The sequence below is a fragment of the Felis catus genome, chromosome F1 (assembly GCF_018350175.1).
Source record: "Felis catus isolate Fca126 chromosome F1, F.catus_Fca126_mat1.0, whole genome shotgun sequence".
Taxonomy (NCBI): domain Eukaryota; kingdom Metazoa; phylum Chordata; class Mammalia; order Carnivora; family Felidae; genus Felis; species Felis catus.
In genome coordinates, this window is record NC_058384.1 from 57,005,723 (window position 1) to 57,294,080 (window position 288,358).

Consider the following 288,358-nt stretch of genomic DNA (forward strand, 5'->3'; position numbering starts at 1 on the left):
GTGCTCTGTCTCTGTCTCTCTCAAGAATAAATAAACATTTAAAAAAATTTAAATAGGAGCCTGTAGAAAATGGCTTCAGAAGTTATTCTCACATTGCACTTGGGCTTTTTTTTTTTTTTTTTAATTAGGTTTAACTGAGAATAAACTGAGGGTTGATGGGGGGTGGGAGGGAGGGGAGGGTGGGTGATGGGCATTGAGGAGGGCACCTGTTGGGATGAGCACTGGGTGTTGTATGGAAACCAATTTGACAATAAATTTCATATTAAGAAAATTAGGTTTAGTCTCCTCTTTATAGATAGAGAACTCTACTCTTAGAGGGAAGTAAATGGATTTAGGAAGCGATTTCCAAATTTGGCCAATTACTAGAATCACCTTGAGGACTGGTAAAATAATTTAAGGAGGGATGGGAAAGAATGAAGAGCTTTGTAGACATAGTAATTCACAGATACCTGTGAGACACCAAAACAGGCTTTTGGGCATGGCAATTTAAAATTTGAGAGGATTGTTGTTGTTGTTTTAAAGTAAGCTCTACACCCAAAGTGGGGCTTGCACTCACAACTCCCAGATCAAGAATCATATGCTCTACTGACTGAGCCAGTCAGGTGTCCCTGAGAATTCTAAACTAGACAAAGATTTTGGAATTAAGGGTAAGCAGGTGAAGCCATATGTGTGGATTAGATCATCTAGTGAAAAGGTAGAACCCAGAGCAGAATCTTGGTGAACCCACTGACATTGAAATGAAGAGAGACAAAGAGAAACCAAGAAAGGAGACTAGGTGGGAATGGCTGGAGAGGGAAGAAGAAAATCACTGAGAAGAGAGTTATAAGAGACTGGAGTGGTCAAAGGTGTCAATGTCAAGACGCCACACTTCAGGCTATGTTACAGATGCTGTGAAGTTATTATCTAAACTTCAATGATTATCAAAGTCCACAGAAGAGCTTTCTAAAAATATATAGAATCAAAACTGCTGGGATGAAGCCTATGAACGTATTTTTGAAAAGCTTCCTAGGTGATGTAGTTGGGTTTGAGAACCATTAATTTAAACCACTTTTCTCTAATCCAACAACAGAGAAATGTATTTAAAAGCACTGCAAAGAGACCTAAAAAAGAAAAATCTGGGCAGAATGTCAGAATGATTTTGATAGCTTATGTTATAATCTCCCCTTGGAAAAAACTAAGGTAATTACCTAAATTTCCATAGTCATTACAATGATGCCATAAGAATAATGTGCACAGTAGAGAATATGTAATTTTCAAATACTACTCAAAATTTTTAAAAGATGGTAAAGAGGGGCGCCTGGGTGGTGCAGTCGGTTAAGCGTCCGACTTCAGCCAGGTCACGATCTTGCAGTCCGTGGGTACGAGCCCCGCGTCGGGCTCTGGGCTGATGGCTCAGAGCCTGGAGCCTGTTTCCGATTCTGTGTCTCCCTCTCTCTCTGCCCCTCCCCCGTTCATGCTCTGTCTCTCTCTGTCCCAAAAATAAATAAACGTTGAAAAAAAAAATTAAAAAAAAAAAAAGATGGTAAAGAACATAAAGAACTAGAATTAAATGATTTCATTTATTATAAAGAATCTTCCCATAAATCTGTTTCATCCACATACATGACATTTTAGTGTATTCATCCCTGGAGTATTAGTGTATAGTATCACTGGAATAAGGACAACTTTTAAAACTACTGTGAAAAACAAGAATGAGATTCAGATAACAACTTGTGGTTTTGTGCCACAAGAAATCTTGTTCACAATAACAGGAATGTTGATTATACAACTGACCAGAATAGGGAGTTGAAATTAAGCCTTCCTTTCATTTATCCAAATACAAGGAGGAAAAGAACCATCAACACACTTACTTTATAAACCCTTCAGTTGTCACAACTGGTCTGGGTGAATAATTAATCAAGAAATTCTTTAATTCCTTTTTCTACTCCTAAGTAAATATAAATCACTGATCAACAATGAATAAAGTGGAACTCTAATTCCATCTAATTAAAGTACAGTATTTTGAGAATCAAGTTCTTCTCCTAGCTAAGTCCATGAGATTTTCCTTTAAGGAACAAGAGCACTTTTAACGGATTCTGGAACTCGACTTGCATAGTAGTTGTGATTGCGCAGTGTGGCCAGGACGCCTGCGGAGTTCATATGCTTCACTTCCTTGTTATACTGAAGGGCATTTCCATGGATATCGGTTAACTTGCCTACAGCAAAAAAACATCAATACGACATTAGTGGCTGACCACATGGTTCTAGCTATTTTTAAGTTCCTTTTACTTCCCTGTACAATAATATCAATTCATTCTGGATAAGATAAATGAGTGACTAGAAAGGTTAAGTTTTCATTCACTTGAATTTAAAACTACAGAGCAATTTTGACTAACTGAAAGATAAACTACTTTTCTCCCTGATTAAAACTACTTTCACTTAGCATTTTTAATTTATATTTCTCAGTATCAATTTCTCTTATCCTGAGGTGATTACATTTCTTGTTGGTTCTACCCCAACACAACGATTCCCATTTTCAGAAGTGTTTTCTTTATTCTTCCATTGAATATTAATACTTTATTTAATAAGAGTTTAAGTGAAGGATGTTCATCAAATATAATTGTGTTATAATACAGTTTAATTATACACTTTAAACAGATGGGATTGTGATGAATCTAACTTCCTTGTCATGTAATATACTAATGAGATATTGATAATATATTAGGAGAAATTATAGAAAAAAATCAAGTGTTTCAAGAGTACAAGTGAACTGATGTCTATTAGAAATTGAAAAATCATCTTACTATGTATATATTTGTAGTATATTTTCAGTCAGATTAAAAAAAAATTCTAGGGGCGTCTGGGTGGCTTGGTCAGTTAAGCGTCGGACTTCGGCTCAGGTCGTGAGCTCACGGTCGTGAGTTCAAGCCCCGCGTCGGGCTCTGTGCTGACAGCTCAGAGCCTGGAGCCTGCTTCGGATTTTGTGTCTCCCTCTCTCTCTGCCCCTCCCCTGTTCATGCTCTGTCTCTCTCTGTCTCAAAAATAAATAAAGGTTAAAAAAAAAAATTCTAACTCTATGAACTTAAGCACTAGTACTAAGATATTTACCAATATTTGCTTAAACGAAACTGCAGTGAAGACAATGGTGATGAATATTTTGCTTTTCAAGGAAAAAAAAAAAAACCTAGTAGCATTAAAGCCATAAATCATTAAGGGCTTAAATGAAGCAACTGTATGTGGGGCACCTGGGTGGCTCTGTTGGTTAAGTGGCCCACTTTGGCTCAGGTCATGATCTCGTGGTTTGCAATTCGAGCCCCACGTCGGGCTCTGTGCTGACAGCTCAGAGCCTGGAGCCTCCTTCGGATTCTGTGTGTCTCTCTCTCTTTGCCCCTTCCCTGTTCACGCTCTGTCTCTTTCTCAAAAATAAATAAAAAGAAAAACATTAAAAAAATATATCAACTGTATGTAGGGGTGCCTGGTTGGCACAATTGGTGAGTGTCTGACTCTTGATTTTGGCTCAGATCATGATCCCAGGGTTGTGGGATCGAACCCTGAATCAGCGTGGAGACTGCTCAAGATTCTCTCTCTCTCTCTCTCTCTCTCTCTCTCTCTCTCTCTCTCAATCTCTCTCTCTCTCTCTCCCCCTCTGCCCCCTCCCCTGTTCTCACTCTCCAAAATAAAAAAAAAAATCAAATCAAATCAAATCAAATCAACTGTATGTAGATCAAAGTCCAAAAGGTAAACAATAACTAAAGAAAGAGGAATTTACTGAAAATCTATTTCCTATCTCTATGAAATACAGGAGTTGCACTGGCTAATCTCTAGGATTCCTTCTAGCTTTTATATCCTCACAGTCTAGGTAAAATAACATACTGAAAAATTATATCTTAGCATAACATAAAGACTATAAAAACTGTAATTCCCCAAAATAAAAGGGACTGACCTCCCACAGCATGTAAAATAACTTCTGGAGCACAAGTATCCCATTTCTTACATCCAGGACTTGCAAATACATAGGCAGAGGCTTTGCCTTCAATCAGCTGAATAATCTGTAAGGTTAGAGATAATAATTATCCTTGGACCATGAAATTGAAAAACAAATAAGAGAAATTGCTTTTTATCAAGTATATTTCAACTCCTCTGTCCAACTCAACTTAGGTTAAAGCTTTTAGCAGGTTTAAATGATATGAGTATTATGGAGAAACATATAGAATACTATAGAATATAGAATAATATAGTGACCTGAGGGGGGAAAGTGGTTTAATAAGCTACAAGTCTATCGGAACAGTCTTCATAGTCCTAGTCAGATAAATTTAATTTTCTTTTTATTATGTTGTTTTTCTCTTACTGTAAAATCAACATATTGCATATTATAGAAAAATGAAAGTTTTTCAATCTTGTGAGGAAGTGACAAAGGATAGAAGAATATCAAGTAGTGCGCTAATGTATAAACTGTAGTAAGTCCTAACAGATATGCAGCGCGGACTAGTCTAACAAGTAGCTTCTGAAGTCTTGGGAATCCTGTGCATTGCGGTTTCTAATGCCAAAATATGAATTTTTAAATTGTCATCTTAGGAACTCTTACAACTCTCAAACAAAACTGAGGTCACTGATAGAAACTGCATGACTCTATAAAGAGTAATTGCTATCAAGCTTTCATTAGTCATTTACTTATTTTTTGGTTATGCTGTAAAATAATCAGTACTATAAAATTCAGATTTCAAATATTCAGATGAAGAGGCCACACTGACAGAATGAGGAAAATCTCAGTGAATTCTTTAAGGAAAGGAATTGGTCACATTCAATTGTTTTTCTTGATGCTCAAGAACGCTAGCAAACTTGATTAAACCTTCCTGGAGACTTTTAAGTAAACGGTTTTCCTTTCATTTAGCAACTGTGTGTCAAGTCTTATTATGGGCCAAGAACTATTTCAGGTATATTTTTTGAGGGAGGAAGGGCTGTAGCCTTCATTAGATCCTTAAATAAGTCCTTGATGTATATATAAAAAAGTGAATAACTGCCTAACAAGGTCTTTTTATAGGAGCAAAGGTGGGGAATATGCAGGATGGGGACTTTGTTCCTAAGGAGAATGGTGCTCCTTGGGAATAAAAGATGTAATAGGATTTTTGTGGTTATAAAAGTAAGGGCAAAGAGAAATCACACCTGTCACTATATTTGGTGAATACCAAGAATATATTTTTACTTTGAAATGTTTTAGTTTTTTTCCAAAATATTATTATTTTTAAACTCCTATTTTCATCCTCATACCAGTAAGTGCTTTTGAAAAATCTAAAAATAGTTGATTATTGCTTCCAAAGGGTAGGTGAAGAAAAATTAAATCCACTCAGTTCGGTAAGTATTTATTCTTTGCCTTCCTGTGCCAGGCACACAAGTGTGCAATGCACATGCATCCGGAACCACAGGCAGTATCACTAGCTTCTGAGCTGGGGGATGTCGTGAGATAAGGCTTGGGTGTGTCCAAGGAACAAGATATAGAGGAATTTACATTCCATTCTTCTAGGCTTGGATTTTCAATTGTGGTGCAGGGAGTTGTCCAAGGGTCTGGGGCAAGGGAGTGACAGATGGTAAGTTTTGCATGTTTAACGGCTCTATGTTAATGTGAGGACTGGGACTGAACAGAGAGACCACTGGAAGCTACTGTAAAGTCTGGGTGAAGGATGATGATAGGATTCAAGTAGGGTGGGGGCAGTTAAGATGGACAAGAGGAGACATTAGGGAGGAATTAAGAAGATACATAGATAGGCTGTGAGGAATGAAGGAGTCTAGGAAGACTTTCAGGTGTCTGCCTGGAGCAGTTAGGAAAATGGTGGTGCCATTTAGCAGATAGGAAATAGGAGGAACGCACATGGGGCAGGAAGGAAAAGGAAGAGCTCCAACTAGACATGTTGACTTTGAGATACCTGAAGGATGTCAGGATGATGATATCCAGGGGGGCAATCAGAGGAGAAGAGATCAGGGCTGGGAAGGATGAAGATCAAATTGTGTTCCATTTCACAATTTTTTCAGGAGGATGGAAGCCTAGATGAAAGAATGGGGGAAGCATCCAGGAAAGGCAGGCAGGCCCGTCCTTGGAGTCCGCAGAATAAAAGATCTAGAAGTAACCCCGGAGAGTCCTCGAGAACAGGAGGGCTGGCAAGAGGCACAAGATCTTATCCTGGTGACTTCTATTAGCACTGACTTGAACCATAACATTTTTTAAAAATTCAAATGTTGCTGAAATGTGCCTTTGATGGTCAGTTACAATCTCTAATTCTTTCTCCCCAACCCTGATTTCACTTTTTTTTTTTTTTTTTAAAGCTTGGGATTTCTGTCAAAGACTCAATTGCATTTCAGTGGGACGGCAGACGCTTTTGTACCTTATTTCCTGCTCCTCCCACTCGTAGCACATCGTCCGGGTTCATAGCCGCCACACAGTCCATCACCAACTTGCTGCCATGGGACCGGGTGGTTGTGATGATGTGTTTTCCAGCAGGTGCCTCTTTCAGCTGAAACCCAAAGGCACCTAAACCTAAAACTCCCCAGATTGTCCTCCCCAACACAGCATCTGGTCCTGCCTATATAAATGAGTGAAACAGAAAAGCTTGTAATAGTCTGGAGAAAAATGTCAGCCATAAATAGAATGCTGAGCTATGTCAGCATCATGATTTTCTTGAAATAAAAATATGATAATGTTATAAAGAACCAGAACAATATCATCGGCAATGAAATTTTCCTGAGATAATCAGAGGATTATTCTCTTGTTGTTTTGGCTAATAATTGGGTTTAAGAGGCACTGAAGGGAACTTATGGTTATTCCTTGAAGTCCTCAGGCAAGGAAAAATCATACACTGATTCGTGTCTCTCTCTGTATCAGCCAATGATATCGTTGTTGTATTTGAAAATGGTTGTTTGCAAAAGGTACTGAAGTACCCAGGAAATGAAACACCATATGCTGTTTACTACTTTTCATCATCTAAGGAACAGCAAGGGTCTTGTTACTATGGGAATAAGTAATAGTGATAACGTATTTTGCAGCTATGGAGACACGGCAACGGAATAGGCTGATAGTGAAGAGTAGCCATGGATAATGGGGTCAGGGTTAACATTTTTACTGACAATTGTGGTGGTAAAATGACAATGATAATGCAATCTTAGCACCCGCATTTTCCTTTGCAGAGCTCAAAGAACTTTCAAACACCTTGTTTTAGCTACATACTTTATACAGAAAAACAAACCTTGTATTTCATGGAAAGTAAAACTGATGCATAAAATCATTAGCACAGAGTCATCAAAACACCATTATGTTAATATACTAAACATATACCAGAGACATACAGACATATATGTTACTGAATTCTAAGCAAGTACCATACCAGACACTATACTAAGTGCCTTACATGTATTATTTCATTTAAGCCCCAAGCAACTCCATGAAGCAAGTATTACCATCCTTGTTTTACAGATGAGAAATATGAGATGTGGAATCATTAAGTAACCTGACCAAGGACTCTGGGAAGATCATAACCAAACTCAGGCTCATCTGTATTCAAAGCTGGTATCCTTCATTGCTAAATTATACTGCATTTTACTTATCAAAATGCTTTGAAACACATCATCTTATTTGTCCACTGGCGGCATCCTGGGTGCTGTTATAGTGAAACACGCTTATGTTGCAGGTTGCATTCTGTGGGCAGCAGACTCTGAATTAGGGAGGGCGTTCATTAGGGAGGACCCTTGGGGTTAACACCTGTGCAAGGGAGGGAAGGAAACATGAGTGGGCAGAGGGAGAAACCGAGCTGTGATGCAGATCCAACAACAGCCTCAGCTGATTAGCTCTGAAGCTAGAATGGCCCTCAGGGTGGTAAAAATTGGAAGGAAATACCAGGCATTTATACTCATGCAATAATCAGTCATTGGAAATGGACTGCCTTGAAAAAGGGCACGTCACTGGGTGAGGCAGCTCTTTTCAGGTGAGACAATGCTTGAAGAGGCTGCCTGCTGAAGGCGGTCTGTGCATAGCTCTCCCTGCATATGGGGCCACAGAGGAACCAAAGAATAAGCACTTGGTGTTCAATATATGTTCATGCGCTTCCTCTGTTCTGTAGATTCTTGAATCTACACCACAGGAGAGTCTTAGAACCTGAAAAGTACAGATGGGCTCTGGTGCTCATTGGGCCTCAGTTTGATCGCTGAGATAAATCTCATGCTCTCAAGAAACTTATTTATCAATTCATCTCCATTTATTCTGAAAAAGAAAGGAAATCATACTAAAAGAGCAGACATGGGTATTCTGGTTCCTAAAATGTCACATTCACTCCATAAATGAGTACGTAGGCAAAGAGGATGTGACCAAGGAATCTGGCACCTGGGTGCGATAATGCAATCCCATGAGGCAGCCGGCTAGCCTTCCTCTGTGCTCCTGATCTCTCCATCTCCTTCAAAAGCACCACACCAACTTTCCGGACGTAACAAAGGCTTCATGATGGTTAATTACAGTTCATAATGGTTAAGAGGCTATCTCTGACATAAAGACCAATTAGGTTTCTTTGCACTAAGCCACCCTGCTTCCTTTAAGTGCTTACCAGGCTCAGTATCTGCTAGAAGTAATACTAAAGTTCAAATTGTTAGAAGTCTTCTATCTGGCTCAAGAAGGCAATATAGAGTAATGGTAAGAGCCTGGACCTCGGTTTCAGTCTCCAGATCTTGTCCATGACAGGCAAGTTACTTGCCTGAGTTTCTTCTTCTTTAAAACAAGGATAAAGGTTTCCTTATAGGACTGTGGTATTACATGAGATAAAGCCTGTGAATCTCTTGAGTCTGGCAGCACACGGTAAGCTCTTGATACACTTTAGCAATTATTCTTATACTGATGACTATTTGAAGCTGAATATCCATCCTTGAGTACCATCAACAGAGCTGGGCAGCTTTTCCACTTGTTGCAACAAATTTTAAGGCATATGCAAGCGTGAAGGATGAGAGGAAAAAGAGAGTACAGAAGGGACTGTGGAGGAGAGAGAGGCAGCAGTGGGAGAAGCAGGACAGGAGGAAATGAACAGACACACAAGAGGGACAATGGCCACCTGGGTACCACAAGTAGCCTGCCTTGTTTTCTACCTACTAGTGGAGCCAAAACCCTACCTATTTTTTCTCACCTTTGCTTCATTCCCGTGTTCCCTTAACTTCTGCTTTTCATTGTTCTGTGGAAAATGAATACAAGTTTTCTAATCTCAGAAAGAAGTGATGGAAACTATCAACAACCCCTAAGCACTGCGATCGTCTTTTGATGAAAGGTGCCATGCATTACAACATCATCTGTGAACTAAACACCCCTCTTTTAAGTAATGGTATTAACTTACTTTAAAGTTTACATAAAAACCACAAACTTGTGTCTGCGTATAGTACTGTATAAACGTTAAAGTCATATTAAAAAAATTAAAAGACACTTAAGCAAAGTAGTACGAGAGAGTTGTTCAGTAATGCAGAACTATTTTTGCTAAATAATTTTAAGGGGCACATAATTATAAATAAAAAGTTATGATCATACACATGAAAAAATATCTTAGAAGCAAAGATTAATCCTGCTCTTAAACTCAAGCTAGCAATTCAGAAGTAATAGTCCCCACTCTGGTTACTTCGATTCTCCAAGTTCTATCAAGGTCACAGTAATGCAAATACCTCAACTGTTTTATTTCAACAATTTCCTTCAACATTTAATGTGATTTCACATCACAGTATATTTATGCCTTGGAATTACATTACTCTCTTGTTTCTAAGGAAGGCAATTTCTTGGGAGCATAATAGAAAGTCAAAGCAGATTAGAGAGACAAAATAGGAGAAATGAGTGCAAGAGCATAGCTAGTTCTATTATCAATGCTGACTATAATTTAGGGATTATATAGCTTTACCTGGAAAACAACATGGCTAGCATCTTTTCTCGGTTGAAATGGTTCATTTCTTCAATATGCTTCAAGAACCACCTGTAAATCAGGTGTCTCAATAACCAAGCTAATCAAGAACCATGTCAGTAATTCCCAAACTTTGGCATTCAAATAAGGCATACATAGAAAAGTACATGTAATATACATAGTGTCCCTCTGTACACACAAATACATACATATACATTCCTCATATCAGTGCCCTGAGGGGTTCTAATTCAACAGGTCTGGGGTATGACCTGGGAATCTGTATTTTGTTGACTTCCCTAATAACTGCATGGGCAATGAAGCTAGAAATCAATGGATTAGATAACATCAGGAATCATATAACACTGTATCTAATAAAATATTTTTATATCATTTATAGTAATACCTGGTAGTTGTAATATGGCTGATTAATAACTCCTGCTATGGCTCTTCCTTCATAAGCAATTCCAATAAGAACTGTCACGTTGTCAAGAAGACCTATGAGGAAGAAATGAATATCAATTATATAACTTTCTCATATTACATATAACGCATCATCAGCACATCAACTGCTCCAAGTTATTTTTGGAATAAAGGTAAGAAATTTGTAATGATTCATCCACGATCAATCCCTCTGCTGGCAAAATGCACAAATTATAAGAGATAGCTGGCCAGAGACAGAAGAAGGATCTATGGCCACTTAACTGAATCGATAGGCATGGTCTCATTAGTACAATTTGTAAACCAATTAAATAAACCAGCCATAACTCCACAGCCATTTATTGTCAAACTGCTGTGACCTTCTGCCACCATCCATGTCACTCCTGCCTGCTGGATCACTCCCTGTTCCAGGATTACTGTCTAGACCTCCATTTCAAGTCTCTAAGGTAACATTTCTCCAAGTGGGGTCTGTGCATTGTCAAGCAGCATCAGAATTAACTGGCATGGTTTTTTTTGTTTGTTTGTTTTTTAAAGTAAGCTTGATGCCCAATGTAGGGTTCAAACTTATGACCCTGAAATCAAGAGTCTCATGCTCTACTGACTGAGCCAGCCAGTGCCCCTTAACTGGCATAATTTTTAACACTGATTCTCTGGGTTCTTCCCAGAGCCGGTGAATCAAATTCTCTGGAGGTGGGGGTCAAGATCTAAACAATCTATCTGGGCGTTCTTATATTTACTAAGCTATCTAGAGCTTCCCTATTTCTCAACGGATCATAGAGAAGTTGTACTGCGTGTGCATATGTACATTTGTATCCTGTGCAGCAGACTCATTACAGGTATGTCTCATCCAAAGACAGAGAAAGTTTTTCTAATAATGATGTGAAATCTTCTTTTTCTTAAGCTATAAATCTGAGAGCCAGTATCAGAAAACCTATGTAGAGCTCTGTTTCAAAAATAAAACTCTAAGCTTATGTACGCTATGCTCCTAAACCTAAGACTCGGAGCATGGTTTTTTTACTTTAATACTGTCCATTTTATTTTAATCTGCTACTTTCTGAGTTTTCTCATTGTAGACAATTTCACAAAGAAATATTGTACTGTGTTTCCAAATTCATCTTTTTTTTTCCTAGTTTTTTTAAGTTCATTTATTTATTTTGAGGGAGAGACAGCAAGTGGGGGAAGGGCAGAGAGAGGGAGACAGAGGGTCCAAAGCAGGCTCCTTGCTATCAGCACAGAGTCCGATGTGAGGCTTGAACCCAGGAACCATGATATCATGACCTCAGCCAAGGTTGGACGCTTAGCGGACTGAGCCTCCCAGGCGCCCCTCCAAACTCATCTTTATTATTATTTTTTTAAAATTTTTTTTTCAACGTTTATTTATTTTTTTTGGGACAGAGAGAGACAGAGCATGAACGGGGGAGGGGCAGAGAGAGAGGGAGACACAGAATCGGAAACAGGCTCCAGGCTCCGAGCCATCAGCCCAGAGCCTGACGCGGGGCTCGAACTCACGGACCGCGAGATCGTGACCTGGCTGAAGTCGGACGCTTAACCGACTGCACCACCCAGGCGCCCCCAAACTCATCTTTAAAGGTGAGGCTGTGAGTGAGAAGGCAGCTCACAGTTGAGGGGAGAGTGAGTGGAAGCGGTGTGGGAGGCCAGAGGCGGCACAGCCCAGCAGTGCAGCTGGGCTTTACATTGTTTTCTACCCCAACAGAGCTGGGGGTTCAGTGCTGTCACTGTTGACACTGGCTTAGTGTCAGCTATCCTCACCTGAGGGACATTAGAATTGTGCGGCTGTTAGACGGTCGGGGGGGGGGGGTGGTATTTGAAGGAGATGAATTTTCTCCCTCGCTGTCTTGACACTCACTGATATACAATAACAGCGAGGATGAGCACAAATATAGCTTCAGGCCATGGACATGAGATATGATACCAGGTTTTCATGCAGCAGACGAAATATTAAGTGTTGCCGACCAAATATCATCTACTAGACCTATTGCTGTTGGAAACAAATACCAAAGAGATACCAACCTTCAGTGTATTCCTTGGTCCCGTCCAGAGGATCAACCCAGACCACAAGCTAAATAAGAGAAATATCCAAAGTAAGCATATAACATTTAAAAAATAGGTTTAAGTAGATTAAAAATACTTTCTTCATTTTTAAAATTATACTATGAATTGCTTAAGCTAATGTCATCAGTTTCATGATAGTAAAAAACCTTATATTTTGTAATCATGGAAAACGTCCATTTAAATTGGAGAAAAGTCTGATTTAAGAATTTTAATTTTTTTTTTTTTAACATTTATTTACCTTTGAGAGACAGAGAAAGACAGAACACGAACGGGGGAGGGGCAGAGAGAGAAGGAGACACAGACTCTGAAGCAGGCTCCAGGCTCCGAGCTGTCAGCACAGAGCCCAAGGGGGTACTCAAACCCACGAACTGTGAGATCGTGACCTGAGCCAAAGTCGGATGCTTAACCTACTGAGCCACGCAGGCACCCCTGACCTAAGAATTTTAAATATGCGGGGTGCCTGGGTGGCTCAGTCGGTTGAGCGTCCAACTCTTGATTTCAGCTCACATCATAATCCCACGGTTGTGGGATCAAGCTCCGCGTGGGCTCTATGCCAAGTGTGGAGCTTGCTTAAGGTTATCTCTCTCTCTCTCCCTCTGCCCCTCTCCCCAACTCGCATTCTCTCAAACAAAGACTTTTAAATACAAAATGCTTAACTAATAAATTTGCTGTCACCTGAACGCTAAACACAATGCTATGAACACACTGAGCTCTATGTGGTAATACAGGGAAAACTAAAGTGGCACCCAAAATATTTTGAACAACGTGTGGCTGGTACTCACTTTGGCATATAATGCTGATTTAAAAAAATAATGACAGTCTGACTTTAACTTAAGGATACCAATAATATACAGCAAAGAAAAATGAATGTTTTATGAACGGATGGTACATTAAAAAGAAATCCCTTCTCCTTAGGATCTTAACGTGTTTCAGGATATGTAGCCATTACCCACTAGAGCTATAATGCTTGATGTGAATTTGTGAATGAGGCATATTTCGGATGGAAGACACCATGTTTCATTTTCTTTCTGTCCTCCAAATCACAGAGCAAAGTGCCTTACTCATAGTAGGTATTTGACGAATGTATGTTAAACAAATCAAAATAAGTAAGTAAGGTGATTTTTATGGCCTTCTAAACATATAACGTAGGGATCTATTTCATCTCCTTCTAGCAATGGAATGTTTTACCCAAATCTACAAACAAATTAGATGTTCTTCCTTCAGGTATTTTTAATAATAGTTTTAGAGAAGAAGCCAAGAGGATAAGAAACTAAACCCTAACTTAACAGATCATACATTCCATGTGGTTGCCTGGTACTTCTATGCTGGCCCTGAAAGATTTCAAGTTCCTGGTTGGCCCTATTTTATACCTACCAACTTCTCAACATTACTGGCAAATTTTATTTACTAGAGCAACAACATGAAGGTTGACAAAGAACGAAATAATGATCTGGATCATACATCCTCCTCTTTAATAGCACTGTACTGTGATGGGCACGGTTGCTTCAGTATCTCCTCCCACTGACCATCTTCAATCAGTTCTTGATCTACTTCTTCAGAAGGCAGATCCTAGGGCAGAGAACACTGATGGTCACTGAAGCTATTTGGTGTTTACAGAGCAGCCTTTGTCTTCGTAACAGAAGAAATGCAACACCGTGGGTCACGAGGGCTTCCTGTTTACCTTTTATGTTTAGAGTTTAACCGAGTAGAAAGTAAAGCAAATCAAATCAAATTGCAAAAATGACCATATATGGCTGAGCAAAGTTGACTACAAAAAAACCCCATCCTTCTTATCCTGAACAATTAAAAAAAATATATGTAAGTGCTATAAACATATTTAAGTAAAGTTGCTCTGACATCTGATACCTCCCTCTCAAACACAGGACAGGCAAACTCCACCACTTTCAGTGTTATAGTCTTTGGGTAAGTGCACAAATACGCCTAATTTTAAACAAAAAACGAAACGAGAAATAACAAAATCCATTTTTATTCCAAAGTTCTAGAACTCATCCCATCTTATAGTTTGTCTGCTGATTATTACAACAGGAACTATCTTTTACGGTCTAGAAGTGAGATACCTGCCTAAAAATGGACCAAAATATTTTATAATCAGACATTTCCTTCAAGTCCAAGGAATATGACAAATCATTTTGGTGTTAAAACACCAGATACAACACTTTGAAATAGGAATAGTGGTATATAAATCTTTAAGGGGCAATTGTAAATCCATATGGGGAACAGTCATTAAAAACATATTGCATCACACATATTGTATCGCAACATTGAATTCACAGATTCACACAAGTCTTACCTCTTCCCCTATAATTGTTAGTTTGGGGAATTTCCGTGCCAGTGAAGAGCATACACTCATTTGTGCCAACCGGTCAGCTTTGGTCTGCAGGTCTGTGGGACAGGTCTGCAACAAAGAATGCAAATTTCAGCAGAACTAGTATGAAATAAGTTGTCCTCTGACTCCTAACGCATGAGTGTCCATATCATTTAAATCACACAGTCTACTTTTAGATTCATGGAACTTAACACCAAAGGAGTCAACTAGTTTCCCAGTTTGGTTTTTCTCATGGGATTTATAGTGGTTAAAGTTTGGAAAGGAGTTTTTAGATTATTAGACCATTTTCTCCCCTAATTGAGAAATCCTCTTCATAAGATCTCTACATCAATCTTTTTTTTTTTTTAATGTTTATTTATTTTTGAGACAGACAGAGACAGAGCATGAACGGGGGAGGGTCAGAGAGAGAGGGAGACACAGAATCCGAAGCAGGCTTCAGGCTCTGAGCCGTCAGCACATAGCTCGACGCGGGGCTCGAAGTCACAGACTGCGAGATCATGACCTGAGCTGAAGTCGGACGCTTAACCAACTGAGCCACCCAGGCGCCCCTCTACATCAATATTTTACTTAAAAAAGATGAAGAGAGAGGAAACTGATAACTTTCCAAGGCAATCGGAGCTAAAAACTTTATCTTTAGCTATTTGAAAGGTATTCCTTACACGGATCCTTCTACAACTTCTATTCACTAATCTTCTACTAGTCTACTGATCTACTTCCCTAATAATTCAATCGGTCCTCAGGATGATACAAAGAATTCCTATTTCTCAAATATAAAAAATATGAAAATGAACAGCAATAATATTCGATATGTATAGCTCATCTACAATATTCTCACTCAAGCCGTATGTGAGATAGTCATTCTAGTGAAAGACAGTGGAAAATCTGGTAATTGACAGCTACAACCTTTTGTTAGTTTGCTTTCACAGAATTATGAAATGTTGCAATTTACATATGCCTGGTTAGGTGGGTTTACGGATTATGTCATTTCAAATAGTAGAAATTTTATAATACTTTTGAGTGAGAGTGAGACAAGGAACGATCATGAAAATCAAAGACTCTTATGCCACACTGAAGTCTGCTCGTCATCTCAATGCAAAGTAACTGTATAATATAGGGCCACAGAGACAAAGATCTTTGTTTTATTTCCTAAAGAATTGTGTCTGGCACATGGTAGCCGCTCTAGAAATATCTGCTGAAACTTTGAAAAGATTTGTTAAATTTGGAGATAACATACAGCAATCAAGTCTAGACACTGCTCTCTAGAGAAAAGACACACTGACGGCCATGAAGTATACGAGGAAAGCTATCCCAATTCTTTTCTTCTCCAGGATAATACTTCCTGCTCTTTCTACTGACATAGGGCCAGACCTCATCTGGCACTCAATACTTTGTGTGACAAATTTAATTCTGCCCTTCCTCTTTTAAAATGAGGTGTCAACAAGTAGATACAAAGTACTCGAAGCGTCTGACTGGTAAAGAGGACAGTGCGATTATTACCTTTTTCCTAACTTGAATACTGTTTTTCCATTACTTCTGAGCTACAGGCTACAATGTGGTACATCTAATACAATGACAATATAAAATCAATGTAAACATAAGCGATGCCGTAAGGAAACTATCTGAAAAGAAATGATCATAAGTATTGGCAGTGGTGGTGTGATGGATAACTTTTCTTTATTTTTGCTATTTTTCTTTGTTTCCTATTTTTCATAACAGTAAAAACACTTTATAAAAAAGGCAGTGAGATTAGTAGCCTTCTGAAAGTTGCCGAATTACATTGCTGATTTATCACTCAGTATGTTGTCAACTAAAACCTCTTTTTCAAACAATTATAAATCAGATTTACTTCTTATTCCTTGAACATTAATACTTTGGGACCTTATAATTATTCCCAATATAATATCCTGTTGGACTTGGCCCTCTTTTCTCAGTGTTTGTAACTTTCTGAATACTTATTCTGTGATCCAATATATTAACTAACCAATATATTAACTACTCTTACCAGGTTCATTTTTTGATAAATTTGGTAAGTATGATTTCTTTTCTTTTAATGTTTACTTATTTTTGAAACAGCACACATGCACACCAGCAGGAGAGGGGTAGAGAGAGAGGAAGAGAGGAAATCCCAAGCAGGCTCCCCGCTGTCAGTGCAGAGCCCGACGTGGGGCTCGAACTCATAAACTGTGAGATCATGACCTGAGCCAAAATCAAGAGTCCAACATTTAACCAACTGAGCCACCCATGGGCCCCAGATAAGTATGATTTCATGTCCTCCTCTTCCAGAACATTTTTGAGAAGATGCGTTCAATGAATTAAAACTGTATTAAGTTAATCGTTAGAGAAAAAGTGAAGCAGAGTCTTATGATCTATCAGCAATGATCTTTTCTTGGTTAACATGAAACATGAATTAAAGTGAAATGTTTGGGGCCACCTGTGTGGTTCCGTCGGTTAGGTGTCCAACTTTGGCTCAGGTCATGGTCTCATGGTTCATGGGTTCGAGCCCCGTGAGCCCCACATCGGGCTTTTTGCTGTCAGCACAGAGCCCGCTGCGGATCCTCTGTCCCTCTCTCTCTGCCCCTCCCCTGCTCGCACTCTCTCTCTCAAAAATATAAATAAATTAAACTTCAAGGAACAAAAATAAAGTTGGTATGAAATGAGATGAGACTTTCAGTACCTTCTCCACGATACCCAGGTCTCCTTCAGCAAGAACACGTCTGATTATGGTTCCTGCCTTTTGAGCAACAGAATACGCCGAGGCCACCAGCCGCATCAACACAGTGTGACTGGAAGCCATGATAAGCCCTGGGGGGAAATAAAGAGAAAGTTGTGTTACTTTCTACTGGTTTTATTTACTTGAATTCAACTCAATACATATTTATTGAGTGCCTAACTGTGTAGGTTCCTTAATAAATATTTACTAAAAGAGACTTGGAAAAACTTCCATTTCAGCATTGATTCTTTCAATAAATTTTATAGCACTCTCTCTCTGCAGATGGTACATTTTGAAGCATAGGGTAAGCTGGCCCAGGCCTATGAGCATGTGAAAAAGTTGTATGTATGAGATATATGAATGTATGTGCAAAGGCCATGGAAGGTGCCGCAGAGACTAATAAGATAAAACATCTGCCACCGAGGAGCTAATATTTTGGTGGATTGGCGATAAAATATTATAACCTAAAGCCTGTAACATAAAACTAGTAAGTGCCAAGAGAGGTATGGACAGCGTAAGGGATGTGGATGGATGTGTGCAGTAATTAAAAAGAGGAGGGACTGCACGTGATGATAATTAGTTCCTAAAAAAACACAGAATAGTCTATTACAGATGAAATAAAATTTAACCTGCTGGTTATTTATTACTACCATCGTCAGTTACCAGATAAAGAGAACAAGTGACATAATTAATTGGGGTAAAGACCAATTGTGGAAAAGTAGAGTGTCAGAATAGCCCCTGGCCCAATGAAAAATGCGGAAAAAAACAGCCTTTAGGATAAAGTAAATTCCTCTTTGAAAATACAAGTCCTGCAATTTTAGTGACTGTTCTGAGGCTGCAATGTACCATTCAGATTCCCTTCAGGGCTGAAGGACATTTCCCCAGCTGCTGAGAGTGCCACGAACAGATGGCCCTTACCTGCCACCTTTCTCTGGGAATTTATCTGCTAAGATGAGTCACTTCACCTGAAACTGGTCAACAGAGGGGATGGATTTAAAGGTCACTCCACACTCCAGCTGGGTGCCACCCTAACTCTGATGGCTCATCCGAGCTTCTGAATGCCCAGCACGGTAGGTTGACGGAGACCTTGGCTGGGACTCTGTCCTGGCCCAACTCCCAACCCCCCACAAGGCATCACTGCTTACTTTCCACTTCCCACAAGTGATCCCAAGAACACTCCCTAATAAACCTCTTGGGCTTTATCTCTGTCTCAGAATGCTTACAGGGAACCGCCCAATGATCCCCCCCCCCCCATCAAATCAGGTCAACATTATTTTAATGCATTAAAGGAACACAATACAGAACAGAAAAGACATTATAAACCTCAGTTCGGCAACAGCCATCATCCTACCACCAATTTCTGACTGCATGTTTGATCTGATGAGGCTTTCAAGCTCTTTTTTTTACATCTTTTTCCTGTCATCCACATTTTATTCACAGGCATTATGAACATACTTGAGACAAAAAACAAGTGAAGTGTTTGAAACCCTTCAGAAGGAGAACAGAATTGAATTCGATGTAAGGTAATGAACACCATCCTGTGGCCAGTAGCTGTCGGGAATTAAGATGAAAATAAAACAAACTCCTATGTATTTAAATCCTGTTTATCTTATTATATCATCAGGCTACATTCATTTTCTTGGCATGCTAGGTACTACATGTGGAAAATCTGCTCATGAAAATCACTCATGCAGGAACACCTCAAATTGAAAACAGGAGAAATAATTCAGCAAATACTTTGTGGACTTTACCTCTACTCCCTTAGTATCCATGACTGGCTACCTATCTGATTTATTCTACTCTGGAAAAGGTAGTCTTCAGGCAACTAATTATGTACTGCCCAAATGTCTTAACCGCTGTTGTGGTACTATGTGTTGGTATGCTCGTTCAGTCCCCATCTTCTGTAAAATGACATTTATGAAAGGCAGATCCTTTTCCCTCACTGTGTGGTAGCGTTCTAACTTTTCAAGATATCATTTACCTTTGAGCTAATTAAGCAATCATTCTAGACTTATCAGGCTTCATATCTAAATAAACCACTTCCCTTTGTGTTTGCCAAGTTCACAGTATTTTTTCATAAAGACAAGCTTTCAGGCTTTGTCTTTTTACTACTTTCCTCATAAAATGCATACTACATGAACTGCCATTTAAAGCTAACATCAGTTTCATAAGAATGGTTTGGTTTTTAATTTTGTTTATGTTTATTTTTGAGAGACAGAATGAGAAGGGGGAGGCGCGGGGGGGGGGGTGGGGACAGAGGATCCAAAGCGGGCTCTGCACTGACAGCAGTGAGCCCCATGTGCGGCTCCAACGCACGAACCCTGAGATCAAGACCTGAGCCTAAGTCTGATGCTTAACCAACTGAGTCACCCAGGCGCCCCTAGGTTTGATTTTTAAAGAGATCCTGCAAATCACTTCTAGTTGGCAAGTAAGGAAATATGCCAACCGATTTCTCTGAAATACTTTGATCCAAACATAATTAATAAGATTATTATCCCTGTCTAATATTCTTACATATTTCTTAAGCAAATGAATACAATTTTGGCCCTTAATATAAAGAAAATTAATCTAATCACATTATCAAAACACATCTGTAAAAGAGGTTCCTGTTAGCCTTTTTCATTGCGTTCCCTCCCAGAACCCAAACGAGAATCACCTGTTGGAGAATCACTCGTTGACGGTATTGGAGCGCCAGAGCAAGTCCGAAAAGCTACCTGCAAGTTGCTAACTTCCTTATAGCAGGTCAAATTACACACACTGTACTTCCTTCTCTACCAGTTTTATACCTTCTGGGTCCTAAAACACCGCCTTTTGTGAACACGTCTTTCTGAAAGCTTACTCAAAACATCATGAGGTAGCTAAAGGCACAGGCACTGGAGCTCACTGCCAGTCTTCAAATCCTGGCTCTGGCATATGTTAGCTGTCTGATCTTTGGAAAGCCACTTAATTTTCTGTGCCTCTAGCTGTAAAACGGAGCTAACAATATCATCTATAGCATAGGGTTGCCGTAATTATTAAATGAGGATTGCATGCAAAGCACTTGTAACAGTTCCTGGCACAAAGTAAGCACTAAATGATACTGGCTAACCATTATTGTAATAACTGTCCTCATTACTGGCTATCCTGCAGAGACATCAGGGCAGTGTTAAGGGCGAAACAATTCCTATAACTTCTGCAACATTATTTTGACCCTGGGGTCAATGTAATATGTTGTATGATAATATGTAATCAATGTAATATGATAACCCTGAATCACAGTACAGATTCTTTTTCATAACATTTGGAGGTTGAGGCTTAGAGTATGTATGAAAAAGGTTGCATGCCAGTTAAGGCTATCAACCCAACATCCCACTCTTTAAGAAATCTTTACAGTTGCCAATAGGGCTAACTTGGAAGGATAAACACAACAGGAATCAAATGATCCATTTCCTCTGATAGCCTGGGAAATGTACCTTGAATCGATATAAAGGTGGTGAGCACATGAGGATTAGGATCCAAAAACGAATGATGACGGGGCACCTGGCTGGCAGTCGGTTAAACATCCCACTTTGGCTCAAGTCATGATCTCACAGTCCATGAGTTCGAGCCCCATGTTGGGCTCTGTAACGACAGCCCAGAGCCTGGAGCCTGCTTTGGATTCTGTGTCTCCTGCTCTCCCTGCCCAAACATTAAAAAATTTTTTTAAATGAATGATGAGTTCCCAATCAAAACACAAGGATTATATATCTTTTGAAACCTGATCAAATGATGCTAGGTGCAAAGGCATCTGGAAAAATAAAAATATGAGCACGACAGAGCAAATTCTGAAAAAAGGACAAGCAGAGATACACTCTTTACCAGTTATCAAAATACGATATAAAACTATAGTAATTAAAGAGTTTAGTCCTGGGCAGAATTAAATTCCAGAAATAGATACTACAGGTGGTATTTCAAATCACAAGGGAAAGTTAATTGTGCAAAAAAATGGCAAGAACAATTACTAATCTTTTTAAAAGTTAAAACTTTCTGCATTCTTTGTATCAAATATATACTCCAGATCAATGCATGATTTTAGAAGTAAAGAATGAACCATAAAAGTATGAAAATAAAACTGTATTAAATATTTTATGAATTTGGTAAAGGACTTTTAAACATGAGAAAAACTAACAATCTATAAAAGAACACTGACAAATTTGACTGCATAAAAATTAAAATATCTATGTAGCCAGTTTACCACAAAGCAGATGAGTGACAAAATGAGAAAAAAAAATTGTATCACAGCCTAGACATCTGAGTTAACTTTGGTTATGTAGAGGGCTTTTTACATCATCATGTTAAAGATAAATAATCCAGTAGAAAAATGAGCAAAGGACACAGTCTATTCCTAGAAAACGAAAAGCAATGGCCATTAGTTAATTACATGAAATGCTCAACCTCACTAATTATGAAAGAAATGCAAATTAAAACAGCAAAAGATGATTGTTCATGTGTAAGACTGGCATGGATAAATATGACCAATGTGGGCTAGCCTGTGAGGGAACATCCTCCAGAGCACTGTTAGCAAGGATGCATAGTGGTTTTGAAAAGCTTACTAAAAATGAAACGTACACATCTTTGGAACTAGCAATTATATTTTCAGGAAAACCTGAATAAATCAAGCAAGTCTATAAGTATGCAGCAAAGACAGTAGTAAGAATGTGTGCTATTTTAACGAAATTTAATTTTAGGCGTAAGGCAGTCTCTAACGAACCCACTGTCTAGGTTTGCCTTGCCATTTCTACAATATATTGCCATGAAAAGATCCCAGAGCACGAAAACAAATCAAACAATCAAATTGTTGACACTCAAGAATCTAGGTCCGAAATTGGAATGTCTGGAGAGGCAATCTGATTCCCGCAATCTTTTCTTTTCTTTTTTTAACATAAATCCCTGAAATCTCCTTATATCTCTGCAAAGGGGTGGAGTTAGGGGACCAATAAATGATTCAGATCTGCCCAAGGCCCTTGCTCTGACTCGCAGGGGAGAAACTTACAGTGACAAGCCTGGAACAAAGCTAGACGAAAGACACTTGGAAGGGTGACAACAACAACTAAAAGCTATCAAGCAACAGGTCCCTGGTAGCTTCCAGTACCTGGCCTTCTCCCCGGCGATAGGTCGTACGTTGGCGGATGCAGGACAATCTACTGCAGCTACTGAGCATGCGGGAAATTCGGCGCAGGCGCAGAACAGCTGCTCCCACGACCGCGGGAGACTCCGGACCTGCAGGGTAACTCCGTTTTTCCGTGTTTTCCCTGAACTTTCCGGCGGCCCGTGTCGCCTCGGGTCACAGCGAGGGGTGTGTCTACTTTTAAAGGTTCATTCTGATTTCAGGGGTCTTCCAGTCCTCTTTTTATGTATGCTTCACTCTTAAAATGTTAGTAGTAATGTTAGATAGTAATATCGCCCTGCGGCGGCCAGCGACTGCTTAACCTCGAACCCCAGTTGTTCGAGAAGTGGCTTCAGGACGTCCGCGACACCTGCACTTCTGCTCGCAATGGCAGTGGGGCTCTCTGCGAAATGGTCACTAGCTTTTACCTTTTTTTTTTTTAAACATTTATGAGATTTTTTTTTTTTGTAATGTTTATTCGCTTAGAGAGAGAGAGAGAGAGAGCACAGTGGGGAAGGGACAGAGAGAGAGAGGGGGACAGAGAATCCAAAGCAGGCTCCAGGCTCCGAGCTGTCAGCAGAGAGCCAGGTGCGGGGCTGGAACTCACAAACCTGAGATCATGACCTGAGCCAAAGTCGGACACGCTCAGCCGACTGAGCCACCCAGGCGCCCCCAAACGGAGACACATTCTAACTGCAGAATTCTTATAATTTTTTAATGATATTTTCTCCACTACTATGCACTTGTTTTATCTTCACCTGATTTAACAGCAGTTTGTTTTGTGTTTTGGAGATTTTTCTTTACTGGACTCTTTAGAGCATTCAGCTTGATTTTCATAAAAGCAGTTACCTTTGCATTAAAAAAACCGCATTGGTTTTGGGAAGAGAGCAGTCAGTGAACCATTTTTGTTTCTGTGTGCTCTTCTGTAACTCCCAAACTTTTATGAGTAGAAACAATAATTTCCATTAAACAACAACAATAACAACAATTCATCGGAGAATATCAACAAATGGCTACCATTACAGGAGTTCTAGTTTGAGAACTCTTTTTTTTTTTAACTTTTTTTTAAATGCTTATTTATTTTTGACAGACAGAGCATGAGTGGGGAAGGGGCAGAGAGAGAGAGGGAGACACAGAATCTGAAACAGGCTCCAGGCTCCGAGTCGTCAGCACAGAGCCCAACGCAGGTCTTGAACTCACGGACAGTGAGATCATGACCTGAGCTAAAGTCGGATGCTTAACCGACTGAGCCACCCAGGTGCCCCGAGAAATCTTTTACCTATACAGTCTCATTTGATTTTCGCAATAACTTTGAGACTTAAGTCAGATCATTTATTGTAGTAAAATAGGTATATAACAAAATTTACCATTTTAAACATATGCTGGTCTTTATAATTACGTAATACAAAACGAGTACAACTGGCTTGAATAAGTTTAAGGATAAACATGACTGTAAACTCAACAGGTGAGAAGCGAAGTCTGCAGGTGTCAGAGAGTAGCCTTCTGCTCTGAGGGCTCAGTGTACCCTCAGGTTTTATGGGGAGACAGAGAACACTGTTGAATTCAGCAATGGGTTATGTAGAGGTTGCTTAGAAGAGCTTCCCCGTACATTCATCATTGTGCTCCCGTGAGACTGAAGCTCACAGGATAGTTTCCCCGATGCAGAATTGCAGGTCAAAAGTGAAATGGTGACAGATATTGCCAATTGCCATTCAAAAAGGCAGTACAGGGCACTCGGGTGGCTCAGTTGGTTGAGCATCCAACTTCCGCTCAGGTCATGATCTCATTGTTTGTGAGTCTGAGCCCCACATCAGGCTCACTGCTGGAAGCACAGAGCCCGCTTTGGATCCTCTGTCCCCCGCTCTCTCTGCCCCTCCCCTGCTTGTGCTCTCTGTCAAAAGTAGAAAAAATAAACATCAAAAAGGCAGTACAAATTTTACATTACCACCAGCAATGTGAGAGAGGCCACTTTCATATGCGTTCCCACGCCTTATTATCAAACGCCTTAATATTTGCTTTAATTTGTTGGATGGATATGGTATCTTGTTTTAGCTGCCTGTCCTTGATGATTCTTAAAGTTGAGTATCTTTGAGTATGTTTGTTTATTGGCTGTTTCCATTTCTCTGTGAATGCCTATTCTTATGACCTTTTTTTCTATTTGGCTGTTGATATTTATTTTCTTGATTTGTAGCAGGTCCTTATACATTATGGATATTAATTTTTAAAATGTGTTTGCAAATGTTTTGTCCCACAGTACAGTGTAGGGGAGGCAATATAGTATAATGATTATCCACATGGCCACTAGAACCCAATTGCCCGAATTTAAATCCCATCTCTCACTTCTTAGTTCTATGGTCTTGGGCAAGTTACTTAACACTATGTGCCTCAGTTTCCTTAACTGTAAAGTGGCAATAACCATAGTACCTACCTCACCTCATAGGGTTGTTTTGGCATGTGATCTCTTCACTTTATAGGGTTTAATGATTAAATGAGTTAATAGAGGTAAGGAGCTAACCTGTTTAGGTTAGTGAAAACAAGTACTAATGTAGGTAAAGAATGCTGTTTTCACTGTGTGTGTGTGTGTGTGTGTGTGTGTGTGTGTGTGTGAAATTGAAGTGGCCTAACACAAACTTTCAAAAAGCACGACAAAAGGCGAAAAGCTGACACGGAATGCTCACTATTTGCCCCTTGCCTTCTTACTTTGTGGCATGTTTTTCCATATAAAATTTTCTTTTTCTTTTTGTAGAAAATCAGTCTTTTTACTTATTTAAGCCAAATCTTCTAGATGTCGTGTCTTATGAATAGGAAGAGATATACTTTACAATGAAAACGTAACAATTGTGAACTACTATGACCTGGACAACCAAATACAGGTTTCCCTCTGAAAGTAGAGTGTTCCTATGAAACCTTTCATAAGCCTAAATGGAGTAAAGCAAAGAAACAATTACCTTTAATTTATATGGAAAATTTTCTTTAGCATTCCAAGTCACCCAAAGATAACCTTTCTTAAGCTTTTCTGATACCTTAGGACACATGTTGCTAACAGATGCACAGAATAAAGGGAGATAGAGCACAGATGCTCATACACACAGTTCAAAGGGTTAGCCGCTGTGTGTAGTTCCCAGGGCAGGAGCTTGGTCGGGGGCCACTCTGGTTGCTTGGGTGTATGCTTGCTGCAAAACAAATACTTGATGCTATTTTCACTTGTTTTCCTAAGAGCGAAAATCCTTTTCAGTTTTCTTTCGGTTAGTGAAAACAGGTACTAATGTAGCAGATGCATGCTATTACCCCCCCTTTGTGTGTGTGTGTGTGTGTGTGTGTGTGTGTGTGTGTGCGCGCGCGCGCGCGTGCGCGCGCAAAAGTGAAGTGACCTAACACAAACTTTACAAAAACGCGGTAGAATAGTGGGTTTCTGGGGCACCTGGGTGGCTCAGTCAGTTGAGCGTCCAACTTGGGCTCAGGTCATGATCTGATGGTTCGTGGGTTCTGGCCCAGTATCGGCTCTCTGCTGTCAGTGCAGAGCCTGCTCTGGATCCTCTGTCCCATTCTCTCTCTGCTCCTCCCCTGCTCGCTATCTCTCTTTCTCTCTAAAAAAATAAACATTAAGAAAAAAGTGGGTTTCTGTCCGAAACCAGAGCTGAAGTCCTACACGCTACTATTCTGTAGGAGTGGGAGTGGGACATAACAGGGATAATAGAGGACCTGAAAGTAACATAATTAGGTTGGTTTATAATATTGGTCCCGAACTTTGCACTCAGCTAAGGAGGCGTTGCCCACTAAAGTAGCCATTAGCTCCCTATGGTTGTTGAGCGCTTGGCAAATCACTAGCCCAAGCTGAGATATGCTATATGTGTAAAATACATACCCAATTTTGAAGATTCAGTATGAAGATAAAGAATGTAATATCTTCTGGATAATTTTATATTAATTACATGTTGAGGTGATAATATCTTGGTTATACTGCGTTAAATAAAAAATATCTAAACAGGGCAGTGTGATTGAAATCTGAGCCCCTTCATGCACGCCACACCTTGCCCCGCCCCTCAGAGTTAGCCCCGCCCCCCGCCGGGGTTGCCGCCAAGACCCGAGATGGCTTGATTCTCTCCGCCTCCGGGAGGGACCTGCTCCCGGCCTCTTCCGTGCCCCGCGCGCGTGCGCACTCCGGTAGAGCTCGTGGAGGTTCCCAGGGGTCCGTGTTTTCCAGACCCCGGGCGGGATCCTCCCGCGGAGGATCTGGCGCTCACGGGGAGGTCGGGGTTAGCCCGCCATGCGTTGGGGGCTGCACCCGCGCGGGCCGGGGGCGGCGGCTCTGGCCACGGCCCGAAATCTGTGGGTGCCGCCCCATCTTCGTTGTCACCCGGGATGGCGAGGGACGACGAGGAGGCTTTTGGTGCGGTCAGTCACCGGGGCCAGTAACCAGCTGCAGAACTCGAGTAATGGCAGATATCGGGACACAGTGCTGCTGCCGCAGACCAGCTTCCCCATGAAGCTGCTGGGCCGCCAGCAGCCCGACACGGAGCTGGAGATCCAGCAGGTGGGCAGGGAGGCCCGGGCCGGCCTGGGGGCGGAGGGGAGCTGGGCCCTCGCCGGCAGCCGCTCCGGGTGACCCACACACCCCGGCAGGTAGGGCCGCGGGTTCTAGACTCCTTTGGGCGGCGACGTTGTGACCGGACGAGTGGGTCTCCCAACAGGGTTTCTTGCTGGAAAACCTCTAGGTGAATCCCTCAGTTGTAGCAGGTTCCAGAGCAGAATATTAAAGAGGGATGCTCGCATAGCAGCGCTGAATATAAGTGCCATTTTTTAGGCAAAAACAAGTCGAATTTGGACACTTTTCCAGTGGTTTGTGAAAAGTAAATTAACATGGACGCTTGTAAATAAAATTTTCGATTATGTGGGAAAGTTGAAGCTTACTTTTGTGGTGTCATTAGGCGCCTAGTTGGAACTCTGACTTGTTTGCAGAACGGAGTAGCTGTACTTAACTTCCTCAGAGTCCCCTTCCTAAACTGTGCACCTTTCTCCTGTGTTAGACTGAGTTTTCTAAGAGAAAATTCACTTCTCAGTTTCTGTACTTCCAGAGTTTTAAAAATTCTCCATATTTAGCATATATAGGTTAAGTAAATTTGCTTAGCCTAGATATTTTTATGGCAGTTATCAGACTTCCAGACTCATAAACCTGTTTTGGCCATCTACTTTTTTTTTTTAAAGTTTATTTATTTATTTTGAGAGAGAGAGAGAGAGAATCCCAAGCAGGCTCAGCACTGTCAGCACAGAGCCCCATGTGGGGCTTGATCTCACAAACCATGAGATCATGACCTGAGCCAAGACCCCCAGGGGTCTGATGCTTAACCGACTGAGCCACCCAGCTGCCCTGCCACCTACTTTTTTAAAGTGTCTTATTCAATACTGTTGTTATGCCAGGAACTGTGACAATTTCAGATGTTTTCTCGTGTAGTTTTCACACCAGCTCTGTGAATTGGTTATTGTTAACGTTTTTTCAAAAGAGGGAACACGGATGCCCATAAGGGCAAAATGACTGGGCCAAGGGTACACAGTAGGTGAGAGAAGGGGGGTAGGGCTGCAGTGAGTGTTGTTGGGATGTTGACAGTAGCAGGTATGGAGGCCAAAGGAGAGCAAGGATAAGAGTGTGTGGGTGTGGGGGGGTGGGTAGTGTACAGGCCCTTCAGCATGGCTGGACTGAGGAGTGAAGGGTGAAGAGTGCCGAGACACTGGCCAGAATTTGGTGCTCCTCAACAGGGCCCTGTTTACAGTATAAAGAGCTCAGACCTCAATGTGAAGCCTATAGGGAAACTATTAAAAAGTTTTAAAAGATGAGGACTCAGATGTGCATTTTAGAAACTTCACCATCGGGTTTTAGAGTTGAATACATTGGCATGGGATAAGAAATAAGCAAATGCTGGCTGTTACTTACGGTAAGATGCAGGAGTATGTATTTGGGTGATGTTCAGATATTATGGTTCTTTTTAAACAGAAATGTGGATTTTCAGAACTTTATTCATGGCAAAGAGAAAGAAAAGTAAAGACAGAATTTTGTCTTCATGATGGACCTCCTTATGCAAATGGTGACCCACATGTTGGACACGCTTTAAATAAGGTAATTGTAATTTAAGTTATAAGACCTGAGGGAAAAACCTTTATGTAAGTACACTTTACAAAGTGTATTTTGCTTTTATGACAAGTAAATTTGCGTTAATGCATAAAACTAAATTGTCTTTTTTTTTTTTTTTTTGGTGAAGAACATGTTTTGTTTTGTTTTTTTAATTTTTTATTATATGAAATTTATTGTCAAATTAGTTTCCATAAAACTAAATTGTCTTAATAGTTTTAGTTTTAGTGCTGTATGGAAAATAACATCCTGGTATTTGCATTGAGCTTATTGTTATTTTAGATTAGTAGATATTTTATTCAGTAAATAATTATTCAGCACCTACTATGTGCCAGGCATTTTTCTAGACTCAGGTAATAGCAGTGAACAAAATAAAGATGAATCTTGTCTTTACAGAGCTTATGCTCTAATTAAAAAGACATCATAACACAAAGAAATAAAATATATAAATGTTAGATAGTTGCTGTAGATGGAATACTTGTTCTCCTCCCGCTATTTATATGTTGGAACCTAATAATCTTTAAGGTGATGGTACTTGGAGGTGGGGCCTTAGGGAGATAACTAAATCTTGAGGGTAGAGCCCTTATCAGTGAGATTCGTGCCCTTACCAAAAAAAAAAAAAAAAACCTCAGAGAGCTTCCTTGTCTCTCTTAGCCCTGTGAGGGTACGGCAAAATGATACTGGTCTGTGAACCAGAAAGCAGCCCTCACCAGACTGAGTCTGCCGGCACCTTGATCATGTCCATTTTCTACTTGGACTGTTTATTTATCTTACTGTTGTGTTTTGAGAGTTCTTTATGTGTATAGCCTAGGTATTAAACCTTGTCAGATATGTGGTTTGCAACTATTTCTTCCAGTCTGTAGCTTGTCTTTTCAAGGTATATTGAAGAGTAAGTGTTCTTAATTTTTTCTGAGTAATCTCTACCCCGAATGTGGGGCTTGAACTCATGACCCCGGAGATCAAGAGTCACATGTTGTTCTGAATGAGCCAGCCAGGTGCCCCCTAGAAGTTATTAATGTTGATGAAGTTCAGTTTATCAGTTTTTCCTTTTATGAATCATGCTTGTAGTGTCATGTCTAAGAACTGTTTCCCAGGCCTTCCATCCTGAAGATTTTCTCCCATATTTTTTCTAAAACTTTTACATTCTACATTTAAGTCCGTGATACATTTTGCATTAACTTTTATATAAGACGTGAGACTTATACTGAGGGTTGTTTTTTTCCCTATTGATGTCTATCACCGTTTCTTGGCACTCTTTTCCCTAATGAGTTGCTTTTGTACCACTGTCAAAAAATCGGTTTGGCAAATGATTCTCCATTTTTAGATTCTCTATTTTGTTCCATTAATCTATTTGTCTGTCCTGGTAATACCACAGTTTTGGTGACTCTAGCTATAGGATAAGTCTTCAAATTGGGTAGTCTCTATGTTCCCATTTTACTGTTTTTCAAAATTGTGTTAATTTCAGCTCCTTTGCCTTTCCATATAGGTTTTAGGATAATTTTTTGACTGCAGTATCAGAGAAGGTAAGCTGAGTTTTGAGAGTACTAGCAGGCACTCTCAGGTCAATTGTGCGAGGTGGATAGTAAACAGTATGCAGTTTTTTGAGAGAACTAATTTTAACCCCCCTCCCCACCATTTTATTGAGGTGTAAGAGACGTGTAACATTATATTAGTTTAAGGTGTACAACATAATGGTTTGATGTATGTATGTATTGCTGAATGAATACCACAGTTAGTTAACATGCATCTTGTCACACGGTTACAAATTTTGATTTTCTTGTGATGAGAACTTTTACCACTGACTATCTTAACAACTTTGAAATATACACTACAGTATTGTTAACTATAGTCACCATTCCCTACGTTATATCCACAGAATTTATTAATCTTATAACTGGAAGTTTGTATATATTGACCACCTTCATTCATTTCCCCCCACCCAACCCCTGCCTCTGGCAACTATCAATCTTTTCTCTGTTTTATTTAAAAAAATGATTTAAAAAAGGAAAAATGATAAATTAGACTTCATCAAAATTAGAAACATTTTATGACTTCAGTTTTCTTAAGATTGCATATATAAGTGAGATCATCCGTATTTGTCTTTCTCTAACTTATTTCGCTTAGAATAATGCCCGCAAGGTCCATCCATGTTGCAAATAGCATGATTTCCTTCTTTTTCATGGCTAGATAGTATTCCATTATATATGTCCACCACAACTTCTTATCCATTCATCCATTGATGGGCACTTAGGTTGTTTCCATGTCTTGACTGTTGTAAACAATGCTACAGTGAACCCAGATGCGCAGATCTCTCTTCCAGATAGTGATTTTGTTTCCTTTGGATATATACCCACTAAGTGGAATTGCTGGATCTTTTCTGGATCATATGCCAGTTCTATTTGCAATGTATTGAGGAACCTCCATACTTGTTTCCATAGCAGCTGCACTAATTTACATTTGAACCATCAGTGCACAGGGGTTCCCATTTCTCCACACCCTCACCAACACTTGTTATCGTTTATCTTTTTGATAACAGCCATCCTAACAAGGCTGAAGTGATACCTCATTGTGGTTTTGATATTCCAGATGATTAGATACTTGCAGCGACTTTCAATGTACTTGTTTGTCATTTGTATCTCCTCTTTGGAAAAACGTTTGGGTCTTTTGTCCATTTTTAAATCAGATTTTTTTGTTGTTGTTTTGATTGTTTTGCCTTTGATTTGCATGAGTTTCTTATATTTTGGATCTTAAACCCTTATCAGATAGATGATCCCCAAATAGTTTCTCCTATTCCTTAGGTTGGCTTTTCATTTTGTTGATTGTTTCTTTTTTGTTTGTTTGTTTTTCAAGTGAGGAATAAGCTTTTTAGCTTGGTGACAGTCGCATTTTTTTAAATTTTTGCATTTATTGTTTGTGTAACAAAAATCATTGCTAAGTAAAGGAGCTTTTTCATATGTTTTCTTCTATCTTATAATTAAGTTCTTAATCCATTTCAGTTAAGTTTTGTGAGTGGTATAAGATAGAGACCCATTTTCATTCTTCTGCATGTGAATATACAATTTTCCCAGCACCATTTATCCCCATTGAGTTTTCTTGTTTCTCTTGTCAGATATTAATTGACAAGGATTTATTTCTAGGTTCTTAATTCTGTTCAATCGATCTAGGTTTTTGTTTTGTTTTTATGCCAATACCATACTGTTTTGATTACCATAGCTTTATAATATAGTTTGAAGTCAGGAAGTGTGATGCTTCCGGCTTTGTTCTTTCTCACATTTGCTTTGGCTATTTGGAGTGTTTTGTAATTTATTACAAATGTTAGGATTGTTTTTCTATTTCTGTAAAAACTTCACTGGAATTTTGACAGGGATTGCATTGAGTCTTTAGGTGGCTTTGGGTAGTATGGACATTTTATTGTTAAAATGTTTTCAGTGTATGTACAGATCTTTCAGCCCCTTGGTTAAATTTATTCGTTGTGGTTTTTATGACACTATTATAAATGGGATGGGATTGTTTTCCTTTTTTTGTTCTTTTTTTTTTTAACAATTCATTGTTAGTGTATAGAAATATTACTCCTTTCTGTATGTTGATTTTGTGTCCTGAAACTTTAATGAATTTGTTTATTCTAATAGCTTCTGATTGAGTGTTTAGGATTTTCTGTGTATAAGATCATGTCATCTACAAACAGATAGGTTTTACTGCTTCCTTTGGCTTGGATGACGCCTTTTATTTCTTTTTCTTTTTTCTTTTTGCCTATTTTCTCTGGCAAGACCTTCAATACTACATTGAATAGGAGTGGTGAGAGAGGGCACCCTTGTATTATTTGTGATCTTAGAGGAAAAGCTTTCAACTTCTCACTGTTGAATATGATGGTATCTGTGGGCTTATCATATATGGTCTTTATATGTTTTTTTTTTAATGTTTTTATTTTTAAGAGAGAGAGAGAGAGAGAGCGAGAGCGAGCACACGTAAGCAGGGGAGGGGCGGAGAGAGAAGGAGACACAGAATCTAAAGTAGGCTCCGAGCTCTGAGCTGTCAGCACAGAGCCTGACATGGGGCTCGAACTCATGAACTGCAAGATCATGACCTGAGCTGAAGTTGGACGCTTAACCAACTGAGCCGCCCAGGTGCCACTGGTCTTTATTATGTTGGGGTACGTTCCTTCTGTACCCACTTTTTCAAGAGTTTTTATCAGGGAAGGATGTTGAATTCGGTCACATGCTTTTTCTGCTTCTATTGAGATGATGCTATGATTTCTATCTTTCCATCAATTAACTTATTGTATCATTTTTGGGTGTATGTTGATCTTTGAATCCCAGGGATAAATCTCATTTGCTCGTGGTGTATCATCCTTTTAAAGTACTGTTAAATTTGGTTTGATAGCATTTTGTTGAGAACTTTTGCATCTGTATTCATCAGGGATTTTGAACTATAGTTTTTTGTAGTGCCCTTCTCTGACATTGGTATCATGGTAATGCTGGCCTCATTTTTTTGGATGAGTTTGAAAAGGTTTGGCTTTCATTCTTCTATAAATATTTGGTAGAATTCACAAGTGGAGCCATATGGTCTTGGGCTTTTCTTTGTTGGGAGGTTTTTAGTTACTGATTCCATCTCCTTACTTGTTACTGGTCTCTTGAGATTTTCTATTTTTTCATGATTCAGCCCTGGTTGGCTGGATATTTCTAGGAATGTACCCATTTCTTCTGGGGTATTCAATTTCTTGGCATATAATTGTTAATAGTAGTCTCTTACGGTTCTTTGTCTTTTTCATGTATGAGTTGTAATATCTCCTTTTTCATTTATAATTTTACTTATTTGAGTTCTTTCTCTTCTCAGTAAGTCTAGCTAACAACTTGTCAATTTTGTTTATTTTTTCAAAAAAAAACCCCACACTAAGTTTTGTTCATCTTTCCTGTTGTTTTCCTGTTTTCTATTTCATTTATTTCTGTTCTGATCTTTGTCATTTTACTTCCTTCTGCTTTTGGGCTTAAGTTCTTTTCTACTTCCTTGAGCTATAAAGTTGAGTAGTCTGGGATCTTTCTTGCCTTTTTATTTAGAAAAAAATTTTTTTTTAATGTTTATTTTTGAGAGAGTGAGAACAGAGCATGAGCAGGGGAGGGGCAGAGAGAGAGGGAGACACAGAATCCAAAGCAGGCTCTAGGCCCTGTGCTGTCTGCACAGAGCCTGACATGGGGCTTAAACCCACGAATGCGAGATGATGACCTGAGCTGAAGTCGGATGCTTAACCGAGCCACGCAGGCGCCCCTCTTGCTTTTTTTTTTTTTTTTTGAGTTTATTTATTTTGAGGTGGGGAGGGTCAGAGAGAGGGAAAAAGAGAATCCCAAGCAGCCTCTGTGCTGTCAGCGTAGAGCCAGATGTAGGGCTCAAACTAATGAACTGGGAGATCATGACCTGGGCCGAAATGAAGAGTTGGACACTTAACCAACTGAGCCACCCAAGTCCCCTTCTTTCTTGCTTTTTAAGGTAACCAGTTATTGCTATCAACTTTCCTCTAAGAACTGCTTTTGCTCCATTCCCTAAGGTTTGTTTGGTATGTTGTGTTTCCATATTTGTTTGCTTCAATATATTTTTGACTTCTTTTTTGATTTCTTATTTGACCCATTGGTTTTTCAGAAACGTGTTGATTATTTTCCACATATTTGTGAATTTTCCAGTTTTTTCCTATTATTGATTTCTAACTTTATACCATTTTGGTATGAAAAGATACTTGATGTGATCTTAATCTTTCTACATTGTTAAGGCTTATTTTATGGCCTAATATATGGTCCATTCTGGATGGTGCTCTGTGTGCTTGAGAAGAATGTGTATTCTGCTGCTATTGGATGGAATGTTCAGTGTTTATCTGTTAGGTCCATTTGATTTAAAGTATAGTTCAAGTCCAATGTGTCTTTACTGATGTTCTGTCTGTATGACTGACCTATTCATTGTTGAAAATGGGGTATTGAAGTCTTCTACTATTATTGTGTTCTTGTCTTTTTTTCCCCCTCAGATCTGTTAGTAGTTAATGTATTCAGGTGCTCTGATGTTGGATGCATAGGTTTTTAAGACTGTCATATCCTCCTGGTGAACTGACTCCTTTATCATGATGATGACCACCTCTCTTGTTACAGTTTTTGGCTTAAAATCTGTTTTGTCTAATATTTCTCTTTGGGTTTCCATTTTTGTGGAATCTGTTTCCATCCTTTCACCTAATCCCTACATGTGTCCTTACAGCTTACACATGAGTCTCTTCTAGGGAGCACAGTTGGGTTTTGTTTTCTCATCCATTCAGCCACCCCACATCTATTGATGGGTGATATAATCCGTGTACATTTAAAGTAATCATCGGTAGGCAAGGACTTATCCCAATATACTGTTTTCTGTTTGTTCCTCTCTGTCTTCCTTTGTGAATTGATGATTTTTTTCATAGTGGTGTGCTTTGATTTGCTTCTCTTTTTCTTTTATACATTTCCTGAAGGTTTTTACTTTGTGGTTACCATGAGGCTTACATAAAATATAACAGTCCTCTAAGCTGATAGCAGCTTAACCTCAGTCACATGCAAAAACTCTATCCTTTTACTGCCTCTAACACATTTTATGTTTTTGATGTCATAATTTACATCTTTTTATACAGTGTATATACTAGCCAGTTATTGTTGCTATAGTTATCTTTTTTTTTTTAAACTGGAAGCAAATTCAATGTCCACCAATAAGTTTATTTATTTATTTTGAGAGAGAGGGAAAGAGAGACCACGTGTATGTGAAGTGGAGAGGGGCAGAGAAAAGGAGAGACAGAATCCCAAGCAGGCTCTGTGCCATCAGTACAGAGCCCAATGCGGGCCTCACATTCACAAACCGTGAGATCATGACCCAAGCCGAGATCAGGAGTCAGACGCTTTAACTGACTGAGCCAGCTGCGCTCCCCACTGTAGTTATCTTCAATTCTTCTGTCCTTTGGTCTTTATGTTAGAGTTACACCATAAACGCACCAACATATTACACTATTGGGGTATGTTGAATCTGACTATAGACTCACCTTGATTATTTTCATGTGCTCTCTGGTAGTAAATTGCATCCTTTTATTGCAGCTTGAAGAGCTCCTTTCAGAATTTCTGAAATTTTGACTTATATGGCAGGTCTAGTGATGGTGACTTTGTCTGGGAAGGTTTCTCTCCTTCATTTCTCAAGGACAGCTCTGCTGGATCAAGTGTTCTTGGTTGGAAGTTTATTTACAGCATTTTGAATGCGTCATTCCACTCTGGGTGTGCAAGGGTTCTATAGAGAAATCTGATAGCCTCATGGGAGGGTGTGGGGGAATCTCTTAAAAATGACAAGCTTTTTTCCTTTGCAGCTCTCAAGGTTCTTGCTTTGTCTTTGATTTTTGACAGTTTTATTATAATGCGTCTTTCAGAAATCTCTTTGGGTTGCGTTTGTTTGGGAATGTATGAGCTTAGTGAACTTGGATGTCCATGTATCTCCCCAGATTTAGGAAATTCTCAGCTATGGTTTCTTTGAGTTTTCTGACTCTTTTCCCCCTCTCTTTTCCTTCTGGGATTCTCATAAAACATATATTTTTTTAAAAGTAGTTTCAGACTAGTTCTGTAGGCTTTCTTTATTCCTTTTCATTCTTGTATCTTTTGTACCTTTGACTGGATAATTTCAAATGATCTGTCTTTGATTTCACTGATTCTTTTCTTTTGATGGGTCGTGTGGGCTGTTGAAGCTCTCCATTGAATTCTTCAGTTTAGTCACTGTATTCTCCAGCCCCCAAATGTATTGTTGGTTCATCATTGTTTTTTATCTTTGGATTGAACTTTTAATTTTACTCTCATATTACTTTTCTGATTTTGCTAAATTGTATATGTCTGATCTCTTGTTGCTCTTGGAGCATCTTTAGGACAGTTATTTTGAAATGTTTGTCAGGCATTTTATGGATCTTAATTTCTGTGTGTGTGTGTGTGTGTGTGTGTGTGTGTGTGTGTGTGTTTTATTAGAAGTTTACTTTGTTCCTTTGGCAGTATCGTGTTTCTTTGATTCTTCATGATTCCTGCAGCCCTGTGTAGATGACTATGCATTTGAAGAAGCAGTCACCTCTTCGAGACTTTATGGAAAGAACTCACATATAGATGGGGGCATGCTGGAGTGTGCTGTGGTGCAGGGTGTAACTGGGATTGCTGCATCTAGGATTTTCAATTGACTTTTTTTCCTCCCCCTGGCAATTCTAGGTTAGGGATGGGGCTGGTGTAGTATCTTGTCCACTCAGGCAGTTGGGAGCATGACATCAACAATGGTGTGATCGTTGATGAGATCTGTGAATGGTCCACCATGGGCGTATGGGCTGCTGGGGTCCTCAGCAGTGCCTTCAGGTCCAATGGCTAAGGACCAGGGCAGGTGGTGGTGGCCTGAGCATCATGTGGTGGCCTGATGCCTGGCCGTGGGAGCCAATGTGGTGTTAGGGGCCAGCCGCAGACACAGGCAATGGGGAGGGTCAGAGCCAGGAGCAGTGTCCGGGGCCACCGTTGGTCAGATAGTCAGCTCAGGGACCCCGGCTGTTGGTTTGTACTCCTGTGACTGCTGTGGCTAGCCACAGCCTATGCACGGTAATGGAGGGTGGTCATGGACGCTGGGGCTGGTGGCATGCAGGTCAGTGAAATGAATCAGGCCCAACCCAGACGCATAAGCAATTGTGGGGGCCTTGGCTGTCAGCATGCATTTGTGTGACTACGGGAGCTAGCTGCAGGCCCTCAAAGCCATGCAGGCCAGTGACGGGAGTCAGGGTTGGCTCCGTGCCTGTCGGCCAGCAGCTGCGGGATCCCTGATTGTCTGCACGTAGTTGTACAGCTGCAGAGGTTAGCCTCGTGCATGTGCACAGCAGTGGATGCTGGTGATGAGAAATATTTATGTGTCTTGCAGGGATTTTTTTTGTTAGAAACTGGGCATTTTAGATAATATATTGTAATCTTAATAATTACCTCTTGGACACCTTCCCCCCTCATGGCTTTTTATTATGACTTTCTTGTTTATATGTGTAGCGACTGCATGGATTTTGGTTTTTTGTTTTTTTTGGTTTTTTTTTTTTTTTTTGAGGTCTCTTTCCACCCTCTCCTATTTTTCTTCAGCATCAAGCCTCTGATGTCGCTTCTCGGGGAGGCACAGCTTTGGGTATGCTCAGTCACCCTGGGTTGGCTGTGGTTTTGGCAGGACGCCCATCCTCTTTCCCTGACAAAACCCATCTATTTTACTCTGAAGATTTCCTACTGTTTTCTCTCTTATTTTCAAAAGTGCCCTGGGGCATAATCTGTTCTATAGACTAATCCATCAAATTTGGGGGATCCTTCGAAGTATTAGGTCCTGGAGTCAGTGTTTGACATTTGTTCTCATCCCGGGAGGGTCCCGCCCAGCTGTGTCTTCTGGTTTTCTCCTGCAAACTAGCCCGTGTCATCTTGAATCTATGAACCTTCTTCCAACTGCCTTTCCCCACTGCCGCCACTGGTTTCGACAGCCGCCTTAGGCCTGGATTTCTCTGTGCTCTGTTGCTGGGAAGAGAGTAAGAGCCATTTTTTTACTGCTTGTTCCTCTCCTCACGGACACTCTCCCGGCCAGGGCTCTGGAGCCAAGAGTGGGGACAACTGTATACTTTTCTGTGAGAGACACCCCCGTTTTAGGAGCTGAGCACTGGTGGGAGATCAGTAGTCTGCGATCTTGACCTGCCTTTCCTGTTGTAGAACCACCATCTTATGAGCCTAGACAAGAGGGATTGGAGCCCCAGTCTTCCCAGCGGACTTTCACCTAGAGTAGAGCGTGTTCCCTGAGTGGAGGCCAAGTAGAGGGAGGGAGGCCCATCTCTCGACTGCCCTTGCCTGGAACTTAGAGCCTCAGCTGCAGGGAGCTGGGGCAGGGTCAGAAGTGCTGGCAGAAATGCTTGCCCTCTCTGGGGAAGACCTCCCTGCAGCCCGGGAGCTGGGAGTGGGGGGGGGGGGGGGGTGGGGACTGGAGAGGGAGCCCTGTGTTGTCGGCAGCAGTAGACCAGAGTGGATTCTCTGCTGTGCTGAGCTGGCAGGCTGGAGGGAGGGAATGGTCTTGGTTCAGATGCCACGGACTCTCACTTTTCTTACCAAATTTTTACAGAATTTTTTCTCGTATAGACGTTGCTTCATCTGTTGCATACCTGTAGGGCCATTTCTAGGAGCTTTAAAGGTTGGGTTTTAAAATTACTCCCCCAGATTCAGTGCCAAGCGTGTCCCTGTGGTTCTTTGCATTGTCATACCCGAGGTCAAACTCTGTTTCACTGAATTTTCTCTCTTGTTTTTCTGTTTTTAATTTCACTAATTTCTGCCTTTTAGCATTGTCTTGCTTCTGCTTGCTCTGGGTTCCTTTGTTCTGTTTGTAGTTTCTTGAGGTGAGAGTTTACATGATTGATTGGACTTTTCCTCTTTTTCTAACACATGTATTTTATTGCTGTAAATTTCTGTCAGTACTTCTGTAGCTTGTGTTCTGCAAATTTTATCATGTACTTAGTTTACATTTTTATTCAATTCATTGTGCTTTGCGATTTCTCTTGAGAATTCTTCTTTGGTGCATGGACTATTTAGTATGCCTTTCCATCCCTTTACCCTCCTGAATTTGTAACTTGTTTTACACATCCCTCACGTTTCAGTCCCCACAAGACAGTGTTTGATAGTTATTCTTTCGACTGTGAAACATTGGTTAGAATATTTGAGTAAATAGAATACTGAGTAAATAGAAAGTGTGTATTTACCCATATTTTGTTTATTATGTTCTTTCTTCCTTCTTGATATTTACATGTTCCTTCTTTATTGTTTTCTCTCTGTGTATAGAGCATTTCCTTTAGCCTTTCCTTAGGGTAGGTCTGCTGGTCGACAGTCATCTTTGCTTTCCCTTATCTGATAATGGCTTGATTTTCCTTTTGTCCTTCAAGTATATTTTTGCTGGGTCTACGATTTCAGATAGACTTTTTTTCCCCTAGCACTTGAAAAACTTCCTTCTGATCTTCATATTTTCTGATGAAAATTCTCTTGTAATTCAAATTATTTTTTGCATATAAGTAAGGTGTCCCCTTTTCTCTTTTTTTAAAAGTTTTATTTATTTAAATAATCTCTACACTTCCCGTGGGGCCTGAACTCACACCCCTGGCATCAAGAATCGCATGCTCTTCCAGCAGAGCCAGCCAGGTGCCCCTGCTCTCTGACTTCCTATAAGACATTTTCATTTTCTTTCTTTTCTTTTTTTTTTAAAGACATTTTCATTTTCAAAAGTTTAGTGATATGATGACTCTCGGTGTGGATTTCTTTGGATTTTTCATGTTGGACATCATTTAGTTTCTTGAATTCGTAGGTTTATGTCTCTGACCAACGTGTGGAGTTTCTGGCCATTATTTTTTCATGTAGTTTTCCATTTCTGGCTGAAAAAGTCTCCTTTCAGGACAGAGTGACACCTGTGTTAGGTCTTTTGTGATAGTCCCACAGTTCCCTGGTTTTCATGTTTTTCCCTGCCTTTGTTTTCTACCCTGCTTTTTAGAGGGAGTAGTTTCTCATTCAGTCGTGGTTTAGCGGTTCCTGTCTCTGTCCTCTCCGTTCTGCAGTCAAGCCCATCTGCTGAACTTTTTATTTCAGTTACTGCTTCACTTTTGAAGTTATTGTCACTTGAGTTATTTTTCACTTTTAAAATTTACATTTGATATACTAAGTTATATCTCAATTTAAAAAATACCGTTTACTTTCTCTCTACACGTTCTTTGAGGCTTTTTATTTTTTCGTATTTTTCGTGTTGTGTTTACAGTTGTTTGCTTAAGCATTTTTATCACGGTTCCTTTAAAATCTTTTTCAGGTTATTCTAACATCTCTGTCATCTCAGTGTTGTCTGCTGACTGTCTTTTTTCTTTCAGTGTCAGATGTTTAGTGTTGGTATGATGAGTGAATTTTTATTGAAACCTTGACATTTTGTGTATTTTGAGAGCCTGGATCTTATTTAAACATTCTGTTTTAGCAGCTTTCACTCACTGACACCTCTCCCGCAGAGGAAGGGGGTCACTGTCTGGCTACTCCAAGGAGGGGACGGAAGTCCAGATTCCCCACTCAGCCTCTTTTAACACGAAGGCGGGGTGCTCCTTCTTACTGCTCCGCCAGGTAGAAGTTGTGCTTCCCCCCAAACCTCAGCTGTCTGCTGGCCAGAAAGTGCTAGCTCCCCGCATGGCCACTACTGATACCAGGGGAGGAAGAGGTGGCCTTGTTACCACTGGGCAGCGGTGAACATCCCACTCTGCACGAACCCTCCTTCGAGCACCCCGTGGGAGACAGGTAGGGGTGCCTCGTTGGTGCTGGGTAGGAATGAAGTCCAGGCTCCCTACATGGTCTCCACTGCCGCTGCAGACCGGGGTCTCATTACTACCCAGCAGAGGTGTGGGTCCTACTCGCTACTTGATTTTCTCTGACACCATCCTGACAGGGGAGGAGGGCTTAGGGTGCCTCGTGACAAATTTGCAAAGGTGGAAATCTAGGCTCTTTACTCAGCTTTTGCTTGAAGGAGTGTAATTGAGGCCACAGATTTTTTTGTGGTGCTTGACTGGAGAAGAGCAGTTAGGCTGTCCCTTTCCTGGTGTTTTGGCTAGAGACAGAGGGGAAAAAAGGTTTCGATGGGTTTTCTTCTGTAGCCTTTGGCATTTCCAGATTGCTGGCCTCTTGTGTCCACGTCTAGAATCTATGAGGCAAATCAAAACCCTGGAAACTCACCACTGTGTCCATTCTTGGTCTTAAGGTCCTTAGTGCCTTCTCTTTACCTTTCTGTTTGTGTTATATATAATGTCCAGTGTTTTAAATTTTTATTTACTGGGAAGAATTTACTCCATCTTTTAAGAAGTGGGAGGTACATTTTGAAAATTTTTAAAAGTTAATTGTTTTCTTTGGTTATAAATGTGGATTTGGCAAATACAAAAAAGTTGAAAAAAGAAAGTTAAAATTATCATAATCCTATCAAACAAATGTAAATGCCCTTAACATTTTTTGAGGTATTTCCTTAGTTTTAATATTTAAAAAAATAGTTAATGATAATATTTTTATGAATAGATTTTGTCTTGCCTTTTTTTCCTGATATTTTTGACATAAATGTATTTTGAAATTGTTATAACATCCTATATAGGTGTTTTCATGACTGTATAACATTATGATATAATGAATATTTTTATACCTACAACTTTCTTAAGAATTCAGATTGTTTCCTTGAGTTAGTTTAATAGACAGGAATTTCTGGATACCTACTGGTAAATTACTTTTCAATAGATTATATCACTTTTTATATTACAGGCGACTTAGGAAACTTGCCTTATTGTACTCCACTGACACTGAATTTTATTGCCAATTTGAGTATGTATTACTGATTAGAAAGACAAATGTAATCTCTAAATGTTTTAATTTGTCTCTTGTATACGTTTGGATTTTCATGTTGATTTATTATTAATGTTATTATTACCATTAATCCGTTTGTAATTTCTTTAGGTTGATGTCAAGAGGTAGGGATGACCTAAATTGATTTATTTTCCAGACAGGAAATCAGTTATGTATCTAATCAGAAATGTATCTAGTACATTTATGTCCTTGCCATGTTTCTGTGGTCCCTCTTAAATCATACAAATTAGATATATTTTGGGGCTATCTATGTTCTGATTATTGAGCCATCTATTGTTATGGCACTTTGGTTGGTTGAAATTTTGTTAGAAAAAGTGACTATGCTATATGTAAAAGGAAAACGTTAACCGTCTTGTGTTAATGCTGTATTACGCCGGTAGCCCATACTGAGTGTCCTTAATGGGACTTGATTAAATAAATCTTGGTAATGAAGTATATGGAATCTTAAAAGGAATCAGGTAGATATTTCTGTACTGACGTGAGAGACGTACAAATATCATTAAGTGAAGGAAGTAAAACAAGTTTTAAAAGTGTTACATTAGAATCTAATTTTGCACACACACACACAAAATTTAAACCTAATATTTGTTATTTCTATAGCATTTTTTTTTAAGTAGGCTCCATGCCCAACGTGAGGCTCGAAGTCATGACCTTGAGATTGAGTTGTGTGCTCTACTAACTGAGCTAGCCAGTCACCCCCATTTAAATTTTTTTTTAAAACAGGAACCTGTATTACTCTTTTTTTTTTTTTTGAAAGAACTTGTATTACTCTTTTTTTTTTTTAATTTTTTTTTTCCAACGTTTATTTATTTTTGGGACAGAGAGAGACAGAGCATGAACGGGGGAGGGGCAGAGAGAGAGGGAGACACAGAATCGGAAGCAGGCTCCAGGCTCCGAGCCATCAGCCCAGAGCCTGACGCGGGGCTCGAACTCACGGACCGCGAGATCGTTACCTGGCTGAAGTCGGACGCTTAACCGACTGCGCCACCCAGGCGCCCCGAACTTGTATTACTCTTATAATCACAAACAGCAAAGAAAATATTTTTTACAAATTTTAATGTACTTAATGGCTAAAAAGTAACGCTGGAAAGTCAATGTGTTTGAATAGTCAAAATTTTAAAAAAGGTCAAAGAACACATTGCTCTCCCAGATAGGAATATAGTGCAGCATTATCTGGTTCCGATCAATAAAATAGATGTCTGGACTAGTCTTGTCTATTTTAATATAGTCTTGTTATTTATCACACAGAAGCTTCAAGAGGTATTATCTTTGTTTTAAAGTTACTCCTTTTAGGTTGTTTTCTCTGTTTTAAATATTTAAAAATTTGCCCATTTATTATTTATCCATTTGTCTTGTGGAACTTTCTGCTGCATATGCTCAAAGAATTAAGACACTTTAATTTAAGAAAGATAGTCTAATCTCCTATTTTTAGTATCCCCAGTAAGATCATAAGTTGTAATAACAAAAATACAAAACAAAACTCTGTTGTTCCACATTGTTTGGGTTCTTAGGGATAGAAAGACAACTCTTGACGGGATTAAGCAAAAAAGAGAATTTCTTAGGTACTTTAATTGTAGAGTTCAGAGATAGTTCTAGCTCCTTTCATGGCCAGACCCAGGGACTCAGATACTATCAGAGTTGGTTTCTCTCTGTGTTTCACTCTTAAGCATGGCATCCCCCTTTGGTGCTCTCCATACCCCCATTTCCACCCCACACATTTCCCAGCATTTATAGGCTTACATTCTTCTATCTTCTCTTCCCCAGTAATTCTTACAAAAGTCCTGGAATTGAATCTCCTTGTCCTGATTTGAGGCACAGGTCTATCCCTGAATCAGTCATTTTGGAGGTGGGGATAGAATATGTTGAAGGCCACAATGGATTATGTGTTCACCCTTGGAGCTGGAATAGAGGCGAGTGAGCTCCACACGGATTGAGGGTGGAGAAGGAGTTATTCTCTAAAAACCTGAGGCACCATGCAAATCCACCTCTCATGTGCATAGTTGGAGGTTCCGTCAAAGACCTGGAGGAGGAACAGTTCCTGCTTTTGCTCAGACATACCCTGTGTAGTCTTGCTGGCTTTCTCGCCATGGAATGCACTTCCCAGATACTCAAATGACTCACTTTCTCATTTTCTTCATGTCTCTGTGCAGATGCCATCTCATCAGGTTTTACTGACCTTCCTTTAAAGTAGTACCACCACCCCCACCTCCCCCACCTCACATACTGTTTTCTGACCTTTACCTTGCTTTTTTCTTAATATGAATGTATTTATTTTCTGTCTTCCTTCGTTGGAAGGACCCTGTTTGTTATCCTACTCTAGGTTCCCAGAACAGTTCTTAGCACATAGTAGGCATTCAAAACTTTGTTTATTAAATAAAGGAATAGATGAATATTATGAAAGGAAAATGAAAAACAAAAGGAATAATGAGGACAGGGTTATCATGAGCAAAAGGGTCCGAAGGTTCTTAAACATATCGGAGGAACTTGTTTGGAGAGGAGCGTAATCTGGTACTGAGGAACTAGTAAAACATTCTTACTGCGTCCCTGCTGTGCCTTTTACCACAGGCTTCACATAGACCTTTCCTTAATAGGGACATTCTTAACTAGTAGCCCAAATGAGTCTATTGTGTTAATATGATCAAAAACAGCACTGTTCATTAGAAATGATGCAAGCTACAATGTAAGCTCTTTAGGTAAGTTAAAACTTTTTAGTAGCCCCATAAAAAAGAAGTCAGAAGAAACAGATGAACCTTCTTTTAATATTATATTTAGGTCAACATATCTAAGGTATCTTTTGACATACAGCCTCTCTAAAACTTGTTTTGAGATATTTCACATTCTTTTTTTGTACTATTTGAAATCTGATATATATTTTATATTTACAGTACATCTCAATTTGGACTAGCAATGTTTTCAATTGCTCAGTAGCCACTGGTGGCTAGTGACTACTATATAAGACATTACAGTCTAGAGCATATGTGCATGCATTCAACCAATATTTCTTCAACCAATATTTGTAGAATGGTGCCAGACGCCATTCTAAATGCTGGGAGTTTACTGGTGAAGAAGACAGATGGGGTTTTAAGGAGTTTATATTTTACTGGCAAAGGACAGACAATCAAAATAATTTCAAAAACGAATAAGTGGGAAGGGGGTTATTTATATATTGGTTGATTTAAATAATATACCTACTGTAAAGTACACAAATCTTAAGTGCATGTAATTAGATGACTTTTTATGTCCGGTGATAACCACCCAGATCACAGGTCTTCTTCCTCTTGCCCCTAGGTAAGAAATTTGAGAGTTAGAGTTTTAAGTGGGGAAGGGGTGGGAGGAATGTGTAATGTCTTTTCTAATTTTGATAAATGTGGAAAGGAGGAAGTAATTTTCTGGACGACTGCATTATTTCCTTTTGGGAAGAAGGAAATTGAGTTTGGAGCCAAATCTATCCTTTGCCTTTGATCTTCCATTTTGTAATGGTAATACATGTTTTAAAAGGCTGCCCTCTAGTATCTAAAATGAACTAAGAAGAGAATTCAGTTATAGAACTATACCTAGTGAAGGTCTAGTGTTTTAATAAGGGTTCTGTCAATGAAAGAAAGAGTTAAGTGTGATATTCCATACTCTGGGTGCATTATAAATTCTGCATTGATTATATACTGTTTCTAAGCTGAATATAAATGATATTGGATTTTTCATGTTAATGTTTTTAGTATGAGTAAAGGAAATTTATAATTGACTTACTTTTACCCTCTGGTTTTTAAGAAGTCAAAATTGTTTCTTAAGAAGGTGGTATAGCCTGCTTTTCTGCATATTCCAACTTGACAAACAAATTAATAATTCTGGGCATAATGTTTTTCACTTTGAAACCTTTTATGTGATTTGTTTTCTGGAGTTAATGGCACTTTTAAACTTCAAATATCTGTTACTTTTGTGTTTATGTAGAACTTGAGTTAACAGATTTAATAGGTTATTTTGTTTATGTAAATCTTATTAAAATTGGGCTTTCCCAGTGTTTTACAATGACATTAAAGTAATGTAATGGTAGGCCACGTGCTTTATGTGTGAATGATGATTATCATTTTATCTTTGCAGATTTTGAAGGATATAGCCAATCGATACCATATGATGAGAGGTTCCAAAATACATTTTGTGCCAGGCTGGGATTGTCATGGGTTACCCATTGAAATAAAAGTATTGTCAGAACTTGGTGGAAAAGCTCAGAATCTTTCAGCTGTAGAAATTAGAGAAAAAGGTAAATAATCCCTATTTCTTTTTTAAAATGGTTATTCATAAACACTGGTCCCTAGGAAAAGTCAGGACTTAATCAAAGAGACTTTCTGTTGTTTTTTGGTTTTGGTTTTTTTGGTTATAATGGTATCTATTAGAAACCAGTTTTTGTTACAGAAAATTCAGATCTCATTTAAGTGACTTTTGTGAGAACTTACGTTCAGAGACCGAGGAAAGGTTTGTGAGCATTTCCACGTACATTTTTCAATTTTTTGATGTTCATATTTTGTGAAATTATTGTGCTCAGTGTTTTTATTTACTTTCCTAGCTGGAGTTTGTTGACCTATTTCAGGTGCTAGACTAAAAGTCAATTCTAAAATGCTTATATATTTTTTAAATTAATCTCTTATTTGATCCTTTAGTAGCTGGGTGAGGGAGGAATCTTCTGTTCTTAAATTATCATATATTTAGATATGATTGTGAAGATTTTTGACATCACTGTGAAACATCTTCGTGTTAATAGCCTAAACTAGATGTACTGATTACTTTTTCTGTGTATAATGAAATAAAAATTACTCTTGCCTTTTCCCAAATTAAGAAATACGAAAAATAATTTTTCCAGTTTATTTTTTCTAAATGTAAAGTTCATTGTATAAAGTCTGAAGAATAGTTTTGAAATTCTAATTAATTCTAGAATTTGTTTTAGTTATCTTCTGGACACCTTTAACTTTCAAAATAATTTCCCTATTGTATACATTTTGTAGTGTATACTATGTACAATACCTGCTTTTAGAGACCTACATACTAAACCATCTTTAAGAGTTTGAATTTACTGGGGCTCCTGGGTGGCTCAGTTGGTTGAGCATCCAACTCTTGGTTCTGGCTCAGGTCATGATCTCACGGTCGTGAGTTTGAACCCCACATCATGCTTTGCGCTGGAAGCCCTTACCTCGCTTGTTCACTCGCTCACTCGCTCCCTCTCTCTCTCTCAAAATAAAATAAACATTAAAAAGGGTTTGAATTTATTGGTTTTCAGGTGCTTTTTTTTTTGTCTTTCTTAAATTTGTTTTTTAGCTAGATCATTTGCTGCAGCAGCAATTGAGAAACAGAGATCAGCATTTATTCGTTGGGGAATAATGGCGGATTGGAATAATTGCTACTATACATTTGATGGAAAATATGAGGCCAAACAGTTGAGACTTTTCTACCAAATGTATGAGAAGGTAATGAAGTATTTTTTTTCTTTGAGTATGTTAAATTATGTGTTACAAAATTCCAGCTTTCATATGTATTTGTCTTTCATAGGGCTTGATTTATCGATCTTACAAACCTGTGTTTTGGTCTCCTTCATCAAGGTATGTACGTGTTTTTGGTAGTGAAAGTGGAGAATTTTGTGAGGCCTTCAAATATTTATATGTAATATTCTTAAACCTTAGGACTGCATTGGCTGAAGCAGAACTTGAGTATAATCCTGAACATGTCAGTCGCTCAATATATGTAAAATTCCCTCTCTTGAAACCTTCTCCCAAGTTGGTATCTCTCATAGGTAAGATTTATTCATTGCTTGAAGTGTATTCAAGTTACAGAATTGTAACATTTGGTAGCATATTTAAAATTTTATTTTCACAGGGGTACCTGGGTGGCTCAGTCGGTAAAGCGTCCAACTTCAGCTTGGGTCATGATCTCACAGTTTGTGAGTTCAAGCGTCAGAGCCCCGCATCAGGCTCTGTGCTGACAGTTCAGAGCCTGGAGCCTGCTTTGGATTCTGTGTCTCCCTCTCTCTCTGCCCCTTCCCCGCTCATGTTCTGTCTCTCTCTGTTTCTCAAAAATGAATAAACATTAAAAAAAAAATTAAAATTTTGTTTTCACAGATGGTTCATCTCCTGTTAGTTTTTTAGTCTGGACCACCCAGCCTTGGACAATTCCTGCCAATCAAGCTGTTTGTTATATGCCAGACTCAAAGTAAGTTTATTGCTGTATTTTTTGTTTTATCCACAAATAGGAGCAGTTTCATCATTAGCATTATTTTGGATTTATTTCATCATTGTTCTCTTAAAATTCGGTGAATTATAGTTATTATGTTCATATAGGTTTTATTAAGCTTTAGATGATTCCATTAAGACCTCACATGCAGCTTTTTTGGAAAACAAATGTAAGGGATGAAGTTCTTTGAAAGTAGTGCTTTTTTTTTATCTTGAAGTTAGTTTTCCTAAAATGATGTAAAACATTTAAAATAGCTGTGGCTTTTCTTTTTCATTATTAGTAATTTTCTCCTAAAATTTTATTTTAGGTATGCTGTTGTGAAATGTTCCAAATCTGGGGACCTGTACATACTTGCTGCAGATAAAGTAACATCCATTGCTTCTGTTTTGGAAACAACACTTGAAGTTATTTCAACATTTTCAGGTGAAGATTTATAGAAACTCTGACCATCACAGTCATCAGAGTATCCATGTGATTTGAGTTTAGTATTTGGCTGAACATTTCTCATTGTAAATTGAAACAGACATGGCCTCTGTTTTTGTAGAATATATTTCATATTGATTACACTGAAGGAAAATATATATTAAATGTGATAAGAGTCTAGAAAATATGAACATTAACAAAAACATAACAGTATATCTGGTAAATACTTAATGAAAAATTAGATAAATGTCCTTTGTACAATGTAGAATGAACAAGTATCCTTTTAAAATTTTATTCAAAGGATGCCTCCTGGCTCAGTCAGTAGAGCATGTGACTCTTGATCTCAGGGTCATGAGTTCAAGCCCCACATTGGGCATGGAGCCTACTTACAATAAAAATTTCTTAAAAATTAAAAACAAAAAAATAAAATTTTTCTCAAAATTGAGTCACCAAAAATTCTTGTTATCTGATTTAATCAGAGACACAGGGAAGGAATTAAATATGTTTATTTTTTGGTATATGATTTTAATGAGGAAATTTAATAAATTCAGAAAATTATTCCTGAGATTGTTCTTCTGTCAGAAGAATCCTTAGTAAGCTGTAATTTGTAACTTCTGAAGTATTGATTGATTTTGAAATATAATTACTAAAATCTAGGGAAGTCCATTTATTTAATTTATTTTAATGTTTGTTTATTTTTGAGAGAGAGAGACAGAGCGTGAGCAGGGGAGGCACAGAGAAAAAGGGAGACACAGAATCCAAAGCAGGCTCCTGAAAGCTCAGAGCCCAATGCAGGGCTTGAACTCACGAACTGTGAGATCCTGACCTGAGTCAAAGTTGGACACTTAATCAATGGAGCCACGCAGGGCACCCCAAAATCTAGGGAAGTTTAAAATTACCTTTTATCTTTAGGGATGATACATCTTTGCGTTTCTTGAATTTCTTACTTAAAGAGAAAAATCACATGAGTAGGATGAGTAGAGATACCCCGAAATGGAAAGATTGCCTAGTCAAATAAAGAAGCCCTCTAAATGCATCATTTTAGACGAGATTGGGTGTGTTCAGGGTGGTATGGCCATAGACCTAAATGTATCATTTTAGGTGCAGTCCAATTAGAAGTTGAAGCGGTCTTAACAAAACTAAGAGGGTTTTATGTCAAAAGCAGGAAAGAAGCTACAAAATGTTTGGTATTTAATACCATTTGGTCCTTGTTGGTGCCGTAAGTAAGTTAGAGGATCCAGCATATTCTTTACCCCATAACCCTCTCCTATCCCTTTTTTAAGCACAGAAGGTAGTACAGATTTCACTGAAAAGTTAGATGTTGTTGCAGAAGCTAAATGGCATTCCCATGAGGTGTTTGAAAGTACTCAGGTTAAATTTAAGGTCATCTTTCTAGATTGGATAATTGTTTCAAATTATTATGTCAGAGAATTAATTGGGTTGCTGTTTTGAGCCACCACATTTTAGAGGAGTAGGTACACTTCTCATCTGTGGCAAATAAACTGATGACGGATAGCTTATTAACTTATTAAAGTGGTAGGAATGTTGAACAGCTAAAATGTAATAATTTGTGTAGGATAGCTTTTCTTTACAGAAAAATATAAATTGTTTCTTATTGACCAAAGATCTTTGTTGGGAGGGGAGAGAGAATATTGAGTGGCAGATATGCTAAGGATGGAGATAAAGGAAGGTTAATAGGTGAAGTTTACTTTGCCCTACACCTTTCATTTCCATACTAAAAATGCTTGAGAAGTACAACATAGGGTCACAGGGACTTGTCTTACTTGCAAATCTAACTTAAAGAAAGGAATCAAAGTGAAAAAATCAATATTAACAATTCTCTTCATTGACAGCATTATGAATTATCTTGGAAAACATGTATCCTGAAGTATTCAAGTTTTTCCTAGTAATTTAAGTATTTTCTAGGAATAAAATACCAAGTCATCCAAGTCCAACAGTGAGGAGAACTTGTGATTTATTTTCAGAAAAGGGAGTTCATTGCCATCAGTTATAAGGGAATGTTAATTTTTCTCAAGCCTTTTTATTCATATACTGTTATAATCAAAATGAAATCAGCAACAGGGCTATCTATGAAATGTTAAAATTAAAAGATTTGTATTCTTTTGGTGATATTGAATCAGTTACGTCTTATTCCTCTACAGCCAGAAAGGAAGGATCATAAAAGTGGAGACATTGCTCTGTGAGGACGGATTTTTTTAAGTTAATATTATTTAGTTTAGAAAGATGAAGGATGATTTGTGGGGAAGATCTTAGGAGTAAGGGGACCATTGAAATTTCTTTAATTATTGAAGAGTAGATAGACTTAACAGACTTACCTAGTACATCTTGGTAAATACATAAGTAGAACCAGGTAATCTTTTTAAAGTTTGGGGACTTATTTATTTCTGTTGTTTTTAGAGCATATGAAAGATTAATTTATAGAATCCAACTTAAGAAGCAGTAAAGGTAAGAAACGTTACTGATAGTGTGGAAAAATCGACAGATGGTAGATACGATGTATTATTAAAAGGGCTGGGGTTATACAGAATGTTAGAGTCATACTTGCTTTGGAAGTTGGATTCAGTCATTTATTAGCCATGTAACACCAGGCATATTGCCTACATTTTCTTGTTTTCTGATTTATAAATTGCAGATAATATTAGGTGTTTGGTAGTATTATGAAGATGAAGTAAGAATTTATGTTGAACCCAGTACATGGTAGGTACCTACTGACTGTTAGGTATTATTTATCATCTCTTACCTTTTTAGGGTAACATGAAAAGCAACAACAGTTAATTCCCATAGAGATAGTGTTAGAACCTGTTGGTCGTTGATCTGTTCTAATTTCTTTGTCCTTATATTCCAAAAGGTGCATAGCTGTACATAAGTTAGAGAAATCTTGGGCTCATTTGTGTTGTCTGTTACAATAATTGCTAATATTTTATTTTTATTTATTTTTTAATTTTTTTAATGTTTATTTATTTTTGAGACAGAGAGAGACAGAGCATGAATGGGGGAGGGTCAGAGAGAAAGGGAGACACAGAATCTGAAGCAGGCTCCAGGCTCTGAGCTGTCAGCACAGAGCCTGATGCGGGGCTCGAACCCATAGACCGCGAGATCATGACCTGAGCCGAAGTTGGATGCTTAACTGACTGAGCCACCCAGGCGCCCCAATAATTGCTAATATTTTAAATCATTTACTGTGTGGCAGTTATTGTGCTAAGTGCCCCAAATACTTAAAATGTATTGCCTCAATTTATCCCCATGGCAACCCTCTGAGATGGGAACTGTAATTTTCTACATACTATAGGTTCCTAAAGGTCACAGTGCAAGTAAAAAGGGAAGCCAGGTTTGAGGCCAGTCTTGTTCCAGATCCTGCACTTTTCTTTTTTTTTTCTTTTAATTTGTTTTAATGTTTATTTTTCTTGAGAGAGAGAAAGAGAGAGAGAGAAATTGAGCATGAGCAGGGGAGGGGCAGACAGAGAGGGAGACACAGAATCTGAAGCAGGCTCCAGACTCTGAGCCGTCAACATAGAGCCCGATGTGGGGCTCGAACTCATGGACCGTGAGATTATGACCCGAGCCAAAGTCAAAAGCCTAACTGACTTAGCCACGCAGGCACCCCTCTTTTTTTTTTTTAATTGAAGTTTATTTCTTTATTTTGAAAGAGAGGGAGAATGAGCAGGGGAGGGGCAGCGAGAGGAGAGAGAATTCCAAGCAGGCTTTGTGCTCCACGCTGAGTACAACATGGGGCTCATTCTCAACGATGGTGAGATCATATCCTGAGCCAAAAATCAAGAATCGGGCACTTAATTGACTGAGCCACCCAGGTGCCTGGAAGATCCTGCACTTTTCACTTGCTACTCTCTTGCTGCTCTTAAAGAGGTAGAAACATTGTTACGTAAGATAATTCTTAATTATGGGTTTTTTTTCCCCCACAGGTGTAGATTTGGAAAATGGTACTTGTACTCATCCTTTAATCCCTGGTAAAGCCTCTCCTCTTTTACCTGCAAATCATGTGACCATGACAAAAGGAACAGGGTTGGTTCACACAGCCCCAGCCCATGGTATGGAAGATTACAGTGTAGCTTCTCAACACAACCTGTCCACGGTACTTTTCCTCTTTTCTTTCCTTTTTAATTGTTGCTTTTGTAGAATTAAAGTGATAAATCCTAATTAACATCTTTATGTTTTGGGGATAAGCCATCGTTTTTGTCACAATTAAGTTGTGAAATGCTCAGGTTTGTTTAGTACCCTAATGCCTCGTTAATTCATACTAATTGAGAAAGATTTTGGAGAATTAACACAAAATCAGCACAGAATTAGAATTGAAAAATACATATTAAATGGGGAGAATTTTTTCTCTTTCTGTTTGAAAGAGCAGTTTGTTTTTAAACAGTCCTCTTTAAATTTATGTTATACATGTCAGTTACTTAGGGAGTTTTTTCCTTTAGTTAAAAGTGAGTCCCAAAGTCAGCACAATATATGTACATTACAATTGATCTGGACATTAATAGAGACCAAGTTAAAGGAATTTTTAGTGTATTTAACTTTTTAAAAAATTATTTTATTTTTCATCATCAAAAGTGTACTCTTTAATCCCCACCCCTATTTCCTCCATCCCCCCTCCCCCCTCCCCTCTGGTAACCATCAGTTTGTTCTCAGTAGTTAAGAGTCTGTTTCTTGGTGTCTCTCTCTCTTTTTGCCTTTTGTTTGTTTCTTAGATTCCACATATGAGTGAGATCATATGGTATTTGTCTTTTTTGACTGACTTATTTTGCTTAGCATTATACTCTAGATACATCCGTGTTGTTATAAATGGCAAGATTTCATTCTTTTTTATGGCTGAATAATATTCCTGTGTGTGTGTGTGTGTGTGTGTGTGTGTGTGTGTGTGTACTGAGCCACCCAGGCGCTCCTGAATTCGTGGTTTTTTTTTAATGTTTTTGGGTAAATACTCAGTAGTGTGATTACCAGATTATAGGGTAGTTCTGTTTTTAACATTTTGAGGAAACTCCATACTGTTTCCACAGTGGCTGCATGGGTTTGCATTTCTACTAACAATGCACGAGGGTTCCTTTTTCTCCCTGTCTTTGCCAACACTTGCTGTTTCTTGCGTTTTGATTTTAGCCATTCTGATAGTTGTGCAGTGATACCTCTTTGTAGTTTTGATTTGCATTTCCCTGATGATGAGTGATGTTGAGCATCTTTTCATGTCTTTTGGCCATCTGGATGTCTTCTTTGGAGAAATGTCTGTTCATGTCTTCTGCCCATTTTTAATTAGATTATTTTTGCGGTGTTGAGTTTTATAAGTTCTTCATATATTTTGGATACTAACCCTTTATCAGATATGTCATTTACAAGTGCCTTATCCCATTTAGTATTTTGCCATTTAGTTTTTTTGGTTGTTTCCTTCTCTGTGAAGAAACTTTTTATTTTGGTGTAGTCCCCATAGTTTATTTTTGCTTTTGTTTCCCTTGCCTCAAGAGACCTCTCTAGAAAAAAAGTTGCTGCAGTCGATGTCAGAGAGGTTACTGCCTATGTTCTCTTCAAAGATTTTTATGATTTCAGGTCTTACATTTAGGTCTTTAATCCATTTTGAGTTTGTTTTTGTGTATGGTGGAAGAAAGTGGTCCAGTTTCATAATTTTGCATGTAACTGTCCAACTGGAAAAATTCGTTGAAGAGACTTTTTCCCATGGTATAGTCATTCCTCCTTTGTTGAAGATTAATTAACTATATAATTGTCCGTTTACTTCTGGGTTTTCTGTTCTATTCCATTCATCTATGTGTCTATTTTTATGCCAGTACCATACAATTACTACCACTTTGTAACGTAACTTGAAATCTGGAATTGTGATACCTCCAGTTTTGTTTTTCTTTTTAAAAATTTTTCTAATGTTTATTTTTAAGAGGGAGAGAGACAGAGACGGAACATTAGAGGGGAAGGGGCAGAGAGAGGGAGACACAGAATCCGAAGCAGGCTCCAGGCTCCAAGCTATCAGCACAGAGCCCGATGCGGTGCTTGAACTCATGAACCATGAGATCATGACCTGAGCCAAAGTTGGACGCTTAACCGACTGAGCCACCCAGGCGCCCCTGTTTTTCTTTTTTAAGATTGCATTGGCTGTTAGAGGTCTTAGGTATAGTTCCATACAAATTTTAATATTTTTTGTTCTACTGTGGAAAATGCTGTTGGTATTTTGATAGAGATTGCATTAAATCTGTAGATTGCTTTGGGGAGTATAGACATTTTAACAATATTTGTTCTTCCAACCCATGAACATAGAATGTCTTTCCATTTCTTGGCATCATCTTGAATTTCTTTCATCACTGTTTTACAGTTTTTAGAGGACAGGTCTTTCACTTATGGTTAAGTTTATTCCTAGATAATTTATTATTTTTAGTACAATTTTAAATGGGATTGGTTTCATAATTTCACTTTCTGCTGCTTCATCATTAGTGTATAGGAATGCAACAGATTTCTGTACATTGATTTTGTATCCTGTGACTTTACTGCATTCATGTATCAGCTCTAGCAGTTTTTTGGTGGAGTCTTTAAGGTTTTATATATATAGTATCATGTCATCTGCAAATAATGAGAGTTTTATTTCTTTCTTAGCAATTTGGATGCCTTTTATTTCTTTATGTTGTCTAATTGCTATGGTTAGGACTTCCAGTACTATGTTGAATAAAAGTGGTGGGAGTGGACTTCCTTGTCTTGTTCCTGACCTTAGGAGAAAAGCTCTCAGTTGTTCCCCATTGAGTGCATTGTTGGCTGTGAGTTTTTCATATACAGGCTTTATTATGTTAAGGTATGTTTTCTCTACTACTTTACAGAGGGTTTTTATCGTGAATGGATGTTATAGTTTGTCAGATACTTTTTCTGCATCTGTTGAAATGATCATAATGGTTTTTATCCTTTCTCTTATTGATGTGACACCACGTTGGTTGTTTTGTGAATCTTGAACCACACTTGCATACAGGAATAAATCTCGAATGATTACGGTGTGTGATTTTTTAAAAATGTATTATTAGATTCAGTTTGCTAATATTTTGTTGAGGATTTTACTTTTTTTTTTTTTTTTTTTTAATCAAACTTCAGGTATTTGTTTTAATAAGACATTGCGCCTTTTGGGGTGCCAGAGTGGTACAGTCTGTTGAGCGTCTGATTCTTCATTTTGGCTCAGGTCATGATCTCACAGTTGTGAGATCAAGGCCCTGCGTCAGACTCTGCGTCAGACTTTTCCGCTGCGTGGAGCCTGCTTAAGATTCTCTTTCTCGTTCTCCCTCTGCTCCTCCCCTGCTTGTGTGCTTGTGCGCTTGTGCGCGCCCTGTGTCTCAAAAACAAAAAAGACATTTGCCTTTTGTGGTTTAAATGTGTAAATCCACAAATTTCTATTAACTAAGAAGTATCCAGATTTTCAGTGCAGTGAAAGACTGTACTGATATGTTTTATATAGATTGTTTTGCCGGGTATTGTCATAAGATAAAATATCTTGGTACTTTGTTGTTGAAAATAACCCTTTGTAGGATTGTTTAGTGGATGAAGATGGAGTTTTCACAGAAGTTGCAGGTCCTGAACTTGAAAACAAGGCTGTCCTTGAAGAGGGAACAGATGTGGGTGAGTATTGTATGTGTTATTATGATAAATAGATACTTTCTGAAAAGCAGCCAGCAGTAAGCTTTGCTGGCTCTTCTCCCATCTTACACTCTCATTAGAAACAAAAATCTGAGGGGCGCCTGGGTGGCGCAGTCGGTTAAGCGTCCGACTTCAGCCAGGTCACGATCTCGCGGTCCGTGAGTTCGAGCCCCGCGGCGGGCTCTGGGCTGATGGCTCGGAGCCTGGAGCCTGTTTCCGATTCTGTGTCTCCCTCTCTCTCTGCCCCTCCCCCGTTCATGCTCTGTCTCTCTCTGTCCCAAAAATAAATAAACGTTGAAAAAAAAAAAAAAAAGAAACAAAAATCTGAAATTGTATTTTATTTTACTGCATGGTTTAAAATGGAAGTTGGGACTTGTTCATCTTTTGCTTTAAAATTGTTCTGTTTAAGCAAAGCAGGGCAGTCAACAGGGAGTGGTGTTATTTTATGGCTATGGCTGTATTAGTTTTGTGGAGAAATAAAATCAAGCTTGAGGCTAGGTGCTGACCGTGTATCAGACACTACTGTTTTTCTAACCCTCTTGTAAATCACTGATCCCCTGTGCAGCACTGTTTATGTACTATGATCTTTGGGGTCCTCCAGCCTTGACTTGTCTTTTTGACTTTTTATAGTTATAGACCCAAGGACCATGTACTGTTAAGACCTTTCTTCGCCCACACTAAGGCTAAGGCTAATTAAACATGGTGTATTACTTTCCTAGACTACTGTAACAAATTACCATAAATCTACCAGCTTAAAACAACAGAAATTTATTCTCACAGTTCTGGAGGCTAGAAGTCTGAAATCAGTGGTTTGGCAGGGCCTTGCTCCCTCTGAATGCTCTATGGAAGAATCCTTCCTTGTTTCTTCCTAGCTTCTGGTGGTTTCTGGTTATCCTTAGCTTTCCTTGGTATCACTCTAATCTTTGCCTCCGTTGTCACAAGTCCTTTGCTCTTGTGTGTCTCTATCCTCCCCTCTTATTAGGACACTAGTCATTGGATTCAGGGCCTACTCTAATCCAATGTGACCTCATCTTAACTTGATTACATCTGCAAAGACCCTATTTCCAAATAGGTCACATTCACAAGTACTAAGGGTTAGGATGTGAACATATCATTTGGGGGGATAAATTCAACCCACTATAGCTGCTTTCTTTTGGATTCTTTGGAGACCATTTTAAGATTCGTGGTATGAAAGATTATGGCTGTGAATTTCAAACGTAGAATTTTAGATATATCCTATTTATCTTTCCTTTGGAATGAAGAGCCATGGGAATGGCTTAATTTAGAGTCTACTTAAGGTTTTGTAGTCCCTGCTTTTTTTTTGCCAGGAGATTCCCAGATTATGCCTCTGTAGCTACTCTTACCAACTGGTACCTACTGGTTCAGATTAGTACTCCCTGGGAATTACAGAGCTATTAGGATTTTCATAGTACTTTTTAATTCTAATGTAAATTGTTATTGATTTTTTCAAAGTTATAAAGATGCTTCAGGCTTCAAAACATTTGTTGAAAGAGGAGAAATTGGTACACAGCTATCCTTATGACTGGAGGACTAAGAAACCAGTGGTTATTCGTGCCAGCAAGCAGTGGTTTGTAAATATCACGGATATCAAGGCTACAGCCAAGGTATACGAGACATCCTGTTGTGAGCATTGGGTTTTAATTCCCTCAGTATGAAAGGATTGCATGGGAGGTTGAAGTAGGATTTGGGGAATAGAAGGGATTGCTGCTATTATGATTTGGTGATGTGATTTGGTTTCATAAAATTATAGTTTTAGATTTAGAAGGATCTTGGATTTCCATTCCTTCATTATACACGTGTGGCTTAAAGAGGTTAAGTGACACGCCCCAATTTCCTGCCCTATGTATAGTGAAAGTAATATAGAGTTAGGACAGATGTGAGTTCAGGAGGTGGTTAGCCTCTCAGAACCTCAGTTTCCTCATCTATATAAAGTTGATAATAATGCCTACCTCGTGGGGTAAGTGAATGAGGGTTCTAGACCAGTGTCTAGCACATAGTAAACATTTCAGTAAAACTCTTTAAAAACCCTTTGCTTCCTTAAGATTGAAATTGCAGTCCATTCAAAAAATTGTTGCTTTGACTTAACAAAGACTTTAAAATGGGTATTCTAAATATTAATATATATTTGAGCTCCTTCATTCACCACATAGTATATGTATCTGCATGTGTGTGTGTGTGTGTGTGTGTGTGTGTGTGTGTGTGTGTGTTGTAAACAACTTAATTCTGTTGAATGAAAGAGCTCAAATACATATTTGTTAGCCAGGCTGATAATGAAGATACTTTATGTTACTGCTTTCATCTTAACATATAACTGTAATCAGTTGGTTTATTTGTTGACTTGGCAATTTGAAGCCCTTGCCAAAGCCGGGCAAGCAGTTTACATTTTCTGTGTTTGTATAGAGTGGACAACTATCGTACGGACTGTTTTATTGTTTGCATTCCTGTGAAGCCTGTTTTCCTTTGTTGTAAATGTTAAGTTTTGTAACTTCAGCTCTGCACAGATTTTTGACTGAAGAACATCTAAGTCTGATGCAGAATGCTGGAGCCTAGTGTTTTGTTTCGTTTTGGTTTTGATTCCTTCACAGATAATTTTCAGTTTCTCATTGCAGTAATAGAATAATGTACTGCATGTTTCTCCTACCCAAATTCAACATTAATCACCTTCTGGCCAATTTTATTTTGTCTGCACCCCTTCTACCACCTTCCTTTCACTCTCCACCCATTGGGTTATTGTGAAGCAAATTTCAGGCCTTATGTCTTCATAAATATTTCAGTATGTATACCTGAAAGATAAAGACTATTTAAACATAATTCAAATGCCATTGTTACCATCTTATAAAAGTGATAGTTATTGCTTAACAAAATCAAATATCCAGTCTGTATTCATATTTCTTGGATTTTCAAACCAAGGATGAATCAAATTGAATCGCATATGTTGCCATTCTTCCAGTAGGTTTTGAAGGAGGGGATTTCTTGTAGTTGAGGTTAAGTGAGGAAAATATTTAAATCGCTCTGCAAGCAGAAAAATGCTTAATTAATGGCTCGATTCTTAAAAATGAAGTTGACATATTTGTCCTTTCTTGAGATTATTACCAAACATTTTTCTTATATAACTCATCTTTTGGTAACTGACAAATGAAATGAAATAAAAAACAACTTTTTGGGGGGCTGAAGGTAGAGGAAGTTCTTGCGAGAGAGCAAATAAATAGAAAGTGTGATTTTCAGAGTGTTTTCTGTGTTGTAAACCATAGTATGTGAAATTAGGTTATATTGCAGCCCTTGTTTATCAGCCTAAAACAGCAGCTTATTTTTTAAGTAAGTACTTAAAAATTATTGTTGCAGTCATGTTTGAATGTATTTTAACTGTGGTTTAACTAAGTATAATACTTCTACTAACCCTAGTATTACCAGTTTTGATCTAGGGTGTTTGGAAATCAGTAGAAAATCTCTTGTCCCGTCCTCTAAAGGTGAAGTCTGTTCTCAGTGTTATTTATTAGATCCTTTGTGGCCTTCTTTTAACTTTGCTTCATTTACTCTGAAATCTGTTTTTTAGTTTAATTTTTTGGGTGTGGGGAGGGAGACATGTAAATGACTATAAACATCCAAAATAAAGAACTATGAGAATAAATAGTGGAAGTTCTGGAAAATTTGTTCTGCTTACTCTCTCTGGATGTGATTTGTGCATCAATTACAGGAATTGTTAAAAAAAGTGAAATTTATTCCTGGATCAGCACTGAATGCCATGGTTGAAACGATGGACAGACGGCCGTATTGGTGTATATCAAGGCAAAGAGTTTGGGGTGTTCCAATCCCTGTGTTTCATCACAAGACAAAAGATGAATTCTTGATCAACAGGTAGAACTCTTTCTGCATTTCTTTCAGCATTTTTTTTAAATGGAAACATTTTGTTTAAGTGTTCCTTATTTTGAGAAAGAGAGAGAGAGAGCTAACAAGCCGGGGAGGGGCAGAGAGAGAGGGAGAGACAGAATCCCAAGCAGGCCCCGCAGTGTCGTCACAAAGCCCCATGTGGGGCTCAGTTCCGTGAACCGTGAGGTTGTGACTCAAGCCGAAATCAAGAGTCACATGCCCAACCATCTAGGCCACCCAGGTGCCCCAATTTTTCTCCGCATTTTAAAGTGAGCTGTGTTTTCTTCAAAAGTAGAAAATTAGTGGACTGTTGAGAACTGATATATGTTAAATCACATATTATAAAATAACAGTCTTTGGTGGGGAATAAAATATAATTTCACAAAGATCCTTTCATGTGGTTGAAATTTTAACAGCTACAGTTTTTCAGTATAGATACTTAGAAGCAGAGGCTCTGATAGTTTTTCTGTGGGAATCCATGGTTTCTGACTGTGTGCCTAGCATTGTGCTAGAATCCAGTGTCAGGAATCCAAAGATGAACAGCGTTCGGGAGGGGATCCAAGTATGCAGTTTTTCTTTAGGAATCAGAGTCCCTCTCTTACTTCAGGCTACTGTTTCAATAGAAATGACATTGTACAATGATTTATAGATCCTTTAAAATTTAAGAAACTGTTACATAGTTAAATGCACAAAATTAACGTTTATTTTAGTGATGGTTACCTTCCCAACTGTTTCTTCTCTTTTCTTTAAGGTTTTTTCTTTTTTTTCTTTTGAGAAGATAATACATGGACATAGTCGACAATGCAGGGTAGAAAAACTTAAACAGTGGAAAGATTTTTTTTCCTAATCCACACACTAGACTCTTCTTGAGGCAGTGTATAGACTGACATTGTCCCTGCTTTTCATGAGGGAACAGTCTGGCTAGTTTATCTTCTAGTACATTAGGGAGGTTTTCGGTATTCAGTATAGCTTTTACTAACAGATGTGGACAGGGAAATAGTAATCATTCCTTTTAAGAATACATCCTAAGTTTTCCTTTTTTTTTTGAGTAATTTTTTTAAATCTATTTATTTTGAGAGAGACGGAGACAGTGCGAGTGGGGGAGAGACAGGGAGAGAGAGAGAGACAGAGAATCCCAAGCAGGCTCTGGGCTGTCAGTGTGGAGCCTGACGTGGGACTCGAACTCACAAACTGAGATCATGACCCAAGCCAAAACCAAGAGTTGGATGCTCAGCTGACTGAGCCACTCAGGCACCCCTGAGTAATTTGTTTTAATCTGGTTAATGGAAATTTTACTAAGTTATGTTTTAACATGAATGAAAAGTTTGAGCCCATTTTGATAAATATTTTCACATTTTATCATTTGAGGATCCAATAAGGTTTTTGAGGGCATGGAGGCCACTAAGTAATGATGGGGAGTTCAAGAGACTGTAGACGTAGAATTGCATGTTCCTACTTTGGGGTTCATCAGAATTTTTGTAAAAAGTTCCTAGTTTTCATCGTCAATGTTACCAGTATTTCTTTAGGTGGTCCTTTTATGAATGCATGTGTTTCAGGGTTTTTTTGAATGTTGATTAAAGTGGGTTTGTTTGTGTGTTTTAATCATCGATAGCCACATATTAGGTAGTTCTTAGTGTTTTTTGTGTAGAAGTTCTTTGTCAATTTGAAATATACATTCTGTCACTGTTTCATGGGGAACCTGACACCTTATGGCAACATGGCTCAGGGAAGAACTGCAGGTTCTGCCTTGGGCAAATATCGCCATAAAACAGCTCATTTGCTTTCTTCACAGAGGATGCGGCATTTGAGTAGGGCCTTGAGGATTAGGTAGGAAAGTATTTTGCAAGTGGAGGAATTAGCAGGAGCTGAGGGTGTGGAGCAGGGAAAGTATAGCACATGTATAGGAGCCATAGTGGGACTGTCCGGTGTTGAGGGGGGTTTTAGAAAGTCAAGTGCTGAGAGAGGTTTGTGGGGGCAAATTGTAGTGAGTTTTGAATACTAGGTTAAGCAGTTTAAATTCTTAAATAGGCATGAGGAGTGAGAGTATATTTTAGGAAGAAAAGCTAGAAGTTGGAGGCCAGGAGGTCACTGAAAGACTTCGTCAGTATTATTACAGATTGGAGCCAAGGCTCTTTGGGCTAAATAGTGTTGCCCATGTTGTTCTTATAATTGAGAGCTGGGTCAGATGTAGACTGCTGATACCTTAATACCTTAAAGTTGACGTAAGTTTACACAGGTATTATTTAAAATTCCACACTGTACAGTTTTCTTTTAAGGAATGTGTATAAGCCGTTGTCATTGTTCCTCATTTTTGGGGGTTTTTTTAGTGTTTAGAGAACAAGATTTTTAGGGAATTTCCTTGAAGTGATGGAGGTGGACATATGTATATATTAGTAAGAAGAGGAAATTAGTTTATTTGACAATAATGACAATAAAACGGTACATAGGTCGATTGGTCACTAAGCCAGGTGAAATAAATGTGAGCTTTGTCAGAAAAACACAAGCAGATTTTCATCAGGTATTATTTATTTTCTGCTTACAGTCGATACATGCTCATGTTGCAGATTTTTTTCCGTGCGTCTCCCATTGTGTTGCTTGCATCATATTAGTTGAATTCTGATTTTGAAGTAGAAGAGATGTACAGAATATTGGCCTACAGAAATGACAGACAGACTTAGGCAAATTGTCTGTCAGTTCATAGGTCATTTTCCTGTACACCATTTCTGAGTGATGACCCAAGATTAATCTTCCTCCACTGTTGGTTCCTTGGTGTGACATTGCACTTAATGTAAGAAGATAGATGTTAATTCTTAATTACTTACTTGTAAGTAATTTTTTAAGACCGCGTGAAGGCTTATCTTTTTTCCTCCTTAATCAAGTCAGAATCAAGTGACCTCGATTTTCTGTCTTTCTTGGATAGATCTTTCTATTGTAGTGAGTTGGTAATCATCAAAAGTAACAGCATCTCCACTGGACATTGGTACACAGTCCACATGGAGTTGCTGTTACACTTGATAACCCCAGTAAGCATACCAGAACATTCCTTCTGCTTTTCTGGACCAAAGTCTGTAAGTTCAAGTCTTAAGTATACTTGTTTCACAGAAGAAAATCTTGATTGATTCACATTGCTAATAAGGTTAGAGACTAGTAGATTTGAAACTCTGATGTTTAACTTGGATTTGAATTAATGTTCTCATCTGCACTTCATATTCACATTTGTATTTGCTCAAGATATAATTGCGTTTCTGACCTTAACATCATTGATTTTTCTGAATCTGTAATAGAATGCCATTATAATTTAGGTAGAAATCTACTCCTAGTTAATAAAGACAAATACTTTTTAACATAATACAAAGGTAACATTTAGAAGCATTTGCTACCTAGGAAGGAAAAGAAGTTGTTAAATTTTGTTTATTTCAGGGGCGCCTGGGTGGTTCAGTCCATTGAGCTTCCGACTTCAGCTCAGGTCATGATCTCACAGTTTGTGGGTTCGCGCCCCACGTTGGGCTGTGTGCTGACAGCTCAGAGCTTGGAGCCTGCTTCAGATTCTGGGTCTCCCTCTTTCTCCCCCTCCCCTGCTTGTGTTTTGTCTGTCTGTCTGTCTGTCTGTCTCTCTCTCTCTCTCTCTCAAAAATAAATAAACATTAAAAAAAAATTTTAAATTCAGTTTCAGATTATTGTATCAATTCACTATTAATACAATAATCTATGCATTTAGGAAATTTGGCCCTTGATTTCTAGAACCTATGAGAAATTTACTAGAAATAGTCAAGGAATTTACAGTTCACTTTGAGTGCTAGCTCTACCTCCCTCTTGCTCATATAACAATGACCATTTTGGTGAAAAAATTTTATAATCATTCAGTTAAAAAATTCTCCAAAATTGTTTCCTGTCACCTATAATACATAAGTGTAGGATTAAATTAAAAATAGAATCCCCCCCTTCACATTTCACTGTGTTCTAGAATAAATTTATAAACTTAGTAAATAAATTAGAAACATTTAGCCTCTTACCTCATTCTTATTCCAGTAACTTGCAGAAGAAGAGTTGTCTTATAGGCCTTAATATTGTTCCTTTAATAAAGACAAAGCACAGGAGACAGTGGAATGACAGCAGGTTTCTTCCTTGCTTAGTAATCCTAATGCTGCTTAATTTCTGATAATGTGCTAAATAAGCCTTCAGCACAGTCGATATCAAAGTTCAGAATGATTGGATGGTGTTTCAGTTGCTCATACAACCTAGTGGATTTTCACTGGTTGAAACCTAAGGAGGGACACGTAATACATGTGTTTAGATAAGGCCCTTGCATAAAGTACAAAGTTTTATGATGGATTTATTGCTTTATGAAATGCAGCATTAAAATGGAAGCATATATTATGTAGTGATAAGTGGTTTCACCCACTTTTATCAACAGTAATTTATACTGATCTTTAGGTTATAAGTTAACCATGTGTTTGTGTTAAGTATAGGATATTATTAACACAAGGGAAGAATTCTTAAATTTCCAAAGACAGATTTTGACTTTTCCTTGTAATTTTTCCTGAAGAATATTCACTATCACTAAGATACGTTTATTGTTTTTAAAACAAATATTGTTTAAAATTGTTTTAAAAACTCATTGAAGCGTAATTTCAGTTTCATTATGAACAAATTATACTTCCAAAATATTTATCCTTAAATAAGAAGATGAACATCTCTTATACGAAGACAGGTATATAAGGGTGTCTCATATAGTTGATAATAAAGAAACATGGTAATAGAAAGAAATAATCTAAATTGGTTTTGGAAGACTGAGTATACAGCCATTAAAAGTGCTGGCTTAGCTCTTAATGGTCGCCTGGTTCCCTCTGAATGAAAATCCAATCCGTGCAGCCCACCAAGGACATTGGACTGTTCTAGGTTTTTGCTACAGTATTCTAGTGACAATGACCACCTTTAAGCACTAGTGTAGCATTCACTTGTTTTGTTTTGTTTCCAAGTTATCCTTCCAGATTTGGTTTGAACTAATGTTAAATCTATCTTTATTTTACAATCTAGGATAGTTAACCTCAAGTCTGTAGGTTGCCAGGGTAGGTTTATTTTTGTTGAAAATTGTGTTTTTAAAACTCTCTGCCACAGTTTTTTAAGATTATTCAGAGACTCAGAGTACCAATCAAGAGAAAGTTCTTACTTTGTGGTACCGAATCCATGCACTTAAATTTTTATTTGTTTGGATTGTGAAGGTGTTGTCTTTGACGTCTGTATTCTTGTTTATCATAAATTTTGTTCAGTTTTTATCCCTGAGCTCCAGAATTGTCTTTAGCGTCTTTCCCTGTTTTCAAAAATACATGTAATATAGTGTTGTAAGATCTCAAGATGGAACTGAGTTGCAGAGCATAATGCTTATTAAAGTATATTTGGTTCATGATATTCTTATATTTCATAATGTAGGGAAGCAAGTCTTGCTCTAAATACTAGTGAGATTTGCCCTATTATTGAGGCAGAGCTTCTTCTCTCCCTTTTTAAAACGTTTCATATTTCTGGGGAACCTGGGTGGCTTAGACTGTTAATCATCCAGCTTCGCTCAGGTCATGATCTCATGGCTCGTGAGTTTGAGCCCCGCGTCAGGCTCTGTGCTGACAGCTCGGTTTCTGTGTCTCCCTCTCTCTGCCCCTCCCCTGCACACACATTGTGTGTGTGTGTGTGTGTGTGTGTGTGTGTGTGTGTGTGTGTGTGTGTGTGTCTCTCTCTCTCTCAAAAATAAAACATTAAAAAAGAAATAAAATGTTTCATATTTCTTTTGAATACATTGAAAAAATTATTCTTTGGTCCAGATTCATATGCATGAATGAGGGAAAATATTGGTTTATTTTTTTAAAAGTGTGTAGTTTTACTTATGACAGCTTTTTTGAAATTAGATTTTAAAAACTGACTACTACTGGATTATTTTCATTAGTGTAGATGACATTGTATGATTTTTTTCATTTTTAATAAGTATTAGGGAAACTAAAAGAAAAACAAAATCAAACTTTCCTCCTCACTGAAGCAAGAGGCTTATGAGTTTTTTAAAAAAGTATATTTGCAAATAAAGTGTATATAAACTGCTTCTTACATTATAAAGTTAGATTATGTGAGCGAATTACTAATCTTTATAAGAAAATATAACAACTAAAACTATAATTTTAGACTAGAGGTAGTTGACTAAACTTGGGGGGACTTTACAGTTGTCTTAATAACTTGTCTGCTCTTGGGGCGCCTGGGTGGTGCAGTCGGTTAAGCGTCCGACTTCAGCCAGGTCACGATCTCGCGGTCCGGGAGTTCGAGCCCCGCGTCAGGCTCTGGGCTGATGGCTCGGAGCCTGGAGCCTGTTTCCCATTCTGTGTCTCCCTCTCTCTCTGCCCCTCTCCCGTTCATGCTCTGTCTCTCTCTGTCCCAAAAATAAATAAACGTTGAAAAAAAAAATTAAAAAAAAAATAACTTGTCTGCTCCAAAATGGGAATCTTTATTGTTTGGTGTTTTTAGTTACAGTTCTAAAACCTCATTGAATTATCTATTTAGGGATATAAAAAAAGAACTTGTCGGTCACATTAGAGGTGAATTTGGTCTCCTAAAATGGATATGCATCATCTATCATTGTAAGGTTCATATGGCCTTCTTTCTGACAGCTGTTCCCAGTGTTCACAGAAACTGAAGCTCAGAAAAATAATATGATGTATTCCTATCAGTATCTAATAATTCATGGGTAGAATCCGGTCTTTGGACTTGGTGTGTGTTTTGTCAGCACACTCATCTCCTGGGACTGCCCTGTTCCCTCACTTCGTCTCCAGTTGAGGGTTTCATTACACATGGGTAATAAGACTCTTTGTTGCCTTTGCTTAGCAAGGCAAGAGAATAGGAGTGTGAATTCACAGGTACAGTGGTTGTCTTTGTAGATGAGTTAGAGAAGCTGAAGGGAGAAGTAAAAACAGAATCAAACCATGATTTAGGAGACGGTTTTAAGGCCTGGCATTACCGGTGTTACTTAGTTTAAAGGCTCATGACTTAAGGAACCCCGAGGCAGGGAACAGGGTTTATCTGTCAGGAGCTACTAAATATGTTTTTCTGTGAATCCAATTAGATAGTGCTTTAGGGTCGCCTGGGTGGCTCAGTCGGTTGAGCATCCAACTTTGGCTCAGGTCATAATCACGGTTCGGGAGCTCAAGTCCCGCGTCACGCTCTGTGCTGACAGCTCAGAGCTTGGAGCCTGTTTTGGATTCTGTGTCTCCTTCTCTCTCTGCCCCTCCCCCACTCACACTCTGTGTGTGTGTGTGTGTGTGTGTGTGTGTGTGTGTGTGTGAAAAATAAACTTTTAAAAAAAGTGCGTGTAAACTGCTTTGAAAAGTACAATGTGTGGTATATACATAAATGCTTTTATTTTAATATTAATCCTAATACACTGTACCGTATTTCCTACGTTGATATGAAACTTGAACCATTTGCTTTTAGTTTTGTGTTACTTTTTAACCTATTTATTTCTAACAATTTTGAAACGGTTTTACTGTTTTATTTTACCATTTACCTAAAATTAGTCTAATAACATTGTAAAAGTAAGGAGTCAAAATGACACTCATGTTTAGAATCATTCTTTTTTATGACAATTTCAGAATTGGTATGAGCATCATGTCTACTATAATTGGGTACGTGTAAATGTACTTTGCTAGTATCTCTTTAGAAAAATAACATTAGGTTATTTAGGTTTTCTTTAGAAAAATAACATTAGGTTATTTAGGTTTTCTTTTATAGTATGTTCATATTTTCTTAACTGTTAAAATGTTCTGTGCAAACTATATAAAAAAGTAATATGTAACTAAATATTGTCATATAACTAGGTATTGCACAAAGTTTTTATGGTCTCCTATCACAAAAGTTTATCTTTACTGTTAAAGTCCATCGAAAATGTATGACTAGAAGAAATATGGACTTGTGCCCGTTTTAACATTCTTGTTATTTGTAACTTCTTTAAAATAGATGCTGATAACATTATACTTTTTCAGTCTATCCTTCCTAGCATACCAACTTAGGTATTTGAAATTTCAATTTTTTGAGCCTATCTAAATAATTTGTAATACCCATTTGATTTTTACTTTCATAATTTTTTAATAATTTTAAATAATTTAATAATTTTTTCATACACATCTGTGAATTTTCAGACCCAAAGAGGTAGATGATTTGCCCTTGCATAGTCATGATTAATAAGAATCAGATCCAGATTAAGAATCTAAAGCTTTTCAGGGCGTTGAGTTAAATTAAGGGGGATCGGTTCATTTGCTTCAGGACTTCTCAGGATCCTTAATATGTTAATTCACAGCATAACTTACAAAGAGGGACACAGCATCAGAGTTGCCTAAATCTGTGTGATCACAGTGGACTATTTCGTGGTATGTCTGTGTTAACGTTAGGAGTTTTCCGTGTACCCCAAAGATGGTTTGGGAAATGCTGGCCTAAGTACATTTCCCAAACAGTATTCTGAAACCTGTCCTTATGTGAACCAACCCGAGTGAGGAACGGGTCAGGAATATAAAACCTCATGACTTCAGGGCACCTGGGTGGCTCTGTGGTTAAGGTCCAAGTCTTGATTTTTGACTTCGGTCAGGATCTCACAGTTCATGCGTTTGAGTCCCGCGTTGGGCTCTGACCTGACAGCCTGGAGCCTGGAGCCTGCTTCAGATTCTGTCTCTGTCTCTCTCTCTCTCTCTCTCCTCCTCCCCCACTTGTGCGCTCGCTCTCTTTCAAAAATAAATAAATAAACATTAAACAATTTTAAAGAATGTAAAGCTTTTCCCGTTCACTAGTCTTTCCATTTCCATTGACTCTCATGGGCCTGTAGTTAATTCTTAGTTACTGAGAATTAGTAACTAATGGAATGTGGTGGAAATGAGCATAATTCAAAAGTTAGCTTTTGTAGGTGTGTCTTAATCTGTAAATATTAATACGGATTTGTATTTTGGTGATAGGTTAACATAATTACTCTCTAAATTTACCTGACTTCACAAAATCAGTTTGAATAATAACTAACACTTATATAATACTTGTTAGTATGTTGCAGACGTTGTCCTAGGCATTTTATATATATAAGCTTAATTAATATCCTTAATAGCCATCTTGATGATATTATTATCTGCATTTTAAAAACAGATACAGAAATGTTACGTGCTGTAGCCAAGGTCACGTTAGGTAATAAGTGGAAGAGCCAGGAATGGAACCAAAGCTGTCTAGTTCTAAGGTCCATGCTCTTAACCATTACATGTACTCTGACCCATGGAAAGCAACTAGAGGAAGTTGTAACGTCAATAAAGCTGTGATAATAAGTTAAAAGTATGTTACTGCTGTGAGAAAATGTAGTATAAATTTTCCCGAATTTAGTTTTCAAAGAATTTATAACTGTGTGTCTTCCCAAAGATATGGTCAATTTCATTTGATGTGCACTTACTGGCTTTTTACTGCATATTAGGCTCTGTGCTGCGTTTTTTGTGCATCATCTTACTTCGTTTACATGGCATTCTGAGGGAGGTATCTCGGATCGTACAGTGTAAGTTCCATTAGTGCAGGAATCTTATCTGTCTTGTCAACTGCTATATTTCCAGTTCCTAGGACAGTCTCTAAGATACTGGAGGTTCTCAATAAATATTTTTGAATAAAATATTCTGTGGATAGGGGAAAATAACTATTCTTTGTTTTTCTTTTTTTCTTTTAGCTGTTTCTTATTTTTTAAATGTTCACTATTACCCTCTGTAGTTAATTGAACAGTTCTGCCTTTTCCCACCTAAAACAGCCAAACCACAGAGCATGTTATTAAACTAGTGGAACAACATGGCAGCGATGTCTGGTGGACTCATCCCCCTGAGCAGCTTCTTCCTCAGGAAGTCTTATCGCAGGTAAATTTCTGTGTGTGTTTAACAGCCTTCGTGTGCATTGCATGACTTAATGAAAACACAAGGGATTCTTGAGCGTTAAAAAGTATTTATGTCATTGTGTAAAGTTGATGAGTTCATTTCACTATAAATCAGGAGCCAGTGCAGTTTGAGAGTAGACGTTTTTGCGTAGCCATAGAAGCTTGGTGTTTAATATAGCAGTGGAGTATGAGGGTTATTTGTTTACTTATTGAGGGCCAAGATTGATTTTTAGTAGGTTTAGTTGACTAAGCAGATGTAGGTGTTGACTATGAGAGAGCGGTGCCTAACTTGGTACATCAGGGTTTTGTAGGATCTGCATTGGAGTTGACTGATTCCATCACACATGAACAGAATCCAAGTTAGGAGATCATTTCAAGAAGTGAAAACACTTCTTGAATCAAGTGGCCACAATCACTTTCACATACAAATGAGGCAGTTGTACTCAATTGCAAAATACTTAGAAATGTTTGAAATTTCATTTTAAAATGTGAATTTAATGGTTGTAAGCATTTGATTCTCTTATTTTTTTTTAAGTTGATTTATTTTGAGAGAGAGTGGGGGAGGGGCAGAGAGAGTGGGGGAGAGAATTCCAAGTAGGCTCCTTGCTGTGTCCGCGTAAAGCCCGAAGCGGGGCTTAGTCTCATGAACCGTGAGATCGTGACCTGAGCCAAAATCAAGAGTTGGGTACTTAACTAACTGAGCCACCCTGGCTCCCCATCCTTTTATTTTCTTAAGACTTTTTCTTTTTGCTTTTTTATTGTGTACATCGCTATCTTTGCATAATTAAAATGTTCTCACGTTATCTTACTAGGTCGGTGGTCCTGATGCCTTGGAATATGTGCCTGGTCAGGATATCTTGGACATCTGGTTCGATAGTGGAACTTCATGGTCTTGTGTTCTTCCAGGTAATTTTAAACAATAGATTATATACCAGTCAAGCAGTTTTGAAAATACATAAAAGTTACTCAGAAGAAATCTATAATCTGGGAGTATTTTTTTTTATTTGGAAAAAAATCTCCTGCCATGATACGATTTTAGAGGCTGGAAGGGCTCTTGGAGATCATTTAATCCAATGATGTCCAAATTTGTTTGTTTTTCCAAATGAAATTTTATATAGACCCACAATACATAAGGTAGATAAAAACGGACATTTCTTCCTCCTCTCAACCAGCTCTTCTTGACGCACTTAGCAACCCAAGGCATTAGCTCTGTAACGTTTAGAAGTCATTGAAACGGTCTGACTCCCATCATTTTTCAGAAGAGGAAATGAGATTAGATTAGAGCCAAATTAGGTGATGGTTACATAACTTAGTTAGTCTCAGACCAGAAATCAGGTACCCTGATCTCTGGTTCTTATTTTTCTTATACGACCGTGTCATTTCACAGCTCTTCCCCCCCTCCACACAGGCAGCTGACTAATGTTACACTCACTCACAGGGCACACTGTGAGAAGGGAGAGACCTGGCGGGCAGTAGCAGGGAGAAGTAGGAGAAGGCACACATTGGAGGTTGTGTGTAGCTGCTTAAGAGGATATCCTTAAGCACACCAGGCGAACACCAGAGGGAAAACAAAGAGCAAAGCCCATCATCACCGTGAGGTTAAAGACAGGAACGAGGATGGATCAGATGCTTCTTCACATTGCTGCTAAGCGCCACCCTGGGCCCAAGAGATCTTGCTTTCTGGGGCGAGAGAATGTGGGAAAGTAACTTATCTTTGCAGCTGGCCATTATTACGGGATTGAGAGGGATTGTCCCCAAGTGTGACTTGAGGTATTCTTTTGGTACTGGGCCTTACTATTGAGAGGATGTACATCTGATTCCTGGTAGGTAAATATGATCATTTGTCCCCTTCTAGTAGCCTAGGAAATTAATCCATGTGAATTCATGTTTCCTCTATATTACAGCTAAAATACAAATAGTAATTCATAATGACCATGTATAAATTACATATTAATAAAATCTTTTACAGTTTTTAATAATTTTCAGAATTACTGTTTCGTAAGTTTCTCCCACCACACCTAAGAGAAAATACTGCAAGTTCAATTACTTTGTTTCCCTAAATTATACTGAAAATATAGGCAAGGACCACTAAATAAGGTAGGTAGAAGTAGTGTTATAAATAGGGAGAAGAGTTCTGTATCTCCTACCACATTGGGGCAGCATCGTGAATTTCAACAAAAGTGTGCCATGTGCAAAATCGTTTATATGATATATTTCAAAGTTCATTAACTTTTTTGGCCTTGGTACGAATGGCTGCTTTGAGCGTTGTTGCAGTTTAATTTCAGAAGTGGCTTCACATTACTCCACACAGCAAGGTCGTGTTCTACTTAGAGACCTTGTGAAACTGCATGAAAGCTCGTTAAAACCCGTCTGTGCTGCTGCCAGTGGTGCTGATAAAAGTATAGTCACGTTCCTTCTAGTTGATGGTGTTTTTAACTAAATACTTGGGGAAGAAATAGTTTATTAAATGAAGTTAGTGGTAGAATTACACCTAAGCAGTAGGTGTCATATTTAGATAATTAATTCGAAGAAGGAGAACTGATTTGTCATTTAAACTTGTATGTTGCCTGCATAGAGGCCACCAGAACTTAAATAAGCTACCTTCACAGATAAATGCACAAGACTAATTTTAGACTGTAATTTCTCCTTTTTCACTGAGCTGTCATATTCCTCCTCCTCTTCCTCTAAATCAGTCAAACATGGTGTGAGGTTAGTCAAAGAATTAGATTAATTGGCTTATATTTTATCCTATTTACCTCTGAGCTTTTATTCTTTTTTGATAAGAAAATTTTCAAAAGACAGGGAGAAAGAATGAAGTGGGAAAGAGCCAAGATACAGTGAATTCACGGTTTGAAAATCCATAAAACAAACTTTCCTTAAAGGAGAGAAAGAACAAGAGGGAGAAGTCTTTTTCGAGAAGGGTATTTTACTTTCCATTCTCAAATGCTTACATTAATTCTAATAAATGATTCAACGCCTGCGTATTTCCCTCAGAGTACGTTACTGCAAACTAAAATCAACTTACTTTTGAGTTTAATTGAGCTACTTAGTCTTCATCAGTACCTGTTGATGTTTAACAAGATGAATTTGGTGATTATGGCATACATGACTGGTTTTACTTTTTGTTGACATGTTTTACAACAGTGAAAGATTTGGCTTAAGAATTTGAACACCAGGTCAGGTACCTCTTTGATTGTGAGTTCAAGGTCAATAGTACTTAAACTGAAACCCGAACGCTTTCTGAAAGGGAATGGCGTTTTTAAGTGAATCATTTCTAAAACATTCTTTAAACATTTACCGAAGGCATTAATTTTTGCAGTGGTTTAAAAATAATGTTTTCAAAAATTTTAAGTAACTTCTATTTTTTAGAACAGTTTTAGCAGAAATTACAGAGATCCCATACACTGTGCCTCCATTTCCCCATAACCTCCCCTGCCTTCAACTCACACTACGGTGGTGTATTTGTTACTATTGATGGACCTACATTGACAAATCATGATCACCCACAGTCCATAGTTAGGATTCACTCTTGGTGTTGTGCGCTCTGTGGGTTTTGGTAAATGTATAACAACATGTATCCACCATTGTAGTATCACACAGAACAGTTTTACTAAATTTTACTAAAATTTTACTAAAAATTTGCTCCACCTGTTCATCCCTTCTTCCCAGCTGACCCTGGCAACCACTGATCTTTGTACTCTCCATAGTTTTGCCTTTCCAGAATGTCATATAGTTGGAGTCACACAGTATGTAGCTTTTCAGATTGGCTTCTTTTACTTAACATGTATCCATGGTCCCTTCGTGTTTTTCCTGGCTTGATAGCTCATTTCTTTGTAGTGCTAAGTAATGTTCCCTTGTCTGCATGTGCCGTAACTTATTTATCTTCACCTATCAAGGAATTAGTGTTTTAAAATACTTATTCTACTTCATTTGTTTGTTTGTTTTTTAACAAATAAAGAGAAATAAATAGACAAAAGATCATTTTTTTGAAAGAGAAACTGTTATTTACAGTTTAGATTTACAAAGCCTTTTTTTAAAGGATTACCCTATTAAGAACATAGATGATAGTTTACAAATAGCCTAATTTTTAAAATTGATAATTATATCCTAACATTTTTGACAAATTACTCTTGGCTTAAATTATTTTACGTTGGTTAAGCAGTAGTTGTGACAAATATGTTTTGTGCTAGTTCTATAACTTGCCTTCTTAAATACAATATAATCTTGCTCAAACTTTATCAGTTCAGCTAAGTTAAACAAATTTAGTAATGAAATTACAGACTACTCAATTTTTTGGCTAATTTTGCTTTGAGAGTTTTTTTAACGCTGTAATTAGTTTATTCTTTATTTACTACCATGCCTAAATCATAATCTTAGAGGTACTGAATAGTTTATGATTTTTATAATTTTCCTAAGAAAGAAAGTTACTGTAATAGAAATATTAGCCTTTTGCCACATGGTTGATTGCGACTTTTCCTGGAATATTACAACACCCAGGTTTATTTCTAGTTTTTTCTTTTACTAGAAGGTCTATTGAGGGAAGAAAAAGAGAAAAGAAGATTAAAAAATAGGCAGAAAAAGTTGGCACCGTTGCTCCCTCTTGGGCACTGCTGTTGGAATGTAATCTGTCACAGGTGGACTGGAAAGGATTTTTGCGTTATGCCTCAGAAGCTTTGGAGTGGTTTTCTGTCGTTTGACCAAAAAGTTCTATTTATGGGCATCTCTCCTGTCCAAGTGGTCAGATGTGGGGCTCCTGGGTGCCTCAGTTATTTAAGTGTCTGGCTCTTGGTTTCAGCTCAGGTCATGAGCTTACGCACTGCTCACTCACTGCAGTTTGTCAGTTCGAGCCCCGCATCGGGCTCTGTGCTGACAATGCTGAACCTGCTTGGGGTTCTCTCCCTCTCCCCCTCCCCTGCTCACACACCTGCACTCTCTCAAGTGATCAAATCTGGATGAAGAACTGTGTGTGAGGATATTCATTACAGTGTTCTTTCTTTCTTTCTTTCTTTCTTTCTTTCTTTCTTTCTTTCTTTCTTTACAATGCTATTTTAATAGTATGTGATTTGGCACAGTAATTCATTGTCTATGCGTAGAAAAATTACTAAAGCAATATGGTATACATTCATACATCAGAATCATATGCAGCCATTAAGTAATGTTTTTGAAAAATAATTGAGGGTATGGGTATTATCTAAGGGCATGCTAAATTTGAAAAAGTACAGAATACAAAATAAAAGGATATAGGCAAATACCGTGATTTGCTAACAACTCATGGAAATGTTGAGCACAGACAAAAGACTGGGAAGAGATGCGCTGTAATGAAATGGTTATCTCTAGGTAGTAGGATATAGGTGATTTTATTTTGTTTTAACTTCCCAGTGTTTTACAGATTTCTTAAAGTGAGAATGTACATTTGCTAGGAAAAACAACCATTACTAAAAATAAACTTACTAAAATAGGGAATAATCCCAATAATTCATCATATGTGGTTGTAGCTGTACAGTAATTCCAGAGTATTCCAGCACCTTAGTTGGACAGATCTTCATATTTCTTACAGTTTAAGACTGAGCTTATCTTTGTTTCTAAAGTTCCTACAAGCTTTATTTTTTTCATTTCTTGTCCAGAGCTCTGCTATGCCCAAACACCCCACTACCCCGTCCATCTTTTTCCACTGGTTTCATATACCACCTTGAAAGGCTCTGGCTTGCAGAAGTTTTCTGGGGGTTACACTTCCTTTTCTAGGATGGTATTTTGCTTCTTCCCAGTTCCAGCAATTCAGTATCTATATGAGCATGGAAAAGGCATTGAGACTTGACCCCTGCTAAGTATGAGCTGTTTTGTTGTGCTGTGATTAGTAGGCTGATGTCCTCCTATTTTATTAGAGCGTTGCAACATATATTTCTAGGACAGAATCAGAGACCACGTATTTTTAAAATAGTTTAGGATAACGATACTTTCACAAGTATTCTTGTATATAAAAATGATTTGAAAAAATACACCTTTCTTAATTTTCCATCAGGAAATGTCAGTGCCCTTTGTGATAAATCTTTGTAATAATTAACGTTTACTGATAATGTGCTGTGTACGCAGCATGTCCTATTGCTTCTTTAATCTCTCTTACAGCCTCGTAAGGTAAATACATTTGGGGTTGTCCTCATCTTAGTAAAGACCTGGGCACGTGGGAAGGTTAAGCTCTGACCCCACACCTGGTGCGTCCCACACACAGGACTGGGACTCCGGCAGCCTCAGTGCTGCCCCCGTGCAGTCAGATTGCTGGTGTCCTGATGACTGTAAGTCTTTGGGCAGCAGCCAGCTTTTTAAACTTTTAGGGCAAAGGTTTTAGAGATTATTTAAACCCCTTGTTTGAGAGGTGTGTTAATCAAGGCTCAGAAGCAGTGTTTGCAGTAAGGTGACAGAACTTCCGTTTGATGCCCGGTTACTGTCAGTGATTGTTTCACCAGCCCCTGAGCAGGCAGCTTTCAGAGAGGAAGAGGATTTGGTGATTCTTTCTGCTCTTTCCTTCCTTCCTTCCTTCCTTCCTTCCTTCCTTCCTTCCTTCCTTCCTTCCTTCCTTCCTTCCTTCCTTCCGGAAAAGATTTCCACTAGCATTCTGTTATCAATCATCTCCTTGATTACTGCCACATCCCCAAAGTGGTCAGCAGTAGGAGGTTAACATCTTGGGTGGAAGAGGATTTGAGTGCCGGCTTTTATAAAAGTTTAGGGTCACAGGGGTGCCTGGGTGGCTCAGTAGGTTAAGCAGCCGACTTCAGCTCAGGTCATGATCTCACAGCTTGAAGGCTCGTGAGTTCGAGCCCCACGTCGGGTTCTGTGCTGACAGCTCGGAGCCTGGAGCCTGCTTCGGATTCTGTGTCTCCCTCTCTCTCTGCCCCTCCCATGCTCACGCCCTGTCTGTGTGTCTCTCTCTCTCTCAAAAATAAACATTAAAAAAAAGATTTAAAAAAGAAGGTTAGGGTTACAAATGGCTACAAGTCAGTAGAGGGAGAAGACAAGTAGGTAGTAGATGTAGCATTCTAGATGTTGAGGCTAAAACATTTTGTTCTTACTGCATATGCATTTGTCTTCTTACCCTCTTAGACTTTCCTGGCTGCGGAGACTAGGCTGAAGTGCAGTTTTGCCATGATAACAACCAGCCAATTATTTCTTATTTAACATAAAGTTCACCCCCCAACTGTCAGCCCCAAGAAGACAGATGCCAGACTTCTTTGCATTTTCTGCCCCAGGACCTAGTACAGTGCCTGTCAGGTGATAAGTGCTCAGAAATGTTGAATGAATGGAACTGGCTTGATTTAATTATTTTAATTTTGTCTCCCACCTCCCCCCAGACCCGCATTGTCACATAAGGATTATAACCCTGAATCCTCAATATTAGGGCATAAGGACCGATCTTCATTTCACAAGTAGAAGGGGCTTTTAAAGTTGTGAGTTTAGATTTAAAATATGGGAATAATCTTTCCTAAAGACCTCATGTTCTTTTTTTTTATTTTTTATTTTTTTATTAAAAAAAATTTTTTTTTAACATTTATTTGTTATTGAGAAACAGAGAGACAGAGCCGGAGCAGGGGAGGGGCAGAGAGAGGGAGACACAGAATCTGAAGCAGGCTCCAGGCTCTGAGCTGTTAGCACAGAGCCCAGCGTGGGGCTTGAACCTACAAACTTCGAGATCATGACCTGAGCCGAAGTCTCAGCTCAACTGACCGAGCCACCAGGCGCCCCTCATATTCTTTAAAAATAAATAAATAAATAACATTTTATTCTGAAAAGTCACAGAGCAGTGTAAGGAAGTAGCATCTCCCCTTCATCTAGATTTTCCAAAGTTAGCATTTTACTGTTTGCTTTATATATTTTTTCCCTATGGCTATGTATATACTGTTTTTTCTGTACCATTTAAGGGTAAGTTGCAGACTTGATGCTGTTTTATCCCTAAATTTTTCGGTGTATGTTTTCTAAAAACATGGACAGTCTCTTATATCACAATATGAGTGTCAAACTCAGGAAATGACCCTGATTCCATCCTGTCACCATCCTTCACCTATCTACAGACCTTATTCACATTTCACCCAGTGACGCCCTTTCTCGGGAAGGAGGGAAAATAAGTGTCCTGGGGTCTAAGACCATACGTGGCATGGGTGTCACGTCGCTTTAGTCTTACTTTGATCTTGTCTTTCATGCCCTTGACGTACATGCATGTACAGGTTATTTTGTCGATGGCCCCTCATTTTGAGTTTGTGTAATGTGTTCTCATGATGTGGTTTAGACTATGCGTTTTGGGCAGGAATATCATGGAAGAGACACTGCGTCCTTTTCCACATCGTAACAGAAGTCACACAGTGACTTACCAGTGATGTTGAACTTTGGTCACTTGGAAGTGGTGTCTGCTTGTTTTCTCCATTACGGTGACTTCTTACCCCCATCTCGCCAGAGGGGTTGTTACGTTAGGAAGTGTCTTGTAGAGAGACACTTGACAACTATGGAAATACCCTGTGTTCTCACCAAATTTTCACCCTTGATGAATCTTGACTGAAATGATTGTTACTTACGATGTTTGCCAAATGGTCTTTTATCTTAGATTAACTCCTGATTAACTGGTTAACTGTTGAATGCTGACGTAGCCCTGAAGCTTGCTTATGTATATGTCCTAACAAATTTGAGACTAAGTTGTTCATAGAGCATTTTTCTCCTTTTTTTTTATTTTTTATTTAAAAAAAATTTTTTTTTACCATTTATTTATTATTGAGAGACAGAGAGACACAGAGCGTGAGCAGGGTAGGGGTAGAGAGAGGGGGAGACATAGAATCCTAAGTAGGCTCCAGGCTCCGAGCTGTCAGCACAGAGCACGACGTGGGGCTCGAACTCACAAACCGCAAGATCATGACCTGAGCCGAAGTCATTGGCCCAACCAACTGAGCCACCCAAGGGCTCCACATTTTTTCTCCTTTTACTACATCTTCTTTTAAAAGACTTTATTTTTTTTTAAGAACCATTTTAGGTTTATAGCAAAATTAAGAAGAGGGGAGCCTGGGTGGCTCAGTCAGTTAAGTGTCCAACTTCAACTTCAGCTCCGGTCATGATCTCACAGTCTGTGAGTTCAAGCCCTACACTGGGCTCCGTGCTGACAGTGCAGAGCCCACTTTGGATCCTCTGCCTCCCTTTCTCTCTGCCCCTCCCCAGCGCATATTCTCTCTCTTTCTCTGTCTCTCTCTGTCTCTCTCAAAAATAATAAACACTCAAGGGCATCTGGGTGGCTCAGTCAGTCAAATGACCTACTCTTGGTTTCGGCTCAAGTCATGATCTCACGCCTCGTGAGTTTAAGCCCCACGTTGGGATGTGTGCTGACAGTGTGGAGCCTGCTTGGGACTCTCTCTCTCTCCCTCTCTCTCTGTTCCTCCCCTGTTTGCATGCTCTCTCTCTCTGTCTCAAAATAAATATTTAAAAAATTAAGAAGAAGGTGTAGAGATTTTCCATATACCTCCTGCCCCCACAAATGCATAGCCTCTCTTATTATCAGTATCCTCCACCAGAGTGGGACATTTGTTATGGTAGATGAGCCTACAGCGTCACATCATGACCACCCAAAGTCCGTAGTTTACGTTATGGTCCACTGTTGGTGTTATACATATTATAGGTTTGGACAAAGGTATAATGGACGTGTGTCCATCATTACAGTATCACATAGAGTGTTTTCACTGCCCTAAAAATCCTCTGTGCTCTGCCATTCATCCCTCCTACCCCAACCCCTCATCGCTCACCCCAACCCCTGCCTCACATGGCTTTTTAATAGGTGGTCCATCTTTGACTGGGTCATTGTCAAATTAGAAGTTTATAGCTTGCCCTTTTTAAAAGATTCTTTTTTCTGATTTGTTTAATTTCTTGGTTAAATGTACTCCAGTGCCAGACTGTCTCGATTCAGGATCCCTCTCTACCGCTTACTGTCCCATAAATTTGGACAAGTTCTAAAACATCTCAGTGCTTCACCTTCCTCATCTGTGAAATGGGATGATGATAATACCTACCTTATAGAGTTACTGTGAGAATCAAATGAATTAACATAAAGCTAGATGCTCATTTTCATAAGAGACAACTGGAAATATTGGTACTGGTAATTATTAATCAGTCACTATCTTTTTTTAATTTTTTAAATCTTTATTTATTATTTTTGAGAGAGAAAGAAGAGCCTGAGTGGGGGAGGAGCAGAGAGAAAGGGGGCCAGAGGGTCTGAAGCAGCTCTGCACTGACACCAGAGAGCCCGATGTGGGGCTCGAACCCACAAACTGCAAGGTCATGACCTGAGCTGAAGTTAGAGGTGCAACTGACTGAGCCACACGGGCGTCCCAATCAGTCCCTAACTTAGGTAGTGTTTTAGTTACTTCTAGTTTAGGAGATCATACTCCAACGTTTATTCTGTTTCTCTTGATTAATAAATGGGCAGCGAGAGGGTAATAGCTCCAGTGACTGGCAGCACGACGCATGAAATAAATGACGTGATTGCTTTTATTATGTTAACACTTCGATGCATATTTACTTTCATTTTCCCATTTTAATTAACTTAAATTTCTCTGTTCTTTAATATTTCTTTTGAGGTACTGACCAAAGAGCAGATTTGTACTTGGAAGGAAAAGACCAGCTTGGTGGCTGGTTTCAGTCTTCTTTATTAACAAGTGTGGCAACAAGGAAAAAAGCACCTTTTAAGTAAGTGTTCAAGCGGAGCTAAAGGTGTCCTCACGCCGTGAGGACCTGTGCGGCGCCCTGGCCGGTGCCAAGCCCCGTGCCGAGCAGTTATCCCGGCAGAACTCGCTGTGTTGCGCTTCGCAGATGCTGCATTTTTTTCAACGTTTTTTTATTTATTTTTGGGACAGAGAGAGACAGAGCATGAACGGGGGAGGGGCAGAGAGAGAGGGAGACACAGAATCGGAAACAGGCTCCAGGCTCTGAGCCGTCAGCCCAGAGCCTGACGCGGGGCTCGAACTCACGGACCGCGAGATCGTGACCTGGCTGAAGTCGGACGCTTAACCGACTGCGCCACCCAGGCGCCTGCATTTTTTTTTATAAATTGAAGGCTCAGCACCTCAGTGGAGGAAGTGCCTGCAGACGTGGTGGAAACGGCAAGAGAAGCAGAGTCCCAAGTGGAGCCTGGAGACGGGACCGAGTCGTGCAGTCTCGTGACACAGCTTTCGCAGTGAGGAGCCACTTCTTACGGACGAACAGAGAAGGTGGTTTCTTGAGGTGGAATCTACTCCTGGCCAAGAGGCTGTGCAGATGGTTGGAAAGGACAGTGAAGGATTTGGAGTATCACATGAATTTAGTTGTAAAGCAGTGGCAGGGTTTGAGGGCCTTGGCTCAGTTTCGAAAGGAGCTGTTCTCTGGGTAAAACGGCGTAAGACAGCATTGCGTGCCCAGAGAAGTGGTGCGTGAAAGGCAGGGTCAGGCAGTGTGCCCGACTTCACTGTTGTCTTTAAGAAATTGCCACAGCCACCCTCGCTGTCAGCGACCTCCACCTCGACCGGTCAGCAGCCATCAGCATCGAGGCAAGACCTCCCCCCGACAAGAACATTGCAGTTTGCTAAAAGCTCAGGTGATAGTTAGCGTTTTTTAGCAATAAAGTATTTTTTACTTAAGACATGTACATAGTTTTTTTAGACATAATGCTTTCGCACACTTCATAGAATACAGTAGTGTAGACATAACTTTTATATGCACTTGATCGCAGTGGTCTGGAGCCAAACCTGCAATATCTCCGAGTTATGCCTGGATGTGATAAGGCACCTCCTTTATTAGCTTAGTCTCTTATTTCATGAGAAATGAGTTTGAAGTTAAAAAAAAACAAACAGCAATACAGAGAAGTCTTGTCACTGACACAGAACGTAATTCCCACAAGAGGTAAAGTCAGCATCGACTGGAGGAGTGGGGAAATCTCCGAAGAGCTAGATCTTGAAATATGGGAAGACTTGACGTGGAGGATGGTACTCTGCAATGCTTGAAGACGGCCTGAGGTCACATCTCCTTGTATCTGTAATGTCCACAAGTGGCTAATTAACTGAAACATTCTTGTTTTGTTAAATTAGGTATTAAGTTACAGATAATTGGTTTTCCTTATTCAAGTGTGTGGATAGAGAATCGGAAAAATTTTTGAATAGCTTAAGATTTTTACTATCTTACAACGAAAACCATCCCAGAACAATTTACATGTGTAGGTTTCTTGTATAACCTGCTTTTATTTGATTGATTGATTAAAGATTGTAGTATTTTTTTTTTTTTTTTGAGTAATTTCTACCCCCAACACGGGGCTTGAACCTACAACCCTGAGATCGAGTTGCATGCTCCACTGACTGAGCCGGCCAGACACTACTATAACCTGCTGTTAGAAGCCAGTAGAACAGCAGATGTAGTTTTCTCACGTTGTCTTTTTGAAAATATTTTGGGGTGATAATCTGTTCTTTTTGAGACATAACAATACATAGTAATAAGACATTTTTCCTGGTTAGTTTTAATGACCAAAATGAAAACATCATAGATGCTCAGGAAAATATTTGTATAGTGAATGTGAACATCAAAATTTTTCTAGGTATGGGGCGCCTGGGTGGCTCAGTCGGTTGAGCGTCCAACTCTTGATTTTGGCTCAGGTCATGATCCCACGGTCATGAGACCAAGCCCTGCGTCGGGCTCCGTGCTGAGTGTGGAGCCTGCTTGGGATTTTCTCTCTCTCTCTCTCGCTCTCTCGCTCTCTCGCTCTCCCGCTCTCCCGCTCTCCCTCTGCCCCTCTCCCCTGCTTGCTGGTGCTTTCTCTCTCTCTCTCTCTCTCTCTCTCAAAAAAGTAATTTCTGTGTATACGTAGAGAGCTTATTATCTAACAGTCATCACAAATAAGCAGCTGAGAATTAGGCTTTCAAGAAAAGCTTCCATGCATAACTTGTCAAGAAAAATCCTGGTTTTTGGATCAAGCTAAGTTAACTCTTTTTAAACTATAAGTGACCTTCAAAAAGACTGTTGGAATTGTGTTATCATAATAGCTGATTTGTTTTCTTAGGACAGTGGTTGTTCATGGCTTTACCCTTGGAGAAAAGGGAGAAAAGATGTCCAAGTCTCTTGGGAATGTCATTGATCCTGATGTGGTCATCAATGGAGGACAAGTAGGTGGTTCTCTAAAAAGCCTTTTTATTTTTGCTTTAAGGCTTCTAAATTGGCAGCCAAAATCTTTAATGTAGTTACTTTGATATAAAAAAAAAATAATGAAAACCTATCTTTTATGCTAATAGCAGGTGCCTTACTGTGTTTTAAATCTAGGCTCTTAGGTAATACGTGATTTTAATGAAAAAGGGAAGGGCTGGGGTTGTGGCCCTGTTGACTCATTTCAGGTCTGAGTCTCTGGGTCCTCAACCATGCTATCTCTTTGTTTAACTGAACTTCAAAATTTGTAAAAATTTATTTAAAAAAACAATAAAAATGTACAGTTCAGTGGAATCAGTATAAGAAAACAATGAGATTACAATTCATGCTTCATTATTACATTCTCAGAAATTCTGCCCCTTACCGTGGGTCATTAATGAGCATCGTATCTGGAGTTGCTAATAATTTGGTTTATTTTGGAGTTGCTTTCAGAAAAGAAATCACCTGTCATTTTACTCCTTTGGCTTTTTTTTTTTTTTAAGTATGCTTCATGCCCAGCACACAGCCCAGAGTGGAGCTTGAACTCATGACCCTGAGATCAAGACCTGAGCTGAGGTCAAGAGTCAGACACTTAACTGACTGAGCCACCCAGATACCCATTACTCCTCTGGCTTTGTACCACCCTCCTAATGCCCAGTAATCACTGCTGTGTGTACGGAGTGGCTAGGGAGCACCCCCTCCACCATCAGAGAGGCATCAGGGTGCTGCTTCGACCCCAGCGGTCACAGATGGATGGATACGGAAATGCCCGCATCCACGCATGAAACAAGATCGCAGAGCATACTTTTTCCCAGTGTTGGTTTTTAGACACAGCTGATCTCTGAGATTGTTAGCCCTTATTTCATTACAGTGCAAGTATATCTTATGCTCACTTTGAGCTCAGATGTGTTGGAGGAAGAATATCGAAAACATTCGTTCACCATTTATATGTTAATATGTTTTTCCCTCCACTGAAAGGATCAAAGCAAAGAGCCTCCCTATGGTGCTGATGTCCTTCGCTGGTGGGTGGCCGAGTCCAACGTCTTCACTGAAGTGACCATTGGTCCAGCTGCACTTAATGCTGCCAGAGATGATATTAACAAGGTCAGCGTCACTTCTTCCCATTTCCAAATAAAAAGTGAGCTAAATGACTTTTTTTTTAAATGAAGTAGATTTTATTTGGCATTTCAAAACAGTGAAAACATAGTGTAATCCTAATAATTTTATATGCTGTCTTTATATTTTATAAAATATAACCTAGCATAAGATAATACAAAATTATATTAATTTTATATACTTTTTGTGTGCTCTGTGAGCTTTCACATTCATTCCATTTATCTTTATTTTTGCCTGGGAAGCAGGTGAAAATAACATTCTTACCTACAAAGAGGAACACACTGGGCCACTGAAGGGGGATTTGCCTTTATAAGGTTATAAAGAAATAACAATGAAAATTCAGTCTTCATGTGTAGAGTCCAGAGGTGGTTTCTATACCTGGGCTATTGAAATGAGAGTCTGTTTTTTGACATTTGTAGTATCATTTAGGAATGATATATATATATATATATATATATATATATATATAAAAATCCCATTAAGAAAGTCACGAGTTGGATAAAAATTACAGAAAAAACTTTTCAGTAAGAATTAAAGGCTCACGTTTGTTTTTGACTGCATATTTTTTTTCTCGATAGCTTAGGAATACACTCCGCTTTCTTTTGGGAAATGTCAGTGGTTTCAACCCAGAAACAGATGCCATTCCTGTTAACGATATGTATGTCATAGACCAGTATATGCTACACTTACTGCAGGATTTAGCAAACAAGGTAAGTATGGACTAATAAGCCTTTGGCAAATAGAAATATCAGCACTGTGGAATATTGAAATTGGAGTTGCATGCAAGCAGAACAGACATTACTAGAAACAGTAACCATGGCACTGAGAAAAGTCATGCTTGGTGAGGTCCACACATTCTTAGGCTCACTTTAGGTGGTGAAGTCTTGGGATTTCTTTGGTGGTTTTTCAGGAGACTCACAGTACCTGGTGGGAACAGTAGGCCCAGACTTCCCCTAAGACCACACTTTTCTTTCGAGGTCTGCCTTACATATTTCCCCAAGAAGAAGGACTAAAGTGGAGCTATATTTTATCTGTAGATGCACTCTTCAAAGAATAGAAATAACTGAAATGACTGTTCCTCTGTGTTTCGTAAGATATTCTGTCATTTATATGTACACAGATAATTTGTGTTTTCTCAAAAATTGGAAATGTGGTTGCTTCCACGTACCCTGTGTCAAAAATGTCCCTGCAGACGTTTGCCCAATTTTACTTTTCTGGCGAAAATGAGGGAACTGTGGCAACTTGTAGTCTCTGCTCTTTTAAAATAGTGTGGTTTATCATTTAAAACCTGATTCCTGGGGCACCTGGGTGGCTCAGTCGGTTGGGCATCCGACTTTGGCTCAGGTCGTGATCTCACAGATCGTGAGTTCGAGCCTGGCATCGGGCTCTGTGCTGACAGCTCAGGGCCTGGAGCCTGCTTCCGATTCTGTGTCTCCCTCTCTCTGCCCCTCCCCCACTCATGCGCACGCGCGCGCTCTCTCTCTCTCTGTCTCAAAACTAAACATTAAAAACAACAACAAAAAAAACTTGATTCCTTTGACGAGTATTCTTTTGTAGTTTCCAGAGTAGAATGTTCAGTGTTTTCTGAGGATAGTCAAATTTGATAGCCAGAAATGTTTCAAAGATCCTGTCACTACTGCATATCTCCTGTTTCGTCTCTGTTGCCTTTGAACAGATTTTGAAAAGGAACACATTTTGCTCATAGGGCCAGGGCTAGGCTCACTGAGGGATCCAGGGAGGATAATGCAAGCTCACAGGACTTGCATTTTTGCTTGCTTATCCCATCTTCCAAATTTGTTTTGGCTTTTGTTCCTTAGATTACCGATTCATACAAACAGTATGATTTTGGAAAAGTTGTTCGGCTGTTACGAGCATTTTATACCAGAGAACTCTCCAACTTTTATTTCAGCATAATCAAAGACAGGTATGTGGGACTGAATATTCAAACATTTCTTGAGTGTCTGCTCTGCTTGACAAACTCCGGGCGTACATTGGTGAGCCGGACGGGCGGCACTGTGCAGTCATGAAGAAGTTGGGTTCTTGAGTTCAGGGGTAATACAACCTCATAATGTGATTATGAGAAGAGATGATACAAGGAACGTGCTTTGTGCTCTGCGTGGTAAAGTGAGCGCTCACTAAGCAACAGGTGCCAGTGGGGGTAATGAATCTAGTCCCTGTTTTCAGAGGAGTTTATAAATTTTGAGGAGAGACCAAGAGACAGGCAACTGTTACCGTACGAACATTGTGTCAGATCAGTACTATCCAGTATCCTTTCAGAGGAGGGCTTGGTGCTTAGTCTTCCTGGGTGGCGGGTGAGCCACCGTGACGTGTCAGCCCCGACCCGTGAGCACCTCAGGGACCTCACACACGGGGATCGTAACCCCCAGTCCTCCGAACGCAGGAAGATGAATACCGTCAACTAACCTATCAGTGGTCAGGGTTCCGGCTGTCGTCTCTCGGAAAACCGACGTGGACGCGGCGCCGCCGCGGGGAGTGTTGGGGGAAGGCGAGCGCACCCGCAAGGGGCGAACCGGGACAGAGGGTTGATCAGGCAAGTTCCGTGATGGAACATCTGCCTCGGAAAATCGGAAGGTGGTGAGAGCCAGAGGATCGGCCACTGCAGGAGGAGACCAGCCCGAGGCAGGCCCTGCCTCGGCGCTCGCACTTGCGTGCGTGTAACGCCCCGCCGCGCGCTTTGTTCTCGCCCAGGCTCTACTGTGAAAGCGCCGGCGACCCCGGACGGCGCTCCTGCCAGACCGCCCTGGCTGAAATCTTGGACGTGATGGTTCGTTCTTTTGCTCCCATTCTTCCTCACCTGGCTGAGGAAGCGTTCCAGCACATACCTTACGTCAAAGGTAAGGAACGCTCGATTTGTTCTCCTGAGGAGAAAGACCCTTCCCTGGTGAGGATGCGATTTCTGGTTTTCTCTACTCCGTGGAAGGGGCGCTTTCCCGTCCACGGTGCGCGCGTGTGGCAGGACAGGTCTTGGCCCTTCAACTGTCTCTGCCCTTGTTTGGGGCCGCGTACGATGCATTTCAGAATGGCCTTCAAGCCACCACGGAGTGCTTTCTGAAACGTACAAGCAACTTGACATGACCGCAAAATCAGTTTTTCCTCGATGCCTTTATAAATGTGTGAAATATATTTTAGGTTTTATTAAGACAAAGTGTGGTGCCTTTAGTCAATATTTTTATCACGGTTTTTTCCCCCTGATTGTTAATTACTAAGCTTATAGTAAATTAGAACTATAGAAATTCAAAGAGAAAAAGTCACTCACGATCTCGCTACGCAAAGACAACTACTGTTAATTTGGGGCTATTTTTTCGATTTTATTTTCTTCTAGGCATCCTTTTTTTCCTTTTGAGGTCTTACTGTGTATTTTTTCCTTTGTTTAGATTTCCAAATGTGAATATAAATATTTGGTAAACAATTAGAATGGCTCCATAATATTTACCATAAATAGCAATTCTTATTTTCTGTGAATAAATATTTCATGGTTAGCGCTCTGCGTATGGTGTGAAACAGCTATATGTGAATTACTTTACCTTTTTTTTTTTTTTATAGAACCCAAGAGTGTTTTTCGTACTGGGTGGATTCGAACAAGTTCTATCTGGAAGAAGCCAGGATTAGAGGAAGCAATAGAGGGCGCGTGTGCAATGAGAGATTCATTTCTTGGAAGCATCCCTGGTAAAAATGCCGCCGAGTACCAGGTTACCATTGTGATAGAGCCCGGGCTGCTTTTTGAGATAATAGAGGTGAGGAGTGGTTTGTACCTTTGAAAATGATGTTAGGATCCTACAGCCTCACCTGAAATTTGGCTTTTAAAAATCTCCGTGTAAGTAAGACTTTGTAGTTTCCAAGTCTTGTAACCCTGATAGTATCACAGATTCTGTTTCCTACTTTTCTGTGCTTCCTTTCCCTCCTTCTACAAAGTATGTACTTTACCAGAGGGGCAGAGAAGGTGCAATAAAGTCCTATTTGAAATGCAAAACCTTGGGCCTACTTGGATGTGACAGAAACCGATGACATTAGTTTCCAGTACATAAAAATTGAGAGTTTTGTGTTCAGGGTTTAGTTCTCTGCGAATTTTGTCAAAAGAAATCCAGGAACGGATTTCAATCTTTTTCTCAGGAAACCTGAAGAAAATTCATTTGCTGTAGCAAATTAGCATGCATTCTCTGAAAGCATTCATCCTATTTTTATTTCCAAAAGGACCATCAGAATTGTCTTCTTGGGATTCTTAAGGGTTCATTGGCCAGATTGACTTTTATGTTAACATACTGGCTCAAGATTTTTCTCTGCTTTCAATGCTTGAGAAGAGAGTTGATAATCTGTATTTTAGAAGTCTTACTGCTATCATAGTTTTCTGAAAAATGACCATCTCATTTGGTTGGTAAGCTCACTTTAAGTTTTTAGTAATGTGATTAAATTAGGATTTGGGGCTTGAAACAGCTAGTCTCTAGGAGATCGTTGACCATAGTGGAGAATTTCAGTAAGATACGTTTTAAAATCTACCGGTTGGCAGGCTCAGACTCCTTTATTTTATGAGCGGGAAACTGAGGACCGTTGCAACTGTGAGCGAGCTAAGGCTACACAGCCTAGTACTGGGCTTTTCTCCTGCATGTCGTGTTTCTTTTGACTTCATTAGTTCTGAGTAGTAAGTTAAAAAAAAAAATACACCTTGTTTGGATCATTTACATTGGAAAAAACTTAGGGATTTAAAAAAATATGAATGTATTTTTCTTAAGAATTACGTTAGATAGCTGTCAGATGATGGAGTCCTGGATCTATCAGTTACTAATTACATGAATTTGTTAAAACCAAATTAATTTCCTCAAAGCTCCTGTTTTCTCTTGAGCTTTTTTTTTTTTAAAGGAATGTCCATATTAGCTTACTAACTCATTTTGAAGAGCAGAATTACAATGAAAAATGGAGAAATTCTTATCAGACACCCAGCTTTCTAGTACTTCAGAAGAGTTCTGGGGGTAATTCAGTTGCCTCCATTGGTCTGTGTTGCCGAAAGCAGGTCTGCTCATGTAGCGCCTTGACCCCTCTCCTAAAGCGGGAGGCAGGGTGCAGGATAAAGAAGTCTGGGTCATGAGGCCACTAGACCTGGGCTGGAATCGCACCTCCCCATCTGCTGCCTGAGAACCGTGGGTGAGTGCACCCCTCCGAGTGGCTTTCCTCATTTGGAAAATGGGGATAAGAAACACTGTGTTTCTAATCATCAGGGACATTCAGCATCTAGCATAGTGAGGTACCTACTGACTGGATTTTTTTTTAATTTTTTAAAATTTATTTTGAGAGACAGAGAGGGAGAGAGAGAGAGGGAGAGAGAGCGCACGAGTGAGCACAAGCTGGGGAGGGGCAGAGAGAATGAGAGACAGAATCCCAAGCAGGCTCCGCACCATCAGCACAGAGCCCGACGTGGGGCTTGAACTCACAAACTGTGAGATCATGACTCGAGCAGAAACCGAGAGTCAGACGCTTAACCGACTGCACCACCAGGTGCCCCTTGACTGGAAGATTTTATCTGAAGCGTTTCATTCTAGTTAAGAATGGATTTAGGAGATACTGGTACCAAAGGGTTACTCACAAAACACAAGAGTCTGTGGCATTTATTCTTACAACCTCAGTTTGCAGTAGAAATTGAGATGGTAACTTTGACGTGCTCGTTCCCAGATGCTACAAGCTGAGGAGACTTCCAGCACCTCTCAGTTGAATGAATTAATGATGGCTTCCCAGACGACTTTACTCCCTGAGGAACCACGAACACTAACGACAGACGTGATTGAGCGCAAAGGGACGTTTCTGATCAATTTAGAAGGTAAGGAGGAGGCCACAGTAACCAGAGGGACCTGGAGACCTGAGTGATAATCGAAGGTCATCTCCAGTTTTCCCGTGGATTAGGTGTATTCTAAAGGCAGATATGTTCTTGGAATACATCTTTTTTTTTTTTTTAACATTTATTTATTTTTGAGACAGAGAGCATGAACGGGGGAGGGGCAGAGAGAGAGGGAGACACAGAATCGGAAGCAGGCTCCAGGCTCTGGGCCGTCAGCCCAGGGCCTGACTTGGGGCTCGAACTCACGGACCACAAGATCGTGACCTGAGCTGAAGTCGGACGCTCAACCGACTGAGCCACCCAGGCGCCCCTTGGAATACATCTTTTTATGGAAAGTGGCTCAAGTTTCTAAGCCAGCTCTCAGAAACGTCCTGCATGATGACCTTGGGAACCCAGGACTAGGGAGAGGAGAGAGCTTCCCTTGCTGTCCTGTGAATAATTGATAGTTGTCATTGTGTGTGAAGTTAGTTGGCCTCACTCACTCCCGTTGGCTTTTTGTGCTCCTGTCCTTTGACACTCAGTACCCTAGTACTGCCTAGGCTGCCCTTCTCCAGCATTGACTCTGAAATTGCTTATTTTGCCCACCCTATGTTAACAGATTTAGCCATTTAAAAAAAATTATTTTAGAGAGAGTGAGAGTGCAGGCGGGGGAAGGGGCCAGAGCCAGGGAGAGAGACTGTCTCCGTGCTCAGTGCAGAGCCCGACACGGGGCTCGATCCCACGACCCTGGGACCAGGACGTGAGCCAAAATCAAGAGTCATACTCAACCCACCCAGGTGCCCCAAGATGTAGGCATTCTTAATGAAGGGTTAAGGAAGAGGTCTTATCGAACTTGTGCCCCCCACAGTCTCTCTCCCAAGCAAGTACTGTCGGTGATGCGATGGAGGCACAGCAACATTAACAGAGAATAACATGCGGGATCTCTGGGAAGGGGATGCTGCCTGTGTTTTCCAGAGTCGTTAGGTGCCATCGGGAGGTGTGAGGCTAATTTATGGGCATCAGTGTAAATCTGAGGCCTGGAAACCCTGACCACGTAGTAAAGATTCTCACTTGCTTCTCAAAATGTTAACGTACGTTGTTTGTATTATGGCTAGAAAATAACTTTCTTACGTGTATTCAGTCTGAAGTCTGAGCACTGATAATGGAGAAATTTTTGTTTTCTTTTGGTCAAACCAAGCAATTTTAAGTGGGCACACTGCAGTTGTCACTAGAATTTTTCAACTTTTAAAAATTCTTGCGTAGGGGCTCCGGGGTGGCTCAGTCAGTTAAGCGTCCGACTTAGGCTCAGGTCATGATCTCACAGTTTGTGGGTTCGAGCCCGCGTCAGGCTCTGTGCTGACCGCTTGCTCGGCGCCTGGAGCCTGCTTCCGATTCTGTGTCTCTCTCTCTGCCCGTCCCCCGCTCACGCTTTGTCTCAACTGTTTCTCAAAAAAATAAATGTAAAAAAAAAAATTTTTTTTAAAGTCAAATTCTTGTGTAGCTAGAGAGGCAAAGTAATTTGTCAGAACTAAACCTGGATTAAAGAAGAGCTAGAAGGCCCGCTCTGCTCTGCCTGAGGAGGTAACAGTTCAGTGACTTGTAGAAAAAGCAGTTAACCTCCCTCAGGGTCTCCCGATTCCTCGGCCGTCCTCAGTCGTCAGATCGCGAGTCCCCCGTCATGGCCGTGCGCGTGTGAGGCAAATGAAGTAGGAACGACCGGCTTACCAGGGGAAGGAGAAGTTTCAAAAAAGGAGCGCCGGCAGGGCCATCGGGAGCTGGGGATACAAGCGGACTGGCCCGTCAGAAAGCCTCTTGGTGTCCTTTCTCTCCCAGGTGGGGATATTCGTGAAGAGTCTTCCTATAAAGTAATCGTCATGCCGACCACCAAAGAAAAATGCCCCCGTTGTTGGAAGTACACCGCCGACTCTTCAGACGCGCTCTGCCCCCGGTGCACGCAAGTCGTCGCTGGAAGGGAATAGGTCACGCCGCTGCTCACGGTGGAGCGTTCGCAGCACCGGCGAGCAACCCGAGATTTAGGTGACGAGTGGGAGAGGAGATGGTGGAGGAGAAGGGGCAGATTCAGAACCGTAAGTCTGTCCTGTGTTAGATAAAAAGTAACGTGTATGTATACACACACGCAGAAAAATACACGTATGAAGATGGATCTGGACGGATCCATAATGGATTTATTCAGAACAGAGACGCTGAATAGGTTTGCCTTCAGAGGTGGCTGACCGGAAAATGTTTTATATTTTATAAATCTTCTTGACTCAGGATTTAAGTTCTCTAATGTCTAAAAATAAAGGCATCTGGAAAATTACCGACATTGGTGAAGTTGTAGAAATCAAGTGAAAAATATGGTTTTGAAGGCAAATGGCAGAGGTGCGTGTTCCCCTTCAGGGATGAAAAGAGTGATTTCATTCTGCCTCACTAGTGAATGTCAACCTCGTCACAACACACCGCCACCAAACTTGTTATTCTCCTACAAGAGCGGAAAAAAAACTTCATACTTGTATTTATGAATGTTGAAACATGAAAGCTGAAAATTTATTTCACTAACATACGTGAGTTCACAACAAGGAACAGACACAGAAAATGGAAGTATATACAGAGGGTCACTACTTACAGTACATTAGAGAAGAGCATTTTATAAACAATTCAGTATTGGATTAAAACCTTGCGCGGGATGGCTAATTCTATCGGCAGAAATCTAACTTTCAGAAGCCCAACAAACTCATTCCTGTCAGTGTGAGAAAGGGCTTTCACTGCTATGGCATCCTTTAAAAAGATTTGTCTCTTGTAAATGAAGGAGCCGCAGCAACTTGTAAGTGAATGGTATGTTCCACATAAGCTTCGTATTATTAAATCTTGCCTTTGATTTTAAATTGTAACCATTTTTTTTTTAAAGAAGACAATTTAACAGTGCTTACTTTGACCTTAGATGAGTTTTTATAACAAAGGTGAAACTTCCTTTCTTATTTTTGCAATAGTATGCAGGAAGCTTTTAGAAGGTCAGTGCTATGTTCTTCCCCACCTGGTTTGTCCTGGCTCTTCTAGGTCTACATCTAAACACAACCTGTAATGTGGAAGTTATGACGATTTGAACATTCCTGTTTTCCTTCAGCATTATGTAGTGGGACTTAACAAGGGACAGAATGCCTATTTAATGTTAGTGAAGAGAGGGGGGTGGCAGTTCTAACTAAGAAAACACGACTGGTTCTTGGCTTCCCATCACTAAGTGCAGCCGACCTTTGTTCCAGAAACCACCCATTATTCTACATACAGTTTAATTCCTTTATTTGTGGCTAACAGGTAATAAATATTTAGCTGCTTTTCTTTTTTTTTTTTTTAATTTTTTTTTAATGTTTATTTATTTTTGAGAGAGAGAGAGACAGAACATGAACGGGGGAGGGTCAGAGAGAGAGGGAGACACAGAATCGGAAGCAGGCTCCAGGCTCTGAGCTGTCTGCACAGAGCCCGATGCGGGGCTCGAACTCACCGTGAGATCACGACCTGAGCCGAAGTCGGACGCTCAACCGACTGAGCCACCCAGGCGCCCCCTAGCTGCTTTTCTTAACCATGTAACCATGAATTAAGCATGTAATTCAATTTTAAAATTCTGTGAATGGTCCACTTTAGGATCACAAATGTAACTAGAGATTTGTAATTCAGCGATTGGTTGCAGTTCTATGAGCCATATTTTAGCTTATTACTCTCAACAATCCCCAAATTTGATTATGAGTCCTACCAGAATTAGTCTAACCAGGTTTATTCTCTAAAATGCTCATTAGGTACCCCTTCCCCCAGAAATGACACTTGGATCAAAGTGAGGATTTAAAGTTTCTTTGACCAGCCCCCAAAATTCATAACTACTTTCAGACTAAGCTTTTGGGATGCATATAATGAGTGACTACATAAAGCTAGGTAGGTTCACAAGAAATCACACAAATGGGTCTGGATGGGGCAGCGGAGATCCAAGCAGAGGCTGAGACGTTGGGCTAGCTTTCGGTCCTTCTCAGTGCTGCCACGGTACAGCGGGACCTTCGACCAGGCTTACAGGCCCTCACCCAAATAGTCGAGACGTCTTCCAACTTTATCTTTCAAGATTTTTAAATTAGATAGTAATTATAAGTCTTAGACTGTTCAGTTCGTATTCGGGTGTTATCTTTTAGTTAAAAAGAATTAGGATATCCTCTGAGGATCCTCAGACATAAGACTTTTTTCTTTAGTCCTTGAGGGGCATGCTCCTCAATTCTCCAATCGCTAAAGTTGGCTTCTCACAAGTACGAAACAAACTTCTGTATCACAATGAGTTACTATGAATAACACCTGTGATCCATGACAGAGGTCAGTAATTGCACTATATGGCTACATTCCAAAATATACCGTTACACTTGGTATTTGTGGAGCTTTTACAGAGTTTTGGTTAATCTGGTTTTACTCAACAAGTAATTATTCAGCACTTGGACTGCACAGGCACTCTCGGGTACAAGATCATCTTATTCTCTCCACCCAGCTGTGAGGTAGGTTTGCGGAGCCGTAATTATCACCGAGCCTTTTCTGGGCTGTTCCCAAGGACAGATAACATTACCATATCCCAGAAGCAGACGTTTCTAAACACTGGTAGGAAAAATACAGTGGGACTTAAATTTTTAGCATCGTTGCCCTTTTTTTAAAACATAAATTTTACAAGATAGTACAGTTTTACAATCACCTGATGTGGATACAACTTTGAATCTTGGCAAAGGGAAATCTCAGCTTACACCGTAATTAACCTTGCTGTGTGCCTGCGTCGCGGATTCTCAAGTTGGCAAGCACAGCAGGTTAAGGTTCTGTTCAGCGTCCCTTCCGACGAATGTGATGATCTCGAACCCGTTCTTCCTCCAAAGCAAGGTCATCCTCCGGTGGCGGCAGCATAACCTCTGGGAAAGAGCCTGTCCGCGTCCTGACTCCAGGCGGCGGCCCGGGGGTGGGACTGGAGCATGCCGACAAAAGCGAGTGGGTCGTTTCCCTCATTTTACTGACGGGGACTACACATGAACACGTTTAAATTTAATTACAATAACATTTCAAGTACAAAATATAGACTCTGATAATAACATAATCTGTAAATTATAACCCATTTGAAATAGCAAAGTTTACCAATAAAGCTACTTAAAGTGCTTAAATTAGAAATAAACAGTAAAACACCTGTTAGTAATTAATGGTATCATTGATATTTGTTTATATTTTATCTTCAATATTAACGAAAGGAGTGGATTTAGCCAGAACTGCACTTTTAAAAGTAGTATGTGTTTTTATTTTACAAAAGAAAAAAGATATACTCCCTCCATAAAATTCCAGATCTTACTATGTAAAATTACCATGCACTAATTCATGTTGTTCACAACTGTAGACGGTTCACAACTGGCTGAGTGTCATAAAGAAGGACTCGATATGGCTTCCACAGCTTCAATGAGGTGTAAGGCTAAACTGTACTGCCCGTGGTTTTCCGGCAGCAGCTCGATTACTTTATGTACTAGTTTAGCTGTTGTTGCGATTGGCACTTCTGTGTTTTGAAGATCCTGGGGGTTCTGCAAACGGAACAAAAAATGACCAGTCATACACAACAGTAACTGTTGGTCGCTTCAGAGTTATCAGAATAGTTACTTCCTAGTAAGAATGCTTTTCTTTGGACCTAAATTAAACTTGTAATTTAAATCTTCTCCTTAACCGTTATTAAATATGCATTTGAGAAAACACCCAAGGGCACCTGGGTGGCTCAGTCGGTAAGCGTCCCACTCTTGATTTCAGCTCAGGTCAGGATCTTACAGTTCGTGAGATTGAGCCCCACGTCGGGCTCTGTGCTGACGGCACAGAGCCTGCCTGGGATTCTCTCCCTCTCTCCGCCCCTCCCCCGCTTACTCTGTCTCTGATAGACGACAGACAGACAGACAGACAGGTAGACGGCAGGCATCCAGTGGCCTCATCGGTCCCACGCTCTCGTACTCACCATCGCTTTCAGCCAGGTACAGAGCGTGGGTGGGAGTCGGGCCAGCAGCTCCATGCCTTCTTTCGTCTGGGTGCGGAGAAGCGCGTGCGCCAGTCTCTGCCCTGTTAACACCAGCAGCTGAGAGGCGAGGACCTCTTTGTCCTGAACCTGGAGGATGGCCTGAGGAGATGAACGTGGACAAACGTACGGTAAGAGCTAACAGATTTATTTACTCTAGGAAAGGCTTTGCCAGTGAAGAGATTCCCGTTCATTTTTGAGCTGTGGCCATGTATACAACCAACGAAGAAAAGTCCAAATCAAATTTGGCATTCAAAATTCAAATTTCTCCTCATCACCTAATTTTTCTTATCCCCTAATTTTTTAATTCAATATGACTAGAAGAGTCAGTTTTTAAATTTCTGGCAAAGAAGGGGACTTAAAATCACATCATGACTGCTAACGACCCTCTAATGGCTTCCGAACACACTCTGAATCACCACGAGCTACGAGACAGGACCTGGCCCCTGCCGACCTCCCGCCTTATCTCTGACGTCTTCATCTTCCGTGCTACGTACGGTCCCCCACACGGGCCCTTCTGGCCTGGCACGCTGCCAAGCTAGTCCCGCTACAGGGCCTCTGTTCTTGTCGCTACTCGGGCCGCGAGCTCTGTTGCCCCAGTTTTCTGTTACTGGCTGCATCTTCTCCTCGGGGGCTCGGTTCAGATGTCACCTCTGACCACCGCTGTTCGTCACAGCGTTTCTCACTCAGTACAGGAGTCAGCGTGCTCTTCTGCTACCAGCAGACTATTGACCCCACGAGGAAGGGATCTGGTCTGTTTTACTCTTGTGCCCTTTGCATAGAACAGGCCTGACACACTGGAGGAGTCTGTTAAACACAGACCAGAAACGGGCAACTGATTACAGTTTTATATTTTAATATTCTTTTATTTGGGGGCCTAGAAGTTCTAACAGAAAGAAAAGCAAAAAGCTTAACTGGAGACTTTTCTGATTCTTTACTCCAACTATAAACGTTCTAACTTGAGCCCCCACCTCCCGCTCCTAGGGTGATAATTACCTCTTCTCCTAAGTGGTCAACTCCATAGTTGTAGAGTTCCCCCACATAATGCCTTCGAACAACATCTTCACTAACTTGAAGGTGATGAGCCAAATCCACGGCCAGAACTGGCCAATCTTGGTCTTTCCCAAAAGGAGTGGTTGGTGCCTCTTCGGAGGACTCTCTGTCCTTCATGACTGAATGCTGGGCCTGGACGGCTGCACTAACGACTTTCAGTAAGAACTCAAAAATGGAGAAGGGCACAGAGCACTGTTAGTATATCTCGTTTTAAAATGTCTAAATCAAAATAATTGTTGGCTTTCCTCTCAATCAGGGTAGCTTTTCCATTAAAACTAATGATCGGGGGCGCCTGGGTGGCTCAGTCGGTTAAGTGTCCGACTTCAGCTCAGGTCACGATCTCACGGTCCGTGAGTTCGAGCCCCGCGTCGGGCTCTGGGCTGATGGCTCAGAGCCTGGAGCCTGCTTCCGAGTCTGTGTCTCCCTCTCTCTCTGCCCCTCCCCCGTTCATGCTCTCTCTCTCTCTGTCTCAAAAATAAATAAACGTTAAAAAAAATTAAAAATAAATAAAAATAAATTCTTTAAAAAAAAAAAATTAATGATCAAAGAGGAACATATACTTGAAAGGAAAAATGGCTCTCCAGAATACCCTGGAAGTGGTCGCCATCCTTTAAGACCTGCTACGTTTTTTATTTACTATTATTTTCTGAGACACACAAACAAAATCCAGTAATTGTAATTTACCTGTTGTCGTACAGAAATAAAGTTTGGATCCATTTCCCCACTAGGTAATAACTGAATTGAAGTTAGGTCTTTGAAAAATGCATTCTTCCCCTGAAGAGAAAGAAAAGACCAAAAAAACTGATGAGTACATTACTATTAAAGGCAAGACAAAAGATTTTAAAATGTAGTCATTTAATGGATAAGTCACGGTTGATGTTCCTTCTCCTTGAACAGTAACATTTCAGAATTTTATTCACTTAATTTTTATAATAATTATCTAGTATACGGTAGGCAGCCTTTAAGGTATGATCCCCCTCCCCCTGCTATGCAGGCCTCGGGTTGTCCCCTGCCCTTGAGTGGGGGCTGGACCTGGTGCCAGCAGAAGAGCAGAGATGTTAGCGTGTCACTTTCCAGATCTGGGTGCTCACATTCGCGCTCCTTGCCCTGAGGGAAGCCAGCACCCACAGCAACCACGGAGCCCGCAAGTGGATCCCCCGATCTCCACGAGTTGGGCCTCGAGCTGGGACTGCCGCCCCGGCTAAAACCCTACCTCAAGATTCCTGAAAGCCTTTGAGCCTGAGGCACCTAACTAAGGGGTGGAGGGCGGGCAGAACCCAGATTCCTGACCCAGGAAAATGGTAGTAAATGTTTGTTGTTTTCAGCCACTAAATTTTGAGATAATTTGTTATGCAATAATAGATAACAAAGACGTGTGTACTCTGAATTCTTTTAAAAACACTTGTTCAACTCGGAAGTCATCTTTAAGAGAATGGATGTGTGTCTGAGAAGGCGAAGCAGAACATCAGAAGGCTGGATTTCAGAACTTCCTTGGAAGGAAGTGTAACACAGAGCCAAGAACACCGGCCTCCGGAAGTTGCCAAGACCCAGCTTCTAGTCCCAGGCCCACACTTGCCACCATGTTATCTTGGACAAACGACCCCACCATCCCAGGCTGCTGTGTGTTCACCTGCAGACAGTCATCGGGTATCTTCTAACGTATTTTCTAGACCCAAAGGTTATCCGTAGCGTGACTGCCAATGAGGATAAAGCTACTCATCCTTTAGTGAGGAGAAACAGCAGACTCCCTAGGGCAAGGCCCTGCATTACAGACATCACTGATTCAAAGTTTTTCCGCAAGCTCACAATTTGTTACTCTCTAGATTCCGCCTGGTGGTCTCAGTTATAATGAGGGTCTACCGTACGTGAGGGCCTCTGGGTGGGGAACACGTATGCACGGCTATCACAGCACCATTTGTTTACCACATTCTCGACACTGCTCAGCACTTCGTGTTAAGTAAACATAACCCTCAGAACCACCATAAAGCAGGTACTAGAATCATCACTTCTGAATGAGAAAACTGAGGCCAGGAGAAGCTCAGGAAGACTCGCCAGGAAATGGCAGAGCTAGGATTCGGTTTCACCAGCCAAACCCCACCGCCTCTGCACGTGAGAGTCCCACAGCTGTCTCGGGGCATCCTGGCATGACCTGGGCTGGGACTAACATCACCACCGGGCTTGTCCAATACGTGTTCTGGTCTCACAAGCTCCCTGAGGGGACTACTGAGCTAGGCACGCGGTTTTAGTTTTTCTTTCAAGAAAAAAAATTTACCCTCTGCTTTTACAAACATCAATGCAAGCTATAAACATTCATCCAGAATCTATGTTCACAAATGTAAAAACTGTATCGTTACTTTATGAGGTAGATAAAAATTTGTCATCAGCCTTCTACCTTTCAAAGGTCAACTACTGAGATTTAAACGTGAAAATAACTTTCTTAAAACATAGCTACTTCTGTTTATATCTACCCCCTAACTCAATACATCCAAAACCCCTCTACATGGGCTTCCTTGGGAAGCCACGAGCCTCCCAAGCTTGGAAGCTCATGGAACTGGGGCCCCTTCGTGTCCTGCGGCACTTTTCCCAGCCCGTCCTCAGGGTACGGGTTCCCCCAGACCCTCCACGACTTCCTCTTCTCCCCAGTCCACACCCTCAGCGACTCATCGCTGTCACTGGTTCCCCAGACCACGGCCGCGTCTCCCCTCTTCTGCATCCTGCTGACGCTGACTCTTCTCTAACATCTCCTTAATTTTAAATTTATTAAACATTTTCTGGGCTCCTGTGGCGTGCCAGGCATGGCACAGAGCCGGGGGAACAGCGAAGACGTGGTAAGTTAGGGAGTGCAGAGCAAGACCTGGAGGAGAAAGTGACACTTAAGTGAGAAAGGGACAACACGCAGAAGCTGTGGCCACAGCAAAACCACGGTCTAGGAAAACGGGCCACCGCAGTGAGAAGAGGGAAAAGTGTCTGCCTGCTCTCGGGGAGAGGGTAGTCAGGAGTCGCTGTGGGGCAGGTGCGCCGGAGGAACGGGTGGAGGGAGGAGAGGCAGCCCTGGTGCGGGGAGCCTTCCTCTGCCTCCAGCGCAGTAACGGGCTGGCGTCTCCCGCCCCACTCGCACTCTCCCCGCTAAAAGGACCTGTGAATTTGGGACAAGCCACTGAGCGTTCCCTGCGTTCCTTCTTCAGGGGGCAGCCTCTGTGCAGGGAGCAGGAGCCTGAAGGGCAGCCCGCGCGAGTCCAGCCGTGCCCCAGGCACGTGAGTCGCTGAGGGTGAAATACACCACTTTCCCACAAGGCTAAGCTGTGTTCTCCAACTCTGCTTCTGTCAGTGAAAGGCTAAGTAAGAAAGCTGGCCAACCGCCTGACTTCTGATTTTCATCTCCAGCTGTCTGGATCCTGTCTGAGTAAATGTGCCTTCTGGAAAGGGAACTGTGGCAGCGCGGGACTGGACGGAGAGAAAGCGAAAGACCAGAAGGCCTGAACTGGGTGATGGGGAGGGACGGACGGAGGCGGTTTCAGGAAGAATCGACGAGAGGGGCTCGAAGGGGAGACAGCAAGAGACCTTCACGGCTTCCCGTCCGCCCGGGCGCAGCCGGGGATTAGGAGGACAGCAGCGTAGGTCAAGGGCAGAGTGCGGGTGAGGGGGTCGAGACAGATTTTAGATATGAAGTGTCTGGGGTCGCACAGCACATTCTGAGAGAGACAGGATCCCCCTGAGTCACACAAGTACCGAGCAACTTCAAGTATGAAAGATGAGTCTGGCTCCTCGTCCTGCGAGACCCTCGGCTCCGAGGTGGCTCGGGCGTCCTCGGAGGGACTCACCTTACTATCAAAGAGTGAAAGCGGCTTCACGGTTTTCAGAGAAAACCTCATAATGGCGAAGAGGATGGAGCACAGGACGGAATGGTGCTCCACCAGCGGGTAGTGGATGTGTTTCTGCTCGAAGGCCAGCTCCACGATCGAGATCGGTCCTTCGACGGCGAGCCACGCGTCCTCCGTATCCAGGACAGGTGCCTGCATTTCATCCCTGCTAACGTCAGCCTACGTGTTTTCAGAACAGAGAACCGTGTTCAGAACCGGAGAGATAACAGCTTGCAAACACGTTAACGAGCTTTACCAGTGGGAAGTACAAACCCCTTTGTCCCCGCACCTCCGATTCACAACAACAAATCTAATCCTTTATAAGAAACCACTATTTTGGGGGCTTAAGTCAAAACTAAGAAATGAATAAATGAAAAAACATTTTTCTCTAGTCCAATGATTTTAAAAACATTTAGGGGCGCCCGGGTGGCTCAGTAAGTTAAGCATCCAACTTCGGCTCAGGTCATGATCTCATGGTTCATGGGTACGAGCCCCACATCAGACGCTGTGCTGACAGCTCAGCCTGGAGCCTGTATCGCATTCTGTGTCTCCCTGTCTGTCTGTCTGTCTGCCTGTCCCCGCTCGTGCTCTCTCTCAAAAATAAACACTGAAAAAAATTAATAAAAAAAAAAACATTTACTGTCTTAGACAGTTCAGAATGCAAATACACCTCTTTTACCTCCATTAAAGTCTGAAGAAGATCCAAGCAGGAGCCGAGGAAAGAGGTCATTGCCGTGTCGCTCATCCCCACATCCTGTTGTTTTTTTTTTAAAAGGAACATAATTAGTGCCAGGAGCAAAGCTGCTACACTTACTATCAGAAAAATAAAAAACAGGCCTATGTAACTGTCTGCACTGCACAGACAGGAAGACCCGGGCACATTTATTCCTTTCTTGAGCGTCAACTAATTTTAAATCGGGCTTTAAAAATTATGGTACCACTATCAACTTTATGAAAGTTAGTGTTCTCCGTGTGTTGAAAGACATGGTGTCGTCAGACGCCATAGACGGTGGCACTCTGCTTGCGGGCAGGCTCGCTAAGGCACGTCACAGCCACCCGCGCGAGACCGCACAGCCACACACACGACCCTGGCACGGGAAGACGCACACACGAAAGCCCCATCTGTCAGGTCGCGAGAAAACAACCTGCTCTGGTTTTGGAGCGTCCTTCAGGGACGGAGCTGAACCCTCTGAACAAAACCCGAATCCTCGAGCCTGTGAACTAAACACCAGACCCGTGCTGTGGGCACCAGGCCGTTCCTCCTGACTCCAGATTGACCCACAAGGTACCACTGCCTGGAGTCAACATAAACAACCAACCAATAAGCCCCTCACATCTAAGGGATCCAGAGCGCACACAGGTATAACCGTAGCCACGGAGCCACTCTCGAGGGCACAGCGGAAGAATCTTCGACGGTGGCGGCTTTTCAGGGCTGTGGGCCTAGAACGGCTACATGCACGTGCCCCGTTACTTCCTAAGGTGTTGCAATAAGAATACTTCAAAGCTTCAAGCAAAAGTCTGCACTGTTAATCACTGGCCTCAAACAGAAGCCCAGTATCCGTGGGCTGGATGTTGCTTAAGACTATTCGTACAATGGTTGTTCCATAAAGGTGGCTACGTTCGCTCGTGAATCTGCCTCGACCGGACACTGGCTGCCGCCGTCAGGAAGCGCAGAAACCACGCGCGGCAAAGCCAAGACGGCCTGGCGCCCTCCCATCCACGGTCCAGACTGAAGACAACTTGTGAAAACTCACCTGACACAGAGCATCTGACAACCTGGAAAGGTCAATTAAAATCGGCCGCAGTTCGTGACCAGTCTCCTTAGTATCACACTCTCTTTCCACCTTTATCTCCTGACAGGTCACCAAAACGGTAACAAAGGCAAAGTTCACCCCTGCCTGAAGTTAATAAGGTACCTACGTAAAGCACAGGATTAACTATACATCCAGTTAAAGGAGATTCACTTACCCTTCGGCATAGCCTATCCTTTGGTGATTTTCCAACCTAAGGCAAAAGGACACAGAATACTATATTTATTTAACAATTGAAAAAAAAAAAAGGCATTACTATGGTATAGGAAATAAAAAGTAACGAAATTTAAAAAACCTAAATCGAGCTATAAATAAATGCTGGTTCTGCTCATTTAACTTTGTGGTGGAACGTAAAACATATATTATGAAAATATGTCACGCTGGGCCCCCAAACAATCCTTTCAAAAATAAATATTTTTGAACTATTAAATAAAAAAAGAACTCTAAAAATCTGGTGATCAATTTGTACAATCAAGTAACTGTGTTGCCTTCAAACCCAGAACAAAACTCAAGGTTATGAATAAAGAGCAGCTAAGAATTCTGCCTGTTGATAAAGACACACGATAATTTTTTAAATGGTAAGGAGAGACAATCTAATGCAGACAGAAGTTAAATTCCTAGCTCAGAAAACTGGCTGATTTTCTCGATTCCGTAAGCACTGAGATTCCACCGTGCACTTTACCCAAGGTGATAAGTGGGAGCGGGAAGTTCTGCTCTTCAGGAACATGCCTTGATCAGAATTCACAGGAGGCGGTGGTAAGTACCAGGGATGGGACTCCAGCACAAAGGCCGCTTCACCTCGTTGCCTCTCCTGAGATCACTGCCATGGCCTTCACACGACCAAGCCCAGCCCGTCCCAATCCCAGCATTTCACCCTGTTGCCTGCAAAATGCAAATCTGAACCTGTCGTTCCCCTGCGTCGAGCTGCCCCAGTGTCTTCAAGACAAAGAAGGGCCACCACTGACGACCCTCCCCCTGCCGTACGTGCCCTACGCTGAGCGGTCTACACGTACCATTAGAAAACCCCAAATCCAGAGCCTACCCAGGAAGTACTTCATGCCCTGCTTCCTGCACTTTCGTAAGTCTGCGCCTCAAGCACACGAAGCTACTCGCAGCTCTGAATCAAAAACACAGCCTCAAGCGTCCACGACTTTGTTGTTACGCCTCTTCTTCTCGCCCACTGCTTCGTACGTACTCATCTTCAAAATTCAGCCCAGAAGCCCTCCCTCTGGTCTGTTACTTACTTCCTCTTCTCCACTCCAAAGGCAGCCTATGTACCCTGTGGACTGGGAGTCCTCCGAGGGCAGGGACTGGGGCTCTTAGCTCTGCGGCCATAGAACTTAGCACAGTTCTTGGCACAGAAGAGATACTCATCATAATCAATACTTGTCAAATGACTCATCAAAATTCTCTGCCTCCTCGTTCAGGACTGCTCAAAAAATTCAAATCCAGGTTGTGAGGCTCAAGCGTGACGGGGGACGGGAGAATGCTAGAACACTAAGCAGTAACATACACGCAGAACTCTTGCGTCACTATTCTCCCAAAAGAGCAGCGGTCGGAGGTGCAGGTGAACAGAACAGGATCAGAAAGGCCATAGGAGTGAGTTTCGAAAAAGAAACATTTAAGCAGGCAAGGAAGGTGAGCACACAGGGAAAAACAGGTGTAACTAGAAAAACATGTTACCGGTGACAGGAGCTGTGGCCCAAAGTGGGTCTGAATGTAGCGCTGCTCATGGCTTAGGAACGTCTGTCACCGACATCAGAAAGAACATGTTGTAATTACAGCGGTAACTCTCCTGACATCCGCTTAACTGAGCCACATGAACCTCCCTCTGGACGGGCCTGGGGACGGTGACGACGGCCTGGCGCCCAGCTTGGGGGCAGGGCCCCACCGGCTGCTGTCTTTGCCCAGGTGCTGGGTCTGCTCCCAACGCTGCTCACGCTGGGTGTCATATGTAATGTCGCAATTATGCAACTTAATGGAATAACTGATAAAACGTGAGGAAACAAAGGGAGTTGTTTATTTAACTACCAGGTTGAAGGCTTTCGAAACATTTGTGGAGATTTAACACCGATGTCTACCGGATTAGACAGAGGGACAGCTACAAAGATGAGGGCAGAGCTTATAAAATCTAAACATTTTGCACTCAGACTGCATCACAACGTGAAAGAATCAGGATCTAGAAATCACAGGCCAGGCATTAGGGGTGAGGTTTACGTAGGAAAACCAAAGTAGGGTGGAAAATATCTTAGCCCTACATCCAAAGATTGATGAGAAGCTGTACATTTGTACACTTCGATTTCAGCTCCAGCCATGACCTCACGGTTTGTGGGTTCTAGCCCCGTATTGGGCTCTGTGCGGACAGTGCTGAACCTGCTTGAGATTCTCTCTCTCTCTCTCCTCCCCCACCCCTCCCCTGCTCATGTGCTCGTTCTCTCTCCCTCCACTCTCTCTCTCAAAATAAATAAAACTTAAAAAAAAAAAAAGATAAAAAAAATAATAATAAGGTGCGAGGCACCTGGGTGGCTCAGTCGGTTAGGCGTCTGACTCCTGATTTCGGCTCAGGTCATGATCTTGCAGTCATGAGATCGAGCCCCGTGTCCAGCCCTGTGCTGAGCACAGAGCCTGCTTGGGATTCTCTCTCTCCCTCTCTCTGCCCCTCCCCCACTCCTTCCCTCTTTTTCTCAAAATAAACATTAAAGAAAAAGTGCAAATCCCTGATTCAACCACGAGTCTTACTCTCATTGCTTAAGGAGCTTTTAAAGTAAATTACTTTCAAGGACCTGAGGTTCTTCTCCAGGTCATCAAGATGCCTGCATGGGAATTACGTTTAACTGAGCGTTAGTAAAGTGTAATACCAAACAAAAAAGTCTAACAAGGCCCACTGTAAAGAATCTAATATTAATTAAGGGAACAAAATAAACAAGTAGATGACACTTAAAATGACCTTACCTTATCCATCAAGTATGTAGCAGCAGAAAATCTTTTAACCAAGAATGTATTCCACATCATCAGTGCAATACCTAGACAGCAAGTAAAAGCGGTAAGTAGAAAGCTGATCTATTTTCCCTTTCACCACACCGAATAAATTACTGTCTTCCTTAAACTTATAAAGCTATATGGGCTACTTATTTACATATCGTTTCTTACATCTTATGTAATACTTATAAAATTACCAAAAACCTTAATCTTCAACAATAATCAGAACTGAGCTGCATAAGAGGATATCCAAAAGGCTAATAATCATAAGAAAAGATCCACATCATTAGTTACCAGAGAAATACAAATTAGAATCACAAGAAAATATCATTACACAAACAACACAAAGGCTAAAATCGTTTTTATTTTTTAAAAAATTTTTTAATGTTTAATTTTGAGAGACAGAAAGAGAGAGGGCACGAGCAGGAAAGGGGCAGAGAGAGAGGGAGACACAGAATCCAAAGCAGGCCCCAGGCTCCGAGCTGTCAGCATAGAACCCAACGCGGGGCTGAAACTCGCAAACTGTGAGATCATGGCCTGAGCCGAAGTCGGATGCTGAACCGACTGAGCCACCCGGACGCCAACAAAGGCTAAAATTGTTTTTAATGACAGTGCCAAGTGTTGGGGAGCATGTGGAAAAAACTGGAATGCTCATGGATTGCTGGGGGCATCACAAATTGCAAAACTGCTTGGTCACATCTACTAAGCTAACCGTGTGTCTGCCGTATGGCCCGGGGACTCTACTGCACGGATGAACACGAAGACCCATACAGGCGTGTTGAGAACAGCTTTGTTCAAAACAGCCAAACAGGAGAAACAGCCCCATGTCTAAAACTGATTTTTTTCATAAGCAACCACCAAATAAAGTGTCATGTAAGGAAGTATTAAAAAAACAAAACAGAATACAAAAGACACTAAGCAAGAAATCTGGGCTCTATACTTCCATAGACAATAAACCATGGCATCAAACTTTCAGAAACAGTGGCCAATTAGGCAACTTAAACATGACATTTCCCATGCGGTCACCACTACCCACTTGTCTGCTTCTGGATGTAAGGGTGAGAAGCCAGGAAGCTGACAAATGGGTACGTTCTTACTTAACTACTAGCCGGAAGTTAGCAGTGACTTAATTTTATCAAGAAGGAAAGAATTCTATGGAGACCCTGTTTTCCAAATGAGTCATTTCTCTTTTCTCTTTGGAAGAAGGTCAGATCTAAGAGACGAATAAATAAAATTTTCAAGTTCTCGTCACATAAAACGAGACCATTTAGAATTTCTGCAACTTGACGTCATACCACTGGGAGAAGGCGGTACCATTCTAGAAGAGACAAGGAGCTTCTCTAAAGTTCACCACACAGACATCAAGATGACGCCTCCCTCTTACGTGGCCCAACTTCTAGTTTCCCCACTTACTTATTAGTAAAATAACTAGCCTCGTTCTGAGCTGTTCCATTAATTCTTCCAGGGAAACCCAGCTATCCATTTAATGGAAACAGCAGCCTATTTGCAATTTTTCTACAACAACGTGTGACATTTTTTCAAGGAGACATCAGCAGTCCCCACGGTGCGGCGGCCACCAGAAGAGTACTCACAGGTGCTGAAAGGAGCGCCAGGGGCACCTGGGTGGCTGTCGGTTCAGCACCTCTTGATTTCAGCTCAGGTCGTGATCTCCCCGGTCGTGAGATCGAGCCATGACAGTGCAGGGCCAGCTTGGGATTCTCTCTCTCTCTCTCTCTCTCTCTCTCTCTCTCTCCCCTCCCCTCCCCTCTCTGTCCCTCCCCCTGCCCTCGCTTGCTCTCTTGTGCACCGTCTCTCTCAAAATAAATAAACTTAAAAAAAAAAAAAAAGCACAAGCTCTTTTGTAGGGTATATATGATTGGGCTCCTGGCGCCCTAACTTTGTCATCAGGAACTGCAGTCCTCAGAAGCCCAGCCCTCCTTCCTCATCTACCTGAGACCTGAAAAGAAGAGCAGTGATTTCCGTCTAACATTCTCCTTGCTCACTAGGAACAGCTGGGAAACCGGTGGGCGGGGACAGAGGGGAGAACCGTGGCCACCCCCTCCCCCCCTTCTGGAGCGCATTTCTCCCAGCACTGCAAACAGCCAGGACGTGTCACATCACAATCCACACTCACAGTTACAGTGAGATTTGAACTATCAAACGGAAGTTTCACAGAACGCGAACTTAAAAGATTCCGGCTTCTTTTGAATCAACCACTTATGTTTTTAACACCTATTTACTTACCATTCTGAACATGTGCATTAAGAATGTGCTTCAAGTGTTCTATTGACCTAACGAAAAAACGTGCTTCCTTACATACAGGGAGAAAAAGAGAGAGAGAAAAAAAACAGAAGTATCATTTAACAGATGTTTCAATATAAATGGTAACTTTTTACATAAATTTCTGCATAAAGCTACCCAAGAATGCTGTGATAAGAACATAAAATCATTAGGTAAGAAGTAATTTTTCATAGGATAGTGTCAATGGTATCTTGAAATTCACATGATCTACATAATGATTGATTCCTAGAAACCCCCAGGTCATATATGCTGACATCTGGAACCAAAATTTTCTGTGGTCTGTATATAACAGCAGTATTTTCTCTAATACTTGAATTTCACAAGGATGTGAAAACAGTGGGTTTACTTCTTTGCGAATATCATTCATTCATTATTCACCAAATATTTACTGAGCAACTACTATACATCAGGGTGTCTGAGGCGCCAGAGATATTGCAACGAACAAACAGACCCGAATCCTCGGGGAACGTAACCACTGAGGCTACGTTCCAGCGAGAGAGCCAAGTAAATATGGTGTGTAAATTACACAGCATGTCGGTGATATGTGCCAAAGAGGAAAACCAGAGCAGTGAAGGGAAACAAGGCCTGCTGGAGGGGATGTCTGAATTCAACCTTCTAATTGAGGCAGTTGCTTACACTCAACTCAAACATAGCATGCAAAACCGATGAAATCATCCGGACCTTTGCTCAGTAACTGTATGGCCTGTATAAAGATTAAATATATCACCTTTGCCAACACATACCGGTGTTTGAGACTTCCCAAAGGTGGGGCGCCTGGGTGGCTCAGTCGGTTGAGTGTTCAACCTCTTGATTTTGGCTCAGATCATGATCTCAGGGTCCTGAGACTGAGCCCCCTGCATTGGGCTCTGAGCTAAGTGCAGAGACTGCTTAAGATTCTCTCTCTCTCTCTCTCTCTCTCTCTCTCTCTCTCTCTCTGTCCCTCCCCCTCTCACGCTCTCTCTCAAAAAAAAAAAAAAAATTTCCCCAAAGTAATTTCAGTTGTTTTGATCCTAATAAAGCTGTGTGCATAAAATGGTGGAAGAAGGGTAGGGGTCGGATGGGGTAAGGAGGGCTATTTGATAAGAAAAAAAAAAAGACGAGAAAAGCGGCCACTTATTTGAAATGTAAACAATTTCAATAGACAATGATAACATTAATCAAAGCATCAGGCGCTGTGTATGCACCTTCTCTATAAATTGCCACAACCCTCTGAGGTAGCCCTAGTCCTCATGTAGTTTTAGGAGAAAAGCGAGAACAAAGGGTTCAGAAATGTTCCCAGAGGTCACACGGCTGTTAATAGTGGCAATGGGCTTGACCTCAATTCTGTGTCTACTCTGCAAGCTGCCTTTGCTTTATAATGAATAATGTATAATGAATGATGTAAAAACAGTTGTTCTTAATTTTTTTTGATGTGTATTTATTTTTGAGAAAGAGAGAGAGAGACAGGGTGAGCTGGGGAGCGGCAGATAGACAGACAGAATCCAAAGCAGGCTCCAGGCTCTAAGCTGTCAGCACAGAGCCCAACACGGGCTCGAACTCATGAACCGTGAGATCATGAGCTGAGCCAAAGTCAGTGCTTAACTGACTAAGCCACCCAGGCGCCCCAAAACAGTTTTCTTAAGTATCACTTTCTTAGACCCGAATCTGGAATTAATTTATCCAGATTTTAGAAATTATTATGTCCTTACTATAGCCTTAACATTCTTTTTTCATGTAAGAAAAATATTCCATGTAAGGGGAGAGCCCGAACACAATTATCACTCAGACTGCAGGGGAGTCCACAGAAGAGGGTGACTCAAGGGTCATCAAGAGGGTCCGCTGTCCTAAAATCACTTTTTGGTCAAGGTTTAGTTGATCAAAGGCCATTCCTTTGCTTAAAGCACTTTCTTTTCTAAAGCTCTTCCTTGAATATGTAACTGATTATGTATCAAAGACCATTTTTTTTGGAGGAAGAATATGATTACCATTAAAGTACTGGTGTGAATGAGTTCATCAGTGAGATGTTTCTTCCAAAGTGCAACCTGATCCAAGGGCGATAAGGTGTTAATTTTGCTCTGAGGAGGATCATTTCCCGGAGCGCTGACAAGGGGGACCTACGTGAAGGACTTACTGGTAAAGAGGAATATCCATCCTATGTTTGGACATCTTACTTGATCCTGGCATCAACCCTGAAGGACTGGCACCTTTATTAAAAAAAAAAGGTGAAGGGAGAAAACAACCGGTCCAGAGATTCAGTGACTGGCCCGAACCCAGACACTTGTCACAGCCATTCATCTGGGATCCAAATCCAGGACTCCTGCCCCCAGGACGGGCCCTTCTCCCCGTTCTGCTTCTGGATTGTGAATGTGCCAGGAGAGAAGGTGGCCACCACGAGTGGGAGAAAAGAGTGTCCAAGCAGAGAGGAGAAAGGGCAGCAAGGCTAACCCTGGACTGAGTCGGCCTTGGACGTGACTTTCTTGATTTTTCTTCTGAGGCAAACGTAAGAGAAGTGACAAACACGGGCTTTCTAAACAAGCAGACGCCAGGTGAACGTAAGGATCTTTACCCTGGCTTTCATCACAAGGACTACAATGTTAAAAAGTTTCCATTAGGTAGGTGCTGTCTCCTGTATGAAATCAAAAGGAAACAACTCCACTCATCACAACCTAACCAGGAGTGGGGCAAAACACACTGGCTTTAAAGACAAAGAACCCCAGGCTTAAATCCGGGCCCAGACCCCAACTTGACAAGGTATGCCGGGGCATGGAACAGAACTTCTCTGAGCTCTCGTTTTCTCTAGAGTGGGGATCGCGACAATGTCCGCACCACACAGGTTTTCTGTGAAGACTGTAAGAGATCATGAAAAAGGCCTAGCACCGCTCCTAGTGTGGAGGCATTCCAAAGGGGAAAGTCCAGTGTTTCCAGTAAGTTACCGAATTACACATTCTCACAGGTGCACAGCATGAGCACGACGACAGAATCAACAGGACAGAAGTAGCAGGAATCTTACCTCTGGGTCTTTATTCCATTGAACAACATACTCCCAACAACAATGCGCGTAGAGCACATCTAGCTCAAGGCTACAGGGAAACTGCCTATAGGCTGAATGCAGCAAGTCTGAAAGCCAGAAGAGAGAGACGTACTTAGTATTCCTTCCCTAACAAAGTCTCAGCCACATCTCCCCCTCTCTGGATTGTGTTTTCTCCCTGTTTCTGTGTTACCTGGTATAGTTCCGAGGTTCGTCTCCACCTCTGGCACCTCATATAAACCTCTGTTAATACCTTCTTTGGGTTCATCTGGGTTTTCTGCATCTCTGTCCTTATTAGCCAGTTTTAACACCTCAGGGCTGAAGTCCTGTTTAAATATCCACTTGGCTACACTGTCTGCAATGCCACCTACAGTTTGGAGACAAGAAACAAAATGAAAACTTACCGTGTTCACCAAAGAGAGCCAACACAGTGCACGATCTGGTCTTCCTTATAAAGAGATCTAAGTGCCACATTCAGTTCTGCACCTGAGAGTGACCCCCAAAAGCCATGAGATTCACCAGTGTAATACCTACCATTCATCTTGTGAGGGCAGGTGGGATATCTGATATCTAAGGGTATCTCTATACTCTCATAAAATAGTAGAGAAATGTAAATGCATTCACATATACGTGGCTATATATACCACATGGTTTCTATGTCCACAAATTCAAAGTCTACTTTAACAGACACAGATGAAGGGATGAATATATCTTTAAAACACTTTCACTTAATTGTAAGTGAAACTGATCAGCATAATACTTGCCTAGGTTCCTTAGCATATTACTTTTAATAGTCAACTAACTTGCCTATATGGAATATTTATGGGCAAAACTTAGCCATGTATAAGAAACATGATGCTATCCCAAGTTTCGGTCATCAATATAGTTCAAAAAAATTATAAATGTAATCTGAAAAACACTCAAGACAAAAAGTCCTGTTTATTACTTAAAACAAATTATACACTCTTCTATAATTCACCAAAACCTTTCTTTCTTCCTACTTGGATTCAAATACAACCTTTCCAAAAAAACAAAACAAAAGCTTCACAGTAAAATCACAATTATCAGTGAAAATAAATGACGGCAGTAGGCTGAGTGATCTAATTTCTTATGTCTGATTTCCAAATCAACTGGTAATTTTCATTCTAGAATCAAGCCCTTGATTATATTGCTTAGGTTAATATCACAGTGATGGTCCTACACTATCAGCAGGTGACAGCATAGGGTATAATGAGTTACAGTTAAAAATTTTTTTAATTTATTTAAACTTAAAAAAATAAATAAGAAAGGTTTCCATCTGCACAGAGTATTTTTTCCCATCCCTTCACTTGCAGTCTCTGTGTCCTTTCATCTAAAGTCAGTCTCTAGGCAGCATATAGAGGTCTTTTTTTTTTTGTTTTCTCATCCATTCAGGCACCTGATGCCTTTTGATTAGAGAATTTAGTACATTTATAATTAAAGTAATTACTGATAGGTATACGCCTATGGCATTTAATTGCTTTCTGGCTGTTTTCATGGTTCCTCTCTTTGTGCTTTCTTCCTCTGTGGCTTGATAACTTTCTTTGGTGATATGTTTATACCCCTTTCTCTTTCTCTTTTGTGTATTTACTATAGGTTTTTGCTCTGTAGTTACCATGAGCTTAGATATAACAACTTGTGTCTGTCGTGGGCTATTTTAAGCTGATAACAAGTTTGATCCTGTTGGAAAGTTCAACATAATGACTCTCTGGTACCACACTTTATATTTTTGATGTCACATTTCAAATCTTTTTATCTTGTATATCCCTTAACTATTATAATCATAGTTGTCTTTTTTTTTTATGTTTTTATTTTTTGAGAGACAGAGCATGAGGGGAGGGGTTGAGAGAGAAGGAGACACAGAATCCAAAGCAGGCTCCAGCCTCTGAGCTGTCAGCACAGAGCCCAATGTAGGGCTCGAACCCACAGATGCAAGAGCATGACCTGAACCGAAGTCAGATGCTCAATTGAATGAGCCACCCAGGTGCCCCTTGTATTTACTTATTTTTTTTTTAATGTTTATTTATTTTGAGAGAGAGAGCACGTGTGTGTGAACGGGAGAGGGGTGGGGGGAGGGTGGTGGAGAGAGAGAGAATCCCAAGCAGGCTCTGCAATGTCACTGCAGTCTGACATGGGGCTCGAACTCACAAATGGTGAGATCATGACCTGAGCCAAAATCGAGAGCTGGATGCTTAACTGACTGAGCCACCCAGGTGCCCCTCATAGTGGTCTTTTAACCTTCATGCTAGCTTTATAAGTGATTAATCCACTACCTTTTATATATATATATATACACACACACACACCTTTCCAGTGAGATTTATTCTTTCACATGTGTTCTTGTTAAGAATTAGTGCCCTTTCTTTTCATCTTACGGAAGTCCCTTTAGTGTTTCTTACAAGGTCCGTTTAGGGCTGAAGAATTTCTTTAGCTTCTGCTTGTCTGCAAAACTCTGTCCCTCACTCCTGAATGATAACTTACTTACCAGACAGAGTATTCTTGGTTGAAAATTTTTTTTTCTTTCAGCACTTTGAATGTATCATGCAACTCCCTTCTGGCCTGAAAAATTTCTGCTGAAAAATCTGCTGACAGTCTTAGGGGTGTTCCCTTGTACATAAGTTGTTTTTCTCTTGCTGCTTTTAATATTCTCTCCTTGACTTTAATTTTTCACATTTTTAATAATAATGTGTCTTAATACGGGTCCTTGGATTCCTCTTACTTGGAATTTTGTCAAATTCCTGGACCTGGATGTTCCCCAGATTAGAGAAGTTTTTAGCCATTTTTTCTTCAGGTAAGATCCCTGCCCCTTTCTCTCTTTTCTCCTTCTGGGAGCCCTACAGTATGAACGTTAGCCCCTTTGATATTGTCCCCTAAGTCCCTGAAGCTATCTTTACCTTTTTTTCTTCTTCATGTTTTCTTTTTGCTCTGATTGAGTTCCACTGCCCTGTCTTTGAGTTCACTGGTCCTTTCTTCTGCTTCATCTAGTCTCCTGCTGAAACCTTGTAGTGGATATGGAGTTCAGTTACCATATTATTCAGCCTCGTGACTTCTACTTGCTACTTTATTTTCCATTTCCTTGAAGTTATTCCCGTATTCATCCATTCTTCTCCCCAGTTTGGTGAGCATTTTTATGATCATAACTTTGAACCTTTTATCAGGTCAATTACTTATCTCCATTTGATTAAAGCTTTTTTTCCCTGAAGTTTTATCTTTTTCTTTCTTTTGGAATATCTCTATTTCTACATTTTGCTGGACTCCCTATGGTTTCTATACAGTAGATGGAACCACCTCTCCTAGTCTTAAAGGAGTGGATTTGTGTAGGAGATGAAACTTGTTGTTCAATCCTGCCTTGGCTCCTGGCTGGCTCTCAAGCCTCTGTGCTTATCCAAGCAGCCTATTATATTTTTAACAGCTTCTAGTAGTGGAGGACATACTGAGACATGCCAGTGTCCCAAAGGGAGAATCTTAACACCTCGATTCAGGCTGACTGAAGCCAGAACCTCAGGTATCAGCTTTTGAAAGTACGCAAATATATATAGTCTTGTAGGCCCACAAGCATAAACCCCACCGGCCACCAGAGTTAGGAGACCTGAGATGTCCCCCGGGTGGCAGTTGCAAAACTTAGGGCTCATGAGTGTACAAGCTCTTTCTGGGTTATAATGACAAACTGGGACAAGGAAGAAGGCGAGTGCCAGGATGGCATCCACAGCCTATGTTCCTTCAGAGCAGCTCCATAGGCCACTTAATATGTGCCAAACCGAAAGCCTGCCTCTCAGGTCAAAGCTTACAAGTCTTACAAAGCTCGAGAAAACAAGTTAACTAAATAAAAAATCTATAAATACACAGGTATTTATAAATCCAGAAATATATTCATTCCAGTATCAAATGCCTGAAAGAGCTGCTGGTAAAAAGAAACTACACCATGACGGTTAAAAATTCAAGAGGTTTATGGTCAAAGGAACCCAATGTCTCTAGGACAGTAGAAAGTAATAAATCACAGAAGAGGGTGTAAAGTTCTGTGGAAATTAGGAGGAAGAAGAGAAAATTTGCAGCTAGTGGATCATGAGCAGTTTCTTAGAGGAGGTAGCATTTGAGCTGGGCCTTGAGAAAGGCATGTAATTTAGAATCCGGAATGGGACAGGTGGGGAGCAGGAAGGGGGCAGGCTCAGACTCAGAGATGGGGAATCACAGGTCCTTCATTAGAACCACAATCAAGCAGCAAGAAATGGAAAAATGGGTTGGATTCAAAGCCCCAAATTCTTAGAGAAAAGACTTAAGAGTTTATATTTGTTCCAGAAGTTCTTGACTCTCTTGTCTCAGAATCTCCTTAAATGCTTAAAAAATACTGACAATCCCAGGGGTACCTGGGAGGCTCAGTCGTTTGAACGTCTGACTTCAGCTCAGGTCATGATCTCACAGTTTGTGAGTTCGAGCCCCATGTCAGGCTCTGTGCTGTCAGCTCAGAACCTGCTTCAGATCCTCTGTGTCCCCCCTACTCTCTCTGCCCCCTCCTTGCTCACGCTCTCTCTCTCAAAAATGAACATTAAAAAAAAAATTACTGACAATCCCAAAAAATTTGAGTTTATGGGTTGTATTTACTGATATTTATGGTATTATAAGTTAAAACAAAATTTTAAAATATTTTTATTAATTCATTTTTAAATACAAATAATAAGCCTATTATGTGTTAATAACATTTTATGAAAATAGCTGTATTCCCCAAAGCAACAAAAGACGTTCAGTAAGAGGAGCAACACTACGTCTTTGCCAATCTCTTCAACTGTGCAGCTCGTATCTGGAGTCTCCCATCAGTTTCTGCTCTCCATCCACTGTGATCTGTTGTTTTGGCTGAAGTACAGGAGGAAAATCCAGCCTCCCACAGACACGAAGTCAGAAAAGGGAGGGTTTTCTGACTCTTTCTTTGCACTCTTTGAGAACCATAGCTGGTTTTCTAGGTGGGGGAAGCGGGAGGAGGGTTCCTGAGCAGGGAACTGACAGGATCAGACTTCGAGAAGAAGTACGTGGTGGGTTAGTTAGAATTCTTTTAATCTGAGTGTATTTCTCTTTCCCTATTCTTTCAGTCATTTCTATAAAAACCACCAGAAACGCCCAGGACATAAACATGCAGATATACAGGTGCAACGCTCAAATACACTCCAGCTCACCTTTTCCTCCTTCCAATAACTTTTTGACAGAAAGCCTCGGGAGGGGCTCAGCCTGCAGCGATGACACTTTGGAGGTTGGCGTGTTCGCCCTGCTGTGAAGTAGTGTCTGAAGTATGAGACAGTCCTCCAGCTGTTTCAGCAGGAGCTTCCAGTACTCGGTGTCAAGAGAGAGGGCCTCCCAGGAGTCAGTGAGGGCCTCAGAATCAGCACCCAAGACTGTTTGGGAAAACTAACAGAAAACGCACTGGTGATACTCTGGCAAAGAATCTGGATCGACATTAACTTGAATGAGCTTTTAACTTGAAAGCTGATGACAGACCGTCAGGATACATCACAAAGCAGCACACAGATGCTGGTTCACAAATGCTACTACTTGACTGGGATGGAACAGGAGGGACAGGAGGAGACGGCAGACTCTGGGGCGACAGTGAGTTGGACTCACTGCTTCGACATTTGCAAGAAGATCTGCAGTAACGCCCGATTCATCCAGTGTGTACTTCAACACGTTTGCAGGGCCATCCTTGACAAGGGCCCCGGTCTCTTCGGTCAGTACCGGGTACTGGTATCTCTTCAAAATGCACTCACCAACATACAAAACGTATCTCAAACTTCTTCTCTTTCCATTATTATAAACATCTTAAGCCAGTACTCTTAAATTTAGCATAGAAACTATACTCAGACCGACAGTGTTAAGTGAATGTCTACAGGCCCATTTAAGTGACTCATCCAATTAAACGCAACGTCCCCTAGAAAGAAATTATTTGATCTACCATGAGATATGAGATTTTTAAAATAAATTTGAGTGTTCAAGAGATGAGGAGAAACCACAAAGCAAAACGGTTAATAGGAAACTTTTATGTGTCATTCAACACTACATCCCCTAAAACAACTTGTTTATAAAAGAGGGGGCAGAGGTTATCAATGCAACCGCAGAACTTGAGAGCTACCACAAAGCTCAGAAATAACGCAGTCTAACCCTGACCTCCTGCAGACGGAACCGAAGCAGGAGATACATGTTTAAGGGACTTACCACACACGAGGGGGAAGACCTCTGCCCTCCACCTGCAGGACTTTACCCCTCATGCCATGAGGTGAAGGCTCAGCTCAAATACGCATGTCATCTGAATAAACAAGTTAAGGGCAGCACCCCTCACTCCCAACAAGACAAATAAGAACCTGCTGGGCACACATTTCAAACTCCAGATGTTCCATAACACTGAAGACACCGCAGCCCCGACACAGGCTGGACAGGGACAGACCCAGCCTATCCAAACATGGGCGCGCCCCTGCCCACTTACTTTCTTCTCGGTCAGACTGTTCGAGATCTGTGCGGCAACGGAATGGCCGACGTGTGCAGACAGCAGGGCGGCCCCGTTGTTCTCAGACTGAACACAAGCCGTCCGCATCTGCTGCCACCACGGGGACACAGACTGGGAGTCCCAGGTCTCGTCGATGGCCACTGCAGGCAAAAAGAGAAAGTTAAACAAGAGACTCGGAGCTTGTCGATTTTTTCAAATGTAATGCAGAAGCTGAATTCCCCAGTTATGCACTGGTAGATTTCTGAATGACTCAGAAAACAAATCCATAACTTCTCTTATCAGAATACTTATATCCCATTTATTTAGGCTGCCTTTAGTGGTCTTGCTTCTGAATCAACTGTAAATCTGTGGAATATTTTCATCATTGCTGAAAACTACTATTGAATTTTTTTTTTAAGTTTTATTTTACTTATTTTGAGAGAAAGCAAGAGTACAAGCAGGGGAGGGGCAGAGAGAGAGGGAGAGAAAGAAGCCCAAGCAGGTTCTGCACTGTCAGCGCAGAGCCCGATGCGGAGCTTGAACTCATGAACCCTGAGATCCTGACCTGAGCTGAAACCAAGAGTCGGATACTTAACTGGCTGAGCCACCCAGGTGCCCCACTACTACTGAATGTTTTGATGTAACGGATTATTATTCTAATGAGGCCAAAAATAATTTAAAAATGACCTCCACCAAAGACCATATGACTTACCTCAATGAATTAAGAAAACGCATTGTTCATATCACATTACTTTTGATTACACAAAATATAAATTTAATTTCCATACAGCATGCTTTGAACTCACTGAGAGCTATTCATACATACAAGAATCTCTAGAGAAACGTTTTGTACACTGTAGTCTCCTTTTATTTCGAGAAAGCATCCTCCTTTCCCAGTTTTGTGGTTTTCAAATGGCAATTAATCTTCATTTGCAAAAGCAGCAGCCTGCATCTCAGGGCCTGGGGAACCACGGTTTCCACCGGCATCTATCTTACCTCTCATCTTGCTCAGGAGGGACAGCATCGTGTGAAGACAGCACACAGACTGCGGTTTATCCAAAATATCTTTTTCCTTGGAAAGCCAAACACTTAGCAGCAGAGCCTGAAATCAAATTTAAATAATTTTCAGTAAAATAAATAAACAAAAGGTTGCAGTTTTCAAGAGAGCACATGTGCGTATATGAGTGCTTCAGTCCTTCGGAGGGAGAAAGAAGTGGTTGCTTATTGTATCACATAACACGAGGGACAGAAAAGGCACCTTGTCTACTTAAGAGATTCTCTATCATCTGTCAGATAACTAAATTCCACCGATTCCATCTCTTCTTTGGGTTAAGCATTGCCTTCCAGGTTGAGCCTTGATTACGGAGGATATTACCAGAAAGGTCACTACCAAGTTAGCATAGATCGCTGTGGATTGGTGAGAAGCCACTCAGCCGACTGGAGGAAAGGAAGGATCTGGAGCTGTGGACCTTACCCCGCATTGGCCACAAGGCACTGTGGACTTGGCAATGGTGAACAGACATGTACAACTATCAGATTCTAGTCTTTAAATAAGGCATGAGAAACAGACTTTAAGCAAAAACACCTAAATCAACATAAGTGACTTTTAAGATGCCTATGAACCAGCATACCTACTGAAAACTCAAGTATTTGAAGATGTATAAAATTTGAACACATAATTCTGAGATAATGAGAAGTTCAAAGGCACAGCACCACACCTGTCGGTACTGGTGTTTGTGGAAAGCCTGGACCTTCATGTAAAAAAAAAAAAAAAAAAAAGCCTTGAAAATAAAAGGTTGATTATCACTTTAAATATATTAGTACAAGTAATTCTCAAAAATTCAGAAGAGTAGGAAGTTGAAGAAGTGTCTGAAGGAAATTAACCTATGAGAATGACCTATGGGCCAGGAGAGGGAAGTACCTGCCAGGCATCACCCCGTTCAATTCCAACAACCTTGTGGCAGGGATAGTCTCCCACATTGTACATATGACGAAAAGTAACTTACCCGGTACCATATAGCTAATGAGTTAGGCCTAAAGTCTGAACCTAGATCTGCTGGATTCTAACACGCATGTTTTCTTTTCTCTTTAAAAAATTATACATGTGCACAAGCATGTACATGTACAAATAAACTTACATGTTACATAATTTTTACAAATAAAAAATACACACTTTTAAAAGTACTGTTGTTTTCTTTTGTTTTTACTTGTCTCCCTTTTTTAACTCTTATGTCTCTCCCTATGTCAGCCTTTCTACCTCATCCTATCCAGGCTCTGGGCTGTCAGCACCGAGCCCGATGTGAGGCTTGAACTCACAAACTGTGAGATCATGACCTGAGCCAAAGTTGGACGCTCAACCAACTGAGCCACCCAGGCACCTCCAAAACTTTTTTTTTTACAACCAAATATGTGCTTTCATATTTGCCTGCGTATTCATAAGACAATGTGAACAATAATAAGTGCTAATGGTTATACAGAGCTTACCATGTGCCAAGCCACTAGTAGTGTTTTAAGTATAGCTACCCAGAGAGCATTAGGCAGGGGGATAACAGAGAGGTGGTCACTGCTTTATAAAAACACGGTCATATTATGCCACATTCACTCCACTTGCCACACAACATCCTATGTAGTCCACGAAGTTTTGACTGACTTTATCCACTTATCAAGGTTATTCCCTCTCTTCCAGATCTTCTCGTAACCTCATACAACAGTGCTACTTATAACCACTAGGCAGGCTAAAAAAAAAAAAAAAAAAAAAAGAGTTGCCTGTAAAGGCAACAAAGACACTCCAAAATCCAGAACTTAACCATGTCAGTGTCCGATGAACACACGTGCTATGAAGCAAATCAAAAGGAAATGGGGGAATTGGCACAATTTATCTTTTAGCTTCACTGTTAAGTTGCCATTAGATTCACTCTGAATAATTTCAGGCACAAAATATAGGCCCCAGGGGTATTTTAAGAGCACATCAGGTTTCTTTTTTTAATGTTTATTTTGGGGGGAGAGAGACAGCGAGCGAGCATGAGCAGGGGACGGTGAGAGAGGGGGGAGACACAGACACTGAAGCTCCAAGATGTCAGCACAGAACCTGACTTCATGAAAGCAGAGATTATGACCCGAGCCAAAGTAAGAAGCTTAACCAACTGCACCACCCAGGCACCGTGCAGGTTTCTAAACACACTTACAGGTTTACAGTCTGTCTTTTCAAGCTTGATTCATCTCCTCATCAGCAACAAAGTTTCAAAGTGCTCAAAAAGGTACACAACCCAAGGGGTTACTGCAGACTAAATCATACTTAGACAAAGTAAATGCCATACCCTGAATCTTTCTTCATACTATAAACCCTTCTAGTTTTCTCTCCAACTAACCATTCCCCCTTATCCACCACCACCTTTATTTAGCAAATTCTAAAACAAAACAAAACAAAACAAAAAACTATTCTACTGAACCCTCTTTCTTTGTCTCTCTCTGGGTCAGCCCTGTTTTTCTAACTTTCTTCCACCAAGGTAATCTTTGCTTATGACACAGTGGGTGTTCCCCCTTTTTAATGAACTTTAAAAATTCCAATCAGCTTTGCTTTAGTTTGCATGTAAAAAGTCAGTATGAAAGAGAGGATGCCATGGGAGTCATCAGAACACAATGACACAATTTTAGGATCACTTACAAGCAAGAGGAAGATTTTTTAAGCATCAGAAAAAAGTAAGGTAAAAGGAGAAAAATAATCAAAGAAGAGAATACAGAGATAAGATACCACATAAAAACATACACATGAACATACATAACAGAGTAAGCATACAGAAGGTAGCTATAACTAGTAAATACAAAATATTCTTTCAATACATCACAGTAAAAAAGTCAGCTTATTTACAACGTGGATATTCATACTATAAATGTATACTGTTGTTTCACACACAAATGTCACATCTCGACACACTACCAGATGATATGTGAGTATGAGATTTTTATTAAGAGAAACTTTGAGAGGAAATTCAGTTAATTCCTCTAAGTCAAGCAAGATCTAAGACCTGGTAAAACCTGTACCTAAGAATGAAACAGAAAATCCCAGGAGTCCTTGGTAGCTGCTTCTAATGCTTAATGAGTTAATTGTACCTCTTGCTAAGTATCCTCCTGTAATAGTAATAACCCAGATGTTTTAAACCCTTCCCTCAGCAGAAATGCCAGCAGACAGAATGTGAGGAAGCCATCTGTTAAGTCCAGTCTCTACTTAAAAGAAACTTCTCTTGTCAGTTTTTTGGAGGAGCCTTACTTTCCAGTCTTTGCTGAAAACTAGATCTGTTTTGGGTTACAGATTTAAAACTTGATAATATTCCACTGAGGGTAATTAGAGTTTTCAACATTATCGTTTTAAGCATTTAAAAACTATCGGGCTATCGGTCTGTGAATTACACTAATATAGTAAAATAGTGACTAAATCAAATGTAAGTTTTACAAAAAAAAAATGGTAAGTATATCTAGAAATATTTCTAAACTTAACAATATATACCGCCCAAACACATACAACCTAGATTACAAGTACCAAATTTCTTCATGAACATAATTCCAATAAAACTATTATGAAAATATTGCAGAAAAATAGGAAGAATTAGCATTTCAAATAGTGTGTCTTTATAACAGTAATAATATATTTTGCTGAAAGACCAAACACCTTTTATTCATAATGTTTATGTGCCTAACTCCTAAAAGTCTGTTACTCCTTGAATATAATAGACATTTATTCTCTTTAAAAAAACCTTTTAAAATTTAATAGCCTAGAGAAATATCACTGGCCAATATTTTGACACTGGCACTAACTTCTTTGGGGATGAGCAGGATGAAGCAGGACACACACTTACTACACGGGGACACAAAACCCCTGCACTTTATCTCCCCGAGGTCAGATGGCTTAGTTGCGGCCTCAACGTGCCGGCCACTATTTTCTCTGATCAACGTGACCACAATGACCAAGCAGCCTTCTTGAAAAGCTTGTCTTTTTTTTTTTTTTAATTGTATATTCCATTTCTTACTCTTAACTCTTAGGCTTTGTATTTTTTTTTTTTTAAAGACATTCCCCCTTCCCTGCCTATTCATACTATTAATTACACACTTTAAGTGAAAATGCCTTGTTTATTTCTCTGTACTCACAGCAGGATTTTAAAAAATTACACGGCTGCTTAACAGCTTTCAGCTATTGATAAAATACTTCTAAAAAAAAAAATCTAGCCGTAAACCATTTGTCTGAGAAAAACAAGGGAAAAGAGATGAATCATTTGGAATGTGTGAAATACAATCTCTCAGATGAGTTTTTAAAATAATTTCAAATTATAACCCATTTTATAAATTCTACAGCACAATATTTCTATCACAGCTTTATGGGTTTAAAGCAGGGAGATTTCCTACATAATATGTGTCACTTGATTACCTTACAACATCTACATATTTACAATAAAGTTCACTGATTTTAAGTTGGGTGGCCAACATATCTTCATTCCCCAAAGTTCCCTTGTGCTTCCTGGCGTCAGTCTCCAACCCCCACCCTCATTCTCCAGCAAACGCCCATCTCCCCCGTCCCTATATTTTTGCTTATTCTAGTATTTCATACAACTGAAATCATACAGTGGGCAGTCTTGTTTCTGGATGTTTTCACTTAGTATAATGCTTTTGAGATTCATTCATTCATTCATTCATTGCACAGTTATTCTGTATACCAGCAGTTCACTCCACTGTATGGATACCATCGTTTATCCATTTATCAGCTGGCGGATATTTGGGTTGCTTGCACTTTGGGCTGTTACGAATAAAGCTGCTGTTAATATCTGATTCCAGATCTATGTGAGCATCTATTTTCATTCCTCTTAAATACCCAGGAGTGAGACTGCTAGAGTTTATAGTAAATTTATGTTCAACGTTATAAGAAACTTTCAAACTGTTTTCCAAAGTTGTTGTGCTATCGTTTGCATTAGCCGTGCTGAGAGCTCCGATCAGTCCACAACTTCTTCAACGCTTGATGCCATCAGTAGACTTCATTTCAGTCACCCTCTTGAGAAAGAGGCTACCGTACTTTTGTTTAGCATTTCCCTAACAGCAAATGATGCTGAACACCTTTCAGGTGATCACTTGCCATTTGTATGTATCTTTTTTGGTGATGGGTCTGTTCAAATCTTTTGCTTTTTTTTTATTGTACTGTTTGTCTTATTACTGAGTTGTACAGATTCTTTCCTAATGTGGCTACAGTTCATTTATCAAGTATAAATTCTGAAAGAGAGGCTTGCCTTTCAGTTTCTTAACAGCTGTAAAACATAGAAGTTTTGAATTTTGATGAAGTGTAAATGACCAATATTTTTCTTTTATGCTCATGCTTCTTGTGTCCTATGAAATCTTGGCTCAATCCAAGCTTTCCCCTATGTTCTCTCCTGTAAGTATTGTAGCTTTAGCTCTTATATTTATGTTCCATTTTGAGTTAATTTTTATATATGGAGTGAGGTAAGATTTAAGGTTCGTATTTTCCCAGTTTCTTAGACCCCAGACTTAATGCAAATAACAATTTGTTGATACTGATTAAACACAGTGTGAAATAAGAAGTCTTCTGTACTCATCCTGTTTAAGCATCTCAACTTTGAATAATAAGCAATACTTACCTCCTCTCTTTTTAACTTTTTATTTCATAACAGTGAAAGATTCACTAGTGGCACACACACACACAAAAACGCTCAAGGAAGTTCCATGCACCCTTCCTGCAGTCTCCCCTAATGCTAACATCTTATGCAATATCAAAACCAATAAATTAACACTGGTAAAATTCATAGAGTGTATTCAAACTTCACCAGTAATACATGCACCCATACGTGTGTGCATGCAATTCTACCAAATGTGTAACTTTGCAAACACACTACCACTATAAGCACTTAACTATACATCAGCACAAGACTCCCTTGTGTTAACCCTTCTAGCCATACCCGTCCCTCCCGGCTCACTCACCCATCACCTCTGGCAACCACTAATCTATTCCCGATCTCTGTAACTATGCTATTTCATGACTGTTACAAAAACAGAATCACACAGTACATGTCTTTCTAAGATTGGCATTTTTCCACTCAACATATCTTCCTTGCGGTTCACTAGAGGTGTTGTGTCAATCAATGGCTCAGTCCTCTTTATCACTGAGGAGTATTCCTGGTAAAGCTGTACCACAGTTTAACCATTCCCCCACTGAAGGACATTTGCGTAGTTTGCAATTTTGGGCTATTATAAATGAAGCTGGTTTTGGGGTGCCTGGGTGGCTCAGTTGGTTAAGCATCTGACCCGATTCTGGCTCAGGAAATGCTGCCAGGGTCACAAGATGGTGGGATAGAGCCCTGTGTTGGGCCCCACGCTGGGCATGGAGCCTGCTTAAGATTCTCTCTCTCTCTCTCTCTCTCTCTCTCTCTCTCTCTCTCTCTTTCTCTCTCTGCCCCTCCCCCACTCATACGCACATGCTAACAAAACCAAAAAACGCTGCTTATGAAAATCCATGTACAATCTATATGTATCTTTAACTACTTTACTTTCGGACATACATACTGCAAAGTGACACAGAATGGAATCTGTTTTCAGAAGATTAAATGTTCAATTAAAACAATACATGACCACAGTCAACAGGCTTACGGAGGGAGATTGCCCAAATCCTGGCCAAAATAGGAGATGTTAGTAAGGATGTGAAAAAGTACGTATTTGTGCATGTAAGGGGGGAGGGAACAGAAAAGGGATGACGACAGGGTCCTTTGCAGAAGGGCAAACATTTAGTGTTGCCATTCTCTACTGGATGATTCTTTTGTTTTACATTTGTTACAGCACAGAGACTAAACCCTAACCTATTTTCAAAGTTTGGGAATGTTTGATAACAACTCTGTATTGCTTTAAGGGAAGTTGATTTTGTTCTGTAAATAAGACCTTTTTTAGTTCCAATATGAACATTTTCCTTGATGATCACAACCCACTATAAATGCACGCATATGTGTCAGATTCTAAATTTATTTTAGGCCAACCATGGAACCTGCATGCTACAATTTATAGAGAATTAGAGAAATAATTATTACTCAAATATGGTAACTATAAGTTTCTCTGATCATTTTTGGGAGGTTTGATGTATGTTGTATGATATGCTTTAGACAATGGCATTTAAACAAAACAAAAGACTGACACTTCCAGATGACATCAGCAAGGGAAGAAGAGCATGCGAAGAAACCTTACCAACAACAGCTGAGGGCTAAGTCCAGCTGACTCCAGTGTACGACACATATCCTCAGTAGAGCTTTCTCCATGCAAACACTTCCAAAAAAAGAAGCTGCCTAGTAAAACAAAAGCAAAATGCATGAACCAACAGCTACTTACCATTTGGACTAACATTCTTCCTGAATTGCAACCTAGATCCTCAGAGAAGCAATACAGCACGAGAGAAGAGAAATGAATGGTTCGGTTTGTTGACTTTATAGCAGAAGGCAAATCATTCCATGTCTAGCACTGTCTCTTTAGTGTAAGTAATAATCAATAAAACCTTTATGACATAGTGTCTACATATCCAGAGTATCTTATGTTAACTGAAAAACATACATAAAATTTTCTCATTAATTTACTTTTGAAACAAACTGAATCTCTGAGATGCTGTGAACTCCTCCCAGGCTTTCATCCCGAAGAGGCAGGTTTCAAAGAGCAGTTTATCATGCCACCTACCTAAAGCCACATACTCCTCTTCACTCATCTTTTTTATGTTGATCGCATCTTTCTCATATTCTAAATATTCCAGGAATGTTTTTACAGGCAACACACCATCCTTATCATCAGAGAATCGGACGGTAGTAGTTCTGGACTTTTCCTGTTTGTACTTCTCTAGTAATGCCTGGAGCTTATGCAGTTCTTTTTCATCAAGCCTCAGTAACACAGCCAAGTCCTTAAAAAATAGGAAAAAAAAAGTCTTGAATAGACCATGACTCTTTCTCTGACTCTGCCAAAGGAGTCGACCCCATTATCTGAGGTGAAATTCAAGGCTATGAGCAAAAGACGGCTATAACGTACTCCGCTTAAAACTTTACTCTCAAATCATGAGTGGGGTGTTATTTAAATAAATTAATCTTGAAATACTACATATAACTAAAAGTACCATTTTTATATAATGTCTTGAGAATATTCTCTTCTAAAATGTTTGGATTACACCTAATCGTATTAATGTATAATCAGAAAAAAATTACAAGAGTATCAACTACAACCCTTGTGATTCTAAGAAAACTAAAGGTCTGTTTGAAACAGTATTTGTTAAGCAGCAAAAACACAATAAAATAAAATACTGGAAACCAATCATCACTGTATTTACATGTATATCCTCTATGTAACTCTTAGGGACACAGGGATTGAAAAGTCACAGATAACATCCTGCCAGGCTTTCAAACTATTTTTATATCCCATATGTGCAAAAACATCTCCTGATACTATTATTTTTCTAAATTAGGAATAAGCATACACAAACACACACATACGTAAGAGACCATTTTGCCACAGCAAGCACAACTTTCTTCCCCCCATGCTAGCTGATAAAACTGCGCTTGTTTAAGAATGCAGCTTTCTATTTATTAAGGCTGTTGTTTTTAAAAACAAGCAGTAAATTGCAAAGTGCACTGAACACACACCAGCAGTTCAATTCAATTCTATACTGAATTGATATGAGCTTATATGAACTATGTCCCACAGACAACAAAAATGATTTCAAATTTGAATTTTAGTTTTACATGTACAATATTGGCCATTCAGCCTAGAAAATGATTGTATATTTTTAAAGGATCTAAAAGTCCACAGCAAAATATAATTTTTATAATTCTTAAAAAGTGCTTTAAAACTTAAAAAAAGAACAATCAGTTAAGAAACTGATTTCTTAAATTTTCTAAATCTTTTCTATTTGCAGACTATACTGGGTCTATTAAGTGGAAATGAATTCTATAAGGGATTATTAATGACATATACTTAACTTTCTCTGGCAAAGTAGGAGAGTTTGGATCTTACAAAAAAACTAAGCACTTAAGAATCTATGAAACGTCTAGGCAATCCTACAGACATAATTAAATCAACCTGACCTTTTTGTTGTTTGAAAGATTTTATACTACTGCTGAAGTAGAAAGAAAAACAAAAGATCTCCAAAAATGGCTTTGTCGTTTATAATGGCAATCACAGAAAATGATGAAGACTGTTAAAATGTTTTTATGAAATCCATCTATAATCCCAAAGATTAAAAAGATGTTAAGAATACGTAAGTGGTTTCCAAGAGAAAAATCTTCTTGTTTTTCTGTTTAAAAATTTTTATTCACATACGTATATTTAAAATAAAAGGCTTCCACTTTAAACCTCAATTAAGTTTCAGATACACCTGGTAATTGTCTAAAAGCATTATCAGTGATTTGACAAATAACTAAAATCGCTTAATTTTCCTTTAGAGAGAGAAGTGGAAGACAAGAGGCTTTCAGGGCAAGCGACCTGTGCCCAGTCACACACGAATCTGAGGGAAAGACAGGACAATATTTCCCTCTGTTCCCTATAAGAAATTTATTTATTTATTTATTATTTACTTCCTTCCCTATTGATTGCTCTGTATGGAAAGTAAGAATTTGTATACATGCCCCAGAAATGAGTAATACTGCACCGTAATGAAGATTACAAGGCGCTGCCATTTTTTAATGTTTTACAGAATAAAAACATAGAACAGTTACTATAATGAAACACTATGATGTAAGACAGAATTTTTTAAAGCATTATGTGGTATACAACAGAGCAAGCTGTAGGAATGTGTTCACAACACCACCACAGAAAACCAATCTCTTCTGTTTGGCAGAATCTTTTTTTTTTTCTTTAAAGAAATTAAAATTTTCCTACTTTAGTAAACCAAGTTTATTGTAATTGGCAAATCTTGTCAAACTTATGTGGTATGAAGTAACCTTAAAAAAATGAGAAAAAAACAATGCTTCTACGGTAGTAAAAATAGATTAATAATAAAATGTAATATCTTAGAATAAATAATATAAATTTAACATTAAGGCACAGAGAGCCAGCAGGGGGTCTGGTAAAGAAATACACCTTTATACTTCCTAAAAATTCTTAATTTTCTACTTTACTATCAATTAAAACATTAACAATAATCCAAGAGATTATTTTGTATGATGAGGAGAATTACTTACATTATCTGAGAATGGTGTGTCTGAATGAAAATCAAGGGAATTTAACTGACTGACAGACTCATAAAGATGGAGTAGTTTCAGTTTATTGGCACAAAACTGTAGCAATCCTTCATCCACAGACTCCAGTTCTAAAAAGGTGGAGGGGAAAAATACATTAAAGAGATCTAGTTAGCCGACTCACAAAAGATTTTTCTCTCATTAACATTCATAGTCTTATATACTTCCCTGATGTTTTATTATTTTTTTGATTTAATTTTTTTATTTTTAAAAATTTATATCCAAATTGGTTATCATATAGTGCAACGATTTCAGGAGTAGCTTCCCTAGTGCCCCTTCCCCACTTAGCCCATCCCCCCTCCCACAACCCCTCCAGTAACCCTCAGTTTGTTCTCCATATTTATGAGTCTCTTCTGTTTTGACCCCCTCCCCGTTTTTATATTACTTTTGTTTCCCTTCCCTTATGTTCATCTGTTTTGTCTCTTAAAGTGAAGTTTTGTCTCATGAGTGAAGTCATACGATTTTTGTCTTTCTCTAATTTCACTTAGCATAATACCCTCCAGTTCCATCCACACAGTTGCAAATGGCAAGATTTTATTCTTTTTGATTGCTGAGTAATACTCCATTGTATATATACACCACATTTTCTTTATCCATTCATCCATTGATGGACATTTGGGCTCTTTCCATACTTTGGCTATTGTTGATAGTGCTGCTATAAACACAGGGGTGCATGTGTCCCTTCGAAACAGCACCCCTGTATCCTGTGGATAAGTGCCTAGTAGTGCAATTGCTGGGTCATAGGGGTAGTTCGACTTTTAGCTTTTTGAGGAACCTCCATACTGTTTTCCAGAGTGGCTGCACCAGCTGGCATTCCCAGCCTGATGTTTTTTTCTATTAAATATTGAGGTACTTAATAAGCTACAAGTATGTATTTTCCATCATGGAAAAATATCCAAATTCTTAAATGAAATAAGGCAGACTAGTAGTGGAGGGGAGGTGGGGAAAAACAGAAAGAGCTACCTGAGTCTAATACTCAATTTTTAAAACACTAAACCGAAAGCAGCCTTGAAGGTATCCTCCGTCAGCCCGGAGCTCACACGCTGCCTCCTGTGCCCACACACAGAGGCCGGCCGGAAGGAAGCTGCCTGGCTCCCGTTACCATGGTGCCTGCTGCCAACTGTGACTGTGACAGGCCCACCCTCAAGGGAGGCAGAGACCACAGTGACATTCCCCATCCGTCCATCAGGCTTCTTGAAGAAAGTTTAATACCAGAGAAATACTCCTCTCTGTATAAAACATGCCTGCGTGGCAACTTACAAAAATTTTTTAACCTTTTATTTATTTTTGAGAGAGAGAGAGAGACAGACAGACAGACTGCAAGCAGGGAAGGAGCAGAGAGAGAGGGAGACACAGAATCCCAAGCAGGCTCCAGGCTCTGAGCAGTCAGCAGAGAGCCCGACGCGGGGCTCGAACCCACAAACCGTGAGATCACGACCTGAGCCGAACTCAGATGCTTAACCGACTGAGCCACCCAGGCGCCCCTCCTGCATGGTAATTTAGATATAACCTAATATAAAACAACTATTATTTCAAAAGACAGACACTTTACCTCCAAGAGTTGTTATAGCCACAATAAAACATTAACATATTAAATAGGTAAAATTTTTAGGAATCCCAGTTCTGGGTAGAACTTGAAACCAGTGATGATTTTATAGAGCTCCAACAGTGGTGTTTGGTTTATTCTCAGCTCAGTGCAAGATAAATTCTGATTTAATAAATTTTAAGATTTTGATAAAGCCTTGAGGGACAGGGGAGCTTCAGAAGCATACTATGCTTTTTAACAGACATTTCCAACAAGTTGTATGCACTAAAGAAGTTCACTATCTTCCAAAAGGCAGCTTTAAATATGTGTGGAGAAAGCAAATCTCAAAATTAGGATGCTGAAAGTGTTGAAAGAGGATACTAGGATTTGCTAATTAAACCACTTTACGTTGGCTTAAATATAAATATAAAGCTGGCTTTATATAATTAACATGACAAGCAGAAAGTCACAACTAGATGAAGTCTGCAAATTGCACACTACAATTTAATTGATGTTAGGGATTCTGAATAAATTGAATTTTGCTGGGCTAGCTAGCTGGAGTACAGAGTTAAAATCCTACAGATAGAGATATAATTCTTTTTCGACAAATTCTGAACAGCAAAACACAAAAACAAACAAACAAAAACAGAACAAATAATTTACTCATAGTCCGATTTGGGAAGTCCTCAGTTGTTCCTGAGGGAAATGGATGAGAAAATGTGGATTCTATACACTAAAAGAATATTAATTCAAAGCATAAATTTTTTTATCATCTTCCCTGTCAAAACAAAATTAAAGAACTCTTCATCTGCAGAAACCGTTCTCCTCCCATAAAGGTAAACAGAAGAAAATGCCAGCCAGAGAACCTGGCTGTTTTTTGCACACCCCCAGCTCATCTCCTCCCCGTGCCAATGGCTTTCACATGTGTACAGCTGTATCAGAATAATCACTTCTTGCCATCCTATGCTGGTGTCCTTCCCCCAGTAGACAGATTTGAAAGAGAAATATTTTCATATTCAGAGAAAGCTCAGATGAAGATCAGCGCATATACTAAATAGGGAGTAAAAGTCTCCAAATAGCATGTCTTATATGTATTATTTCCACGCTGAAGTAACGTCATGGTATCTTTCACAGGAACAGCTTTCTATAATCAGAATTGTAAAATCTGAAGTGAGACCAGAACCTCCAATCAGAACAAACCCTATTACCTTGATTTTTTAAAGTGTCCATTAAAGTCTGAGTGATGTTTCTAAGGCAGGAAAATGGTAAACGTTCACTTGCCAAAATGCTTTCCAAAGCCTAGAAGAAAGATATTGAGCAATTGCAACAATTAAAAGGTAATGATTTTGTTTTTTAAGTTTTGTATTTATGCCTCCACCTTCGTTGCCCCAAATTCCCAAGGGAAGCTCCATTGGTAAGATGTTTTAGCATACGTACCTGAGAATGAGGGTTGCATCATACGTAATAATCAATGAATTTCATCGCATACCCAATATGGTGGATGACAAAGAGTCCGGACTCAGAATGAGACAACTAGAAGGCAACTGGTGTTTAACAGAACGGCCAAGACAAACAGAAACCGAGACAAAGCCATTCACCAGGAAGAAGAGTGTAAGTCTATACCCCACGGGCATAAATGAAAAGCAGAGGCTGTTGCTGATGTGCCAATAACAAAATCTGACAAGAACTTAATTACTGCCTAATGAGTGCATTTGAGCACGGCCAGGTCAACCTACAGGCCATGGGAGATATATATGGCGCCACCTCACCCCAGCTACCTCTCCTGCCCTCTCCCAGTAGATGCTCTAGAGCCTTCACCATAGTTCCAAAATCTCCCTTTATGCCTAAAGAAGCAACCATCAGAATCACCAATGGGTAGACACAGCGGCTGAAGCTCATACTTACCCTTTCATACTACCACGTTAAATTGGCTTTTTCATCGATGAGATTAAATAGTTTCAAAAGCAGGCTGGGAATATGGCATGAGACAAAAATGGTATCACAACCCCCTCTGTGTGTGTGTGGGAAAGAAACGGGCTCAGAGGGTGGCTCAAGAGGTTGGTCAAGCCCATGATGTAGTTGCCTCACTACATGGTGGATATGAAGAAAGTGACTTTTTTTTTTTTTTCAACGTTTATTTATTTTTGGGACAGAGAGAGACAGAGCATGAACGGGGGAGGGGCAGAGAGAGAGGGAGACACAGAATCAGAAACAGGCTCCAGGCTCGAGCCATCAGCCCAGAGCCTGACGCGGGGCTCGAACTCACGGACCGTGAGATCGTGACCTGGCTGAAGTCGGACGCTTAACCGACTGCGCCACCCAGGCGCCCCTGAAGAAAGTGACTTTTGAGAAAGGTAACACCCAAGAAAATGTAACCGCCTGTGTTCTGGTATTTATTACACAGAGGGGCAGCTGGCTGCCTATTTGTTCAGTCATCTCAAGCCTAACCTGGTTTCCTTTCCCCGCTTAGTGCTGAAAACAATACACAACTTTTACTATCAGCTTTTCCAACATTTTTAATAAAATTCATAGTTTCACGCACAATTCAGTAGTGCAGTAATTTTTAAAAAGGCCAAGATGACAGTTTGTAATATGTTCAAGTTCCCAGTTTTGTTGTTCCAGGATGTAAGTAAGAGAAAAGACAGTATCAAAATGAGAAGCCGTGTTTGGGTGAGAGCCCTCCCTTTCTACAGATTCTCTGAACTACGTCTCCTGGACGCCCGCCTTGTCAGAGGAACGTCGGCTTTCATAACCAAGACTCTGCCCTGAGGAAAATGAGCGCTAATTAGCCCTGTCAGAAGGGAAACTGGATGAAAAGTCACAGGGACTTGACTGTTTTACAATAAAACAAGAAGAAGTGTCTCAACAAAATGACTACCAGAGTAAGAGGGGATAAGAAATCAGTATTCACTAAATTCTCCCACACATCCAGCATTACTTTAGTTGCTGTGGATTATGAAACAGACATCTTTGGTGAAGACCCTACTTGGAGGGGCTCAAACGAGGTAAAAAGGGAAAAAAAAAACCGGTGAGCTATAACCCATGTACATCAAGTAATTCGAAAACAAGGAGCCGTTGGCTATTCGGTTCTGATTAAAAGTAGACTAGGAGTTCAGAGATGTCCACGGGGATTGAAGCGTTGTGTAAGAACTCAGACAGCCAAAACCCAAGCAGCATTATGAGGGTTTTGATAAGAGGGTGCGAGGACAGAAATCACAGTGAATTGTCACAGCAGAATCCCAAACCTGGCAAAACTCAAGAAGCCTGACAAGGGCCTCTGACACAGCACACGTGAGAACACGAACTAGCAGCACAAGGACTTTGAGAGCAATTTTTCATCAACTAGTACGGCTAGCGTAGCTCACGCCCTACAATTCCCCTCTTAGGTATAAAACTCAGGAGAAACTCTTGCACACCGGGCACCAGGAAACAAAGATACAGTATCCTAGTACAAGGATAATCACAGTATCACGGTAATGGCAAAAAACCAAAACACCGGCAACAACCTAAATGCCCACCGACAGGAGGCGAGTGAAGAAAGTAGAGTCACAGGGTGGAATCCATACAGTATGTGAGCACGTGCAGTACATCCATCAACTGTAGAGAAACGAAATTCCGAACACTGGTCACATTAGGGATGGGGGAGGGGACTGAGGAGGGACAGGAGGCTCGTCAGAGTTCGTGGTAACATTCTATTTCCTCAGGGGACTGGTCATACATAAGTGTTTATTATTATTCTTTAATCTGAATAAATGCTACGTATAGATATGTGTGTCTGTGTCTAAAACATGCATACACGTGTATGGTAGTATTGCTTAATTTTTAAAAGAAAAAGAAGGAGAAAGAGAGACAACACAACTTCCATATACGAATATAAAAAGGATGCATGAATAAAAACATGAAAAGGAAGACGTTAACCTGTCATGTTTGGAGGGAAAGAGGAAAACAAAGGCTTTCTTAAGAGAAATAGGTTACATCCACTCGTCAGGAAAATTCACATGCATACTTACTTGTTTCTTCGTTGCAGGATACTTAATATCAAGAATTAATCCCTTTATTTCTGTTTCAACCAAATCTACAAAGAGAAAATTAACCAAACTAAATTTTTCACTATTATTACAAGGTAAACTTTATGTGGAAAGAAAAATGCATATATTTGTAGCTATCAGTCAGTCTACAGGACTTCTGGTTTCTCTCACATTGTTACTTTACATGAATGTTAATATCTCCCAGGTGGCAAGCTTCATCTTTACAGAGCAATTCCAATAAAATATATACAGGATTACTTGCAGCTCACCTTATTTTAAGGAATTGCAACTGCTCAGAGATGAATCTTTTTTTTGAGAGAGAGAGAGCACAAGTGAGCACACAACAGTAGGGGAGGGGCAGAGGGAGAGGGAGAGAGAAACTCAAGGAGGCTCCACGACCGGCACAGAGGCCGACCCAGGGCTCCATCCCACGACCTTGAGATCATGACCGGAGCTGAAATCAAGAGTCAGACTCTTACCCAACAGAGCCACCCAGGCGCCCCTGAACTACTTCGATGGCTCCGTTTATAATATGCTATTAATTTAGAAAATGATGAAAGAGCATGCTTTGTTATTTTGACTAAAGGACACCCACCGAGATTAGGAGGTTTTGTTTTCAGCAGGGTCGCCAGTTTCTTCACTAGGTGCATGTCCTTGGCTCGCTCACACTTCTTGTCGCTAAAACAATAAACACAACAAATTCTTACAGAACATGAAATCGCTTTCCTTCTAAGTCTGGCACACTCCAACTCTCTTTTCCTTTATGTTCTTCCTACTTAACTTTAAAGATCTCTGTCTAGGGGCGCCTGGGTGCTTCAGTTGGTTGGGCGACCGACTTCGGCTCAGATCATGATCTCACGGCCCGTGAGTTCAAGCCCCACGTCGGGCTCTGTGCTGACAGCTCAGAGCCTGGAGCCTGCTTCCCATTCTGTGTCTCCCCCTCTCTCTGCCCCTCCCCTGCTCACGCTCTGCATCTCTCTGTCTCTCAATAATAAATAAACGTTAAAAAAAATAAAATAAAGATCTCTGTCTAATGAGAAAAAAACAGCAACAACAAAACAATAACTACAAAACCAAGAGCAAAACACGGGATGGAAAAGCTAGCAGAGGGATACCTGATAGATCTTACCTCAGTGCTAAATGGAAAGGAACGTTTACTGTTTTCACACTTCCAGACACTGGATCAACAAGACAGATCTGGTAAGTCTGTGGCTGCCAGCTCTGACTGGTGACATTATTTAAGCCCATTATTTTATAGCCAGGATACAGAAGCCTGAGGAAATCACATACCAATATGGTAAGAATATTAGAGAAAGGAGAAATGCCAGAAGTGCTTATATTATAGCTAGGGACCCCTACGTTAGTCTCGATTTGAGGGCACTACTAAGTAAAATAAACACTAACTGATACCAAAAACACAAGTGAAGCAGAGGTGACTGGTAGAATGACGCCTTGTTAAAATGTGTTAGAAAAATTAAGTGACAGGCCTATGGCAAACAAAGCATTCACCTCACTTAACATCATCTCCATGGGAATCTGAAGGAATCTCTCCTTTTGAGCCCCCAGAGCATAAGTAAGGGATGGGGGCCAATGGCAACACCACAGGTCACTTTATTAAATTCAGTAGCATATCATGGCCTTTTCATTAAGATTTTTTGTTGTTGTTATTAAATACTTAATCCTTAATTATATACCAGGCACTCACAGGGAAAAACCATAATAGAGAACACTGCAATTCTCAAACGACTTGCAATCTAATAAGCAGCTTTAATAAAAGCTTTACTTGAACAAAAGCATTCCTTTTTGTAACCAGGAAAATGACGGGGTCTGCGGCTTACCTGCAGTGCTTTCCCACGTTGAAGGCTCCTACCCTAGGCCCCTGCTGTGTGCCCCACACTTCCAAGATTCCCCTTCTGGGTGCGTAGATCACAAGGAACTGAGCTACACGACTTGGACCCTGAGTATTTCCAAAGGGGGAAAAATCCGCCTTTTCTGGTACCCTTTCGTGGAGGTCCTCTACGATTTGCATCCAACCAATCTGTGCATCTCGATACCCTTTGAGACAGAGGAAAAGGGCAGCTAATTAGTTAATTAATCTAGGTTCAACCGTAGCTTTCTGATGCACTCTGGGATATTTTAGCCAGGGGTTTAAGAAGACCTATAAAAGCACATTACCTTTTTATTATGAAATGGCTTCAACAGAAAAGATAATAATTGTAACAAATACTGACTCAATCACCAAGTCATACTAAATCCAGAATTTTGTTAAATTTGCTTCTGATCACTTTTTTTCTTTAAAAAAAAAAACGGCTGTCATTAAGGCTTCATGAGTCCCTTCCCTGATCCCATTCTCTCCCCTCCTTCTCTTTAAAAATTCTTTCCCTTTAAAAACTCTGGGGGAGGTTACCAGGCTTGGATTTGAATAAAAGTCTCATTAAAATGTAAGAAAAAGATCAACCTGATCTTGTGCTTTTCAAATCCTGTGGTGCTACGCAGACGGGAGGGATGTGGTGCCAGGTGGCAGCAGGAAGCCCCTGCCTCTGAGAAGAGGCAGCCGACAACAGTCTTCCATCTCAGGGGGGCCCCTTCCACCGGCCACAGGCCCCTCTCTTCCAAATATGGGGGAACAGCACCAGCCGCAGAAGGGAAGGCCACAATGCCTCCAACAACATTGCTGTAGTGGATGTGGGCCCGCTGGGACACCTATGTCTTCTATATTCTGGAAAAGTCTTGCTGAGAACCATCCCTGATGTTATTTCAGAAGACAGACACCAAGAAGAAATGATGTGTCTGCGGCGCTGAAACCTACCTCTATAGACACTTAAACATGTAACAGGTAAACACTGCAGGAATTCTCTGGCAAGAAGGTGACACTGGTCTCCATCTGTCCAGAGTACTTTAATCTCCTCAAATCCATTTTTCCTCGCATTGCTAAGCAGAGACCACATTGCATCACAGCTGGGATTTCCTACCATATTACTGACATATTACTATTCCAAGGATTCCAAAACAATGCATTCTCCCCTTCTTCCTTGGTCAAAGAGATTTTACCTTTCTCAGGCTGACAATGTGCCTAGATATTTTCAAGTCTCCCTTATAGTTAGGTATGACTATGTGACTAAGTCCTGACTAATGCACTGTGGAAAGAGCCTGGCAGGGAATCATCTTCAAAGCGGACTGGCTCAGTTGGAAGTTCTTCCTCTTCCTTTCTTCCTTCATGGAACTCAGACAAGAAGACTGGAGCTCCAGTAGTCATTTGAACCATGAAATAACCTTGAGTAGGGAAGCTACATAAAAGGCAACTGGGCTCCTGAGGTTGTCATGGGCATATCATTACAATCCCAAACTTGAGTTGTTTATTAGCAACTAACTACAACTCCTAACTGACATTTTACCAAGAAACTGACCCCAGCATATGGATATGGAAGTCAAATAAGCAAAAATTATTTTGCTGTCTTCAGTTTGAAAGACTTAGCATTCTAGATTTGAAGAGAACATCTGACTTAAGTGTGACCTTGTGAAGTGGAATGAATATATAACAGGAGCAAGAAACTGACTTCAGGAATTTGACAAGGACAGAATTGAAAAGGACATAAGGAAGAAATTAAAAGCGTATAAACTGATCAAACTTAAAGTTAACAGACCAACTGGACTGGATCAAGTGTGGCTGATGGGAGTTCTTGTTAAAAAAAAAAAAAAGAAAGAAAGAAAGCATACACGTAATGCATTAAGCAGTGTTGTTAATTAGAAGCTGAAGGATGAGAATACTGCTCAACTATAGGGGTAAAAAGCAAATTAACTTTTTTCTAGATTTTTATAAGGAAGTACCTTTCCACATGCGTATTGCGATTCCTCTAGCTACATCCAATAAAATAACTCTGCCAAAATCATCCGTTACTGCTGCCAGCGTGTTACATGGAGACAGACATATACTTTCACCATGGCGTCTAGAATCTGGAAGTCCAAATCTGATATTTAAAAGAAAATAAAAAGCTCAAATCAAACTCCAATCTAGAAAAAGTTAACAGAATAATGAAATGTGTAAATAAAATAGGCAAAATCTGCTTTTAGGTAAAGAAATATAAACTTTGCACGGATTCATGGTGAATTTATTAACTAATCGTACCAGACATTTTGCAACACAAAATGCATAAGAAGTTTCTTCCGTTATAAAATAAAAACAGGTAAGTTTTATTTCATAGATTTTCCACATAAGTATCCATAATCTTATATTTTTAGAGAATATCAAGTATAACTATCTTTTCTTGATGAAGTGTTATGTCAGAGGAAACAGTACCCTCATGACCAATTTTAGAATACTACGCTTCTATACAAGCATATTTCGTCTGTCCTAAGTTCATTTTTTTTTTAATATTTATTTTGAGAGAGAGCATACAAACACTCAAGCAGGGAAGGGGAGGGGGACAGGGAGAGAGCGGGAAGGGAGAGAGGGGGAGAGAGGGGGGGAGAGAGGGGGGGGGGAGAGAGCGAGAGGGGGGGGGAGAGAGAGAGAGAGAGAGAGAGAATATCCCAAGCAGGTCTCAATCCGTCAGCATAGAGCCCCATGAGGGGCTTGAACTCACGAACCGTGAGATCATGACCTGAGCTAAAATCAAGAGCTGGACGCTTAACAGACTGAGCCATCCAGGTACCCCTTAAGTTTGTATTTCTAACCTCTACTTTCTGCTAGATACCATAATCTACTGGCACCAACAAATCTGCCTGAAGAACTCTCCCTCTTCTAAATAACTATATTGTTATTATTATTATTTTTTAATGTTTATTTTTGAGGAGAGAGAAACAGAGCACAAACAGGTGAGGGGCAGAGAGGGAGGGAAACAGAATCGGAAGCAGGCTCCAGGCTCCGAGCTGTCAGCACCAAGCCCAATGCGGGGTTCGAATTCACAAGCTGTGAGATCATGATCTGAGCTGAAGTCAGATGCTCAACCACCTAAGCCACTCAGGTGCCCCTAAATAATTATCTTTAAACTGTTCTTGGTCTATAACCAATCTTACTAGAACTGCAAGATAAAAGTAGAGAGGTACTACAAAAGGACCAAGTGCACTCACTTTGAGAAAAGCCCCTGAGACAAAGTGTCCAAATTCTGTTACATCTGTGTGCAGGCAGAGGGCAGCTTGGCTTACTTCTTGATTCTTAAGTGAATTTAGAAAATGTGAGGTGTTACAGTATTTTAAATTAATATGAAACAACCTTAGAGGATAATCTTCAATAAATTTTAATAACAGACAGTTCGTTATATCTCTTTAGTTAAAGAATATCTACAAGGGGGGGTGGATTCTGTTTCCCTTCATGGTAGTATTTTATATTAGGTAACACAAACGATTTAAACACAAAATCAAGCAAAAATCACACCCTCTCCCTGCACAATCTGACAAATACACTATCCTACAGCACCAGTGAAGTCAACAAAAAAGCACAAGCCTGCATTCCTCAGAGTGCTTGAATGCACAGACTCCTCGTTTTTGTTTTTGTTTTTTTTAAAGAAGTTACTAAGCACTTTTTAAGTTTACACAGTTGATTGACAAACTAAACTTTCTTTAAAAAACTGTAACCGCTATCTGGGACGCCTGGGTGGCTCAGGTGGTTGAGCATCTGACTCTTGATTTCAGCTCAGGTCATGATCTCACAGTTTGTGGGATCGAGCCCCATGTCAAGCTCCACACTGCCGGCACAGGTGCGCTGCTCTCTCTCTGTCCCTCCCCCATGCAGGCATGCTCTCTCTCTCTCTCTCAAATAAATAAATAAACCTAACAAAAAACTCTACAGCTATCACAGAACTAATTTTCCTAAAACTTAAGCTAAGGTTCTAGGTGTTTGCAAGAAAGCACACTCCACAAACACACGCTGAGCGCCTACTGTATGACAGGGAGACAGCTGTGGACAAAACACACGACAATCACCTTCCTCGTGGAGTTTATATTCCGACAGAAAAAGTCTCACATTAATGACTTTCAGAAGCTCCACAAACTCACGAGATCAACAAATCAATCAAACTCATAGAAAGGCCATCGTGGCGCCTGGGCGGCTCAGTCGGTTAAACACCCGACTTCGGCTCAGGCGACGATCTCATGGTTTGTGAGTTCGAGCTCCGCATCGGGCTCTGTGCTGACAGCTCGGAGCCTGGAGCCTGCTTCGGATTCTGTGTCTCCCTCTCCCTCTGCCCCTGCCCTGCTCATGCTCTCTCCCTTTCTCTCTCAAAAATAAATAAAACATAAAAAAAAATTTTTTTTAAAAGGCCATACATTTCACGGTACATTTTCACAAACACCACAATGGGAGACGAGCACGGCCAACTTGCCTTACGGCTAACGGGGCAGCGGGCTCCACCTTCGGCTTCTGCTTCGGCACCACCTCTTCCTCGTGCTTACTTTTCCAACCGAGCCAACCACTGACCGGAAAGAGAATTTAGAATAAAACCAGGGCTTCCCACATTCTAATGTGCAGATTATCAAAACAGATGTGAAAACCAAGCGAGATACAAATTAGATCATCTTGCAGTCAAGCGTTCCGTAATTACCTGGCAGCGTTAAATAAAGCCGAAGTGAGCTTACTTGCAACAGCCAGGGCAACATGAGATAATAATGGTTGCGTGCTTCCCTGAAAAACAAGACATTTGAAAGAGAACAGGGAATAGCTGACAACCAAAATATACTTTCTAAACAAGGCTTACTTTTAAAGATTTTGAAAGGCTGTAAAGCCTGGACCATCAAAAATAGCATCTTTCAGAGAGTGCAATAAACATGATTTTAGGAAGTAGGAATATAATCAGCAGTTTTCACTCTACAGTTTAAAAGTAAAATCACCAGCAGTCCATTTTATCTTCAGGATTAGCCTCCTTAAATTGTAATTTAATTTAAAAAGTTTAACTAGGACGTTAACATGGCATTATTCTAGCAAGGCTGTGGATCTCCTGTCTACTCACAACTGGCTCCCATCCCTCTTTTTTTTTTTTTTTAATGTATATTTTTATTAAAGTAAAAAGATAGTTTGGACAATTTTAAGAAGGCTGTTTTATAAGCGAGAAATAAGAGCCACCAAGTCCAGCACCTAACTTTCCCCTATTTTTAGGAACCAATTTTCACCACTTGTATCCGCCACAGCGGGTAACTTTACAATTCCTGATTTACTGCAGTCTCTGGTGGGCTATGAGTAACCCTGAGACGCTGATTAGTGCACCAGTGTTTAAAGACAAATCAACCGTTCAGGAAGTTGGGGGAGCTGAAATGGAGAAATGTGTTGGTTTTACGCTGACTTTAGTACCTTTTCAGTTCACCTAAAGAATCTAGAAGGAAGTCAGTGGGGACTAATTTTAGCTTACATTGAAAACTTAGAAACGTAAACTGCCTAATCTTTCTAAGGCTAACTTACAATATCCAATTTGCAGACAAGGTGAAAAACCGAGAGAGGCCTTACCCGTGATCAGTGACAAAACTCTTACCTCTAAAGCATAGAAGAAGCCAGTGAACGGATTGGACCCGACAGTGATGTACTGAGACATGGCAGGTGGGCTGTTTTTAATTGCTGCATTAAATCCACCTACATTGGAAGCAGTCTTCATTTGATCAAACGGGGACAGAGTCATAATACCTAATGACGAAACAACAGCAACAACACGTGAGCTAAATGCACTGAAATGACACTGTCACTTCAGGTCATTACATTTTCGATTCCATTCAAAGATGCAAACTGCTTACTTTTATACAACAGATAAAAGTCATTTTTAAATGACTGTAAAACCAATGTCATAAAATATTAAAAGTGCCACCTATTTCTCTAAGCCGTAAAATACTACAAAATTTCAATATTAACTTTTTGACACACACAAACTCAGACAGTACAGAAGGTATCCAGTCTGCCCAGATCTCCAGGCATCAGTCAGTTCCCAGAGGCAACAAGTGAAACCGTGTCTTACGCCGCCTTCAGGAGATGTTGTACAACAGATGACAGCACACCAAGTAAAAGGATGTGTGTCTTACTCGTTTATTTCATAAAACATCAAAGAGACGTGCCACGTTCTTCTCAGTCACCCAGAACATTCCACGACGGCCATACCGTAAGTGATTTGACCTCTGATGGATATTTAGGTTGTTTCCCATCTTTGCCACTACCAATAACGCTGTGATAAAGATCTCTGATATGTCTTTGGACACCTATGTACATCTATCAGTACGGAAAATTCTTACAGACAGAAATTCTCAAAGGGGATCACATTTTTAAACATTTTATTACATACTGTTACACTGCATTCCATAGAGGTGGTGTTAATTTACACGGCCACCAAAAAGACGAGAGCATCTGTGCTCTGTATCCTACCCCTCCCAACACAGCAAAAAACAAACACTTTCAAACCTTTACTCTGTAGTCCAGAAATCCCCAACCTTTTCGAAGGAAGAGTTAACTTTTTGTTTCCCCAAGGCTCTAAGAGTAAAAGCAGACAGACTGCTGACCCCCACATGCTTGTCTGGAGTAGCAAAGGAAAAACCAAGGTCATGTAAATTCACCTGGGGGGCAGGGAGAGAGAGATGGGAGCAGCAGGTGGTGGAGGAAGCTTAGAGATCCAGGAAGTAAAGATGTGCTGCTAAGATTCAACCTATGTGGACTCAGGCACACATGCGGTACCTGGGTATTCACATGGTCCGTGAAGATACTCAGTTGGAAAGTTCTAAACTCAAATACACTGTAGATTGGAACAGGAGTTACCCTAATTTTCACATATAGGTATTGCCTCGACTTGACCTGCAAATGGTCAAAAAACACAATGTTCCTGAAGAAGAGTCCTGGGAAAGGAAATACTTTTAGGGAGAGACCGAGCAGGCCATTTGCCGGACTGAGGGATTGAAGTGATCAAATAATTGTCAAAGCTGGACTATTCTCAAAGAGCAGAACACCTGTCCCACCTTCATAAGTTCATGATTCAATATACAAAATGTTTTTACTATGTGATAAAAATCTGCATAACTTTGGCCTGACACTACCAGAATGAAATCAAAGGGTGGACTGTGTGACATATAAATTGAAATTTAAGTTTTGGTTTTTAAAAAAAAATTTTTTTTTTAACGTTTAGTTATTTTTGAGACAGAGAGAGACAGAGCATGAACAGGGGAGGGTCAGAGAGAGAGGGAGACACAGAGAGGGAGACACAGAATCAGAAGCAGGCTCCAGGCTCTGAGCCAGCAGCCCAGAGCCGGACATGGGGCTCGAACTCACAGACCGCGAGATGGTGACCTGAGCTGAAGTCGGACGCTTAATTGACCGAGCCACCCAGGCGCCCCTGAAATTTAAGTTTTAAAATAACCTCTCTCGGGGCGCCTGGGTGGCTCAGTCAGTTAAGTGTCCAACTCTTGATTTCAGCTCAGATCATGACCCCCATGTCATGGGATGGAGCCCCATGCTGGGCTCTGCACTGGCAGCGAGATCCTGCTTGAGATTCCCTCTCCCTCTCTCGGCCCCTACGCTAAATGCACCTGCTCTCTCTCCCCCAAAATAAATTTAAAAAAATTTTTTAAAATAACTTCTTCCTATACTCCAATAGGCACTCCTCTCCCACAGCCTACGAATCGCTGACTGCATCCCTGAGGTCTTATGTGCGCTGTCCTGCTCTCTGTACTGCGGCAAAGAGGTGAAATCGAGAGACCCGTGGTCTGTTGAGCCACCCATCTGAGCATTATTTTTCATTGATTTCAGGTAAATGAAGATACAGCTTATTGACAGCCCTTCTTCTCCCCATATCCTTTCAATATATAAATATTTCAATTTCTTATTAAATATACACTGCTTTCATTATTAGGAATGAGGTGAATATTACTGCTGAGACAAGCTGCCTACTATAAGTGTATTTCCTTAGATGTGAACTTTTTGTGTTTTTCCTGAACATCTTATCTGAGGCCTTTCCACACTTTGAAACTTAGTATAAATATTAATATAATTTACATTACAAAAATTACAATTTACAGTTAAAATACATATTAAAATATATTTATGTAAATATAATACTAATTTGAAATATAATTTATGATTAAATGTTAACCCACTATTATTTTAAATATTATTATTAAAATATAAATATTAATTTAACTCTTAATATAAATTTCCATAAAGTCAAACTCGGATAATTTTCTAGGTCTGTTATAGTGGCTAAAGAAGACCTCTTTGACAAAATAATATCTGGGCAGAGACCTAAATGAGGTGAGAGAGCGAGCGAGCCATGGCTAGCTGGGTAGAATTTTCCGGGCAGAAGGAGCCACAATCACAAATGCTCTCAAGCAGGAGGCCGCCTGGTGTATCTAAGGAACAACTAGGAGATGTGGTCAAACACACGGGGGGGGGGGGGGGGGGGGGGGGGGGGAGGTACTAAAGAAGATAAGGTAAAAGACACACCCAAATCCAGGCAATGTCAGGCCTTGTATGCCACTATAAGGCCTTTGGATTTTATTAGGAATAAGACAGGAAGCCACTATAAAAATGACATTTTGCACAGAAGAGGGACAAAAACATGACTTACATTTCAAAAGGCTATTAGCTGCTAACTGGCAAACAGATTTTAGAGAGGGAAGAAAGGAAGCAGAAAGACCAGTTAGAATGGTTTTTTCCTCAATCATTCAGGCAAGAGATGATGGTGGCTTAGACCACGGTGCTCACAATGATGGAGATGAGCGGTGGTCAGAAAGGGTCTGCTGTGCAGGAAGAGGCGGGGGTGGGGGGGTAACTTCGGGATGAAAAACCTGAGAGAAGGAGGGGTCAAGGATGACTCAGAATCTTTGGGTGTGAGCAACAGAAGAGATGATAAGAAAAAAGGAGAAACAAGTTTGGGGGAGGAAATAAAAAATTCCGATTTGGATACCCTGGTGGAAAATGAATTTTATAGAAATGAATTTTAAGGAAGAGGTCAAGACTGAACATAAAAAATGGAGATGCTGTGATCCAGTTTCTTGGCTCTTGTGTTTCTAATTTCTGAAAATAGAGGTGGAAAAGTTTCTTCTTCAACCTACCCCAATCTGGCTTTCCTCCTCACTGCTCCACCTAAAGTGCTCACATCAGACTCAAGGAAGAGCTCTCCGTTGCCAAATCTGATGGACCTTTTCCCTTCCTGAATTCTATGAAGCATGCCACAGTCAACCACTCCCTCTCAAATTTATGTCAATAACTTGGACTTCTTCCCTAAACTTCACATGTATATCTGCCTACTTGACACCTCCATTTGAATGTGTAATTGTGTCAGAAGTTAACCTGTAAGAAACCTAACTCTTGATCTGTCCACCTCAAACCTCTTCCTTCTCCATATTTCTCATTTCAGTAAACAGATCATCCACTCAACTTGCTCAAATTAAAACAAAATCAGATATTCCTGAGTCCTTCCTTTCTCTCATTTCTCAAATCCACCCCTTACCAGTTACAAAAATATCTCAATCTGTCCACCCTCTCCAGCTCCACGGCTTCCTCTCCAGGCAAGGCCGCCATTCTCCCTTATTGCAACAAACTCCTTATTGGTCTCCCTGCTTTTACTTTTTATTTCACAAGCCTCTAAGCAGCACTCAGGATAATTTTAAATGCCCCGTAGCTAGACACCATCAGTGACATCCCCTGTATTTAGCGAGAATCCAACCTCCTTACCCTATGTGATCTGTCCCCAGTCTCCATCTCCAACCCTACCTTGTCCTATCCCCCCCCCCCCACCTTTTTTTAATACAAAGAAAGAATGAGAACGTTAAGCAGGTTCCATGCCCGGCACAGAGCCCAACAGAGTCCATATGGGGCTCGATCGCACAACCACGAGATGACGACCTGCGTCAAAATCAAGAGTCAGACGCTTAACAGAATGAGCCACCCAGGCGCCCCTCCCCTTACTCTTTACAATCGAGCCACAGGGACCTCCTTCCCGTTTCTCAGGACTCTGAGGCCCCACAGGCCTATCTCTTTGCTGCCTCCTCTGCCTGGAATGCTCTTCCTACACCCCTTCACATAGCTGGCTGCTCTTCCCCCCCCCCCCCCCCCGATGTCCCGTCTGAACGTCACTTCTCTGGAGAGCCTTATCTTCACCAGTCTACCTGAAGTGGCCTCTTCCTTTCACTCTCCATCATAACCCTCTGCTTATTTTCCTCATGATGCAGGCTAACATTGTGATATGACCATATTTATTCATTTGGCTTAACTGTCCATCGTGTATCTCCCTATCACAGAATGTAAGCTTCATCAGGACGGGGTTCCGTCTGCCTTCTATTTCTAGCTCCAATATTAGCACCTAGGACATACCAGGTGTTCACTTATTTGTTGGATGAATTCATCAGAACTTCAACATAAAGATGTACATGCAAAATAAAGTCCGTTGTACCTTTTTTATTTTCCCGTCATTTTGTAGGCTGGGAGATAAATGAATAGAATAATATTTTCTATCCAATCATTTTTCCTAGCCCGTTTCAATGTTCCAAAGTTCAATTAACAGAACAGGGAAGCCACCCTGAACCGAACTCAACACTTTGGAATTTTGCAGCATGTTTATGTTATCAGCAAAACAGTAAAGACACACTGAATGTCTACAAGAAAGTGCTTCATTGCAGAGTACTCCTCATGAGAAGGACGCAGCAACAAGCCACGGGATGCGTGTGTCAGGGATCTTCCCTGGGATCTGACCCTGCAGACTCACACTCCTGCCTTCTCTCCCCGCCCACTCCCAGGGCACAGTGTGTGTAGATTAGGCTGACGTCCGCCTGGCTTCAGACAACGGGAAGCCTCATCAGGACATCAAAGACAGAAAGGAAAGTGAAGTCAGGACACCTACTTCCCTGTGACACGTGAAAAAAAAGCCATCCTGCTCGTAAGATGCTGATTCTACTCACTACCTCCAAGTTCTGGAACTGCCCAGGCCCTCGCCCCCTGTGGCCTAGCAGTGGCTAACAGCTGGGCTGCTACGAAGCCCCGAGATGCTGTACCATCCCTTGTGGTTCTCCTGCACCACATCTTTCCAAATAGTTCCTCTGTAAATAAAACACGTTTCAGCTGTCCTATTTCAGGGGTGCCATCTGTTTTCTATCACGACCCCGATAAAATGTGTATTTAGCAAAATTGATTGAAAGGCTCTTTACAATATGTTGATTAGAAAAGGGCTGTAATATGGTTGGTATGATGTAATCCTATTTATGAAAACCTATTTCTATCACCATATACATATTACACATGCATTTCACACACAAGTCTATAAGGATGTTTACCAAAATGCCAATGGTGAGTATCTCTGGATGGTGTAGGGTTTAAGGGGATATTTTTTCTTTTCCTCTTTATATACTTATATACTATTTGAATTTAACAAGCATATAACATGTTGGTAAACAGAAAACAATACACATTTTTTAAATAGTATTTTCTCCTCCACTCCATTTCTACTACCTTAATTCAGAAACTCATTACTTCTTACCAAGAAGTATCCTTCTTGCACCTAGTTTCTAGCCTTGACCCCCACATTACAGTCACTAAGAACTACCAAAGTGATTCTTCTAACAGGCTAAGTGATAATACCATTGTTTTGCTCAGAATTCTCCAGTGGCTCTCAGTGTTGCCGGGAGGAAGACCTAAATTCCTCCGCATAGCACACTAGGCTCTTCGAAATCTGACTCCTATTTACATGTCTGCCTGCCAGTTCTCCTTGGACCCATTATTTTTACAGCACGCGGTGCACTTCCCCCCTCACGCCTAGCACCCGTTGGCTAGGATGCCGCCTCTGTGCTGCTGCTTCTGATCAAGTCCCACTCATTCTTCCAATTTCAGACTGAAGTCCGCCACTGCTCCCTACCTCCCTCAGCGCCAGGGGTTCTCCTCCGCCTCCCGCCCCAGCTGGCGCACTTGGGGACTGCAGCTGTTTGCACATGGTTCTTCCAGCTAGCCTCACGCTTCCCTGATGAGACCAAGCCTTCTCACCTCTGTCTTTTTCGTCTGTGTTCCCAGTGCCTAACACAGTGAGTCTTCAATTATGCTCGCAATGAGAAATCTGCTTTTACCTACACTCTGCTGGTCTAAAGGTTACAGTTTTAGAAGACTGAGCTATATGGTGATTATATGAATTAAACTTGTCTGCAAAAAAAAAAAAAAAAAAAAAAAAATGAAGTCAAATAGTGAAAGACCTAAAGCTGAACAATACTGCTGCTGAAGATGTAATTATTAAAACTGCTATCACTTCTTAAACTTATAAACCTACAATGATCCGTAAGTCTGGAGTAACTTCCAAATGTCGCACTAAAGACAATGCATTTCCTTTCGCCTAAGAATAAATGGACATTTCTAATAAATGAGATACATCAATTAAAAAGCAAAAGTAGTAAATTCCATATGAATTTGAATGAGTAATGCTTACCAATACTAGCATGATCAATAATAGTGTCGATATCTTGTAGACCCCATTTTTTATAAGCTAACGGTGGTGGCTGTATGTTCTCATTGCCTGATGCCGCAGCTGTTAAAGACAAAAATTAAACAATCCAAACTTAACTATAATGGATGAAGCGAAGTTTTACAAAAAAACCTTTAAAAATATCATAACTTGATTACTTTAAAATTTCAATAATAATAATGAGGCAAGGTAACATAAACAAGGCTGAAGTGAACTTTATTCATGCCAAGACAGTATATGTAAAACGCAAACATTAAAAGAGCAAGTTGACCATCACAAGAGATTCTGGAACATTCAGGTAATTGGAAGAGGCTATTAAAAACTCTAGACTATTACTAAACTTTAAGGCGAATTCAAACTGCAATTGAAGACAAAGAAATAATCTCTCCCTGCTGAGAAATAGTGGATAAAATCCTGAGAATGGCAACCAGTGCCTTAACTTGGTGAAAAATTAAAAACTCAATGACATGCCTGTAAGAGCACACATATAGCAAGGCCTCGAAGACAACAGCCTCGGCCAGTCTTGATAGAAAGATATGTAACCAGCAATAGCATCACCAGAAAGAATAAAATGCCTGTATCTGCTCAGTATTTCCACCTAGTGAGCGAGTAATGAACAGAAAAGCAATAGTTACATCTCTTGCCATAGGTTTAGGCACAAGGTCCTATTTATCAGTAAAGTTCCTTGCTACATATTAGAATACAGCTGGATTCTGGTTGTTTATTCTGGGAAGTGAAGTACTTTAATAAGGGAAAAAGAGATTCCTCTAAGCACTTCAGATTTTGATAGTAAGGCCAACAAAAGAGAATTTTCCTACGTGCCGAAATAAAAAGACACAACAATTTGTCAGAATTCTTTTCAGAGCAGCTTACTTTAGGTGGGCACTTAGTGGCTTTCTTACTTCCTAGGAGACCAATGGCTTTATGGTCTTAAACACAAAAGATAAACAGGAACTCAACAATAAAAATTAAATGGCTGACAATACCAATAATCATCTATTTCTAGTTTATTTCACCGACTGAGTTCTTACCTGCAGAAAACTGCCAGTCTCTTTAGGTATATATACTAATGACTATTTTAAATGACCCCAAGATAATGATGCTTATTATGCCTAAATTTAAATAATTTAAAAGATTATGAAAATAGCCATAAAAATTCCAACAAGTTCTGACTGAATAGGAAAGCAGGTACCATTAAAGACGTACGTAACCAAAACCTCCTGATTTTACCAATCCATCAACCTGCAAACAAGACAAACTTGGTTTTAGGGCCATTATAAGCCCCACTACCCAAGCCCAGAAGAAAAGGAGGAAGTCTAGCACTGGTGTTTTCACTGAGTTTAAGGCTTTTTCTAAAAGTGGGGTCTTAAAATTGATGGTATGTTTCTCGCTGGCGGCATTTTCGCAGGTACTACTGCATCCATAAACAATGACATCTTGAATTTGATGGACACAACTCTGCTCTTCATCCTCTTCCCAAGAATGTAAACTGAGGAGTACGAGAAAGAACTCTTGATTGTTTGTGCACTTTTCACCCCCAAGTCTGGAAATAATGTAGTTGCCCATATACACATCGTTCAGGCATTTAACTTCTCCATTCAGAAGCTTTCCGGGTCAGCAAAGAGAAGCCAATGTGGACTCCCTGTTGGGCCTTGCCCACGGATGGGTGGGGCGGGGTGGGGAATAAAATCCCCCCTGCACACAGTGGTATCCTTACCCTCGGTGAGAATGGAAGCAATGCAGAATCACAAGATTCTAGTAACCAGCCCAACAGCTGCTGAAATAGTGAGAACTTGGATCCTCGGCTAGATGCAATGAAATTTCTCACCCCAATACATAGCGTTGATTACCAGTCCTTGCCTTTATCTTACTGAGCCATCTACCCAACAATGCACTCCCATTTTTACAGTCACAGGGTCTTTGTTGTACATCTAGTACAGGCAGCCTTTTTAATTTAGAGGACATACTTAATTCTCTAAATGGGTTAAATTAAATGAGAAGTTAGAAGTCAGATACGGCGTGCCAAAAATTACCTTTTGCTACCTGATTTCGACAAGCACGAAGAGACTGAAAAAGGCTAAATCCATCAATAGTCACAATGGCAGCTGGATATAAGATACTCAACTCTTCATTCTATTAAAGAAATAAGAAAATCATACATCTCATCATTGCCAAATAAGCATGTCTACTTCTTGTATTATAGTTGAATGTCAGGATTAATGAAAAATAGAAAATACTGTGACTAAGTGTCAACCACCCAACACACAGAACACCATCAAGCAGAAGAAAAGTAAAAATAAATGGAAAATTAAATCCAGAATGCCTTTTGGCCAAGGACCTACAATTCTTCTCAAACATGAGCTTTTGTAAATGACGTATAATGCATTCAGGGTAGGTGGTGAGATTAACCAAAAAATGTACACATTGCATTAAACTGACGTACAGTCATCGTGCAAATACAACAATATATAAAAGAAGAAGAAGGAAAAAAAAAGAAACTCACCTGATATCCCAGACATGTCTCAATACACATCCTTATATGCTTTGGATGAGGTTATACTATATACAGTATAACATGTTTTTTATTACTCAATATGTCAATGATATTTTTCCACTCCAGTACGCGAGCAAATCATTTTTTATTGTGGCTAAAGCAGTAGGTAGCATATGTATCAAAATTTAGTTAACTACTTCTTAGTGATAGAAATTTTGTTTGGGAGACCTAGAAACCACTCTCCTGACTGAGGCCCTCCAACAGCTTCCTTCTGCACTCTGGGATACAGCCTGCCTCCTCAACCAGGCCTGGAGGACGGGGCACCTGTCTATCATCTCACCTCTCTCTCCCCTTGCTCCCTGAGCAAAGGCCATTATCATCTCAGTGCTTTGAACAGGCCTAGACCTTACCTCCCAGGTCATCACCTGCCTAATTCTTCTGATCAATCAGTTCTCAGCTCAAACGCAATTGCTCAGAGGCTGCTCCTGAGCCCCTAGAGGTCAAGCAGGCACCTCCATTCTCCTGCCTCCTTACCACCTCATCAACATGATTACTTCCTTCCTAGTACCTGTCAGACACTGGAACCATCTTTGTATCTCTAGTTGTTTATTGCTGGTCTCCCTTCGCCATCCCCAGACTATAAGCTCCAGGAAAGGAGGATCTCTGTGTGTCTGCTTTACCAAGGATTCTCAGTGATTAGAACTGGACGGGGAATAAAATAGGCAGTAAATAAATATTTATGAATGAATTAATACATTTTCATTATAAACACCACTGCAATAAAAATTCTTCTGTGTAGATCTTTTCACATTACTTTAGTATAAGTTCCTTCAACTGGGTCTGGTGGAGCGTATAGTATTCTCAATTTTCATTCATATTATTAAACTGCCCTCAAGAAAGTACCTGTCAATTTACGTTTCCACCAATACATGAGTGTGTTTCTCCATACTGTAACCAACAGTTTTGTAAATCTTGATCTTTGTCAATATAAAAGGTGAAAAATTATCCAAATGTAGTTGCTTATAGTTCTTAGATTATTATTTAGATTCAAAATGTTATGTGCTTTCCGACAAATTTTATTTCTCCTTTTCAGAACTGCCTTGCCCTCTTTTCTACTGGACCAGTAGACTGTTTCCATTTTTAAAAGAGATTTATGGGCCGCGAGGAATAGGAGCCAGAGGAAAGGAGCTGGCATGGGTGCTCATATGACAGATGCACAAGGCTAGGCTGTACGGCCCACTGAGCACAACAGTGGGGAAAGAGCCTTGTCACTGCCTTGGAGGGAGCAAGTCAGTTATCTCCAAATCCAGACAGTCCTCCTGAAGGAGATACTAATACAAATACCAATGGTCCAAAAGCTACAGAAATTATGCCGGATGACAGAGATCTTTGTGCAGAAGACCCAGAAGGAGTTCCTTTGACATTCAAGAAAGAGATCTTCTCTCTTTGGAATCTTCTCCTACAATGACCTGCTGTCACTTCCACTACACTCATTGACCCCAGAGAATTGAATCAGAGGGAATGTGCTCTATGATCCTTAATAGATCTGGGAGTACAAGAAGAAGCGAATATGTACTTTTGATATATGAATTGATATATCAGATCCAAAGATGCTTATGTAGAATATAGAGTAACAACAAAGACTTCTCTCTCCGTGTTCAGTAAGAATTATTTTTCAACCAATAGATTTTCTTGACTCGCAAACAGCAAGTATTTAAATGTTATATTTTTCTACCAACTCTAAAAAATAGCATAGACATAACCCAACTTAAAATGTTCAAAGAACCTTCACCACCTAGAGAATAGAAAAACAGAGAACAGCTCTTGAGAAGTATCTTCAATGAACACAGTATCTTCTTAGATTTCCAAGAGCTCCTTCTTTGTTTCCTTCAATGGTTTCATTTTCTTCTACTTTCTTGTGGTGAATATTAGGAAGACTTAAATTTTCAGTCTTCACTTTTATTTTCCTAGGTCCTATACCTGGAAGAATTCATTATCTATGACTTAAACCAACTTCTTCAATCTAGTCTTTGCGCCTGTATAGAAATTCTGTATGGCAAGCCATACTAGTATTTTCATTTTATTTCCTACCATCGCCTCAAACTCAACATATCTAAAACCAAACTTAACAACCTTTATTCACTGCCAAAGCAGTCCCATCTTCCTACTTTGTCAATGGCACTCTTCAGCGTGGGTATCTTAGAGACCACTCATTTTCCTCTTGACTCGTCTACACCTCTAGACAATAACCAAATCCTGTCGATTGTTCCTTTAAATGATTTTTGTACTGGTCATTTTTCTCTTCTTGCAGCCATTAGAGTCCCATCCCAACACTGCACGTCTATTACAGAGAACTTCAAAAAATCGGTTAACTAGCCTCCTTGATTCCAGACTCTCTCAACTCCAATTCCTCCTGAGGAGAGATTCCTTCAGTATCCCTTTGTTATATCACTTCCTTCTCATAAATCCTTGTAGCTTTGCTCATCTCCTGAATCATTATGATTTTTACTTGGTTTTCAAATTTATGAAAAAAACTGGCCACTCTGCCTATTTGACAGTTTCTCAATATTTTCTATCATAGGTTTCTTTGTTGTCTCATGCACTGTCCTACATTGGAATCTCCCTTCATTTTTCTCCTGATTACCTAAAATACTTTCCCTTCTTTTACCATTAACTAATTAGATTCTATAACCATTCTTCACAGCTTAATTCGAATCTCACCTCCTCAATGAAAGTTTCTTTTATTGTCCTCGTTCTAATTGAGCGTCCCTTTCTCCAAACTTGTACAGAATGTATTCTGGCCACATAAGATGGCAAATCACTAGGTACTGCTTTGCATTGATGCTTAATTCGCTCAAAGGCATTAATACGAATTAATCTAGTCTCTCTTACTAGATTAAGTTTCTACAGCTCCAGTCTCCAGGCCACCTCTCATACAATTTAAGTCTACATAGGTACACAATACACACATCTGTTCACGTGAAACCTTTTGGAAGCAGGATAGTAAAAAGGAGGAAGGCATATTTACATAGTTTTGACTATGTACACTGTGAGTCAAACAAGAGCATATTAGTTTACATGGCTCTACAATTAATTTTTGACTGAGGCAAATTCTCACACCACCTGGGAAACAGTGAAAACTGTACATTTGGAGAGTCTTAGATATGAAATATTATTTTCTATCAAAATCTTCAGTTCAGTGAATATATTTCCCACTATAAAAAAAAACTTCACCCCCTGAGAAATAGGTAGTACAATATAGTAGTATTAATAATAGGTCAGAACTTTTTTCTTTTGTTGTGTACAATTTTGACAGCTAAATCCAAATAAAAAAGATATATACCATATGTCTACCTTAAGTCACTATTAAATTCTGAAAATAAGAAACCCTTTTAAGGTTCTCTGACTATAGTCTTTTATTTTACTATATAATAAAACATAGGATATTTCATTAAATAAGTAAAAGCAAGAATGGGATTCTTTACTCAGTTATAAACAGGTTATATTTCCAGAATATGCCAGTACAGCTAACTGTGCCACAAGATACCTGTCAGTTTCCCAAAAAAGACAAAAAAAAAATACTTCAAAGTAAAGGCACTGTTACTTTGAACACAGTCTTCTACACTACCTGTTCGGTCACGCCAGGATGCCGTGGGATTTCATAGGTCCTGCACTTAAGCTGGAGCACAGAGTCCTCACTCAAAAGCTGTGCGAGCAGGAGCACGCCGTTCTAGAAGGAAGCAAAGAGGGCTCTGCTTGTTTCCTTACGAATGGACCCGAACATGTACGGCCAGGCAGAGACTGTCGTTTCCCCACCAGTTTTCCACGGATATCGGGCACTCTCTTTCAGAAGAACACAGCTTCTCTTCTCGATAGGTTCTACCAGAACTTTCCACCATGGCTTCCCCTGTCCCTGCTTCCACACCCACCCCCCACAGGAAGCAGCAACTACACATTCCCAAGCAGCAGGCAGTGAGTCACAAATGAGTATAATGGGGACACCTAACTAGATATTCCCGTCGAGCGGTGCTTTCTAACTGCTGAACACTCAGCTCACCTCCGTGTAGAAGCGAACGTAACCTGAAGTAAAGCCCACCACGATGCAGGTCCAGTCAGGACGCCCGGTGGAACTCCTGTCACAGACAAAATTTGTAATTTTTGTTATAATTTTGCTCATAAAGCAAAGCAGAGAAAACAAATAATTTCTTTATCCTCACCTCTTTTGGCTTGCTAGTGGGATACACAGAGCACTGGTTACACATTCTCTAAAAACAAAAACGAAATCGTATGTTTATCTAATGAATTTAGCAAGTACTTTTATTTCCCTCTACTTCAATGTTACAGGGCAACCAATGGAAGCTGTGCCCTGTGAACCAGTTTTCTTCATTGCAGAAGTAAAAATACAGTAAAATTCCACATAAGGAATCATAAAAATCATCCATGTAAAAGGTAAGGTCACATTCACTTGAGGTTAATGAAAACACTACTCTTCACTCTGTACCGTCACGAAAAGCACAAGAGAAAGCAAAGCTTTACTGCGCGCACGGATTATACACAGAACTGAGGAACAGCAGGTCATTGTGGGCGGTCATTTCCTACCGGCCCCCTCTCCTCCGCGTCAGCTACGCATGGGGCACAGCACGGGAGGCACGTCGGTCACATCACAGGCAAACCCCACTTCGGCGGCTATGTTATTCTAGGGATTAACTGCATTTCACCTGGTCGGCTTCTTCCTTGATATTTTGCAGAAACTGCCCCTGATAATCCATTTCGAAGAACATACTAGGTTGAGTGTCCCTAAAAGATTCTTTTTTAATGTGACATGTGGACTTGAAAAATCTTTCAGGAGCTCAGAGACTAAGCCCCCAAATTAAAATAACTCCTTCTTGCGGCGCGTGGATGGCTCAGTCAGTTAAGCGTCCGACTTCGGCTCAGGTCATGACCTCACAGTTCGTGAGTTCAAGCCCTGCATCAGGCTCTGCACTGACAGCTCGGAGCCTGGAGCCTGCTTCAGATTCTGTGTCTCCCTCTCTCTCTCTCTGCCCCTCCCCAGCTTGCGCTTTCCCTCTCTATCAAAAATAAATAAACATTTAATAAATGAAATGAAATGAAATGAAATGAAATGAAATGAAATGAAATGAAATGAAATAAAATACTCCTCCTGACTGATTTTATTTTATTTTATTTTATTTTATTTTATTTTATTTTATTTTATTTTATTTTATTTTATTTTCTCCTGATTTTAGTGTCAACCCTCAGGCCCATCACCAGCTTATTAAAGAAGCTGTGAACACTCTTGCCCCATACATCGTATTATGCAACCACTGAACAAAATCTTTTTGTTTGTTGTCTTTAAAGTAACTGAACCACTGTGTTTGCTTTGCACTGCTGACAGAAATTAAATGTCTTCAAATTCTTAGACTACACGGCTTGAGGTGAAATATTATCATTTACTTTGATAAGAGTAGAGAACATTCCAGTGAGTAACTACAATGTGCCAACACGTATTATAGACTTCCACTTGGCTGTTGTCTTTTACCTGAATCCAAAGTCTGAAGTATCTTACTCATTCTCATCAGACAGCTTTCAGTCATAAAAATTTAAGTGAAAACAGTTTTTGGCACCAGGTTCCAGGTTAGCAGCTCCACCAAATAATCAGGCTAGAGAATCACACTTATTGGGTCATTGGGAAACTTGAATTTACCAACTTGCCTTTCTGAAGTATTTATGAGTTTTAAGAATTAATGTAGCACTGTCCCCTTTAAGTACAAGGCCAATGCTACCAAAGCAGAGAAAACAATGACTGCCCTGGACTTTTTGGCTGAATAAAATCAGTAATGAACACAGGAAACAACAAAATGTAGAAAGTATGGGATTCTCTCTGAGCTTCTCTTTAAATCCTCTGCAAACTAGTTTTTTTAAAAAAGTAATCACGTGAGTAAAATTTAAATTTGCTGACCAAATCACGCTCCACAACCTCTAAGTTGGGATGAATATACATTCACTAAATACTCCAGTGATGAAACTTCTTGCTCTACAAGTCAAATAATTTCATACATACATTTAACAAGCTGAGAAACAAAACGTTAACTGGTACCTACCCTTCTTCGACATTTAAAGAACCACTCCAGCCAGCAGCAAATTGCATTTCTTCCTTTCCTTTATCACTGTATTTCCATTTTGCTGAAAAAATTATCATATAAAATAACTTTATAGCATACTAAAACAGTAATTTATAAATTTCACAGTTTCCCTTTAGAATAAGTACAGAATGTAATTGTTCTATATTAGTGGGTTTGGGTCTCTACAGGTAAATATTTAAAAAATTTTATAAGATTTTTATAAAACTCAACCTAGTCTCCTGGCCCGTAGTCTCTCCCCTCCTCCAATTAAATCCATCTGATGTCGCAGTTCTTGCAGAAGAAAATTACTATTCTGTTGTATTTATGTATTATGCAATGACTTTTATCTTCAGATGACAAAGAAGGCTTTTCTATTAGATTTATGCTACAGGGGCGCCTGGGTGGCTCAATCGGTTAAGCATCCAAATCCTGATTTCACCCCGGGTCTCACGAACCGTGAGACGGAGCCCTCTGAACTGACATCACAGAGCCTGCCTAGGATTCTCTCTCTCCTTCTCTCTCCGTCCCTCCCCCACTCTCTCTCACTCTCAAAAGAAAGAAATATTAAAAAAAGAAAAAGGCTTATGCTACAGAAGGATAAATCTACTTTGAAGACCATTCCATAGCCATTTAATAATGTATGATCTGATTTTGATCAGTGAGGTTTTCCATATTTTATGTCAACCTTCATTTTAGTCTTCCACAAAAATTATGAACTGAAAATTTATGCCCACAGTGAGAAACTAGAGTTCTATGAGTTTTCAAAATGTAGTTGAAAATCACCTCCATTCACACTATGACTAAGAAGGGGCCAGCGGCCTCTTTAGCTCTGCCCGCCCCTTGCAAGAACCGGGCAATGCCCAGTTCTGCCTCTGAAGAGCCACACAACCACAGCTAAAGTATCTGCAGCCAAGAGAGAAAAGCAGAGGAAACAAACAGAATCGAAAGAAGGAAAGAGAATGAGAGGTACAAAAACACTGAAAATAAGTGTTATACAAAACATGAAAGTACACTGTAGAACGCCACCATATAATGCATACAATGTAAGTAACATTTTTTGTTTCTAGCTAACCCATTTCCGTCCTATTCTATGCATTAAAATAAAAGGCACTAAAAATAATAAGAGTACTTACGCACTAGAAAAACAGCTTTTTGCTCTCGAGCTATAACCATAAGATCATTGGTCGGAGATAAGGATAAAACACAGTCTTGCAGCCAGGAAGTTTTTTGTGCTTTGCAAGTATTTCCTTCTTCTTCCTGCGGGTAAAACTTCAATTACAGTGTATGTAAAAATATTGAGAGTACTGCATCTCGGCTTATCCGCCTTGAGGAACAAGGGGGAAGAAAAAGGGATAAAGAAATCTTCCTATTTCTTTTTAAAAGTCTCAATAATATTCCTTATCAAAACACGTCAAAGATGACTAATAAATAAAATATCCACTACAAACAAATCTCAGTTTTGAATATTAATGCAGAAAGTTTTAACATAAGCACATATAAAACTAGTAAGACATTAAAAGAATGTCATACAGAGATCATTCCAAGAATGACTCGCTGTTAGAAGCTTTAGTGAATAATCCAATTCCAGAGAGACAGCTAAGGTATCTGCAGCTACACGGCAAGGAAAAAATTCTCTGCTATTTATGTTGTAGGGTCTGTAAACGTACTGGATAAATTTGATACTTTTTTCTTCACTTGAATTGAAAGATGTTTTCATTTTTTATTGAAAAATTACTTTAAAAATAATTAAAAAGAGGAAAATCCCCATGGTTAAGAATTCGAAGGATCTAAACTGGTCTTCTCTCTAAGATGGTCTCTCTCACACTCTAGAACTCTAGCTGCCTATTTACTCTGGAGACAACCAGTGCAGTGAGGGTGTATTTCCAGGTACGCTTTATGCACATACAAGCAAATACATTACTCTCCTTTACCTTCTCTTACACAGATAGTAGCACACTACACACACAGTCCTCTGTACTTTACTTTTTTCCTCTTAACATATGCCTGAGACTCCATTCCCCACGAAGTTTTTCTTAAGGTTGCGTAATACTCCACTGTAGAGACACACCATAATTTGTTTCACCAGTCCCCTATTAATGGGCATCTGTGATGTCTACACTCTTCTGCTGCTACAAATGACGATACAGCGAATAACTTCATACACTTGTCAGTTTGCGTGGGAGCATATTAGCAGGATAAATTCCTAGAAGTGAAATTGCCAGGTCAAAGGTAATATGTATTAGTAAATTTGCTATCTAAATTGTGTTCCACAGAGGTAGTATTAATTTATAATCTGACCAGCAAGTTTTGAAAGTGCTTGCTTCCCCACAGACTTTTCAAAAGATGCTTTAACTCTGGATCTCCGTCAATGCAGCAGACGACAAATGCTACCTCAGTATACTGCCTTCTTATTAATGAGAACAGTCATTTTCTCATATGCTTAAAAGTCTTCTCTATGAATGGTCTGTTCCTTTCCTTTACACATTTCCTGATGGGTTGCTACTCCTTTTCTCATTTATTTGTATATATTGTTTACATACAAAGAAAACTGGCCTTTTTTTTTTAATTTTTTTTTTAACCTTTATTTATTTTTGAGACAGAGAGAGACAGAGCATGAACGGGGGAGGGGCAGAGAGAGAGGGAGACACAGAATCGGAAGCAGGCTCCAGGCTCTGAGCCGTCAGCCCAGAGCCCGACGCGGGGCTCGAACTCACGGACCACGAGATCGTGACCTGAGCTGAAGTCGGACGCTTAACCGACTGAGCCACCCAGGTGCCCCAAAACTGGCCTTTTGAACATAAGAGTTGCAATAGTTTTTCCCAGTCAATATGGTAGTTTAATGTGTTCTATGTAGACATTTTTTAATGTATGCAGCTAAATTTTCGATCTATTCTTTTTGGTTTCTAAGCTTTCAAAGCTTTACTCAAACCCACCCAGTGGCTCTCAGCCTGAACTAAACAGCAGGACATGGGGAGAGAGGGGATGACACATAGGCTGTTCGTTCTTTCTTCTTAATCTACACATTTATGCTTTTTTTAAACTTAGCAAATAGGAATCATGTAGATTTCTGGAAAAATTCCTTGTTTTATTAAAGTTCTCTTTTTCTACGGAATTCTGCTACCCGGTTTGGTGTTCTTAATGTGTACTTTCCTATACGTAAATTAGGGAGAAAATTCATCCCCTAAAGATGAAAGTAACATAGCAAAGGCTAGTTGTAGTTCGCCTCTCTCTGGGCCCACAACTGCTGCTGTAGAATACAGTCTCTGCTTAGGCAGCGCACACCCAGGACTCCTCAGAGCGGCTCAGCTGTAGCTGAAGACAACCCTGCCCTGGGGTTCCCTCCCCAACAACTGAGATTCCAACTGTACCAACTTCGAGGTGCAGGACTTTTCAAGTCATGGAGCATCTCACCTTCAGCCAGGCCGCTAGAAGCAGGGTGAGTCACACGGGGATGTTTGGGTACTGTGATAAGAAGTAAGGGGTGCCTAAAACTCTGACTTTAAAATTTCCATCTTAGTGCAATAAAAAAGAATCAAAACATCATTCCAGAGATATGATACAGTCCTAATCTTAGCAAATTCTATACAAACAGGTTTCTTCCTTTTATTACACTCCCAAAATGAGGTTCAAACAACAGATCCTGAAAATCTTCTAAAAGTTACTTCGCACTAAGGCACATTAGGGGCGCCTAGGTGGCTCAGTCGGTTAAGTGTTCAACTCTTGACTTCAGCTCAGGTTATGATCTCACAGTTCAGGAGACTGAGCCCCACGTTGGGCTCTGTGCTAACAGCTCAGAGCCCGCTTGAGATTCTCTTTCTCTCTTTCTGCCCCTCCCTGGGGTGTGTGCATATGCGTGCACTCTCTCTCTCTCCCAAAATAAATAAACATTTTTTTTTAAAAAGCACATTATTTCTTTTTCATGTTTGTTTGTTTTGAGAGAGAGAGAGAGAGAGAGAGAGAGAGAATGAGAATAAGTGGGGGAGGGGCAGAAAGAGGGGGAGAGAGAGAGAATCCTAAGTAGGGTCCATGCTGTCAGAGGCCAACATGGGACTCTCTCTCACAAACCAGGAGATCATGACCTGAGCCGAAATCAAGAGTCGGCTGCTTAACTGACTGAGCCACCCAGGAGCCCCAAAAGCACATCATTTCTATGTTTCTGTCCTAGGTTTTCAAAATAATGCCACTAACAAGGATTAGACCTACGTGTTTATATTTGCTGAAAAGACAGAGTAAAAGAAATTCAAAGATGGGAGGATTTAAAAGCTAACTGATTCAAAACCTCATTTTATAATAAAGAAAACAGAGTCTCAGGGAGGAACAGAATCCATGTCAGAGCCCAAACTAGAACCCATGCCTCCTGACATTTAATTCAGGTGGTCTTCCCATTTCATCACCCTGCCCGGTCATCCTGGGGTACAGCTGTTAACGGCCCTCCGAGAAGATGGGTCTTCCGCTGGGATCTGACTCTACTCTCCTAGTCGACGAAAGCCTTTTCTCAAACGATGACTACTACTTATCGCTTTATCCCAGGCCAACCTTCCCACAGTTTTTGAACCAATTTGGAACCGCAGGGCACTACTTGAACATGTGAACCAGCGTACCCTAGAGATATCTCTCTAGGCCTTCCTTCAAAACTACTTCCCCTCTCATTTCTGTCTTTCTGTGCCCAGTGCCAGGTCCTTTCCCTCCATCCTGTTCTATTACCTTCTCTCAAACTTACTGCTACCTATTTATTCTCTGCTATTCTCTGCTACCTGTTTATTCTGTGATGGTACTTGTCCCACACTAGACTCCAAGCCTTCTAATTGGCCAAGCCTGTGCCTGATAGGACTCCTCAAGTCCACACGTCACACAGCCCACTGACACACAGACAAGTGGATAACGGCATTCCCATGCCTCCTTTCTTATATTCATAAAGATAATGGAATAACCCAGAAATCACTCTTACACATGAAACTCTACATCAACAAACAGCCGATTCAAAGCTAGCATCCTTAAGTAATAGTATCCTCAGTAATGTTTTCCCTTAAATAGCTCAAGATTCTGGCTGATATACCATACCCGTGGAAAGCACAAGTTAGAAAGATGTAAAAAGGGACAAAGTACTACCCTCTTAGTTGAGCCTAGAGCTCAGCTCTGTCCGCCACCATCCCAGCAAATGGACAAGCGATCCCAGAAGCAAGCATGAATTCTGCCCTGCAAGAACTAACCAAGATGAAAGTTTGGGAAACATACCACTTACTTGGAAACAAATTCAGAGACACTACGCCACTGGTTACCTGCCTAACCCTGCTTCGCCATCTCATAAATGTGCCTATCTAGTAATATGAAGCCAGAAAAAGAAACTTCACGTGAATTAGCAGTCTAGTTTCCGGCATTTCAAACATTTTCAGGTTTTACTCCAAGAGGGAGAAAACCAAGCTCTGTCACTGTTCACTGCATTTTCCTTTCTAGGTCCTCTTTACCTCTCCAACTTTCCTTATGACACAGATCTGCCCTGTTTGTCAGGGCAGAGGGGGGCATGTACAAGCAGGAGTTCTACATTCTAAAAACAGGTTAGAAAATACTACCGTATGATTATATTACATAACATGATCATCATTAGAGTTTGATATGCCCTAAAAGTCTAGATCTCAAGTCTTGCTGCTTGGGCATGATACTAGCTTGTCATGAAATGCACAGCAGTGAGCTCTTAGTACAAGCTCAGTGGCTTCTGGATGTGCAGTCACACGGGGCGGGGGGAACATGAGGGAGCATCTCGACCTACAGAACCACAAGCTCCTGGTCATGTGTAATCCCAAAGACACAAAGACATTCTTTGTCCCTAAGACACAGTATTCGAGGTTAGCAGACTGAAGATTAAAAGCCTCTAAGGACAGTAACCAAAAATAAATCATATCCTTAAAATTACCAACAGAGGTAAAGATGCATTGTTTCCTCATAACTAGGTGTTTCTCTATAAGCCTAATTAGCTATTTATTTTGCCAAACAGTGTAAACTGTGCCAGAATATTAGGAAGTAAATCTAAAAACTGAAAGCCACCAGGAGGGCGGGAGAAGAAACCTCATGTAAATCAAATTTCTTTCAATAAACCCTCAACCTCAAAAAGAAAAAACAAATCTCCAGGTAAATCAGGATGGTGCATCAACAATGAACATGCTATCTACAAAGGCAAATACAGAACTGAAGGATGGAAAAGTACGTGTCCTAAATTGTTCTACAATGTCTGCTACTGGTACCCAAGCAATGTGGCGTGTCGAAATCAGGTCACAGTACCGTGACATCTCTTCCCACAATAAAGAAATCTTTCCACACCATCGTGAGTAGAGGACAGCAGGCCTATCAAGAAGTGTTTGGCACTGATGTGACTTTAGGTTCGGTCACTTAACTCCAGGGAAGAGAGCAGCCATGGTCCTGGTGATTTGGAAGATGTTCACTGCAACATTTGCCACTCACTCACTATGTGCCAGAATCTGGGTTAAATGCTTTACACGTAAATCTTAATTCTCACAGTAACTCTATGAAGGTATGTTAGTACCCCAGTTTTGAGACGGAGAAACAGATACTTATCAAGATAACCCCCCTTCCCGGGTCACACAGTTGGGGCAGAGATAGGAACTCAGGCTTCGGAGCTCCCCTGTGCCGCTCCCACACGACACTGCCGAGGGAAGCTGGTCCCCTCTAAGCACATCTGCAACAGCACCTTTGATTCCTGCCTGCTCCGCTGCTCTCCTCGCTGTTGACACTGGGAGTGACCAGGCAGAATGACTGACGCTGTGTCCAGAACTAAAGGGATGAAGAGAAGCTCTACCCCACTTGCTGGCTAAGAGGCGAGTGCCCCTCAGTGACGGAAGAAGTAAAGAAGGAGGGACATGGATCAAGTGAGGTCGAACCTAATCCAATTCAGCCACTTGGTTGACTACGGTGACCTTTTTTGCAAAGGCTTGTCACGTATTTAATAATCTTGTTCAACTAGTCTCTTTTTAAAGAGAGCCAAGAAATAGTCCCGTCCCATTCAATGTAATTAAACATTGAATGAATGGACATATTGAGAGTCTTTATCAAATTAAAAAGGTCATGAACGCTGCAATAAATGCTAAGAAGTATGAAATTAAGCTTTGCCTTGAAAGTACTCAAACCTTACTGGGTGGTTTAACAGCTCACTCCGGGCTTCTCAGCCTCAGCAACTCTGACACTTCGGGCTGGAACTTCTTTACTGGAGGGGCCTTTCTGCGCACTGCAGATACTGAGCAGCACCACTAGCCTCTACCCACCAAATACCCACAGCATTTCCCAGTTGGGACAACTAAACCCTGCCGAATGTCCCCTGCAGAGCAAAATGTTATGAACCACTGATTTAGCTGAATAAGAAACACACTGTAAAGTTGTTTTTTTTTTTTTAATTACCATGGGATCAACACCCTCCCTCGCCCATGTGCCATAATCTCTCCCGGCCAGCTGACGGGATTACACAATTGTATAAAGAAAGAGAAGGAGCCATAGAGACTATGTGACTCAAAATCCTCATTGTCCAGAAAAGGAAACCAAGGCTTGGAAAGAATAAATGGATTGTCACTAACCACACGAATGCCACAGGTAATAAATTTAAAGTAATACACATTCATACAGTCCTTGGACACTTTACCTGGCAGGTCTGGTTCCCTACCTCTAAAATTGGGGACTGGACGAATAGTCCAGATAAGGGGGAGGAACGAGGCAACGGTCTATGGGTCAGAACCCCTGAGGATGTCCAGATCCTCGATGTCTCGCACCTTTCTCCCTGCCTTGATCTATCCCACACAACACACTACAGAAGGGCTGCCCACTTCCACGTGCCAGCGCTGTATTAGGACAGAAAGACAAGAGCAAAGAGAATTCTCGGGCTTCACGTTCTTCCCTCCTCTGGGGAAGACAGAGGGACAAGTACACAGTAGTCAGACAAGGGGGCATGGGAGGGTCACCAGACCAGACTGGGGCTGGCAGGGTGGAGTGTCAACAACAACACAAAAACCCTCCTAATGGAAATAACTCCTAAGCTAAATCCTGCAGAGAGAGTAGAAGGTAGCCAGGTTGGGGGCAGCAGGAGAGAGGAAGAGAAGGTGGACGTTCCTAGACTATTTCCGCACCCTAGTTCTCTAGAAAACCATGAATTCAATATATTTGAAGGCCTACAGGCAACAGAGCCAGCAAGGGGCTGCTGTCACGGACAAGTCCAACAGTGTGAGGTAAGAGGGTCCACTGGAGCAGCAGGCAGGTGATGAAGAACTTCCGTCTACTGTGCTGAGGTACTTACACTTGATCTTGAGGACGGGTGGTCACTGAAGGAGTTTCTGAGCAGTGAAACAAGCTGGTCAGATCTGCACTCTTTCTCAAGTGTGCACATATTTTAAACTTAAAAAAAAAACTTCAAGATGTAAGGCAGATACAAAGGTGATTAGCATTTGCTTGTGATAGGAAAAAAAACAAAAAAAAAAAAAACCAAAGAACAAACAAAAACTATATGTCCCTCAACAGGAGTATGGTTAAATAAATCTCAGTACGTCTACACAATGAGATATTCAGCATTCCTTTAAAAGAACTAGATGATTTATGTCTGCAGATATGAAAAAACCTCCAAATTACATTAACCAGAAAAACAAAGAGGTAGAACATGAAACCCCAAAAGACTTTCCGGTAAGAGAGAAATAAACAAGGGGTGCCTGGGTGGCTCAGTTGGTTGAGCGATTGACTTGATTTCAGCTCAAGTCATGATTTCATGGTTTGTGAGTTCCAGTCCCCCATCAGGCTCTGCACTGACAGTACAGAACCTGTTTGGGATTCTCTTCTCTGCCCCTCCTCCATGTGTACTCTCTCTCAAAATAAATAAAAGAACTTTTTTAAAAAAGAGAGAGGGATAAATACATGAATTTTCCCCTTACTCTCCCCAGTGCCCTCAACCCTACTAAAAACAGCAGTTACAGAGTTTGCTGAAAGGTAAAGACCAGGAAGGGCAAAAAGAATGAGAGGAGAAAAGCCACTAGAAAGCAGAAGGGCAGGTGCCAACAGATTTCACAGTCCCTAGAACTGACCACAGGCTTAGGAACCGGTACCAGGTCCCTCGGGAAAGGAGGGCAAAGATGCGGCTCAAATCTGGAGGCCTCGCTGAACGTGTGTTTGAGCAACAGTCATGTTTCCTGACCCCTCCCCCCCCACTGCCCAGGCAGATGGCTGTCCCACCCTCCCCAGCTGAGGACCACGGGCCCACCACTAAGCCAAAATGTACAAGCTACCCTACAGGAACGCCTGAGGAGTACAGATTTGAAATGAAATTAACCGACGATAAGCAAGAGCAGGAAAAAGTGGTGGCTGCTGTGACGGGGAAACTAAAGGCAGCTCTCCTTCAAACATTTAGGCATAAATAAGGCCACCGAGACAGAGCCTGGACTACTTGTTGACCTGTGGCCAAAGACTGAGGAACAACTTTATGTTCACCTTTCATTACTGGCAAACAATCTTTTAGCTGCACTTTTCACACTAACAGACCAACTCACCAGAATCTATTAAAAACAAATCAATGGCCATATAGGTCAAAAGTTCTGAAGCCCCCAAAGAGGCCAAGGGATTTTAGAAACAGGCAGGAGGAATAGCAGAAAGAAGGACTGAGTTACACTGAAAGCCATGAGCTAGACCCAGGTTTTTGAACTTTAGGACAACTGACATTTTGGGCTAGAAAATTCTTTTAGAATGCTGTCCTGCGTACTGTAAAGTGTTTAGCAGCGTCCCTGTCCTCTACCCCCTTAGATGCACCTTCCCCCAAGTTGTGACAACCTAAAATTTCTCTCGACAGTGCCAAATATCTCCCAAGGGGACAAAATCACCTCCAATTGAGAATCACTAGGCTAGACCCAGCATGTAGTAACGTTAACAGGAAGGTCATTGGCAAAATGAGTGTTTCTAAAAGCCAAACACCAAAATCTCAATGAGAGCCCACCTTAGTAAGGAGAACCTCTGTAGCCATTTCCCCTTTTGTAAAAGAACCTAAAACATAACCTTGGTATAACGTGGGTGCTCTCCTCTGCCTGTGGCCAATCTGGTGCTTAGGTCTCTTATGCGGTGGGTGACTCCAGAGTCTAAAGACACTAAAATAAGGCAAAATATTTTCCAGTATTATCCCAGATTATTAATGTTCTAAGAATCTCTAATCAGGTCATGCTATATCCAATTTCTCAGCCTATAAACAAACATTTCTCTGGGGCCCTCTCTCTGGCCAGCATGCATTCATTTCTTGTTAATCTGCTAAATCAAATTGTAAACTGTACTACACCACTTTCTGTAAAACAGACAAAACACATTCCAAAGTGTCTTCTGAATGGAAATTTTCCATGCGTCCTACCTTAACTGAAGGCCTCAACCCAGAAGCTTCTGTGCTTCCTGAAACCATTGCCCTGCAAATCCTGGATTCTCTATTTCCTACCGTTTGGACTTAATACACCAATGAAGGAAAGCTTATTAAATCTGCCTTAAAATTAAACCTTGTCCAGCTTCTTCCTTAACTGCCTCCATTTCTATTACTGCATGAGGCTGAGCAAAATACCCCCCCTGATCACTTCTTTCCCAAAGCAAACAAATTATAATCTAAACTAAAAGCCCTTGTAACCACACTGTAGAAAATACAGCAAAGCTATTTACTATCAGAGGATCATTCACCGGTAGGTGTTACAGTATAACTATCTTCTTTTACTTTGGGCAAGTAGGAATCCCTTAAGCTTATTTTTTGCACTTGTACACAAAGAGTTATTTGGGGCATTTTTATAGACTCAATTGTGTCCTCTCAAAATTCCCACGTTGAAGCCCTAATCCCTGATGGGAATGTTATCTGGAGATGGGGCCTTTAAGGGGGTAACTAAGGTTAAATGAGGTCAGAAGGGCAGAGCCTTAATCTGACAGACTGGTTATCCTTATAAGAGGAAGGGACACCATGACTCACTGCTCTCTCTTTGCACACAGAGGAAAGGCCACGTAAGGACACAGTGAGAAGGTGGCTGTGTGCAAGCCAGGAAAAGGGGTCTCACCAGAAGCCAACTCTGACAGCACCTTGAACTTGAACTTCTAGCTTTCAGAACTGTGAGAAAATAGGGGTGCCTGGGTGGCTCAGTCGGTTAAGCGTCCGACTTCAGCTCAGGTCATGATCTCGCGGTCCGTGAGTTCGAGCCCCGTGTCGGGCTCTGTGCTGACAGCTCGGAGCCTGGAGCCTGTTTCCGATTCTGTGTCTCCCTCTCTCTCTGACCCTCCCCCATTCATGCTCTGTCTCTGTCTCAAAAATAAATAAACATTAAAAAAAATTTTTTTTTAAAAAAAGAACTGTGAGAAAATAGATTTAAGACCCCAAGTCTGTGGTATTCTGTTACAGCAGCCAAGTTGACTCACGTAGGCATGAAATACCTACACGAGAGATTTGTCCTCTAACGGAAGCTATCCTTAAAGTTCCTAAGCCCACCCATGTCACAAATGTATCCTTTCCTGAACATGGTGGCTACTGCTGATAAAGGGTATTAGAACATGCTTTCTTCACTGAGCCCTTATTATAGCGGACATCTCAGAATCACAGAAAGCTGAAGAGGCTTCTCCCATCCTTAAAAGAGCTTTGTCCACAGTGGTGCCAAATCTTTCTGATTACAGAAACCCTTCTCTCTCTTCTGCCAAAAATAAGAACCTACTCTCAAAGAGCTGACAGACTTATGGAGATAAAAGCACCCCGAAGTTTTTCGTTTTCTGCTGGACGCGCTAACAGCCAGCTGGCCTCCAGGCCAGCATTCGGTGCTCGTGGTGGCTGTTGCTGTGCTTTACCCTTAGCTACCCCACCTGTGGTTCATCTGCACACCACTGCAGCCCCCCTAAAGATCAAAACACAGCACCTCTCCAGTGTCAGACTATTCTCCTCTGCTGTTCATAATGACCGCAACCCAGTGGTGGAGAACGCTACCATTGTTTTTACAGTTACAGCACCTTGACGCAGCCATAAATTGATCGCAAGACTTGTCTCTTGTTCCAATACTGGTCTCCACTTCAATGTGGACAAGACCTACAAGTGAGACTCTCAGGAAAGGCAGGTTTTGAGTTTGTTGTCTGTTCCTATTTTATATTTTATTTTATTTTATTTTATTTTATTTTATTTTATTTTATTTTATTTTATTTTATTTTATTTTAGAAAGAGAGAGAGAGAGGGAGGGAGACAGGGGCAGAGAGAGAGAGAGAGAGAAGGAGGGAGGGACAGAAAGAGAGAGAGAATTAATCCCAAGCAGGCTCTATGTTATCATCACAGAGCCTGCTGCAGGGCTGGATCCCACAAACCGTGAGATCATGACCTGAGCTGAAATCAAGAGTCGGTCACTTAATCGAGGGTCACCCAGGTGCCCCTTGCTGTCTATTCCTAACAAGAGACACTAGAAAGTTCCTTCTCCATTCTGACAACGTGGCTACCTCTCTTACCTTGACTACGGCATGCAATTCATACATCTGCAGAAATTTATTCTGATTCTTGTTATGCCTCTAAAGCTGGCTATGCCTTTGGAATTTTCATGATCCTAGACAGTAGCAGAAATAACACAAGTCTCTTACCTCAGTTAACATTTCCAACAGCCCTGGTATCAAACATTTTGCTCAGCAAAACCTCACCTCCTAGTGATGTTATGCATGGACAGTGATGATGCTGCAGTGTAAGGCAGCAATCACATCCTTTCGCCTGGCCATCCTGCCATTTTTATTCTCACTACGGAACAGTCTCCCTTCACAAAGATGCTGTCTTACTTTAAGGACAGGATCCAAATTCAAAGAAGCTCTGTTAAATACAGCAGGATCATTTTAACACCCAGGTAACATCTCAATATCACTATCCTGGCCCACTTTTGTTGTCATTCAAATACCTTCTCCTTTGCCATGTATATAAGATCCTGACAAGGCACAAGGGTTCAAAGGGGGATAATGAGAACAGTTAGGAATGACTTGTACACCCAAAATTGTCGTCAACTGTCTCACTGGCCGTGTCTGCCAAATCCACTGTGTGAGAAAATCAGTTAGGACAAAGAGAACAAGCTACCATCATCCACAAGGGCCAGTTGTAAACAACCAATTTTATCCAAATGAAGAAATGTGCTACACGTAAGTTAATGTGTTTTGGACTGAGTAGAAACATATTTCAGCTTTTTACTGAAACAGTTAAAAGAAGTTTTACTCCTAAATTTAGGATAGCCTTACCAATAAACAGAAGTTGGCACTCCTTAACAGACGCAAAGAAAGTATAAGAATATATACACTCTAACCAGGCGATCATTGTTCACATCACCCAGAATCAGCTGGAACAGTGGCACCTCAATATAAAATATTATCATATAAGCCGGCCCATGAAAAGTCATGAGTATGAGAGACACAACTAACTAATCAAAAGACCCACTACAACTTACTCCACAGAGCAGCAAAGGTGAGCTTTCTAAATCAGAAATAGTGTGGTTTCTGATCACATTTAGAATAAACTCCAGGGCCGCCTGGGTGGCTCAGTTAAGCGTCCAACTTCAGCGCAGGTCACGATCTCACGGTTCAGGAGTTTGAGCCCTGCATCGGACTCTCTGCAGTCAGCCAAGAGCCCGCTTCGGATCCTCCGGCTCCCTCTCTCTCTGCCCCTCCCCCACTCACACTTTCTCTCTCTCTCAAAAATAAACATTAAAATAAACTCCGCAGGGCATCTGGATGGCTCAGTCAGTTAAGCATCCGACTTTGCCTCAAGTCATGATCTTGCTGTTTATAAGTTTGAGCCCTGCGTCAGGCTCTGTGCTGACAGCTCGTAGTCTGAAGCCTGCTTCAGATTCTGTCTCCTCTCTGCTCCTCTCCTGCGCTCTCTCTCTCTGTCTCTCTCTCTCAAAATAGATAAACATTAAAAAAAATTTTTTAATAAAAAATAAAAATAATAAACTCCAAATTCATAAAGCCTTACATCAGGACTATTGCTTCTCTGACCCCAAATTGTAGCTTCGATCATTTTCTACTCTGGTACATTCCAATGCCACGAGGAAGTACACACTTAGAGAAGGCACACTGTTACGTGAGCCAAAAAGCAGGGATATGACACACTATCAGTAAACTAACCCCCTTAATATTATCAGATTAATATTACATCTAATATTTAATATTAACATTAATACTTAATATTACAGAAAATGTAACAGACACACAACTCTCCAACTATGTCATTCACTAGGAAAAATCCATTCCAGAAAGAACCAACTATGCCCCAGTAGACACAGTAAGATGTAGGCCTCTAGGTCTGTAAATAAATACCGTAACTCAGCACCAGCACCATTTTAGATGTTTAACAATAACTGTCCCAATGGAACCTCCCCGGAGATCACAAACGCGTGTGTCCACTTTAACGCGCAATGTCTGTGAGGTTTATTCCAGAAAACCTCAAACTTACTCAGGAGCTTGTCATATTACTCACAACAGTCACTTAGCTATAGGTTTCTAGAAAACAAATACTGAATGTAGCCAACGCCACATGCAAAGCAGCTACCAGTCACACCGCCTCTTTCTGAGAGGTTCTCCAAGCACACCCATCTCCTCCTGAGAGGTTTACTCACGCGGTCATGCGGAGCCTCCAACCCTCTTTACACACACCCCCTCGCCTTTCTTTCCACCCCCATAGTAGCTAATGAGACCTCTGGTGGATGCCCCATCAGAGGGCAGCATTAAGAGGCAGGCTGACAGCCCACGGAGTGGCCGGGTATAAATACTATGCCCCACCGTCTGCAAATGTACAGGACATTTGCATCCTGTACTGTACCCATCCTGTACTGGGTAGTGATGAAGAGACTCCATCAAATCCTCATATGAGCTCTGGGTGTGAAACAAAGAGGAGAGAAGAATCCAAGACAACCACAAATGAAAGACACAAATAACAGCCATGAAACAGTGTAGATCGTGAGTAAGTGGAAGCCAGTCGGTCTTGGTAAAAACAGAGACAGAGTACAGCTGAGTCCCCATGATGACACCGCGCTAGAGGGGCAAGGAACAAGGTGTCTGTTTGCTGAAGTGATGGTGTAACAAGTTCCTCGAGCTGCATTACATCTTATTCAACACATTCCAATTCTCCGTAAGGCCTTCTGAACTGGTTTCCTGTTCTTCATCTCCCCACGGAGCTTTTCCACCAATTGGTATGACGTGGCAGGCTCCGCTTCCTACAACACAATGCTCTTCCATTTCTCCCTCAAACCTATTCCAGTTTTCCCCACCATCCATCCAGCTGCTCAAGCCAAACACCTGCTCAAGCCAAAAACCAAAAGTAAGTTTTCTTTTTAGAAAGAAACTTATAGTGGATATTTTCAGATACTGCCAAAAATGAAGAGACTGGTACCTATCACCCAGCTTTAGGGAGTACCGACACCTTGCCAAGGATGTTTCATCTACTCTACGTCACGTCCCAGGATCACAGAAGTACATCCTCGATTTTTTTCCCTTTCATCCCTCACAACCAACCGAGAGCAAAACCTTATTATCTCGAAACTTACCCTGAACCCATCGCTATCTCATTTTCACCAATATCACCTTAGTGGGAGCCATCATCATTTCCCAGCTACACTACCACAGCAGCTTCCTAACTGCTCTCCCTGCTTCTACTTTCGCTCCCTATTTCAACTTATCCCAAAAAGCAGCGAAGATGAATTTTAAAAGTGAGAAATCAGCTATGTGTGGTTTCCTATCACATTTACAATAACTCCAAATTCACAAAGCCTTACGTGAAGCCCGCCAATTTCCCTGACCCCATCTCATAGCCTCCAGTCCTGCCAAGCCACACTGGCCTTCCTTATGTCCTCCAAACTCCAAGCCCAGTCCTGCCACAGGGCCTCTGCATGAGCTGTTGCCCTGGCCTGCAATGTTCTTTGCCAGATCTTCGCGTCGCTGACTCCCTGTTGTCTTTCAGACCGCAGCTTAAATGTGGCATTCTCTAAAAAGCCTTCCTAGGCCACCCAAGCTATAGTAGTCACTTGATCACTTGCCATCACATCACCGTTTGAATCCCCTACATAACTCTGATTACCACCATTTGATACTTTTATCTATCTTTTTGAAAAAAAATTTTCTCTCCCCATTAGAGTATAAGCTGCTAGAACAGGGACGATAAGAAGATCTACCCAATATGTATGTTCATTCTTCTTTCTTCATAAAAAATTGTAATTTTGTTCAGTCATGGGCCTCAGGGAGACGTTGACCCTTTATCTTCCAACTCGAGGGAATGGTATGACCGACTGATGAAAAATCTATCCCCTGCCGGTGACTAGGTCAAAAATGAGTGTCTGGCCTTATTCTGGCCAAGAAGATACAGGCAAGGCTCGCTAGAGGTTTCTGAAAAAGTGGTTCCCTGCTCCTGTAAGAGTCTGTTTTCTCCCTCTGGTCATGAATGAAGAAACATGGTGCCACACTCCATCTAGAGAAAAACAATCTTTAGGATGAAGTCAGTACTGTAGATGCAGAGGAGACAGAAGGAAAAAACTTAAGTCCTTGATGACATAGTTGAATCTCCTGATCAAACAACCTATGAGTCCATACTACCTCTGACTTCCTTCTATACGAGCTAATGAATCTCCTTGTTATTTAAGCCAGTTTAGGTTAGATTTTCTATTACTGATAGATGAAAATACATCCAGGGACTTCCTCTACTTACTCATTGCTATACTTCCAGCATCTAGAAAAATGCCTAGCTTATGATGGGCACTTAACAAATATGTGTTGAATAAGTAGAGGAGTCTAAAATAATAACTAATCAAGGAGAAAGAATCCTAAAAGTTATTCTCCATTCAGCCTGCTTAGCTGGCTGACTTAAAGTCATTAAATCCTTAAGAAAGGTATCTACTTCGGGCGCCTGGGTGGCTCAGTCAGTTAAGCATCTGACTCTCGACCTCGGCTCAGGTCATGATCTTACAGTTTGTGAGATCAAGCCCCCCATCGGGCTCCATGCTGACAGCAGCACGAAGCCTGCTTGGGATTCTCTCTCTGTCCCTCCCCTGCTAACACGTGCACATGCTCCCTCTCTCGATATAAATAAATATACCTTAAAAATAAAAATATTTGCTTAAGTACTATTAAGTAAGCATAAAGATGTCCTTGACAAAGGTTTTCAAATGTCGACCTAACACTGGAATGTGTCACCATCATTACAAAAGGAAAATGCCACTTTCAAAAAGCATGCATACATTTATAAAGACTTACAGGTTCTTGGGGTTCTGTTTCTTCCCATGCTCCCCAACCATCATCTTCCCAGCTTGTTGATTTACCTATTATTAAAAAAGATGAAAAGTGCTTACATGAAACAAAGAGCTTAACGATATTTTTAAAAACATTTCTCTAAACATAATAGAACACCTGATATATACATATAAATACATATTATATAAATATAATGTTGGCATTAAGGAAGAAAAAGGTAAACTATACAATGGCAAAATTTTGCTGTACATAATCATTAGGAAACATTCGGGCTGAATTTCCAAATCTATGTAGAACTGTGCAAGTTATTTGGATGTTACGATACTGGATATCAAGTTTCCACATTTAAACCAAACCACAAAGGTGAATTTTAAAAATCTTTAAAATTATAAATATTTGTTGCTCAGCCATGAGACAAATTAAATGCACACAGTGACAAAAAACACCCCTAACATTTCACACGGATACCTTAATGTAACTTTTTTAAAAATAAAACAAAGTATCAATGAAAAAAAACTGAATTTTGAAACAAGAGGTCTATAATTTCTGATATTTTCTGACACTCTGTGATTTCCTTCACACGAGAACATTTGCTCAGATTAAAATAGGATGTTCAAGAAACACCGCAACAAGGAATTAAAATCTCAAAAAGGTATGGAGGGTATCTTTGAATTTATCTCTTATGATATATCACATCAGAAGAAATAAAACTATTACTTTTGAGCAACTCTTCGGAGACATTTTATATATGTTACCTCAAACTAAATTAAAAAACAGATAAAGTTCAAAGAAAACGTGAAAAGAGCAGGCAGTTGCGTAACTATAAACTTAGGCCCCAGAATCAGATTGCCTAGGTTCACATCCTGGATCTAGGACTTACCAGCAAGTTAGCCCATATTTGCAAACTTTACTTGTCTCCGTAAAAGCATGGAAATCAGAAGTGCTTACTATCTCGTCAGATTGCTATAAGGATTTAAATCAAATAGCATACTAAAATCCTCAGTGCCTGACACATAGTAAGTTCTCAATGCTAATCATCAAGATTTAGTTATTAAAATACTACAAAATATAAACTAAATATTGTATTTAAACCAGTCAAGGTTCATATTTCTAGCAAAGAATCATTTTAAAAGATGGGACTAAACCAGATACCTAGGATGCTTACAGTGGGAAGGACGCATATATAACATTCAATTATATATAAGGTTTTAAAAGTTGCTAAACTCAATTACATATAGATGATAAGAAAGTAACAGTCTGGTACCTGGAATCATGGCTCAATTAGCTTTGTGATAATATTCTCATCTTTGGCACTAAAATACCAGGTAACTACTTCCTAATTGCCAAGCACATTCCTAGCCATGTTATAAGTCCTAAAGCAGCACTATCATTTGATTAACACTGCCTAGCTTGTAGAAGATCTCCATATACACGTCAAATAAACAACTTAACAAATGCTCTGTTAAATACCACGTGCATGTGCCATGCCCTGTACTGGGAACAGAGAAAAATTCAAACATATTCCTTGTCCTTAGAGGATTTGTGACCCAATGCAGACAAACACATAACTATAGTACATGGTGAGTGCTGTAACAACTACTTAATATAAAAAAGAGGAGATAGTGAGAGAGATGTCACAAAATGCAGGGAGGAGTCACCGTAGGTCTTTCAAGAGCAGCCAGGAACTTTTCAAATTTACTTGAAAAAAAAAAAAGGTTAACATGAGCAAAGGCAAAAAGAGGCAACTCACATATAGGGGTTATCACATAACAACTAACATATTCAGATTTCTATGTGTCTAAGTGCTTTACAGACATTAATTCACTTACACATGCCAAGGATTCTTTATCGTCCCTTTACTACAATGAGAAAACCAGATCACTTAGTTTATATAGCTTGACCAAGATCACAGAGCATTAAGTGGTGGAGTGGGGTTTGAAACCAGGGCTCCTGGAGTTCTAAAGCCCACGCTCACACATATTCTGCTATACTTACTCTCTACTCTCCTATGGCTTATGAAGGAGCATAAAAACTAGGAAACGTGGGGCTTACAGTTAAGGCCAAAAAAGCAAGATGACATATTATTTTAAATTTTTTAAAATGTTTTATTTATTTTTGAGAGACAGAAACAGAGCATGAGCAGGGGAGGGGCAGGGAGAGAGGGACACAGAATCCAAAGCAGGCTCCAGGCTCCAAGCTGTCAGCACAGAGCCCGATGCGGGGCCCAAACTCCTAAACTGTGAGATCATGACCTGAGCCGAAGTCTGAGGCTTAACCGACTGAGCCACCTGACATATTATTTTAAAACAGAATCATTCCTGGGGCGCCTGGGTGGCTCAGTCGGTTGAGCGTCCAACTTCGGCTCAGGTCATGATCTCGCAATCTGTGGGTTCGAGCCCGCAGCTCAGAACCTGGAGCCTGCTTCGGATTCTGTGTCTCCCTCTCTCTCTCTGCCCCTCCCCCACTCATGCTCTGTCTCTCTCTGTCTCAGAAATAAATAAACATTAAAAAAAATTGAATGCATAAAATAGAAACATTCCGAAGGGGTGCCTGGGTGGCTCAGTCGGTTGAGCGTCCAACTTCGGCTCAGGTCACGATCTCACGGCTCACGAGTTCGAGCCCCGCATCGGGCTCTGTGCTGATGGCTCAGAGCCTGGAGCCTGTTTCCGATTCTGTGTCTCCCTCTCTGCCCCAACCCACTCACATTCTGTCTCTGTCTCTCTCAAAAATAAATAAACATTAAAAAAAAAACTTAAAATAGAAACATTCCCTTGATATCAAGATTTGGAAATTTTTTTCTAAATTGGAAAATTACAGTTTGTTCTTTGGCAATCTAATTCAGTTAGGCAATCTCTTTACTCTCCTAATTTTTCCATTAGACCAAAAACAATTGCCTTATTGTGGGCTGATGGCAACTAGGCCATCCCATCTACAGAGTTTTAGAAAATGCACTATTTTTCTTGTTCAAGAAAGGAAAGTACCTTGAAAAGCTTATCCCTCTAAAATCCATAATTCAATTTTAATACTGCTGTAAAATGAATATATCGAAATACCACAATCTCAGAAAGACCATGTATAATTGCAAGCACATAATGGGGTCAGCTAATGGTTCACTCCCTCAGTCAGCCACTGATTCATTCAACAAACATGACATCTTTTGTGTGTTGGCCACTGTGCTAAGTGCTAGAGACACAAAAGCAAATAAGCCTTCAAAGAGCTTAGTTTGGAAATTAAAAAAAAAAAAAAAAAAGCTTAGTTTGTGCACATAACTTCTGAACAAAACAATGAAAAATGTGTTATTTCTCCTCCATACTGAAAAAAAAAAACACCTGACTCAATTCACAAATGACTCATACAATCAAACACAAGACAGCAGCAATTTGGATTTCCTGCCCCTGCAGAGACCTGGTATCTCTTCATAGCAGAATCAGAAACATCCAGGAAGAGAAAGACCTTGACAAATTCTTTATACGAGATATTTGTGTTCATGAAGGTTTACCCATTTCTCGAGGCCCCTGATAGAAGTTTCTATTAACAAGAGGGGAAGGGGACTTAATCAGGCATCTCCCCCTATCGTAGGAATAGATTTTCTAAAGAAGTCAGAGCTTAACGGAAGGTGAAACAGAACTATTACTCAGGAAGGTCAAAGATGTTTCTGAAGGTTGGTCTAGAATCCTAAGCCTATTTATAATACTGTAAGAAAATGAATTCTGATTCTCATCAACTCAAAAGTGGAAACCGTTTTTTTTTAAAGGGAGACATTTGGAAACTGGGTACTACCCTTATGGCTATTTCTACTCTGTGCCGGTGATGTAAATTTTGCAGCCTCCTGAAGTCTGCTGAAAATCATTTGATACCATTTTGCAGAGTGCTGTCTGACGGCTATTGTCAGCTGTTAAAAAGTGTTGGAATCTTGCACTTCACTGAGGTTATTTTTTATGCCCTCAAACTGTGCAAGCAGGCCAAGCACATTCTTTAAAAAAAAAATGGTTTATATTAAAACAATATCTGATGAATGTCTAATCAAGTTGCCATTCAGGCGAATAATTTTATTCAGGCAGTCTTTCCCTCTGGTAACTTTTCTATGAAGGCTGGTGTTCTACAAGTGATCCCGTAGTCAGCGTTTTTTAATTGATCCTTAATCAGAGTTGTAGATAACAAAACCAACGTATTTAATATATGTAAGAACTGTGCACTATTCAGTGTCAATATGAAACATTACTATAGGACCTTAAGATCTATACATTCTATGTACTCATAATGAAATAACACTAACTTTTCATTACTTACTATAAAGAAAAGCTAAAAATCATTCACCATGATTGTCTCTTAGAATAAATAGACAAAAATCTCCTATGGGGCAGGGTAATTTTAAAGAGACCCAAGCTGTGGTATAACTTAAGAGGTAAGCCAACTTAACAGTGTATTCTAGACTAAGGACACCAGAACATACAACTTCTTTAGGGTAGTCAGGGTCCAGTATGAAAATTCCAAACGCTCTACAATTCACCAAATCATTTAGCCACTGGCAATTACCTAGTTTGCTTACGAAGCTAAGTGGCACTCATTTTAGTCAAAGGCTACACTATAGATTATAAGGTCATTTTAAATGTTTTCCCCATTTATTAAATAAGTAGCAAACATCCAGTCTTCAGAAAGCAAATCTTTAAATGACACTGTCAGCAACTGCCTATGCCTTTCATTATGCTAAAGTCTAATTCAACAAAATTGATCAGAAAATTAAGAAAATGGGATTCACATTCACTGCCTCATAAAATTAGAGTTACTGTCTCTTCTGCAGTCTCTGTCTACTGTCTCTTCTACTGTCTCTCTAGGTAGCGCTGCAAGATGTGAAAATAATGAATCAGGGATGACTGAAGTTCCAGGGATGGCCTCACCCTGCAAATCTGAAGCAGACCGTCCACGCATCACTCTCTGAGGAACACCGGCTTCAAAGACAAACTTTAATGCCAATCTAATCTGATCCTAATTATCCTTTTTTCCTTTGCCTGCCACCACCCTTCTATTCTCTCCAATTAGACTCTTCACTCATTGGTGGCCAGTCTTTAGCAGTGCTCTCCGATAAAAATATAATGGGAGCCACACATTCAATTTAAAATTTAGTAGTAGCCATATTTTAAAAGTAGAAAAAAACAGGTGAAATTTTAATGTTATGTAATATAATATGGCCAACATACCACTTCAATATGTAATCAATGTTAAATTATTCAGAAGATATTTCGCTTTTTTCCCCCACACTAAATCTTCAAAATCTGATGTATATTTTACACTTAGAGCACATCTGTTCGGACGAGGCACATTTCAAGTGCTCAAAAGTTTATGTGGCTAGCAGCTACAATATGAGACAGCACAAATCTAAAACAACTATTAGGTCTCTGGTGTCAAGTTGTCTGGGTTGGATACCCAGTTTTACCCCCTAAAGAGTTACATGACCTTAGGCAATTTATGTAATCTCTTACTGTCTCAGCTTCGTCTTTAGCAAAATGGAGTGAGTAACTATATTTACTTCATACTGTTGTTAGAATATAGGGGCGCCTGGGTGGCTCAGTCGGTTGGGCAGCCGACTTCGGCTCAGGTCATGATCTCGCGGTCCGTGAGTTCTAGCCCCGCGTCGGGCTCTGTGCTGACAGCTCAGAGCCCGGAGCCTGCTTCATATTCTGTGTCTCCCTCTCTCTGACCCTCCCCCGTTCATGCTCTGTCTCTCCCTGTCTCAAAAATAAATAAACGTTAAAAAAAAAAAAAAAAGAATATAACCAAAGCACTAGGAACAGTGCTTAGCACATAGACACTCTTAACGGCTGTTAATATTATCATCCTCCATCCAGTGGTATTGCAAGAGTGGCTCAATATTCACAAATCAATTAACACGATACATCACATCAATACGAGAAAGGGTAAAAGCCATATCATTCCAATAGATGCAGAAAAAGCATGTGACAAAGTACAACATCTATTCATGATTAAAAACTCTCCACAAAGTAGGTTTAGAGAGACCATACCTCAACATAACAAAGGCCCTACAGAGAGAACCCAAAGCGAACATCATACTCAATGGGGAAAAAAGTGAGAACTTTTCCCCTAAGAGGATGTCCATTCTCACCATCTTTACTCACCATAGTACTGGAAGTCCTAGCTACAGCAATTAGCATAAAGAAATAAAGGCATCCAAACTGGTAAGGAAAAAGTAAAACTCTATTTGCAATTGACATGATACCATATATAGAAAACCTGAAAGACTCCACCAAAAAACGACTACAACTGATAAATGAATTTCAGTATATTGATACAAAAATCAATATACAGAAATCTGTTGCATTTCTATATACTAATAATGAAGCAGCTAAAAGAGCAATTAAAGAAACAATCCTATTTAGGGGCACCTGGGTGGTTCAGTCGGTTAAGCGTCTGACCTCAGCTTAGGTTTGTGAGCTTGAGCCCCACGTTGGGCTCTGTGCTGACAGCTCAGAGCCTGGAGACTGCTTTAGATTCTGTGTCTCCCTTGCTCCCTCCCTCCCTCCCTCAAAAATAAACATTAAAAAAAGTTTTTAAAAAATCCTATTTACAATTGCATCAAAAATAATAAGATACCTAGGAATAAACTTAACCAAGGAGGTGAAAGACCTGTACTTTGAAAACACTGATAAAAGAAACTGAAGATGACACAAAGAGAAGATGACACAAAAAGATGACGTGAAGAGACACGTGCATGAATTAGAAAAACAAATACTGTTAAAATGTCCATACTAGACAAAACAACCTACACATTTAATGCAATCCCTATCAAAACACCAACGGCATTTTTCACAAGAACTAGAACAATCCTAAAATGTGTGTGGTAACTACAAAAGACGGTGAATAGCCAAAGCAATCTTGAAAAAGAAAAACAAAACATGAGGTATCACAATCTCAAATTTCAAGATATACTACAAATTTCAAGCTGTACTAGGGACACCTGGGTGGCTCAGACAGTAAAGCATCCAACTCTTGATCGGCTCTTTGCTGACAGCCCGGAGCCTGCTTGGGATCCTCTCCCTCTCTCCTGCTCACTCGCTCTCTCAAAATAAATAAAATAAACATTAAAAAAAAAAAAAAGGCATACTACAAAGCTGTAGTAATCAAAAGAGTATGATACTGGCACAAAAATAGACCTACAGGTCAACAGAACAATAGAGAGGCCAGAAATAAACCCACAATCACATGATAAACTAATATTCAACAAAGAAGCCAAGAATATACAACGGGAGATAGACACTCTTCAACAAATAGTGTTGGGAAAACTGGACAGCTACATGCAAAAGAATGACACTGGACCACTTCCTCACACCATACACAAAAATAAATTCAAAATGGATTGAAGACCTAAATGTGAGACCTGACACCATAAAAATCCTAGGAGAGAGCACACACAGTAATTTCTCTGACACTGACCAAAGCAACATTTTTCTAGATATGTCTCCTGAGGCAAGGGAAACAAAAAGCAAAAACAAACAGTTGGGATGGCATCAAAATAAAAAGTTTCTGCAGAGCAAAGCAAACAAAACTAAAAGCCAACCTACTGAATGGGAGAAGATATTTGCAAATGACACATCTAATAAAGGGCTAGTATCCAAGATATATAAGGAACTTAGACAATTCAACACAAAACAAATAATCCAGTTAAAAATGGGCAGAAGACATGAACAGGTATTTCTCCAAAGAAAACATACAGATGGTCAACAGATACATAAAAAGATGCTCAACATCACTCCTCATCAGGGAAACGCAAATCAAAACCACAATGAGATATCACTTCATAACTGTCCAAACAGCTAAAATCAAAAACACAAGAACAGCAAGTGTTGGTGAGGATGTGGAGAAAAAGGAACCCTCACGCACGACTGGTGAAAATGTAAATGGATGCGGCCACTGTTGAGAACAGTATAGAGGTTCCTCAAACAATTAAAAATAGAATTACCTTATGACCCAGTAATTCCACTACTGGGTATTCACCCAAAGAATATTAAAATACTAATTCAAAGGGATACATGAACCCCTATGTTTACTGCAGCATTATTTACAATAGTCAAATTATGGAAGCAGCCAAGTGTCCATCAATAGATGACTGATAAAAAGGCGGTATACATATACGATGGAATATTAGCCATAAAAAGAATGAAATCTTGCCATTTGCCACAACATGGATGGATCTAGAGGGTGTAACGTTAAACGAAGTCAGTCAGTCGGAGAAAGACAAATACCATATTCTTTCACTCATATGCGAGATTTAAGAAACAAAACAAGCAAAGGGGGAAAAAATGAGACAAACCCCAAGAAACTACAGAGAACTGATGGTTAGCAGAGGAGAGGTGGGGAGATGGGGGGGATGGGGGAGATCATAGGAGATGAGGATTAAGGAGATGTACAGAATTGCTTATTCACTATATTATACACTTAAAACTAATATAATACTGTATGTTAATTACACTGGAATTGAAAATAATAAAAATACACTTACCTGGAAAAAAACTTTTTTCAAAATGGCAAATAGTGCCTACTGAAAAAAATCTAAAACAGATCATGGAACTCCTACCCTCGTCTTGCTACTTTCATGCTGAGATTCACGTACCAGATGTTGCTCCTAAAGCAATAATTTTACAACCATATTACATCAGCATAGCCTCCGTCTATAAGCCAAATATTTCAAAGGCTCATGTTTTAACTGGGTTTTCCCACTTCATTTCCCGAGCAACCTACTGAAAAACTGGCATTTCCAAGTACATGAGACAGTTCTGCTTAGTTTTGAATGTTTTAATTTGGGTGGGGGAGGTGAGCTCCTTTCTGGGGAGGTGAGCTTTCTTTAAATTTTCACACTCTTAGCCAATTTCCCTTAAAATTCACTGAAAAGCAAGGACTTTTGATTCTTTGCTGAGGACTTTGATTCTTTGCAAAAGTTTGCCAGCTTAAAATATTTTGTTAGTCTACTTCATTTGATGACATTACCCTTCATTCCTGCTTTCATACCACATCTTGAATCATTCTTGTTCTCTACATTAAAAAAATTTCATAAGCTGATCTCTTTTGTCTCCACAACTTATATAATGTGGAGAGAAATAAAAACAAGATGAAGTAATAGTAATAGTAACAAAAAGCAACTACCTCTTCAGTGATTAACTTGACTTTTCAACCCTGAAGTTTTTCATACCCGTCACTGAAGATGACTATTTTGAACTGTCTAAAGGGGTTGATAACATCAGCACAAACTGATGTTCTTATCCTGATCAAGTTCAACACTTTGCCTGAATGAATAAAACCAGTGACTTCAAAATGTAAAATGTAACTACATCTCCTTCTGGAGAGAATTTATCCCCGAAGAGATCAGATTATACTGGTATAAAAGAACTGTTCAGTCTCTCATTTGATAAATGATATAGTTATTGACACAGAGAAAACACATTTTAATTCAAACATGAAAAATTATAGATTTTTTTTAGGGGTACTCCCAGTGAATGAATTATTCTACCAACAAAAGCTCAAATAAGAAATTCAACTTTTGCTTTCTGTAGCTCTTTTTAATTCCAAAAATACCTTAGTCTGATTTGCTTCTGAACAGTCTGTCCTCATAAACTGAGTGTATGTTTTTCATATAACAAGAACCTGAAGCTAGAAAGGAAACTGAATCCTGAAGCGGGCAATTAATTTGGCAGTATTTGCTTTTTCCAATATGAGCATGTCAGGATCAAAAACTCAATGAGAAACTGAAATCATTAAATGTTAGAAAAAGAAAAACTTAATTTAATCTCCATGGTCTAATAAAAGATCTTATTAGCACAGAAGCAAATTCGTTTCCATTCTTCCTGAGACAAGAAAAAAGAATGTACTTGTTTCTATAAAGAGCAAGAACCTCTAGAACCCACGGCTTGTAAGTAATTCAGAAACTTCAACAAAATTAGCTGGCTCTTCTTGGCCAAGGCAAAGAACCCATCACAGAGCAATACGAAATAAAAAAGGACTAAAGAATAGAGAAACTGCTTCTTAATTTCCTATGCCTCAGAATTATTCATCTTTTTCTATTTCTAGGGAAATGGTAAAATAAATTGCATATTAGCATATTCTTTTCAGCACATAAAATATGCAGCAATCTAAAACGAAGAGGCCATCCCATTTCTACAAGCAGCTTCTTTCAGAACACCATGATTAAATCAGACTAGCTCTTCAAGGGTTCTTTCAGTTCTAGAATTCTAATGACTTCTGTTGTCAAGTAAGTGTATGCTCTTAATAGTTCACAAAATGACAGAACTGAAAATATCTTTAAGGTCTAAAATATCCTCCTCCTCTAAAAAGTTTATAAAAATAAATATGCTCCCTTTGCCCCAAATCCTAAGAACTCTTTAGACCCATCTTAACAAAAACAACAAAATCTACATAGACTTAACATAATTTAATTGCCCTAGTCTATTTTCTATTCATTTTGTTTTTCAAAAGAAATCATAAGGTCAATAATGTGTATGTTAGAAAAAACTTCTACATGTTTTATAATTGCTTCCTACAATGTCATACTTACATATTACTGATTTATTATATCCAAAGCTTCAGAAAAAGACAAGCATGGCTAATAAGGTGAGGATGTGAAATATGGGTGAAGGTATGTAAATACTGCTAGCTATAGCTAATTCCTGCATATTCTAAAGAAGCCAATTCAACACTATTATTTAACTTATTATAATATTCAACTAGTACTAGTGAGAAAATTTTCCTTGTATTTGAAGTAAATTCTTCTAATGCCAGATTAACTTTGCTATTACCTGCCGCTTTAAAAAAAATACAGATAAAGTCTGATAACAATCTTATTTTATCGCATGAGAACCGTTTTTCACTTATCAGAAAAGCAAGTCAAAGAAACTAACAAAGAATGATGACAAGTATGTGTGTAAATACGCACTTCTGTTTACCATGGATAGGAGTGAACCCAACCACTGTTTAGAGTAATTTGGCAACTGTAACCAAGATTTAAAATGTGAATGTCTATCATTCAGCAATTCCAACCCTAGAAATGTACACACAGAAATACCGATATCATACGTAAACACACACATAAGGATGCTTACTAGAGCATTTTCTTATAGCAAAAATTTTGGAAATAATCTGAATGTTCATTGATAGGGGAATAAATATAGCCTGGTAGAGTCTTCATTGGAACACTGTGTGCTCATTAGAAAAAATGCTACAGAGTTGCATATACAAACTTGGAAAGATGTTTACATCAGATAAGCACAAGAGAAAAGTTCCAGAGTACATTTGACAAAAATGAGACTATAATACAAAATTAAAATAAATACACAAGCAGCATGTGTGTTGTCTAAGCAGAGAGTCTCAGAGGAGTCTTACCACAGCAGCACTTTACAATGGAACTTTGATGATGGAAGTGTTCTATATCTGTACTCTCCAATAAGGTATCCACTAGACACATGTAGCCGCTGAGCACTTGAAATATAGCTAGTATGACGGAGGAACTAAATTTTTACTTTTATTTCTATTAAAGTACCACATATCACTAATGGCTACCATATTGAACAGCACAGCACTGAAGTTTTAACACCTAGAAGGTGGGATATGAGCAGCCAGAAGGTGACTTTCATGTCTGATTTTATATACTTAAAAAAAAAAAAAAAAAAAAAAGGCAATGTGACAATGAGTAACTAAGTCTCTCTTAACCTTCTCTGTTCCAGGAAATTTGTGAGACCTCGGCTCACATGGCACAAAGAAAAGTGATCTGTCTTTGGAAGACTATTTCTGTTCTTCTTTTCAAAGGAGAAATATGGGCATGGCACACACCTAAGAGATTCAAGGATTCCTTTCCATCAGGAAGGTTCACTAAGGGTCTCTATAGTTCCAAATGGTAATCAGCATAGTAGTCATGCAAAAAAATACTTCCTGTCTTATAATTCCAGGATGGCCACTTTAAAGAATACTAAATATAACCTGAGGAATACCAATCTAGAAGATTACCTCCCCTTCTGGAATACAGCCACCCAACCGGTCTTTCTACTTCCACTTTCACCCACCAGTCCCATCCATTCTCTTCTTTGCTGACAAAACAATGTCGCCAGGATATTAGCTGGTTATGCTACTTCTCAGCTCAAATTCCTTTCATAGATTGCCACTGCCAACTCTGGCAAGTTTCAAACTCCATCACCACTGCTACAGCCCTAGTTCTGTCTTTACTTCTGAAGGCCCTCATCTGACTTCTATAAACATCTCCCAAACGGTCATCTACCTCTAGCTTTGAACTACCCAATCTATTCTTTTCACAGCCACCAAGTCCATCTACCCGCAACTCAAATCCTGAAATGCTATGCTTTTGCTTAAAACCATCAATGTCTACTCCCTGCCTGTAGTAGAACTTCCTAGTAAACTACAAATAGGCTACCGGTATCTCTCATCTCTCATGACAGCCAGGTAGGGCTTGGGGCTATTCGAACTACTGGCAGGTCACTTCCCACCATGAGCATCTTTATTTATTCTGTATGACCAATTTATTACCATACTGATACACATTTTTATTATGTTAAAAAACATAAAATTCACCACCTTAACCATTTTTAAGTGTACAGTTCAGTAGTACAAAATATATTCACGTTGTTGTGAAACAGATCTCTAGAACTTTTTCATCTTGCAAATCTGAAACGCTACACCCATTAAACAAGGCTCTTTTCCCCCTCCCCCACCCCCGGCTCCCAGGTCCCGGTAACCCCATTCTAATTCTCATTTCTATGAATTTATTTACTTTAGTGGAGTCATGTAGCATTTGTCTTTTTGTGACTAATATTTCACATAGCATAATGTCCTCAAGGTTCATTCCCATTGTAGCATGCTGTATGATTCCCCTTAAGGCTGAATAATATTCCATTGTATGTATACATATTTGGTTTATCCATTCATTCAGCAATAGACATTTGGACTGCTTCTACTCCTTGGCTTTTGTGAGCAGCACTGCTATGAACATGGGTCTGCAAATATCTCTTTGAGACACTGTTTTCAATTCTTTCGGATATACACCCAGAAATGAGACGTAAATGAGACTGAATTATACAATTCTATTTGTTTTTTGAGGAAATTCCATACTGTTTTCCATAGCAGTTGCACCACTCTACAATTCTGCCAACAGTGTAGAGCTCCAATTTCTCCACAGCCTTGCCGGCAGTTGTTATTTTCTGGGTTTTTTTTCTTTAATAGTAGCCATCCTAATGGGTGTGGGGTGATCTCTCATTATGGTGTTGATTTGCATTTCTCATGATTACGGATATGGAGCATCTATTCATGTTTATTGACCATTTCTATGACATCATTGGAAAAATGTCTGTTCAAGTCCTTTGTCCAGGTTTTGGTTTTACTGTTGAGGTGAAGTAGGTTCTTTATATATAGTGGATACTAACTCCTTATTAGATAACATGATTTGCAAGTATTTTCTCCCATTCCGTAAGTGGCCTTTTTACCGTTGACCGCATCCTCTGATTCACAAATGTTTTAAAGTTTGATATAGTCCCATTTGCCTGTTTTCTCTTTTGTTGCCTCTGCTTTGTGTGTTATATCCAAAAACTCACTGGGAAGTTCAATGTCATAAAGCTTCCCCCTATGTTTTCTTCTAAGCATTTTATAGTTTTAGGTGTTATATTTAGGTCTTTAATCCATTTTGAGTTAATTTTTGTATATGGTCTAAGAAGTCCAATTTCATTCTTTTGTATATGGATATGCAGCTTTTTCAACACCATTTGTTGAAGAAACTGTCCTTTCCCCCACTGAGTGGTCTTGGTATCCCTGTCAAAGATCACCTGACCATATATGCAAGGGTTTATTTCCGGACTCTATTCTACTTGTCTATTTGTCTGTATGCCAGTACCACATGGTTTTGATTAGTGCAGTTTTGTACTATTTTGAAATCAAGAGTATGAGTCCTCCCAACTTTTTTCTTCTTTTTCAAAATTGTTTTCACTATTCAGATACAAAGTTTCATTTTTTATGTGTCCCATGATGAAAAAAAAAAGACTGGGAATGACTGAGCCCTATAGAAGATTACCTTCAAACTTTTTGTTTATATACACCCCCAAGAGTTTTTCAATGGTATGTATTCCTTGCGTAAAAGATACAATTTCTGATATATGATAAATATGGACATTTTCATATAAATGTATACCATCCTTTTAAACTTATTCAGTAGATTCCATACACTATAGGGAAAAGATACCAATATCCATTAAAAAATGATGTTCTCTAAAGGTAGTAAGTACTCCCTTCTTCTCCTTAAATGCCTATTTCCATTCCATTTCCTCCATAGAATGCTATTCTAATTATTAATCCAAAAATTTCTCCGCAAAAACATGAATTGAGAAAAATTTTTGCTGTGACAAGAATTATATTAGAATTATGTATTAGAATTTTTCTTCTTGACCTATTTCAATTATTATTAGGAGCCAATAACAGAGAATAACAACATACATACATCACAAATTTTGATGACTATTAAACTTAAATAGCAAAAATTATTTGGAAATGTCTTGAGATGCATGGAGAGTTTATGGGGCCTTGATTAAAGGGGACTTTTTTCTAAATAATCTGGAGCAACTTACTATAATAATATTCAGAATGTATGAAAGGTGAGCCTTTATTTAGTAAAGTGGGAGAAAGGCAGGGTAGAAAGGAAGGCACTTAAAAGAGTACCTAGAAATTAGTTTACTTAAAACTATCTGTTGCCAAGTAACTCTTGGGCAAATTTCCATGTAACCCCAAGGTACTCTTAACTTCCATCTGATGATGCATAAAATTGAAGTTCCTCTGACAATTTCTGCAGGCTCATCCCTTACCATACCCCACTCTCCTGCAATTTTCTATTTGCAGCATCTGAACCTCATCCTGTTTCACATCCCTTGGCTGACCATTTCTCTCCACCTGACGGACATCCATTAAACAATTAAGACTCAGTGAAAGTAACAGTTGCTCTAAGAAGACTTCTGTGAGTCCCCTATATAGAATGAACACTCCTTCATTCTCCAACTGTCATGTGCCAAGTTACAGCACAACACCTTTAACACTCCTTTTACGTGCTTATTTCCTTTACTGGCTGAAAGCTCCTTGAGCAAAGAGACTTATTTTATGCCTACTTTGTGCTTAGTACACACGAAGTACTCAACAAATACTAGCTTAATGAAACAAGACAATGCCTGTCTCAATTTCCTCACTGACACATTTTATCTGTAAGAGCTCTTCCGATTTTAAATAGCTAACAAAATCCAGTAATCCCATAAGTTTTCTGAAATTCCTATAAACGTTCCACTTTCAGATTACATCTCTACCCCTAGTATGATCTGAAACAAGAGAAAGCATTTTCACAAGGTATAAAAAATGGGTATTTTATGCCCTTTGTAATATCCCATCATGTAAAGTGATTCCATGATTTTAGGTTATCCTAAAAAGCACACTTTGCTCAGCAGTTGTATAAAAACATGACTTTAATTGATGACTCCAAGGTAATTTCCTGCTTGCTTTATCTTCTATCTTTCCGGTAAAAAAGGCAGGAAGGAAAGCTGCCTTACTTTTTTAGCATGCCACCTGGAAATTATTTTATTATCAGGTAACTATGAGATCCACAATACTGTAATATCCAAATTACCTCCAAATATTCTGATTCTCCCTCTCTGTATGTCTATTTTCTACCCCCCCCAACTCAATTATAAATATCAGAAAGATCTGGTCCAGAAATCCAGTCTCACTGGAAATTATGCCACCATAGTTTATGTGCAGACCCCTACTACTACCCATCTCTGAAATTTCAAAGCATGAGACCAAAATTTTTGTCTGAAATAGCATTTGATTTAGTAGAAACAATTACTAATAGTTATCACTAATATAAACAATGGGAAATAGTGTAGGGTTCAAGATCTTTTTTTTTTTAATATTTATTTATTTTTGAGAGTGTGTGTGTGTGTGAGTGGGTGAAGGGCAGAGAGAGAGGGAGACAGAGAATCCAAAACAGGCTCCAGGCTCTGAGATGCCAGCACAGAGCCCGACGTGGGGCTGGAACTCGTGAACCGTGAGATGATGACCTGAGCCGAAGTCAGATGCTTAACCAACTGAGCCATCCAGGTGCCCCAAGGTTCAAGACCTCTCTTAAAGCCATAGAAGACATTCTCATTTCATAATTGAAATTACAAAGTACCATAAAGTCATACTCTTATTCTCTGACAATTCATAGAAGAGAGTAGTACAGAGCTCTGGGTCTCCAGGCACCAGGTTATCACTATGTCTATGGCAGCTGTCCACATTAAAAGAATTACTGAACCAACTAATGAGCCTTCAAGACCATCACTTACCTACAACAAATAATTCATGACAAGTAGTTGAGGGGTTTTTGTTATTATTGTTGTTTTGGTTGTACATACCCCCTAGAGATGAGCTGGGATAAGAAATTAAAACTATATAAGCTAGGAAAATACAATGATGTCATGATTTCTGCTTCCTAATAAAGTAATCATTTACAACACTAATAAAGGGAAGAAATGCAAAGCCAAACACCATCCGCAGGTTAAGGCAGGTCCTACTTACCTGCTCTTTTTACTCTGTAAATTTGCACCCTCACAAAACCTTAGTTCGCGTTGTCCTAATGAAGACCTCTTTACAAAACTGGAGGTTTTGTAAAAAAACAAAAAACACCTGCAGTGATTATGGAAATCCATAGCCTTAGTCATTCCAAGAATTTGAAGTAAACTATCAACAGTATGACAAGATATTTGATGATTTTTAATTGTAAATTAATGCACTGTTTTAGCGGTAAAATATTGGCTTGGCAAATGGGCTCAACTGGGTAAGAGGTTCCTTCTCTATTTATTTTCTACTTGAATTGATGGTAGCCACAATAATACCAACACACACAAACCTGAGAGTTTGATTTAAAAGGGTAAGAATTAAATCACCCTTGCAAACTCATGAGCATATTACAAATTAATCTAGATGTTTATATCCCCAGATGACTCTATATCCCCCACTGCCCAGATTGATATCGTAAGGCTAGCCTTCACTGTGTGACCTTGGACAAGTATTCACTCTGTATGTACCTAAATCCTAGCACCTACAACTGTGCCACACAATAGGGTAGGCACTAGCCACATCTGGCCACTGGCACATTTGGCACATCTGAAGCTTAAATCAAGTAAAATTAAAAATTCAGCTCTTCGGTAGCACTTGCCACATTTCAAGGGCTCAAGAGCCAGATGTGGCTAGAGGCTACCATACTGGACGGGACACAGTGATAAAAATAAATGGTATGATGGGGCGTAACAAAGGCAATTGAGTGGGCAGGAGAGACTACGTTAGATGAGATGGTCAGAACAAGCCTCCGTGAGATGTTGACATCCGAGGGGAGACTTGACTAACAAGATGCAGACAGAATGAAAGCTCTGCCTACAGCATCCAAAGAAGAGACCGGAACAAGGGCAGAGGCCCCAGGCACAAAGGAGCCTGACTGGTTTAACAACAGTGTGTCCGAAGCACAAGAAATAAGGGAGAGTAACATGAGGTGCCAAGAAGTGGCAGGAGGCAGGGCCTCAAGGGCTTATAAAGCATGTAAGGCCTTTGGATTTTTACATTAAGCGCCATCGAAAGCCATGGAGTTCTAAAGGACAGTGCTATGACCTAAAATGTCTTAAAAGCTCGCTCTGACTACTTTGGGGAAAGAATGACAAGAAATCAAGGTCAGAAGCAGGAAGATCAATCAGCAGGCCGGTGTCACTGTCCGGGTGAAAGAAGAGCAGGGGATCAGCGGCGGGATAGACAGAATGGGTTCTTTTTGCCGCATCTCCTGTCCACAGTCCTGTATCTACTATCCTTCACACCTGGCTCCTTGAAAGAGTCAACTTTTTTTTTTGCTCCTCAATATCCTGTAAATATGCTTTCTGTCTCCACATCCCATGGAAACTGCCCTAAGGTCCCACTCACCCCCACCTGCCCAAAACCACCGAGCGTTTTTGCATCTTTTTAATTTTTTTTTTAACTTTTATTTATTTTTGAGACAGAGACAGAGCATGAGCAGGGGAGGGTCAGAGAGAGAGGGAGACACAGAATCCGAACAGGCTCCAGGCTCTGAGCTGTCAGCCCAGAGCCCGATGTGGGGCTCGAACTCACGGACCGGGAGATCACGACCTGAGCCGAAGTCGGATGCCCAACCGACTGAGCCACCCAGGCGCCCTGCGTTTTTGCATCGTTGCCGGAGCTGACCTCAGCTGCGCCTGCAACTGCTCATCGCTCTTCCCTTTCATCAAATCCTGTCCCGCCTCAGCTCCCAGGCATGCTGTCACCTGGTTTTCCTTTCTCAGTCTTCTTCCCATTACATGACTTTTGAACACCACTGCTCCTCTAAGGAACATCTGCTGTACTCACTTCACTGCATACGTGATCTTTGAGACTCAACTGACACTTTTGGCTGGTAACTTCCAGGTTAACATCGCTGGCCCGGGATCCTTACTAAGCTTCAGACCTCCAGATCTAGCGTCTGACTGGACCCCCTCCCTTGGACATACCACAAACACGTAAGACGCAAAAGGCCCAAAACCCATCTCCTTCATTCTCTCATTACACACCCCTGCCCAAGCCAAAGACATTCTCAACTCCCTCTCACTCATCAGCTCCAATGCCAACACCAGATCTGCACCAGGTCCTGCAGATCCTACCTCCTTTAGCAGCCTTCCAATCTCTCTCTTCCTCTCCAGTCCCGCTGAGGCTCTTTTAGTTCAAGCTCCCATCACTTCCTGCGTTTCTGGGACAGCCTCCCACCCACCTCCCTGCTTCCCATCTCGACACACTGCTACGGAAGCACGTAACAGGTATTCAAAAGCTCTGCTGCATACATTAAGTAGAAGCCCGGCCGAGTCAGTTCTCTGCTTAAAGTCTTTCAAAGGCCTTTCCCACTACCTCCACGGGCTTCTCGCGATCAAACTCCCGCTTACCTTCACAGCCTCATCTCCCCCACTCTTTCCCTCGCCTCCTCGTCCTCAGCCATGCAACTTTCTGCCCTGTGATTTCAGGCCTCCCTTCCTCTGCACATTCCATCACCTCTCCCCTCTTCGCGTAGCTACTACTTCAAAGGCGGGCTCAGCTATCACCGCTTCAAGGAGTGTCCTAGTGCCACATGCACACGCACGTGTGGATGGCTATACATGCACGTAGGGGTGTTCATGTAGATCTCATTCCGTGTTCATTACTCGGTCCCAGCTCCTAGATGGCAGACACTACCCTCCTTGATTTGCGGCGCTGCTGACTGGCACAGAGAGTCCTGACACCTTCCACGCTGGAGAAAGGGGAAGGAGTTTATTTAGCGGGTCCGGGTCTTCTGTCACCATTCCAGCATAGCACAAATGACAGCACTCACGGTACCGCAAAACCAGACGTGCGCTCCAGGTGGGAAATACGGAGCAACCGGGAGACACCAAACGCACACCCTTCCAACAGGAGAAATGTGGGGAAATTCCGAGAAACTCTGCAGTCTCTAACAAACCAGACTCGGGGTTGTATACTACCTGGGCCAGGACTCGCTTCATACTGTTGGATGACAACAAACAGGGGGAAGGCGTCTCGTCTCAATAAAGCACATGAACTTTTCCTGGCCCAAGTTACGGTTAATTTTACTTCCTGATGTAGATTCGCCCTCGCTTCCTGTCAGGTTTTCCTTATTTGGGAGCCGCCTACTCACCACCTCAGGAGTCACTCACTTGTCGATCAGACCATTTATTCTCTACATCTGAATGGGGGGTTGGGGGGGGGGGATGGAGGGGAAGGGGCCGGAAGAAGGCAGGCGGTGGGCGAAGATAAACACTTTAGGAAGGGAGGGTGGCCAAAGGCCACAGTTCCGGGGATGGAGGGGTAGGGGCTGAGGCAGCACCCGGGGAAGGCGCTGACAGCTGGCAAGGCATGGGGAGGAGGCTGCGAACGCCGAGCAAGCCGTGCGGAACAGGGGACCGCGGGTTGGAGGGGGGAGATGGAGAGGGCACTCGGGCAGAAAGCTGGGGGTAGGGGGTGGGGACGGGGGTAGGCAGAGGCGTCAGGAAGCAAGGCGCAGTTCTGGCCAGAGGGCCAGGGCTGACGGGGTGTAGGGCGAGGAGGGCAGGGGATCAGCGCGGAGCGAAGAAGGAAAGCGCAGGGGGGGAAAGTAGGAGCCCCGAGGGCAGCGGTGGCGGGGCGGGGAGGAGACCCGAAGCCGCCCAGCAGGGGCCGCGGGCGGAGCGGGGGAAGGGAGCGGCCAGGCAGGGGGCACTTACTGGGGTCCCTCCGCACGGCGCCGCTGGGGGTCTCCTCCCGCAGATGAGGGAAGAGGAAGTCCCGGGCGGCCTGGAGGTCCTGGAAGTAGCAGAACTGGACAATGGAGCAGGCCATGGCTCCGGGAACCCCGCTCGGGCACCCACCTCACCTCGCCACGCCCTGCCCCCCCGCCGCCCCACGGCTACCGCCGCCGGGCCCGCACTGCTTTAGCCGCGCAGGGGCGGGGAAACCAAACCGGAAGCTGTCAGCGCGCTCGGGCCCGCCGCCCCGGAGCGCTGCGCATGCGCGGGCCGGCCCAGGCGCCGGGGCCTGGCGAGGTCCGGGTCACGTGACCGGCGGCGGCCCCGGGGAGCCAACGTCTACGTGGAGGCTGGCTGCCGACTTGAATCCCAGCTCTGCGCCTACAGCCGGGAACGAACGCTTTTATTTGTTCTGGCTTTGAGCCAGAGATGACCTAATTGGACGTTGTCCACGCCAGCCTTTGAACCATTTAACCAATCTTATTGATGTCCTACTATTGGCACGGTCCTGGTATTTCAGAGAAGAATCCCTGTTAAACTCGTGGCAGCCCAGCGGGGAACGGTATCCTGCAAGCATCAGAGTTTGAAGAGATTACTTTCTCATCTGGAAATCAGCCCCATTAAGGCTAACTTTAAGTGCTCCTGCTGCAAATTCCCATAGTACTCTGCACGCCTAATATAGTACGGGTTATAATGTATTACATACTCTTTAAGTTTTCGACATTCATTTGGCCTTTCATTCATTCTCGTTCATCCATCCATTCAGCAAGTATTTGTTGCTCGTCTTTTTTATGCCAGCCACGTGAGGCGCTGAGTATAAAAGAATAAAAGATGAAAGGCTTGTTCCCACGGAGCTAAAATTTTAGTGGCACACAAGTAGTAGGCAATTAATTACTCAACTATGTAACTGAAATCCTGACAATGCTGGGAAGGAAAGAAGTACGAAGTGGGAAGACAGTACATAACAGGGAACCTTACCTGGTGGTGGTTTTGGTTTTGGGGAGTGGGGGTGGAGAGTTACCAGGATCAGGAAGACTTTGTTGCAAACTCCAGGAAGGTGAGATCTCATTTAACTCCCCTTCATGTCGGCGGTATCTAGCACAAGACCTAGCGCGTAGTGCTTAATAAACATTTGCTGAGGAAATAAATGGAATGGAATGCGTACGTAAACTAAGTAGAGTAGCCTGCTTCTTTTACAAGGCACTTTATATTTCTTAAAGTATTTTTCTGTCCATTGTTTACCTGGATAGTCACAGCACCATCTTGAAAGTGTGTCTTAGCTCATTTTTTTTTTAATGAAAAAATTGACGTGTCACTGAGTTCAAGTTGTCTTGAAGTTCATTTACATTATTTTTTCCTCAAAAGTAAAAACCAAAAAAGAATGATTTTAATGGTAGCGCAAAGCACCATTGGCACTCACATAACTTCCCAAAACCTGAAGTGGTCACCCATTTTGTACAACAGAAAATGAGATGGAAATAAATTGAAGGCAAATAGATGAAGTCCAGAGCGTTCTTGTCTGTCAGGCCTGTGTACACACTTCGTCCTAATAATATAACCATAATTTAGTGCCCAAGTTCCTACTCGATCAATTCCTGTTTCTAGAGTCGAATGATTTGCACAAAATGAGATAATCTGTGCTATCAGGTTAACAGGGTCAGTTCTAACCCTACAAAATATATGGTTGGATTGGATGTACTATAAGGTTCCTGAAGCATCAAGAACTTGTAATTCTGTGATGCAAGCTTGCAGAAAAAGCAAGCTTCCAGTGCTTCTGTTTTCCATCTGAAAAAAAATGCAACGCTTCCTCAGATCATCAAGTCCTAGTGATTAAACCCTAAAATATGGCACCAATACCAAACAAGAATAAAATGTAAATCTATATTCCTAGCTTTACAGGAAGAATAGAGAACACGTGATACTTTTGGGAAGGATACAGTGTCATTCCTTGAAAACCATCTGAGTTCCTATTCAGGTGAACGCATTTTGTGGAAGTGACTGCCCCCGGCTGATTCAGCTGGCCTTTGTTCTGCCCCGAGGCATTCATGTATCCCTTGTGTGGCTGCCTTGAATTTCATTACTGCTGGGTTTCAACGGGTGAAGTCCCTGACTTCCTTCCAAGTGGTATTGAAAAGGCTCATTCATGAACGTTTTGAAGGACTTGAGATACCCTTCACAGAAATTACAACACATTCATGAACTGAACTCTTCCCCCAGGAAGTTGTAAAGCTGCAGCTCTGCCTGCCATGGTTTCTGCGAGTGTGGGAGGATTGTGTTAGACAGTGAACATCACCAACCACGCGGTCACAAGGAAGCGCATTGCAGAAAATGTGCAGGCTTTACACATCTCAGAATAGACCGTGTCTCTCCGAGGTATGAGTTCAGGAGCTAGAAAAAGCACCAAAATCATCCAGATTTTGTGACCAAAATAATCACAGGAGGGTACTAACACGAACTCTCCCAAACCCATTATTCTGAGTTAGCGTGCTAGAAACTGTTGGTGACAGAGAGATGCTTCCGGAACGTTGTCAGAAGCGGGTCCTTGCCCATCTTTAATGGCAGCCTGAGGCTGATGGTGTTGAGACACGGAATGGGGGGCAAAGTACGAAAGAAAGAGCAATGGCTTAGAGTCCGGAGACCGTGGGTCTGTCTTAGCGAGACCACTAATATGTGGCATGAACTTGGGCCATTCATGTCACCTTCCTAGGCCTTTGTCTCTTCATCTGTAAAATGAAGAGAATGGACTCAAAGTCTGTCTCCGGGTTGTGTAGTTTTGGTAAGAAATTAGGAAGGAAAGGGTCTGGGAGCTGGTGTTCCTTAAAAGGAATGATCTATGTAGGCTCCCCAGTAAGAGGCGTGAGTGGACAGGAATGAACATGAGGGCACTGAGCCTCTTTAAGTGCAAGAAAGGAGAGCAGAGAAGGAGAATGGAAGGACACTGAAACCTCAGAGCCATGCAGAAAGTCATCCTTGAATTCACATCTGAATTGAAGTGTCAGCAGAAGCAAAGGCTATACACAACCAGTTTTTATTCAACCAACATCCTCAGAGGATAACATCTAATTTATCACACTAGAGGCCATGTGAGCACAATGAGGTGGTGAGGACGAGCCCTCCAGAGGCTCACTGCCTAACTGGGAGACAGCTACACGTGACTCTAAATGTGATGAGTACTATGGGTGACTTTTGGTACGCATAAAGGGCTGTGGGAGATATAAAGGAGAGATTAATATTGGTTGGTGGGCTTGACCAATGGAAAAGGAGTGGTGGGGAAGACGTATGAAAGGCGATAAACAGATTGGTTCCAGATTTTAGAGAACCTCAAGGTCCAAATACTACAATCTGAGTTTTATTCTGCATGCAAGGTATACCCAATTGAAAAGTTTTTTAGAAGCAGTGGGGTAGCAGTGTGTAGCATGACTAAAGACAGAGATACCTCAAGATACCATAAAAATATTCTAAATGAGAAGTAATGACAGTGGAAAGACAGTGCCACTCTGGAGGCCAAATCAATGGATTTTCAGTGTGTGATTAGATATGGATGGTAGGGAGGAAAGATGAGAGCCAAGGTGACTGACGTTCAAGTGCATCGTGTAAAGAACTAGAGAGATGTCGGCAATGTCACGTCAGCAACCAAAAGAGAGAATGACAGAGGAGGAGTGGATTTGGGGGCCAACAGGAATAGGATGTATTCAGTATTGCATATGTTACATTTGAAGTGCCTATAGGTTTTTAAAAGTGGGTAGGGGAGGGGGCAGGCACCTGCGTGGCTCCATCAGTTAAGTGTCCCACCTGATTTTGGCTCAGGTCATGATCTCCCAGTCGTGGGATCGAGTCCTACATGGGGCTCCACACTGAGCATGGAGCCTGCTTAAGATTCTCCCCACCCCCCCACCCCACCCCCCGTTCTCTACCCCTCTCCTCTGCTAGTACTCTCTCTCTCTCTCTCTCTCTCTCTCTCTCTCAAAATAGATAAATACACATTTAAAAAAAGGGAGGGGTTATAAACAGAAGTTAGAAGTATGGAATTAGACCACAGGTTGGAAAAAAGCAAAGAAGTGAACCATCCATAGAGGCCGAGGGAGGCATAAGAAATTTCCATGACCAGGTGAATCTATTGTGTTGAATTCAATAAAGAATTTAAGGGGAGCAAAGTCTGAGAAGAGGGGATTGCATTTCCTAGGTAGGAAGTAACAAGGTGACTCTCCAGCTTACTGAACAGCCAAACTCCTGTTTCCTTGGCAGATAAGTTGTTACCTAACTTCAGAAGTAGGTTATTTTTCTAACAGCCACAGGAGCTAGCTAAGGCATCTTGGTCTTTAATTAACTCTGACTAAAGGAGAAATTTTTTAGAGAAAGAATTTTGTTTTTACTGGCATTTAACAAGTATGGAAAAAAGAACTAACTTCAGTGAACTTTAAGTGTTTTATGACTTGTTTGAAGGTAAGAAAATGTTTATATTTTCAATATTTTCAAATATTTATATTGGGCCAAAATCTACTTTATAATGGCATAAGAAAATATAGTAGCATCATTAGCTAAAAAACATAGGTGTTATAGTGCTTTTAAATCTCCATCTTCGTGTGTGTGTGTGTGTGTGTGTGTGTGTGTGTGTGTGATTCATAACTTATTTTAGATATGATCAGCATAGGGGCACCAGGGTGACTCAATCAGTGAAGCCTCTGACTTCAGCTCAGGTCATGATCTCACAGTTCCTGAGTTCCAGCCCCATGTCAGGCTCTGAGCTGATGGCTCAGAGCCTGGAGCCTGCTTCAGATTCTGTGTCTCCCTCTTTCTCTGCCCCTCCCCCGCTCATTCTCTCGCGCTCTCTCTCTCTCTCTCTCCCTCTCTCTCGCTCTCTCTCTCTCTCCCTCTCTCTCGCTCTCTCTCTCTCTCTCTCAAAAAATAAACAAACATTTTAAAAAATTTTTTAAAAAGATATGATCAGCAGGTAACCTGTTAGTTTCAGGTTTACAACATAATGGCTCAATATTTATGTATGTTAATTACACAATGATCATCTCAAGTCTAGTTAACATCTATCATGATACATAGTTACAAGTTTTTTTTCTTTGATGAGAACTTTTGAGATCCACTCCCTTAGCCACTTTCAAATAAGCAGCACAGTATTAACGGTAGTCACCACGCTGTACATTACATCGCCCTGACTTATTTACGAGTAAAAGTTTTACCTTTTGACCTCCTTCACCTATTTCACCCACACCCCCATCTCTGGCAACCACCAAGGTGTTGTCCCTTTGTGAGCTCAGTATTGTTTTGGTTTGTTTTGGTTTAATTCCACATATAAGTTTCCAACTTCTTGACCTTCCTGCATTTGGGACTTGCCTGGTAAGTAAGCCATCTTTAAAACAATGAGAATGGGCATTTGTGGAAGAAATTATCCATTCTCCTTTTTTCTTTAGCAAGACAACCCCCTATTACTGGGGCAACTAGGTACCCAGATTTAAAAACAAATCTCTCTGGTTCCCCAATCTGGTTCTCAGATTTACCAATCTCTTTGGACTCCTACTGTATCCATACAACTGAGTTCTGACCAATTAGATGGAGCACAAATTGTTAAAATTGTCAGAAGGAATTTCCAGAAAGTTTGCTTAAAAGAGGAACAGACAGCTAAGAAAACTCCTTTTGATCTTTCCTTCTTTTCTGTTTCTTTCGTAGAATTTGGCCTTATGGCTAAAGCTCCAGCATCCATTTTAGACAATGAAATGACCTCAGCTATGGTAGAGCACAAGGAGCTTGGGTATCCTTTGCTTTGTGGAGATGCCATGTCATGTTTGGAGAGCCACACCTGGGCTTCTTATACATGAGAAAATCAAATTTTATGTGTCTCAGCTACTGTTATTTTGTGTTTTCTGTTATTGTAGCAAAGAACCTAATCCTGACACAGTATGATCTAAATAGCCAAGAAGAACTTTTCATGAAGGAAGCTTGGTCTGTTCCATATGTCCTGTTTAAACAAAAACATTTTCATTTCTTGGATGTTCTTTTTCTCCAGTGTAGTTAAGAAGAAATTAGACCAACTACCTGGACATTTTGAGTTGTTCAAATACTTTTGGTTTCATTTGTATGTAAAAACATACCCCACAGGGCGCCTGGGTGGCTCAGTTGGTTAAACGTCCCAACTTCGGCTCAGGTCATGATCTCACGGCTGGTGAGTTCGATCCTCGCATGAGCTCTGTGCTGACAGCTCAGAGCCTGGAGCCTGCTTCTGATTCTGTGTCTCCCTCTCTCTCTGCCCCTCCCCTGCTCATTCTCATTCCCTCTCTCTCTCTCTCTCTCTCTCTCTCTCTCTCTCTCTCAAGAATAAACATTAAAAAAATTTTTTTAATGTATCCCAGATGACCAAATATCTCTTGTTGTCTTATTTGGGCACAACTCAAATAGATCCGTAAAAGGTTCTGTGAAATAAAGAAATATCCCCAGGTTATGATTAGTAGCAGTGTGAAAAGTTCCAACCAATGGTTTTCATAATGGAAAATCAAGGGTAGGTCAATAAAAGGTCAAACTGCTGGAAGGAGTTCTATTTAAACCTGGGACCCCAAGTCCAAAACGCCATCACACTGGGATTTGTGAATGATGAGAGCTGAGGCAAACATCTTTCTTCCCTGTGGCTTCCATGCCCTGGCTCATCCTTTCCTTAAATGTTTCCCAATCCTTAGCTTCAACGAATCTGCGTCCTCACGGCCCCTTTCTTCCCCTCTGATCATTTTATTTCTGGATATTTTATTATCTTCTTCTCATCTTTCTGCTCTCCTCCAGTCCCTTCTTCAAAGTCAATCTTATTCCAGACTCCTTTCTTTCTGTTAATAGTATTAACCTTCTGTTGGTGGATCATTTAATAACAAAAAGACTAACAATACCCTTAGTGGGCCTGACCGGTTCAGTCAAGGAGAGCACGTGACTTGCTTGAGTTCAAGCCCCATGTTGGGGGTAGAGATTACTTAATAAGTAAAAGTCTTTGTGGCGCCTGCATGGCTCAGTCGGTTGAGCATCCGACTCTCGGTTTCAGCTCAGGTGATGATCTCATGGTTGGTAAGTTCGAGCCCTGTGTCAAGTTCTGCACTGGCAGTGGAGGCTGCCTGGGATTCTCTCTCTCTCTCCATTTCTGTCTGCCCTTCCCCTGCTTTCATGTGCACCGATGCTCTCTCTCTCTCTCTCTCTCAAAATAAATAAATAAACTTTTATGAAAATGAATGAATGAATGAATGAATAAATAAATAAATTGGGGGGGCGCCTGGGTGGCTCGGTCGGTTGAGCGGCCGACTTCGGCTCAGGTCATGATCTCGCGGTCCATGAGTTCGGGCCCCACGTCAGGCTCTGTGCTGACGGCTCAGAGCCTGGAGCCTGCTTCGGATTCTGTGTCTCCCTCTCTCTGACCCTCCCCTGTTCATGCTCTGTCTCTCTCTGTCTCAAAAATAAATAAACGTTAAAAAAAATTTTTTTAAAAATAAATAAATAAATAAATTGGGGTTTTTTATTTTTAAAGATAAAATAAAATAAAAATATCCTTTTCTTCCCCTTGTTCACCAGCCAGCCACCAAGTTCTATTGTTTTATCTTCCAAATGTCATTCGGATTGACATCCTTTCCATCCTCATCTCCGTCTCCTTTTTTTAAAAATGTTTATTTATTTATTTTGAGAGAAAGAGACAGGGGAGGGGACAGAGAGAGGAGAGAGAGAATCCCAACATGGGGCTCGATCTCACCGATCTCATGAAACATGAGATCATGATCTGAGATCTCACCGATCTCATGAAACATGAGATCATGATCTGAGCTGAAATCAAAAGTCTGACCCTTACCCGAACGAGCCACCCAGGCGCTCTGCACTTCTCCTTCTCCTTAATCCAGACCCTCATGACCACTCCCCTGAACAGTTTTTATAGCCCGTTGATTCGTCTCGCTTCTGCTTCCGGTGTCTCCCCTCTTCAGTCGTCCTACACGTTGCTGCCAGAATTGTTTCCTGACAGCGCGACTTGGTAAATCTTCCCATAACACTTCCATTCATTCAAGAGCTATTTTCTAGATGCCCACAAGGTGCTGTGAATAACAGGGAGCCCTGTGCACATGAATATAAATTAGACCCAGTGCTAGCGCAGGTGGTAGGTTACCAAGGCACAAACAGGTTAACATACTACAAGGGTGCAGAGCAGGGGATGACAGCACAGCTCTGGGATTCAGGTAAGGCTTTCTGTAAGTAATATCTGAGCTGAGTCCTGAGCGTAGAATAGGTTTTGGCCGGCTGATGATGGTGGAAGGGAGAGGGGAGGAAGTAACCTAAGCAAAGGAAACATCAGCAAAGGCTTGGGAGCACCAATGACTTGTGTGTAGAGAGAAACACAAGCAGCTGTTTCTAGAATGTGAAGTGTGACGCCACGGTCAGGGGGTGAGTCCAGAGAGGTGGCCTGTGTGACCTTACACATCCTCAGATTTCACTTCCTCCAGAAATTAAGGACTAATCAACGTTGCTTAGTTTGCTTAAAAGTGAGAAAACTCTCCTTTTGTCTATTTTCTTCATCAATGCCACTTTTCATATCTTGCTTGCAGTCTAAAGGACTGCAGGGAGGGGACAGGGCTTGGTAGGTTGGAGTCATAATGTGCTAATGAGGCCCAACTCCACATGACCTCCTTGACGATTTCCACCAGAGGCTAGATTTGCGTTGAATGTTGGCTTTCCGTTTCTCTTCGGTAAAGCTCTCCCAGACGACTAGAGTCTAGAGTTGAAGAACTTTCCCGTATGTGATCAGTGAAGCATTCTCCTCTTTTAGCTCCTTTAATTTCTCCTCCTTACATTGACTGGCATTGGGAGACCCCGTGTCTCATTCTTCGTGATGTGGTTTTGTTCCCTTAGATGTAGTCAGTGAGAATAGTCCTGCCAGCAGCCACGGATTTGATTTATATTGGACACATCTGTCAAATCTTGTTACAAATCCAATCCTTACCACTGTCCTAATTAGTTGAATCTTTTGTTCTCAGCCATACTCTATTCTTCTCTTTCTTGCACCAGATGGCACCTGGAAGATTTGAGCCATTCAGGACCATAGACCTGCACAAAGGTATGTTGGAGCATTCTAAAGTAGTTAATTATCGAGCACCCGCTCTATGCTGCTTCTCTACCCAGGACACTTTGAAATCCTTTCAAATTCAGCTCACCTATCACCTCCTTGGTGAAAGAGCTGACTTCCTCAGGCAAAACCAGTCACTTTGAACCCCCCCTAGCTTTGCAGCTATGTATCTATTCTAAAACCTAGCACTTTGTATTCTGGTTAACTATTTATATTTCTGTCTCCCCCACTAGATGGTGATGTCCTCAAGGGCAGGGATTATGACCTGTTTACCTTTGTGACATTCATTCATTCATTCAATACATTTTTTAAAGTTTATTTCTTTATTTTGACAGAGAGAGAAAAAAAGAGAGAAGGTGGGTCAGAGAGAGAGGGAAAGAGACGGAATCCCAAGCAGGCTCCGCACTGTCAGCACAGAGCCTGATGCAGAGCCTGAACTCACACACCGCGAGATCATGACCTGAGCCGAAATCAGGAATCAGACGCCCAACTGACTGTGTCACCTAGGCACCCCTCAATATATTTTTTTTAAATACCTACTACGTATCAGGAGCTAAACATACATCTCCTCCCCATATACAAAAGAAACACATGACGGACTCCAGCAACACACATCGATAAAAAGGTAATTTTAACTCCATTTTGAAAGTGCAATGTTGAACATAAAAAGGAGCACATAAAAAGGGTACCTCACTTTGCGGACCAGGGAGGGCTTCCTGGAGGAAGTATCATCTAAGCTGAGCCCAGAAGGATTGGGTAGGTGTTAGTCAGATATAAAGTGGATGGAGAATAGAATGGGAACAGGGAGGGCAAAGTATTCTGAGACACAGAGGAAATAGCTCAAATCCCAGAGGGGAGAAGACATACTGTATGTAGAGGTTGAACATCCTTTAGCCTATCTAGAGCTAAAAGGAAAGTGTTAAGATAAAGCTAGAGACGTAAAGGGGGCAAAATTATAAAAGGACTCAAGGATGGGTTCTCTGGTTTATTCAAATTTGTTTCTCTAGTGCCTAGCAAAGTACTTGACAAACCAGTAGCTGACCGATGTCTGTGGAAGAGAGGAAGGGAGGGATGGTCCAGCACTCCAGTAGGGTACATACGTGATATGAAATGCAGACCCATTTGCCCTTAAGGCCATGGGAAAGACAAGACACATCTGTCAAAATAGGTAAATAAAACCAGGCCCCATTTGATTAAATACCAAAAGAGAGTGGTATTCAGCAAACACCTCTGGAGAGATTGCTGTCCCCAGGACGTGGCCTACGCCAAGGCCTACGAAGCCTATGTCAAGAAAAAAATGGGACCCGTTGCAGCTGCGGGATGAGTATGGTTTAAACAGCAAGAAAAGAAATAGGACATTCTGAATTTTACCCCATGGAGGTGAGGGCATGGAGAGACAAGGTGAAGGAGAAAGAAAATCCCTTGCAAATTTTTCTTGGTTCCTCTTCCAGTCGACCTCTATCTAACGAAGGTTGCTTTGAGGATAGCAACATATCTGCAGAGAGGTCCCACCGCATAGGGCATGGGGTTGTCTAGGAAGACCTGCTCATGGAATCAGAGCCCAAGAGACTCAGGTTCATAAACTTGACCTGAAGTGAACACACTTTCTAGTATGGATGTGTGTTCCGGAAAAGAAAAAAAAAAAAAAAAAAAGAAGCACGGATATACAAAATGTGCTCTGTGTTCATTGTTCAGCTAATATAAAAATACCATTTTCCAAACAGGATCATCTTGGTTTTGCAAAAGCAACCAACACCCTGCCAATTTCAAGAGATAGCTAACCAAGAACATTCTAGATCAACATGTCTGTGGATAGTTCCTGGGAGCCTGTGTAATGGAATTTGACTTCTACTGTCCTGGCTAAGTCTTCTATTAGATGTGCTGCCACGTTGTCTCTCCTCGTGTAAACACATTCCTGTTGCAACTTGCGTGTCACAGTTGGAGGTCTTTGACTTTTTGTTTTTCCAATTTTAGTGTGTGAAATTATTTTCTCTGAATGTAATGGTTCATATTCTATGAAATTAAAACTTATTTTCCCCTCATGTTTTTTTTTTTCTTTTAGGCTTTAAAGATTTTCGGCATTCTTTTTCAGTCTTGGCTATTGTTTGCAATACTCCCAAATTTAGAATAATCCCGAGATTTTCTTATTGAGCTTTTTCTTCCTTTCTCTCTTAGAAAATCCTTAAATTTTGACCATCACATTCATGCTGTTTATTTATAGACTATGACTTAAAAGTTAGGGCTGACTCTAGAATTTCAAAATATACTTGCAGACAAATCCTGACCAGATTTATGATTTCCCTGCCCATCCTCCTTTTATTTTATTTTATTTTTATTTATTTATTTTATTTTTAATATTTTTTTGTCAACATTTATTTATTTTTGGGACAGAGAGAGACAGAGCATGAACGGGGGAGGGGCAGAGAGAGAGGGAGACACAGAATCAGAAACAGGCTCCAGGCTCTGAGCCATCAGCCCAGAGCCCGACGTGGGGCTCGAACTCACGGACCACGAGATCGTGACCTGGCTGAAGTCGGACGCTTAACCGACTGCGCCACCCAGGCGCCCCACCCATCCTCCTTTTAAACAGGCTAACCATACTGTTATATTTGCTTTATGATAATTTTAGCAGTTTTTAATCCTCCTTTCCAAGTCAGTTTGAATTACTATTGCAAATAAGATTTTATAAAATAGGCGTATGATAAAAATATTTCTTAATCATTAGGTAACATTTACAAGCCGTGGTATGCTCCAGCTGCCTCCTACCAGCTTGCCATAGCTGGCTATTATTAACTTTTGAAGAAATTTATAAACCATTTGCTTTTAGCTTTGTGTCTTAAAATCTGCCATGGTGAGAGTATTTATACCAGAGAAATCAGCAAACCCTACAAATTGGGATTCATTCTTTCTACCCCTACCAAAACCAGTTGTTAAATATTTACCAGCACACCACTGACTATCATTCAGGTAATTAAAAAAAACATAGATCTGTAGTTTGTGCTTTCTTAATATAGAGCTTTTAAAAATGTCTCGAATAGGCTTTTGTGATTATGGGACATTTATGTTTACATAAAATTCATCCTGTGCTGCAATATCTTAGTTCCTGGTCCTCTTGGTAAGACTTCAATGAATGCATAGGATGCTGTCGTTCGGCTAGAGCAAGGGCTTGCTGTAAAGTCAGAACATCTTAAATGTGAGCTCTAGCACAAATATTATTTGTGGTATAAGCAGCCACGTGACTCTAACCTCTCTAAATGCCTAAATGTCATCTCCTGTAACATGGGTAGATTAACATTACCTAATGCATGTAAACCACTCAGCACAATTCTACCTGGCATTGACTCTGTTTTACTGAATCCGAGAGGTCATTACTTAAAGGATGGACCATTATTTTATGTACCACAAAGAATAAGAAACATTGTCAGTTAAACTATAACAGTTTTTTTTTTTTTATTTTAGTAAAGTGTATCTCCCTTTCAGAGTTGTTAAAATGTGGGAAAATATACCTTAGGGTCAATGGCATATGACAATGAACTCTCAAACATTTTCTACAATGAGAACACGTGACAATGAGAAATTTTCTCGGTAGGCTCCTTCTATTGTGGAAATAGTAGTTTAGGGGGCATTCTGGACTAACCGATATAAAAGAAATCCGGTTGGAATGATTCGATCACATTCTTATCTAAGTACTGCTGTGCTTTTAGTTTCTAAACTTTTGGAACAATATACACATTTTCTTTTTTTAAAAACTGCAGATAACACCACACTTTTCTGTGACATTGTCAAAAGTATTTTAAATGAATTAATTTTGATAGTAGCACCTGCATCCGTACTTTACTCTGGTCTGCTAGTCAGTTTATTAAAAAATCACAAGTGATGTTGATTACCAATGATTTATTTCTCGATAATCATGCCCTCCCTCTTTCTGCTGTGTCGCTTCTGAATTGAAAAGGTAAACGAAACTAAAACATATTTCAACATTTTCTGTGTGAGCCATGGTAAATTCTTTGCTCCTAACAGAAAAACAGTAACATAGAGCTACATATTTATTTGGTTGTCTTGCTTGCCAGTTAGGTTGTTTATATCTTACTGGGAAAAGAGCCATTGTATTGATACGTCTGCCTGCTACTTAAAGGGTGAAACTTAATTGTGACATCGTAGGAAAAAAATGATCAGGGATTATACGAACTCCACATTCATTAAATTCAAAATACAAATAGCAGATAATTTATGGTGGCTTATGAGTAACAATGTACATGGCAAAAATGCAAGGAGACAATAAACACTGGCTTTTAAAAGATCAAAAGTCAAAGCAAACCGAAGTGTTGAATCCATTTTGAAAACCACTTCTTCTGAATAAACGTTGTGTTTGAAAAGACAAACGGCCAGTAATCATTTGTAAGCAGGAAAATAAATCATTTGTGGTTGCAGAATTTGAAAAACCAACGCTATGACTTTTAGATTGTCCAGTAATTTCTTTGTGACTAGTAATTTTTAGAAGTTAGCTATGAAACGGTTTTGCTATTACCTCCAGATGCTTTATGAGTGATGATAATATAGCAAAGAAGTAAAAACAAGGAGTGTTTATTATGTAGTTTATGCTTTATGTAATTCTAGGAGTCTCACACATCAAATGTCGTTTCACAATTGGGATAAGGAGACTATTTGCCGACCTTCGTTTAATCGGAGAATAGACTTGTATTGTGTGCTTTGTGTAATAATTGTCGATTTTTGAAGTTACTATCATTCATGTTGCTATGAACTGAATATAGATGTTGTGTGGAAACGAGCCACCTACATTTTATTTTTTAAAAATATGTATAATCTCATCTTACATTTTTATTAACTAATTTAGCCACATATTATGACTCCTTGGGTAACTGCTGTCATTCTATTTACATTTATCTATCCCGTTCCTCTCCCCATTTTGATCACTGCATCTTCCACACTGACTGTGTACTCTCTGAGTTCATGACTCTATAGTATATACAGCCATTCTAGCTAAATTACATTTCCCTCCCCCCCCCCAAAAAATTTACCCTTTGGACAACAATATTTTTTGTAAGGTATGACATTAAGCTCCGTAAACCTGGAAAAATCCATTTCGAGATTCTTTTATCCTAAAGAAATTAAATTTCAAAAGTCCTGAGATGTTAAGCAATGAATAAAGCAAGGGAATAAATAATTCACTAATGTATTAATAAATATTTCAGCGCTGAGTGGAGTCCTGGTTAATGCATGTTAATATCTTAGTAAGTGAAATTCTTTGAATGTTTTATATGTTACAACTTAAACTATTTAGTATTACTGGCCATGGATCTATAGATAAAATATTTAACAGAAGTCAGTAATGAATATGAAAAGAACACTTTACAGATGTTTTAATAAATGAACTCAACAGTAGAAGACATTCAAAGGCAAAGGCATGTATTTATCACACCCTCACTCTGATTTCATTGTACTTACCAGGACTCTTTTTACTTAAAATAAAGCATCAGGGTGAATTCTGAACACAAATATTAAGAGGACTGTTGCTATGTCAATAAACTTATAGCCTCTCTTTATGTTGCATATATGTCCCTGAAACATTGTCTTCAGATGGATCTTTTAAACTCATGTTTTAGGGATGCCTAGGTGGCATCAGTAAAGTGTCAGACTCTGGCTCAGGTCATGATCTCATGGTTCTTGAGTCCGAGCCCCGGGTCCAGCTCCACACTGACAGCTCAGAGCCTGGAGCCTGCTTCAGATTCTGTGTCTCCCTCTCTCTCTGCCCCTCCCCCATTTGTGCCCTGTCTGTCTCTCTCTCTCTCTCAAAAATAAATAAATGTGAAAGAAAATTAAAAGAAAAAATAAACTCATACTTTATGTTTACTACTTCCATCTTTACCAGTTCAGTTTTTATTTTTATTTATTTATTATTTTTTTAATTTTATTTTTTATTTTTTTAAATTTACACCCAAATTAGTTAGCATATCGTGCAACAATGATTTCAGGAGTCGATTCCTTAGTGCCCCTTACCCATTTAGCCCATCCCCCCTCCCACAACCCCTCCAGTAACCCTCAGTTTGTTCTCCATATTTATGAGTCTCTTCTGTTTTCCCCCCTCCCTGTTTTTATATTATTTTTGTTTCCCTTCCCTTATGTTCCTCTGTTTTGTCTCTTAAAGTCCTCATATGATTTTTGTCTTTCTCTGACTGACTGATTTCACTTAACATAATACCCTCCAGTGCCATTCACGTAGTTGCAAATGGCAAGATTTCATTTGTTTTCATGGCTGAGTATTTATATATTTATATATATTTATATATATTTTCATGGTATTTATATACCACATCTTTTTATCCATTCATCCATCGGTGGACATTTGGGCTCTTTCCATACTTTGGCTACTGTCGATGGTGCTGCTATAAACATAGGGGTGCATGTGTCCCTTCAAAACAGCACACCTGTATCCCTTGGATAAATACCTAGTAGTGCAATTGCTGGGTCGTGGGGTAATTCTATTTTTAGTTTTTTGAGGAACCTCCAGACTGTTTTCCAGAGTGGCTGCTCCAGCTTGCATTCCCAATTAGCAGTTCATTTTTAAAAAACTGACAATATCATGTAGGATGACGGGTTTATTAGCACTGTCAACTGCAAACTGTCCCTTGGGTCACTGTACCACACATTAGTGTCACCATACACATGCTCACATTCAATCAGTTAAGTCTGATAATCTCACTAACATGTGTGTGCACAGCAGACTATGATTTCAGAAACTGTTTTAAGGCCGGGCACTTTGACATTTTGGGCCTGATAATTCTTTGTTATGGAGAAACATAACATGTCCTGTCTTGTACCCCGTAGGATGTTGAGAAGTATCCTGGCCTTTACACACCAGATGCCAGTAACTGCTCCTGCCCCTGCCTGTGACAACCAAATGTATCTCCAAACATTGCCAAATGTCCCCTGGGGGAAAAAAATCATCCCCTGTCGAGAACCACTGGTTTTATAGTTACATTTTTTCTAGAAGGAACTTAGGAGTCAAAACATAAGAAAGTGTCAAAAATCCTTTACTGTAACAGAAAGTGCCTACTAGTCTATACTGATCAATCCTGTAAGATCAACTTTATTGAAATATAACTTACACAGATTAAATCACATAGATTTTCATTGCACAGTTTGATGAGTTCTAACAAATATATACACCCAATGTAGCCTTGACCCCAGTCAAGATATAGAGCATTTCTGGGGGTGGGGGGTGGCTGGCTGGTTCAGTCTGTGGAGGATGTGACCCTTGATCTTATGGTCATGAGTTCAAGCCCATATTGGGCATAGAGACTATTTGAAGAAAAAAAAAAAAAAAAGATATAGAATGTTTCCATCACCTTAGGGAGTTTTAATCCTGCCACTTTGTTTTGTCAATCCCAGCCAACACGAATCCAACCCCTCTCCCAGAGAAGCACTGACTTCTATCGTAATAAAGTAGTTTTGGCTGTTCTAGAATTTCATATAAATGGAACAAGCAAGTATGGGCTCTTTTGGACTCTTTTGTGTCTGACCTCTTTCACTCAACCAAATCTCTGTGAGATTTATGCATATTGTTGTGTATATTAGAAATTTATTAGTTTTTAAAAATATTTTAATGTTTTTTATTCATTTGGGAGAGACAGAGAGAGTGCACGCTAGTGGGTGAGGGGCAGAGAGAGGGAGACACAGAATCCAAAGTAGGCTCCAGGCTCTCAGCTGTCAGCACAGAGCCCAACATGGGGCTCGAACTCATGGACCTGGAGATCATGACCTGAGCTGAAGTCGGATGCTTAACCGATTGAGCCACCCAAGCGCCCTTGTTCATTTTGATTTCTCAGTCGTATCCATTTGTTTGGTTATACCCAACTTGTTTATTCATTCACCTATTGATGGACTTGGGGTTGCTTTCAGTTTGGGGCTTTTACAAACAAAACTGTTTTGAACTTTCATGCACAAGCCTTTGTATAGACATATATTTTTTATATCTCTTAGTAAACACCTAGAGTTGGCATTGTTGTATCAGAAGATAGGTGTTTTATTACCTTCAAAGATAGGTGGTTGTACCATTTTACACTCTTACCAACAATGCATAAGATTTCCGGTTGTTACATATTCTCCTCAACACTTTGTATTGTCAGTCATTTTTTTTTTTTAATTTTTTTTTCAACGTTTTTTATTTATTTTTGGGACAGAGAGAGACAGAGCATGAACGGGGGAGGGGCAGAGAGAGAGGGAGACACAGAATCAGAAACAGGCTCCAGGCTCCGAGCCATCGGCCCAGAGCCCGACGCGGGGCTCGAACTCACGGACCGCGAGATCGTGACCTGGCTGAAGTCGGACGCTTAACTGACTGCGCCACCCAGGCGCCCCTGTATTGTCAGTCATTTTAATTTTAGCTGTTTTCATGATTCTGTAGTCGTAACCCATTGATTTTAGTTTGCTTTTTTCCTGATAACTAATGATGTTGAGCATATTTTTATGTGCTAATGGATCATTCATGCATCTTCTTTTGTGAAGTTTTTGTTTGGGCTTTTGTTCATTTTCGAATTGGGTTACTTTCTTGTTGTTGAATTGTAAGAGTTCTTTATATATTCTGGATACAAGCACTTTGTCCTATGTGTGTGTATGTGTATATGTATATATATGTCCATGTGTCTGTATGCACACACACACACACACACACACACGAAGCATATATATATATATATATGTGTATATATATATGTGTATATATATATGTATATATATATATATATATATATATATATATATATATATATAGTGAGTATTTCATCGTGTTTATCCTGGTCTTGATAGACTTTTTGTGACAGAACCACTATAAAGATTGCATTTAGAGGACTTCATTATTTGAAGTAACTCTTTATGAGATTATTTTTATAAAGCAACCAACTAAAGACAGATTTATTTGATTTCCATATAAATGGTTTGCCTACTGAAAGGCTGCATAATCCTAAATTATAGTTGCTACACATAAAAAAGAACCACTCGTTCCCCGACATAACTACTAATGACTGTAACTGTAAATGATCAAAAATTTAAAAAGCAACACTTATTTTATCAAATGTCCTGAGATGTTTCTCCTGGAGAGGTGTAAATGTATATGGTTCAATGTAAAGTAACTCCATAGACTGATGTTGACACAGTGGAGAGAAGTGATGCTGGTAAATACAGTGTGCTACTTTGAAATATTGCTCACACAACATATAGAGTTTGAATACAATTTCTTTGGCTAGAGAAAACACCATTAGCAAAAGATAATTAAATAATTATGGACTGCAGTAGAATCATAGACGTGTAGAAATTTAGACCTGGAAAGAAATCTAGAGACCATTTAGCCCAATATTCTCCTCTCACAATTGAATAAATGGAGGCAGAATAATGTAATAACCACTGTAGAACTAGAGCGACATAAAGGGATTGCCAAGCAAGGCGTACATGGTTTGTATATAATGTACTATACTCCAGAGAGAGGTTATACACACTATATAGATAGATTATACTATGCTACATCTACATATAAAATGTGAAGACATCATGGTGATGATGATGATGATGAAGAAACAGAAGATTCTTGCTATTCTTTGGTATACCTTCCCCCAGGGAATCCTATATTTTAAGATATCATACTGTTTGTTAAAGGAGGTGCTAGACATCAGTTATCTGGGTTGGATTCCAGATTAGACCACCCCCAAATGCACTATTTCTTAACGAGTCTGTATACTTTTCCATAGTTGTACTGCACTTATTCAAGGAAATGAAGGAGTAAATGGTACTTAGCTTCCTTGGAGTGCCCTCGGAAAATAGCGAAGTTTGGAGTTAACATAGAAAGTCCCCAGCTTTGGGTGGTTCTACCCCCACTGTTTCACATTTCCAGAATTCAGTCAATTTCCCAGATATTACCACTCTGCGCATTGAAAGGAAGCTCGAAGACACAAATGAATGTATGACATTCTTCCATCCTCAATAATTGTGTCACTGCCTTGCTTCTGAATGTCCCTCGGTGCCCACTGAATGAAGTTCATGCTTCTTAAATGAGAGGATTTAGGAGGAGGTCCTGGCACGGTGACTGGCACACAGTAGGGTACAATAAATATTAGCTCCCGACCTTTGTTTGTGGCAGTGGTGTTAAGTTTTCAGGGAGGATTTTTTTTTTTAATTTTTTTTTTCAACGTTTATTTATTTTTGGGACAGAGAGAGACAGAGCATGAACGGGGGAGGGTCAGAGAGAGAGGGAGACACAGAATCGGAAACAGGCTCCAGGCTCCGAGCCATCAGCCCAGAGCCTGACGCGGGGCTCGAACTCACGGACCGCGAGATCGTGACCTGGCTGAAGTCGGACGCTTCACCGACTGCGCCACCCAGGCGCCCCTGGGAGGATTTTTTTCCGCATTGAACCGGGTCTACTCAGATAAGCTCTCTTGCTGTGCTGGAAGGTGCATTGTTTCTAAACTAGTGCTTCGCTAAGAGGACACCCCTTTTAAAATCTTAGTTTTAGTGAGGACAGTCTCAGGGCCAATACCCTGCATTGAACAAGCTCAAGGCATAATCATCGTTTACCAGGTGGGGACTGGAGTTGCCCTGATTAACCAAGGCTGATGCACACTGCCTGCTGTTCAAGTGTAGCTAAGCAAGCTTGCTTCTCTGTTTCAGCCTCTCTTTCGTTTGTAGCACGTGCAATTTTCCTTTTGTTTCATGCTCCCTCAGCTACGATGTCAAAGAGTATTTCTTGGGGCACCTGGGTAGCTCAGTTGGTTAAGTGTCTGACTTTGGCTGAGGTCATGATCTTGCCATTTGTGGATTCGAGCCCTGTGTCGGGCTCTGTGCTGACAGCTCAGAGCCTGGAGCCTGCTTAGGATTCTATGTCTCTCTCTTTCTCTGCCCCTCCTCCACTCATCCTCTCTCTCTCTCAAAAATAAATAAACATTAAAAAAATTTTTAGAGAGTATTTCTTAGATTTTACCCAGCATTTTGAGATGCTTAGAGCTGAAAGATTGCCAGATATTTTTTGTCCTCCTTCTAGCTGGAAACGGAGCTCTCTCAAAGTCTTTCTTTTTAAGACCTTTACATTTGGCTTTTATTCAGAATAAAACTTTGAGGTATTTTTTTTTTTCCATTTTGAAGAAAAATACATAATGAAAGCACGAAGCCTGAAAATCTGAATGAAAATGAAATGAGTGCATACATTTAAAAGGGAGAGAATCGGGGCGCCTGGGTGGCTCAGTCTGTTAAGCGTCCGACTTCGGCTCAAGTCACGATCTCGCGGTCCGTGAGTTCGAGCCCCGCGTCAGGCTCTGGGCTGATGGCTCAGAGCCTGGAGCCTGCTTCTGATTCTGTGTCTCCCTCTCTCTCTGCCACTCCCCCGTTCATTCTCTGTCTCAAAAATAAATAACAAACATTAAAAAAAATTTTTTTTAAAGGGATAGAATCCTTGGCTTGCTTAATACAATAAGCAGTTTGCTCTCCAAGTGCTAGGGGAGGCCTCAGAACGCGGTGGAAGAAAATGGATTTTTGCCTTCTGGGTTTGAGTTTTTGCCCTTCTTTCTACTCTTTATTTAACCCTGGTTATGTAATTTATCCCCTGAGAGACTTCGTTTTCACCTTTAAAATGGGAACAATGATACTTGTTTAACTCCCTTGCAGGGTTATTATGAGGGTCAGATAAAATAATGTGCAGTAGGTCACAGCTTTCTGAGGTCTGTAGAACACAATGCAAATTATAGTGACTACTAGGCACGTTCACACAGTAACGGGACAGGCGAATTGCACTTACTTCTAGTTTGTGTATTCAAAGTTTCTGAGAATTTTGGGTTGGGCTGACCCAGTTGCTAATATTTTCTTTTTTAGTTTGTTTATTTATTTATTTTGAGAGTGGTGGGGGGCAGAGAGGGAGAGAGAGGGAGAATCCCAAACAGGCTCCAAGCTCTGAGCTGTCAGCACAGAGCCTGATGCGGGGCTGGAACCTACGAACCGTGAGATCATGACCTGAGCTCAAGACAAGAGTCAGACGCTTAACTGACTGAGCCCTCCAGGCAGCCCTAATGGGTTTTTTAAGAAAAGCTAAAGGCTGGATTAAACTCTTCACAGAATACTATGATTAAATTAGGTTGAGCATCTTATTCCCTATGTCCTGGATCAAGCTTGTTATCCTAGATGTAGGGAATAAGATAGAATTCTTAAAGTTATAGGAAATACGAGTAGACATATATTAGGAATAGATAAATTCCTTAGGCTAATGGAAAAAGAGCTCCTTCCTTTCCTCATCCAAGAGCAAGGACTTCCATGATTTGGGTTCTGTGCCATTGTTTTTATGATTTCTCTCTTCTAACTAAGTATTCTCACACTCTGGGCAAGATATACACCAAGATAGTTGAGAATTTTGGCTGCTGTATAAAAAGGAAAGTAATAGTGATTTTAAATTGTGGTAAAATAGACGTAGCTGTCTGAACTCCGTACTCCTGGGATTTTACGGAAGCTGCCTCACATAGGCATGAGAGGTCTTTAACTCTATTTTCAGCCCTTCTTCCCTCTCAAGAGAGTGTGAGGTGGGGCTGAAAATTCCAAGCTTCTAGCCATGGCTTGGTCTTTCCAATGGCCAGCTCTCATCCAAAAGCCATCCAGGAGCTCGCTTATTGGAACAAAAGACACACCTATCACCCAGGAAATTGCGAGAGTTTCAGGAGCCCTGTGTCAGGAACTGGGGTCAAAGACCAAATATTAGAACAAAAGATGTTCTTAGTGCTTTTATCATTTAGGAAATGACAAGGGTTTTAGGAGCCCCGTGTCAGAAACTGGAGAAATATATATGCATATATTTCTTAAAAATGTTTTTTAAAAAAGATTCTACCTATCTACCTACCTATCTATTTATCTATCTACCTGCCTATTTATCTATTTTTTATGTAATCTTCACCCCCAACGGAAGGTGAAGCACCCAACATGGGGCTCAAACTCACAACCCCAAGATCAAAACTCACATGCTCTACTGACTGAGCCAGCCAGGAGCCCCCCAATATATATATTTCCTATTATAAATCACAATATCACAGTGTTAGTGTTCTCAAAAGTGAGCTTAAGGATAACTTCCTCAGAGAGACCTCCCCTGATCCCAAAGTCAAGGGCTGCGTCCCTGTTGTGTTAGGCTTTTCTTTGGTGCTACAAATCACAACCAGTGCCTAGGACACGGTGGATGTTCAATAAACATTTCTGGAATAAGTGAGTTTTGATCAATAGCATTTGTGAGACTAACCTCTCTCGCTCTCCTTCTCTGTCTACTCCTCTCTCTACTATCAGTTTCCTTTTTCTAACACACCTACTACCTACAGTTGGGATACGTAGTGTGTTGGTGGATGGATGTCAGGTGGCTACAACGTTTCCTGGCAGGAGAGAGGTCTCTCTTTTTTGCACTTCTCAGCGGCTGCCATTGACAAAGCAATGGCACCCTTCTGCTCCCAGAAGTTTGCCTTTCTACCTTGTTCCACTGGAATGTGCCTGTCAAACTCTACGGAGAAAGTTGTTCCTGTCTTCATCTTGAAATGAAAATACACTGGAACTCGTTTTCTACTTTAAATTAACCACTAGAGGGGGCAGTGACCTGCTCCGTTAGGGCACCTGAAATGCACCTGTAGGATATGAAGGCTAAACGGGTCTTAGTGATCTCCTCGGCCAACTTCTCCAGTTTTATAAACAAACAGAGAGACGAAGGGACTTGCCTAAGGTTACAGAGTTGGCCAGTGGCAAAACCCAGATCACTTACTTTTCCTTCCAGCATTCCTTTTGTAGCACACTGTCTCCTGCCCGCCAGTCCCTGGAGGATTCGTGTGGGGTCCACCGAGAGATCGCTTCTGACGAGGCTGATTAACTTGCCAAGAATTCCTGGGACTGCCAATGTCATCATCCAAGTTTATTAATGGTCCATATCTATGCATGTGGGCTGGAGGGAGGAGTAGCATGATGTAATGGCAACCGTGCTGAATGCCAGCGCTTAGAGAAAACAAGATGTAGTGAATGGTGCCGGTGCGAGCTATTGCCTTTTAGTTCCACAAAAGAGCAGCCTTTCCTATTACCCCTGATTCTTGTAACCACTTGTCCTCCCCTCCCCTCCTCGCAGAGGCATGGGTCAGCAACACAGGTCTGCCTAACCACGGATTCCTGTCCCTCCCAGACACCGTGATGGTTCAGGAGAGCTCTATTAGGAAATCCAGCCGGGTCGGTTAGAGTCCTTTCCCTGACACTTCTGAGTTTGCAACTGAAGGAATAGCTGTCGTGTCTCGGGGGGCGTGACGTCAGAAGAATGAGAAGCACTGGACAAGCATGGACAGCCTCCTAACCAAATAGAGAAGACTTGCAGCCAGAAGAGGTAAGAGAGTTAAGCATAGAGCCAGGGACAAAAGCCACATGGAGGAACGAATCCTAATTTCAGTCCGTTAGCCCCGGCGCCTACAGCTCCTCAGCCTTTTGAGTCACCTTAGTTATTGTTCCTACCTACACCAGCCTATCAATTCCCACTTTTTTTGTTGCTTAAAGGTAGTTTGAGTTAGATTTTTGTCGCAGTGAAGAATTCTGACTACTGCAGAGACTGTTCAAACTTGGGGTGGGGTCATAACACCATGCTTCTGACCCTAACCTAAAGATCAAGCCAAGAGTCCCATCTTTCAATACCAGACTCATGGGTAAGTAGTGATGAGTTTATTTTTAAATATTTCCTCCCTGTTGCCTGTCCTGGTTAGCTCAACCAGGAAGAACATGTTGTTAGTGAGGCCGGGTTGCATGGGTCATGTGGTTCACTTAGTTCTGTTCTGTCTATAGCATAAGACTTACCCCTAAAAACATCCATCTGTTTTGCAACCCATGACCTTGACCATGTTGTGAACCAGTGTGCCTCAGTGCATATCGACACTATCTCTGGAAAGGAGAGTGAGGTAATAGAAGGAGCACTGGACTGAGACTTGGGTGATAGCGTTCTGGTTCCAACTCCAGCATTTCCGCATTGGAAGACAGCCCCCCCGCCCCCCAAGTGAGTCATTTAACTTCTTTGGGCTTCATTTTACCAGGTTACAAAAATTATGATATTTGACCAGTGTGATCCTAAGATATCATCTGGCTTTAAAATGGCATTATTCTCAAAGAGCAAGTGAAGGCAAGTCAGTCCAACTTGTTCTTGTCCCCAAAAAGATAAATCACATTCAACCCCCACTGTTTTTTCATCGGTCCTCAGGGCAGACTAAGTAAGGAATCATTAAACATCTTTCAAATAGAAGTTTCTGCTTCTGGCATCAAAGTGCAACCCTGCACTCCTTGGCGAATGACTTGTTACCCTTAGGGCTGATTCTTAAATACGCCGGGGAAAGCCAATCCCTTCTGTAATAAGCAATGATTGCGAATCAACAGTTCTTCACTTCAGGGCCCGGGAGCAGGAGTTTTCCTCACAGTCTCACCTCCGCCACCCTGGCTCCCTTTGACACCTCTACCTCCCAAACTGTGAAGGCTGACGGTTGCTAGGAGACCAGAGCTGAGGCAGCAGGCAGCGATCAAGGGGCCTCAGCTCACTGGGGAAGCTAGCCGGATGAACACAACCATTGAGTAAGTAGAGGAGCAAATCCCTCCTGGACTCCTGATCCAGTTTTTCAAAACTGAGTTCAAGTACAAATGGGGGTTGGCCGGGGAAGAGAAAGGAAGAACTTTGGGGGAAGAGCTTATAGATAAGAGGCAGAGATGCAGGATGAGGCACCAATACGAGCTAACTTCCATGAGGTTGTGTAGATGGCAAAGAAACCAAAGGCTTGTTGCTCGGAGCAAATAATGGCAGAAGGAGTCATTTTGATGGAAGCTCCTGGGGAATTGGATTGGAACTCGCGGTTCCCTGCTTTCCTCAGATCCAGCATGGTGGTCAAATGCTTGTGGCTACTGAGATCCACATGACTGAGGCCATCCTTCCTGGGCCTGAGCTTGTCTCTGGGAAGCACTGAAGCTCATCCAAATGCAGATGTATTTGAATTGCTCCAGACGGCAAGAGGCTCATCCAATAGAGCTCAGTGTTAGGAGGTGGGAACTGATGGGAACCCCCTGGGACACAAGGCTAAGAGGCAAAGGGTGGCCTCCTTATCTGGTTAAGTGCTTGACACAGCACCTGGCACATGGTAAGAGCTAAAATTCTATTGTTCTAGTTACATTCACCTTTACAGATGGGTGTTAACTATCTTCTCCCTCCAACCCCAGATTGTGTCTCTAATTATTTTGAGGTGACTATGGATTACAAACATCTTTACTTTGTTGTTGTTGTTTTAGAAAGAGAGAGAATGTGTGAGCAGGGGAAAGGACATATGGAGAGAGAGAGAATCTTTTTTTTTTTTCTTTTTAACATTTGGCCATTTTTGAGAGATAGGGTGCAGGTGGGGATGGGACAGAGAGAGAGGGAGACACGGAATCCAAAGCAGGCTCCACACTCTGAGCTGTCAGCACAGAGCCCTTCGTGGGGCTAGAACTCCCAAACCGCGAGATCATGACCTGAGCTGAAGTTGGACGCTCAACCAACTGAGCCAGCCAGGCGCCCCGAGAGAGAGAGAGAGAGAGAGAGAGAGAGAGAGAGAGAGAGAATTTTAAGCAGGCTCCACGCTGGCACGGAGCCTGATGTGGGGCTTGATAGCACAACCCTGGAATCATGATGCGAATGGAAATCAAGAGTGGGACGCTCGACTGGCTGAGCCACCCAGACACCCCACAAATGGCTTTAAAATAGGCCTTGTCTTTTAATGCCCCTCAAAAGTCCTCTTTGCCCATTCCTGTCCGTACATGAGTTTTAGACTCAGAGCCAATCCCCTTCAGACAGTCAACAGTGATGATTCACTCTAACATTTGCCTACATGATTTGCCCATACCTGACAGACCAAAATACTGACTCAACCAAACAGGAACCGCATGCTAACACATCTGGCCAGGAGAAAGCCACCTTCCTTTCATTTCTTGATCTTCAATCGTAGAATGTCTCATGTACGTTGAATGTGTTGTGTGGCCTGCCCCAGAAGCCACTGTATCTTGTGGGGGACACTCTGACCTTCAGGTGAGCCTATTGTTGACCTAGCCTTGACTGCTGACCTGGACAACGCCGACTCCACTTGAGGTTACAGCTTATTGCTCATAGTGGCCACAGAGGCCACGGCAGCACAGTGACAACAAGCTTTGCGTTTAGAAGGGATCACATCCTGGAATGATGTAATGCTTCTGGATGCATGGTGGTTGGGTCACATGAAGTCTGACATCATCCGGAGGTGGGAGCTTCCCAGAATGCTGCCACTGGCAACTTTGCTGGGCAGATTGGCTCCTAGCTCTTTCAGGAGACAGAAAAGCAAACAAATCAGAGCAAAACAAAAGGTATGTGCCAGCTTCAAAAATCTGAGCAGTCACATCATAAGGGAGAAGAAAGGGAGTTGTAACACTTACTCCAGAGACTCTAAACCCTTACCTCTCAGCATTCAGACACATTTATAATCAAAGGACCTAGGGAGGCTTATCTGGTTCAACCATCTGCCTCTAAGGAAGATTATATCTAAAACTTCAAAGCATGTGAAACTCTCCAGGAGAATGATGGCGTATAACCTGCTTTGGTAAGTGGCTCCAGAGTGTCACTACCTTTAGAGCAGTGGCTCTTAGTCGGACTAGCTAGATGTCTAGGGGGAGGGTTTGGACATGTCGCTCCAGCAGAAATTCTTATGCATTCTAAGTGGGTAGAGAGACAGAATCTCGGGGAGAGGAATGTGGGGGTCACAAATAAAGCTTCTACAAACTCTCTGGATGGACTAAATATGATATTTTAAAAATACACAGCTTCGCCTTTATTAATCATGGTGATATTTTTTATTGTAAAATTTCCAATATAGAGAAAAATTACGGAATACTAAAATACCCATATATACCTTTCACTTAAGTTCGCCAATTAATAACATTTTCCATATTTGTTTTTTTTTCTTTTTTTTCATACACACACAGACTACATAGAGAAAAATCAAGTGCCCTCTCTCTCTGTCTCTCTCTTTCATGTGTATCTAATTTTTTGAAGAGTTCTGATAAACTGTCCAAATTATTCAGAGCAAATGTCACTGCTTCTTAATCCCCTCCCCGCTGTTGAGAATTTTTTTTTTTTTTTAATGCAGGCATTTGTTCCTGTGTTTGGTTCTCTCGTGCCTGAAGACAAGCGATGCACTTTTACTCCTGCGGTACAAAAAGAAAATGGCTATCACGACCGCAAACATACTTTCTGCCTCTTGATTTTCACCAGAGAGGAAAGGGAAACACTGAGCATGTAACTGGTCCTGGCCATTGTCGGCCAGGATTCAAAGACTTTCAGTTTCCACCTTTTTGTACCAACGAGCAGAGGTTGCTTTTGTGACACAGATCTTCTGTTCTGTCTTCTAGTCAGCAGATGTTCCACAAGGACCTTCGCAGGCAGAGTGCCTCACTGCTCAGCTCCAAAACCTTCTGTTCCTCCTCTGCCATCTGACTCCCTCAATGTGTGGAGGTTTTTTTTGTTTTTTTTTTTTAATGTTTATTTATTTTTGAGACAGAGAGAGACAGAGCATGAGCAGGGAAGGGGCAGAGAGAGAGAGAGAGAGACAGAGAGGGAGAGGGAGACACAGAATGTGAAGCAGGCTCCAGGCTCTGAGCTGTCAGCACAGAGCCCGACGTGGGGCTCGAACTCACGAACTGTGAGATCATGACCTGAGCCGAAGTCAGACACTTAACCAACTGAGCCACCCAGGCGCCCCGTGTGGAGTTTTTAATATAAAAAACTACGCTGCAGAAGTATCTTCTTGCTGGACCCCAACTTAAGCTTCCACCCAGTCACCCCGCTAGTCCCCACTGGGTCCTCAAACATCAACATGCTCCAAATATATGGGGTGCGTTTCAACTAAAATTAACACCTCACATCAGCAACGGTTCGTTGGGCAACTCTCTGTGGATCAGGATCGAGTCTTGGAGATTCCACTCACGATCCTTGCCCTCAGGGAGTTTCTCTGTCCTATCAGAGAGCACAGATATTAAATAAATACTCTCGTTTGTGATGCATGTTACATGAGGGGAAGGGCAGGTTTTTAGGGGATCCTACTGCAGGGGAATTTGAGTCTAGTCGAGGTCAGAGAAGTGATCCCTGGGGAAGGGATGTTTGGGTTGAGATCTAAAAAAGAGTAGGAGTTTACCAGGAAGCATCAAGCTGGGGATGGGAGTCTGAGTGAAGATCTGAGAAGGAAGAACGTTCCTGTCAGAAGTAGGAGCTTGTACAGAGCCCTGAGGGAAAGAGCGGGTGAGGTACTGTCACAGAACAAGAACAATGAAGTAGGTGAAGCCTCTCGGGGCTAACACCCACAGGGCACATAGTGGTTTACCACTTACTCTAAGCAAGTCAGGTAGCAGGTGTACGGGCAGATCAGTTCCTGCCTCCCCTGCTGAGAGGAAGGGTCTCCAACATGCCCCTCTGGGCCATGCACTTCCCCTAGCCAGTCGGCTTTAACGTCAACCACTTGGCAGGACAGAGGCAGATAATGTCTCAAAAAGCAGTGCTTTCTGCCAGATCTCAGGTGAAGAACGGAGGCTCAGAGAGGATAATTTCCCAGAGACCATACTCCTGCGCTGACAGGCTCTCCGGTGCTGGTTTCTCAACACCTGAGAAAGGCGGAAGCAGAATATGGGGGGGGGGGGCGCATATGAGGAGTATGTGGATAACCTTCTGGATCAAAGAAATACGGACTCATAAGGCTCTGCAGCTGTTGGAAAAGGAGCCCAGATGGTGTTTCTATCCACAGCACATATTAGAGTTCGAGTAAGTTGCCTTTTATCTTAAACATTGCTTTTCATGATCTGTCGGAGCTTTCTGGCTCAACAAATTGTTTCACTCAGTGACGTGTTGGAATTATAATAGAAAATAATCACCTCTGTGTGTATCTATTCTGACAGAATCTTCTCTTTATTCCTACATTCAGAATCATTTTTCTGGCAAATATTGGAAGTCTCTGGGCAGCCAGTCAAAATAGAAATCAAAATCTGAAAAATATTGTCAGACTGCATAAAAAGCAAGATCCCACTATATTTGTTTACAAGAGATGTACTTGACTTTTTATTTTTTACTTTTTTTTAAAAAAATGTAAGCTCTATGCCCAGTGTGGGGCTTGAACTCACAACCCCAAGATCAAGAGTCACATGCTCCACTGACTGAGCCAGCCAGGTGCCCCGACAAGAGATATACTTTAAGGCCTATTTATATATTTATTTTAGAGACAGAGAGAGTAAGAAAGAGCACGTTTGGGGGAGGGGCAGAGAGAGAGAGGAAGAGAGAGAATCCCAAGGACGCTTTGGACCACCTGCACAGAGCCCCATGTGACCTGCAGGGCCATGTGACCATGGGATCATGACCTGAGCCAAAATCAAGAGTCAGACCCTTAACCAACTGAGCCACTTAAGTGCCCCAAGAGATGTACTTTAAACAGAAAGACACAGACAAGTTAAAAGGGAAGTGATGGAAAAAGATTTATATGCAAACACTAATCATAAGAAAGAAGAATAAAAAGTAAAAGCAATGGTTCATGAGAGAAAACAGAAACAAGAACATAAAATGAGCAATCCAAAAGATGCAATATTTAATTAGCAGTTATTCCAGAAAAAGAAAACAGAGAAGAGGGAGAGAAAGAAATGACCAAAGAGATAATACGAGAACTTTTCGTAGGCTTGAAGGACATACATCTCCAGATGAAAAGGTTCACAAGTGCCTAACACAATAAATAAGGAACCGAGCCAACTTTTAGAACACGTGAAATAGCATACTGAAAAGCCCCAGAAAGAAAAAGGAGAACATACATAAAAGTTCTGGAATAGGAATGGCATGACACTTCCCAATTACATCATTGAAAATTAGATGACAATGAAGCAATACCTTCAAAAGCAAAAAATAAAAAAATGAGAAAAAAATGATATGTAATCAATCTGGAATTCTACTCATCCAAGCTATCAGTCAACCACGACACTAGATAAAAGATATTTACAGACATGTAAGCTCTCAAAAATTTACTTTGCCTTTTCCAAAAGCTATGGAAACATGCACACCATCAAAAAAGGGAGAGTAAACCAAGAAGTAATCATCCAAGAAACAAAGGATCTAACACAGGAACAAGAGGAATATGGTTCCCGGGATGGAAAATAATGGAAGTGTCCCTGGTTTCTGGTTGAGCACCAAGCCTAGAGCATATCCTGGGCAGGTTGGAGGCAGGCATTAGACCACACCGGGAACGGTGTCTCCAAGGAAGGAAATGGATATGGGAATATCTGATACATTTGTACAGGAAACACATCTCATGAGGATGACTCCCCAGCCTTCCTTTGCAGTGAGGAATGGACATGTAACATCATTCAGGCCAGTGAGAGGCAAGTTGCATTCAACTGGGTGGAAATGCTAGTTAAAGTACCGTTTCCCAATGAAAAATCAAAGATTAGCTGTTATACTCACTGTGTTGGTCCTTGACCCTTCCTTCCAGTTGGAATGAGGATGTATCTGGAGGATGTGGAGGAGCCATCTTGAGACCATGAGAACAAAAGCCAGACTCTAAGGATTTGACAGTATAAGGATCAAAGATTCTGGAACACGGATGATACCATGACAGAAGGAGTGTTTCCCAAAGGATGGTGGGAATAGGGTCATTTTAAGTGGAATTTATACAGATTGGCATTAGACAACATTGAATAATACACACCAAAACCCAATCATCATTACTACCATTTTTCTTTGCGAAAATGACTGGTTTGCTTAGTGCGCAAATAGACCAAACGATTTATTGCCACCACCTTCAAGGTAGGGGCAATGCAAAGATTCAATTTTCATAAGCCAGAATGAAAGAATAGAGAATTATTTTGATAATAGAAAACGTATACAGCACATAACTCAGAAAAATAATTTTTGGAAAATCAGTGTTTAACCAAATAGTCACAACACAAGGAAAGAGAGGACAGAGAGAGGTGTAGGAGGCAAAATAAACTTGCATATGGCCCTATGGCAGTCACTGTAGTGTCCTTGTGCTGTCCTGGAGAAACAGAAGAGAAATAACAGTTACTCCCGTTCCAACATCTATTTCTTCAAAGATAATCCTGCTTTCCAGGATTAAATTATGAAAACGATATCCTTTCGCCTCATCAAACTGGTTAGTCTTTCAAAGTTCCTCCCATCCGCCTCTTCTCCTGCCTCAAAAATCTTTTGAAAATAAATGAGCTGAGGCATATTATTCATCTCTTCTGGTCTCTATGTGACTTTCCTGTCTAACGCTTAACCTCAGACCCTGGAGAATCGAGTGTCCCTCCCCAATCAGATTTGATGAAACAGCAAGAGGTTTTCAGAGGAATACTGAACAATCTAATTGCTGGCAGCAAGAACAAAGGCTCAACCTCTAGTTTTCCACGTGTGGGTGGATTCTGTCCACACAGATACCATTTAAATTTTCATTTTAAATCCTTTGAGTTCCCCCAAAGAAGATATTTAATGAACCGTGAGAGCTGGTGACAATTTTAATTATTCACGATCTCCTTTTCTTAGTAAAATGATGCATGCTTCCAAAAGAAGGAGGGAAACTGCCAACAATTTGCCAGGCACTGTACCTCCTTTAATTTGTACAACCACCTCAAGGAGCGGTATTATCATTGGTGATCAAGCTGGGGCTCACAGAAGTAGGTAACTTGGCCAAGTCAGCTTGCTCAGCTATTAAGTGGCAAAGCTGGGATTGAAACTCAGGTGTGCTTGACCCTAATTTATTTTTATTTATTTGTTTGTTTGTTTGTTTGTTTATTTTTTGCTATTCCTCTGCACTGGGTATTTCATCACCTTCAATGCTGTAGAATTTCACCCAGTGACCCGCTGGTCCTTTTGCTGAGAGATTGACCACAGGGCCTTTACAGAAGTGATCACTGAACTGATGATATCAGCTGCTCCTATCCTTCCTTTAGACTTATTGGCTGACTGCCCCTCGGTGCAAAAACCCCTGTACCAGGAGGGAGACAACAAGAGAAATAGCAGAGAGGGTCTTTAGTCTCAAGGTACCCAAATCTTTTTTTTTTTTTAATTTTTTAAATGTTTATTTATTTTTGAGAGACAGAGAGAGATACAGAGACAGAGACAGAATCTCAAGCAGGCTCCGGGCTCTGAATTGTCAGCATGGAACCCAATGTGGGGCTTGAGCTCAGGAGCTGTGAGGTCATGATCTGGGCCGAAGTTGGATGCTTAACTGACACAGCCACCCAGGTGCACCTCGAGGTACACAAATCTAAACGGAGGAAGAGAATATGTAAAGAAACTTTATTTGTCACCAGATGCTAATTAATAAGCCAGAGACAGCTTGGTTTCTTTTCTTTTTTTCCTCTATTCTAAAGATAGCAACCACACATTGTAAGAAAATCTTCCTTAATCCCATCTTTTGACATATTTCTTTTAACTCTTGTTTTTCTTTTCTTTTTAAAAATTTTTAATGTTTATTAATTTTTGAGAGGGGGGGGCAGAGACAGACAGACAGAGCATGAGCAGGGGAAGGGCAGAGAGAGAGAGAGAAAAACACAGAATCTGAAACAGGCTCCAGGCCCTGAGCTGCCAGCACAGAGCCCGACACGGGGCTCAAACCCAGGAACCGTGAGATCATGACCTGAGCCGAAGTTGGATGCTTAACCGACTGAGCCACCCAAGCACCCCTAACTCTTGTTTTGCAATGCACGTGTATACATGTATTTAGACATTTAATTGAACGATATTTGTGTATACTTGTACGTACTGTGTTTTACTCACTGTTGTGTTATGGGCCCAGCAGATAGTTGCTGCCACCAGCATGGAGACGTTAGTGCAGGGACACAGGAGGCAGACACAACTTCTGCTGCCCTTCCAGGCACAGCGGGCAGGTCCCCTGTGCTAGGGCACAAGCCACACAACTCTGCCATGCACAGAAGTGGCACTCATTCTCAGCAACCCTGCAGAAACTAAGTGGAGCTGCAGAGATGATTTATTTGATTTTATTTATTTTATTTTTTAATGTTTATTTATTTGGTGGAGGGTAACGAGGGGCAGAGAGAGAGAGAGAGAGAGAAGAGAGAGAAGAGAGAATCTCAGGCCACCAAGTGCCCCCAAGATGATTTTTTTAACTCCTTAAGGCCTAGATGATGTATCTGAGAAAAACCATACTTGACATAAAAAAGGAATATCCAGCCTTGCGTGTATGAAGCCCTTGTCTTCTGATAAAGTAATTCCAGTGACTTACTTCTGCATAATACACCCACCCGAGTTGTTTACAAAATACTTTCGCATACATTAGTTTACTTTTTAAAATCTTTTTAAAAATTTTATTTTAGAGAGCATGAGCATGAGCGGGAAAGAGGGGCAGAGGGAGAGGGAGAGAGACAGAGAATCCCAAGCAGGTTCCACACTGTCAGCCCAGACAGAGCCCAATGGGGGCTCGAACCCATGAACCACGAGATCTTGACCTGAGCCAAAATCAAGAGTTGGATGGTCAGCCGACCGAGCCACCCAGGTGCCCCCATTACTTTATTTGCATAAATGTAGGCCTTTCACATTTGTCATCCCATTATAGAATGCTGCTTTCCTGGCTCAAAAATAAAATACCAAGGGGAGAGCGTGGTGTGTACGTATCTGAGATTCGGGTAGGGCTTTGGCTGTGGTAACTACTGCCAGTATCCGGAGATGTTCCCTGGGCTCTCCCAACTATACCCCGTATGACACTGGACTCTGGAGAAGGTGGGCCAAGCACGTGCCCAGTTTTAGCTGCACAAGCGGGCAATGTGCCTTTGCCAAGCTGTCCCCTGTTGCAGAGATCGGACCGTGTATTCTCGGTGCCATTCACAACAATAGCAACAACAGATGCAACATACTAGGCACTTCCACAATCTTATCTCATCTATTTCTCACAACAGCCCCGAGAGGGAAGAATTATGATCCTGATTTCCTATACGGGGAAACTGAACCAAGCAAAGGCAAATAACTTCCCAACGCTCCACAGTTGGTAAGTGTTAGAAGCAGAGTTTGAGGGACTCCTGGGTGGCTCAGTCGGTTAAGTATCCGACTTCAGCTCAGGTCATGGTCTCACGGTTCATGAGTTCGAGCCCCGTGTTGGGCTCTCTATTGTCAGCACAGAGCCTGATTTGGGTCTTCTGTCTCCCTCTCTCTCTGCCCCTCTCGCTCGCTCTTTCCTTCAAAAATAAAAAATAAATAATTTAAACATTAAAAAAAAAAGAAGCAGAATTTGGACTCTGGTCTGTCTATCAAGTGTTAAATCCCCTGGCTTGGAGCTTCCTCCCCCAGCCCCACACCATCTCACCAGATTCTATTTTCTTTCCCTATTTCCATCCCATTCCTCAGGGAATCACTCCTGGACTATTCCCAAAGTCCAAATTCTTGTTTCTTTACTAAGAAAAGCCAGCAGACCCATGAAGAAGTTCAGGAGAATAAAAGGGCCGTCTGTAACAGGATCCCGGTTCCTTAGAAAGCATCTGTGGCAACTTTATTGTGACGCTTTTTCTCTTCTCCTAATGCACATATTACCTCAACACTTAGAGCCACTGCACGCGATAGGTATCACTCCTCCCTCTTACAAGAGGAAAGCGGTGTCACGGTGAAATAATTTGTCCAAGACTGCAGTTTTTAAGTAGTGGAGATAGAATTTTTAATCACATCCCTTTGATTTGAAAACTACTGTTCTTTGCTATTCTTAAAATGTACCAGAAATTCCAACATCTGTCCTTCTAAACCATGTTTCTCCCAACTGACTCATGCCCCTGGGAACACAAAAATCCTTTTTCAGACCACATGTCCGGAGTCTGGGTTAGAAAAACAAGGTCAAAGACAAGCAGCCTTGGACGTAGGGACTGAGCCCATGTTGCCTCCTGCCCTTCTTCGTCGGTGAACTTCTCCAGTTGGAGGGTGTCACAGCGGGAGCGATGGTTGGCGGCCAGGAGTGGCCTCGGCGTATCCTTCGTGAGCTGGGCTAATTGCAGCTCTGAGGGAACACAGCCCTTTCTGAGTGAACAGAGATACAAACCACAAAGCAAACAGTCAACTGCTACTTTCTATTTTATTTTTATTTTTTTTAGCCGTCTGCAGGCTCTGGGTTAACTCTCTCCTGGTTTAGCTTCTGCCGTCGGGCTCTCCCTACAGCCCAGAAGCCACACCTCAGCAAGGATGGCTGTCAGGCACAGCCCTCTCTCACTCTTGCTGAGGGTGAGCTCTGCTCTAGGGAGATGCACCTGATGGTTTGGGGCTCCTGTGAACGCTGCCTGGCAGAGGGCTGAGCAAAGAAGAGCTTGTGCTCCGAAACGGCTAGAGCACAGCGCCCCTTCCCTGGTCTCGTCCTCCCTGGCCTCTCTTTACTTCTGGAGGAGCGAGGCCGCTAGGCACGGAGTTGCTTAGTCACCTGCTTCCTGCAATTCTTCTATGTGGCAATTGTAGAGCTGATGTTCCCGGGAAGCCTCCCAGAGACACCTGACCGTGCGCAGACGGCAGAAGATACACTGGTAATCATGATTTCGTCATGTCTGTGGCTTCTATTCGTTGACTAAGAATCCTTCCCACAAGCCGTCGTCTGCCTTGCTATCCTGTAACTAAGTGGGCAGCTTTCACACGTGTCAGAAACTCAACTCAGTTTCTGGGTGTTCTGTTTACACCGGATTGCTTCCTCTACGTTGTGGGTGAACCAAGCAGAGACCGTCCACTTGAGAGCTAACGCCTGGGAAGAGAGCCACTCACTGGCTCTGTCTGTGGGTTGAAGGCGTGAAGGAAAAAGATTCCCGCCCAGACTGAAACGTGGAGGTGACTTCTCAAAGGTGGCTTCTTGTGAAAGTCATGGCCATCTGGAGGCAAGGGCTGGGTGCCCTGTGGTCCCATCTCTGCCAATGGAGTGCAAGTGTCCGTGGAGGCCAAAGCATGAGGACAATGGCCTGTGTGAGAAAAGACACAGGGATGTCTTTTAAAATCTATTTTTCTTAGAGGCTCCTGGGTTCAAGCCCCGCATCGGGCTCTGCACTGACATCACAGAGCCTGCTTGAGATTCTCTCTCTCTCTCTCTCTCTCTCTCTCTCTCTCTGCCCCTCCCCCACTTATGCATGCTCTCATTCGCTCTCTCCTCTCTCTCTCTCAAATAAAAATAAACATTAAAAATTTTTTTAGGGGGCGCCTGGGTGGCTCCGTCGGTTAAGCGTCCGACTTTGGCTCAGGTCATGATCTCATGGTTTCTGAGTTCGAGCCCCGCGTCAGGCTCTGTGCTGACAGCTCAGAGCCCGGAGCCTGATCTGGCTTGTCTCTCTCTCTCTCTCTGCCCCTCCTCTGCTCATGCTCTGTCTCAAATATAAATTAAAAAAAAAAATTAAAAAATTAAAAAAAGTGTTTTTAACTTTTTTTCTTAGACTACTTGGCTGCATTTTTGGTTTAGCAAGGCCCAAACCTGGCGGGTGAGGCAATGGCTGCTGACTGAGACCTTGGTATTGAAGACGGATCTGGATCGCCAGGGGCCGTCCCAGAGCTCTCTTGGACTGAAGCAGACCCAGAAAGGAAGGTTTAATCCTCATTAGGCTAGCACTGTGGCAAGTAGGACAGGTCAGGCCCAGCAGGGGGGAGTTCGACCCATACCAATGGAGCAACTTCGCCTGGCACTAGTGACCCTGGCATTTGTAATCACCACTAAAAGCTAGCCTCGCCTGTGTGGCCTCAGTGATTCATTCCTAACCCCTTTTTAAAAATACGTGGCTTTTCCATACATGCAGCAAGAGCTCAAGGGAGTAAAGAACAACCAGGCTATTCTTGCATGAGTTTTAGGGTCTGTTTTGTTTTGTTTTTTTTAATGTTTATATATTTAGTTTTTTGAGAGATAGACAGACAGACAGACAGAGACAGCACGAGTGGGGAAGGGGCAGAGAGAGAGGGAGACACAGAATCCCAAGCAGGCTCCAGGCTCCGAGCCGTCAGCACAGAGCCCGACGCGAGGCTCGAACTCACGGACCGCAAGATTATGACCTGAGCTGAAGCTGGACGCTTAACCACCAGAGCCACCCAGGCACCCCAAGACTGTTTATTAGTTCTGCTATGTGATTGCTGGGAGTGCAGGAGACATGCTTTCTCTCATCTTTCCCATCGCTTTGGATGTATGTCTACACATTCATGTCTGCTTATTTATTAAGTTATAATTATGTCTTTCCAAGAACTGTCAATGTTGCCATCATGGAATGGGACACTTTAGGATCGTGACATGGTGAAGGGCGCCGAGAAGTGAGAAGAACACTCCTGGGCAGCTTCAGACTAGAACAGTAAACAAGGTAAACACTTGGAATCCTAACTCCCTTACTTTTTTGAAATAGGCTTTGTTTTTTTTTTTTTTTTAGAGCAGTTTTAGGTTCACAGCAAAATGGAGCAGAAAGTACAGAGAGCTCCTATACACCCCTGTCCCCATACACACAGCCTTCCCCACCATCAACATGCCCGGCTAGACCTGTACAATTGTTACAATCAATGAAACCTACATTGACACATTATTATCCCCCAAAGTCCGTTGTTTACACTAGGAATCACTCTACCCTCCTTATTTTTCACGGGGGGGGGGGTCCAACGCGCAAGCTCAATGCCAGCATACACATCAAGTTGACCCACAGATGAAGCGGCCTCTGGAGCACCTGTCTCTGCAAAACCCTGATGCTCGCTCCCCGGTGCCCTCAGTGGCTACATCCACGGCTGTCCGTGATTCCCCATCTGTGGCCTGTACTGCCAAGGCAAGCCCAAGGTCTGGGATTTTTCCAGCTCCCGCCCCACATCAGAACTTTTAATTATGTCTCTTTTCCCCGGGAAGAAGTTCAGTGCTTCTCAAGGTCATATGTGGTTATTTATACACAAATGTGGGGAAGGTGCTAATGAGTGATATTGGAGGCAAGAGAAAGCTCCAGGAGGCAACGCTCACCCAAAGGAAGGACACTCACATCCTGTGAATTTTAAGAAGCAGGCTCGGGCAAGCCAGAGGGGTAGATATCTCCGGGCAGGCAAGCTTTGGAGTTCCTCTCAAATCACACCAGACGGGAGGCCACCTACTCTACCTTTGCAGAGAGAGCCCTTTATTTTTCATATCTATCATTTCCTTCACTACTTTAGATTTGAAACGCAAGGAGTAGGATTGTTTAGGAGAACTCTTCTCCTTGCTCACCTGCCTGCCTCTGTTCCTTCCTTCTTTCTTTCATTTCACTTCTTCATTTTCCAAATGACTCGATTCGGGTCTCCTTGGATTATCGACTTTCGGGCAGTGGTGAGCTAGTAATGTTTAACAACTGGCTCTCCAAAAAGAATGCGTTTATGGGTCTATTATGAATTTCACTGATATAAAGGGAGTGTCTCATACAATTAACAAACAATAGCACAATGCATGGCACACTTTACTGTAAATTCCATACAACCAATTGACTTTCACAAAACGCTTTTGTTGACTTTTGCTGCAGTCACATATCCCTAGCCAACCTATTTTTGCAATTCAACCATGATGTGACAAATGGAGTCACATTCCAATCCGCTAAAGCTTTCCCCACTGTTTATTGCCATTACATTTGCTATGTCACCTACAGTTTGTCCAGGAGTTATCACCTGTATGCAAATTACAACCATTAAACTGAGAGCTCTTTCGGTTCTGGTCATATTTGTAATATAATTTTTTAAACACTAGTTTTAAGAACTGGCTTGCAAAATACGCTCAAATGTAATCATTGCCTCCGTGAGCCAAGCCAGCTCCAGCATGCGTCTGTCTCTGAGGCTGGCAGTGACCTGGCTTGACTCCCTTCTTGTCTTCTTCAAGGCAGGGCTCAATCGTCAAAACCACCACGTGGCTTTCGCTCTCTGTTGTGCCGGACCCTGGAAGGTCGGCTGCCATGATGCTACCTTTACACTCGGAGATGCCTGGAAACCATCTCACAGAACGGACCGGGGCCTCTGCGAAGGAGCTGAGCCTCTTTATGAAGTGACAAACCTCCTGCCAACATTCCCTTTATCTCCCAACTCAAGCTGAAGATGCTAAGCCGTCTCCCTGAGGAGAAGGTGTGGCCGAGGTGCAAGGGGAGGGCAGGAGTTTAAATCAAGCGTCTTCAGTCTATTTTCTTCAAACCACATGGCTTTCTACCCGGCCTGGCGCAGCATCGGTGACAGGGACGGGGTGGCTCTCGGGAGAGCGGGATGACAATCACAATCCAACCTCAGATCCTCTCCTGTCCTTTGGTTACTCTGTTCTTCTCTGAGTCTGGTTTGCCACAGAAACCAGTGCTGGGAGGGAAGAGGATTGTAAAAATGATTGAGCCATAAATAGCACCAACATGCATTTGGGAGAGAATTAGACGGGACCCAGATACGCTTCTCTACTCTTTGGTTATTAATCTCCCATCCAGGAACCTATAGCTGTGTGTCCGCCCCGACTGGAAGCACCGCCTCCCCCAGGACTTGACGAAACAGCATGTGATTTCGCCTTTCAGAGCTTCCATTGATTTGGCGGACGGTCAATTCCCCTAAAGTTGACTTTTGTGCTTTTGCCAGTGTGGCTGCAGTGAGTTGCATTTAATTTCTCCTGTTATTAGTGCTACCATTATGAATACTATAATTTCAGGAAGGATGAGTAGGAGACAGAGCAGGACTATGTGGGGCAAGGAAGGCAACAGATTATGTCAAGTTAACTTTAAAAAAAAATCAGAATATCTTTAATTGAAGTAAAAGTCATTGAACGTAAAATTCGCCATTTTAACCGTTTAAAAGTGTGTAATCCAGCAGCATTTTGTACATTCACACTGCTGTGCAAGCACCATCGTAATTTAGTTCCAGAACATTTTCATCTTCCCAAAAGGCAACCCTGTACCCATTAAGCACCAGTCACTCCTCCTTTCCTCTCCCTTCCTCCCTCCCCCGACCCCAAGCCCCTGGCAACCGCTAATCTGCTTTCTGTCTCTACGGATTTGCCTGTTCTGGATATCTCATATAAATGGAATTATACCGTATGTGGGGTTTTTTGTGTGTGTCTGGCTTCTTTCACCCAGCTTCATGTTTTCAAGGTTCATCCGTGGTTAGCAGATATCGTAAGTGACTTTTGATTAAAAAAAAAATTGATTAAAAAAAAAAAGTCACCAACCCATGTCACCTGGCTGGGTTTCTCCTTTCACCCAGTGTTACTTGGCAGTCCACGAGAGAAAGAACTGCCACCACAAACCTCTGATTTCGTGCGTTATTTAGGTCCCAAGGAAGCGGGAAAAGGAGATTAAAAGAAATAAAGCCTATATATCCCATGTGAACGGCTCTTTTCCCAAGGACGCCGGGTCAACCTTTTAAAAAAAAGTTTTAGGGGCACCTCGGTGGCTGAGGCGGTTAAGTGTCCAACTCTTGATTTCCACGCAGGTCGTGATCTCACGGTGGTGAGATCGAGCCCTGCATCAGACTCTGTGCTGACAGCACAGATCCTACTTGGGATTCTCTTGCTCCCTCTCTCTTTCTGCCCCTCCCCTGCTCACGTACACATGTAATGTGCTCACTCTCTCTCAAAAGAAATAAATTTTTTTTTCAACGTTTATTTATTTTTGGGACAGAGAGAGACAGAGCATGAACGGGGGAGGGGCAGAGAGAGAGGGAGACACAGAATCGGAAACAGGCTCCAGGCTCCGAGCCATCAGCCCAGAGCCTGACGCGGGGCTCGAACTCCCGGACCGCGAGATCGTGACCTGGCTGAAGTCGGACGCTTAACCGACTGCACCACCCAGGCGCCCCTCAAAAGAAATAAACCTTTAAAAGTATTTTTAAAAAGTTTTAGTCCTATTTGGGCTTGTAGTTATACATGTCATTAACAAGCACTGTGTTAGTAAAGGTTGGTTCTTGGTTCAGTGAGAACTGACTGAGTTTATAGAGTGTCTCTCTAATTTGTTTTGTTTTCTAATAACCATGGAGAAGTAAAAGATAAAACCATGGCAATGAAAAAATAGAGGTTACAAACAAAACCCTATGAGCTCATCTGAGAGAAAAATGGGTAGGATCTCCATGACTTCACTACTAGTGAAACTCTCAGTGATTCTGACAAAGGAATGGTGCTATAAGAATCTTTGCTTAAACACTTCCTGGTGGCCTTATGCCTCATCACAACATCATTTATTAGGTCCTGTTTACCCTTCTGTTGTCACTTTTGGTCTAACCCTCTTAGTGGATCGCAAGCTCTTTGGAGGAAAGCTCTATATCTGATTCATGTTTCTGTAACCTGGATCTCCGATGGCTCAAACACCCTCATCCGAGTAATAACAGGACTTGAGGCATCTCTTTATGTTGTTGTATCAGTTAGAGTAATGAATGTTGGCTGCAGGAACAAAACAACCTCACAATCTCAGTGGTTGAACACAGTAAATGTTTATTCTTCACTCACATTGCAACTCAAAACAGGGCTGGCAGCTCTCCTCCAAGCGATGACTCAGGGATTCATCTTCCTTCCATCCTTTGGGTTTGCTGTCCTCTACAACGCTCCCAGAGTCTGAATTGAGTTGATCAGCAAGCAAGGAGAAACTAAGCAGAGTGTATCATGGAGATTTTAGGGTCTAGGCCTGAAAGTGGCGGTTCATTTCACTTCTGGTCATGTTCCTTTGGCTGTTACAAGGGGGCTGGAAGATGTGGTCTTCTGTGGGCTCAAGAGGGGGCGCTCAAGAGGGGGAAATGTTATTGTCTGGCACCTACCCAGTCTCTGCCATAATTGTTCCTTCCCCTGTAGCATACTTGGGAGGAGGTGGGTGGAAAAAGGTTGTTTCATGTTGGTTCCCAGGCCAATCATGCTGTACCCATGCCTCTGCTTTGCACTATTCCAGACTGGTGAACTCCACTCCACCATGGGCTTTCTTTCAACTTTCCTGATGGCCACTTTATGCAGTTCCAGAAACTTCTCTCTTCCATCATGAAGCTGACCTCAAGATGAGGAAAGTCTGTTTCCCCTTTACTACTCTACACAGACCCTTCCATTCATTACTTGAATTAGGTCAAGGCCAGACTGTACCAACAAAAATTTACTGAAGGCTTTAATATCACAGAAGGAAATTACAATGCAGAGAAACCTAAAACCAGTATAGATATGACTGTTCTCAGAGCTCACCCATGGAAGCCTGTATAGTTTCTGGCCCAACTCACTGTAGTAGATGGCAGCTTTGTTTTTCCCACAGGGAGGAAAGACCTCGAGCCCATCCCCCTCTGTTGAGCCATTGGCCTCGGTATCGTCAGATTCCTCAAAGGTTAAATGTTCTCTGCTTTCTGAGTCTTTTCTTTCTGCCTCTGGATCGTCCGATCCCAATGTGACAGGTTCTGGAAATTATCATTCCCCTTAGCAAAATGATCAACCCCTGCCCCATAGAAGGTGGTCTCTGTCCTCAGAAACAGAGTCTCTTTAGAAAATAACTATTTGTTTAATTGCTTTGAAATTCTTTATTTAAAATTTCTAAAATGACAGCAATAATTTATGTTATGAACAAAACGAGAGCACTGTCAAGCATTTTCTGGCCTGGCCCACTGCCACGCAGCACCCCCCTCCAGCTCTGCCACCAGGGGGGGTGACCCTGCCTGAGGTGGGGTACAGTCACTTTTAGAAAGGTGACAGCGAGATAAGGCTAGGACCCCAGCTGGAAGAGGCCCTTGCAATGCTCAGAGAGCAGTGACTGGGGGAGTTGGGATTTCTTCCTGGTTTTCACAGGGAAATCAACAAACCAATCCCAGAACCCTGAAAACCAGAGACACTATCTGGGGACCATCTTGATCCCATGAGCGCCAACAAAACCCAGACGTTCCTTTTGGTGCCCGTGTTTGCCCCATCCATCTCTCCCTCCCCTGAAACAATCCCACAGCTGAGAGAAACTCTGGGGTTATCTCAGCTGGGTTAAAAGAGCACCATATAAACGGCACAAGGCACAATCAGTCCAGTCTACAGTAACATTGCTAAACCCAGTCCAGTCTGTTTTCAGTTTTTCTTCTTGGAGGCAACATCCATGCCTGCATATCCTTTCCATGTTGGGGGCTCAGCAGCCGATCTACCTAAGCAACTGCATTTCCCAGAGGCAAGCAATAGTTTGTAGGATGAGGTGTCCAAGTTCATATGTAGCTATCTCCCCACAACTACACAGACTTTATAGAACCCTGTAAGTCAGCTGAAACTTTTGCAGCTAGTGAGTTACAGACCATTCATCCCAGAAGAGGGTCTCTGCTCTACTTTTTTTTTTTTTTTATAGCCTCAAGCTCTTTTGGTAACACAGAAGATTCCACTAAACTAACTTAAGCAAAAATGTGGTGTGCCAAGGATTTATTATGGGGCAACAGGATCCAAGAGTAGGAGGGGAGGCCATGTCATAGGGACTAAGCTATGAGCACCTAGGCTCCTTCTGGCTTTTTCTCATTGTGCATCAGGTTTCTGTCTTCACAGTGACCTCTGCTTCTCCATACACAAGCTTATAATGTTATTAAGATATTTCAGTTGAGCACAGTGTGAACTGTAACCATTGGCAATTTGCAAGCGTCTCTTAGCCCCAATTCTGGTTTTGGAGATAGACGTCCATCTTAGATGGCTGCCCTTTGTCTTACTGATCTATTAACCCAGGTAGAAAGGGTCTATGTGCAATAAACCTCTCTGCCATTATCTACCTTGTGGGTTGAATGGTGTGATACTGTGATTTATAGTAAGAAATATATATATATATATATATATATATATATATATATATATATACTTGGTCTTTGTCTACTGTTCCTGGCACAGAGGTCCCAAAACCCTCGGAATTTCCTAAACAATGAGAGCGATAAAGTTGTCCTCTGTTTTGTAAAATGGTGACTTTTGGATGGCACCTAACGATGGGGGCAAATTGCAAAGAAAACCAACCACAGGATTAGAGAGTTGGAACTTTTGCTCTCATCCCCCTGGCCTTCATGGAGGGGAGAGAGGGTAGGGGTTAAATCAATCACCAATAGCCAATGGGTTAATCTAATAAACCATTCCTATACGTTGAAGCCTCCATACAAACCCAAAAGGACAGTGTGTGGAGAGCTTCCAGGTTGGCAAACACCTGGAGATTTGGGGAGAGTGACACTCTCCAAGAGGCCTTAGAAGCTCCATACGCTTTCAGCAGTTACTTGGAAGTTTGTTCAATGTCACAAGCATTTCTTTCTTTTCCTTATTGTGAATCCATAAATGTAGTTGATGTTTTTTGGTCCTCAGCATTTAAAAACTTTCTAACTCTCTTGATAGGCAGGGTTGTCACCTTCTCTAAGCCCCTGTAGCAACGGGTTTTACACTGTTGGTAAACCATTTGTCATTCTGCAACCCAATTACTCGCATCCAGGTCTGTGTACCCAACTAGAATATATGAACCGCTTAAAGGTGACAATTCTCTTTCTGGTGCAAGTGAAGTGCTCAAAAGATGTTTCTTGAAATTATAAGTCAATAAATGCATAAGTTATGCTCCCTGGGGTATACTAGCTTTAGGGAAAAAACTTGAGTCACTGTTGCAACCAACAATTTTTCTCTGGATCTGCCTTCTTCCCATTCATGGCACACCCTTCAAATTCTAACCAGATATTCCTGCTATTGCCCTGGGGTGAGTATTGTACATATGTTCTCATTCATTCATTCTCACGAATATATTTTTATGTGTCTGCTAGGGTCAGATAATATACCTGGCTCCGAGAATACACTGATGATGAGTCAGCATGTAGACTCAAAGTTATAACATCAAAATAATTCCTAAGTAAAGCTTGTATTGAAGAATGGACCTTCCCTCTGTGGACAAGAGGGCTTCTAAATATTAAACCCCAGAATTAAATAGACCTACACACCCAGTCACAGGCAGTGATTCCCCACATGGTCTGCCCCTTGAAAATCAGCCATGGAGAAACAGAATATGTGCCCTCTGCGGGAAGTCTGGCCCCAAGGGAGAGGACACGGGAGGATTAATTGACGGAATACCATCCGCCTGGTTATGCCACGGCTTCCGCCATTGGTGATCTGGCTCCCATTGGTGTTCTTTCTTATAACCAATATTGAAAGCGACAGTTGTGTCAGTATGCCTGGAAGACGTAGCCACTGCTGGTGTCAGTAGAAGGCACTCCCACTTCTGTGATGGCCCAGCCACACCTGTGCCAAAGCTGCTGACGCCCAGTTGAGGCAATAATGTCTGAGCCGACTCCTGTGGCTGCCAAAGTCAGCAAAATTGCTGAAGAAGTTGTTGGCGCCAGAGGTTTGCGAGCTCAGCGTCTCTCGGAGCTTCTGGATAAAGAGCTCCTGTGGTTTCCACTTGCCTTTTCCCCGCAGCTCCCTAGGCAAAAGCTGTAGGCTGGGTCAGTGAGGACAGATGGACGGTGTAGGAGTCCCCCATGCAGGCTAGCCATGGGGATGACTCCAAACGAGGTCGTTCATACGGTCTCAGAGATGCTGTCAGAACTGCAACCTGACAGCATTCAACATACCTTTCCCTGGTGCTCCTGAACTGGATCACCCTACCTGCGTTGAATTATGAATTACTAATGTTTATAAATACTTTCATTATCTTGGAAGAGTGCAATTATTTGTGATTTGCTTCTGTTTTGGTGTTAAAGAATGAACATGTTAAATGCAAATGTAAATTTAAATAGTAAATGTGAATTTGTAAAAATGTGCCCATTTTTATAAACCAGTATTGGTATTTTTTAGTGGTGTAATATTTTAGGAGTCTCAAAAACATGAGTTTGGGGCTCCCTCAACCTCTCAGAGGACCTCCCCTTCACTCCTTTTGCCCTTTAGCCCTTTTCATTCTGGATCATACTTATTTGCCTTACAATTCTCTTTCCTGAAAAGTTCTTTTCCAGAAGCTTCCTTTATCTGTCACGTAGGTAAAGCCCTACTGAACACTGCCCCCATTCCCACCCCCACCTATCTTTGGAACATGTCTTGACTTGCTTGAGTCCTAGAGTGAACCCAGCTTAGGCTCATGCTGGGATCCCTACATGAGTAAGGAATGAGTCAAGAGGGGCTTACCTAAATTAATCCAGGAGCTTAGTTAAACTAATAAGAGCAACCTTCATAAGGTGGATATAAAGAGGACCCCATGTCTTGGATTTGTTTCCATTCTTCCTCCAATTTTAGCTTCTGTTCAGTATTAACTAAATCACTATATTTCTTTATTTTTTTTTTTTAACAGTCTAGTAATCACACTAGTGGGCATTTCCCCCCCAAATACAAAAACACTAATTCAAAAAGATACATGCACCCCTATGTTATTGCAGTGTTATTTACAATAGCCAAATTATGGAAGCAGACCAAGTGTCCATCAACTGATAATGGATGAAGAAGATGTGGTATATACTTACACAATACAATATTACGCACTCATCAAAAAGAACAAAATCTTGCCATTTGCAAAAACATGGATGGAGCTAGAAAGTATAATGCTTAGTGAAATAAGTCAAACAGAAAAAGATAAACACCGTAAGATCTCACTCATATGTGGAATTTAAGAAACAAATGAGCAAAGAAAAAAAAAAGAGAGAGAATCAAACCAAGAGACAGACTCGTAACTATAGAGAACAAACTGATGGTCCCAGAGGGGAGTGGGTGGGGGATGGGTGAAACAGGCACAGGGAACAAGAGTGCCCTTATCCTGATGAACACCGAGTAACGTATGGAATTTTTGAGTCACCGAAACTAATACAACACTGTATGTTACCAATACTGGAGTTAAAATAAAAAACTAAAAAAATCACATTTCAACCAACACACCCAGAAATCTTGCAAGTATGATCATCATTTAAGCAATGTTAAGAACAATTTTTTGTTGCAGATTTGAGTTAACAAAGCTAGTTGGGGAACCCTAGACCTTCCTGCATTTTGTCTTCCTCACAGAAGGAGTCTCACTTTTGTTCATACTTAGGACTCCAGTACACTGGTGATTTGTGATTCTCTGAATTCCCTGGAGAAGGTGGAATGACCTTAGTGAAGTGACAGAGAATGCTGGTGGCAGGAAGAAGGAAGTAGGTGAAATTCCAGACTTGATTTTTAAACTAGAAACACTCGTTGGAGCTCCTGGGAGGCTCAGTCGGTTAAGCATCCAACTTCGGCTCAGGTCATGGTCTCAAGGTTTGGGAGTTTGAGCCCCGCGTGGGGCTTTGTGCTGACAGTGCACAGCCTACTTGGGATTCCCTGTCTCCCTCTCTTTCTGCCCCTCCCCAACTCACAAGCACATGCTCTCTCTCTCTCTTAAAATGAATAAACTTAAAAGAAAATGTAAACACTTATTAAAAAGAAAACCACAGGCCCCAAAGGAGCATTCCTTGGGCCAGGCCAGATCACCAAACAGGGGGTTAGAACCTACCCTAACTGCGGTTTCACCTTGCCCCAGAAATCTAAGTCCTAACCTAACAATCAGGAATTTTCCAGGGAGCACTATTGAGGGAATCTATCTCCCAAAGGAAGGTGAGGTAACGTGCACAGGAAGACTGCCCGCCCCCCGCTCCTCCCCCTAAGGGAAAGTGATCTTACCCTGGAACGATCTTTTCTTTTCTTTTGCTTATAACCTACTTACCGTACTCTCCTTCCATTTTGTACAACTCCTCTAGACATCCCTTACTTGCTAGGTGGGATGCTGCCCGATTCATGGAGCCTTTAATAAAGCCAGTGAGCTCTCCATGTTTATTGACTTGAATTTTTTTTTTTTTAACACAAACATGACCTGTTGTCATAGCACCAGTAGGTGGTCCTTTTTGCCTGTGATCCTGCTGCTGACCAACCCCAGCAGCTGCTCCTCCACCCACATCCCTCAATTTAGAGTGATGTCCATAATTCACGAAAGTCGGGGGATAGTTCGTGCCACTGCTGATTCATGGCGATTGCAGCTGGAGCCACCATCAGGGCTCACTCTCCTCAGGCCCAGGCCGAGAGCTGGGTGGCCCGATGCTATCTTACGTAACTGGAGAACTGCTTCGGGAAGTGAGAAACTGCCTTTAAATTATTCAGCGAGCCTTGCTCCAGTTCACAGCCCTTTCGCGACAGCAGGGAAAGCAGCAGGAAAGTGCCATGATGGTCTTGACACAGAGGGATTTCACGGGAAGGACAAAAATAGGGAAGGAGGAGTCATCAGCTGGAGGCTGCCAAGCCAGGGCCTAGAATGTTGCAAAGCCCAAGCCTGCTCACCTTCTTTCCAGGTGGGAGTGTTGGGAGAGAGGTGGAAAGGGTGCAGTGGGTCTCACCTAGGGTTATTGCTGCCCCAGCAGGGGGTGGGGCGAGGGGGAGGGGGAGACAGGCATTTGTTAATGTGTGTATTCATGTGTGTGTTAATGTGGGTTAGCCTTGAAGGCAGAGATCTTACTTGTGTCATTTCAATGTTGTACACCCAGCTCTGGCCCTGGCAGGCTCTTCGTAAATGTGCATTGAATGAGATGTGCTGTTTTTTGAGCTCTGGTCACATGCTTACAAAAAATTACCAAAAAAAAAAGTCTATTTATTTTACTTTATGATTATTTAGCTCACAGTCTTTCATATATTTGAAGTCAGACTTCTTTTCTCTAGGATGAATGACCATGTCAGGTGTCTAGTAGTTTCAAAGGGATTAATTGCTTGGAGGAGAAGTCTTGAATATTTTCAAGATGACAACAGAGAGGGAAGCACTTCCAGGGTGTATTGGCCACCACGGTGAGGGCTTCTGGGCACTGGGCGTCGGCTATAGATGTTTTATCATCTTTCTTCCTACATCAGGATAGATCTTTCAAATTAGATGTGCTTTGGCTTACATGATCCATACACTTTGGGAGCATTAATGCTCATTTCTATACATCTGTAGCAATCCTGGTGTTGCTAGGTTGTTTCACTGGATTGAGTCCAAGACCTTAATTACGGATCTGGGTCCTAGAGTTTAGTTTCATTTGCACTTTTTCATGACAGGCACGCAATAGGCCAGACTCCATTCTAAGTTTCCCAGCATGCAAGAAGGCAGAGGAAGAAGGAAAATACAGCAAGTTAAGGGTGTGGAGAGCTCCGTATGGCTGGAGAGTTGTAAGAGCCTAGGATCTGAGCCTGGGTAGAGCTAATGGCCCAAACTAGATGTAATGGGTATTTGTTGTTTGCCTTCCTGCTATCCAACCTTGGGTTCCTATCAACAGGCCCTGTTTTCATTTTGGAACCCATTCCTCCCCCATTTCATTTCCTGCAGTATAGGTGGAGATCCAGCTCAGAGGCTAGGTATTAGATTGGTGCCTAAACCAATTGGCACATCATATTATCTCAGTACAAGGGTGGGAATGAGATCTAGACTGGTCTAATTGATGTGGATCTCTCGAATTTCTATCAGATTATTTCTACCAGATTTAAACCTAGAAGGAAGTTCTTCCCATAGCAGGTAGCAGCTACTTGGGGGCCATTGGGGGGGGGGCGGCTATCTGAGAAAGGAATCAACGCAGAAGTTGAGTCATGAGACAGAGAAAAAAAATGTGACTGAGAGATCTCATTTGAGCTCCTGAAACATGATGTACCTGGAACTTCTGAAATTTCTACTCACATGAGCCAATCCATTCCCTTTTTGGTTCAGGACAGTTTGGTTTAAATACTTTGTGACATGCAACTGGAAAAATCCCGATGTATACACTGAGTTAGCCAAATTCCTTTGTCAAGTCCAAAGGGTGATCAGAGAGTGAGGATTGAGAAAAAAAAAACAGACAAGTTACTGGAGGACCCCAGAAACTTCTCTGGAGTGTGATCTACTAATAGCTGCCATGAAGTGAAATGATGTGTGATGGTGCCCTTGAATGGAGACGTGAAGCTGTTGACTTGGCAGTTGAAATCTTATTTATCTTACAGTTCTTTTCCGTAAGTTGAATTTTTTGGAAGTCCCAAACATTCTTATTTAAAACATAGATCTAGTAATCCAAATATGGGATATAAACCTTCCCAAGGCCTACTGACCCTCTGAGAAATAGTTGAACCATAAAAACCAAAAATAAACTAAGTCCCTTTTCTAAAAGTTTCAACCATCTGAACATCAAAAAGGAGCATAGATTCCTATAGTTCAATTTATTCCAAGTCTTAGTTACCAACAGCAACAGATTATTTTGAACACAGTTCTCTGAAACTGCTGCCTTTCTCCATATTCTTCTTGGCAAATGGGTAGAAAATCTGTAGTAACATTCCATAATGAGAATATGAGATTATTCCGGATAGTCATAGACACAAGATCCACTACCCTTCAGTCCCTGATAAATGCTCAGTGTCTGTGGTTTCCCTTCCATTATTATTTTCCACCCCTGCTTGATCAGAACACGAGATTCTCTCATGGGTAGAGGTTCAGCGTAACCTATACAAAAACATGACGCTGGTGCTTGAGTGCCTAGTCCATGAAGGCAAGAGCGTGCAATGGATTTCCCAAAACCAATGCTGGAAGGGAAAATGAGATTTGGGGCAGATAGAGATTTCACTCTCACATTCAAACTACGGCATAGTCTACACCCTTCTCTTTCTGAAAAGTAGTGGTTTGTTTTCACCAAACCCTTCCATTCATTTCTAGGAAATAGGTTGAATCATTTTCGAGCCGTGGTGACCCACCTTCGGTTTAGCTGACTACGACAGGGTCAGCTAGTGATAGGTGAACGAATACGACTAGTATGGTGTGAAGGTAATTTTCGTGTTTAACTTTCCGTTCTCTGAACACATAGCCCAAGTGATTGAGCACTTACTTCTCCCTCTAAAAGTTGCACGTGTGTTACTTTCGTCCTTCCAACTGGGTAATAAAATCAAAAGGAAAGCCCCTTGGGGACAGAGAATTATTAAGACCTTGTGAGGCCCCCCAATGGATGGCTACCACGTGGTATCTGCTGGCCTCCCTGAAAATGTGTACTTACACTTGTTGGGTTGTGACCTCTCCCCTCCCCTCCACTTGAGTACCCCTGACCTTCAAACATCATGTGTTGGAACCCGCAGCTACCTCTGCGGCCAAGGTCGGTATCTCTAGCCTCCATCCCTCTCACTTCCTGTTCTAGCTGCTTCTTCCTCACTGATTCATGCTGATGAGGCTTAAGCACACCCCTGACCAGAACTCACCAAGTTATGACAGACCAGATTAAGAAAATGCAATATCATGTTTGTTATATCTTGTTAGCTGATGCATCATCTCAGAACTCAGTGGCTTACAATGAGCACATGTATCCTGCTTACAGATCTGCAATTCAGGCTGAGTTTGGCAGGAACCACTTATCTCTGCTTCACCCGGCGTCGGCATAGAGTGTCTCCAAGTTGGGGGCTCATCTGAAGTGAGTGTCATGTGACAGCTCACTCACTCACTCATGTCTGCTGGTTGATGTGGAGCAGGCTCCTCAAGCACCCGGTTCTATTTACATGTATTCTCTCCAGCGTGGTGGCTCCAACGTAGCCAGACCTCTCGAATGTTGGCTCAGTGAACCCATGGTGTGTGTCTAAAGACAGAGAGCCCAGTGGGCAGTGTATTGTTTTTTCTAGCCCAGTCTCAGAAGTCGCAGTGCCACTTTGACTGCATTGTATCCCTTACCAGGGAGTCTCTAAAGCCAACCCATTGTCAAGGGGAGAGGGAATTCAACTCCACCATGTTACCTGAGAAGTATCAGAGAATTTCCAGATTTCTTTTAAACCCACATGGGTCGTCTCTGCTCTACATGATATGAGCTGGCTTCCTCGTGCCGGCGGCCTCTCTCTCCATGTGGTTTCTCATCATTAGGGAGGCTACCTTGGGCTTGTTCACAGAGCATCACGTTCCAGGAGAAGAGTAGAAGCTGTAAGGCCTCTGGAGGCCTAAGTTCAAATTTGTAGAATATCGTTTCCACAACATTCTGTTGATTAAAGCCAGTCACAAGGCCAATCCAGACTTAAGGAGTTAGAAAATGCACTACCTTTTGATGTGAGAAGTTGAGAGCATTTATGGCTGGTTGTAATCTCCCACACGTGACTGTACGAACATCTTTCCTTGAACAGTGGGAGTTACCGTACTAATAGCTACTCTATTGCAACCCTCCCTTATTTGTGGTGAAATGTCACAGGAAGTTGTGTTGAAGAGTTTCTGAGAGAGCTTCCTTTCTGTCTGGTGGGGAATGCTCTTCTTCTTTTCCATGGGGAAATATTGCCAGTGGACCCTGGACAGACTCCCCAGTCAACTAACTCTCCTCCTGAGAGACGCTGAGGCTGGCACGCTGTAAGGTAGGGGTGTGCGGTCTTCTGGAGGTGACTGCGTACGTGCCTTCAGTATTGCCCTTCTCATCCTCCCCACACCAAATTCATGCACTGAAATGTGAATGAAGTGTTGAACCAAGTGTCCCAAAGATTTACAGAGTGTAGGCTCAGAAGCTGTGAATTTATTTAGTTAACTTGATGCCTTATAATACACAGGGGTAGATGAAGTCGGGTGAACTGAGGGCAGTGCTGAGCCTCATTGATTTGTCTGCCATTCCCTAACTCCATCTCCCCCGTCTTCCCTGTGTTCTTCTTGCATGAGGAATGCTCTCTGTAAGACCCCCTTTCTTCCTTTGGGTACACCGTACCTCCCCACAGGCTAAAGTATCCGAGGTCCAATCCCTCTGTGCCTCATACACTCAGCTTCCTCAGGCTTCAATTGGAGTCAGTAAAATCTTCCCATAGGTTTCTGCGGGATCTGAGGGGGCTGTGGCTGAACTCAGGTTTCCTCTTAGCCAAATGTGGCTGGGGGGTGGGATGGGATGGGGGAGGGGCTAGGCTGGCTCACCAGGGTGAGCCAATACCATTCCAGCTTCTCTCCAGCACAAGAACCATAGCCAATTTCTCTTAAGTTACCCAAGAGCAGTCTTACCCCACCATGGAGAGAACTCTTTTTTTTTTTTTTTTTGAGAGAGAGAGAGAGCGAGCACGCACATGAGCAGGAGAGAGAGGCAGAAGGAGAGAAAGAGAGAGAGAGAATCTTGGTGCTCAATGGAGCCCCGACATGGGGCTGGATCCCACAATTCTGGGATCATGCCCTGAGCTGAAATCAAGAGTCAGAAGCTCAACCGACTGAGCCACCCAGGAACCTCACTAGTTTTATTCTTTCGCTAACCTTCTTTAACATGATTTTGACCCTACCTCTTCTTCTTCATTTTTTTTTTTTTACAAAGCAGAGCTTTTTATTTACTTATTTTTTAAATGTTTATTTATTTTTGAGAGAGAGAGAGAGAATGTGTGAGATTGCAAGCGGGGAGGGGCATAGAGAAAGAGAGAGAGAATCCCAAGCAGGCTCTGCACTGTTGGTGTGAAGCTGGATGCAGGGCTTGATCTCAGGAACCGTGAGCGCGTGACCTGTGCCCCAATCAAAATTCGATCGCTTAACCCGCTGAACCACCCAGGAGCCCCTGACCCAAGTTCTTATAAAATAGCAGTCCTGGCCTTATTAGAGTACAGATTCATTGACTTCCTTTTTCTTACAGAGGCCTTCTCATTAGCCACACATGCCTCTGTTTGGTCTCTCTGGGGTGAATGGCTCAATGCTCGACTTGGTATCTCTTGCATTCTTGAATTTCTCCCCTTAAAATGAGGTTGCAGGTAGAGTGAGTTAGGGAGGAGCCAGGGAGGTTTTAGTTTATTCCTGACAGGAATGTCCCCGAAAAGAGGAGATAAGCGGGAAGAATCAGGTTGGAGTGTCCTGGCCTACTGGTTATATTTTGAGTAGATCCAAGAATACCAGCAGGATAATATGGCATAGCACAGGGGCATATTTTCCAAATATAAATTTATAATGTGTTGTGTGGGTGTGTAGCTAGCCCCACACATGTTAGGTAAGCCATTATGTAGATATAATAGAAGATTTTCTCCCAAGAGGTATTGGAATCCGACTTTGGATGCAAGCAAGTCGATACCCCTTCCCTCCTCCTTCCCCCACTCCTCCCTCCTCTCTGCCTCTCCCCTTTCTCTCTCTCATTCTCTCCTCCTTCCTTTTTGTTCTTTCTTTCATTTAACATTGAGCACGTTCTGTGTGCCTGATACTCTACTAGATGCTGAGGATGTCACAGTGAATAAGAAACAGAGTCCCTGCTGTTCAGTGCTTACAATCTAAAAATCTGGGGATTCTTTTTTTTTTTAATTTTTTAATGTTTATTTTTGAAAGAGAGAGCAAGACAGAGTGTGAGTGGAAGAGGGGCAGAGAGAGGGGGAGACACAGAATCCAAAGCAGGTTCCAGGCTCTGAGCTGTCAGCACAGAGCCCGATCAGGGGCTCGAACTCACAAACCGCGAGATCATGACCTGAGCCAAGTCAGACGCTTAACCGACTGAGCCACTCAGGCGCCCCCAAATCTTGGGAATTCTGATAAATTTCGACTGTGTTTCTAAAAAGCATTATGGAGAATTGTGCGGACTGTGTCTGTAATCAGCCACTATTCTGATAACCTGCCCCCATGACTTGACTCACCATGTCCTAACACCCCAACCTTCTACCCCTGGATTTTCATACCTAATTTTCTCATTAATCCAGATTTTGCCATTTCAAACTGGAGTTAGTAGTCAGAAAAACCATAAAGCATCTTCCTCCCTTCTTTCAGATTGACAAGTTTGTTATCTTTTCAGCAAAAGTAAATATGAGAGACTGATTGTTTTGTAAATTGCATTGTATCAACTTTATTGATAAAAATACCTCTGAAACATTTGTAATAGTACAATTGAGAGTCATAGTTTTGGGTGGTAATGTTAGATTTTTTTTTTTTAATATTTATCAGACCTCTTAGAGGTATTTGAGGAAAAAATGTTGGGGCTGTCACTTAGGTGCCAAGTTGATCTATTTTATTCCTAGATATTTAACTTTTATTCTTCATTTGCAGTAATTTATAATATTAGAACAAACTGAATTTAAGAACACTTTCCAAATAGTGCTTTGACCCAAACTCAGTTCAATGAGTGTTTATAATGACAATTCTAAAGTACCTTTTACATAATTAAAAAAGCCAAATTACATTCAGCACAATTCTATTCCGGTCATTTAGAAGCTGATAATCCCAATATAAAACCAATGACACCTTTCTGTTGACAGATTTCATTTACTACATTCTATTTTATTTTTTAAATGTTTATTTAATTTTGACAGAGAGAGAGAGAGAGAGAGAGAGAGAGAAACAAAGCAGGGGAGGGGTGGGGGGTGGAGAGAGAATTCTAGGCAGGCTTTATCCTGTCAGCACAGAGCCTGACTTGAGGCTCAAGCTCACAAACTATGAGATCATGACCTGAGCCAAAATCAAGAGTCAGATGCTCAACTGCCAGAGCCACCCAGGTGCCCCGACTGCATTTTATTTTAATAGTAATTAGTCATTGGAGTAATCATTTTATCTACCAATATACTTTGTAGTAAATTAATTACAAGTAACACTGAGCTTCAGTGACATAGACCCAGAAGCAATGGTCCAAATCCAGTGTGGCTTGATAAGACGTCAAGAGCCTTTGGGTCAGAAGCTCTTCTTCTTCTTCTTCTTTTTTTTTTTTAATGTTTATTATTTATTTTTGAGGGAGATAAAGAGAAAGAGTGCAAGCAGGGGAGGGGCAGAGAGGGAGGGAGACACAGAATCCGAAGCAGGCTCTAGGCTCTGAGCTGTCAGCACAGGGCCCAATGAAGGGCTCGAACCCACGAACCGTGAGACGGCGACCTGAGCCGAAGGGGGACGCTTAACCGACTGAACCACCCAGGCACCCCAGAAGCTCTTCTACCTTAAATCTGCCTTGTGGAGCAAAGTATCAGTGGAAGCCCAGACACATGGCACAACATTGCATTTGTTCTTGCGATGGTACCGTTGCAAAAACGTGAGCCAAGCATCCCTTCTTGAATCCTGTCACTCCTTAGGCTTATCACAACATGAAGCTCCAGTCATCAGACATCCGTGGGGCCTGTCACGTGACCGGCAGTGCTTGTCAAACAGGGGTTTTGTCTCGTCTTCATTGACATCGGTGCAAAGCTAAAGAGCAGGCAAGGCGTGAGATTTGTAGGGTCAGGGGACAGGAAGAAAACGGGTGCCTAAGACATTTTTTGCTCTTGAGCGCACAGAAAGATGCTAATGTGGACTTGGGGACACAAACACAATCTGTATATCAACAGGCCAAAGTCCTCTACACGCGGGGTCAAATCTAACATAGGGAAAGGCTGAATATTCTGCCGTAAAAACCAGCCCTTCACACGACAGATTTTGCAATGGTTTCCCATAGAAGGCCAAAAGCAAACAACAGAAACATGTGCCTTCTTTTCTTTAAGTAACAGGATATTCTTAAGGATGCGTAGAGGCACCTGAGGCCTGAGGGTAATTCGGTAGTCCTGCGAGCAGATCTGGCCCCCAAGATGAGCGGGTTCAGGTCCCCGAACTGTCGAAGAAGAAGGGCCTCTTCAAGAGGGAGACTCCCCACTGAGGCAGCCAGGCATTTACATCCGTCTGATACTCCTTCTTGCCGGCCCTCAACTCCTGGTCCTGCTCTGCCTCAATCTACCCTAGCTCAGACTCTCAACCCATTGTCTGACTCTGGACGCTGCTCTGAAGTTAATCCCATGAGGAGACCCTAACCACTCTTTGTGTTGCTAACTAACCTCGTTGCCTGTTCATTGCTCTGTGTTCTCTGAGTTCTTTCCTCCACCTGGCAACCAGATCCTTTGGCGTCCTCTGCGGTCTGGTTTAGACACTCCTGACCTTGGACTCTACTCAACTGTCTTCATTAGACACGGCCCTCCCAGTAGAGCTTCAGCTTTTCCTTTGAGCAAACTGTTCAACTTGTTTGAGGTTGAGTGAAGAGTCTCTTCAGCAGTGGTTCGTGGTCCGCTTTTGTTGACTCAGCAGAGCTGAGGGATGTGCGTAATGTCATCAGTAATAGTGTCTCCCCAGTACAGTGACCCTCAACAGGAGTGGACAGAGAATGCTGAGTAAGCCCCCAGGAGGGTGTATCAAATTCTCCCAGAGTGGGAGGAAAGTCTTACAGTAAATACACCTTTTTCTCCTTCGCCAGATGCTTCTGATGTACGTCCAGGGCAGCAAGCCTTCTTTAAAGCCAATACAAGTTTTTCCTTTAGGAATCACTGCTGGATAAGAGCTAAAGGAAAGACACCTTCCGACGGAGCTGGTCAGCATTCCACATTTCTCTACTAGGAGGGAGAAAGGAGAGAAACCAATGGAACTTCTGCAGGGTTTCCTTGCCCTCAGCATTGGACATTCAAAGTGTGATTGTCTTGGTCCCAGTTTTGGTTGGTTTTTTTTTGTTTGTTTTTCACCTTCTCTGCCTACATCGAGTAGAAGCCATTGGAAGCAAGAGTGGGCAATCACGCCTCACAAATGCTGCTTCGATTGTGGTGAATGTATTTTCCCTGCGTTCTCTGAGCAAAGTGAACCACCTGGAAAGAAAATACTCTGTGGGAAGTATAAGGCACTAAGGACGGCACAGTGAATTGGGAAGGAAGAGCTTTCTTCTCGCCACCTGTGCCCCTGAATTGTCACGTGCCTCTGGGAAATTCTCTTGTTATTTCTGACCTTTCTTCTCTGAGATCAAATTTGTATCGTGTGGTCAACAGCACACCGAGACCCTTGAGTGGTGGTTGCTGGTACTATTTCCTATTTGGACATCGACTCAATGCTTCATATCCACAGAACACCTTTCTGGCTCTTACTGGTACTTTATGAAAGCTGCCATCAGCTCTGAGGGCTTGGTGACTAAAGTTGCTCTTAGGTATATCCATAGTTCCACTTTTATGAGGGAGAGTGGGCATCCCACAGCAGTGGCACTTTTCAAAATCAAAACCAGTCTTGTGACACACCCTTCTATGCAATAGAAGGAAACTGATGAGGCCTTAATGCCCTTTAGATCAGAACATTAATGTATCCAGATGGAGATCCATGATCATCTTTAGGGTTTCATTTCAGCCAAACACAGCTAACACTCAGTTTTGGAGTTTCTTTTTTTTTTTTTTTAATTGAAAAAAATGTTTATTTATTTTTGAGAGAGAGAGAGAGAAAGAGACAGAGTACAAGCGGAGGAGGGTCAGAGAGAGGGAGACACAGGATCCGAAGCAGGCTCTGAGCTGTCAGCACAGAGCCTGACGTGGGGCTTGAACCCGTGAACGATGGGATCATGACCTCAGCCAAAGTTGGACGCTTAACCTACTGAGCCACCCAGGCACCCCTCAGTTTTAGAGTTTCTTAAAAAAAATTTTTTTTTTTAACGTTTATTTATTTTTGAGACAGAGAGAGACAGAGCATGAACGGGGGAGGGTCAGAGAGAGGGAGACACAGAATCTGAAACAGGCTCCAGGCTCTGAGCTGTCAGCCCAGAGCCCGACGCGGGGCTCGAACTCACGGACCGCGAGATCATGACCTGAGCCGAAGTCGGCGGCTTAACCGACTGAGCCACCCAGGCGCCCCTCAGTTTTAGAGTTTCTAAAGCTCATGTATAGTCATAGGTGTTTGGAGAAAGCCATACCACCAAAAAGTGTACCAGAGTAAGCCTGGCTAAGGTAGCCCATCGCAAGACACGTAACTTACCTGTTCTTCATTCTAAACGCCAAAATCTTGTCTGCAATTGTCAGAGAAAGTCTACTCACTACTACAGATATAAGTATCAATATACCTATTTAAAGAGATTACTTAACGATAGACTTTATAAACACAGCAGCCAACATGAATTCAGAATGACTAAATTTGCATACGAATTAGCTATGTATAGTTTGGCTTATGATCAACTTAACGAAACATAATGATCTACAACAAACCATATAAACTATTGTGGTTCAAATAACTCATCTCAAAATCCCCCACGGGGGGAATTATTGAAGTCCTTGTCCAGCCAGGTCTCTAAGAGCAGTCTGTGTTCCGATTTGCTCATTCTGGGCCAGGTTCTACAGATGCTTTTATTTATGTCTCATGCTGTTTTTATATTTAGGGCCCTATATTATCAATAGAGAATTTTCGGTTTCTGTTATCAGCAGTGGCTCAAATCGGATTGTAAGTACCGAAAACATATGAACGGCAGTTTAGAAGAGCTGCTATCTTTCAGTACTATGTGAAAAGTGCCTGTTACTAGATACATATTACTCAAATGGGACATCTCTCTATATTTTTATCATTTGCCAACTTTTTTTCTCTCTAAGTGCTTTTTAACTGCTGCCTGTGAGTGTTTTCCATAGGCTATAAGCAGAAGGAAGGAAGGGAAGGCAGAGTGACAGGACCTGGGGAGACTCGTTGGTGGCCTCTGGATGTTCAGTGGGAGGAAATGCGCGTAGCTCCAATCTGAACTGCAAAGGCCTCCGATATCAGGAAGAAGTCAGGGATGCCAGGAGCAAAATGATTAAAAATCTCTCTGGCTTCAGAGATCTTGGATTTTTAATGTTTACCTATTTCGCACCCAATTTAGGGCAGGGTACGGAATTGTCCTTCAAAACCAGGAGAAAGCAGTCTGGGGTTCTTTTAACAGGGCCAGCAAAAGGAATTAGAAGAGTTAGTTTAAAAACTCACAAGGATTCGGGGGCGCCTGGGTGGCACAGTCGGTTAAGCGTCCGACTTCAGCCAGGTCACGATCTCGCGGTCCGGGAGTTCGAGCCCCGCGTCGGGCTCTGGGCTGATGGCTCAGAGCCTGGAGCCTGTTTCTGATTCTGTGTCTCCCTCTCTCTCTGCCCCTCCCCCGTTCATGCTCTGTCTCTCTCTCTGTCCCCCCCCCCAAAATAAATAAACGTTGAAAAAGAAAAAAAACAAAAAAAACTCACAAGGATGGGAGTTCAAGGAAGAAAGTGTTAGTCACTATTGCCAAATTTCAGGATGATCAAATTCTTTCGTCTGCTCATTAATCTTCTACAAGGAAGCTTATCTGTGTGACCCATGGGTCAATCAGTCTGATGTATACACTGTGGGGTACTCTCCCCAACAGCCTCCCCTGCTCCCACCCTGTTCTCCCTGCGTCTCCAAGCTCAAATCATAATTCAGGTGCCCAAGTAGGTCTGGCCTAAGATACATTTCCCAAAACTAGGTTCTGCAAAACCCTGTTCCACATGCTTTTAGTACCCGTGTTGTGAAGACAACAGCGTGACCTGTTGTAAAGGGTGTGGAAAATGCTGACTTAAATTAAGCGGGATCAGTTCATTGGCTTCAGGACTTCTCGGGATCCTTAATATGTTAATTCACAGTGTAACCAACAAAGAGGGACACAGCATCACAGTTGCCTAAATCTGTGTGATCATAGTGGACTATTTCGTGGTATGTCTGTGTTAACTTTAGGAGTTTTCCGTGTACCCCGAAGATGGTTTGGGAAATGCTGGCCTAAGTACATTTCCCAAACAGCATTCTGAAATCTCTCCTTATGTGATCCAAGCCAGGGGAGGAATGGGTGAGGAATTTAAAACCTCATGGTGGCCACCTGGGTGGCTCAGCTGGTTAAGATCTGACTCTTGATTGTTGGCTCAGGTCATGATCTCACAGTTTGTGGGCTCGAGCCCTGCATTGCGCTCAACGCTGACCGCGTGGAGCCTGCTTGGGATTCTCTCTCCCTCTCTCTTTGCCCCCCCACCAAAATAAATACACACTTAAAAAACAAAACAAAACAAAAAACCTCCGTGGTTTCTCTCTGCCTCCATGTTGTGGATAAAGGCTTGCACTCACTCAGCCTGAGATCTCGGTCAGTCTGGCTCCAGCTCTCCCTCTGTCAGCTCCCAGATCCAACATTCAAGATTCACCAAGCTACGGCTCCCGTTTTATCACCTGAGGTTTGAGGCGGGAATAGAAAGAGACAAGGCCATAACTGCACCTCTCATTATCATCTACCTATACACATTAAATTATTCATTCCTTAAATTTGTCCATAGAATCTCCCAGCTCTGCCTTTTCTCGCCCCCTCCCTTTCCCATGAATGTCCCTTCTGCCCAACTCACTCATCTAAACCCAACCAGTCCTCTGAGGGCAATCTCAGATGCTATCTCTTTCAGGCGGCCTTCCCCGTTTCCTCCCTCCAGAATTAAAACTGTCCTTCTCTCTTCTTGGAGCCCTCATAGCCCCTCAATTGCTTTTCACTGTATTTAACACTCTGCTTGATATGATGATTTGCCGTGTTTTTTCTTTTGTCTTTTTTAGTAATGCTAACCTCCCTCTGTTGAGCACCGACCACATGTTAAGGATTTTGTTAGATGATTTACACACTTCTTTCTCATTAATTCTGAAAAGTTTGATTTCTTTAATATTTCTTTATTTAGTTTTGAGAGCGCACAAAGCCCGATGAGGGGCTCAGACCCGCCAACTGTGAGATCACGACCTGAGATGAAATCAAGAGTCAGATGCTTAACCAACTGAGCCACCCAGGTGTCCCTGGAGAAATTTTATTATCCATCTTTACAAATTAGGAAGGAGTTGAATCAGTCAAGCATCTTAGCTGGTAAAAATGGCAACCAGGATGGTCCTTAGACCTCGACCCTGGAGAATCTGCTTCCAAAACCCATAGGCTAGAAGAATGGTCTCAGGCCTGTGTCTCATTAAGGAATAATTTTTGTAAAGTGTTTTACGTACCTAATTGTATGCTCAACAAGCACCAGCACCTTGATTATAATAATGAAGTAGAATCATAAAGGGGGTTTTATTAAACAAGAGACTTTACAATGACTTCAGTAGGATTATTGAGAATGCATAGACCATTCTCTGGCACTAAAAATGATACCAAATAGCTCTACAACAGATTCGGATTCCAGTCACTAATTCCTCTCCACTGTCAAATAGTAAAATCTTAAGGCATTATAGCCTTTAGCAAAATAGACTTAGTTTTGTTATGATTCCTCTTTGGGTGCCTATTTTATGCTTGTAATCCTATGCCACCTGCAGAAGGATAATAGTAACTTCTGTACCGAAATCAAAATGTAATAAAATCAAAATGATGATAGTGATAAAAAAAAAAAAACCAACACTATTCAGGACCAACAATCGCATTTTTTAAGTGTGTTTATTTTAAGAGTGAGAGTAAGAGAGAGAGACAACGCGCGAGCACGAGTGGGCGACGGGCAGAGAGAGGAGAGAGAGTGAGAATCCCAAGCGGGCTCTGTGCTGTCAGTGCAGAGTCTGATGCGGGGCTTGATCTCACAAACTATGAGAGTATGACCTGAGCCGAAGTCGGACACTTAACTGACCGAGCCACCCAGGTGCCCTGCCTACCATTGTATTAACTAGGTAGTATATTAGTAGCTTCACATGTCTTATCTTATTTATTGTCACTATAACTTTATGATATGTATCCATTATGCCCATTTTACTGGTAAGAAAACAGGCTCAGGGAGACTGAACAAGCTGCCTAAGGTCACACAGCTAGTATGACAGTGCTCAGATTAGGATCTACGTATGACTTACCACAACACTAAACTCTACTATTCAGTGGTCTTGACACTATGATATGTGCACCTCTGGGGTGTGAAAGAAGTTGGGTTTTTTTTTTAAGGCATAAAGTGTATAGTATTAAGGAAATGAATTTCCAGATACTCAATCCCCCTCTAAGATAGTCTTTCCTAGAGAACAGAGCTGTGTTCACAAAAGCTCTTCATATGGGGCGTCTGGGTGGCTCAGTTCGTTAAGTGTTGGACTCTCGATTTCCGCTCCGTTGTGCTGGTAGCACTGAGCCTGCTTGGGATTCTCTTCCTCTCTCTCCCTCCCTCCATGCACTCTCTCTAAAACACACACACATACACACAAAAGCAAAAACAAAAAAAAGCTCTTCGTATCCTCACCCATTTTATACCTCACTATGGGCACATTGCCCTGGGATGTAAAAACGCCTGGGTGCCAACCAAAGGAGGGCTTCCTTTGACGGTGATGAAGGCACTGCGAACCCCAGGCTCCCTGTCTTTCCTGGCTTTACTCTTGGTTCTGATGAAGGTGGAGGGTGGCGTTCTCCGTGCTGGGAACTCTGGTGCAGATGATATGGCAGAGTGGAGCGGCAGGGGAAGCAAGAATTTGCTTAATAGCTTTGCCCCTTGCATTCGCTGACTATGGAGAGAAAGTCTTGTAAAAGTGAAGCAGAGAACATGAATAAAAAATATAAAGTGCTGAAAATGGATTTCTTTTTTTTTTTTTTTAAGTTTATTTATTTTGAGAGCGAGAGGGAGAGCGATCGAGCAGGGTATGGGCAGAGAGAGAGGGAGAGAGAGAGAATCCCAAGCAGGCTCCGCACTATCAGCACAGAGCCCTATGTGAGGTTCCGTTTCATGAACCATGAGATCATGACCTGAGCAAAAATCAAAAGTCAGATGCTTAACCGACTGAGCCACCCAGGCGCCCCTGAAACAGATTTCTTAAGACATTTAAATATTAACTTTTTTCCAGCCATTTTCAAAGGACTACTGCTTATTCCTTTACGGCTGGGAGGCAAGTCAACTCTGAAGAACAATACAAGGAGTGTCATTAATTCTTTTAAAGGTAACAGGAAGCTTTTTCAGGATACATTAGCTAAAACCCATAGATAAAACTTTTATGTGATTTCTCTTACAGAATTAGTAGTTAAAATGTATATTATCAAATCATATTATTAAATATTTATTCCAGTTACAATCAATCCTTGTTTCATTTCATAAGGTGTTTAAGTTATTTTTAACTCATTAGCAAAAAATAAAATTATGGGCTAGTGGCCACACCTATGTACAGGAAACGTTTGATCATGATTCATCTGTCAAGGAAATGTAGTATATATAAAATATAATTTTATACTTCATTATAGTTAATATTAATAAAAATATTTACTTTGTCTTCATCAATTGCATTTAGTAATCAGTGTAATGATAATGTAATCTAAAATGTTGTTTAAACATTTAACACCTTAGGTCACCAAAAGTGATACGGATATTAAAATCTCAATTAATATACAGATTTTTATTATAGGTATGAAGAGATGATCAGAGCGTTTTAACCATGAAGGACTTTTAACCATAAAAGATGTTAGGACAGTTTTGTGTGTGTGTGTGGAGAAGCAGAATTATGAATTCAAATAGGGCAGGGAAAGATACTATATTTCCAAATGTTAAAAAACAAACTCCCATATTTTTGAAGTGAAAGATAGTAGATATCAAATGGTTATGGTATTTCATTAGGTAATGTGACAGTTTTATTTTAAAATGTTATTATTTATCATATACCAGAAATGACATTGTAGTATGTATAATTTTTCTATGTCAGCTTAAAAATGTGCAAAGAGGGGGATGCCTGGGTGGCTCGGTCCATTAAGCATCTTCCTTCGGCTCAGGTCATGATCTCACTGTGAGTTCGAGCCCCGCGTCGGGCTCTGTGCTGACAGCTCAGAGCCTGGAGCCTGCTTTGGATTCTGTGTCTCCCTCTCTCTCTGCCCCTCCCCCACTCGCATCTCTCTCTCTCTCTCTCTCTCTCTCTCTCTCTCTCTCTCAAAATTAAATAAACATTAAAAATTTTCATAAAAATGTGCAAGGGGGTACATAGTTTTCAACTTTCTTGGATATACATGCACACAACACAGAAGATCCCTGCCCCTTGTCACATAGCATGCTGATTTTCTATACCAGGTCTCCAGCTATTAATTACAAAAGGATTTTGCTGAATTTGCTCAAGCTAAAGTCCTGGTTACTAAGATTTTAATGATTGTGTTTAGGGGGAGCTTTCTTTTCCCTCAAAATACATCGCCTGACATCGCACTCAGAAAGACAGGTTGCAAGATGTTGTGGCTCTCTGTCTCTCTAAGTTAGGGCTCTTCATCTGTGTTTTGGGGACGGCATGCATCCTCAGAGCTGGGGAGAGGGAAGAAGTATCTGAAGCCCCGAGAGGCATGAGTGACTTCCAGCTTGGAGTCTGGAGCCGAGAGAGATCCTACTGTTCAGCATTGTGGTGACGTGCTGCGGGAGAGCCAGGGAACCGCTGTCAGGACCAACCTTATAGGGTGATCAACAGTCCTGTGGTGGCCAGCAGTGGCCTGGGTTTAGCACTGAAAGTCCTGCTTCCCAGAAAACGTTTCCAGAATGTGAAAGGTCCTAGGGTTTTGGCAATGGGTGTGAAAGATCGGGAGAGGGAGGGAATACGAAACCCATACGGTGGCCCCAGAAATGGGAGCTGAAAGCAGCACTGATTTGGTGTGAAAAGAACCGACAAAGATTACCCACCTTCCAAAGTGACTGTCGTTTTTTTCACCCAAGCTGTAGTATTGACAAGGACGATTTCCAGTCCTCGCTAAAGGCTCACCCCTTGTTGCGCCCCTGAGTGATGTGACTTTAAGTGTATAGCTCAAGGGCCTTGTAATCATGAGTGTTAAGAGCTCACCTTTGGCTTTGCTTGCAGATTAATTGTCATGCTTTGTATCAACTGCTAGTTGAAGCTTTCACGTTGTGAATATCGTGACCGTGTTTGCTAAAGTTCAGGCAATGAAAATGAGAACAATGACAGTTCCAGCACCAGGATGACCCAGACTTCACTGACTGTGCTCTTCTTATGATTGATGGAAGGATGCTTGCAACTGGAGAAGGGAGGTGAGAGATCCAAAGAGAACCATCTACATAATATGCAGAGAAGAATTTGTGGCTGAGAATGGCTGAGGAGAATTAAAAGCACATACAGAGGGGCGCCTGGGTAGCTCAGTCGGTTAAGCATCTGACTCTCGATTTCAGCTCAGATCATGATCTCACGGTTCTAGAGATCAGTTCTAGAGATCAAGCCCCGTGTCAGGGCTCTGTGCTGAGAGCACATTTTTTTTATTTTTTATTTAAAAAAAATTTTTTTTTTAACATTTATTTATTTTTGAGACAGAGAGAGACAGAGCATGAACGGGGGAGGGGCAGAGAGAGAGGGAGACACAGAATCAGAAACAGGCTCCAGGCTCTGAGCCATCAGCCCAGAGCCCGACGCGGGGCTTGAACTCACGGACCTCGAGATCGTGACCTGAGCTGAAGTTGGACGCTTAACCGACTGAGCCACCCAGGCGCCCCGAGCACATTTTTTTAAAAAGCACATATAGATATTGAACCCCACAGCTTTAACTTTTAATTTAGTAAAACGTTTTGCATCTCCCCAAAAGACATTAATTCTCAACCCCAAACGGTGGTCACTAAATTAGCTTGGGCAAAACACTAACACGAATTATCCATCCTTCTCTTGATTGCTCAATGAAACTTTGTGAAGATAAGTTTTCTGATTCAGAGATTGCAACTAGGATATCCTTTGGGTGAACAAAAGAAGACGTTTTGACCACAAATACGTCAGCATCTTGCAGTGTAGAACTGATTTTGCAAGAACGCACCAACCATCATGCTTTCCACAGTGGAACAAGTGATACATCAAATCACAGCATCCAACAAGTGTCTTGTCCCTAGCTCTTAGGTACTTTGATGTGAAAACTGGAGTTTCAAATCGTGTTCCTGATTTCTATGAAGTTTTTAATGAAACTGCAGAAAAACATGATTGAGACTGCTGATATCCAAATAAAAGCTAGACTTGACTCATCCACATGCAGTCGGGAGACGGTGCAAATGTAAGTTTTGGCAAATTCCATTCAGGTTATCAACCTGTTACCAAATAACACGAAAAGCTTTTACCTACTGAAAAGGTCCTGCACACCTTCCATGCAACACTGCTGCAGAGAGCATTTCTCTACTTGCTAGATGGATTGTCACCTGATCCATGAATGGTCTAATAAATCCAGATACATCTTCAAAATTTAAAAAAAGAACTGCCGAAAAAAAAGGGTGTGATTTGCTTTTCCGTGATATTGAGACTTTCATCACGAAAGCCGTTGGTCGAGTTAAGTCCTTCAGGATGTGCCAAAGCACGGAATGAGATTTTTGACTTGATAGAAATAGAAGGAGGTATCCTTAGACATGCACCTACTACCATTGGTTTGCTATCATTAGTGCTGGCCATCGAAAAGATGTTAAAATGTTGACCTGCTGTAAAATCACATTTTCAAAGTGTGGTGCAAGAAAGGCCTCCAGTTTTGAGGATGAGAGTGGATAAAAGGATTACAGTGAAACAGAAATTTACAAGCTATTTCTCTAGAGCAAGATTATCTTTAAAGAGTCCAAAGAGCCTAGAAGAGGATAAACTGACTGCGCCTGCGATGCTTGATGTTCTGTGTTGGTTGTGATAAAAAAAAAAACAAAATCTCATAAATTTTCGGTACCGGGGGTGCTCAGTTGGTTAAGCATCCGACTCTTGATTTAGGCTCAGGTCGTGATCTCACAATTTGTGGATTCGAGCCCTGCATTGGGCTCTGGCTGGCAGTGTGGCTCCTGCTTGAGATTCCCTGCCTCCCTCTCTCTTTGGCCCTCCCTCATTTACACGTTCTCTCTCCCTCATAAATAAATAAATATACATTTTTTAAAAAACTCATAGTTTTAAAATATGATTCATTTCGGGGAAATAAGATGGCTTCAGAGCCTTAAAAAAAAAAAGTCACCGGTAAAGGACAGCCAAGTTCAACAGGAATTTCTCAATATCTTTACTAAAACTACAATGTCTTTAGAATCCAGCTTCTCGTTTACAAGCTTAAACCACCCCTGTGCTGTAAAACCATCTTCCCCCAGAGGGAGAAGTTTAACTTACAATGACATACAGTGTGATTTGTAGTGTTCTCAAGTGATGGCCCTTTGAGGCATGGTAGCCTATGGGAGGAATTTATAGATGCCAAAGACCTGAAAGACAAAATCTGGTCTACCAAAACGAGCCTGTAAATACAAAGTGGGTGGACATGTTTGAAGAGCTGGAAATGAATTGTAGAAGTGGGGTTGCTAAAAAGTAAAGTCCTATGAGTTCCAAGTTCAAATGCATTCCTCGTGAGGCTATTCAGTTGGATGTTAGCACATAGGATTGACACCAGGACTCTGTGTAATGTGACTTTGGTAAGAGCAAAGCTGCGGGTCAAAGTGAATTTTGCTGGGGGTGCCTGGATGGCTCAGTTGGTTAAGCGTCTGACTTCGGCTCAGGTCATGATCTCATGGCTCATGAGTTCAAGCCCCGTATCAGGCTCTGTGATGACAGCTCAGAGCCTGGAGCCTGCTTCGGATTCTGTGTCTCCCTCTCTCTGCCCCTCCTCTGTTCACACTCTGTCTTTGTCTCTCTCAAAAATAAATAAACATTAAAAAAATTTTTTTTAAATAATAATCATTAAAAGAAAACACAAAGTGTAAAATATCCTACTGCATCACGGGACAGAAAGAAACATGTCACTGTCGTCTTTTGTCAACTATTAATAGTGGTTTAATTAGTCCTGTTGTAGTTATGTTCTCTTTTTTTTTAGAAGACTTACATTTATGTAGCTTAAGAATACACAATAAAAAAGCGTATAAAATTTAACTATCCAATGACGAGTTAAAATAAATTGCTGCATTGGAAGAAACACTATGAAAATATTGTTATATTTTTCCTACACATATTTTTTGTTTAATTATTCCTACTTTCTTTTTTAAAAAAATTTTTTAACATTTATTTATTTTTGAGACAGAGAGGGACAGAGCATGAACGGGGTGGGGGGTGGTCAGAGAGAGAGAGGGAGACACAGAATCTGAGACAGGCTCCAGACTCTGAGCTGTCAGCACAGAGCCCAACACGGGGCTTGAACTCAGGAACCGCGAGATCATGACCTGAGCCGAAGTCGGATGCTTAACCAACTGAGCCACCCAGGCGCCCCAAATTATTCCTACTTTCAATTACTAGTAATTCACTCTTACCCAGTCCTGTTACTGTTTTGTTAATAACAACATTTATGTAACAGGAAGGGAAATAATATAGAATAATATATAACTTCAAATTAATGCCTATTTTTGATATTTTTAGGCTAATTTAGTCACCCTATGTGTATAATAATGGTTATTTATAATATTGTTTTGTTTTGTTTTTGGTATGGTGTGGCCATGCTATCAGATATGTCCTCATTTGTCTTTTTAAGAAATTGGCCACCTTATCTGTGCCATGTGGAAAAATCCCTCTAGCCTTCTGGAGGTGGGGGTGGACTTTTTTTTTTAGCGTTTATTTTTTTGAGAGAGACAGAGAGACAGCACGAGTGGGGGAGGGACAGAGAGAGAAGGAGACACAGAAACCGAAGCAGGCTCCAGGCTCTGAGCTGTCAGCACAGAGCCTGACACAGGGCTTGAACCCACGAACCGTGAGATCATGACCTAAGCCGAGGTCGGACACTCAACCGACTGAGCCACCCGGGCACCCCAAGGGTGGACTTATTCTTTAAACAGATAAACAGTAAGATTTAGATTCTGGTATTTTCCTGGCTATGATTAAAAATAATTTTAAAGATTGTTTCCCTAAACAGATCTTCCCTGTGAGTCAAATGGAAATGCACACGTGGGGACAGAACATTATGTTCATGGTGCTGAGCAATCTAGAGCCCCATGCTGAGTCACATACACCTTGTCTCGTCCTCCATCTCTCTGGAACTTTCCACCCTCCCATTTTATTTCAGGCCAACATCCAAAGAGAAATCCTTGGTTCTATTTACACACACACAGACGATGGGGGAAAAAAAGCATTGGAGCACCTACTACGTGTCAAAAATGGCGACAAATATATGCATTTTCTCATTCCGTTCTCATAATGAGGTAAGAGCTGAGTACTATTATTACTCCCACCTGATAGATAAACAGAGGCTTGGTAAGATTATACCCTTTGCCCCAGGGAACCTAACTACTAGAGGAGAGATGAAATCTGAGCCCAGATCTTTGTAACTTCCAAGTCTGAGATCTCGCCTCCTGTGAGGGCCTGGGACTTGTCTTCTTCTTCTTCTTTTTTTTTTAAGTTTCCATTTTTATTTATTTTGATAGAGATACAGAGAGCCACGGGGGAGGGGCAGAGAGAGAGGGAGACAGAATCCCAAACAAGCTCCACATTGTCAGCATGAAGCCCGATGCGGGGCTCGAGCACACGAACAGCGAGATCATGACCTGAGCCGAAATCAAGAGTCAGACGCTTTAACTGACTGAGCCACCCAGACGCCCCCTTGTCTGTTTTTGACACCCCTGGATCCCTAGCTTCCTGGCAGGTCCTGGCACATGGTAGGCATTCAACAACTATTTGGTGAATGAACGGACGTAATCTTGTCCGGTCAACTCAGTCACCTGTGTGAGGAGACTGGAGCCCTGTGCCAACCTTTGTTAGGATGTTGTCATGACACCCACTGCACTGGGCTCACTTCTTCATTGTCTCCCTAATTAGACGGGTGAATTCCTTGAGTGCAGGACCTTGTCTTATTGCCTATAGAAAAACTCCACCATGTCGTACAGTGGAACAATGCCTGAATTCCCAACATCCGGCACATACTAAATTTCCAATAAATGTTTGTTGAATGACTGAATGACAAACCTCTGAAGCAGCCGTTCGTCACTTTGGCTGCACAGTGGAATCTCCTAGTGGCAGTTTTAAAACTTACTGACGTCTGGGTCCCACTCCCGGAGCTTTTCAACATGATCGATGCGGAGTATGGACTAAGTGTCAGGATTTTCAAAAGTTCCGCAGATAAATCTAATAAAGCAGAAGTGTTGCTATTGACAGAAGGAGAATCCAAGTTATGTGTGTACATGTATGTGAGGCGTGTTAGCGCGTGTGTATGTGTGTATATTAGGATGGCTTGGAATATGTCCAAGACATCTTTTCCCCAGCGTTGAAACAGAATAACACTTCAACTTCTTTTACTCAAATTCAATGTCTTTGGGGGCTGGAGAGGTTGGCCTCTTGATTGCTTAGACTGTATCCTGTCTGAGGTCCCTTTCAATCTTGACGCCTAAACTTTTTCTTTTTAAACTTTATGTCGCCTGCCAAGTAAAGCCAGTCACAGTCTGAAGCGTCTCGATTTTTTTTTTTTTTTTTAGGTGGGAGAACTATTAGCTCCAGAATCAATGCTCCGATTGGCAGTGAACGAGCCTGGACATCCCACAGTCCTTGATGAAAATCTCAATGTATTAGAATTCCAGTCACATAGATTCCAGCGTTCTGTCTTCCCATCGAGATGCCACATTACCAGAGTCCGCAGCCGGCCCCCATCCGGCTACGTGTCCCCAGATGTTTTGAGCCCCAGCGTCGCCTGACATCAGTGATGACTCACTAAGCTGTTGTCTGAGGCAAATCTGCTATTTGCTCAGTAATCCTTTCAGGTGGAGATCAGACATCTGCGAGTGAAATAAATTTTTACGAGGCAGAGGCAAACCTTTCTAGCATCCAGCTGGTTACTGCAGGCAGATTGGCCTGTGGCCTCCGTTGCTTAGGGGTCAGATTTTTTTTTTTTTTCGCCAAACACAGAGGCTTGCATACTGTTTGCTGACTGAAGGCCCTGAAGCACCCTGCTTTGCTCTGTCCATCTCTGATCCCCTCACCAAGGACAGGCTACAAACTCGAGTAGTGGTTCTCAATGATTTTTTTTAAAGCCCAATAGCCGGGGCATCTGGGTGGCTCAGCCGGGTAAGAGTCCGACTTCGACTCAGGTCACGGTCTTACCGTTAGTGGGTTCGAGCCCAACATCAGGCTCTGTGCTGAAAGGCTCAGAGCCTGGAAGCTGCTTCGGATTCTGTGTCTCCCTCTCTCTCTGCTCCTCCCCCACCCCCACTCATGCTCTGTCTCTCTCTCTCTCAAAAATAAATAAGAATTAAAAAAAAAAAAGCCTGGTGGCTTCCTACTGTATTCTCGCTCTGTTGTCTGCTAAAGCAAACCAACACACAGATTTCTGTGAACCTCCACTTCCTGTCTTTTGTATTATTAAGCCAGAAGCACATTGAACATGCTTTTTAAAAAATTTTTTTTTCAACGTTTATTTATTTTTGGGACAGAGAGAGACAGAGCATGAACGGGGGAGGGGCAGAGAGAGAGGGAGACACAGAATCGGAAACAGGCTCCAGGCTCTGAGCCATCAGCCCAGAGCCCGACGCAGGGCTCGAACTCACGGACCGCGAGATCGTGACCTGGCTGAAGTCGGACGCTTAACCGACTGCGCCACCCAGGCGCCCCTGAACATGCTTTTTAAAACCAGGTTCTATCTCCCCTCTTGAGATGTTGACAGTCCCTTCCCCTGAAGGAGTCACCATCTTGTTGCAGGTGCGTACGTGTGGGTGTGCACATGTGTAGGGTGATGGGAACACCCTGGAATAGGCCCAGTGACTTTGGGCCATGATGGGGCAGATCAGAACCAAGTGACTCCGATGTCCCTCCAGACCAAGGGCACACACCTCCAGCCCCGAATAGATAAGACAGACTGGCATGTGATACCCTCGGACCCCAAGGGACTCCCAGGCACAAGCGCAATGAGGGAGCTTGTGAAGGGCAGCTCTTTGCTCTCTGACACTTTGCATCACCTCCATCTATTTTTAAATTCACTTGGGCTTAGGGGCACCTGCGTGGCTCAGTAGGTTAAGCATCTGACTTCAGGTCGTGATCTCGAGGTTTATGGGTTCGAGCCCCACTTCGGGCTCTATGCCGACAGCTTGGAGTCTGGAGCCTGCTTCAGATTCTGTGTGTGTGTGTGTGTGTGTGTGTGTCTCTCTCTGCCCCTCCCCCTCTCACGCTTGCTCTCTCTCTCTTTCTGCCTCTCTCTCAAAACTAAATACACAACGGGGCGCCTGGGTGGCGCAGTCGGTTAAGCGTCCGACTTCAGCCAGGTCACGATCTGGCGGTCCGTGAGTTCAAGCCCCGCGTCAGGCTCTGGGCTGACGGCTCAGAGCCTGGAGCCTGTTTCCGATTCTGTGTCTCCCTCTCTCTCTGCCCCTCCCCCGTTCATGCTCTGTCTCTCTCTGTCCCAAAAATAAATAAACGTTGAAAAAAAAAAAAAAACTAAATACACATCAAAAAAATTAAATTCAGTTGGGCTTAGAAAACCCCCTTCTGGAGGCTCCTGGGTGGCTCAGTTGGTTAAGCGTGAGACTCTTGATCTCGGCCCAGGTCATGATCTCTCAGTTCCTGAGTTCAAGCCCTGTGTCAGGCTCTGCACTGGCTGTGGAGAGCCTGCTTGAAATTCTGTCTCCCCTCTGCCCTCTCTCTGAAAATAAATAAATAAAATTAAAAGAAAAGAAAAGAAAACTCCCTTCTGCTGACCTCACTATGGAAGGTCAGCTTGATCATTCTATTTGCCTCATTATCCCTCCTGGAAAGTATAGTGAGAGGCAGGATTTTTCTCAGAGTAACCCACCTACACAAACCCTCTCTAATGGAGTGTGGTTTTCAATGGCGCCTTTTAAAAACAAGCTAACTTGCAGCAAATAGACGTCTTTCCTGTTTCCTGTATTGATTGAAGGCTTGTAACTTACAGCTTCTGGAGTTCAGCTTCGTTGCCTCTACATCTGATGCTCGAGTTCTCGTTTCTAACCTGATGATTTCCCCATAATCAGCCTGCTTCCCCAGGAGTCCTTCCCATTGTCCAGAGACGGTCTTATTTCCTAAAGCGGTATATACACCCTATGGGGGCACATGTCCAGCTCCCGTTAGTGTGGGGGGCAAGGAAGAACCCAGAAGAGTAGCCAGAGATGAGGAGTGCTCCAGGAGCAGAGCTGGACCAGGAAACAGGTGTGAGCCTTGGTGGAGGATGGAAGGCAGAGCACGGGGGATTCAGTGGGTCAGAGGATGACAGAGAGTCCTGATGGTCCCGATCAGAGGGAGATTGGACACAAATCTGGAAGAAGGGGTTTAACATCTTCCTGAACAACAAGGGCGTGTCTTCTCATCATCTTGTAAATTTCAGAGGATTTTATTACCAGGAAGAATCCCAGCTGAACCACCGAGGCAATACTGTAATTGGGCCGTTGGCCCATCAAGGCTGCGCAGCACGTCCAGGTGGGAGGCTGCTGGTCAGCGTCAAAGACCATTGTCACAAAGTTAGGGGTACCTCTGGGGTTGCTCCCCTCTGAACAAAAAGGCTGACCTCTAGGGGCGCCTGGGTGGCTCCGTCGGTTGAGCGTTTGACTTCGGCTCAGGTCATGATCTCGCAGTTCGTGGGTTCGAGCCCCGCGTCGGGCTCTGTGCTGACAGCTCAGAGCCTGGAGCCTGTTTCGGCTTCTGTGTCTCCCTCTCCCTCTGCCCCTCCCCCACTCACACTCTGTCTCTCTCTCTCCTTCAAAAATAAATAAACATTAAAAAAATTTAAAAAAAAAATCAAAAAGGCTGACCTCTAGTCCTCCCTGTTGATCTTACACTTTTCTCTCCTCTCACTCTTAGAGGATCTCCCACTGCTCTTTTTAGCCATGAAAAAGCTTTTATTGAGCGCCTTTTATGTACACTGTTTTCGCACTGAGTTCTGTTCACTTGTGCAAATGAGACAGTGAAAGGATTGATGGAAAGATGCCAAAATCCGGGGGCTCTCCTTCATGTGAGGGATGCAACTCACCCACGCAGACAGCTCTGCAGAGCTGGGGGTTCAAGCCACAGGGCCGTGTTCCTGGGCTTTGGGCCCTGGGAGGAGCCCCAGCAGCTGATGACCACATGAACTGTTTAGACCGGAAGTGCTAAGAGATGGTCTTTTTGCCACTCTGATGAGGGTTCTATGTCTTCCGGGACCCACTCAGCTGTGCTAGAGGCTGTCACTGATGCCTGTCTGTCACCCAGAACCAGGTGACGGGCCATTTCAGAGAGCTTGCTGCAGGGTGAGTGGATCGAAGTCCCCTTCCTCAGGGTCCATTCTCTAGGTACATTATCCCCCTCGCAGACCTAGGCTTTAGACCTGCCTGAAGTAAACAAAGGCAACAAATCAATGAATAAAGTGTTAAGCAGTGGCAAATGCTACCGTAACATCAAGCAGGGTAAGGGGATCTCGAGTGAGGGATTCCTAGTAAAACAGTCACTGGCTTTTCGGGGTAATCTGGGAAGACTTCTCTGAGGAAGTGACCTTTAAACAGAGACTAAAAAAAAGTGAGAGAGTGAAATAAGCAAAAGGCTGGGAGAAGAGAATTCCAGCTGGAGGGAAGGGGCGCATGCAAAGGCCCAGAGGCAGGAGTGAGCCTGGTGAGGTAGGAGGCAGCAAGAAGGCAGGTGCTGGAAGGGAAAAAAGGGAGAGTATTGGGAGATGAGGTCACAGGGTTGGATGGGGGCCGGATCGCAGGAGGCCTCAGGGGCTGTGGTAAGAAATTGTTCTCCCTCCCTTCCTTAGCAGCCGGGGGTGCACAGGACTCAGAGAAATATGCAAGAGCCACCATTGTCTCTTGTCCAGAGGTGGGGGCTGAGACTAGGGCTGTGTATATAACTGCCTGTGTATGCAGCACATGTGAGCCTAGGCTGTGTATACAGCACATCCTCAGACAGGGAAATCCAAGGCAGTCACCCCTTGCTGCCCCGAATGTTGACCGGCTGGACAGACGATAGGCTTTGGCTGCTTGGGATGTTTATGGAAGTCCCTAGAACCTCGCATTGTGTAACTAAAGCCCTGTCGTTTACTCGAAAGGAAAAGGGTTGGGGTCTTGTTTGTTCAACCCAGGGATGTTAGATTCAACACCAGGCCCACCTTTTTTTAACTGGTCATATGCTTATGCTCATGCATTATGCTTATGACAGACACATACTTCTTTTAATTTTTTTTTTTTAACATTTTTTTCACTTTTGAGAGACAGAGAGAGACACAGAGTATGAGTCGGGGAGGGACAGAGAGAGGGAGAGACAGAATCTGAAGCAGGATCCAGGCTCTGAGCTGTCAGCACAGAGCCCGACACGGGGCTCAGACCCACAGACCGCGAGATCATGACCTGAGCTGAAATTGGACACTTAACGGACTGAGCCACCCAGGCGCCCCTTTCGATGTTTTTTTTTTTAAATGTTTTTTTTTAGGGGCGCTTGGGTGGCTCAGTCGGTTAAGCGTCCGACTTCGGCTCAGGTCACAATCTCGCGGTCCGTGAGTTCGAGCCCCGCGTCGGGCTCTGGGCTGACGGCTCAGAGCCTGGAGCCTGTTTCCGATTCTGTGTCTCCCTCTCTCTCTGCCCCTCCCCCGTTCATGCTCTGTCTCTCTCTGTCTCAAAAATAAATAAAAACGTGAAAAAAAATTTTTTTTAATGTTTTTTTTTTAACATGACAGACACGGTCTTCTTAAGCTAAATTATTTAAAATGTATATCCTGCTCTTTCTTAAAAGATTTATAATGGTATGAAAGTGTGAGGAGCGGAATCATTTTTAGGGGAAGTCGTGGATACAACTTAGACAAAAGCTAGTCTGCAACAAAGAGCAGAAAAAAAAGCTTTCAGAGATCAACTTGAGATGTCAGGACAAGACGGCTAGAATGTTCGACAAGTAAGGCACTTTGTGGGGGCAGCAACAGCCTTGCAAAATTTCACAAACCTGAATTTGCCCACGGCGTGCTCTTGCTAGACCCACAAAATCTCAGGAGGTATCGCCAGTTGAGTAGCCTCATGTGACGACCTTTATATTGTCATAGGGATCTGTCGAGGTTGCAAAATTAATTCAGCCACCTTCGAAAACATTTATGGGACAAATGTCATTAAGGCTGGCAGTGGCATCATAGAACCATACGCTCTAGAGTGGTCTACTCCCAAATGTGTCTCCGTGAGGTAGTTTCCTCTCCAACCGTTTTCCTAGAACTTGAAGGATATCTGCTTGAATGCTGACAGGCCGCTAACTTTCTTCATTAAGCGACCAATTTCCTTGTTGATAGCTTTAGTCCAGCACTCCCAAACGCGTTTCACAGAGTACTTTCTTTGGGAGATAGTAACAGATGAGTCATGAAAACTGAATGAATAAATAAGATTGAGTTTGATTCTGTGGTCAATGAAGTTTGGGAAATATTCTTCTTGGAGAAATTTTGAGCATATTGATACTAATACATTAAAGCATTTGAGGAGTCCAGCCAGGAAGAAACCTGTTTATTTTGTCTAACGCAGACATTCCTAAATTTACCCCTTGGTGCATGCTAATAATATCCAGGGGAAGAGTACTCTATGGGGAAATAGTCTGGAGGAAAGCTGTGTTAATGGTTAGAAATTCTTTCATTTATTGAACAGAAATCAGCCCCCTTGTAATAGTCGGCCACTGTTTTCAATTCTTTCCTTAAGAGTTACTATGAATAAATCAAATCCTTCCTCCAAAGGCCAGCCCTTTGGCTAGAAGAAGCCCCCATGTTCCTCAAAGGTCTGCTATTAACCAGAAAACAAAAATAAAATCAATACCCAGCTTCAGTCATTTCAACTGTACCTATATTCCTGGCCTCCTTAACATGAAGTGGCCAGACCTGGGCACAACCCCCCAGATGTGGCTTTACAAATGCTAAATATAAGGGCACCTGGGTGGCTCAGTCAGTTGAGTGAGCATCTGACTCTCGATTTTGGCACAGGTCATGATCCCAGGCTCGTAGGATTGAACCCCAATGACGGGCTTCATGCTATGCATAGAGCCTGTATGGGATGGGATTCTCTCTCTCTCTCTCTCTCTCTCTCTCTCTCTCTGTCTTTGCCCCTCTTCCTTGCTTATGCTATGTCTCTCTAAAAAATAAAAAATAAACAAATGCAGAATATAAATTACTCCTGGTTAATCTGGATGCCACAATCCCCAAAAAGAGGGCTAGAGCTGATTGCATTAATTTTTAATTTTTTTTAACGTTTATTTATTTTTGAGAGAGAGAGAGAGAGAGAGAGAGAGAGAGAGAAACAGAGTGTGGGTGGGGGAGGGGCAGAAAGAGAGGAAGACACAGAATCCAAAGCAGGCTCCAGGTTCTGAGCTGTCAGCACAGAGCCTGAAGCAGGACTCGAACCCACAAACCATGAGATCATGATCTGAGCCAAAGTCAGATGCTTAACGGACTGAACCACCAAGGTGCCCTGCGTTAGCTTTTAATACGTTAGCATGTTAGTTGTTGCTTCCATTTAATTTAGCATCAACTGAAAGCCTCTAGGCCTTTGTCCCTTGACTGGTTGCCAAACCAGTTTCCCCATTTTCTCTCCATGGAATGGGTGTGAGGCATACTGCTTTCTTGCCTTGTTTTCTCTCAAGCTTCACAAACAAAAGGGGCTTCCTAATTCCCAGTTGTCCCTCTTTGTATTGTAGAACCATTTCAGACCCTAGATGGACAGACACCCACAGACTGGAGCCCCATAGCTCTGGGGAACCATGTTACAGCCATGTTGCCAACCTCACTCCAACTTGGCCTCTTGGGACCATGCCTCTAGCTCTCGCTTTCTCCTTCGAGACCAGAATCCAAGTCACTGAGTCACCTAATTTCTTCCGAGATCCTGTTCTTCTGGAAAAGGAATCCCACCTTTACTAGTTACCCTTGGACACTCGGCCACTGACTCTGAAGAACAAGCTGGTGCGTCCACGTAAGTGCAGACTCCCCTGAGGCCACCTGCAGTGTGGCGTCAGGACAGATACCGTTTGTCATGGTTAGACCGCTCTGATGATGGCCACATATCTATTTCAACTTTCGCCTAACTCCTTGAAGAAATCCTGCTCTCCCTGTGACCCCTGTGGGTTTCTAACAAGAATGACGATGGGGTGTCTGGGTGCCTCAGTCAGTTAAGCGTCCAACTTTGGTTCGGGTCATGACCTCGCGGTTTGTGGGTTCGAGCCCCGCATCGGGCTCAGTGCTGACAGCTTGGAGCCTGGAGCCTGCTTCGGATTCTGTGTCTGCCTCTCTCTCTGCCCCTCCCCAGCTCACACTCTCAGTCTCTCTCTGTCAAAAATAAGTAAACATTAAAAGGAAAATTAAAAAAAAAAAAAAATGACTCACACACAGCACTTTTTGCCTCTCCCCAACCCCTGCACCCTTAGCAGCTATCGTTAATTAATCTCAGCCCTCTTTCTTATTTTATTTTATTTCTTTAATGTTTATTTATTTTTGAGAGAGAGAGCGTGGGGGGGAGGGGTAGAGAGAGAGAGGGTGGGGAACAGAGGAAATGAAGCAGGCTCTGTGCTGACAGTAGAGAGCCTGATGCAGGGATTGAACTCCTGAACTGTGAGATCATGACCTGAGCTGAAATCCAAGTCGGAGGCTTAACCCACTGAGCCACCCAGGAGCCCCTTAGCACTCTTTCCAACTCAGCCTGGACGCTGCCTCAGAAACTTTTTCAACAGCATGTCCCGGATAGTCTCCATCAGTCACCGGGAATTGTCGTGCAAGCTGAAACTGTTTGTCATCCTGAGCTATATTATTTGCTTCCCCCCCAAAATGGGCCTGTTGTTGCCTCATTAGTACTGCTTTGAATATAAATTGTTAACAAGTTAGTATTTTCATAACCTCTAGCTTCATTTGGGCTTTGTGTATCCTGATACTACCCTCCAGGTCTGGGCCTCTCTTTCATGTAGAAAATGGTCAAGAGCATAAACTCTACAGACTGTCTAGGTTCAAATCCAGATTTGAGAAACTACCAGTTGTATGATCTTGGCCGATTCATGTAACCATGTGAAACTTGGTTTTCTCATCTATAAAATGGGCATAACAACAGATCATCTGAGGGTTGAGTGAGAAAATACTTGTGAAGGGTTTTGCATGGTTCCTAGCATACATTAAGAATTTGATAAATGTCAACTGAGTAAATCACATGCAAATGATCTGTCCCAGCCCCGCTGAAATCATCACTGGGATTGTTTGGGATTGCATTATTAGAATTATATTTAAATTATTCTGGAAAATGTAATCTTCTATTAACCATACTCTCCTTTAGAATTTCTGACCACGGGGGGGTGCCTGGGTGGCTCAGTCAGGTGAGCGTCTGACTCTTGATTTCAGCTCAGGTCATGATCTCACCAGTCGTGAGTTCGAGCCGCACATCGGGCTCTGTGCTGAGAGCATGGAGCCTGCTTGGAATTCTCTCTCCCTCTCTCTGCCCCTGCCCTACTCGTGCTCTTTCTCTCAAAGTAAATACATAAACTTAAAACAAAATAAAATAAAAAAGGAATTTCTGACCATGGAATTTTACCTGCCTTGTCTCTGAGGGTCTGACTTCCACTTTCCGTGCTAGACCATTCCCAGCATTCCCTTCCTTGGTTCGAGAACTCTAAGATGACCGAGTCACCAGGTCCTAAGGTATTATCTGCCATGTCAGCAACCAGTTGGCCGTGTCTGAGTCCGAAAAGCAATTCCTCTTTTGCCTCCTTCTGCCTTCTCAGCGAGGCCACCCTAAAAGGGAGAGCATAACTCTCTCAAGCAGATCTGTGCAACATATGTGTAATGCAAACCAAATGTTAGGAGCAGACCCAGCATCTCTGGAGCCCGAATATCAAATGGTAGCAAGACTCGAGGCACTTTCTCTGGAGCCCAGGAGCCAAGTCTTCCACATGGAGTCAGTTTAGACAGAGCTAATGGCAAGTGCTACAAAACGATGCTATCCAAGGCTGGCTGCGTCCAATCTTTCCCTAGGTTGTTTTCGGAGATCTCAGCACTTCCAATCAAGGGGTCATATCTAGTGCACTCACCGAGTACACGTGAAAGGGATCACATTTCCAAGATGGGGCTGGGAGAAGGCGTTGGCCAGTGGTTGTGACCGAGACCAGCAGGCCCACACAGCTGGGAGCACGCATCACCAAAGCCTTCACAATGCCACCTGCTCTCTCACCCCCACCCCCACCAGGCTCCTGGCTGGCTGGCTTTCCTCTTCCTTCTTTCCTTCCTTCCACCCACTACCAACATTCCCCCCACTAGAGTGGTGCGTTTGTTACGGTTGATGAACCTTCACGGACACATCGCTAACCATCCAGACTGTAAACCCATGGTTTGCATTAGGGTTCACTTCTGGTGGTGTACATTTTATGGGTTTGGACAAATGTGTAATGACATGTTTCCACCATTATAGTATCATACAGAGTATTTTCACTGCTGAAAATTCTCTTCGCTGTGCCCATTCATCCCTCTCTCCCTGCTAACTTGTGGCAACCGCTGATGTCTGTCTTGTTTCCATAGTTTTACCTTTTCCAGAAGGTCATACAGTTGGAATCCTTTAGTATGTGGCCATTTCAAATTAGTTCCTTTTGCTTAGGAACACGCGTTTAAGTTTCTTCCATGTTTCTTCATGGCTTGATAGTTCATTTCTTTTTAGCACTGAATACTATTCCACTGCCTGGATGTATACTGTTTATTATCCATTTATCCACTGAAGAAGATGTTGGTTGCTTCCAAGTTTTGGCAGTTACGAATAAAGCTGCTATAAATGTCTGTGTGAAGATTTTTGTGTGGACATATGTTGTCAGCTCTTTGGATGAATGCCAAGGAACGCAACTTCTGGATCGTGTGGTAAGAATATGTTTAGTTCTGTAAGTAACCGCCAAGTTATCTTCCAAAGTGGCTGCGTGTGTCTTCTTGAATCCCCACCAGCCGTGAATGAGAATTCCCCTTGCTTCGCATCCTCACCTTAAAACAATCTATAAATAAAATAATATGCAGCCAATTAAAAGAATGAGTAGAATTATGGACACTGATGTGGAGAGATATTATTGCTATACCGTTAAAAGTAAACAATGAGTTTCACAACAGTATTTATAGTATGATCCCATTTTCAGAAAATTTTGGATTACCGTGTATCAACTGTACAATGCAGTGACTACTCCGTAAGAGAGGCGTGTTTCCAGGACACGTGTACCTTCTGCGTGGTGTATATGCACGCATAACATTTCTGATAAAAAGAATCCAACACATCTAAAACTGTGCCAAAATATGGCCGGTGATCATTGTATTGAATGAATGAATAAAAGAATAAGATATGGTTCACTGAAAAATAGGCATGTTGAGTTGTTGCATCAGGATGTTTGGCTGAAAGCCACAAAAAACTCATCTTAAGTAAGAAATGGACACTTACTGGAAGAGGACGGCAGGACAAGTTGAGCAACCTGACCTCAGGAAAAATCAGAACTAGGTCGGTTGCTGGACTTCTAGTGTAGAAACCCCCAGACCACTACTATGGTGGTCGACAACAGGAACCATAGGACACAACCACTGGATGACTCAGCTCTAACAGCTTTCAGGTTCCTGTGCCCCATCAAGACTCATGTTCCCAAGAGAGAAGATCTGGTTGGCTGGGATCGGGTGTGTCTGCCGTGCAACCATAGGTGATGAGAGGGACTCTGATAGGTGGCCCCACTGGAACTTCATGCAACAGAAGGGGCATTCCTCTGAGGTAAGAATGTCACTTATTTCCAAGAGGCAAGAAAGGATGTTGAGCAAGTAAAAGTCTACACGTTTTCATTGTAATTATTTCTGTGAGTGGTGGCATGAACTTGTTCTGAATCAGCCACATTCTCTTGCAGACTGTGACCCATAGCACATAGTTGTGAGGAACAAACCACTAAGGGCTAGTAACTCCGCCTGTGACAAAATAATACAACGGATGTTAATTAGCTCATGAGACTAAAACCCATCACATCAGCATCATTAATTCTGTGTTCCAACTGATCTAATTAATCAACCATGGATAACATGCCCCATGTCCCTTCTTCCCACACACGCAGCTGAGGAGGGCCATACTCTAACCCTCAAGTCTAAGCTGGCCATCAGCTACATCCCAGAGCTTCCTCCTGGCTATATAATCCTGGGCAGTGCTCATAAATGCTGATGGAAGTAGGCATTTTTCACAACTAAAAAATAATAGGGTCAAACTAATAACCTGTAAATTCTCACCTAGCTCTGATCATCATACACTTAATTTCTAAAAAATGTGTTGTCAAGTTCATGAATCAGAGTCATATCGAAAGCAAGATACCACTAGGTATCATCAACCTTAGATTTGTTTTAAAGTCTGATGCAATTTCATATTCACATTTGGCTGAATTCCTAGACCTATCTTCTTAGTGTATATTGAGATCATATGTTGCCTGGAGTGGATTTCAATGATGGCTTCTTGAGATCAAACATCTGAGAAATCTAGACCATTTTTTTCTTGTGTTCTTAATTCAACGATGTATTAGTTGGTGTTCCAGAGAAAGAGAACCAGTAAGAGACAGATAGACATAGATAGATGATAGATAGATAGATAGATAGATTATTAGATAGATTATAAGAAATTGATTCATATGGGCCACCTGGGTGGCTCAGTCAGTTAAGCCTCTGACTCTTGATTTTGGCTCAGGTCATGACCTCATGGTTCGTGGGTTCAAGCCCCACATCAGGCTCTGCACTGACAGTGTGGAGCCTGCTTGGGATTCTCTGTCTCTCCATCTTTCCCTCCTGCTCTCTCTCAAAATAAATAAACTTAAAAAAAAAAAAAAAGAAAAGAAAAAGAAATGGGCACATGTGATTACGGGGGTTGGCAAGTCCAAATTTGCAGTGTGGGCTGGCAGCCTAGAGGCCCAAGAGAGCTGAAGGTAAAGATTAAGTCCAAAGACACTCTGCTGGAGAATTCTCTCTTGCTATGGGAAGACAGTCTTTTTGCTCTGATCAGGCCTTCCACTGATCAGATGAAGCCCACCCACACTATGGAGATCAACCTGCTTTACCAGAAGTTTACCAATTTAAATGTTAATCTCACCCCAAGACACTTTTCAAGTTGGTACATAAAATCAATCATCACGAAAGAATTGAGTAATTTTGATTTTCTTCATCTTAATGGACTGATTCCACAATGTGACTTTTTAAAAATTTTGTGTGCAAGACTAGCCAAAAAAAAAAAAAAAAGACTAGCCATGGGCTACCGCTTAAAATATTTGCCAAGTTCATCCACCATTTTATATCGCTGCACACACGGCCATAATCCAGACTTGTCTCCCTTGGACAGCCACAAAAGCCTGCCACCTGGCCTTCCTGATTCCAGGTTTATGTCCTTTAAATTCGTTCTCCCGTGTTGTAGTGAAATAATCCCTCTGAAACCAAAAATAGATGGTTATCTGTCTATGATTAAAATCCTTCAATGGCTTCCCACTGTACTCAGAAAAAAGTACCAACTCTTTAAGCTGGTGTCTCTGTCCTTATACTTCATCTGTAAAAGTTTCTTGAACCTACAAGGCTCTCTCTCAACTTTCTATTCCTGGTGCCTGGAACACAGAAGCTTCTCATCTCTGCCTATGTCCTACTCCTCTTCAAGGACCTACCTGACATGTAACTTCCTGCTGCATGATTTCCCGAACACTCAGGGCCCGCTCCCCAATTAGATTAGGTGTTCCTTATGTTTATTCCCTCATTCAAAAGATATTTACCGAGTCCTATTACATGCCAAACACTGGTCTAGGTGTGGGGAATAACCCGGTGAAATAAAAGAGATATAAATGCCATGTGCGCTTACGTTATACTTCTCTATCTTTTTGTGTGTGGTTGCTATGGCAATTATTAATAACCTGTCTTCTCACGAGACAAGGAAGACTTTGTCACTCTTCCACCTCCAACTAGTACAGGGCATAAGAGATATTTCTTTTTTTCAATTTTTTTTTTCAACGTTTATTTGTTTTTGGGACAGAGAGAGACAGAGCATGAACGGGGGAGGGGCAGAGACAGAGGGAGACACAGAACCGGAAACAGGCTCCAGGCTCTGAGCCATCAGCCCAGAGCCTGTCGCGGGGCTCGAACTCAAGGACCGCGAGATCGTGACCTGGCTGAAGTCGGACGCTTAACCATCTGCGCCACCCAGGCGCCCCTAGATATTTCATAAGTATTTGTTAAGTGGATACATGAATGAGTGAAGTTGCATAGTACTTCGTCGCTGACCTCCCCTCCTATCCCGGCCAACATCCTGATCCTGACCCTGCCTCCCTGATCTAGAATTCAGATATCCAGTGCTCTAGAGCTCTCTCCTCTTCCTTGCTTCCTAAAATGCTTCTCACTCAATACCCACTTATACTCTTTATTCACCCCCAGGTGCCTGTTAAATAGAATATGCATATATGCCTCAGTCCTCGGTTTCCGGCACAGAGCTCCTAAAGCCCTCGTAATTTCCGAGGTGGGAAGAGCACCAGGAGCACCTTTTGTTTTCATATTTGGTCTTTGACCCTGGCCAAATTGCTCCTAAAAACTCTTGTCATTTCCTGAGTGATAGCAACGTCTTTTGTCCTAAGGAGGCAACTCTTGGTAAGCTTTTGAATGAGCGCCGGTCCCCACAAAAATCAAGCCATGATTAGAAGCTTAGGACTTTCAGCCCTCTCTCACATTCTCTGTAGAGAGGCTGCAAAGAGAGTTAATAATCAATTATGACGAGGCGATGAAACCTCCAGAAAAGTCCCAATGGTACAGGGTTTGGAAAACTTCCAGGTTGGTAAACACATCCATGTTCCGGGATTGTGGTGCATACCAGCTCCACACAGGAACAGAAGCTCCTGAACCTGGGACCCTTCCAGACCTCATTCCACGTACCTCTTCATCTGGCTGTTCATCTGTATTCTTTCTCAGATCCTTTATTCTATAATAAACTGGTAAACATGAGCAGGAGTTTCCCTGAGTTCTGTGAGCTGTTCTAATAACTGACTGAACCTAACGAAGAGGTCGTGGGAACCTCTAATTTATAGCTAGTTGATCAAAAGTACAGGTGACAAGCTGGGACTTGAGACAGGTGTCTCAGAGCAGGAGGGCAGCCTTGTGGGACTAACTCCTGAAGCTATGCCATCTGCACTACCTCTGGTTAGTGTTGGAATTGAACTGAATTGAATCACACCCAGATGGTGTCAGAGAGCATTGCCCGATGTGGGGAAAATGCACACATCTGGTGTCAGAAGTGTGGTGAGTGTGCGTGAAGGAAGGAAAAACAGGAGGAGTGGGTGTTTTCGCCTCAGCTCCTCAATGGCAGGGGAACACGCTCCTTTTCTTTACAGTGCCAGAGTTTTAAGGCACCTGGGTGGGGCAGTTAGCTAAGCATCCTTCTTGGCCTCAGGTCATGATCTCATGGTTGGTAAGTTCGAGCCCCACGTTGGGCTCTGTGCTGACAGCTCAGAGCCTGGAGCCTGCTTTGGATTCTGTGTGTCCCTCCCTCTCTGCCCCTCCCCTGCTCATGCTCTGTCTGTCTCTCTCTCTCTCAAAAATAAATAAACATTTTAAGAAATGTTTAAGAAAACATAAAAAGAAAAAAATAAATTGCCAAGGTTTTGCTCATTATGTGGCATATATAGGTGCTTGATAAACAATATTATGACTTGCGAGTCAGCAACTCACGGCAAGAGCTCAAGGTCTTTGAATTCAGCTGACCAGAGAAGGATTGCACCAAATGTATGCTACTCTCTACACTGCCTAGGGATAAGTTTAGTCCTGCCGGCAAATGTATGCTTTGTGAAGGCCAATCCAGATTGCCCAGAAATTCTTGGGAGGCCGGTGTCTCTGGCGAAATTTAATTATTTTTTACTTCAATGACGTAAGTGTTTCAGTGTGGAATCATAGGAAATGAACAGTGGTCATCAGTAGGCAGCCATGTTTATCAACTCAAGGATAAAAATTCTGATAATTTCCTTAGAACAACACCATCACCAAAAGCTGCCTACACATATTAAGTGTGTGTAGAGCTGATTTAATCATTATAATTAGATAAAGTTGGATTATCTTAGTGGATGAAAAACTACCTTTGATCTGAGGCCTCGAGGTAGACATACTGCTTAGTCTTATGATAATTTACTTCATTTCCTGGCTCTGTGTCACTTCACTCTTTTAAGAGTAGATGGTGCCACCAAAGCAATTTCCTATATAAGTTTTGCTTTGATTATCAAAGATCCCTGGGCCAATCAGTCAGCACCAAGCCAATCGCTCCGTTGATTCTATTCTGATATTGACTTGTGCCCACCTCATGACTCACGTTGCGTTTCTAGTAATTCCTTTACTAGAATTTACTAGTAATTCTAGTAAATTACTAGTAAATTACTAGTAAATTCTAGTAAATTACTAGTAAATTACTAGTAAATTCTAGTAAATTACTAGTAAATTACTAGTAAATTCTAGTAAATTACTAGTAATTACTAGTAATTCCAGGGTAAAGTATTTCCTTTACCCTGTTCCTACATGGGAAGGCTGCCCCGATTCCTTGTAACGTGCCCAATCACCTAGTTTCTCGGAGAAAGGGTCCTTCCTCGCCTTTCACTTCCTGTAGCACATTTCTTCTGGGAATTGTGATCCTCTTACTTCCCCGGTTCCCATGACTGGGCCTTCATTACTTGCCTCGAGACCCCTGAGGGATAATTTAACTACTTAGGCATCTCCCTTTAGGTGATACCCGACCTCCTGCTATCCTGAAGGCCTCTGGGATTTGACGTTCCCCTGTCGGGCTGTCTTACTGTCCATCGAACCCAGATGGGAACATCGCTTTCTCTCTGCTACTTAGTTCTTTGCTAGATATGGAGAGAAACTAAAAAGAGAGAGAGAGAGAAAGATGAGACAGAGAGAAGAGGGGAGAAGAGAAAGAGAGAGAAATTGGTTGGTAAATAAAATCTGTCAGTTTCATCCAGTAACTAACAGGAAATGACCTGAAGGGAGACAACTCAGCTTATTCATGAGCTCAGAAACAGATCATCTTACCTCAAACGCACCAGCTTTGCTTACAGGAGGTTATAGGGATCGATACTTGGGGGATAGGACCTATTTCCTGAGATTTGCAGTTTCAGGAAGTCTCTTATCTTCTGTGCAGGCACAAGGGCACCCGGTTTGACTGTCAGCTTCCTAGGGAAACCGTCTTCTTAACATTATATTAAGGTGGAAACAGAAGCTCTGTCCTCTTCAGAGACGTGCGTCAAATTTCTACCACGTGAGCCTTCACCACTCTGCCAAGCCACCATCCCTGTGCAAGCTAGGCTGGTATTTGAGCTACTGTTCTCCTTTAAAGGGTCTGTGTCAGGGCGCAGTCGGTTAAGCATCAGACTTCGGCTCAGGTCATGATCTCACGGTTCATGAGTTCAAGCCCCCCCCTGGGTGAGCTTGAGCCCGGCTTCTCTCTCTCTCCATGTCTCTCTCTTCTCCTCACTCACTGCACCCTCTCTCGCGCTCTATCTCTTAAAAAACAAAATCACACCCAGAGGCGCCTGGGTGGCTCGGTTAGTTGGGCGTCTCACTTCTGATTTCAGCCCATCAGATTGAGGGTTCAAGCCCCACATGGGGTTCTGCACTGATGGTATGGAGCCTTCTTGGGATTCTCTGTCTCCCTCTCTCTCTGCTCCTCCTCTGCTCACTCCCTATCTGTCCTTCTCTCAAAATAAATAAATAAAAGGGCTGTGTTGGCCAGACCACACATTCTCTTTCAATCTTCTTTGTGATCTCTGGAAGTATGAGTGGGGTCACCACCCTGCAACCCAGCCGCCCAAGTGAGGGGAAGCTGACTGAGTTCACTTACAGCTGTTTTTCTCTCGTGTTCTGGTCTAAATGGATTAGCTCAGAACTTTGGGTGTTTTACAAACCCCGTGGGTCGTCGTCATTACATGACAAGTAGCCATACCTGAGCGTGTCCTGCGGGGAGAGCACAGTCGTGTGTCGGTGAACTGTTTTGGTGAAACTAAAAACAAAGCCCTCTTTTGTAGTGCTGCCAGTTTCCGTGGTATTAATGCACCCACCATGGCCGATGTCACGCTACCAAAGTTGGGAAGACTTGAGGGTGAGACTTCCAGAGATGCGTGGCTAGGTCCTATCAAGCCAATAACGGCCACTCCGGCACATGGTGGGCATTTTACAAACACCGTCTTCTTCAGCTCTTATTAACATCCTCCCGAAGTGGGTACTATTAGTATGTCCATTTTATAGATCATAAAACTGAGGTTCAGAGAAATTAAGCAAATTTCCCAAGGCCACACACCCACAGAGAGGCATGGCAGAGATCTGTATCTAAGTCTTTGCACTCCAAAACTTTGCCCAGTGATGAGCATTAAAGATCCAAGATCTGTTCACTTCATCCCTTTATTTGGATGGAGCACAGAAGGCTCCAGAATCTACAACATGTTTTAAAGAGTTACTTTATGTTTTTATTTGAATTCAAGTTAGTTAACATACAGTGTAGTCTTGGTTTCAGGAGTAGAACCCAGTGATTCATTCCTCACACATGACACCCAGTGCTCATCCCTAAAGGTGCCCCCCTTAATGCCCATCACCCATTTAACCCATCCTCCCACCCACCTCCCCTCCAGCAACCCTCAATTTGTTCTCTGTATGTAAGAGTCTCTTATGGTTTGCCTCCCTCTCTGTTTTTATCTTATTTTTGCTGGGAAAACTGGACAGCAACATGCAGAAGAATGAAACTGGACCACTTTCCTACAACGCACACAAAAATAAACTCAAAATGGATGAAAGACCTAAATGTGAGACAGGAAACCATCAAAATCCTACCAGAGAAAACAGGCAGCAACCTCTTTGACCTCAGCCACAGCGACTTCTTACTCAACACGTCTCCAGAGGCAAGGGGAGAAAAAGCAAAAATGAACCATTGGGACCTCCTCAAGATAAAAAGCTTCTGCACGGCGAAGGAAACAATCAACAAAACTGAAAGGCAACATTTTTCTTTTCTTTAATGCTCCTTAACGCAATCTCTTCCTAAACATAAAAAAAAGTGTCTTCAAGTGCCTTGTGTGGTCTATCAATTCAAAGTTAAATATGATGGTACCATAAACCGGGACATCGGTGTTTCCATTTCCTGTTGAAAATTCTTTTCTGAATGAAGTTTGTGTTTCACCTTGTACAGAACCACTTACTGGGGGAGCCCAGACTTGTACTCACCAACCAGGGATGTTCGTATTGGCTGTTTTGCGCAGGAGCAGAAGAAGGGGCCTCATGGGTCTCATTGAGGAAGGCGCATACATTTTCACCCCCTAATCAAATCTTTGTAAGATTTAGTAGGTTAAAAATAAGTCAAACCACTTTCCTGACTATTATAGTGAGCAAATCAGTCATGCGTGCCCAGATGGCTCTATCACTAGGTCAGAGTTTAGTATTTCTTTCTCTGGCATGAGGGTGAAGAGAGAACTACAGTTTTGGAGGGTCTTGGGTGTTTTTTTTTTTTTTTAAGTCAAATTTGTTGTGCATGAACAGCCTGAAACAGGATATACATAAGTTGGGGAAATGAATTCACAAAGGGACAAAAAAGACAAGTGGATTCACTCATGCTAATGCCTCCAGATGGTGCTGAGCTCAGAGCACAGCCCTGTCCTTGACATGTCTTGAATATGTATGTCTCACATTTCAGAGGGCGTCTGAACAGGCCTAGTGTGTTCTTGAAAACTTTGCTGTCGCGGAGTCATTCCGAAGAAGTTTGCATCGAAAAGGGACGTTGGAGCCATTCCCTCTCCGCTGGACCTCTGACTCCCTATTTGGGTTCCTTGGACTTGTTAATTCTTTCAGCCCACAGTAAAGCACTTGAGTGCCGAAGGTCAGTGGTGAGGGTTGCAGCCACCGCCGCTCATCCCTTTCCACCCAGTTGCCCTGGTCTTCAGCACCAGCTCCTGATTAACAGTTGCCACAGCAACCACAGCAACACCTCCAGTCTGCAGCCTCCGAAAGGCAGAGATGAAAAGGGTAAAGGAAATAGGAACTAAGAGCAATTAATCTTCAATACGTGCATTTAAAAGTAACCGTGATGTAATCCCCAGTAGTTATGTAATACAAAAATCCAAATTAAAGGGTCAAATTTTACCTTGCCCTGGATGGTGTATATTATTTTCCTTTTTGGCGTCCAGAGAATCTGTCTCCTTCCTTTTGTTAATTGGTTCTAATTTCGAGCAGCAGTGACTAAAAATAATGTTTCCCAAGCTGGAGGCTAGGACTCCTCCCGAGGTCGAAGTTTCTGATACAGAGAAAGAGCAGAGAACGGAAAACTGCAGGCTCTCAAACAGAAAGAGCTAGCAGTTTTCAGGGGTTTCTTTCTCTTGTTTTTTCCAGCTTCCCCACCTGCCTGCTTTTCTTCTGTCCTGTCATCTCCACAGATCTAAGTGATACTAACTGATAACGGACAGGAGGAATATTAGCGAGGTAACAGGTAATGTGTAAGAAAGGATAAGGGGGAGAAAGATGGTTTTAGACTACCATTTACCACTGCTTCTCAAAATTTCTGTAATCCCTCAGAGCTCATGACTTCTGTTTTTGAGAAACCCTCAACACTAGACCACCATGACCTCTCCGCTGTCTGAGTTTTAGTGCGTTGTATTCATTCACCCAATCAACATTCATTCAAACTTGATGTACCAAATACACAGAGAGGAACACGACAGACAAGTCCTCATAAAGATTATGGTTATCACAGCTTTTCCTCTTCAACTATTTGGTTGCTTGGGAAATGAAATAATCTCTCTGCCAAATCAAGATAAGGGCATCACAGGGACCAAGGTGGGCAGAATGACTAAGATTAGGAGTCTAACTGCTCAGTAGGGTCCGACAGGGTAGATTCTGAAAAGTATGTGGTTCGGCCAAGAGAAGTCTTCTGGGGAAGATGGGGCAGGTATGTCCCATGAGGTTAGAGAGGCCACCAGAGGTGGACAACAGTGTAGGTAAGCTCTAATCCTAGCGCAGAGGTTCTTTGCTACTTACTCTTTTTACTGTTTGCTGTCTTTGAGTGGCCTTGATCTCACAGGTCTCAACCCCAGCGAGGATACCCAGATCTACATCAGAGCCATGATCTTCACTGGAGATGGAAAAGGAGAGATATTGAGATCATTATTTCTTTTCTCAGTCTTATATTCATTATTTCATATAGTTGTCTTTTAAAACAGTTGAAAGAAGAACAAATACATTTATATTGTCTTTTTTTTTTCCTACAAAATTTTCCTACGTTGGGGCGCCTGGGTGGCTCAGTCGGTTGAGCATTTGACTTCGTCTCAGGCCATGATCTTTTGGCCCATAGGTTTGAGCCCCGCGTCAGGCTCTGTGCTCACAGCTCAGAACCTGGAGCCTGCTTCAGATTCTGTGTCTCCCTCTCTCTCTGCCCTTCCACCACTCATGCTCTCTCTCTCTCTCTCTGTCTCCCTCCAAAAATAAACATTAAAAAAAAATTTTTTTTATTTTCCTACATAATTATTTCTATTGGTTCATGTGGATTTGAGTTACCATTTCTTTTCAGCACAAAGGACATCATTTAATAGCTTACATAAGGCAGGTCTGCTATCAGTAAGTCTTTTTAGCTTTTGCTTATCTGGAAATGTCTCTATCTTGGCTTCATTTTTGAAAATGGTTTTACTAGATGTAGAATTTTCAGTTGACAATTGTTCGTTCTGGTGGCACTTGTCTTTTCAAAGTTTGACCAGGTGCATCCAGGGGCAAATCTCTTTTGAGTTTATACTACTTGAGATTTGCAGAGATTTTGGCTGTGTGGATAAATGTTTTCAAAATCAAAGTTGGGAAGTTTTCAGATATTATTTCCTTGAGTATTGTTTCAGCTTCTCTCTCTCTCTCTCTCTCCTTCTCCCTTTTCCTCTTTCCCTCTCTCCCTCTCTCCCTCTTTCCCTCTCTCCCTCTCTCCCTCTTTTATTCTCTCTCTCTCTCTCTCCCTTTCTCTCCTCTTTCTCTCTTTGTCGCTCTCTCTCCCCTTCTGTGTCTCTTTCTGTCCCCCTTCTAGGACACGTATTATGTGAAGATTGGTTTAATTAATGGTATCTCACAGGTCTCTCATACTCTGTATTTTTCTTTGTTCTTTTTCTTTATGTACTCCAGATTGGATCATCTCTTTCTCTGTATCTTCAAGTTTGCTGATTCTTCTGCTAGGTCAAAGCTGTTTTTGAACAGCTCTAGTGAATTTTTCATTTTTGTTATTGCACCTTTCAACTCCAGAATTTCTATTTGGCTCTCTTTCCTTAATTTTTTGGTGTGTGTTTATTTATTTTTGAGAGGTAGGCAGAGAGAGAGGGAGACAGAAGATCCAAAGCAGGCTTCGCTCTGACTGCAGAGCCCAATGCGGGGTCAAACTCATTGAACCATGAAATCGTGACCTGAGCCAAAGTTGGACGCTTAACCGACTGAGCCACGCAGGTGCCACTGGATCTTTTTCTTTAATAATTTCTGTTTCTTCATTGAGATTCTCTACTTGGTGAAGCATTACTGTAATACTTTCATGTAATTATTTAAACATGGTTTCGTTTAATTTGGGGGCAGATTTAGAATAGCAAATTCGAAATCTCTCTCCACTAAGTCCAACATCTGGACTCTCTTAGAGACGGTTTCTATTCGGTGCTTCGTCTCCTGTGCATGGGGACATGTTCCTGTTTCTCTGCAATTTGGGTAATTTTTTAAAAACAACATTTTACATAATATGTTGTAACATCTGGATTTTGATCCTCC

At 41.5% G+C, this 288,358-nt stretch overlaps 3 protein-coding genes and 1 non-coding gene across 13 annotated transcripts; 1 reads left to right on the forward strand and 3 right to left on the reverse strand.

Annotated features, from left to right (window-relative positions):
• Positions 1-1,540: 1,540 nt before the first annotated feature.
• On the reverse strand, positions 1,541-22,699 carry BPNT1 (3'(2'), 5'-bisphosphate nucleotidase 1). 6 transcript variants are annotated; one of them, XM_006942974.5, is made up of 10 exons: positions 22,563-22,699; positions 17,417-17,544; positions 14,707-14,811; positions 13,857-13,964; positions 12,354-12,402; positions 10,288-10,379; positions 9,132-9,176; positions 6,357-6,554; positions 3,923-4,028; positions 1,541-2,195 (listed from the first exon to the last, which is right to left on the reverse strand). In XM_006942974.5, the coding sequence occupies exons 2-10, from the start codon at positions 17,534-17,536 to the stop codon at positions 2,047-2,049; spliced, it is 972 nt and encodes a 323-aa protein (XP_006943036.1). In that variant the 5' UTR covers positions 17,537-17,544; positions 22,563-22,699; the 3' UTR covers positions 1,541-2,046. The 6 variants fall into 6 exon arrangements, 5 of the variants coding, with proteins under 5 accessions (XP_006943036.1, XP_006943035.1, XP_006943038.1 ...); XM_006942973.5 differs by having other exon boundaries at positions 22,464-22,618; XM_006942976.5 differs by lacking the exon at positions 22,563-22,699 and adding an exon at positions 20,905-21,076.
• Positions 22,700-26,717: 4,018 nt separating this feature from the next.
• Positions 26,718-92,615, forward strand: IARS2 (isoleucyl-tRNA synthetase 2, mitochondrial). Its single transcript, XM_045048890.1, has 23 exons — positions 26,718-27,111; positions 28,567-28,689; positions 46,215-46,374; positions 47,424-47,572; positions 47,655-47,704; positions 47,786-47,895; positions 48,221-48,311; positions 48,640-48,755; positions 52,697-52,866; positions 56,288-56,378; positions 57,870-58,021; positions 60,112-60,272; positions 70,075-70,177; positions 71,007-71,100; positions 80,793-80,901; positions 83,237-83,339; positions 84,334-84,459; positions 85,050-85,181; positions 86,289-86,395; positions 87,181-87,326; positions 88,036-88,226; positions 90,154-90,298; positions 92,129-92,615. Exons 1-23 carry the CDS (start codon positions 26,845-26,847, stop codon positions 92,272-92,274), a joined length of 3,042 nt encoding a protein of 1,013 aa, XP_044904825.1. The 5' UTR covers positions 26,718-26,844; the 3' UTR covers positions 92,275-92,615.
• Positions 92,616-92,810: 195 nt separating this feature from the next.
• RAB3GAP2 (RAB3 GTPase activating non-catalytic protein subunit 2) lies at positions 92,811-195,412 on the reverse strand. Of its 5 annotated transcripts, XR_006591760.1 has the most exons (37): positions 195,186-195,412; positions 174,889-174,953; positions 158,787-158,922; positions 157,633-157,714; positions 155,749-155,796; positions 155,589-155,664; positions 155,160-155,261; positions 151,071-151,170; positions 149,002-149,100; positions 142,099-142,247; positions 141,178-141,257; positions 140,959-141,048; positions 138,467-138,606; positions 136,477-136,693; positions 135,768-135,911; positions 135,234-135,316; positions 134,621-134,685; positions 131,819-131,909; positions 129,029-129,156; positions 126,543-126,759; positions 126,063-126,160; positions 118,833-118,938; positions 117,837-117,997; positions 116,539-116,767; positions 111,549-111,722; positions 111,338-111,444; positions 108,292-108,358; positions 106,021-106,091; positions 104,752-104,814; positions 103,226-103,261; positions 101,937-102,011; positions 101,219-101,437; positions 98,082-98,171; positions 97,341-97,562; positions 96,288-96,446; positions 95,659-95,868; positions 92,811-95,325 (listed from the first exon to the last, which is right to left on the reverse strand). XR_006591760.1 is itself a non-coding variant. In XM_045048888.1 (36 exons), exons 1-36 carry the CDS (start codon positions 195,298-195,300, stop codon positions 95,713-95,715), a joined length of 4,248 nt encoding a protein of 1,415 aa, XP_044904823.1. In that variant the 5' UTR covers positions 195,301-195,412; the 3' UTR covers positions 92,811-95,712. The 5 variants fall into 5 exon arrangements, 4 of the variants coding, with proteins under 4 accessions (XP_044904823.1, XP_044904822.1, XP_044904824.1 ...); XM_045048888.1 differs by having other exon boundaries at positions 92,811-95,868; positions 158,787-158,910; XM_045048887.1 differs by having other exon boundaries at positions 92,811-95,868.
• Positions 147,008-147,139, reverse strand: LOC111558451. The gene has a single exon (XR_002739358.1). It is a non-coding gene; the product is annotated as a small nucleolar RNA SNORA36 family (small nucleolar RNA).
• Positions 195,413-288,358: the final 92,946 nt, after the last annotated feature.

Excerpts from the sequence above, each read along its gene's own strand:
- BPNT1 (XM_006942974.5), bottom strand. The coding sequence starts at position 17,536 with ATGGCTTCCAGTCACACTGTGTTGATGCGGCTGGTGGCCTCGGCGTAT. Across the intron at positions 13,965-14,706 it reads TAACAATTATAGGGGAAGAG|GATCTGCCTTCTGAAGAAGT; the intron begins GTAAGACTTGTG and ends TCTCTGCCCTAG. Across the intron at positions 9,177-10,287 it reads AGCCATATTACAACTACCAG|AACAATGAAAAGCAGAAGTT; the intron begins GTATTACTATAA and ends CATTTTCCACAG.
- IARS2 (XM_045048890.1), top strand. The coding sequence starts at position 26,845 with ATGCGTTGGGGGCTGCACCCGCGCGGGCCGGGGGCGGCGGCTCTGGCC. Across the intron at positions 27,112-28,566 it reads CGGAGCTGGAGATCCAGCAG|AAATGTGGATTTTCAGAACT; the intron begins GTGGGCAGGGAG and ends CTTTTTAAACAG. Across the intron at positions 71,101-80,792 it reads ATGGTCTTGTGTTCTTCCAG|GTACTGACCAAAGAGCAGAT; the intron begins GTAATTTTAAAC and ends ATTTCTTTTGAG.
- RAB3GAP2 (XM_045048887.1), bottom strand. The coding sequence starts at position 195,300 with ATGGCCTGCTCCATTGTCCAGTTCTGCTACTTCCAGGACCTCCAGGCC. Across the intron at positions 138,607-140,958 it reads GCTGCCCCGTTAGCCGTAAG|ATTTGGACTTCCAGATTCTA; the intron begins GCAAGTTGGCCG and ends TTTAAATATCAG. Across the intron at positions 136,694-138,466 it reads CGCAATACGCATGTGGAAAG|GGTATCGAGATGCACAGATT; the intron begins GTACTTCCTTAT and ends TCTGTCTCAAAG.